Source organism: Pyrgilauda ruficollis, unplaced genomic scaffold (genome assembly GCF_017590135.1).
Source record: "Pyrgilauda ruficollis isolate IOZ18807 unplaced genomic scaffold, ASM1759013v1 scaffold6, whole genome shotgun sequence".
In the NCBI taxonomy this organism is placed as follows: domain Eukaryota; kingdom Metazoa; phylum Chordata; class Aves; order Passeriformes; family Passeridae; genus Pyrgilauda; species Pyrgilauda ruficollis.
The window spans coordinates 2,406,757-2,684,115 of NW_024527710.1; the positions used below are offsets into that span (position 1 = coordinate 2,406,757).

Sequence of the window (277,359 nt, forward strand, 5' to 3'; positions counted from 1 at the left end):
AGCCGGCTCGGCGGGGCCAGGCTGCCCGGGGCTCGGCTCCAGCGCCGCGGGGCCGGGCCGGGCCGGGCGGGGGCACCTCCGGCAGCTCCGCCCGCCGCTGTGGCCGGGCTCTGCGGGAGGGAGAGAGCGGCATTCTTGCCCCGGGGCGCTCCGCTCCCGGGAGAGGCGCTCGGGGGTTCCGGCAGCTCCTCCACAGCCGCAGGTTTATACGGGGCCCCCAGCCAGGATGGGAGGTTTATATTTCACCCCTCATTAGCTTATTTCTGGGAAGAGCTGAAGATTTGTCACTGCCGGCGCAAAATGGGGGCTGTTCTGTCCTGTCGAGCCCACTGACGCTGGTACCCGTTCGGCTGTTCCGGCTGCATTATCCATACACAGCCAGTCATAGATGCTTTTCAGCTTCTGTTTGGCTGTTGTTTGTACAGTTACATCACGTTGACATGCTGTATTATGCTATATATACTCTCATCTATGTCCATATGCATTTCTCATTCACAGGAATAACCTGCAACAACAGGAATGACACCGAATTAGGTCAATCCTTGTAACTCAGATGACTGAGGAGTGCGGGAATTATTAGCCACTTTTAATAACGTTTTTTCTGTGCTGTCCCTGTTGCTTATTTATTTTTGTGTTCACTAAATTCAGCTCAATAATCTAGAGAAAATTAAAAATTGGAAGGATGTTAAAAGTATGGTTTTGTCCTCTTCCTGACAGTCAGTGGAAGAAATATCCTCTTTAAGAAGTAACACAGCATCTGCAATTGCAATAAAATTGAATTTAATGGAAGCTGTTTTGCAAAACTGTTTAAGAATTGGTCCGTCTTTTATAGGAGACAGAGCACTAGGCTAGTCTTGTCTAGAACAAGAAAGTAAAACAAAGCCAATGTATTCCAGTTCTCTGGAGAAAATGTAGCATGAAACCTTGGTGACAAACTAGCATAGATGGAAGCAAATAGGTTATATCAGACACTGGGCTTTTATAAAAAGGAACTAATCTCTGCCCCAGAACATTTCAGCGTCCTTCTAAGCTGACTGGAAGTAACTACATTTTTCGAAAAGGCCAAGTCATACGATGTTTCTGAAATTGACCTTTTAATTGTTTTGACAGAACCTGCTACAATTCTGACTTAAATTTACACACACCTCCACCCCCACCCCCTCTCTCTCCCAAGAAGTGGTTCTGAAGAAACACAGCAGGAAAGATTTTTTAAAACTGTCTTACAAAGGATTTATTAACCATTTAGTTTCCAGCCAGCTCATAGTTCTTCTATATATCAGGATTCTGTCTTCTAATATTAATTATTCATCAATTTTTAGGAGTTTTCAGAATTTGGATGAAAATTAAAATAAAATTCTAAAACTGAAGGAGTAGTTTTGTGCTTATAAAACCTAAATAGAGAAAATAGTTTTTCCATCATTTTGTGCTGCTTCAGTTTAAAAATATGTGGGAAAAGTAATTTTCCCTTGAAATACAAATGTGAAATTTCACAGGAAACTTAACCTTTTTTTATAAGATAAGTTCAATCCTTTTTACTATATCAAGAAAACTAACCAAAATTATTAATAACCTTTAACCTGGACAAAAAGTATTCTGAGACAGAATCATTATCTGATTAAGAAAAATCATCTTGCAGAACAATGCCAGTAATGAAGGCTTGTATTAGAATCTGATGACTTGCTGTCATCACATGCTAATATTTTGCTGTTGGTCTGGCACTTTTCGAAGGATCCTCTTTAAGTTTTGGGTTCCATTCTTGCTGTAAATAGAGGAAAACAGAAAATGGAACAAATATTTTTTAATAAACTCCAGAGTCCAGATAACTGAAGTTCATGTAAAAAAAAATTTGGAATCAGCAGTAAAGGCCTGATTTTACTGAGCAATATCAATCAAGATTCTTTATTTCTTCAGCTAGCCTAGGAGCAATTATCTTAGAAATGCTAGAAAATAACTCACAATTAGAATAGATTTTTTTTTTTAAATTGCAGATTAAATATTTTATTTGTACTAAGTTTTTTTTTTTTTCCTTGAATTTCAAACATGATGAAATAAAACATTTATTCTACTTAGTAGCAGCTGAGTACTTTTATCATGTGTCACTAGGTGGGGCTCGGCTCCCAGTTTCGAGCTCCAGCTCAGCATTTGAGATGGGTGCACAGATCCTCACACCACCGTGAGCCAGTATTCACAAATGAGGATCCTCATGGTACAGTTGAAGAAAATACCAGGAAACAAGGCTCAGAGGATAACAGATTTAAACACCCACATCCAAAGTGTAATCCAAAAACTTTCGCTTGTTATTTGTCCAATCCTGGCAAAAATTGCCCAAAAGATCGATTTTGGATTTTCTGTCTCACCACTTTCACAGGATAGAGCCTGGTTCTGCAGTTGAGTCATTCGAGCACTCTGTGAGGAACAGGGAGCTTTGGAAGTGATATTTTGTATTGTTGAAATAGAAATGAGATGAAAATTAATTCTGGAGAAAGAGTATCAGATTAAAGATTTGGTCCTTCTGTGTGAGCACTGATGACTTGTCCAGAGAGGTATTCACTGGCTTGTGCTGTCTCTCTCTGGTGAGAAGCCCATGTTGGAGCCTTTGGTCTCAGTCCCCTGGTCTACATGGACATGATGCTAACTTTATAAAATAAATATTTTAATTTCAATCTTTTATCCAGCTACAGCCATTTCCATGGGAGATTAGTACATGAGGATTCACATTAACTCATAACTCTGCACTGAGCTCTCAAGAGCATAACATTTCTTGCAAAGGAAAAGAAATTATTTACAGTCTTGGAGTACCCAGGAACTCACAGTGATTTATTGGAGTTTTAAGACATTTTTTAATTTTCTAACCATTCAGCATGCTTGGTGTGTTGCAGTGGGGGAACCACGAGGGAGATTAACATTTATGCTTCTGAGACCACTTGCAGTTTTTAAAGGATGTTTTACATGTTAACCATCTTCAGACATGTTTATCAGCATCAGCAATAGAGATGGGCAGCAGCGTAAGTATATGGGCATTTTTCAACTCTTCGTTTTTCATGAAGTCACATAGAATATACAGAAAAAATCAAACATGAAATCAAGCGTCCTGACTCTAAGCTTTAATAACAAAGTTCTAATTATTTCTTATGAGTGTAGTTTATTCACTGAGAATGAATCCTGGTGTTGCCTGCACTTAGGGCTCAACTTTCTTACCAAGGATCTTACCTGATTAAAACTGGAGCAGGAATGTGGACTGGGAGAAGAAGGCACTAAATGAAAACATGACAGTTCCTTGCTAGACTGGTTAAGTGAGATGACTATCCCTATCTGTATCCCCTTCTGGGCCAGACAAGGAACAGAGACCAATTACTTTAATAACAGGACACAGCAACAGAGAAACCCAGCTTAAAAGCAAATATTTTCTGCCTAATTAGAGAAGGTGCAGCTGAGCATAATTTCCATTGCTCTCAAATGATCTTGCTTATGTACAATAGCTTAGCAGGCAGGCACTGTACGTAACTATGCCTGGAAAATCCTGAACTGTAACACCCAGAAACTGAACATAATGCCTCCTATTATGCTCGAGCTGCTGGTCAGGTTTGCATTCTAAGAGCAGGTGTTTATGACTCCTCTCTCATGAACCATTCAGTCTGAAATTTCTCATGGCAGGTGCTGAAGATTTTTGGAAAACATCAGCATGTATTTATTATTCAGTCACTTTTAAGAATGAAATTAAAGAACCAGACAACATGGTATCCCTTCTTGGATAGTAGTAAAGAAATTCTTACACATTATTTGGATTTGTAATGGACAAGGAGAAATAAATGCTTCTAGCTTTTTCTCACATTTGAGAAAATTCATCCATATTTACCCAAACCACTTTGATAAATCATGTTGTATGCTCAGTCAACTTGGTGAGTTTCATAGCTAAAGGATCTGTAGGCTGTGCCTGCATGGTGTACCCAGGGCCTGGCTGAGATGGTCTGGCCAGCCCTGAAATGTTCTTCTGGCCTGTCATGTACTTTCACTGTTTTGCCTTCATATCAGTGATTGTCCCGACAGAGAGCAGTCACAATGGACAAAAACTGGTCCTGAGATGAATGTAAAGAAAAAGGAGAACTGAGTATTGCTGCTAAATAGATTCCTGGAGTTGATAAGGAATACTTTGGTTGATAAGGAAAGCAGGACCTAGCAGTTCTCTGAGAAGGATTAGGATTCAAAAAGTCAGTATCATGAAAGCATTTAACCTAAGGCTGTAGACAGTGGGTCATTATGCTTCTGTTGAGCCACAGTAACAGACTGACAGGCAGGACTGGCTCAGCAAAGACACCAGAAACAGAAGTAAAATGGAAGTCTGGGACAGTAGGGGAATGGCTGCCAGAGAGAGGAGGTGGAGGGAGGACTGGCATGCAAGGGACGGCATGCAGGATTTGAGGGAAGGGTGGGGCTGGACGTGAATGAGACTGAGGAAATGGCTGAAAAAAAGGAGGCCAAGATTGAAAAAAGTAGGAACCTGAGAGCTAAGGGAGGCTAGAACTGGTATAGGGAGGCATTAAACTGTCCAGGGAAGAGAGTAGATAGGGAAAGCTGTGTGGGCATAAACAAGCCATAGCAAAAGTCCTGAAGGTACTTAAAAGATTAAGACTGTGGGGAATGATCAAAAGAATCTAGGTTTGCCACCACTCCCTTTCACAAGCAGAGTATCAGCTTTCCTCTCCTGTCAGCAAATATCCTCAGTGTTTGCCTGAGACTGCCAGAGTGCCTTGGCAGACTCAGGCCTGGCTAAAAACCCAAAGCTCCCAGCCAGATTTCTGACCAGCCTGCCAGCTCTGTCACTGCTCCACTGGATCCACTGGCAGATTTCTGTCCAGTGCATCTGGAGTCCAGTCCTTCTGATGACTTGAGTTAGTTTCTTTATGATGCTCCATGTTCGCTTTTCTGTTTGCTCATCTAGGAAACCCCACCTGATCATTTACAGCTGGACTTTTGTTATAATATTTTGTTATAAATATAATGATGAAAATGCACAACAGATAAAATAAGCGACATTTGTTCTAGTAATATTTTGTTATAAATGATTGCACAACAGATGAAAATGCACAACAGATGAAAATAAGCGACATTTGTTCTAGTAATTTGATGATTTTTGAGATGTTTTACTTCTCAGCCTTCTCACCTCAATTTAATAAATTAGCAACAAAATTAATAACCAAGTTCTTCTGGATATTTCCAGTGCACTGAGAAACTCTATTTTTATTTCAGGATAATGATTATTGAGTAGATTAGCCAGTGGTCTAGAAGAATGGAGTGTGCACATCTTACTGAGTCTACAGTTTTAGATTATTGCTGCAAACCACCATCCCTCCTGTGATTTACCAAACATATGAATCATTCCAGGAATGGGTATAATACCACAAAGTTAATTTGTTCCACTTGCCACACAAGCATGCAGAGAAAGGGCACAAAGAGCTCTTTCATTCCCGTCAACACACAAGCTAGAGCACAGCCCGACCCTAGAAAAGTGTTTGCCAAGTTGAACTTGATAATAAACTTTAGAAGTGACTCATTTCAAGGTTTGAGAACAGAGCAAGAGAATCAATGTTTCAGGATCACACAGTACATTACCTACCAAGCCAGACAAGGCTGGAGCTGTATATTTGTGGGAAATCAGAATTAGGATGTGCCCAGAGTTCTGACTGGTAAATGGCATAGGTAGCGTAAGATGAAAGAGTTTGAACTGGAACAATTTCTGTGTTTCAGGGCTGTTAATGTCCCTCTCTGGTCCAAAGAGCAGACATGTCATCTCTGTGTCTCAATACAGAGAACAGACAAGTAACACTGCTCTTCAAAATATCCCCTCAAAAAGCCATGGAAGGGAATTGCTTGAGTTTCAGGGAATTGGGAAGTGAAAGCTGTGGATTTGTAAGGCTGGGAAACGATGGCTTGTTCTGTAAGGTGTGTAAATGGGAGGAAGGATGGAATATATTCTTGACAGCAGCAAAGAGAATGGAATAACCTAGGATAAACCCAAATCAAACAGGATTGCAAAAGGCTTCAGTCTGGACCACATGGAGTATGCAGAAATATCTGTGACCTGCAGAGTCAGGTCTAGTTCTGAATGAAAACAATGAGATGTTTTCATTAGTTGGGTGGAGACCAGGGAAATGTGTTTTTTATCAACACTAAGATAAGTAGCAGAATCATTACGACGACTAGAGAGAAGTCTTTTCTGGAAGCACAAGATGCTTCACCGATAGTTTAGTTCTTGTAAGGACAATTTACATTAGTGAAACCAGCTACTGAGTGTTTGCCAGAGAAAAAGAATGGTGTTGAATCCAGAGAGACAGCTTGGACGGCAGGGCTTTCAAAGAGCAGAAGGAGCGGCTGCCCCGTGCGTCTCCCACTGGATGTCACTGTCGGGCAGCTCTGTCAGCCGCGCTGTGCCGTGCTTACAGCTCCTCGTGGCAAACCCAGGCAGAGCGCACTGCTCTGCTACAGTGCCTGCTAAGAGGCCTGAGTGCCATTTGTTGCTGCTTTTAGTTTTGGACTTTCCGAGCACTGCTTTTCACTGGTTCCTCTAGCGGAAACAGCCTAATATCATGGATTTATTGCGTCTAGATGTTTATTGTACGGAGGTTTGACAGCATGTACAATTCTCTCTGTGTTAATTAGTTGTCTTTTTAAAACAAAGCCTGCCAATGTCTAGTGAGGCTGGAGCAGCAGCATATATTATTCTGCTTTTTCTTCCTTAAAATAACACAAATTTTATTTAGAGAAAACATTAGACCATCTAGTTTATTCAACAGTAATGCTCCCAACAACTGCACAGGCAGCCAGCACAGAATTTACTCAAGTTAGTAGCCCATTTGTAGATTTTATTGTATTCACTGCACAGTGTGGCCAATTACTGCAATTACTTTACATGAGAATAATAATTATTTTAGTCAGGAGTTCCAGGGAAAGGGTCTTCATGGACGATAATGTGCTTCTCCATAAATTTTGTATAACTAGACAGGATCCAAACATCCACTGCAACACACATTAAAAAGACTTAAATATCTTCATTGCCTGAAAAGGGAATACTGAACACCCTGCTTTGCACAGCCTGTTGAGAGCAGGAGGAATAGTGATTATGTATTTACTTAGTGCCAATAGGCTCCTTTGTCAAAGAATCATCTATCTGCTCTCCAAACACTGAACAGTTCATCTATAAAATCAGTATGTGGCCAGTCATATTGAGTCAGATAATGGCCCACAGACCACAGTCTGTTATTTATCTGACCTACTCTTTATACTACCTTTGGTTTACCTGCATTTTTTTGCAGAGACTTCTCATAAATTACCTGCTCAATTTCTGTTTTGTCTTTAATTAGTCATGAGAAGAAAAATCAACAGTGAGTGGAATGCAGTAATGGACCCAGCAGCCACTGGTGGTGTTACAGACCATGAGATGGCATGACTTACGTAAACAGTTTATTCATCTTCATTAAAGTTACATTGAATCAGCACTCTCTCAGATGAGTAGCTCTAACTCATAGAAATTCTGTAGTCATTCTTAGAAGCACACCTATTTATAGGATAAGAGTGCAATAGCTGAAATATTTGCTAAGAATTGTGGTCCAGTTCTGCAAAACCTAATTAAATGTGAAATAGCTAGAGAAATAATTCCTACTCTATTAAGAATTCTTGGAATCTAATATTATAAATAACTTTTTCAGAGAGAGGAATCCTGAAATCTGAAGTCCTTTCCATGATATTTAAATTTTCCCCATCATCTGAAAAGATACAGAAGATACAGGTTATGTATCAAACTTTCTTTCAAAATTTTATCCTGCACACATGCATCAAGTTCAGCTAGGCAGAGCTGCTGGATTCTAAAATCAGAAGCATGGAGCTCCATGTCATTCATTGCCAGCCCTACTTTGCTTTCATCCATTGCCTGCTGGTACTTCCAGGATCAAAATATAGTTTAATCCTATGTGTAATCACTTTGTGTCAATGTTTCCATCAATCATTTGTGAAAAAAGAAACAGTTTTCCTTTAATAGTAGGAAGATCAATATTAACTAATCTTGTAGCATTGTCGCTAGAGTTAACTTTTTTCCATTACTGAGATTAAAGAACTACATTCTTTCGAAACTTCTTTTCAAGTAACATTTCTGCTTCTGCAATTACAACTCATCACTCTGTTCATAGTGCTTGTTAGAAGCAATCTTATTGTGTGAAGTGTTTTCATGGTGTTAGGTAAGATGAGGTACAGTCTTACACCGAGTCCTATGTAAAGCAAAATGTACATAAATGTCTAGATACTGTTGCAGTTTTGATTTATTTTAATCTTTCCACATAAACCAAGGACTGTCACTCATCTGTTGTGATTAAACCATAGAACAACGCTATTCCTAGTCTGTCACATGATGGGTAAAGTCATGGGATAGCTACTGTGCTTTGATAGAATTCATGCAAAGAGTTAGCGTTCTACTAGCTATTCCCAACATTTGTCCTAGTAACTGTGTATCGTTACAGTGGAGAAAACTATTAGGCAATGTTTGGTACAAAAACACTCAATGGAAGGTAAAGATTTCTTCTTTGAGCAGCTATTTGAGGAAGTAAGATTTTGCAGCAATCATTGCATGTTTAAAAATGGAAAGATATTTTGAAAAAAGGATGTTGACCCTCTTTCTAGTGACTAAAATTTGAAGTTGTCAAACTGATATGAGCAATGGCAGTATAACAATTTCCTGTCCACGTAACATATTTGCACAACATAATGTTGCCGATAGCACTAACTAGGAAAGTGCATAACCCAAAGGACGTGGATGTGTCTGGGAATTCCCATGGCCCTTCCTGTGTACCAGTAAAGGAATAAGACAAAACAAATACTATGGGCTAATCATGCAAACCCTTATTCATAGTTTGCTCCTCTTCACCTTGTTGATATGTGAACTTTACGCTTCAGTTTCCCTGTTTAGAGTCAATTAAAAGTAATCCAGCTTTCTGTCAACACTTGGCTCAGAAAATAAATGTCATATAAAAAACTACTTAGAAATGGATTGCTTTGGGCATGTAACTGTTCTAGGAGAGGTAGAGGTAAAAGGTGATTCTGGTGTCTTTTTGGCTTCTCTTTGAACCCACAGAAACCCATGGATTGTAGTGGTCTGCTTGGCATGGCTCAAAATGGATTATTTGAAAGCTCACACCAGAAACCTGCACTCACACTAGGCCCCATATTTCTCATTTGTAGAAATTTGTTTGCTCAGCTCAAAATTGATTATTTGAAAGCTCACCAGGACACACCAGAAACCTGCACTCGCACTAGGCCCCATATTTCTCATTTGTAGAAATTTGTTTGCTCATTCTTTCAGGCATAATTTACATAAGGTTTGGGTTAAATGTAGGGATATGTCCTTTAGATAATTCTCCCTTTGTTCTGTGCCTGACTTTCTGCTGTCCAGCAAGTATTTTCAGCCCTCCCTGGCTCAGTCCTGACTCTTGTTTGGTAAACTGGCAGCAGCTGTGTTTATCTAATCTCCTAAAGCACCTTCCACTCTATGTATAAAAGCATGCTGGCTTTACCACACATGGCTTTGTTTATTGGATTAATCTGATTGTGGTCTGCTGCGCACCACACCTAGTGTAAGGAGAAAAATACATATGTTGCATGTAAGTTGTAATTTTGATTGTACTCATGTAACATGACTATTGAAATTTTAAAACTAGTGGCCAGTGTATATTTCCACCTAATTTATTTTAAAAAAAATTAAAATATTCCATTTTTACTGGGGTAGTAGTCACCAAAACCAAAGTATTTTTATTTTTGATAATGTAATCTTAATAAAAACATTCAACTATGATATGTTTCCCTCAGGAACCAGTTATCTGCAAAGAAGTTTCAACATCTACATTATGAGGAATCACAGTTGGATCCAGATTTTCTTGAATTACTTTGAAAATCAGCAATAGGTACAATAGTTTTTTATGCCATTTTTCCATAGAATAATGCAATTTCCATTCTCACTGGTCCCAGAGTATTATATACTCAATGTATATCTGATACTTTAAAAAGAGAAAAAGGCATAACTCTCAGAATATTAGCATGTGTGGTCTGCATTACTTATCACTCTTCTTCTAAGAGGGTTATGAAACAAATAGTGGGGGCCAAAGTAAATAGTGTTTCAGTGATTGTACAACAACACATGCCATGGAGGTAGCCTGTTAAACAGATCTGATCAGATCTGCTGGAAGTAGCTCTAAGTTTTCTGATCCATATTAACAAGCTGTATTCCGTGTTTCAGTTCAGCTTTAATTAAACCTGGAAGTGTAAGGATACTTAATTTCCAGACATGGTACTGTGTTCCTTTATACCTTATTTTAAAAACTCTTCTGCAGATATGTTTGTAAATCAAGCCACTAGTCACGTCTTTCATGTTGCAACTTGCTTTTCAGGCTTTTCCATGAGAACTCAATGCTGGTATTTCATTATTCTACAACAACTTGGATTTTTGTAAGTATCTGTAACTTTGGTAACTGGAAGGAAGTTCCTTGTTGCTCATACTCAAGTTTGTTGCAAGTTATTAAAATTTAGAAATCCCCATGTGTAAATAGCACTTCCTGTATACTAGTGATCACTGAAGTAGCTTTTTAATAGTGGCTAAAGAGGATAATTTTTTATGCAGTTGTCCATTTTTCTTTAGATTCCATCTCTATATATTATGTGGCAAAGAGTGCTAGGTGTAGTACTGAAAATTTAGTGAGACAGAGAAAACAAAAAAACCGATGTCTCAAAAGTTCCATGGTCAGAAGCAAAAGCTCCTGCAACAGAAAAGTTAAGGAGAGAGAGGAGAGATGTGCCTCAGGACAATGATATTAAGTGCTTGAGCCATCAGGGAGAAAACAGACTTTAGAAGTGTAGACAGTAAAGTTTCTCAGACAATCTCCTGTGATTTTTCTTTGTTCTTACTTATAAGTAAGAATGAATATTATAGAAAGAATGAATTCAGAAATCTCATGAGTCTCACTCCTAGTCATTATTTCAGTGGCAAAATATAGAAAGGGGAGTAAATCTTCCCTGTCTATTAAAAAGCATTCAGAAGGATTAGGAAATATTGAGCAATGGAAGAGTAAGGTTTGGGGACAAACAAAAAGCAGGTATTGAATATGACTCTCATCTGTCATTTCTCATTGTGCTAAAGGAGAAAGAGAGATGTAGAAGAATGTACTCTGGTTGCTAATATTTGCTGCCCTTCCTGATATCTCGACAAATTAATTCTGCAGCTGTCACACTTCATGCCTGGATGTCTCCAGGGATGGAAGAAGAGCGTCAGAGTGTCCCTGTTTTCTGTGGTTTGTGCCTCTTTATTCTGGGATTTTGAATCAGCCATGCTGTTAGTTACTGATGCCATCGAGGCTTCGATGTTCTCAGAGCACATGGTAACATGGTAACTTTACTGCGCGTACATTTTCCTCCTAAAATGAAACTAATTGAATAATGATTCCTATGACTGATTCAGCTCTTTCTTCTGTTTATGAAATGACACTGGCTAATTTCTATTTTAATTTTTATGTTGTCTTTTTCAACTAATAAAAATTTTTAAACCTTTTTTCCCTTCACTGATGACCAGGTCTAAGAGTTAAAAATAGTTAAAAATGGTTGAATAACTGATAGTTTAAAACTGCATTAAACCTAATAACTGATGCCTAGATTTATTTTGACTCAGACCTTTTTGCCAGCATCTTTTCCAGGGATATATAGGTCTGTTTACTGGCCTATGCTGGGATCATATATTTAACCTGAAAGTAATGGCTCTGTGAGGTTACAGGTGACCAGATATTTAGAGTTACAGGGCATTCCTGAAAGCAAACATGACAAACCAGCTGGTTACCAGCTGGCCACATGTACCTTGTACAGTTCTCTAAACTGAAATGTGAATTGTTAGATCACAACATTGTGAACCTTCAGCATGAATGTGAACAGCTAAAGAGCAGTAAGGAGGGGTGGATATATGAGCAGACAATGGCCAGATGAGCAGACAATGCAGAATTATCCATCTGTGCTCTGATTCATAGAAATGAGTGGCCCCGGCACAATGAAAGATGGACAGAGTCATTACATGGTTTCATTCTGAGAGGAAACAATGTAAGAATGACAGAAAATAGAATATGTAACAGCTTCACTTTTGAATCTCTAATATACCCCTTTTGTTTTTTATTTAATCTTTTTTTTAGCTCATTACACCAATATTGAAAAAGAGAAAACAAATTAAAAGTAGATAAAGGAAAAAATGAGTGCTTGAGACTGACTCAGTCTGATTCACAGCCCCATCAAATGGGGCTTGCAGAGTTCAGGTGTTCTGTACCGGAGTAGCCCTGTAGTTACAGCCTATTGGACAGACAGAAAATGTCTCTGAAACTGCCAGGCTGGAATTTTTATAAAAATTAAAATTGACTGAAGCCTGTTGTAATAGGAGTTCAAGTGGACAACTATGAGTAGTAAAGTATTAAAAATAAATCTTGTATGCATGCCTGTACTTCCAGTTGAACCCTAGGCAGGCAGTAATCAGCCTGTTACTGAGAGGTCAGCCTGTCAGTAACACTGCAGGTCAGCAAAACCACAGAATGCCAAGTGCAAAATTACTGCAAAAAGATTATTCCTCTGTCCATCTCACACATACAGAGCAGTGTGTGCAGTTAGCAGAGTTGTGTCAGTGCTTCCTAGCAGACACAGACTGCCCACAGGCTCCTACAGGCTCAAAAGTCACATTGTCTATATTCTCTGTATTTTTCATTAATATGTGTAGAACAGCTAAGCTGTAGTACTTACTGTAAAGCAATAAATAACAGTGTACAATCAGAAGTTATTTATCTCCCCTTGAAACACCAAATAGTAGTGTGTTGCATAATGGCTTTTCCCCATGGCAGTCAAGCAGCCACCTTACCAGAAAAGGGAGCCAACACCAATCTAGACTAAATAGTGCGTTCATCCCTGCAGTGATGGGGCACAGCACAAGACCAATGTTTGCTGTGTTACAAGGGTCCTTATGAGACAGAGAAGGGGCCCCAGAATATATTCCAGGACCTGACTTTTTCTCTGGAAGGGAACAGAAAGAACTCATCATGCTCCAGCTCCTCTAAGCCATTGTGCTTTGAAAATGTAGCATCTGGTCCAAAATCTAGTAACTCTGGGCAATCTAACTGAGCATATATTTTTCAAACTATATAAAATGTATTTGCTATGCTAGTTGTTCTGTTCTAAGTCTTTAAGAGGATGCCAGACATGAACAGTTAAATGTGGATCATGTTGACCAAGGTGATCTGATCAAGGATTTGGCACTTCTGCAGGATATCTCTTTGGTATTAAAAATGTTATTCTGTCATTGTACTATGGATTATTTATGGTCCATAGAATTAGCTTACTGATCTTTTTCCTTCCTATTCTACTATTTGCTGTTACAGGGTTATTCCATTCCCATAATTGTCAGTAATCATCTTTCTCTGTCAGTTGGCTGTTGACTGTTGTAGAAAACAGTGTAAAAATTTCTGAAGTCAATGGAGCTGAAAGTCTGTAAACAATGCAGGAAGGAGCTATGCAGTATCTTTGCATTACAAAATATTTACTTAACAATCATCTCTAAAGTGTATACTTTAGGGAGCAGCTGCTCCAAACAGTCTTCCCTGATGATGGCTTAAAATTAACATAAAGTAAATCCATAAAAGTGGAAACAAGATACATCATTAACTCTCCATCATTTATAATATAGAATCCAGCCTTTTTCAATTTAATGAAAGTGTTTATTCCTCTGATGAGACCATGACTGCCAAAAATAACAATTTGATGAATGATTAGTAACAATAAATACAAAATGTTTATATCATGTTATGTATGGAGCCCTGAAAAATTCATAGCAATATTGAGTCATTGACTTGACTAACTCAACCAGACATGGAAGATGTCTCAGATGGAGGAGGTGCTGCTAACACAAGATGTGCCCTCTTTTCAGACACACACTAAGGATGATCACAACCATTATCTGCTTTGCCATTTGCAGGATATTGCTATCTGACCACAGTATGAGAAGCGAGGGTTGAGGAACCATAGGTAAGTAATGCTGGATTCTGAGAGGTTGTATTTATCTTGCAAAGGCAAACATGTCTTTCCAAACTACACAAGTTTATAACCAGTCCTGCTGGAACTCAGTTTCACTGCAGATGCTGCAGATTTTTCCCTGGCATTGGAGCCAGTGCTGTTTTTTGCAGGATGCAACTGATGAAACTTGCTGAAACAAGTGAAACATCATCATCAAAGGATGATGCCCATTGAAATCTTCGTGCTCCATTTTAATAAGGTTTTTTTACTGAAATGTTTTACTGGACAATGCAGGAAATGGGGACATGAAAACTCCTCAAACTCCATCTCCTTGAAGACATTGAAAGAAATACTGATCATACTGAATAAATTTGAAATATAAGCAAATAGATATTAATGTTTTAGAATCATGAATATTTCAGTGTGGGGGATTTTTTCTGATGATGTCAAAATGCAGTACTTTGGCATTCTGGTTCCTATTTTTTCCAGAACTCTATGAAAATGTCAATATTTCACTGTGATGGAAATACATTTCAGTGATGGTGTTCTCCATTCTGATTCTTGCATTACTGGGTGAGTTGACATGGATCTACATTGTTTTAGTATGCCTGAAGCCCAAGTATTATAAGAGTTAAATGTTCATTAAATAATTCTGTTAATAAGAAAATGTTCTCAATGCACTAATAAAACACTATAAGTAAAATTGAAACGTTCACTCCAGGTATGTTTTTGGAAAATAAAGATATTTTATTTACTATCTCTCAAAGTCTGTATACTGAAACTCTCCTCTGCCAACTGAGTCTCAGAGTTTGAAGGAGATGTGGATTTGCATCTGAGTTTTAAGACTCTAAATGTAGCTATTTATTAAGAAGGATCCAGACTCCACTGGAACTGCACTTCAAACCCTAATAATTGATTTGGCAATGCAAATTTTAAATAAGTATTTTAAAGAAACATAAGGACATGTCAAAACAAGATGAGATCCTATTGCCAGAAATAAGGATGTTTTTGTTTTCTTCAGATGATCAAAAACATACGTGCTTAGATAGTATATGAGAACTCTCTTGGCTATGATGTCAAATCTGACACTAGAAAGGACTTCAGTCTTCACACTTTCACTTACTTAAGCAGACAGGAAAAAAAGGGAAGAAAATAAGGAAAAATATGTCAAATTTATTTAATGACATAATGATTGGAAGAACTTCAGAAAGATAAATCTCTTGTATCTTAAGAGTTTTTGTAGCTTAGGAATAATGATAACCACAATTCTCAGTGAACTCAGTCTAAGTCTAAGAAGATCAGTCTATAAAAAGTAAAATTTGGAAGACAATCATGAAGTTAGCTACAGAAGCTGTAGAGAATGGGGCACAGCAGGTCAGCGCAGAGATCTGCCATCCCAGGAACCATCTGAGTGTTGTATTACTTGAAATCTTTTCCTGCATTTCATTTCACACCTATCTGACAGATTAACAAATAGATTTCTACACTCAGTAAAGCATAAACTCAGTGTTCATCTTAAGAGAATAAGCCACAAATTAGTGAGGTTTGGACAGTATCTGTGTTGAGTTTCTATGTGCCACCAAGCAGTGGTGAAATAGGACAGTGGGCCTGAGCTCACGGTTTGTGGAAAGGCAGATGGGAGACGGAATCTGGAGTGCTGGTAGGAGGTGTGGTACAAGTGTGGGTGCAGCACAGAGCTTTGGGCTGAGAGAGATGGAAGGACAGGCAGGGCAGCACTGAGGAGCTGTGACCTCGTGCTGTTTTGGAAGCAGAGTGAATATGGTGGGGTAAAGCTTAGGGGCTGGGAGGATGACTTGAGTCAGGTGTGGTAAGAAGGCAGCTGGCAGGGCAGGGTTCCAGGGGCCAGGCAGGGACGAAGGAGTGAGACCTGGGCCAAGGCGGGAACATGGGAATGAACCTTGAGCGTAATGAGGAGGTGCAGCTCATGGCACCGCCTCAGATGGTGGAGCAGGCATGGAGGTGTGGGGCTTGGGGCTGAGGAGAGCCACCAGGATGGGCCAGAATACCAGCGAGTCCCTGGCAGGGCTACAGAGAAACCATTCCCCAGCAGTGCTCCTGCAGCACGGGCGCTGGCTGAGCTCGAGGGACGGCTGCCAGGCCCAGCAATGCCGATGGCCAGGGACAGGACCAGCACAGGCGTGGCAGCCAGGGTGTGGTGAGAACATGGAACAGCACCGCCAAGAGGCTACGGAATGTCGAAATGCCCAGATCTTGGTTCTGTGCCTACACAACGATAAAGAGGAAGGAGAAAGCAAGAACTCACCAGAGCAAGCGGTAACATGCTCTGTCCCATGATCCAAGTGGAAACACTTGGCAAAACATGGTTGCTGTCTACAGTGATTTGTGTCAAGGGGCAACAACATGTCTGAGAGTCCAAAAACTGTCTTCAGTGCTCCATGGAGCAAGGCAGGAGACTGCAGCCTGATAATTTCTTTTTTTTTCTTTTTTTTTTTTTTTTGTGGCAAAGTTGATTGAGCAACTTGTCATTCCTTTTCCACTTTTCCATCTACTTAGTTGAAGGGTTGTTTTTAATAGCTATCTGCCATGGGACAAATTACATTTCTAAATTATTTTCAACTACAGAAATTAAACAGTTCACGGCATCATTATTGTTGCTTTATTACTATTATGCCTTTTCTTTCTCCAAAAGATGTCCTTTCCCTAATTTAAAAAACAAACATGAATTATATACTCCCTATGATAAGCTAAAATTTAGCATCTAAAACCCCCAGAGAAATGAAAGAGTTGACTCCAACATATGAAACTTGCTGAGTAATGCTATCCCCTAAAAAAATTCTACTCCAACTCATGCAAACCACATCCTTTATAAACAGACCTCACTACTCCATGTTGCATAATGTCTGTGGCAGTTGTGCTGGTTATCAGCTTCATTAGCACTTAATAACTACACAAATATTTTCCAGTTCTTTTGCTTGTTATGTCTGTGTATGGTTATACTAAACGCTGTGTCAGAAATTGCTATGAATAGGACTGTTACATTCCTTAGCACTGAGCAGTAATCCTTCTTTAGAAAGAAGAGGTAATTCCTAATTGAGCTTTTTCCCTTGGGTGGTGCATGCATATTTACAGATACACATATGTATGTGGCAAGTATATGTATATATAGATACGGATTATATAGACATAGATATAGATAAATTTCAATGCATATACACACTGCTCTATACCTGAACCGAAATATGGTATTTCTGAATGCTACAGTTCATATGTCTTATAACCCACATATAACATCTTACACATAAAGGATTGTACAACCAAACTGCATTAGAGTTTAATGCCTACAGGTAAGAAGACAGAAATAAACACCAAAAGAGTTAATTTTGTGTCATGGAAAATAAGACTTTATAACAGTGAAATCAAAAGGAAGAGGCTGCTCTCTATGTACCTTACTAAAAACATACCATATCTTAGTTCTGCATTCCTTGTGAACCTTAGATTCCTATCCAAGTTCATAAAGTACAGTAAAGTGAAAGTTGGGATTTAAAAAATCTAGTCAAATGGATTTGTGAATTGATATGGACATGACCACAGCACTTATTTTAGGACACTAGAACAGAGAGATGATAGCATGTGTACCTCAGAAACAGGTCTCACTGTAACAAAAATAATTTGTAAAATCAGCGATCCTCCAGACTTATTTCTTGTGTTGGTTAAACAGTTTCATTACTAAAGATGTCCAGAAGCACAGTAAGATGTGGAGGCTATGGATCATATACTATCCAGTACATAACCTCTAAACATACTGGAATGGGTTTATAAAGATATCAAACTAATTTTCTAACATTTATCAAAAAAATGTAGTGAAATATCAAGTATTAGAATATGAAGCAGCAGCTAACTCTGGGATGTATTCAGCTGTGAAAATAAGAGAACACAATTTTGTATTTTAATAGAGGAACTTTTCAAGTCATATAACGTTTAGCCATTGTTTCTTATGCAAGAGAAACCCTCTCTTATCTCCCCATCAACATATACTTGTTGATTTCAATCTCTTTGCCAAAAGCTTTTCTCCACTGACCCAGAAGTTTTGCTTATTATGCACATGACTTTGTGCCACTTGCTTTGATGTGTCACTACATTCAGTCAAATAGTATTTCTATTCCATGGGACATTTTACCCAGCTGTGAGAAAAGACCATGTTTCTCACAGCTACTTTTAAGCTGAGCTAATATGGAAATGAATATGACTTATCCTTACAGCAATACAAAGATATATGTGTTTGTATATATAAACAAAAGCATCATAGCTGTCAGCAGAGCTGATAGATGAAGTTTGCAGGTGTCTTTGACCAAGGCACTTAACTCCCTATGACCCAGTTTCCTTATCTGAGAATGAAAGACAGTACCACCTAGACTTCTACCTTCCTTTGATAGTGTTTTTCAGTTGAAAAAAAGATAGTGTTGTTAGTATAATTACTTTGGTTTGTTTTCTCCAAAACACCTTGAAATCTAAGAGCAAATATAAATACATGCTCTTCATTAGTGGTCCGGTAGTAGGGAAAGAATACTGAATACCCTTACATTCCATCATTTCTACTGTACATTATCACAGGGAGGAAGTCCTTTACGGAATATTATCAGTAATCACTGCAGTGCTGAACTACTTGAAGATCATTAGTTTGAATTCAGAGGGACAGCTAAAAACTTCAAACTTGGGGATGGTTTTAAATGCAGAGCAGGTATTTAATGGGATCTTTAAACTCTTGGAACCTACCAAGATTTTGAAATCCTGGCAATCACTTTGTGAAAAGCGATTATTGTCCCCAAAGCATTTCTGACAGTCACATTTGCTTTTACTTGTGACAGAAATAACACAAGCACAATATTTCTCAGAGGATTTCAATGCCTTTAGTTTTGGTGCTGGTCAGAAGTCCTAAGTCTCCGGTATAGGCTGTTAAATCCTTTTTGTAGCATATGCAAGTGTAGTATGAGATAGTACAACTAACATGATACTAATATGGATTAGTTTTGCACAGTCATGGCCTCTTAAAATTGAGATTGCAATATTTAAAGTACTTTTTCCTAAGTTACCGAATTTTTAAACAATGTGGTTTAGTAATTATGGTGTAAGATATGTCTGTTTGCCTGATGATGCACACCATAAAGAATGCATGGCGTTTATTCTTTGTTCATTTCTGAGCATTATTTCAGGTAGTGCTTAGACTATCTACAAGCTAGACATTCTGGAGCCTGAGTACTTACAGGATATCTGTCTGTGTGCAGTATTGTGATAACCGGAATCATCCAGCACATTTTTGCTAACAAAAATGTCATAGATACAGAGAACTCTCAGCTTGGAGGTTTCTTTTGAGAAGGTCTAGTCTTGTTGACTTTGAAGGCATTAATCTGTTTTTCTGGGCTTTTTGCACAGGGTTTGTTGGTGGGAATTATGTTGACTTCTCCTGAAGTGGCACCTGTTATGTATAAACAGTTACCCACATATTCAGACTAGTCTTTGACAGCTTTGCTTATACAGTGGTTTAAACATGAGTGAGTCTTTATAACTGAGCTGTGTATCCGGGCTCCCTGAACACAAGCACAGCTACGCCTGCTCAGCCCATGCCCACTGCCCACCCCCTCACAGCTTGCAGCAGTGTCGGCTGCCAGCCAGGGTGCCATGCTGTTCCATGATTTAATCTTTCACACACAAGGGTCTGACCAGAAGGAAACATTACCAAAATCTGTCGTAAGCAATGCCGGTACCTAGAGCACATCAGGCCTCAGCTCGCCTGGACTTGAGACTTGTATTTGCTTTGGCATAATAGAAGTAGGCTATATACCAAAGCAAGGTTAGAGGGCTGTTTCTTACTTGTTCCCAAATAAATAAATAAGAGAACTTTCTGTATAAATACGTTGCAACTTTTACAATAGACTTAGTTTTGAAATTTGCTATTTCCAAATACTCTGGAAGAATCAGAAATTCAGTATTTAATGTCTTCCTGTAGGGTCTTGGAACAGACTGTTGGAGTGGGAGGTCTCTGGCAGAGTTCTGAGTACACAGGAATCACACATTAAGAGCAAAGTTCCTATGAGTTTGGAAAGATTTTCAGCCATATATTTGACTTTTAAAAACATCTGCCTTCATTCATTTCCAGCATGTTTATTTAATTTGAGACAGATGTACCTCATTAGCCTCTTGGTGGGGCTTGGCTCCCTGAGGCAGTGTCATGCTCTGTGCTGCTCGCTGTTGCTTTTTGAGTTTCTGAAAGAGCTTTCAGAGCTCCTCAATAGAACAGAAACAGGCATAACAGGTCAGAAGCCAAAATATTTTTTTCTGCAGTAGAGTTTATCAGTCCACTTACCTATTTCCAAGTCTCTATTCGGATGACATATTTTAAGAAATTGAAAAATATGTCACTGGATGCCAAACCCTCCTTTTTCAAAAGTTTCTGCTAGTGCACTTTCTCCTCATTACTTATCTGGTTTCTTTTTGCAATAAAGCTGCAATAGATCAGTACATTCCTGGTACCAACTGGATCTACCTAACTGTGGTTGGATTAGCTGGGTTTCTAAGGAACCAACAAGCTGAAGTACTGGCCCTATAGCTAGCAGAAGGAATCAAATTGCTTTGTTCAGCTTTCTTTTATCCAGCTTTTTTTTATCCAGAGACTTACTGCATTAGGGAAATATTAGAGGAAACACATTCTGCCATAATAATTTGTCTGTAATTAAGCTTTTGCTTTCACCAGTGTGGGAAAAGAAACTTTCATCTGGCTTTAGTGCTGGCCCCTCAAGTCTGATGCAAGGGAGTCATTAGAGTTACTTTTTTTAAACTGGAATTCTGTGTGCTAGGGAATAGAAAAAAAAAATTAATTAAATGTCTCATTTGTGGCTTAAAATCTATGACAAGAAAATGACTGGAAAGTTATTAAACTAAAATTCATATTTACAGAAAGAAAATCTCTTTGTATCAAAAAATATCTGGTGTTTGCTTTCTGGTAGTTGTACACTTTCAATCCACAAACTGCCCAGTCTATTTTCAGAGATTAAAAGACTATTCTTTTTTAAAATTCAGACTCTTTCATTACATCACTCAGTTCTCAAATGCTTTTCTTTCTCTGCTCCATAAATCTGGAAAAGATTGATACAAAAGTGGGAGGCTATGGAAAAGGAAGAACATCTGACTCACACAATTAGAAATCGTGGCCAAACCATTCTGCAAGAAGGAGGTAGAATGCCCTGGGAAAATTGAAAACTATTCTTTGGAAACAAGAAACGCCAGCTGTGTTCAATGGGTCTGTGTGAGTCTCTGTATTTGGTGTACTGCTCTAAACATGTACTCACCTACACACACTAAAAATTAACACAAGTAACAACTGAATTAATTAAACCAATTAAAATAAATGCACTTTTACTAAGGCCTCTTTTTGAAAGAATAGTTTGGATATTTACATATTAAATTATGTGTATATATGTAAATATTAATAAGACTAATAAATAAGCAAAATAGAATTTTTCTTTTGACTAATAGATTTTTATGCTCAAAATGATGCAATCAGTTGTTTAATTTAAAGTTTATACTCAAAGACAACACTATTTTGGAAAAGAAGGAGCCCCTTCTTGGTATTTGGAACTGTTACAGTAGACTGCAGTTATGCATGTGACTTGAGCTGTCTATCATAATTTCTTTTATTACTAGATAGTTTTTACTACTTATTTACCTATATAGTATATATGGGAGACCTATCTTTAACAAGCAAAACTTTATACAGTGATTTCCACTATTAGATGTGTGAATTCCTGAGATTTCAAAATATTTCCTTCGCACATGAAAAGTTAAGTAACCAGAGCACTGTAACTGTGAGAATATCGGCAGGGCATATGGGACCTCTCCAAATGTGACAGGGTGGAGAGGCTGATGGGACAAGAGCTGCACAGAGACACTGCCAAGTGCAGGCTAAGGTCCCGGTCCTCAGGGATGGCCACCATCACCTATAGCAGTAGCAGTGCAAGAAGTACTGGATACAGGGGCAGGGACTGAGGCTTATTCCCTCCTTATTAGACCCTAGACTGGCCTAAGAAGATTATGTACTTTTTTCATGCAGCCAGCTGAATCACTTCATTCTTTCTGATCTGACTAGCAATAAGGGCAGAAAGATTTTCTGCTGGAGCTGTGACGAACGTTGCTTGGGCTGGGTTATCTGACTGCAGGGGCAAACAGGAACAACACGGCTGTGGGGACACGTGGATCCTGAAGAGGTGGTAAAGGGGAAGCAATGTATCTTTGAGACAGAACTTGTACCCACTAGAGGTTTGTATTTCAGCTACAAAAGGCAAAATATCTGATTAAAAATTACTTGAAAATGGTACTGGGCTACCAAATGAGAGTTGGGAGAGCAAAGCATCTTGCAGAGTGCAAACCCAAATGTTAATGTTTTTTAGCACAATTTGGCTTAAGTTATCCTGAGTGCTGTCAGGCAACATGAAGGCTTACCAGTTTCAAGAGGAACATGGATGAAAAGAGAGGTCTTTCTTTGTCTTGCTAAAAAGAGATGACAAAACCAGAGGCTGCCTCTTTGTGCAGCATTTCATTCCATATTTCAGAGCCTAGGGAAGTTTCACCAGATAATGCTGTTTGTCGTGTCTGTGTGTGCATGTTGGCTGCCCTGTGATAATGTACATTTCTAGCCTATGCTAGGAAGACAAGTAAGGCATTAACTGTGACTAAGCAACTCTGGTACCCAGTAAGACCTAAGTCTGGGCTGCATGGGCCTGGCTCCTGAAAAGAGTCTTGGAACATTCAATGGAAAAATACTGTCCTTCTGACTCTCACTTGTTGATCTTTAGCCAGTATCCTGCTGAAAACAGGAGGGAGAGACAGCAGGGAGATATCTGTAGCCAAAAGGAACCTGAGGTGGGGGAATAAAAGCCTTGCAGTGCAGTGTAATACCAAAGCCCTGGGGAAATATCTTGGAAAGAAGACACTTCTGCAAACCCTCTGTGAGACTCTCTGGAATCAAGACAGATTTTGTCCAAGGTCAGAAAACCTTGTGTTTTGCACATGCTGTTCAACAGATGTTGATTGGATTCCTTTATTTTGAGGTTTCCTGGGGATGAAAATCCCCAACACAGTGGACAGGGAATTGAAAGGACCCAAAAAGAAACAATATGTTCTTTGGGCTTTTCACCATTTGAATGACTGTGTGGAAGGCAGCCCAGCAAAATACTGGAGTTCTGCTGGGAATATGATCAGGGGGTTGTTTGTTCTTTTGTCTTTGGTAGTAAATGCAGTATCCAGATCAAATGTTTACTCAACTTCCTGGATGGATGAAACACTAGAGAGGTCCAGGAAGACATGACATTATATAACCATAATGGCACTGGCAAACAGAATGAATGCCAGGATTCTGAGCTACTCTCTGTACATTCTAGGCCCTGACAGGTTCCTTCTCCTGTTTAGAGAGAGTCCCAGTAATAAATTTTAGAAACTGATTTCCAGGCAGGTGGTGCACCTTGACAGTCTCTAACAATAATTTCATGGCCAGACCAGAGCTTTTCAGAATGTGCAAACTGCCCAGTGGTCTCCATGTCAACTTGGCTAAATGTCAATTCAGGCATGAATAGACAAAACACATGAGGTAAAGCCTGAAGAATTGAACTGCATTTCATCAAGAATTAAGATAAGCCCTCTTTAGGTCAGGTAAGATTTTCACTGGAATCTCCTGTTCTATTAGCAACAAAGGAAATTTTTGGGATGGTTTCAATGAACATGAAGTCATTACGTGATTTGTCCACAATGCCAAAGCAGAGAGTAACTCTGTGGTGTAGAGAAGACCTGTATAGATGCACTTGCAAGACACAAAGCCAGTTATGGAGCACTTTAGAGTCTACTCTGTAGGTGGATGCTTCTAAATGGTTTTACTCCTGTAGGATTTTGGTTGCTACTTGGTGGCTGGCATAATTAATTCCTCCTTTACTATATGTGTCTAATGCAGTCGGTATAAACTCACTGAAAAACTTGTACATAATGCTTTCGAGATGTTTGTACTTTCTTTGCCACAGGCAATATTTACTGAATATTTTGTATTTCTTGCCATTCTATTGCTTTTGAATTTATTACTAAACAGTTTTGAATAGTCTGTGGAGTTCAGCAGCACAATGTGAACTTATTCCTTATTCCAATGAATACATACATAATAGAACTGGGTTCTCTGACAGTATTTTGGTTGGAATAGTGCTCAGAGGCCAGAAACAGTAATGGAATGCAACCCTGGCACTCTTTTCCTTCAGCATATTGCTTGCAGATGATCATGATTAGAGTAATAAAATCTTCACCATTTCATGTGATAAGAAGGAAAGAAATACAGGTTTGTATAAAATATCTGTGCAACAGAAATGCACATACAGGAGACGTTAACTTCATCTAACAGAGCTGCTTAGAGTTTCCAGAGGGCTTAGGGCAAAAGATTGTAACATTTCCTTTGCAAAACATATTTCATAAAGTAATATGTGTCAACCTTTCAAAGGAAGAACCTGAAAGTAATATAATTTCTGCCCTTTTTTTGAGACACAGAGTTTTGAGACCCATACTAAAACACAAACTCCAGCTTATTTTTCTAATCTGTTTCACAATACCAAAATACAGGAATTTTGCTATAAAACCTGTCTAGCAGTTTAAATTGAACTGTGTAAAAGGAGTAAAATAAAGTAAATCTTTTGTCTACAAGCTTTATTTTTTGTCTAAGTAGAATTAGAACTCCATCTACACCATCTAGAATTCAAAAGCAAGAAAAAAGAAATTAAGTGGAAAGATAACTTTCTTTCCCTCCTAATTTTGAGGGCTAAGCATTGTGACTTGATGGATGTTCCTGCCGTTTCTATTGTACACCTAAAAGAACCAAAGAAAAACAGAATACCCAGAAGAAATACTGGGAGTGCATGCTGCTTTTATGATGGAGCAAACTAGAATGCAGGCTTGGCTGTCGTTTTTCACCCCTACGAAAGCACGATCAGCTGAGAAGTTGAGTCCCAGCGACCAGGACATCCTCAGAACCACACCTGTAGGAGGAAGTTCATGCTTGGGAACTAAAGCCATTAAGACATTGAAGTTTAGCAATCTCCAGTCCTGAAACAGATTGCAGATATTCCCCAGATGTGAAGTTGTGAAATCCAAGGCTCCACAGCAGCAAACTGAAAGAGTCAGAAAGGAAGCAGACAAGGTTCTCTAACAAGGTTCTGCATGGTATCACAAGCCCTTTAAAAAAGATTATATATACTTATGTATTCTTTGCCAATTACACATTTAAATAAATCACAGTTTACTAGTGAAAACCTATCTGATAGAAAATTGATGACCATTCCTACTATTGCTTTTTTATAAGGCCTTCATTCAGAGTTGGAAGAAACATTATTTCTTACATAATTTGTTCCATTTGGCCTTTCAAAATAAAATGTAGCAGATCCAACTAAAACTAAAAAGCTAAAGCAGTAAAAACCTAGCCAGGTTTCCATTAATTTTAATTTGATTGATTAATTAATTAATTTAATTTCCATTCCTTTCCATTAACGGAAAGGAATGGAAATTTCACATTCCATGTCTTTCTCCGGTGTTACAAAACCAAAATCATCATTAATCAAAAAAAAAAATCATCATCTATTAATCTCTAATAGGTTATCTCTAACATCAAGAGCTGCAACATCTAATAACTTTATGCTATAAATGCAAGGAATATACCTCTAATATTAATTTGTGCTCTATGTAAAGAGCGTATAAAAATTCACTCAGTTGTAAACCTTTTTTAAAAGAAGTAAGCCCCGTCCTCAAACTCTGTGCTGCCAGATATACAAAACATCCTATGTGGATAGCAATCAAATAACTTTCATTTCTGAAACAAGGCCTCATGCAATTTTTAGGAAAGCAGCTCTTCTTTCTGGAAGGGATAGGCACAACCTGATGGCCTACAGATGTGTTCTGAAAACTGCCTTTGGCCTTGCTCACAGAGCACCAGATGGAATCCTGAGATTCCTTTCACATATGACTATTGCAGTCTATATGCTTAGTCACTAGAGCTATAAATAGTCTAATTACTACTTTTTTTTTTTTTTTTTTTTTTTTAACCAGCAAAATTTATCAGCCACTTTCGGAGGGAGATCTTCCTCAAGGAATTAGCAACAACTTGAACACATGGCTAGTTTAAATAAAAAAAAAAAAACTGGTTAAAACTTACAAAAATGCAAATATATCAAGTAGTTCCCCCCCCTAAAAAAAAATACTGGATTTGCTGCCCTGAGGTCCCACAAAGAAATTTAGCTTTTAGTGGTGGGTGTGGGAGGCAATGGTAGGAAGGAAATGGTAACGATTTCTAGTCAAATATTCAGCCCTTTGCCAAGTCTGTCTTCTTTTGGAACTCGCAACATGTATTCTTTATTGCAAAAATCTGTTAATAATTATCGTTAAAACCAGAAAGCACCCTGGTTTCCATATCAGATTCCCATGGTTTCTGCTGGGAATGATTCTTAAAACAGCAGAAAGGAGCCTCACCTAACCCTGTGCTTACTGCATTATTCTCAGTGTGTTGCCAATGGTATCACATTTCTGTTATACTGTGGTTTTACCAGAAAGCCATGAAAAATTCTGTAGTCGAAAGACTATGAAACGGTCACATCTAAAGCTCATTGAAGAAATAATTGGAAAAAGACTAATGTTAACTTCAGAGGTTTCCAATTCCAAAGTGTTCTTTTCACTGTGTAGTGCATGAGTCCTTCCTCATTTTTCTGAAAACTGTGAATTTGAAAGGGACTGAAACTTAAATTCAGTCCCAAATTCTTCACATATTTTGGGGATGTACTAACTGAGGTCTGAATTGTGCAGCTGACCCCGCACTAATGGCTGAATCAATCACCTCAGTTAACAGGCACCTTAAGGGTATAGGTTATTTGTGCCTTTTTAAAAGCTTAAATTATTTGATTGCCATACATATAATGCACTGAAAGAGGGGGAAGGTGAAAGGTCACCTGTAAACAAAAAAGTTTAACCAATGGCTTGCCTGCAATTAAAAGCAGACAATCCAAGTCAGTAGCATTTCAATTCTGGTTGACTAAACCAAAATTTGTTATTATGGAACTATACATTATATGGTTTCAATTTGTTTAAATGAAACCCTTAGCTTTAGAAAAATTCAGACATCCCTTTATTCTTTTTTTTTAAGTAAGAAAAATATTTTCCTAGACAGGCAGCATAACAAAATATCGGAATATATTTTGCTAATGTTTAAATATCAGTTTGAATTTTCTGTATGGCTTTTAGTTTTGCTACAAATGAAACTTGTAAAATGATCTTCATAGTGATAAAGAACTCCATTTTTAGAGGACATTTTCTCTCAAATCCCTTTTAATTTCATACACATACTAAGAAGTAGCTCCTCTCCCATGGCATTGCAGATTTGACTCACATACTGTGATGATGAGTGGAAAGCACTCTGTGCTTACAGCTGTGTTCTGTGACACATTTTGGCACTGCTATGAAATGCCTTATAAAGTAATGCCTGGCTGTGTCTTCAGCATATTTTTCTGAGACAGTTTTGCATGATTTTCACACAATAAAAAGTTAAGTAATCCAAAACCTGCAGATGTACAATGAGGAAAAGGCTTGCAGGAATTAAGTGATGTAGGATTTTAAACGTATAAACTAAAAAAGCAGCTATCAGCAGTCTCCAGTGACATGGCTTAATTTGGTTTGTTATGAGAGATTCTTGAGTCTTTATCTTTTCACTTAATGAGAATAATAAAGATTTTTGAGAATAAACAGAGTCATAGGTTCAGCCTAGAGAAGGAGACTGAGGGGAGACAGCATTGCGGTCTTCAACATCCTTGTGAGGGGAAGCAGAGGGGCAGACACTGATCTCTTCACTCTCTTGACCAGTGACAGAACCAAAGGCAATGGCCTGAAGTTGTGTCAGGGGAGGTTTAGGTTGGTATCAGGAAAAGATTCTTCACCCCATGGGTGGCTCAGCACTGGAACAGGCTCCCCAGGGCAGTGGTCACAGCTCCAGCCTGACAGAGCTCTAGAAGCGCCTGGACAACTCTCTCAGGCACATGGTGTGACTCTTGGGGAGTCCTGCACAGGGCCAGGAGTTAAACTTGATGGTTGTAATGGGTCCCTTTCAACTCAGCATATTCTGGGATTCTATGAAAGCTTCATTCCACTTTCTGCTTCATATTATAATCAGAGTCTGCATAATCCAAGTAATGTGTTCCATATCAGTCGTGTTGCTTTAGGATACTTTAATTATACCCATATATATATTTCAGTTCTTCTGAAGAGCTGCTTCATCCAGTCTATGGTGTGAAATATTGAAAGATTATGGCAATATCTCATTGTAAATAACTGGTGGATAGATAAAAATATCTTTATCTATACCATATACATACATAGCTTCATCTGACCATACACTATCCCTCTCCATATAATTTCTACTTTTTTTTCCAAATGCCTAATTATCCTTGTGAACACCAAGACCTCAGCGTGGTGCCTTCACACCAGCTGTAAAAAGATGCCTCAGCTATAAAAAGCTGTATAGATGAGACAGTGTGGAGGAAGGAGACGCTGTCTTTACAGCAATATATAGGAACATGAGATGCAGGACAATGGTGGCCTTGTTTTGTGAACTTGGGTCTTATGTGGAACACAGAAATATGTCAGAGTTCATAAATCCCCTTCAATGCTTAACAATTTTTCACATCTATACTCTGAATATTCTTGCCCTTTTGCTGATTAAGGCTGTTCAGCTGGACTCCTGTTCATCTTCTCCCCTCTAATCTCTGGCTTCTTGGATCATCCCCTCTGCCCTCCAGTCTCTCTTGTCCATTCCATTCAGTGTTTCTTCTTCTCCTTTACTGAGTCCCCTTTTGAGAACTTCCCTTCTTAGTAGAATTTCATCCCTACCCCTAAGCATTCATGAGCCACCTCTCTCTTCCCCCTGACAGCCCCTGATTTCTCCCACTCTTTTTTAGCCTGCTCCCTTTCTCTCTTAATAGGAATCTACACAAAGCTGCTTCTAGAATGGCCTGATTGTAACTACCAGGAAAACTTGTACTTCAAATACTTCCAGATTTAGTGCTGCAGTCCAAAGACCTCATACCTATTTTTCAGTTACCTTCAGTGCTCCTGTTAAGAACAAGCCTAGCAAACTTTTATCAAAACAAACAAACAAACAAACAAACAATATATTTTTCTGCCCTGGTTCCACAGTCAGCAAAAGCTGCTACACTTATAATGTTCACTGAAGTTCTTCAGGGGCACTGGCAGACAGACAATGGGGAACATGAAATGCCTGTGGACCACAATATTTTCAGGATCAGTTTTCAATGTAGTTGCATACAACTATCATTTCCAGAAAAGAGCTAGCAGGCACACCCTCTGGTAAATAAGACAGTCCTGACTAGGAATTTGAAAAGCAGGAAAGTGTCTTCATGTGAAGACACTTTACTGTGAAAAAAGCCCCGTACCTGTGACAGTTCTAACAGTTCAGCACTTTGCCATTGTCAGCATGTTTTCTATGTTGCCAGGACAGTTCTTGTCCTCTACTGCTGGCTTCAAAGTATTTTAAACCTGAAATTTTAAATGCTGAATTAGAAAGGAAAACTGTATCTTCATTGATACCATTTGTTTCAGTAAACAAGATAATGAGAATGTTATTATAGGATCTGAGGCAGAAAGCCACTTAGGACTGATGACATGAGTGGGGTCAGTCATAATATCTCGTGACTTTATTTATTTCCTTGCTGTTGATGCAAATTATATCCTCTATACCAGTTCTCCTTTTGATCAGTCCCTTCCTACCAGCACCAAAACTGAACTTCACAGAAGAGGCATGTAACTTAAAGCTACAGTTTGGATTCTTGTCATAAAGGATCCAACTGTGCAATCCTCTGTTTGTTCAGATGTGCTTTTCTTCTCAGCTGCTCGCTCATTTCTCCAGATACAATGAAATATCCAAGTTGCCCAATAAATCCTCTGATATAATGTTACTTTATGGAAGCTTGTATAAGAAAAGCCAGCAGCCTCTAACCTTTCAGGCTGACTAATTTCTAGTCCATTTCATTACAGGCAGAGGTGTTAGTCACTGCTTGCCACTGTTCTGTTCAGGGGTGCTGCCAAGCTAGTTTATAGTAATGCCATATTTTGGAAGACAGCTGTATAGGTCCCAAATCCCCCTTCATACCATAATGTTTTTGCAAAGAAGGCTCCATTATTCCCATTCCAGCCGTGCCTAGACACAGGTGCATGCAAAATCAGACTTTTCCTCTTAACAATGGGGTATCTGCTGGCCGTGTTATGAGCTACATTCAATGCCAAAAAGCTACCAGTGCTTCCAGGGCAGTAACATCTAAATTCTGGGTTCACTTCAGGAGAGGCATATCAAGCATTCTGTTAAACAAGTCCTGTGACCAGATGAAGAACAGCTGCCTGTTTGCCTGGGAAAGGAGAGCACTTTATCCTGACAGCAACTGGGCACGCTCAGGGTGGAAAAGCTGCTGGGGTACAGCCTGGGGCAGTGAGAGGGAGACAGTAAGTCAAGACAAATGTAGACCAGGAGACTGCTGTGAGAAGGGGATTCACCTGCTGCAGGGAGCAGCTCTAGAGCCAGTATCACCAGTGATGGGTAGAAGGCAGCCTTAATAATGCAAGGTAGGAGCAGACATGGTCAGTTGGTCCTGCAGACCAGATATCTACCGATATCTGCAGTGGTTTTACAGACAAGTTCTAGAATAGTCCTGTTACCAAAAAGGCCAACTCTATTTGTGCAGATACGGAGTGTCCAGGAGCAAAACACAGCAGAACAGTGCTTTTTTATTATGACAGATTTACACTTTTCTGGTTTGTTATTTGTATAGCCAGTGATATACAATTCTATTGATGTACAACCTATCTTGAAGGAAAAAGCAGATATGGCATGGAAGGGCCTCAGGTCCTCCTCACATTTCTGACTGGCACAGCTCAATATTGTGTTTTCCTATTTTCTATACCCTGGAGGATGTTCTGTGGCTTACTGAAAAGATAAGACTGCAGAATGTACCAGTCAAAGTGGATCTGTCAATCACCTGAAGAAGAGCCATCTTGTCCTTCCCTTAATGAACCAGTACCCCAGGAATTCTGAGCTGCTGCATATGTAACAATATTCAAGATAATTCCATTGCGTTACTAAACTCACAAACATGAAGACATTTTTTTTAGTATTAATAATAAATTCCAGACCTTTTTTTTAGTGCAGTCAGCCTCTCACCATTCATTCTGTGGTGCAATGATAAAAGAAGGAAATGAGAAATGGAAATTCTGGCACTAAAAGACAAGCTCACAGCAGAATGAAAAGGAAGTATCTCTACAAAATGATCACTGACGAGGTGTATTACAGGAAAGCAGTGTCAAAAATCTTCTCCATGAATTCATATCTGAGGACAAGAGAGTTTTCACCTTTTATTCTTTGTAATAGCACAAAATGTGAATTAATTTATTTAATCAGAAAAATGTAAATGCATTTTATAAAAGTTTTGAAATTGGCATGTGTTTATTTGATTTCATTTTTACAGTGAAGCCACTTTGGTTCCTTTACTATGGGTTTCTTTTAGATCTTCACTTTTGAAGAAAAGAGAAGCAAATTGTATTTTAGTTTAAAAGCCTTTGTCATCAGTAATACAAAACTTCATCAGCTGGACTGCTAACACCCCGATCTGGTCTCCTACTAACACCGTGCCAGCTCTGAGCCTTGTTGCCCTTGCACAGCCAATTTGATCACAGGAATACAAAAATTGATAGTTTGGGGGTTTTGTTATAGTTGGTTCTTTTCTTGTTTTTCCACCTTGTCACTGCACAGGCTACGGGAAGAAAAAATTAATTCCATCTATTTCTGCTTACTCTAATGAAGCACAGTTGATCTTACCGAGATGTAGTAGCATAAATAACAACTAAAGCCACAATGAGTAATTTCAGCAGAAATTAAGTAATTGGAAGAGCTCCTTGTGAAAAGGACATATTGTGATACATTCACTCCAGAGATTTTCAACAGCGGAATTACACAAAGATTTAATGTGGCCAAGGACAAGAAACTTGATCATGCCAAGAGGAGTGGCATTTACTATGTCAATACATACATCAGTCATCAGTACAGGAACCTGATACAGCAAACAACCTCAAATGCAGCTGGACTGTATAATCCCTTGAAAAATGAACTGATGTGAGCTCATCTGTATGGGTGAATGAAACCCATCAGAGGTCAAGGAGCATTCCACAGAAGCAGTTATGCAAAATGAACAAACTGTACCCACCTATGAGAAGGCACAGAAACATGCACTGGGACATTTCCCAAAGTGCAGAGAAAAAATGAGCAGAAAGAAGGCAGCAAAGCATAATCAGGCCTTAAGCTCTCTCTTAAGGATGGTGCAAAGAAAAGATTTCCAATGACTTGTCCTTCCTCTTGGTTGGTGGGATTCAGGCTGCCCAAGACTGAACAGATGACCCCCATTTAGAGAAGAGTGAAACTCTGAGGAAAAAGCGGTACTGATGAAAGCCTATAGCTTAATGGACTTTACCACAGGAAACAGCTGGGATGCCATGGGGCATTACAACTCTAATTCACTAACTTGTTGAGCCATCTTAGCTCAGGACTAAGCCTTTCATACCTAGTCTTCTTGATTAAAATAGTCTAACTACTAAATTACATTTCCAAGATCTCAGTATTTGTCATGAAGCTTTCAACCACAAAAGTTGTTTTTACAATCTGCCTTTCTACAACATTTTGAGTGATTTTCCCATAAACTTGAAGCCTTGTTATTTGTAAATGGCACCTTTGCCCATACAACACAGGTTTCATTAGGTGCATAAAGAAGATGCAAAGATGCATGATCAGGTTTTTTTTTTTTTTTTCATTTATCTGAGACTAACTTACATGAGAGGTGTCCTTAAAGTCATTTCTGTGAAGGAAGCAGCCCAGACCAGTCCTAGAGGTTTTAAACTTGCAGCTTAAGGAAGAGTCTGAGTAACAGCATCTGCATCACAAAGATATTTTGCCATTTTGAATAATCTCAAACATTAAAAAACCCATAGTAATATTTAATTTAAGTAATTTTTAAGTAACTGTTTTGCAGTAGCTATTGAAAAATTGCATCTTATTACTGATCTCTAGATTGTCTAGCTTCAATTTTCAAGCACTATCTGGCATCATAAGTGCATCTGTGACTTAAAAGAGTCACCTCTTCTGCAGGCAGTTTCTTTTAGGTTAGCAGCAGCTGTTTCTTGTTCTTCATATCAACAAGTAAACAGGTAGAAGTTATTATCAATTAAAGTTACTATCAAAGGAAGGCAAAGGAAGGCATAGTTTTCTATTCCAAAATTTTTTTGTTATTATACTATTTTTGTTATTACACTAAAAAGAAACAGTTAAACTCTCCATTTATCACTCATTATTTCTAAAAGTGACACTGGATAGTGACTAAAAACAAATGGGATAATTGAGTAATTAGAGAAAGTAAAACAATTGGAAGAGATTATTATTTTTCTGATTCTATGACTCAGATTAGTTCATCTGTCTAGCCAGGAAAGAGACAGAAGTTACTACAAAACAATGCTTTGTTCTTTTTTCATTTTCACTTTGCCTGGAAGGAAGGGCTACAATTGTTTCTCTTGTAATCACTTACATTAATTGTGCCTCTAGTGCAGCACCAAAATGTTTCAAATGTATGGTGGTACCATGCTCTGATCTATGGTGAGTCAAGGAGCTAAGCTAGTAGAAAATTACTATTGCATATTATCAGTTTCCTGGCAGTTTATCTGTCAAAATTGTTACACCAAGTGTTTATGTCAAAACATGTAAGTAAATAGGGCTGTGGCAAAACTAAATTGACTTGGCTGAAGTAATTCTGGAGCTGTAGTTTCACTGTAGGATTGATCTGAGTCTAACATCTGCAAATGAAACCTCTCTTACGAATCTATTTACTCTGTGCAACAAGAATGCCCTTGCAGATGACAATGATTTATGGTCTAGGTTCTTTCCAGCAAGACAAAGCCAGCAAAAATGCTAGAGATGTGTGAGTTAACTCTAACCTTGCTTCTAGGTGTACTTGTAGCAGTGATGTTATAGAAACTAAAGAAACCTGGCATATTGGGAAAGTTCAAAACTTTAGAAAAAAGGCTAGGTCAAAATTACGCTTATGGCCTCGGGGATGAAAAGCAACATTCAGCTTTGCAGTGGCAGAAAAGAAGATTCCAAGAATGAATTGGTGGGGGGCTAGCCAAATCTGAACAGTCTTGGTACAGTAAATGGGGTCTTTGGGGCATGCTAGGGATCGTTACAAGGGTGACAAATGTTGACAAAGCTTCTCCAGGAGTAGGAGGTTGAGATGTTGCCTTAGACTCACAATGAACTGTGTGACTGTGGAGGTGGCTGTGGTCTTGTGACTGAACAGGGATTCCCACCTTACCTTGCTGCATCCCAGCATTTTCCTCATCCTCTTCCTCTTCTCCAGACCTCAGTACAGGACCATCCCCCTGCCCAGCCTGCTGTCTTATCCTCCCCCATCTCGGCCCTGTGGCACCTCACTCCTTGGTGCCCATGCTTGGCTCCGCTCTGCTGCATTTCCTCCTCTGGCTCCTTCCACCACTAACAGCATGTGAGACACCAAGGGAAGCAAGGAACCCTTCCAGCAACATTAAAGCTTGGGATTATACTGAAAAATAGCTCTGTATGCAATGTTCAGTGCAACCAGCTCAGAGAGGGGTCATACATCTCCATCAGGAGAACAGGAGGCACAGACAGGCCCTGGGGTCCCTCTTGTGCCTCCTCAAAACCCCTCACTGGGCTCTCCTGCTCCCTTTCAGAGGCCTCCTGTCCTCACATGCCACATGTCAACAGCTGCTCAGCCCGGTGAAAGACCCAGGGACAGAAAACAGAACAGGGGCAATTTGTTTTAGTGCTCTTTTGTTTACAGCATTCTGTTCTAGTTTCTAAAAGCTCTGAGTGCCCAAGCCAGGGGAATTCTTGCAGCCTTCCTAAGCTTCACAGAGAGATTATAGCCTCAACACAAATTACAGAAAAACAGGGAAAACCAAACCCAAGCATAGCTGGTATTGGCTTTTTACTGACCCAGTCTGGATTTCTGCCCAAACTACCCACTAAAAACATCATAAAATCTTTCTGTACAGAATTTTTGTTATGTCAGACTGGACTTTGACCCAAACTAAACAAAATACTCACTACACAGCATTTGTACATCCTTTAATCTAGAACATTTATGAAACACACATAATCACACATCCCTTCTAGAACATTTATGAAACAGATCAAAGTAGTGGAAGGCTAGCTACAAGTGCTTAACACAATTAGTTTTCACCTGCTCCATTTAATATCCATCTGTTCACTCATAGGTAAATAAACCTATCTCTTTTACTAAAATTCTCAGTGTTTTGATTTAAACATTTTTTTAGTACTTTTCCTTATATGTTTATATTATGTACTATGTTAATACATCATACCTTATGCATTAGTAGCAGTAATTACAATTGTTTGAGACAGTTGGAAGGTCTAGAGAGAAATAGTGGCCAATGTTCTAGTAACATTGTTTTTATGACAAGAACTTCAAAGGACTACACAACTACCGACCCATTTAAAAATTCTAGAGACATTTTAAATTTAAAACACTGAATTAAATTTTCAGCTTGTGTGAAGTTGTATAACTGCAGAATAAAATGGAACTACCATGAATCTGAGGATCAAGATGATAATGATATGGGGAAATAACCAATTTAGATTTCATGTCATTTTTTTACTCTGGTGATGTTTTGAAATTGGGGAAATTTTTTTTTTAAAAATTGAAATTTCAAAATCTTGAAATATTTTTACATACTTTGCTTCTATGTGACAGAATACTGCAAGGAAGTAAAAGATTGCTATTTAGATGAAGACGTGTTTGCATATTTCTGAAGAAATTGTGCAACTTTCCCCATTTAGAAATCTATGTGTCAAACTGACAGTTCTTCTGTTTGGAGATGTGACTTCACTGACCTGGCCATCCCTATGACATCATTTTCAGGAAAGCGAATTATTCTCTTCAGTTTGGTCTTGGAAAGCTAACCCCAGAGGAAGCACTCTCGGTGCTCACAGGCAGTCTCATCACTGCTTTTGTATAATGCATGCAGTTGCACAGTTTACACTTCATGTAAGAATCTATTTTCTAATTCTAAACAAAAGAATCTGAGGATCAGCATATTCCTTCAGCAATATTACTATTTTGAAGTGGAAAAATCAAAAAGTTCGTATATCTATTTGTTTAGAAAATAACTTCTAAGAAAGATTTGTTTAGAAAATAACTTCCTCAGATTTTTCAATTAGAGGAAGAATTGATCAATATTACAGGCATACTAACTAACTCAACAAACCTCCTTCTCCCAGTGTTAGTAGAGTTTCAAAAAAAGATATCTTGACATTTTTAATTTAAATATTTGAACAGCTTTCTCTCTTTGCCACATTGTCACCAAAATAAAGTTGTCCAGTGTAAGCTGCAGGGTCACAGGTTCAGTAGCTGAGGAGGTTTTCGTGCAGTTGCTAAATCCCCTGGTTTTGTTTCCTGTACTCTGAGCCCACTGTGCTCGATAGACAGCAGCTGCATGTGACTTGCCATGCTTAACCCCAGTCCGCTTAGCACATGTAGTCATATTCACAGCCCCATTTTTATTTCACTTCACTTTTTAGTACCCCTCTTTCTTAGTATATTCCAAGACTGAGGAGTCAGTGAAACTTTGTCTTCTGAGTCTCTCCTTATCATTAGACAATGAAGCATACCAGTTACAGTATAGTGTACACCATTACAGTAGAGAATTCTGTCTATAACGAGCGCCCTTATAGCAGACTGCCTCTTGCAGCAAGTCTACTTAAGATGCCTACAAAACAATTTCAGTATTTCCACAGTGCTTTTCATAACAGCAACTATAATCAGTTGACAGCATTAGTAAAAGAATCTTCTAGTGTCTGTTCCTCACTGCCTGAAATGAAAAAATTCAGAATGAAGCCAATTTCCCTGCAGAAGGACCACACTCACAGTGTCACGTCATCATAAGCAAAGCAAGAGCTGTTTTCCGTGCAAACTTCCTGAAACTTCTTGCAGTTGTTCTCTTTCCCTCATTTCTGAAGTGATGTAATTTTCCTACCGATGGCAGATTGCAAACTGCAAATTCTAAGACTAAAGAACTAGTCCCTTTTAGTTTCAAATGCTTTCATGTTATGTTCTTCTATGGACATTCCCCAAAATACCTAAAAGAGTAATAATAAATATTTCTCTAAGACAAGTGCAACTCTAGCAACATAGTGATAGTATCTTTATGTATCTTACCTAAACAAGTTCCTTCTTGGCTGTAGATACAATTCAGCTATTTCATAAAGACATATGTATTTGAATTTTGACATTGAAAGCTTCAAACTGAACTTCTGAATTCTTCTCACACTCTTTTCTACATGCCTTACATGTCTAGCCAAGTTTGTTGATTTGCACACAAAAAATTGCAATCATAACTCACTCCTCTTCTGCCCTGCCTTACATTACAAAGTCAATATCACAGTACCAACCAGTGGACTGAACAGATGTGTGTATTTAGATTAATTAGCATTCAACTTTAGCCTAAATTATGAAGCTTCTCTATATACAGAAAGCATTGTGCTGTATAACTGTACAGTTAAAATTAAGTTGGGCTACTCTAGAGGGCCAGTGAGAGCACAGGTGTGTTCTATCTCCATTGACTGAAAAGGGGCTGAGGTGAAATTCCTTATCTCAATATTTAAAGTTAAAAGTATAAAGACAAACCACGTGAATATTCTCTGCTCTTCATGACTGGTACATTGAGTACTGTTACTCATATCCATCCTGATCCACTTCATTTTAAACACACATTTGTTCTTCATTTTTCGTTTAAAGTAGACACTACATTTCAATGGCAATTGAAGATACCCAAATTAGATTGGAGAGGGTCACAGGGTTTTATGTGTTCTGTATGGTGTAGTTGCCTTGTCAGAAACACTGGCTTTTAACTCCAGAAATGTTGTTCTGAGTTTAGGTTATGTATAGTAATCAAGGTAAAAAAAGTGTTATGACAAAGCAATCTAATATATCTCACTTTTTAACAGTTTTAGCAAACCTATTGCGTTTCACTATAGTTTCACTATGGCTACATAAAATAGTAAATAGACAAGTACTGGTCATTAAATCCTACTTTAATCTTTTGTAAGGTTTTAGAGTAGACAGAAAAAATGTAAAAAAAAAAACACCTGTAAAAATAAACAAACAAACATAATCACCAACAGACATATAATTAATCCTGCCCCACCAAATGCCCAGCCTTTGGGCACAAAAAAGGGCCTTATTGGAAATAAACTGCAGGATGAAAAAGCCCTAGGATATTCACTAATCCTAGAATGGCAAGCAGACTCTAAGGCTCTCAGACTGTTCCACTCTGGATATGTATGATGCTGTGATGTATGAGAAGAGTTATTTCCAACAGAGAATTATCAGTGGCTTTGTGCAAGTCACCACCCACATTAACAAATGGAGAGCTGAAGGTTCCACAGGTGCTAAACAGAGCTAATAGTTTGACCAGGGGATCAGAGATCCCAGCCAAGAGCAAAACCTCAGAGAGCTTACCTTGTTTAAAAGTAATACATGGAAACTCCCAAACTATGATCTCTGCGCCACAGAGACAAAACAAACACAAAGTTAAAAAAAAGCTATTCAGGTTAAAACCAAATTTGGGTACAAGAGCCAATGAGTACAAAGGTGACTATCAGTACTTTTAGGCTGATTCTTAAAGGAAATATGTAACTATTAGTCCCACTTTAGAAGAGTCCTACAGTGAGAAAAAAAAATCGAAACTAAATGTTCCTCAAATAATCAAGCATTTTATGAAAGATTACATGATTTGGAATCTGCAATAGTCACAAATTCCCACAGCTCTGTGTTCCAACTTTTCTTTGGTATACATCCCAACACACTAACATTGTATGGCAGCATATTCATCACAAGCTCATAGTCATAGCAAATATACTTGCTGCTGTCTTTTGTAAAAGCTTTTAGGGAAAGTATACATAGGATTAAAATGATATTATGAATCAAGGGAAAAATGGTGTTATAACAAAATTTCATTTGCTAGTCTTCCAATATGCGCCTTTAAAGTGTTGCCATTAATAAACTTCAGTGTCTATGATCACAATTAGGCTATGATGAAGAATAGGGAATACTTGAATACTTGAAGCTAAAAAAGTAATTCATTAAGTACTGCAGGCAAAGGCAACATTAGGAATCAAATCAACAGCAGGATTACATTAAATCCTTTCTTGTTACAATTAGTCTAGTCAAGTTTTGAATTGCTGACAGAAAGCTTATGTCAGGACAAGTTCCATTAACTCCTTTTTACCAGCCTTAGTTGTAATTCCAGTGCTTTAGCAGTCATCAGATTAATTGGTTTTCTCTTTAACTCTTTATCTATCTTTATCAGGCTCTCTCAGGTACTTCAAGGAGAGGTGAGATACTTAGATATTACATTTTTTTTTTTACTTGCTACTTGATTATTTGGTGTATAAGCAGGTGTGACAGCTTATGTTTACATACCACGATGAAGCTAACTAAATAGTATCTACTGTTAATCTGAGTTACCAATACTATAGACTATGTATAAGAAAACAAATTAAAAGATGGGCTTTTTAAGTCATAATATGGCTGTATCTCCTGCTCCCACCCTCATCCCAGTGGAAAAATCATTCTGGGGAAGGGTACACATAGGACCAACTACAATTGCAACAAGCACAAGAAAAAATAAATAACAATACAGAGAAAAATTATACCACTGACTATGGAGATCAGTGCCAAAGCAAGCAACAAAACACATTATTCTGAAGAAAGAGAGGCAAAGACATGCTGAGAGAGCTACATGACAAACAAACCACCAGGAAATAAAATCTAAAAGGAACCTAAGTTATCAAATTGCAACCAGGCATTTTGGGCTAGACTGTACAATTTACATAGAGGCCTGTGTTGAGGGTGTGACTTTGCTGCATTTTATCAAGCAGCTGTCACCCACCATCAGTTGCACAGTCTTTTCAAGACTCTGAAATTAGCCCTTACTTCTCATCTTGTCCCCTAAGGTGAGGGAAGCTGGGGTAGTTGGATTTAACAAGCCCTAGTCTGTCTGGAAAAGAATGTTCTTCAGTCCCATACTTCGCTTTGTGACATGTTCTTGTGCGAGTCATGAAGCAAGACTGGAGAGAGACTCGCTGCCTTACCCACCCACACTTATCTCTAGAGTGTCTGTTGCAAGTTTTACTCAAGGGCAAGGCAGTACCTCTGAACAGATGCAGCAAACACACGTCATTAAGCAATAAACGCCACCTTGATCACTTTCTTTATTAATGCCAAGAGCTTTAATCTCTTCAGTGGAATGTGTGTATTTACTATAACAGTACACACCCAGAAGTGTCTCACTGGAGTTATGAATCCCAATCAGCATTAAATTAAATAAATATAATTTCTCTATCTTACTAAGATGAAACATTTCCTATTGGTCTATTTGTCTTGCTGCATAGTGAGACACAATCTCATTGTTTTGTCATACTGCTTTAGTATTTTATCTCAGGCGATCAGGAATTCCTTGGTCTTCAGCCTACTTTGATCACATGGGTCAGCTGGCTGTGTCTTACTACAAACACACAATTTCTGTTAGAGTCATGCAAATTTTTGTTTTCAATTTTATCAACATATCAAGATTGGAACTATAAAAGTCACTCAGGAAGCATATTACCCTAGATAACATTTAGATTTATCAGAAGTAATCAAAAGCCTTATAACTGCAGTATTGGCTGAAGATATTTCCTAATACTGTGAAATTTTTGAAGTTACCACTGAATCTAAATTTGTGTCATTTTACTCAGTGAAGCAAGAAAACTTGTACTGGCGTGACTGGGCCCTAATATTTTAACAGTAAATTGAGGGTGAGGAGAGTGCTAGTGGATATTATACACTAAAAAAAAACCCCAACCAAACAAAAAACCCCCAACCAAACAAAAAAAGAAAAATGTTAAATGCAGTGCAGATTTGGAGCTAAGAAAATTTGCCAGTGATGTGAAGTCCTACAGTATGCCACAGCAGTAGTAATGCTGAGAAAGAGCAGTCAGCAAAAGCTGGGTCAGACCTATCATTCCATTTTCACACAAGATGTTCTCTTCACAGCTTCTGCAGTTTGCATGTCATGCCTTAAGATTCCTAGAAAATCTATGAGATCAAGTGCTCAGCAAGGGAAAACATGATGCTCGTTTTAACGCAAGTCTTGCTTCCTCTAAAGGCTTTCTGTAATTGTGAAAAACTGTCCCTGCTGATTTCATATAATATCAAAAACATGCAAGAATTAATTATTTGGGTGGATTATATTCTGAAATTACTTGCATATTTCTCAGTTTAATGTGGTTTTTTGAATAACGGAGTCACATTTCTCAGTTAAAATTCCCAATGATGGTATTCCCCTTCGAGGTTTTTTGTCTCTTTTGTGAAGTTTGTTCTTCAAAACTGTATGCTATAATAATAACAACTGAATTAATGGGTTGAGTTTTAAAAGTCATATTACATAAAGATTTTTAAGCTCTTATAAATCAATAACTTAGCTCAGTGATTTAAAAACAAAATTTGTCTCAAAAAAAGAATTCTTAGCGAAAGAACTTCTGGAAAATGTCTGTTTTCCCTGTATCCCTTGTACTGTGGTACAGACCTAGTCAGTCATGAGCTCAGCTTCCAGATTTTGAAGGCCCTGTGCTAATAACATTGTTAATTGAGCGTGAGTCTAGAGAAGAGTGCAAGACCAAAAACAGTGGGATGAATACAATTACATGAACCATATCACTAAAAGCATTTTCTTTGTTTTTATCAAATCAGAATTCAAGCTCTTAGCCCTGTATTTACAGTGCTGCTAAAAGGAGAATGACTAGTTTGGCCTTGGCAGTCTTAAGCTAAATAATATTGATCACACATGCGGATAATGTCACTTTTGGATATATTCCTGGGAATTCATGCCTTTGAATTGTATCAGTTTATTTTTATGCCTGGAAATACCCATATAAATGAAGATGTTATTCATGGGGATCTCCCCTTTTTTGTCTTTTAACAACTGCCTTTTTAAGAAAAGAGAGAAAGGAGTACTAGTAGTAAAGAGAAGTAAAAGTAAGGAATAAAATCACACCGCAAATAAATTACTGTCACCAATACAACAAATATAAAAAAGTTGCTGTGACTTCATGGCCTGCTTCTATTTCTCTTCATAGAAAAGCAAAAAATAAAATAGTTCAAGCTGAATCAGCTAGATACACTTTTTTACTTTTACTTAATTTTCATAGCCGTTTCTTCTGTGCTTCACGGCTTGTAGAGCCATCTATGCATTAAAAAGCAGATGATGACACCACCAAATCAAAATTGTAAATTCCATAATCAAAACTTAGTAATAGGCAGTTTGCATATGCGCTACTGTTTCTGAGAGCATGTTGATTACACGAGGGAATACACAGGCATAGCATAAATCAGGTTAAATTAGGATCTAGCATTGCATTAAGGCACAACAAAGAGTGTCTTAATGTGCTGAAGAGCTATAATTTCCAAACTTCCCTTTTTCTGATGTCACATCCTCTTCTTCAGAAATCCTGTCTCTGTCTCTCATGTACTTTTCACCTGCTGCTGCACATGAGGAAGTACATCAAGCAACACTGCAGCTCCAAAAACAGCACAAAAAGGGAAAGTTCACTTGGCCTCAAATAAAGACCAAATGACAAGGAAAAAACATCAGAGTTCTGAAACAAAACCCTATTACACAGTTCTGGTGCTGACTACTGGTGTTGGATACAGTCTGAGAAGAATAAAGCAAGAACACTTGGTTCTTCAAATACATTAAAATATGTGCTGTAGAATTTCAGAGTATCAATATCAGGACGTTTTAAATGAATGTTCTGCACAAAGCTTCTCTGTCAAGCAGAAAGTGGTACTTAGCAATATCTCAGTGCAACCCATGTTAACATAGGTATCCACCTGGGAAAGAGAAAAGAGTTGGTTCTATCCCAAAGTAAATGCAGATTCATAATTAAGCCCATTTTAAATGAGAAGCAAAGGTTTCCTTCCTTTTCACTTGTAGCAGTGCATCCTTACTGGTAGTAGCAAACATGAAAATGCACAGGTAGGTTTGTGTATTGTTGTGTAATCACAGAGACACACAAGACAACATGATGCTTGGAAAGCCTGCAAGATACAGACTGTGCTGTGTGGTCATACCCTGCCACCCCACAAGGGTTAGCAGTTGGGAGTGCAGCTATTTCCTGTATGGAAATGATCATGCTCTAACATTTTAACTGCAGATATAATTAGAAAAGTTTTGTTGGCAAATTTAAAGCAGGATTGGTGTGATAACCACTGAGCTGGCTGTCAGAAGATAACATTAGCTGATGATCCCTTGACACAGAGGTACTGGTCTTGAGAAGGAAACAAAACCTATGTATGTCTGCTTTAAGCCTGCTAACAAGGCAGATACTATTGCTGACAAATGCAGGTCTTACACATCTAAATCTCATACACTTTGAACTTGATTTTCCTCTCCTTTCTATCATAAAATTAAATCCATAAAGCTTAAACTACTATACAGGCATTGTAAACAAGATTAGAATATATGTGCTTTTAATAGAGTTGCACAACTACAAAAAGATTACAAATAAATGCATGTTAATTAGAACTAAATGATCTAAATGTTCCAGGTTCTACGGGCTCAGACTTGTTATGAACTACATACCATCAAATTATAAATCTAGGTTATAATTGAAAAATCTTCTGGCAACTTCTCACAGATCTAGAGAGAATTAATGCTTCTTTACTAATGGAAGGTAGTTTTTGTTCTGCCTCAGTAGTAAATACTTTAGCATTCAGCCAGCTGTGTAAAGTAAAAATTAGTAAAGGGTTGGGTCATTCGTCTTCAAATCAAAGACACTTGAAAGAAAACAAAACAAAAAAGGCCATTATACTTTGCAGAATAATTCAAAGACAGATGACAAAAATACTTACAAAGTTCGAGTTGGGTCTCTGGGTATATCCAGTTCAAATATATTTATTGCAATTAAAAAATGTCATTAAGAGAAAACAAAGCCTCTGAACAGACAAATATTTTGACTGTGAAGCTGGATTTATAATGAAAATTTTTGTAATACAGTTAAAACTGTGTAATTATCTTGGTCAAAGGATTTCTGTATAGTTCTCTGCATACTCCAGCCATATTTCTGTTATAGGTCAGTTCACTTATCTGGCACGAGTAAGCTATACTGGAAAAAAAAACAGGTTAAAAACACATGTAATAAATATATATATGGCATATTTTTTCCTATAATAATTACCCCTGTCTCTGAAAGCAAGTGCTTATAAAACATTTCACCTACTCTTCTGAAGGATAAATTAAGTTAAGAATACAAAAATAACATAATGTTAACAATATCTCCATTACACTTAACAGTCTCTGTTACTTGCCCCTTTGCTACTGACAGAGATCGAACTGGGAGGGTTGGTGGAACAACCTGAAAGGAGATGGAGAGCCTAGCTGGGTGAAGGCAATTAAAACCCACAACTAACAGGGGAATTAGTTGCTGGGCAACAACTATGGAAATGTGGAAAACATGCTGTATTTGTCAAGTGATCAAGGCAAAAGATGGAGCTGTTATAGACACCAACTAGAGTGACAGTTTAGCTGAAGAGTATTTCTAGCTGCAATTTTCCTTCTTAATAACAGAGTTTTCCTTCAGAGTTAAATTAGATCAAGTTATGAATGTAAGTTACAGGAGACAGTGAAGGGGGAGGTAGTAAAAGAGACCAATACAAGCTTGTCCCCTGCCTGTCTTTCTCAAAAGGGAGTCTGCACTGCTGATTGCTGGCAGAATATCCAAAGAGGCAGAACAAAACTTGCCTGTTCCTTTCCTGGCAGCAAGAAAATAAGTTTCCCTGCATACTTCTCTTAGTTTCTTTTGTCTTTGAATTTCTCCTGTGTCATCAAGGCTTAGTCCAAAAAAAGTGTCTGACCCCATTCTTCCTTTCAAGTAGCACATAAAGCCTTTGTGAGTCTAGTATTTTTTGTTTCTCAGATTCCTGGTTCAAGTGAATCACCAAGCAATGCATTAGTCAATTCATGGGCAAAGCAGGCCGTATTTATATTCTGAAAGTGTTTGAGTTCCAGTTCTTAGTGCTCCTACCTTTCTTTCCCAGAGAATGAAAGTAGTGTAATCCTTATCGTAAGAAGTCTTAGGAATTAGCGCAATCGATGAAAGAAAATTCTCAGTGCATGCCGAATTCAAAAGCCTTGCTATGACTCAAAACTGTTAGTTATGTATTTTGCACACCACTACACATGACTTCCCAATTAATTCATCCGGTCTTTTCAAACAAGTAACAAAGAATAAACACTGAACTTTGAACTAGTTTGGGGTTTGGACAAGAATTTATAAAGTATTCAGAAATATTGAAGCCAGAAGTACAGAAGAATTGGATACAATCTTTCAGATTCTAGGGACATAGCTTTGGACTGCAGACAAGATAGCAAAGTCTGGATTCAAGCAGAATTGTGCAGCAAGAGTTTAAATACTATATTAAAAGAGTTTGGAAGCTGAAATTCAGCCAATTCCGGCCTCTAGTGCTGGAATTCCCCCTCTCCAACTGAATGTCTGTCTCTGCCTGGCAGTACTACATGTTTGAAAAGGTAACACTTCGAGTTCAAATTCCTCCTGAGATTTTAAAATTCCAAGGTGATACAATCTCAGCTCAAGCCTCTGCTGTTTGTCAAGAGGTGCCTATGTCAAGCCTCCTTCCCAGACTAAGAGGGGAGAGGGAGGGAAAGCATCCTGTGAATCATCTGAAAAACACAGTTCAAGATTTTGTTTGCCTAGCCAGACTTCAGGTTTAATTGAAATACTTTGAAGATCTTAAAGTTCCAACAAAGTTATTAACAAAATAAAGTAATATTTATGATTGAATTTGGGTAATCTAGATGATAATACAGGCTTTTTTTTTCTAAAGCATTTCAGGAAAATTTATCAGGGCTGATCATGAAACAAAAAACACAGGAAAATAGAAACACTAACAAGGACTGCACCAGTGGGTCCAAAGATTCTTCTTGGGGCTGTTAATTAATCAGTACACTGTTATCTGCCTTCAGTGTTCTTCAATATTGCACAATATTGTATTTGATAAAGGAAAAGATCAGCACAGATGCTACAGGTTATTCACAAACAATGGCAAAGCTCCCTATATCTAGCTAAATCTTTGCAAATCTTTCTGTATCTTTCAAAAACTAATGTGCTGCCTGCACAGGGAGTTGTGATTGAGTTGAGACCCAATGCACACCCTGACCCCTATCAGCACAAAGACATCTTCTATGCAGAAACTATGCAAGTTGTACAGTCAGTTTTTTCCCCTGCATCTAGGACCTGCACTAGAAAATGGGAACTACCTCCAACAAGATTAACTTCTGGACATGCAGGTATGTGATTCAGCAGGAGGCACACTGCACTGGGTATACCTGAGTGAATGTAAATATGCTTCTGCATTATTATCAGACTCAACCTTGTTTTATTTAATTCTTCCTTCTTGTGTTTGTTGCACTGATTAACAGGGGAAGACTATCTCTGCTTTGCATACTTTTTGAACATTAGCATTATTGGTTTCCCGAGAAGTTAGAAAAGGAGACATGGAGACATAAAAGTCCTATTTGTGTCTTGTAAATCATGTTCTGCTAAAAAGAAAAGAAGAAAAAGAATGAATGAGAGGAGGAGCCTGCAATAAAAGCAGAGAATAGAAGACTGATGAGAAGATCAGGAAATTAATTTAAAGCCAATTCTCCAATTGATTTTAAAAATATTATTTTCCTAGGGACCTAAAAGAACTCTTCAAGTTTACTGCAGCCCATGAAAGACTGTGGGAAAAAGGGTGAACCTAGAGGACAGGACTTTGTGTTTTGTAGGAAAGAATGAGGAGATAACTTTAATAAGAATTTTCATTTTTCTTATGTCTTATGCCACATTATCCTACTTAAAATGTGTATAGTTCTGGGGTTTTTTCCTAAATGCAAGTTAGCTTTGAGTTTATAAAGCTCCTTTAAGTGCTAAAGTCTGCGGCATTTGGAAAAGAAATAGTACTTTAGAATTTGCACTATCCTGGGTACCTGCCTTCAGGACGCTTACTTCTTACTACTGCTTCACAAAGCACCAAGGAGCCTAAGTTTGTAACTAGAATCTTACAGGAGGATGGCTTTGACTTTCTAGATGTCTTAGATTGCAAAGGAGTATTTACTCTTTATTTGAAAGGTACTTTTCCTTCTACTTTAACAACTGTTGTACCAATCAGATACCAAGCACGCTGTTTGAAACCAAATCTGAAGGAACCAAATCCAGAGGTGGTGGGAAGAGATACATATGCCAATATGTTCCTGTGGGTATCAGCAGGAGTCAGTGTGGTTTAGATAATGGAGACAGATACTTGGAAACAAAAACTGGGCTGATGTTATTTTGAAGTTAAATATCATGGGGAAAGAACAAGATAACTGGACTAAAATAAAATCAGTTTTTCAAACTTAAAATCCTAGACTACCTAGCTGTTAATAAAATAGGCTGAAATTACAATTCTGATAGTTATTGATCAGTGTTATTGATTTGTAGTTTTCTTTTGTTCTAAGGAAAACACTCAATGTAAGAACATATTTCCTCTGCGTACTTTACATTCTTTTCAAATACACTCACAAAACTTTAAGCACCACTAATCCATCAGCTACATGTTCAAAGGCAGCAGTGTGGAATGCCAGCATTCAAGCTTTACAAGAGACCCTAACACACCAAAATACAAAATATAATGACACAGTTGTTTTTAAATCCTTGAGAGTTTCAGGGTTCAACATTCAGCCTTCTGCTACAAATCACACAGCTTTTTTAGCTAAATGCTGATTATTGGATATTTCTCCTCAGCCATTCTTACTAACTCCTGAATCAATTCACAGAGTCACTTAAAGTGCACTCTGTGCACTCTGTGCCCCTGGTGCAGTGAAAGAATGCATTTGGGCGCTGGCTGCTATGGGAGGATTGCTCCACACACAGGAATGTAATGCCTTAGCTAGAATCAGCTTATGCTGTAGTCATCTTGCCCTTAAACTGGCTGACTTAAAATTGTTCTTGCATTCAAAGACAGAGAATATCTGTAAAAAACAGTGTAGAGATACTTGAGAAAACTCCTTCAGACCTTGTTGAATCAGATCTAAGATGTTTCTTTCCCTTTGTACTGGCCAGATAGGAAACTGACTAGCAGCAGTAATACCCCTTTGCAAGTACTTTTTGTCAGGGCTAAAATTTTAAGTTGCTGACACTGACTTACGATTTGAGTTGACAAGTAGCCCAAAGTGGCAGAAAATTTCTAGTAAGTGATATGATCTCTGTCAGTATTTTGTCAACCCTAACTGGCATCAATCCCTCTTTATCTCGCAGTAAAATGCTTCACATTTTACAGTGAAGTAAAATTCACTCTTTCTTGTCATGATGATGAACTCAGCTAAATCATGCTGCATTAGCCTTTTATGTATCTTAATATTTGCTTTGTTCCTTGAAAATAAAATTTCAAGTCCGACACTGGGGGCACAAGTATACTAATTTCAGCAGATACTATGTCTTGTTTACATTGTTGTATAGTTTTTTTTAAATGCCACTTTACAGTGACATTTAATTATTCAGTAAACTGTGAGCAATTTTGTCAAGTTAAATAGATAATTCTTGTAGCATTTGGATAGTGTTCTATTGGCGTAGCAGGCTGATTATGTACATTATCAAACCCAGAACTATTCTCCAATAGCTAATCTGATCAATTTTTCAATTATCTTTAATCTACTGACTCCCACCTCAGCAAAAAAGGCAGCATCAACAAAGTAATGTAGTGTCAAAGAACAGAGATGCAGGATATTAAAGAAACTCATTTTGCTGGTTAGTACAGAATGGGGTTTTTGTTGTATCAAATTTCTCCAAAAGAGAAAGCCATTTTACACTAAGATTAAACTTTGCAATAGCAATGACAAATGGAGAGCTGTTTATCTTTTCCTCTCTCACAGTTCCTAAGAATAGGTTTAATGACAGCCTAGGGACCACATTTGTTCAAACTGAAGCTTTGTTTACTTTACCCATGGAATTGCCTAACCTTTCAAGGTGTGTGCATTCCATTTGTGTCATTTTTAAAGAACACTGAATTTGACTAGCACTACCTTCATGGAGAAGTTATATATGTCACATCTAATAAGTCCATATTTTTTAATAATCTATAAGAAAAGGGAGTAAGTTTTACTAACAGTTATAAATAACTGTCCAGTAAAATTGATTTATTTCAGTCCTGAAATTTAAAGACTCATGAGCTGAGACTGGATTCAATATGAAAAGAAAGGAGGCTACTTTTAATGTACTTGCCTATTTTAAAATAAGTTTTATTCATTCTTATTTAATATTTATGTTTCTTTTGGGTTTTTTTTTTTTCAGTTTTGTCCCTTCCTCACAAACTCAGGCATGAGAAGAAAACGTAAATAAGTAAGGTCTGGTAGTTGCACTTGTGTGCACTTGGACACAACACTTGGGAAAAATAAATCTTGTGAGGGAGATGCATAGGAACTGCAAGATTAATTTATGTCATTAAGATATAACAGGCTAAGCTAAATACCCCAAGAGGATACTTCACAGTTGGGACAGAACACCTGGAATAAAGGGAAGACAGACTGCATCACGGTGTCAAACAACAGATTCCATCTTGTAACACTTTGGTTTGGCTAAACTAAAGCCTCTGGGCATGGAAGGAACCAATACAATTCAGTGTCTCTATCTCCATAGTTTCTGTTGTGCTCCAGTGACATTTATTACTACTGTTGTAATTGCTTGTCCTCTAGCAGGAGAAGTCACTAGTAAACAAACCCAGCTGTTTCCAGGACCCTGGCACTCCTCACAGCACAGCTGTGCTATTGCTGTAGCCACTTGCTTTCAGAAATTCTCCATGCACCAAATCAACCAAAGCATGGTTTAAATTTTCATTTACATGATCTTATTTACCCCAAGGCATCGCTGAAGATCACAGAAATAAAATGCACTAAATATGTTGGTCGAATTCTTTTTCATGAAATAGTGCTGCAAGACAACATTTTGAAAAGGGTAATAAATGCATCACACGTCATTCTGTGAGTGAGAAACAGGAATTTGGAGCTAACACCAAAGCAATGTTGACAAGTTTCAGAGTGGAAAAGGGTCAAAGCCTCCCTCCCTGGGCTGCCTGTCCTGCCTCCCAAGCAGGCATCACTTCCACACAGAGCCCATCCTGACCCAAAGACTCCCAGGACATTTGCTCCTGTGCTAGTGTGTCTTTCTAACATATCCATATGATAAGGAGGTGTGTGTATGGCCAACGTGGTAAAAACACAAATTTTGAAAGCAGAATATCAGAAAAACATACAAATATTCACTTCACTATTTCTACTGTCAGCAAGAAATTCATATTGTATCTGTGATTCCCCTGTAAGAAATATCTTTTGCTAATTCAATTCTTCTATCAATTTTGTTAATTCATTACTTTTTTTCAACAAGTGAAAGGAAGATTCATTAATGTCAGAACTGGATTTAAATTTCTAACTAGTTCTATCCCAGCGAAACTTTACTGTTTTCTGTTAAGCTACATGTGATTTTATAAAATCACAAGGTAGCTATAGAATCACAGAATAATTTCTAATAGTTTAGATAATAAGGAAATCAGGGATTCACAAGGGATTAATGATACTGGGACTTTCATTGGTGTGAAGATTTCAGGCATAAACACGGCTACTTTTAGGTATAAAAGTTGATTCTTGACTCCATTACACTGGTTCAATGACTTTGCTCACCAAAGGGAGATTATACTAATTGAGTTTCTGTGCATCAAAAAGAGAACTTAGTAACTAATTTTGCAACATTATACAATACCTCTTAATTACAAATACTGTTTCTCAGTGGTATTTGTGAGTTTGTGTATGCATTTATAACACAGTATTTGATAAAGCAGGTCTGCAAGAGAAATGTTAAGATATTTATGGAAGCAGGTACCAAATTACAGGTTGTTACTTAAACTTCTGGGGTTTCTAATGAAATATAATTAATTGCATAATTACATTATTTACCCATTCATATGGGTCACTAAGACAAATTAAGCAAATTTAAATTTAAGATCAATATCAGGAACAATTTCATTTTGGAAAAAGTTCTCACTGATTTCAAATCCTGCTCACACAAGTAAATTTTACACTATCAGATATGATGATATTGCTGACTTTGATGTTAGCACGGAGTGATGAACGTTTTATAACACTACAAAATTTCAAAACGCTAATAACTATTACCAAATTTTACTTACAGTCTTGCAAAACCACGCGCGTAAAGAAACCAATCTGTCACCGATGTCACCTGAGGCAGTCCACTTCAATAATTATATATGACTGTACAGAAAACATGAGGTGGCAGTTGCTTTGCTAAGCAAAGAATTATTTGTATCTCTCTCTAAACCAACCAGTTTAGAGGCTTGGTCATACAATAAAAAGTAATACATTCACCTCTTTAAAAAAGAATGGAGTTTCATGGATTTAGGTTTGATTTCCTCCTCACTTTTCCCATAATCCCATAATGGCTCCCTAGCATAGATATCATGGAAAGAAAATCTGTAGAACCTGCTTGCATTCTAGTAAACCCTCCAAGTGGGTAATAACCGTGATTCCACCCAGTTCACCAGACTGAAGATGTCACAGAGTAGAAGAGGTCGTTTAAATTGTGCAGCCAGGCTTGCACTCTTGCATGTCTCCCATATATTCTAAACAGTCCCCGCAGGATCTTCATCTCCATCAATAGAAATGTTCCATTTATTTCAACACTGAAATAGATTCATTTGACTTCCTTTAGATGCCTATACTAGAAAATATGCAATTCACCTTAGGAACGAGTTTTTTTCTCAGCTGATTCTAAACGAGCACAGGATGACTAAATGGGTTAGAGACATGTACAGAGACAATGCCTACATTTGGCATTCCAGTCTGGGAGCCAAATACAAAGTTTCTAGACAAATTGCCAGAGCTCTACGTCAGCAGAAGGCTCGCCTGCATGTAGCAACATATGTTTGAAAAAAGGCACAATTTTTCTGTGTTAAATGAGCTGTTGAAATACCATAAAGTGGGCAGGAAATGTGACCAGAATGTCACAGTGAAGTCACTGGCTGCTGAGCAGACTTCAGAAGCTTCAGCCCATGTCAGGCTGTGTGATGTTCTTCTCCTCCCCCACGCTGGTGGGTGCCTGGAGCCAAGCAGCGCTGAGCAATTCTCATTCTGTGGTCAAATCTGCTCTTGGCCAAAGAAGAGAAAGAAGAGCAGAGATAGCAGCAGCAGCTCCTACATCAGTGCTTCTCACTTTTCCGTCTCCCTTGCCATGCCAACCTGATCAGCTCTGACAAACTGGTGTCCTCCTTCTCTCATGTTGCAGCAAGGAGAACATCTAAGAGCTTAGTGTTAGTGAACACTGAAATACCTAGCAGTGGTCACACTGGTTAGTCTGGACAAGGCCTGGATGGTTCCTCACCTCTCTCACATGTGGGAGCTCTTGACAGAAGAGATGAGATTAAGAAGGTATAGGCAGGAGAAGGGGATCACCAGATTACCTGCATAAAAACTGGAAACCACCACTGACCCACTTTCCATCTTCTGTGACTGAACTACATGAAATTAAGTGGAATTAAAACCTAAAGGTGATTTTAAATTTTCATATAAGCATCTCTTTCTTTAAACATATGTGTACTGTTTCTCTTTTTAAAGTCCTTTGAAAATCGACTGTGATCTTATAATTCACCATCCTGAAAAGCTAGAAACACCACCAGATATGTATTCTACACCAAGTTAAAAGCAGGCAATAGTTCTGGCTCACGTAATGTTGGCATACAGCTACATACAGACAGTGCTGAAATTTGATCAAAAACAAAGCAGGAAAATGAGAAGGTGTATGGCTGGATTTTAATGAAGGTATGCCAATAACTTAAAAATCAAAGGTTTAGGTTTGCCTTAGAATTATATGAATTCTGATGCAGACGCTGGTTGAAAGGATATTGTAATTTGTTTCATATGCATTTATTTTGCATTATAAAAGAGAACTGGTTGCTTGCAGACAAGTATGTGTCAATCATGAAAATTAAAGGTAATGAAATATTCAACCTCTCCATTAGTGTTCTTCTCTTACCTACATGTTCCACGTACATGGTACCAAGTCAGCATCAAAAAAAAAAAAAAAGAAGTCAGTCTAAGGCTGTAAATGTATATGTCCCCCTGAATTATGACACAGGTTCTACTGCATGGTCTGTTTCCCACCTTCCTGCGGCAGAATCCTGAGCTCCTTCGAGCACAGCTCCCTCTAGAGCTTGAGTGTTACACAGAGCCGCAGCCCCCGCCCGGGGAAAGGCCGCAGGGGACACCGCGACCGCCGCGCACAGCCCAGGAGCTGAGCCTCAGCAAAGGCCGAGATTCGGAACACCTTCTGTCAGAAATTCCCTGCTCCTCTGAAAATGGCATACCTTTCCAATGTAACCTCACAGGAAAAGGGTAAACAGCCCCTGCTTTAGAGGAGAGATGAGGTACTAAGCCCTGAACACCTGAAACTTACTTTCTGTCTGGTGTGACCGATGAGCCCTGCCAGGGTCTGCCACGCACGGTGTGAGGGGACAGAGGATGTGATCTAGCTGAGCAGTTGTGTCCAATGTCCTGCGTGCAGAGGGAAGGACTCACATATTTAGCCCTTCAGAATGTACGGGATCAAAGTTAATTGACCCAATATCCCTCTGCATGACCAGCTGCCCCACAGAGCAGCCGCTTCCGAGCGTGGGTGCCCCTCGCCAGCCAGCTAAAGGTTTGCAGAGGATGAAGCTGGCTATCCAGTGGCGTCCAATTTCACCAGTATTCCAAGAGGAGAAGGGAGGGGTGGTACAAGGGCCTGATGACACCAAACAGGCAGAGGGACACGGACCGCAGGTATGTCCAGGTGTGCCCTCAGGTCCAGCTCGGCCCGCGCCGGGGGATGCGGTGGCGGGGCTGGAGCCCGCGGGACACGTCCGTCCCTCAGCGCCCCTCCCCTCCTTTTCCTCGAAGATCCCCCGCTGTGCTTGCTCAACCCGGCGGTACCGAGCGCTTCCGCCGCGCTCCGTCCCCTCGCCCCCGCTGGGCGGCCCCGGGCGAGGCGTCGGTTCCGCCTCTGCGCTGCCCCGCTCCATATATGCCGGCGCGGCCGGCCTCCGCAGCTCCCTCACGGCGCCCAGGATGCTGCGTGCCGCCGCCCCGCCACAGGCGCTGCTGCTCAGCGCGCTGCTGTGCCACCTGGCCGCCGGTGAGTGACGGCCCGCGGGACGGGGCGGGATGGGAGGGATGGTGCCGGGGATCGGTCCCTCGCAGCCCCAGGCAGGGGTGTCCCTCAGGGAGTCCGAGGAGAGCCGACCCGCGCCGGCGGGCAGGGGACAGGGACGCTGGCCCCTCGCTCCGGACCGACCCCGCAGCAGCGCTCCGCCGCCCGGCCGCCGAGGGCTGGTCGCCGCTGCGGGTTCCTCACTGCTGGGAGCGGGGACGGCCTCGGGGGTGGGCAGTTGCAGTGAAGTCGCAAGATTTCCTCCCCTTGTTCCCAGCTCCGAACTTGTCGAGGGGTTTCCAGAGGTTACAGGGTTGCGAGGGTTTTTCCCCTCCGGCTTCGTCCTAGGCATTTCCCCGAAGCGGCTGTGGCTGGCCAGAAATGTGCTTGAGGGGGACACGAACTCATCCCGGGGTGGCCTCTCGCAGATAATGTAGGTGTGTAGGGTAACCACTGATTTTTAAAGAGACTTTATCTTTCCAAAATATGTAAATGGGAATCCAGGAGCTAACGCTTTCTACAGCAGATACAGCTAGAGATGATTTTGAGCTATGCCTCATTTGTTCAGTGCTTGAACGTTCTCGTGCATGTTCAAGCTTTTGTATCTTCTGCATAGGTCTTGGATAAATGAAGCATTAAACAGAGCTCCAAATTAACTAATCAGTTTCAGAGTTACAAGACAGAAAATAATTTTCTTCTCATTCTTCACTTTTGCCAGGACACATTCCTTTAGTAAGATGAGCAGTCTTTTCCTATGGGCAGGACTGAGCCTTTTTCTCCAAGAAAACGTTTCCAAGTTGCAATTAATGGCAACTGCTTAATTTAAGTCAACAATGACTGCAGGGAAACAGAAATTATAACACAACTGATGGCTCTCTTTTCTGTATTTAAAGGCTATAAAGAACTACCAACAGCGGTCAACATAACTTGGTCTTCAATCAATTTTAAAACTATACTACAGTGGCAACCAAAACCATCAGGCTACTTCTATACTGTAGAAATACATGGGTAAGTAGATAACACCATGATATGTTCATTAACAGCAATTTAAGAAAATGAAAAGAAAATTAAAAGAACATGTTTGAATATTTCTGAAAGTGAATGTAACAGGATTTAGGAAAACTGCCAGCCCAGGTGTTAATACTCATTAGTGTCCAACTATAAAAATATCTGGTTTGGACTTCTGGTTTTGCCTACTTCAGAACTGGAAAGATGAGCTTTAGATCAGTATTTTAGTTCTGGGTTTTGGTGCTGCTTGAGAGAGCCAGCCAGGATACTTTGAAGGAGTTGATATTCAACCTTACATACCATGTATTAGACAGAATTTCACCTTTTTAGGTCTTTCAAGGTGTCTGGACTTGTGTCTTCAGTCTTGGGAGGTGTCTAATAAATGAGTCTGCATTTTATTCTAATTGGTGAATCACAGTAATTAATAATTTTGTCTTGCTGGGTAATACTAAAAATTACCTTTGTTCATCTACCTCTGTCAAGATACCATGTTTTATGTAAGCTGTAAAATATTGTGAACATAAAACGTAGCCAGCTTATGTGAAGTGCCTAATGCCTCTTTCAGAACTGCACAAAACTTTCCATGAAGTTCAGTAATGAATCTGTGCTGGTTTTAGCTCCCATTTTAATACACAGAGCATTATTAAACATGCCCTAAAGGGAAAACATGTCATCAAACTTCCTACATACTAATGAAAAAGTGGTACTGTAGTCTCTGCTGTCTCTAAAAGTGGTATAAAAATGAGTGTTCTGTCATGACTAACAAGTGAAATACCAGTGTAATGGCTTAGTGTTCTTTTTCATTCTTTAGGTGTGATTAGATTAATGGACTTAAAAGCACGCACTTAGCAGAACAAATTTTATGAAATTTTTGAATCTGGAGTTTTTTTCCAGAATTTTGCTTGCAAAAACCTAAAATCTGTTTGCCCAAGATTCGGTATAGAATCAGGTGTAGTTCTGCAGAAGAGGCATCTCTTTTAACTGAAGTTGCTGTTATGGAGGAAGTGGGATTAAATGTTCGCTTTCTTGTGTATGTATAGTTACAGAGTACATTTGTTTCATCAAAAAGGTCAAACCTCTATCCCTTTCCAGTGTATTTCTTGTGGCACTGTCCCTCACTGATCTGTGACAAAAGAAATCTGATGAAGTGAGAAGGGAGTTCAGCTGACTCTAAAAAATGAAACTTGATCTACTTTGAGAAAAAAAACACTTTGTTAATATTCAAACAGTCAGCATTCACTCTTCCTGCTGAGATCACACAATTTTTGTTCTCCTTAATTCACCAGGAAAAAGAGGGAAAAGAACTGAAAGAGTAATATCTAATCTGTTTTTTTCGTTCCTTCTTGTGAGGAAGTAAAATGAGAAATTAATATTTTTCAGTCTCATTGCTATTTCGCAAATAAGTGGACCTGCTTGCTATCATTCAAAAATCAAGAGAAGTGCATGGTTCATGCCTTTTGTCAATGTTTTAAAATTGTAATTCTGCATTAAAATTTGCTGCTACTGTCTGGTTCTTAGTGGCTTCTGCATAGACCCAAAACCAAATTACATCTACATGGAAACATTATTGTCACATTAAAAAATCAGTGTCAATAGACCTTCCTATAACAACTGATATTTCTTAAGGCAATAGTTTTCAAATGCATCAAGGATAACACCTTCAAAGTGATTTATGCATCTTATATTTCTTTAAAATACGTTCTGTAACTGCAGAAAAATGCAAAATCAGAACTAGTTATGGTTTCTATTCAGTTCATGTAGAAGATTGATTTTTGAAATTCATATATGTGTCCCATAGCACATTTCTCTAATTAATATCGATCATACTTGATTTACTTAATTTTGCTTTGAATTGTGAAATACAGCAATACAGGATAATGGCTTTTGAGGTTTTCTCTTCTCCTTTTAGCCTGCAAGGCTGTTCTACAGGATAAGGGAAATCTATACAGTTTCAGGGGGAAAATATTTTTTAACATATCTAAATACATAATACATGTATGTCTGGTTCAAAAGTGTTGACACTTCTTTCTTGCTCTTTTCAGACAGACATCTGACGTGAAGAGAAAATGCATACTGACATCAGAAACGGAGTGTGATGTTACTGATGTGCTCAGGAATGTAAAGGAGACCTATACAGCACACATACTGTCTGTAAAGCCTGCGGAGATGGATAACTTTGAAGAGCCACCTTTTGCAGTCTCTGAAAAATTTACACCTTATAGCCAGAGTAAGTAGGATTGCCAATTAAATATTACTATAAATTTATTTTCAAGATTACTTCTGTTGATTTAAATAAGGTTTAGATTGAACTTAAAGGGTTTTTTTCTGTAGATTCTTACAGTAACCCTGCTGTTATCAGAAAACAAGATATTCAGGCATAAAGCTTTCCCTGTTGTAGGGGAGGGTGAAAGACTTTAGTTGCCATTTTTTTCTCACTGCACTGAGTAGACCATTTAGTTAATATGTACTAGGTGAGGGTACTTGTTTACAATCTAGGCCTTCACTGGTTTTGTAAACTTGTAATAGATTTGAGAAAGGAAGGTAATGGAGGGCAGAAGGAAGAAGAGCACGTCATATATAAATGGTAATGTCTGGTTTTTAATTCTAAAAATCTTTGTTTAGCTGTTATTGGAAAACCAGAGATAAAGGATTATTCACAAAAAGGTTCCAAACTGAACGTTGTGTTCAAAGATCCACTTACACCATACATATTTCCTAATGGAAGCTTTCTGAGTATTCAAGACATTTTCCAGCATGACCTGGAATACAAACTCTCTTACTGGAAAGATCAAAGTTCTGGAAAGGTAAGGTCTAAATCTAGTTTTTGTTCTGTAATTATTGTTACATTCTGTATAGTTACACAATTTCTGTGCTATCTTCAGAATTGACACTTGAAATATTTTTTTCCTTTGCAGAAAGATGCAACAACAAAAAGCCATAATTTTGAAGTAAGCGTTGACAGTGGAAAGAACTATTGCTTCTATGTCCAGGGAATCATTCCCTCTCGCAGAGAAAATCGTAGTGGCCAAGAAAGCATGGTGCTCTGTACCAGTGTAGGAAAAAATATCTTAGATGGTAAGTATCAGGTTTGTCATTCAATCTTCAATATTCTGACAAAAAACGCACATCTTTAAATTCTGGTGCCTGCAATGAAATAAACTATTTACTGTGTAAGTTAGAATACACAGTTGGAAAATAGAAATTCATGGGAAGAACTCTCTTTAAGTAAGAGTCCACCATCTTTAATTAGTTGGAGCTGGTTTTAGGGTTTTGCCCAACTGTTTTGGTTAAAATATCTGAGTTGATGACTGGTGTCTGAGGTTCCAGATGTCATCACCAGCCTTCAGCTTCATTTTTATTTCCAGTTGATTTCCTTGGATCCTTCCGAGGATGGCAGGTGCCATAGTAAGTGCTTGAAGGATTAGCTGTAAAACATAGAAGTGCTGGAAACCTGCATATCCATTTACTTGTAGCATGAGCTGACCTTTAGTTATGCCAAAAGCAGATAATGAGAATAAGACTTCCTTTCCTGTTCCAAGGTCAGAGGTTGGCAGATAGACTTCTTTACTGGTGAATAAGTTAGCAAGTGTAGGTGAATCACTCAGCCATATCAGACTAACCATTTGGATAACACTTTCTTCAATATACAGTCGTCAATATTACTTAAATAATATCACATTGCTGTACTGTATCTTTCTTCTCCCCGAGTAAGAATATTTGCACTCTAGAAAAACTCTTCTAAAATGGCAAATGAACTCAAATTAGCTTTCTTATCCAGAGAATTTACCACAAAAGTGATAAAATGCAATTCCATTAAAATTTAAATAGAAAAATCTTCTCTGGGAGTTTTCTAGCTTGTAACCTAGAATAGATTTTCACTTGGACAGAAATAATGTACAGGCAGAGGGAATGGTTTGACTTATTCTTATGGTGTTAGCATGGTACTTTAACGCACTAACTAAACTAGATTAAAACCTAGAGTGAACCAGGCAGAATAAAACTTTACTTCAGTTCAAATGTATTCAGTTCACACTGAAGTGGTGACTCCACTTCTGTGAGATTAACATATAGAAAGCATTTTTTCATTCAGTGAAAGAGTTTGTAGCACTGTGACATTGTGGGTTCTGATAACTGAATCTTGGAATTTTTTTTCCCCTACAGAATATGGAACAGAAGTCTTTATCATCTTAGCAGTGATAGCAGTAGCAGTCATCACTCTTGCCATTGTCCTTCCAGTGGTTCTGTGTAAACGCAAGAAAGCGAAGAAAGCAAGAGCTGTGAGAGAAAAGGAGCTGCTTAATAGTGTCTAAGGAAAAAGTATTGCAGACACTAGTGGCAGAGCCAAAGCAGAAAAAACCCCAACAACAAAATTGGGTAATTGAGTGGAGCCTTAGGCTCTCTGAAACAGGAATTCTGAAGCCCAAACTTTATGTGGATTAAAAAATCCAGTAGACAGTACAGACGAAAAATCCAGATATCAGGAAACCCTGTGTCATTAGTGGCCAGAGGCTGGAAGAACATTGTGGTGATCTGTTACAATCATAGAATTATAGAATGTGCTGAGTTGGAAGGGACCCATCAGGATCATCGACTCCAAGTCCTGGCCCAGCACAGCACCATCCCCACGTGTGCCTGACAGTGTTGTCAAACAACTTCTTGACTTCTGCCAGGCTGCTGCTGTGACCACTTCCCTGGGGAGCCTGTTCCAGTGCCCAAACACCCTCTGGGTGAAAATCTTTTCCCTGATACCCAACCAAAACCTTCCCTTACTCAGCTTCATACTGGTTTTTTGAGTGCTGTCACTGGTCACAAGAGTGAAGAGATTGGCACCTGCCCCTCTGCTTCCTTTGGCGAGGTTATTGAAGTGTCTCCCTTTTCTCCAGGCTGAACAGACCAAGTGACCTCAGCCACTCCTCACACAGCTTCCCTTCTGGAGCTTTGACCGTCCTTGTTACCCTCCTTTGGACCTCTCTAACAGCTCCATGTCTTTTTTGTGTTGCGGCACCCAGAACTGCCCCCAGCACTCGAGGTGAGGCTGTCCCAGCTCAGGGCAGAACGGGACAATCCCCTCCCTTGCCTGGCCGTGATGCTGTCCCTGATGTCCCCAGGACAGGGATGTCGCTCCTGGCTGCCAGGGCACTGCTGGCTCACGTTCAGCTTTCCCTTGACCCGGTCCCCCAGGCCCTGGTGGCCCCTTTCTGCTGTCCAGTCTCCCATTCCCCAGTCTGTCTGTACATCCAGGGCTGCCCCGTGCCAGGTGCCGAGCCCAGCACTTTGCCTGGTAGAATTTCCCATGGCTGGTGATTGCTCGTCTCTCAGTTGCCAAGGTCTCTTTGCAGACAGATTTTTCCTAGACTGTTCCCAAGCCCCTTCTATTGTCCTGTTAAACAGGATTCTGAACTAGAGGTACTTTTAACTTGATCAGTACAGCCTTATTGAGCCAGAAGATATACGGTACTTGTGAGGGGAAAAAACACTACTTTTGAAAAATAGGTGTCCTTTACCTAACTAAAAGGAATATTTTTCTGTTTCTATGAAACAAACCCTGTATTTATCTGCCTTTTAACAATATTAACTGGTGAAATAATCTGTTAGTTCAGATGTGACAAAATTCCTACTATTATTTTTGCACTTCTTGGATAAAATGAACTTGGTCTGTTTATCTTTGGATGCTGACAAAGGTAAACAAACTGAAACTACTGCACTGGCAGCTTGTAAGAAACACTATTGAAGCAGGTACCTGCTCTTTATCTGGAAAGTATATCCAGTTACACTACACCTAGAGTTATATAGACAGAGGAGTCTGATAGTTCCAACTAAGTGTTAGAACAAATACTTTGCAGTCTTTGAGTCAGTAATAACTCACTTCAGCAAGCACTGAATAGGTAGCAGTTTACTGCATTTTGAACATCATTTTTAATTAACAGTTGAATAATGGTTTCTGTGGTGTAGTTTCAAATCATCTTGGTGATGGGATTTGGAGATACCTATTGCTTTGACTTTTAGTATTTATTTTATAAATGAGAATTAATTTTTATACTGGTGTTATCTGTATTTATGATGGTAATTTATACTTTTCTAGTGAAATAAAGGTGACTGGAAACATAAGTCTTTTTTTCCTTTTCAAAACAATGTGCAGTATTCATTCCAGAACTAAATTAAATATACATTTAGGAAACTTATTTGGGACAGCAGTGTAGGCAAGCTGCCACAATCAAACAAATGTATAAAGCAAACTACCAGGGCATCTGCAAGGATAAAACTAGGAGAAACCACAGTTCACAGATTGGAGGTTTTGAAGAGTCCTAAGTCACATTTCTGCTGTCCACTTACATGAGAATTAGTCAGGGTTTGCATTCACAGCTTCGCCTTCCATTCCCACAGTGCTGCCTCTACTAGTGCTACTGATGTTCATTCAAGGCCTTATGGGGCCTGCCCCAGAGATGAGAATTGCTAATGATGGTGATCAGCATACACAAACACAAAAACTCAAGAGAATAGAAAAAATCACCCTGTAGTTGGAACTAACTGGCTGTGGATCTCAACACTTTATACATGCCTTAAAAAAAATACCCATTGTATTCATGAGAAGGAAATATCTTACAAAATTAATATCCCAATCGAACAATTTGTACAGAATTGTATTTTTATTTTTCATCCCTGCTGTGCTATAGCTACCATCTGTGTATAGGTTAAAACTCCTGGAAATGTGTAAGTGTGGTTTATGGGGGGATTTCTTGGGTCTTTAATTCTTCTTTTTACAGAGGGATGAAAAACACCAGAATTCCCCCCCAAAAACCCTGTTTTCGTGTTGAGCAATAAATGCTTAATGCATTTTCTGCTGATGCATAAGCCTTGTATGGAGAAGGAATCTTACAACAGCAATCAAAAACATGAGAGCTCGTGGGAGTCAATTTAAAAACATTCCAAAGTTGTCATCATTACTTCCCTTCCCTGAAGCACTCTGCATCCTCAGCTTCATTCAGTGCCAGACTCAGAAAAAGGAAGAGCTAATAGGAAAAGGAAAGCCTGTAATTACAGCATAGCATTTATTAAATTAGACCATGCAGTTGCTTGTCATAAACTACACAGAATGATGCTATAAATCATACTTCATTACTTAAAGAGATTCTGGGTTTGTTCTGAATATGGGGGGAGGGAAGGAGGGGAGAAGAGACACCCACAGAAATGCAAACAAGTGCCTTAAATGGCAAAAGAGAGACCCCTGACTGCACAAGTTCTGGAAGCCTGAAGCACTTCTGTTTCCTAGCTGCAGTATGTTATCATCCAACAATGCTGAGTAACCAGAGTCACGGGGCTCACAGATCCTATTTCAAAGAGGGCGTTTTCTGTTTGTGGAGACAGTTGAGAAAGGGGCTTCTTAATTGGAAACTTCTGTTAAGTTCTATTCCTTGGGCTGAACCCAGGCAAAATGATTTATGCAGAGACTTTCTCAGATATTGGGTTGGGCAGAAGTTGTTATACCAATAAAGGTGTTGTCGCTGGGAAGAAAGACTAGGCCCACACATGTGGCCACTTCAGCCCTGTATGGATTTAAGATGAAGCCAGACACACAGAGAATGCAGATGAGAAAGGGAAGGCTTTTCTATGCATCTAAGTTCCCTAATTCCTCTTCTAAGCAGGTTTCTGAAAGCAAGCATGTTCCTATTGATGCTCCCTATTCCCCTGTTCCACTTAGCTCCATCATCTGAAAAAGGTATCTGACTATTTCAAGAGGATAAATACATTTGTATAGTTCCCTCACACAGTATTTGTGTCCTCTCCTTGTACAAGTGGATGTGTAACACTGCACACTAACAAGCCTGCTTTAAAATCACATTCTTCTTCACACAAGCAAATAAAGGCTGATGCTGTTCTACTACTTTTCTGTCAGCCCTAACAGCAACACAGACAAAATTACTGTCATTACTTAAAATGAACAACTGTAGAGGACTTCATAAATGTATGATGAATATGGCAGCAAACAGCTTAACTATTTCTAGCAGACTCAGCTTTCCAGTGTGAGAAGGCTTCTGCTGAGAGGCATGTAATGATAAGAACATGATTATGAGCTTAATTTGGATCACTAGTTATGTGGCAACTCAGGACAAAGAGTTTTCGGCATGAAGTGAGAATAAACAGCTGTGATAGATTACCCTGCCGGTTCAGTTTTGCAAAGCTGATTATTTTGCAGGTTACTAGTGATTGCCACAGTTTCAGAACCTTGTAATACACATTATCAGACCCTAGAGACAACTGAATAATCTTCTAATTACACAGAATTTATCCACACACAACTAACCATGCTTTCTATACTATATGTTTGTCCTGGTGTGCATGTTTGAGAATGACAGGAAAAGAACAACTTGCTGGACAGGACAGAAGCAGGAACTGGTCAGCTGGAAATCTTTCCACAACCCTTAGGTGTGGTGTTACTCACCATGGCATATGCTCACTGACAGACTACGCCCAGTCTGTCCCTTACAAAGACAAACTGCCACAAAGAGCTGCCCTTCCTTTATTTGATGGTGTGTGCCCTCCAGGGCTCTACAGCAGAACTTTTAGCAAAGCTCAGGACATAAAGATGCACTGCAGATCTCTTCCTTACAACATATAATGAGAAACCTTCCCACCATGAGATCCTTCTGCTTCTTCTGGCACAGGCTCTCATTCAACCCACGGAGCCTCTTGCAGCATTCCCCCAAAGGACCCAGAAAGAACATCTTTTCCTGTAACTCCTCATCTTCTAACTGTAGCTGAATTAGCCAAGTTCACAGCAAGATTTCCCTCCAGGGGTGGTTTCTTCCAGAAAAATCTGCCAGTACCTGGTTATAAACGTGCAGCCACCTTGACTGCCTCCAGGGTTTCAGAGCCAGGCTGTCCCAGATGCCCAATTGCAGAGGTTGTGCCTGTTTCTCATCTTGTCAAAAGTGACATTTGTGTCACTGGCTCCTGTAAGGAGCTTGAAATGCTTTTGCTCCTGACTTCCCCTGGCTCCTTTGTCGATGTTTCCCTTCCTCTCCTCCATCCCCTACTCATTCCCATTACATATTTTTCATGAGAGATGAACCTACTGCCTTATTTCTTCAGACAGGTAGGTAGGATTGGATTGGGTATGGATTGGAATGGATTGGATTGTGTATGGATTTATTCAGATTATATTTAATCAAAATATAATCTGAATAAAACCATATTCCTTAATCACAATCAAAAACATATTAATAGCATGGAAGCATTATTTTTTTACCTCCTACAGATCCCCTTGGTCAGTATTATTGAGAGAGTAACTTTCAGAACATTCACTAGCATTGCTCCAAGTACCTTACAACACCTAATTAAAGTGTCATTTTTTTAGTGTCTTGTTTAAAACAGCAATGAAGTTATTCACATGAACTTAAAGAATCTTTACAGTTCCAGCATTTTCTTCTACTTTTATTTTCAAGTTTTCTACATTATTACTTTAAGAAATATTTAAGTAGCAAACTACTGACATTGTTAAATTCCAAAAAATAGTTCATTAAAAGAGACTTAATTAAACTCACCTTCCTTTCAACAGAGAAATATTTTCCCAGTGAGATCACACGGTAATTTTTAAATTAGTTATTCAGTAATTACACGACTCAATTAAACAGCTAGTGTACTAGAAGAGCTAGAGTGACAAGTGAGATTTTAAAACCTACTCCAATAGGAAGCACTCATTATTCCAGGGAAAAATATGGGTTTTAGTTGATTTTTTTTTTAAGAGTGCATCCTTGATTAGCAAAAAAAGTTTTCCCTCTGTGGCCTTCATACTTTACCATCCATTCACCGAAATATGTACATCTCCACAGAGATAATACTCAGCTGATTTCCCAGCTTCCCACTTGATTCTTACATGATCACTTGCTCCCAGAGAGCACGGAGGGTGCCACCACAGCCGTGTGTCAGTGCTGCAGGAGTCACTGCGGTGGGACAGTCACACCGCTCCTCCCTCCCCCCAGCCATCCATGGGAGCCATCCCTGCACGCACCGCTTCTACCGTAAGCCATCTGCACTGCAGGAATTCTGCAATCTGCTTCTGTGCTTCGTCAGCCTAGAAAAGGTGACACCAAGCGGTAAAAAAGGGCATAATCAGCACATTAACAATCCAAATGTTTCTAAATGACTAACACACTGAGATCCAGTTTGAATCCAGATTTCACCAAAATCTGGAGGAAAAGGGCACAAGAAATTAATTACTCTCTTTTCTAATAATGAAAAGGAACAGAGAGACTGAACAGCTCAGTAAGGTATGATACTAAGGGCAGGAACAGCTCTCTTCTCATGAACAACTCCCATGTCCTGTTCAGTGCTTCATCTCTGACAGCTTCTCCAGGAATCTTGGACTGCAACATACCCTGTGCTGTCCAATATTCAAACATTGCTGGACACAAGGCCCAGTCAACAATCCATCAGTACTTACCTATTGTTTGCATGTTGGTGTTGAAGCCTGCACAAAACCATACCCCCTTCTGACAAACTTCTTTAGTCTCACAAACTCAGGAATAGCTCAGAATCAGATTTTCATGCAGACTGTTAAGCTTCTTACCAGACTTTCTTTCCTCAGTATCCTTCAAACAGAAAACAAGAGTCCTCTTACTGCCCTTTTAACTCTCAGAGGAATGGACTAAGTACCTTACAGAAAGAACTGTAGTCTTCTAGAAGTACTGGAAAATGTTTTACTCCTGCTGCACATTCCATAAATTGAGCTGTAGAAGCCCTGTGAATTATGCTGAAGTACAAACTATGTTTGGAACTGTGATAACATGCTATTCCAGCGGCAAGGGAAAGAAGGGCACGGGTAGGAATAGCTGGAAGGCAGCTGTGCTTGAAACCAGGGCTATTTTGGGCCATATGTGCTTTGAGTTCTGCTGAGCCTGTCTTCAGAAAGCAATCCCAAAAACACCTTTTGAAAAAAATTACTTTCCATTCCACAGCCAGTGAGACGCACAAGAAGTCAAAACAGGTCCCAGCTGAGAGGCTGCTCTTCTGTACCTGTCTCTCAAGCAAGTCCCTACAGAACAACCTGGAGACAACAAAATACATGGTGCCTGCAGGAACTACTACTATCTGTCAGACACAGCCTTACAAAAGTTCCAACACAACTATTTTCATCACTGAAAAAAATTGAAAGGTTTTTTTCTCAATCTAGTTAGTATTGGTGGGCTGAGATTTGACCTTGGCCCTTAATTCCCTACTATAATCCAAAAAGTCTTTGCACACGGTTCCTGCTCTTCAGGGAAGTCTTGTTGCAATATATAATATTGCATCCAAGTTTTAAGAAGCCTCTAGCACACATGCTTTGCTTTCTAACCATTATTTTTCCCCAACACGTTAACCCCTCTATAGATACTTCATCTTTTAGTGTGTTACCACATCTGCCCCATCAGTTGCTTGTGACACAGCTGTGTTTAGCTGCTGCTTTTGTGCCAACACATTCCTGCACTAAAATACTACAATTAAGTAAAATAATAAATATTAGCTTATCTTGGGGAGCACCTTTACACTTGTCATGATTCACAGTGATTAAAAGTAGTCAATTGTTTTTTAGGACCTACTTGCACTAAACCACTCAGGATAAGGAGATTAAGGGTATATTTGGTTACATAAAATGCCTCTTCAATTGCACACATGGATTGTCTTTCAAAGCAGCCTCCCCCAAACTTTCAATAATCAACCTTAAAAAATTAGCTTTGATTTGGTCCAAACTCTTAAGTCACTTTAGTGGAGAAAATTTGCTTAGTCACGTAGGTGGAGTTCCCCATTTCTACCCAAGTAAACCAGTCTCAGCACTTTTTTTTTTTTTTTGTCTAGACAGGATTGACATCATTTTTCCAATTCTGTTCTATTTTGGTTCATCATGTGTAGATGCCACTTGTTTCCCAAACTGAGGGATGGGTGGAAAATGAAGGATGTTGGTTTGTGGACAAGCAGAGCAGGGAACAGGGCTGGGCATTACAACAAATGTGCGCGTTTCACCAGCAAAAGCAATTGTGTTCAATCTTTATGGTTCAGACTTGCCAAAGGTCACTAAGAGAGAGGCTTCTAAGCAGTCTAAGAGACATTGTGATTAAGCCTGGTTTATAAAAGATATTCCACGTAACTACAGTGCCCAGGTTTCCCTTCTCTCCAATTTTAAAATGCCAACAGGATGATTATTCTTACATTGTAGCATTCATTGCAGGATTACTGGCAAAATGTCTTCAGTTTTCCAAGTCAATCCCCAAGGAATTTACTTAGGCATATTATTCCTATTTAATCCCTGAATTTACTATATTTTCCAAATTACTCCCTTAAAACAGCTTCTGTCTGTGAAGTTCCAGGCTACTTGTCACCTGACTCTGCTTTTGAATTCAAGGAATGAAAATTATGCAGAAGTTCAAAGAAGGCTGTGAAGATAACATTTTTTCTAAAGTTTTTAACATGAAAGACAAGCTGCTTTCGTAATAACCTAACTTGGCTATATCTCTGTTTCAGGATGAATGATAGAATGGTTTGGGTTGAATAAAACCAGTTTCATCCTCTGAAGACACGTGACAGGATGGATTTCACCAAAACATATAAACAAACATAGGAACCTGTAATATGCACAGCCACTCTAAACTTCCCAGTGAAGTTTCAGGCATCATAACAAAAACCTGACTGTGTCCAGACCACTGGCAAGAGCTTTGAACCATAACATGTGAAAGGAAAACCAACCAACCTACCTCTTCCTGACACAACTGCACGTCCCTGATTAATAAAATCAAGAAACCTCTTTCCATGCTCAGGAAAGAGACTAGCACAAAGCACCTGGCTATGTACACCTAATAAAGAAGCAGAGAGATTATACATTGAAATAACTGCTTTGAACAGCAGCCTTGTGAGCAGAAATTTCAACTTGCACACTGTTGATTTTCTTGACAGATAAAAGTTGTGGTTTATTTTCTCTATAAAACCTAGGCAACCTTTTCACCCCACTATTTTTTGCAGTGGGATTTCAGATGATCATTACCATGGAAGTTTCTATGGACTTCTCATGGTACCAACAACAGTTAAATTCAAATTTTAACACTGGATTTTTAACTTCTACCTTAATGTATCTAAAAAATAAATTTATGTATTAAACATCCCCTCCACAACACAGAAATTCCTTTCTTTCCTCCTCTAACTCATCAACCTAATTGAACAACACTTTGATTTGTAAGACTGCATTCTTGGTTGAGACATTTTCCTTCAAAGGGAGGTCTACCCTTTAAGAATGCTTTACAATACACTTGCTGCACAACTAATTTCAGTTAAGAAAAGGAAAAAATCCATACTTGTTAGCATTAGCAAACACTGATCACTTAAAAATCAGTCAATTCAAGCATATCTTGGCTGCACTTTTACACTACTGTGTTTCAAGTATCCTGATAGCTGGTATGTCTACCACAACAAAAGAAAAAAACTGAAAATTACAAACACAATAAAGGTGGAAAAAGATTAACTTATTATCCTCAAAGATTAAGCAGCACTCACAAGAATTCATACCGATATTATGTTAATCTTATTCAGGCCCTTCTAAAATCAACAAAGGGAAAAGAGGTGGGCAGGAGACAAAGGAGAGAGGCCAGGATCACAGAATGTTCTGAGCTGGGACCCCCAAGGATTGAGTCCAGCTCTTAGGTCAATGGCTCGTAGGTTATTAGCACCACGCTACAGCCAATCGAGCCAATCTCAGTGCAGACCCAAAGCAGATTAAAGCACCTATAATCCCATTGCTCTAAGAACATGTCCTCAAGAACTGAGCTCATGCACTTGGTTAAGCCTGAACCGGATGGCATCACCTGGCTGATTCCAGGGCAAACTTCAGACAGCACTGCAGATTTTCAAAGCTGAACACAAAGACAATTGGCTCATTGAGCAACTCGGCATTTGTTGCATATGCATTTACTGTATTATTACAGAATTCTTAATCACATCATTAAGAAACATGAAAAGCCTAGATATATTTTAACTTTAGATTTTTTATTATTATTATTTCAGAGGCACTTAATGTCTTACATTTACATAGCGCCATTTCCCCCTCCAAAACACTTTACAGTATTTACACACAGGAATGTTTCCCACCGTTGAAATGCAGCCATCTGACTATTTCCAGTACCATCTTCAAAGCACCAGCAATTTGAGACAAAGTATTTATCAGTATGTTGTCTATTAAGGTAGTCCAGAATTCCATTTCATGAACTTCCAACTTGTGCTATTAAAGAAACATAACTAAAATACAGTATCACAGTGCAATTCTGCAACAGAACTGGGACTTCGATCATTTTCACTAGATTTTTTTACAATCTCTCATTAGATCAAGTCTATCTCAAACACTTTAATGTAAGGCCTTTCAATAATATAATTCTAAAATATCATTATTTTTTGTATTTTCTTTATAAGCCTCCCTTACAATCAAGCACAGAACAATATTTTTCTTTCCTTCCAAACACCAAGTCCTGGCCCTAAGGAGACACCAGCATCTTCACTTTCAACAGTCTTCATTGCACCTAAAGGCAAACCTATTCCTCCTTGGTTTTGGAGATGGATTTTTTTGTTTGCTTGTTATTAGTTTTAAAAACAAATACAAGATTACACAAAATTCTGTTACATCCAGTACAATTGTAAAGTACAATTGGGATTGGCTGCTGGGGGCAATGTAAGTGTGCTGTGTATGGTTTTACTTGTTAGCATTAAAAACACATTAAAGTATCCCAAGTTCACTACTCCACTGCAAAAGCCTCCCGAATCACAAAGATCATAGCAACTTTCTCAGTTTTCTTTGTCTCTCTAAAAAGGCTACTAAAACATCCCTTCCAAGAGAAGAAGTCGCATTTGTGCTGAGAATTTAGACCAAAAAAACCCCCAAACCAAAAAACCATCCCACACCAACCTGGCATCCTATTTCCATGGTTACACTTTGAAAAAGACTACGACCTCACACACAGCATGCTGCTACCTGCCACGTTATGGCTGATGTGAGAACCTGAATGAACAGAACCAAGAGATTAGTGAAATCAGGCACCTGTCTGCCTTCCTGTAAAATAAGCACAAAAATTATTCTGGTACCTTATTCTCTGGAATATGCGGTACTTCAGAGAGAAGCTTTTATGATCTTCATTGATGCATAATAACTCAGATTCTATTGTGGTCACTAGATTCTTGTACCAGGATAGCTGTTTGCATTTGAGTACTTTCAAAGAATACTGAGAGGTAGGGGCAAGAACTATGATAAAAGTAAAAATATTGACAGGTAGCAATTTCAACATGAAAGAAATTTCCTAATTAAACTGGGTAAAAATTAACAAACAGCAGTGCATCCAAGTACATATTCATTTTATAAAAAGTAGGGGCTTTTTTAAATCTAAACCCTTGATAAAAGATGCACAAAGTACAGATGTATTGCATATTTTATGCATGCCTTCATGTAGTGCATTCCTATATTATATCTTACATGGAACACTAAAAAACTACTAGACCTTCACTGTACAACAGGTATTGTAATTTTTTGTTTTGAAGCCTAAACAGCAATTCAGTTTGAATTATACCTTCCTATTCCCTGATCAAAAAAACACCTTGCTGCATTTATGCTTGTCAAAGTCAAATGACAACAAACAGTAATTTTTGTATGGAAAAAACAACTACAGTAAACCATTGTAATAATTTGGTTCCTTTGAGGGGATTTGGAAGCTGGAACAAGAAAACCAGCAAGGACTGGAGATGCTTACCAAACACAGAGAATCACTAGTAAATAATTTGTAACAGAAATCAAGAAACATCATGACAAGAAGAGAATAAACATGAAGAATGAAAGCATTGTTTCAGGCTTCACAGTTCAACAGACCAAACAGAGGGTACCATTATCACTTGCTTTCAAATTCAGACATGAAGGGCAGCTAAAACTATAAAATCATCACATTTTTTTGAAGAGGGAGAAAAGGAGGAACTTGGGAAAAGTAACTGCGGTATTACAGGACCGAACATAGGACAACTGTCTGCTATTTCACAGACGAACATTTTTGAGCCCATTATAACCTCTACTGATTTGAGGAATGACTGGACCCACATTCTTTTCTCTGTTCCTTCTTGTGGGAGTCATTAATTTCTTCAGAGCTAAAAACATTCACAAGCTTCTTTGATACAAGGATCATCATGTTTCTTTCCCTCCCGTTTTTTCTTGTGGTTCAGTCCTTTCCTCCCTCAACCTCCACTCAAATCTTCATTACCACAAGATTTCTCTGACAAAAAAGAAGGACAGTTGGGCTGGAAGATGGATGAAGCTTTTGCTAAACTGGGAGAGAGCGGGAGCCGAGCTGCAGAGAGAACTGCATGGACAGACATGTTAAATCCAAATCCCAGCAAAGAACAACCTTAATTTTTTTTAAAACACCAGAAGGAATTAGTTTGTCTTTTAGTTTCAGTTCATCCTTTTTCAGCAAGGGCACGTTGGCTACATCACAAGGCTTGGACAAGGAAAAGGCTTTCATTGAACAGGGCACAGATCTGAAGATGGGACAATGTCCTGCACCGTGTAAGATCTCTCTGAAACATGCATAGAACAGAGCAAAAATCCAAGACTGCTTTGCAGGAACAAGAGAGGTAGCAACCCTAATTTTAACAGGGCTTTTCACCGAAGGGAAAGAAGGTCTACAAAAGTCAAATCAGCCGATTTCAAATGGTTTGCATCCCAGGATGAATCAGGTTACACTAATTTAAGCCCAATTTAATTTAGGCAGGTTTTTAAACCACAAGAATAAGGACATTCTTAGTACGTATCAATAATTACACCAACATATACACAATTAGCAATATCCTACATAATAGTAAATGCTTAACAGGCTGAGTAATTTTATGGTACATTGTCTGACATTCTACACATTTCCTGTAATCATCAATCTCTAGCAGTTCAGTTCATGACTTTAAGATCCAAATTCAACTGTGTCTTCAGTTATTTTCTTGAATTCATAGTTTCCTCGGCCATCCATATGCAAATAGTACTGAAAAAAACCAACATATGTTATTATAGAGTTGGTAATTGACCAACATAAATTATATTTAAAATATTATTTAAAATATATATTTTAAATATATAACATATATTTTAAATATATATATACATTTAAAAATGTTTAAAATATAATATTTAAAAATCTTCAAAAAACGTTTAAAAAGTTTTAGAGGGTAAACTTAAACTCAGAAAGTAAGCTGCTCTCACCTCACACATCATTAAATTCACCTGCCTCTGTAAAAATGTTAAACTGTATTTTTGCACATCATACATCAGTCTGCTAATAGCCATATCTAGACTCAACACTGTTCTCTTGGGTTTTGTGGGGCACAGATTCATCCCCATGTATGAATTCAGTATTTTTATCCACAGGTACAGTCTGTCTGCATAAAAAGAACAGTAAAATCTTAGCCTGCAGTAAAAGAAGTCCATGTCTTAGAGACTTTTTTTAAAAGCATAGATCTATTAGATACAAAGACAGCAAAAATATCCATGCTGTTCACTGAAAGCTAGTTCAAGGTTTTTTTGAGTTTAAGAAAGAAGACTTATAAAGAAGCCTCTCATACTTTATAGATACACTTAAAATTTTGGATAGCACTCTTTCATAACTAAAAGCAAAAGAATATTTCAAAGAGTAAAATTAGATTGTGAAAAGTAAAACCTTATAAAAACCCAAACAGAACATGACCTATTAGGATGTAAAATGATAACACCTTGAATCACCAAGGCAATTTCATACAGTCAGTCAACAAAACCCAGAAATATTCTTAATAAAGCTAAGATTACATACATCATGATGTTTCCAGAGTGACTTCCTGTGGGAAACAGTGAAGAGAGTGATGCCAACCTACATGACAAAAACACCAATGAAACAGTTAATTCTTCTCATGGCTAAGGTGTTATTAATTTTTCAGTATTGTATCAGATGAAGATCTTAAATTCATAACCACAAACTTCCAGACCATTATTAACACTATACATACATAGCTTTTATCACAAGATTTTGCAGGAGGGAAGCAATCAGGAGAGATTTATAATTTTTAATTTATTTCACTCTTCTTTTGCTCCTAAAGATTTGTCAAACATAGAACTAACTGAGTAAAAGAAGCAAGGCAGGAAGTAGGTAAAACAATAAAGGTGGTGAAAAAAGGAATTTTAACAACAAAACAAATCCCAAACCCACAAAAGCAGTAATCAATTACACACTTAGAGTGACAATTTAAAGTGAATAACCTTCCTTTGTTTCCTTTCAACTTAGCCAACTATTCATCCCCACTAGGAGGAGCAAGGACAAAATGACTCTGATGATAAAGTAAGATAACATTTTTTTCTTCTGCAAGGACAGCCTAACCAGGAATTCTATTTTTTCAGCAACATGCACTAGCCACTTGGCAAGCACAAATGAATATTCATGTTAATAGAATAAGAAGCATATGGATAATGGACTTTAAAAACTGTCAGGGTATTGATACCAATGTGGTAAAATCAGGTCATGAAGTAATGCTCCTTCTCCTGCAGAGTCCTCACCTAGTGTCCATTCACTACTCCAGAGGGCTCCTTTAGTTTCAAGCACATATTTCAGTGGATGCACAGCTTTGCTCCGTTACCATTCTGGAATACCACTACTCAATAACTAACGTCACTTCAAGCCCTTTCCTTGCCAGACTAGGGTGTGAAATTGAATCTTATTGATTTCACATGGCATTACAGAGACTCTGAAATGGTGAGTTTAAGAGGACAAGGAAACACAAAGCTATATTTAGCATCATCGTATCTTCCTAGAGTGCTTGGCTTTTCATATCTCAAAATAGATGGAAGTGTTAACTTCCAACCTTTCACTTCTGTTTCCCTGGCCAAAAAGAGCCTTTTGAACAAGAAAGCATGCTACAATTTTAGGTTATTTGGTGCTACTTGACATTCTAAGACTATCTGTAAAAGTAAGGTTACTTAGCAGTTAGTAACAGTTCTCTGTATGTCATAGAGGCTACATGTACATCTAAATTATCCTGGGACTACAAAACGATTACTGAATTCTAGCATGCATAAAGTTGTATGCCCCCTAAGCTTTTTTCTAGATTTATTTTTTTTTTATTTTCAGTCTGCACTATGCATAAGGAAGAGTGAACCTTGTACAATTTTAGGTTTCTTGTTCATGTACTGCGAGATAATTCCAGAAACAAAGAGCTCACCTTTCGGCAGTGGCTGTAAATGTAGCCCTCTACATCCACACTAACAGCACTGGTGCACTCATCCAGAATTGCAAACTGGGGCTTGTGATAGAACAGCCTTGCCATCTGGAATGCAAGCCAAAAAAAAAGGATACTGTGGATACAGAACTACCAGCAATGGTGCAGTTAAGTTAAACAAGTTAAACTAAGAATTAGTGTCCAAAAATCTACTATGGAAAGGGAATTAAGATGGAAACCAACTTTTGGATTTGAAACCAAATCCAAAAGTTGTACATTATCTTATATTTTTTTTTATTCAAGACAAGTATTTTAGAAATTCTGTTTATACAATGAAAGCACAAGACATGGTGAAAGGATGTTTAAAAGCCAATTCCTTTTAAATTTTGAGTACAAACCCCACTATTTCCAGTTATTCTCTATATTTAGGTATTTCATATTTTGGGGGTTTCTTCTAAGTCAACAAATAAAAATAGCTTACAGTTCAGATTTTATTTTTTATTTATGTTCTGCACTTGTTAAGCATTTATGCTTTTGAGACATACTGCCATTCTCTGTTTTTCTCCCCCGCTGAGCACATCCATCCAGTCCTGAACACTATCCCAGCCTCCTTCACGTTCCAAGATTGGACCCAGCTGGACATTATCCAAGTACTCCTTCAGCACCTTTTATGGAAACAGGAATGACAGCTTACAAGAACTTAAAAGACAAATGGTTGAAAAAAGCTATAAAGGATTATACCATAACATTATCAACTCTGGTAAATATTAAAGTCCTATTAAATGCAGTATTTTCATAGCAATTTCAGTATTTCTGAATTGGAAGCATTACTCATCCTGAGCAAGACAAAGGGTTAATGAACTAATTATCATTACCTGGTCAGAAATCCCTTTCTTTTTCTGATCTTCCAAAGTATCTGGATATATAACTTGATCTCTGAGCGTTCCAAGAGTCATGTATGGTCTCTGAGATACAATTAGAACCAAAAAGATATGTCAAATATTTCTAAACCTAGTCAAAGTACAAAGAAAGAGAACATTATTGTCAGGTAAAGCACTTGGTCTCACCTGAGGAACATAGAACAACTTTCCTCTTACAGGTTTTGTTAAACGCCCACCAAACAAAGGCCACAACTGCAAAGGGAAAAAGATTAAAACTTGACAAAAAAGTCCAATTACAACGGTGCTCTGCATTCTCCCAAGTTCGTTTTATAAAGTTCCCTTACCTCACCAAGAACACGGAACAGGGAGCTCTTCCCACACCCATTTGGCCCACAAATCAGCACATTTGCACCAGATCGAACCTAAAATTGCAAAGCCAACACATAAAATGGTAGTGAGAAAGTATTGCTGGAAGTTTCTACAATCAATAGTACAATCTGATATCATATGCTTGTACACAACTTTCTGACATTACAATGAGCAATTCCCAGCAAAAAATTGGGGTTTTCCCCCAACTGATTTAGCACCAACTGCAGCTGGAAGAAGATGAACTTGCAACATTAAAAGCATTTTTGGGTAAAACAGCTTATTGCCTTTTTTTCAAAACTAAAATGATGATTTGATTAGACTTTTCTTATAAATAGGATGAGCTTTGAAGCTATCATCTTCCCCTGAGAATTTGATATTGTTTCCTGTGATACTAAAAAACTTACCTCAAAGTTAAGGTCTTCAATCAAAACATCTCCATTAGGTGTCACCAATGGAACATGATCAAACCTGTTTGTATTGCAAAGTTAAAAAAGAAAAAACAACAGTTGCCTAAAAGAAGATAATACTGTGTGTTTACTTGAGAGATTTAAGGCACCGGGAAACACCTCACCAGTACTTCATTCACTCTCCCAGTTTCCAGCTATTGACAACTAAGGAAGTTATTGAAATCCTAGCTTTTAAACATCTACATCTACAGGCTTGGTTTTATCCCCTGTATTTGTTTTTTTAATCCTTCTAAGCCTTTGGTCTCCAAAACATCTTGTGGATATAAAATGCATGGCATTTTAAACCTAGTACTACACTAGTTCTACAAAAAGCAATGAATGACTTCTCTGCTCACCTCCCCCTTGCCTGGTTTTAAATGAATAACAATAGCTATATCATCTCTTTTCCCCCTTCCTTCCTCTCTTTCCCCTGTACTTCCCTGCTTTCCACAGTGTCCAGATTGAGATTATTTGATCTTGTAACTGTATTCTTAAGGCTGTATTTTATGCCTTGAAGTACTAGTACTGTCAACACTACATTCCTCAGACTGCAAAGAATGTAGGAACATCAAATACAATGTTTCTAAGCATGCAGAAGTAAAAGCAAGTACTTTGTAAATTAATACAGACTTGCCCTTTCTACAGCTGAATAATATAATAGAATAAAATCCATAACTAATATATTTCTAAGCAGAAACAAAATGGTCTGAGAAGTCATATTCTAAAGGACAGTAGGAATATTACCAAAAAACCCAAGTCCAGAGAGGAGATTACATCTTCTGCTAATATGAGAGGATAAGGATTGGCTTGCAGAACAGAAATGCTGAGTGGGTGTGAGGTGGAATTACTAATAAATTGAAATTCAACAGGAACTGCAAATTTTAGTAACAGGCATTCAGCCCTCTATTAATGGTCACAGAAATAAAGACTTTAAAAAAGTCTACATTAAAAATACTGAACTATTGAACTTGTGGAAACTTCACAAACATACTTGATAAGGTTATCACTGTTGATAATTTCTCCAGATCCAGGTATCAACGACAAAGGCTGCTTTTTATCTCCGTCTTAAATAAAGAAAAATGTATTAGTGTCTGAAATGCTACACAGAGATGACATATTGCATATTATATCACATCTACCTTTTTCTTGTGCTATCATTGTACGCTGGTATTTGCCACTGTTCAAGTCCTTCAGAACTTGCATTAATTCTGTGATTCGAGCTGTGAAACTTCAAAAAAGAAAAAAATCCACAGAAGGTCTAATAAGCACTCTGTCAAACTGCTAAAATGACAAAGTTATTCAACCCAGCACAGAAGTAGACTGTTTACATTTTAGAGCTGCACCAGGTTTTCTAATATGCACCATATTTTAAAAGCTCCTTTTCCTTTTTCTGTAATAGCCAAATTTTACACCTTACAATGTTAAAAAAAAATAATTGGCAAATAATCAATACATAATTGATTTAAGAGCATTTGACAAGGTTTCATCTATGAATTCAAACTCCATGCTACTACTATCAAGATGTGAAATTTCTAGTGGACATAATTAGCACATCTTCAGATACGTTTTCAGCATAAAATGTTTTTAATTTCTGAATTTTTAGCATGCTGCAAGGAGCAAAGCACATCAGCTTATTTTAATTCTACAATCAGCTTCTGAAATTGAGATGAGAAAGATTCTTACTATTAAGCTTACCCAGCCAATCTTGTCATTTCACGGCCTGCTAGGACTATTCTGCCCAAAGCTTGAGACATTCTCAGTAGCATCCTTCCACTTTGATAGTAATCCTAGAGTAGAAGAAAGTTTCTTTACGTGGACTAACAAAATTTAAAATCTAGAGGTTTTTTTAATTCTGGTCTATTTACCTCCAAAAGTTCTGCATGCGTGCTATTTTGATGACGGGGATCAGACAGGTTCAAAAATGGACGACTAACAACCAGGTAGCCAACCACAGTGGCAAGGTCTGCAGTTTAAGAATAAATATTAAGCTGCACATTAATTGAATCAGTAAGAAAAAAAAGACATTTCTTATGCAAAAGGTTTGTTTTGTTATTTATAGGAATCCATTAGCACTTGACACACACTTACATTTGGCAATGATAGTATCAATGAAACCCATAGAGAACCGGAACAGGATGAAATTATGCAAGTGCTCCACCTGGTAAATTACAGAAGAAAGAAGTTCAAACTCCACCAGTTAGAATTTAATTAGACATTTGGTTCCAAACAATTATTTTTCAGTACCTCAGATGCATTTACATGCCTCTAAGTGTGGTAAGCACTGCACAAGAGTCCCTGCTGGCAAAGACTTACATTTGTGATCAAAACAACCTACACATGAAAGTAAATATTGAGAACAGTAATTGTGGTGGGTGACAAGGAGCTAAGTGGCAAGAGAAAGGCCATTCTAACAGAAACTCCTGTTCTGCTTATAGCCTAGCAACTAATTTTTTAATGAAATGAAAGTAGCAGCAAAAACATCAAGCCACTCTAAGTCAATTTTTATGAGCACATGTCAAGAATCATCACAATAGAATTAATTAAGTTTTGCTTAAAATGTTTTAAGAAATAAAAGAGGCTTACCAGCTTACGGAAAGTCTTGTGAATAGTCTGTTTTTCTCTCAAGTTTCCATTATAAAAAGCAATTTCCTCACTAAAAAGAAACAAAAATAACAAAACTTCATTTTGTTAAAGACAGTCTTTGAAAACAGTCAGCCATAAAATATGGGAATAAAGCACTTTCAGTTACTTTATGAAATAAGCGTTTGTACTTTTTCACAACAGTAAAACACAGAATTATTATACCCCACTTAGTCTTACTACGGAACATAATGCACATAGAAATTACTTTACAGTACATAAAGATGCAAACACTTGGCTCAGACCTGATAGCATCACATTTCCCAAGTATATTTTAACACACAAATTCCATTTACCCCACAGTATAGTCACTTTTATCTTAGCAGCCAAGTGTATACCTGTTTGTAATGAGCCGTGAGTTGACATATCTGTACTCCCCTTCATACTTTTGTTCTATAATAGTCATCTTGCCAATTGGTCTCCTTAAACGTGTAAGGAAAAACCCTGAAATAATCAAGTATGCCATCATGCTAGCTGGACCCTGTGAATATCAAAAAAGAATAAAAGTTTAGGTGGTCTCAAATGACAGTATCTGCATTCAAAGTGCCCAGAAAGCATAAATCCTTTAGTTCTCACCTCCTATGTGCCTATGTTGCCAATTCAATTACATTTGCAATTCCCATCATGTCACCTTCTTTGGTGTTGTAGATACTACTTTACTAATTTCACTAATTCTCTGTCTCTAGATGTCCTTCCCACCCCAGCCTTCTACTGAGGTTTTTATCACCACCCAGTGTGACCTGTCCCCTACTGTTCTAGCTTATTTCATTAATGATTTACTGGTACCCTCTCATTTCTCCTCCTTCCTTTCTGCCTACTTCTTTTTCTGTACATTTGCTGAAGTGTCACACAGCAGTCAATATTTCAATCCCATTGGCCGCTATACACATTTCCTGGTCTCTCAAGCAGTCCTGGATCCTAAGTTTCCATAAATGAAGGACAGATGATTAAATACCACTGAAGCATGAAATGGCATAAACTTAACCTGCACACAATAACTACTCTAGAGAGCAGAACAAAGAAAGCCTGATAGTTACCAAGGTTCAGTTAAGCCTTACTGCAAGTCTGTCTCAACAAAACTCGCATCATGTGACCCACAGCTACTCCTTTTCAACTCCTGAACATTTTTGATAATGCATCATTTCACTAATTTGAAGAATTAATTCTGCATATTCAGCTTATCGAGTCTTACAGCTCAATGCAAGAAATGGCTCCCCCCCACAAAGGCTGCACAGAAACAGAAAACTTATTTTCACCTTTAAATGTAATTCACGCAAGACAAACAATTAAAGGGCGTTGTACTAAATAGAATTTCCAAGTAAGTACTAGAAGAAAATAAAGAACTTTCTTGGTCCTTCAAATTGTTGATCAAATGCCTGAAAATACTGGTTTTTATTTTGCTTGCCTCAAAATAGAGGGCACTAAAGCACACAAAACATTAAGTGTAAATGCCTATTTTCAGTATAGCACTTCAAATAACGTAGGAATCCACAACCACCCCCTAGAGTTTTCCACAGACTCCAAACAGGTACAAGGCTATAACCAAAGAAGGGAAAATGTGCTTATAGTTCTAAAAAACCCACTCAATTTACCTGTGCTCCTATTGCACTTGTTAGCTTGAAGATGTACAAAACTATATCCAAGAAGGGCTGTAAGAAGCACAGGAAAAAAGCCTTAGAACACAAACACAAAACTAATATAAAACAGTCCAGAAGCCATGTACCACCCCAAGAATAGTTACAGCTCTGTACTAAAATACTGGCTAGTCTATTATACAAACTAAAAGCTAAGACAAAAGGAATCTCAGCCACATGACTTTTTCCTGAAAACACTGGCTCTAGAATTGAACATAAAAACATCATGATCTTCAGATAAATACATACTATATGAAAAGAGTACTTGGCTATTTTAGGTCTGTAATGACACTCTGCTCACTTACCAAAGGTGGACTAGAACACATAATAATTTAACTGAAGTAATTATGAGAAATACTGAATGAAAAGTTAATGGCATATATTTGGCTATGTACCTGATAGGAGGACATTCCAAAGTTCTATAAGCTCCCTCGCTAAGCTAAAACAGCTGAACTACAGGTTTTGTAGTCAGAAGGTTTTGAACAAAGTAACTTGTAGTTTACTTATACTCAGCTTGCATGAAACATATAGCATCAAAAAATTTAGTCTAAAAATGTCAATGGTATTCTCATTCACTACCCAATCACCTTAAAATTCACACCAGAAACAGGTAAAAGCTTATTCAACCACACCTCCCTACACAAAAAAAAAAAAAAAAATATTTGTGTGTAACTGAGAGCTAGCCATTGCTTTTCTTCTGGGAACTATCTGCCTGAGAGAGCAAAGTCATCACTGTTCATCTGCAAATGAATGCCATATGTTCTTTAAAAGAAAATTTAATACGAATTATAACAACTCACAACAGTGCTTTGGTCATGAAAGCCACAAGGAGTGTGGAACACTATAGCACCATAAACAATTTTTTTAGTACCATACTCCAAGCAATCCACATACAAATGCACATCATTTTTGTGAGCTGACACCCCCATCCTAAATGACTACAACTACTACTCAAAGTTCTCTCTCAAAAGACTTACCTTGCTAAGGTTTGAGTACAGGTCCACTACACTATTACAGAATTTTTCCACATCCTGTGTAAGGAGTTGATCTGGATTAGCTATTCTGTTGTCCAGATTTCCCATTTTGTAGTATGTATATGCTCTGAAACAAAACAATTGCTAAGTGGCAGGAAAAGAAAAATCATTACCTGGGATCTGAAATAACTGGAACACCTTTGCTTCACACAGAGATGCTAAGTAGGGCAAACATTAAATTACTGTATGGAATCAACATAGTTTGTGCTTTTACCTGACTAAATGCACATTAAATGCTGCAGGATTGTTTAGGCATTTAGGCTCCAGGATGTCTGAGCTGAAGCTCAGGCTCACGCCGCTACTGAACTTAGAAAACCCTCACACACCCTACTACAGCACATCTGACAACCAAAATTCAGTCCAGAAGGAGCTACTCAAGCTCATGCATGCAATTCAGTCTTCAGCACATGAAGGCACCTAAAGTACTTTGGAATCTGACCCAATCAGAGAAGCAGTACAGTGCATTTTGTCCCCCAGTTGAGCCAACTTTACTGTCTTTGTATCTATGGCATATACAACCTGGATAAGCCACCCACCCTCAACTGCAAGTTAATTGCAACCTTCTCATTATGTACTTAAAATGACGTGAATCAACTTTTAAAATCTGTAGACAAGGTGTTACTTACTTAAGATATTCTTCATAGAGATATCTGGTAAGTCTTACTCGGAAGCAGAGCTTCAGTTCATTTAGACCATACTTCAGGAAGTTATTCACTAGAGAGATCTAAAATAAGAGACAATAATATTTAACTAACAAGAGCAAATATACTTAGAACAATTTGCAGCATAAATTGTGTAAACACTTTAAAACAGATCATCTCTCCCCTTAAAGTCAATAATGCCATAAACACACCTAAGACCAATCAGACAGTGTCTACAGGACCACTGCTTAGGTTTCTGTCTCCAGGACCCAGTGGATCTCACCATTTAAGATAAAATACATTCATATTACGCATTTTCAGCTCTTCTGATAAACTCTAGAAAAGAGCCACCATTTTACAACCACTGCCTTAAATTTGTCAACTAGTTTTAAAATTTATTGCAAACCAGGTAGCAACAATTATTTCTATCTGGTGCTGATCAGAGATGTCAATAAGCTGAAGGAAAGTTAAAGCATGGAAGAATGCATAACAAATCTGTGAAAAAATGTAACATATATACAAAAACTAAAGTCTAAAAAAAAAAAATCTTCATCTTCAATGGTGCCAAAAGAATCCCAAACCTATAGTCAAAATTGCTATCAACAAAACTAACCTGAAAACCCAAACATATCTGTTAAAAAAATAGTTGTGACCAATAAGGAAATATGCTGATAAAGTCTCCCCACATTGGAGCCAGAAAATTAAATGCATTTTCATACAGACCTGTATGTAAAACAACTAATTTCCATAGGTTTCAAGACACTCCTTTGAGACCTTTTCCTCAAAATCTTAATTTACATTTAAAATATGTTCTACTAATAGGTCAGCACAAGAGAAGCACTTACAGCAGGCATTGCAGCAATGAAGTTGAACAAGTATTTCTTGAAATCTTCTCTGCTGCGGCCAATGATGGCACTGTAAATGACCACCAGCTAAGAGTCAGTTACAAGAGAAATAACAAAGTATAAACTTGCATGTCTTAAGTGGATAAATTCTCAGGGGACCACACAGAGAAAACAAAATCAACATGGAAACCTGCAGCATCAGCCGTAGGATCCAGTCCGACACCCTCAAGCATGCTAAGTGGCAAGTGGCAGACTAAGCAGTTATCTCCTGTCTGCTCCTCTGTAACTGCCCACATTAAGGGCTCAAAAATTCATGGTCACAGAATACCAGTTCTTTCCCTTCTCTGCTTTCACAGATTCTCACCAGGGAAACAAAGCAGTCCTTCCATTTTACAAAGCACCAAATGTCTCTCCTCAAACACAGTATCGATTTGAAATCACAGTTCAAAACACATTGTGACTTGCTTCAATTAGCAACAAGACCAGCAAGACTAATCAGAAGTCTAAAAATTACTTTCTAACATATTAAGACCAAGAGCGTTGTTTTTATCAATCTAAAGAGCAAAGAGCTCAGTGAGAAGAAACAAAAGCCCTAATAGCCACACAACATGTCTAAGACATAAACCCAGTATTCTGAAGTACCTTCTTGGACATTCAGATCAACAAGATTTAGAGTCTTCAGCACACAAAATGCTACCAAATGAATATTTAGTAAATAGTTTAAATATATTAATTTAATAAAATCATTTTATTGATGAACAAAAATAATTTAATATACTGACCAAAATATAGTGGTCCCTCCCCAAATTGCAACTACACCAGTTTTCCAACAGTTTTAAACAAGCAAGCTATAAAATGTCAGAATATGTATTCTGATGGACAACTTTCCCTGTTAAACACATGAGAGAACGTTTAATAATAAAAAATGTATAGGTACCTTTCAATGACTGTTCCATTTTGAATCATCCAAATATCACAGTAAGTTCGGACTACCAGCATCACAGCAATAAGCAGCAAATAACCTGTCTAGTACAACCACAGAAATGTAACAGTTAAATAATGGCTAAAATTCACCATTTTTTCAATAAGTTATCCAACTGCATCTAACAGAAAAGTACTACCCTGCTGCCCTAGCTAATGTAATATTTACTTATTTTACTGGAAACACATTAGCATACAATACCTTAAATAAAGTACTGACTACATTTTTGGAAGCAGTATTTTATACCTTAAATAAAGTACTGACTACATGTTGAAAGTTTGCCTTTTAAAAAGCTATATTTGGTTGATACATATACTGGACACACATTATAAGATGGAGGATTGCAGGAATAAAGAAGTTACTGCTATTCTGAGACACCTTTCTGCCTTAAGGTTGCATGAGACCTCTGAACATCATCTACTTCAACTCCCTACTCAAAACAGGGCACTAGTAACCAGCCACCAGTCAGACCAACAGTGCAGACAGTTTTCCATGCACTTCACTGTCCACTCATCCAGCCAATTCAGTTTGGCTATCAGTGTATTATTGACCCGATATCAAAGTATTCAATATCCTCTGTTCTTCCCTTATCCACACAGCCAGTTCTCTCATCACCGAAAGCAATCAGGTTAGTAAGGCATGATCTGTCATTGGTAAATCCAGGCTGCTTGCAATCACTTTTTTGTCCTCTGTGTAGCCAGTTAGTTTACAGGAAGTTTTGCTCACAGTCTTGCCAGGAATATTGTGAGGCTGACCAGCCTGTAGCTTGCAGTAAACTTGTTTTCAAATATGGGAGCAAGGCTTGGGATTTTTGGGATTATCCGTAACCTCTTCTAATGACCATGACCTTTTGTAGCTGATAAAGTGCTTCCTGAGCACTTTCATAGGCATTTTCTATCCATGCTTCTACCTTCTATGCACCTCCTTTTTGTAGTTGGGCTGCTGAAGGTCCCTGTTCTGTACTCTGGACATTGCAAATCACTGTTCTTGTGCCTGATGTATGTTTAAGTTCCTACAGTTCATCAACATCTAAGTCTACATTATGCTCAGTTGTTATGTTATTATGTTGCTATTTTAAAATACATAGCATGAGTTAGTCCCATTTAAGCAATATATTCTGATGTAATTTCAAAACAGACCTGACTCCAGCTTTATTTCTTTATTTATTACTGCAGGCAATGCTTACCTCTTTGCAAAGAGTTCTAGGGACCATTATTTTCAGGATTCGACATATTCGTGCAATAAACACTCTGTCCACCATTGCTCGCTCCTTCTTTCCCTCTTTCTGCTGCATACAGAACAAAACAAGAAAAGTGAGAATTGTTTGTATTATTGAACTGTTGATGTGATATTTTCCCTACTCAAGTCATTTACAACTACTTTCCTTCTGCAGAATTTGCAGTATTTCCCACCAACTTAAGACTTATTCAGACAAGTTAAATAAGGAATTGGGAGCTACCAAAACAAACTGCAATAGAAAGTAGCTTCTATGATATAAAGTACTTTTTATTTCAATTCTGCGTTAAAGATGATAAACAAACAATGCAGACCACAGCACTAAAGTACATCCAAGTGAAGTTGTAATGCAAACATCTCTTAACACTGCTTGTCTCTAAAAGACACCATCAGCCAGTATTTTTAAGATGCCTTCCACTGTTTGTCCAGACAATCAATGGTTTAAACTCCTTGACTGTACAGCCCAAACTTGCTTCAAGAGAAACCAAAATTTTTTATTGCTTTACTTCTACAAAATGGTGCAACACACTCCTACTTAGGTATATCTACCAGTCTTATAACCCTCCCATCCCATAACCAAACACCTTTAGAGTCAGTTTCATTTGTTCACTCCATAGAACCCTATCTTCTGTCCTGACTAACCTGAATACTTTTAAAAGCTAATGGTCCAGGTTTCTTTTCTTTCACGTAAGGACGTGACAGAAGAATTCACTCCTGAAAACACACCAAAAGGGCACACATGTACTTTGAACAAGTCCTGTCTAATCAACATAATCCTGCTATCTTTGCTACCCAAGGCTCATGTGAACCATGCTATCAATGCCTATATCAATATTACAAGGTAGACAGGAAACCTGAAAAACATCTACTCTGAATGCTCTGTGAAGAAACCTACATGTTTTTCACTGCATGAAGTCAACAATAGTCCCATCCTTTTCAAAAATCTACATGAACACAAACTACAAATAAAAATTCTAGCCAAATACAATGCTATGCAGTAGATGATTACAACACTTTAATTACAAATTATTTACTCAAAAATCCAAGCAATCCAAACTAAGACTACTTAGTTTGTCCAGTCCTAGTCCAGTCCTAATGAAGCATGATCCTACATACACTATTGCTTTCCTGTAATAGAAATTACTAACACAATGTCTGATGGCAATATTTCCAAATGACTAAACATATGTGAGTTGAACCTGTTCTTCCCCTTTATTCAGCCCCTCCCTATTTCTACACTTCCATGTTGCACTTATATTCATTCAAGTATCTTCTTGCCTAGAAGTTTTTTTCCCTTAGGTTGTTAGTCCCATTCAGCATAACTGTATTCAAGATGGGTAGGAATTAAAAAAGAAAGATAGTTAAGGTTTTTACAAATAGGTATAGCTATCCAAAAGATAATTGTTTATGGTAGATAACACAGTCAAGGTGTGTTAGTAGCTAACATAATGCTTGCAATACACCCTTCTATTTATCCAATACAAGCCTTTTTTTTTAAGTTTTCAGCAGAGATGAAAGTACATGGAATCTATTCATACCACTGTAACACCAGAATCACAGACTGCCTTTTGGTCTGTCATATTTTATTTGACTATGAAACAAAAATTTTAGCTTAAAGGGATTTAGTATATTCCTTTCAAATAACTGAATTAACAGACACACAAAAGATCAGGGAAATTACAAACCTCCTACGAGATGTTTGAAGTAATTTCTAATTTAGAAACTGTGAGACTCAACATCTTATTCCATACATTTTTCTTTTACATAAAAAATAAACACAAGTTATACCAAATCTACACACAGGTGTTCATTTCTATCTATACAGAAAATCTTACAACACTGGTCCTTACAAATTCATAGGGCAATAAGAGATAAAAGGACATTGTGTACATCAAGAATCCATAATTATGGAGTCAAACTTCAGCCTCTTGTGATTAACCTGATTCTTCTTTTGTGTCACCAATGCAAGTCTGAAAGTATCATTCAAACCATACTCGCACTATAGCCAAGATTAAACTACAGTGATAGGACTTAAAGTTTAAAAGAATCAGCTTTACTTAAAATTATTAAAGAATATTTGACATGAAGAAAGAATTACCTCATTATTCTGCAATGCTTGTTTTCCACTTCTTTTTCTGCAGAGAAAAGAAAACAAGTATTTGTTATTAACACACTTTTCTTTGTCTTGATCTCTACACACAGAGATGAAACCTTGGGATTATATTCCTACCTATTTCTTTCAGAGCAATACAGCAGGGCTACCTCCTATGTCAAACCTATGTGCTGCTTTTATACAGTATATGTAATTCCAGTGAAACCCTTCTCATTCCAGCAATCAGTTTCACATAGGAAAAGCAAGTCCCACTCTTTCATCTCTGAGTTCTGCTTTACCTTGCCTCTCATGAGCTCCAAGGGTTTTTCTGTTTCTCACACATACTTTACAAGCATGGCTACATGGTTCCACTGACCACAAATGAAAACTACAAGAATGCAGATCTAGTAATCCAAGCAACCCAACTTTGATGTTTCACACTATCTACATAAGCTAACCAGATTTGTTTTGCATTGCATTTGACTTCAAAAATAACACATTTACTACACAGAGAGATTATTTGTTCATAAACATGTGCTACAGGGGGAAAAAAGCTAGCTCCTGTAAAATCAAGTTCCTGCAATGTCCATTAAAAGGGGAGTTAGTTTTTAGTCTATTTTCCTTCCTCTGGATTTAACAGAACAGTTAGTAGAAAAATATTTATCAACTGGTGTTAAACAAACATTCAAAAAAGCACAATGCTATTCTTTTGCCTCTACTTTTAATAAAGAAAAGCTGACCAGTAAGGCAGTTATAGTTTGTCTTTCTTCCTTTTGGAACACTCAAGCATCAGATAAGCACACGAAGAGAATTTATGGAGAATTTATGTACTTTAGAAGTAGCCACCAACCATATTAACCTACAACTTTCTTAACCATGATATTACAACACTGAGAGCAGGCTGCCTTAAACCTACAACATTCATAACTTTCAAGGCAGAACTAGGACACTACAAGAAAGCAGAAACTCCTTCGGTCTACAACACCAAAACAGGAGCAGACTGCCAGAAAACCAGCTATCCCACAACTTCATCAACAGCACCATTTCACACTTGTGTTTTAAAGCTCTGCCAAGAAAATATCTAGAATGAAACTGTGCCTATTTTAATTTAAGATGATTAGAAAGATCTATGAATGTCACTATCCAATAAAAAGAAATAATTTAATTACTATGAAAGGAAGAGGCAAGGTAGCAGAGGAACATGAGAAAAGAAGGGAAGGAGGAGACCATGAAAGCAAGAAGGGAGATCCACCAGTTCAGCAAGAACATAATTAAAGGTAATAGAGACGGAAGTCTGAGAGAAGATAAAAATCTTGCAAGACTACTTGTGCAAAAGACAAAACAAAGAACGAATATGAAGGGCAGTAGGGGCCAGATTGGGGGAGAAATAATAAAAGTTCAGAAGAGATATAACATTTAACCAGGCTGTGAGGGAAGTACACCTGTGGAAATGGTAACAGGGTGTAAAGTCTAACAAACAATTTAGATGGAGACTACATCCTGATGATGCAAGAGCAATGGACTTCCGGTACAAGAAACTTCTCAATACATCTTGTAATTTTACAAAACTTGATTATGGATCAGTCCAATCACATTTGGTTTGGCAGTAGGAGGAAAGTAGTATTCTTAAGCATGAATAAGTAGTGATCAAACTATGTGGTTATTTCTCTACATGACTCATGACTTGTCATAATGTAAGATGAAAGCATGCTGCTCCTCCATAAATGCTGTAATGATTCCTATAAGCTTTACTGCTTCAAGTTCTGCCAGTGTTTGAGTCACAACACTCATAATACACAACTATTTCAGCTTTAAAAGGATCAGAAGTGAATATATTAATAGAGTAATCTATTAGGTAGATAAGGCCCAGAATAATTGTGGCAGTTAGTTGAATATCATTGATGTATTTACTGATACATTTTTCCTACAGTAGCTGTTGAGAGAAATTGAGCAGCTGAAATTACTGACTGAGCTGAAACTGATTACACATTAAAGAGAAAGAAGGATTGTCCAGAAATCAAGATCTTACATGTAATAATAAACTCACATTTAATTAGCATTTATATTTATAAAGTTTAAGATAAAAATGAAGCATTTGTAAATTTAAAATCTAATTTAAAAAGAGCTTTAACAGAGTTCTGTTCTCTTTTTTCTAAAAAAATTTGTGCAAGCTCAAAACAAGACTAATACTTCAAAAAGAATGGAAACAATCTTACATATGAAGTCTAGAAGAAAAAAAAAATTAAATGTGCCTACATAGCTCTCATTTTATTTGCAAATAAAGACTCTGCCATAGTTCTGCCTGGAATAAAATCTTTCCAGTCCAATACCTACTGCCACTACTCCAGACTCCATTGTACTACTGTAGAACTGTTTTGTGAGAATGGTGGTTGCATTCTCCATGAATTTAAAGACTAAATAACATTCTCAATTACTCAGCAAGAATACAGCAAGACTATCTGGTTGCAGGAGAGAGCTCTAACACCTGGAATAGGTCCAAGCTCTCCATTATTCCGGACCTCTCATTTACACAATGCTGGAGCATCACAAGGCTCAGTGGTGGAGGAAGGTAAGTGCTACATGCTGGCCAAGTTCTCACTGCAAGTTACTCCCCTGGTACAGAACCATTGTTCTTCGTGCCCTCACAGACAAGGGGGGGTGACAATGAAAGGCTTTTGAAAAGGGTTATTCAGAAAACATATAGAAAAAAATAAGAAAAAATCACTATTAGAAATGTTTTACTACTGTAACCAAAAACAGTGGAACTTGTGACCGTGTATTTTCAAGACCTAACTGCACAAAGCGGTCAAAAAAGCCGTCTGAATTCAATGTGTAAAACTTTTTAAGACCATAAAGAGTCTAGAGGTATAATGGAACACACATCACCTGAAGAAGTTTCAGGAAAAGCAGCATTTCAGATGTAGCTTGCTACCCATTATTTAACTGCACAGGGCTTTTACAGCAAACACAGATATAAAAAGCAGAAAAAGGTGTCAGCAGTACCTGGGATGACACAACTACAGCAAACTTGTCACATTCATACGTGCATGGTAATTGAATAGCAACTCTCTGAAGAGAAGTAAATAAGTAAGTACCCAGTAGGCAGGAGGCAATACAACAAAACACCTTTCTCCTACACTGAGAAACATGATCAGCCCATCCCAGCAAGATGCTTTGAAGAAATTAATGCAGTTTCAGGACTCTGTACAGGCATTTGACAGCACATTCAACTTCAAGGGCAGCATGGAAGACCAGCGGGGAGGGAGAAATCATGTGATTCCAGTCTCCAAATAAGTATTGGTCAGAGCACTGGCTCTTTTGACTCTATTTACATACCAGTGAGGCTATTCTCTCTAAAAGAAACATCATATGTGCATGGTAATTGAATAGCAACTCTCCGAAGAGAAGTAAATAAGTAAGTAAGTACCCAGTAGGCAGGAGGCAATACAACAAAACACCTTTCTCCTACACTGAGAAACATGATCAGCCCATCCCAGCAAGATGCTTTGAAGAAATTAATGCAGTTTCAGGACTCTGTACAGGCATTTGACAGCACATTCAACTTCAAGGGCAGCATGGAAGACCAGCGGGGAGGGAGAAATCATGTGATTCCAGTCTCCAAATAAGTATTGGTCAGAGCACTGGCTCTTTTGACTCTATTTACATACCAGTGAGGCTATTCTCTCTAAAAGAAACATGCAACAATACTGGTTACTCAAACAGAATCATTCTCTACACCACTAAAGAAGAAAGTGATTTGAGAAACTGTGAAAAGCTTTCAAGAGGCCCGAGTCTTCTTACTGAAAGGTCTCAGGCACACTAGTTTTGTGGTATTTACTAGCAAACAGGAAAAAGTTAAAACATTACTTTAGAAATCTTTAGAAATACCTGTCTCCATACAGAACAAAGTTCAGAGGAAGTAATCTACAGTGAGCTTAGCACATCAGGGAATTGCAGATGAAAAGCGTGATAAACCAGACTTGCTGTTTAATGACACATTATGAGGAAGTAAGGGCTTCAAAATGTTACACTGTCCTTAACTGAAAAAAACCCTACAAATTTCACATCATGCTACCTTCCTTCTGTGGAGTTAGGATGACTTGGGTCTGATCAACACAGTGCAAAGAAAGAGTATCTGGTTTAGGACTAAGTGTTGTTGTTAAGCAAAGAGTTGTTACCTCTAGGCAACCTTTGTATCCTGCAGACCTTACATGTTGGAATGGCACTGTGCAGTTTTCACAGCTTCCAAAAATCACACAAAATAAATAATTTTGCAATAGTTCATTATTATTTGTGCAGTTTTCAGGTTAGTTTCGGAGTCACCAAGACATTGTAAAGACAGAATAAAATTCAAAATACTAAAGATGCAATGCAGCAGCGTGAAGAAATAACAGCTATAGTGAGAAAAGTCTGGTGTAGCTAACTGGCAGGCAGAGTTTCATAGTGCATGTCTCACACAGAGGGGTAGAGAGCAACAGTACAGTTATTTCAGGTCAAGGGCAGCAACCCTACTCAGAAGCCTGGGCACAGTCCAAAAGCATGCCCATTTACACAGTACACTCTGAGCACACACAGAAAACAAGAACAGAACTTTCTTGGCTCTAGACTGGTGGCTAGTTGCAGCATAACCAAAAATAATGTGAGAGGAATGTATTCAGGCAAGCAAGAAGGGGACTCAGAAGGTCACAGAGAGCTATGTTACTGCAAACAGGAGCTCTGCATTGCTAAAGCTCAAAAGGTTTCTACAAACCTATGAGAGGAAAACAAAGCAGAACTGTTGGAGAGGAAATTCTAAGTTTCAGTAGAAGAATGCATCTCAATAGCATATCGTACATATAAGAAAAACCTTAGCACTATTGTCTGAAGCTATGCTTAGGCCTGAGCTGTGGCTGCAGATCCCCTTCATGGATAACAGGGGAAAAAGACTTCTAGCTAGTTTCTTAAAAAAAATTTAAATAATTAAAAAAAAAAAAAGTTCTACACTGTCACACACACTTACATTAGATCTTGCCTTAGACAGCAAGTATTTTGTGCAACTTAATTAAGAGAGAAACCACTAATTAGCTAGCCAGGCCCCAAACAAAGGCAGTCTAAATGCTAGGATTAGGGCTGAGTCATCTGGTTTCTCCTGTCTCCATACCCTCCAGCTGAATTCAGGTTTCCTGAGCCCCAGGCAGATTTTTTCTACAAGACTGCATTTTCAGTTTATTTTCTAGTAACCCTATCTGCATATTTAGTCTTCTTTTTTTTTTCCCTCAACGCCAGTGCACTTTCTGCAAGCAGCAGACTGAACAGTCACATTCACATCTGGATAAACTTACTTCAGTGTAGCTAGCATAAAGTTGTTTTTGTTACCTGCCACCCTTCCTCCAAGTAACACAGGTTCCCTTTAAGGCTTTTACATACACAAAAGTAGGCTATTAATCTGCAGCAATGTAATTTCACCCTTCCTATCTAACAGCCATGACTCTACTAGAACAGGTTCCTCCATTTGAAGTACACTAGCAAAGCCCACCCAAGCACATCCAGAATCTAGAGAAATTACACAAACTAACAAGAGAGAAGAACATTCTGAATATACACAAATTGAATAAAAATGCACCATCTGTTTCAAGCTACAACTACCACTTGCTATATCTAAACTCCTATTTTATGTTCGAAAGCACCTCCGAACATTTGGACATGTGTCTTGTCACCTCTGCAATACTATCACTGCCACTGCATATTCACAGGCTGTGCAGCTGAGGGCACGAGCAGTGACATCTACTGAGCAAGTGACATGTGCTGCCACTCTGTCACGACAATGGCTGAGGAGCACAGTGACAGGCAGCAGCATAGGTCAAGTGTCACCCAAGATGAACTGTGCAAAACCCTATTTAATATACCCTGTCTGCAACTCAACCTCCCTCCACTCAATGAGCTTTCCCCCTCATCTTAGGCTTGCCTAACCTCTAAGGCCCCATGCATGCACTATTCTTGCTTTATTCGTTTTTCCCAGAGGTGGGATGCCATCACAGGGGTTTCAGAAGTTCAGTTTATATTAAATTGGTCCACATCTTAGCATCTTGGATTCTAATGAATGCAGCTAGGTGATAGGAAAGGCCCTATGAGCAGATTCTAAAATATTATGTCACCTTGCCATTCACTACAAATGCCTTCCTATTACTCTAAACTGTTTATTCCCTTTCCCTAATATTACATTTTAAACTCTTTACCCTAACTACCTTCTATTACTTCTTTCAGTCCCTCCTTCCAGCAGAAAGTTGTATTAGTTAAATATCTTATTTTTGAACGTAAGCCAAGCTCATTGTACTTGTGCAAGTACTTTATTTTAAATTACATGGATACTCATGTAATTTAAAAATTCTTATTAGAGGAGTAATGAAAAATATCCAGCTCCTTTATGTAACACACCTTAAGGTTTTCAGTCTGAAGCAATCAAATCGTAAACACAGATTTGTAGCTTCGTGTTTGAGACAAGATTAGGGAAAGAGAAAGAACAGACTTTTTTCTGCATTAGAAACTCAGGATAATGTAGTTTCTCAAAGAACTTCTCATTACTCTAAAAAAACGAAAATACTGCAATTGAAGTCATAACTGCATTTAGATACCACAAATTCCTCTCCTCCAAGAGGGCACAAAGCTTTTGTAAGGAAACAGACTTTTTGAGAGCAACTTTGTAAAAGAACCAATGTATTTTTCTCCATGTTTTACTCCAAGGAAGTAAGATGGAAAACTAATAAGTCACTATAAGCAAACAGTTCTACATCACTCTACCTTGGAAGATTTCAGAAAAGTGTAGTAATAAGGCATTGTGAATTGCAAGTGACACCACCTCTCAGTTCAGTAAAATCAATGAGCAGTGTAACACCTCTTACAGAACAACATCTATGACTAATCCAGGCAGTACTAATTAAGTGATCTTTGACCTAGTAAGGCAGGTTGGCATAACACATACAGCTTAATTATTCATACATTACTACTTTATATGAGTTGTACTGAACTTTGCCCCTACTGTTTGACAGCAGAAAAGTAGGTGAAAGTTGCTACCTCTCCTTCCTGCTATCACACCTATAACTGGTAATTCTATATAAAAACGAACACATACAGCATGACGAGCCTGTCACATAACTTTCTTCTTACACATTCAAACACATCAGATTTGCTAAAAGATGATTTTCTCAATTTTTATGTTATTTTACTTTCCAAGTTCAAACAGCAGCAGACCTATTGCTGACATTCCAGCAAAACTTAAAAAAGCACACAAAATCAAACAGAAAAATGGCAGTTACTCCAGAAATACATTAAATAATAGGAAAACATGAAACGTTATTTCGAACACAAAATATGTATAAGTACGTCTTCTGAAACTATGTGAGGAAGGAAGAAGTTTTGCAGGTAAAGTTTATAGTTGCACTAGAACACTTCAATGGTTCACCTGAATGATAAGCCCAGCATTTTGCTGGTTATATTCAGGTCTGCAACATTTACCTTTGCCCTTACAAAGCTCAAAACTAGAATTTCACCTTCCAGAATTCAAGAAGTTGAAATTCACCTCACACTAACATAGCACAACATTTTCAGGCATTATACACCAAGGTTAACAAGGAAATTCACACACACAAAACTAAATCACCTCACAGATTTTAGTCAGTTAACCTCAAGCAGCAGAAATGCTACCAGTCCTCTTCCAGACTATCTAGATTGCCAGGTGAAATTCTTCACCCTAGGAATAAGTACAAAAAATTTAGGACAACCATGCCTTCCCAACTTCTTCCTCTTCCCAGAGAGTCAGAGATATACAACACAGATGTTAAAGGATACTCTAGGCCCTGCAGATTTCAAAGGTTGTGCACTTGTTACTATATGGCAGCATCATACACCAGCACAAGAATGCTGAAAACGTAAAGATTTGGCACGAAGACAATCCTTTTCAAAAGTATTCTCTAACTTACATCAGCAACAAAGCATGAAAAAATGAATGATACATGAACTAATGAGACTAAAGGAGGATGAGGCAATGGTAATAACCAGATGCTTTGGTCTAGGCTGGTGATATAGGCAATGTAGCTTACCTACTGCCTAGTCTTGATAGGTAGCATTCTGTAAGGCTCCTGGCAAGGTTTGCCTCACAGGGAAACATGGAGAAAAGAACGAAGACCAGTGGGCAAAAACCATCCTCAAAATAGCATTCAAGCAGCAGCACAGCTATTATTGAAACAACCGAATGTTGGATGTTAGAGTTTGGAATCCGTGGCCACGATACAGTACCAGCAGTAAATAAGACCTAAGCTGTGGAGGAACTCAAAAGTGTAAAACAATATATACACACCAGCGAAAATCAACTTTGTAAGCATGGCACTTATTTTAGCAATTGCATTTCTAATAAATTCAAGAATGCAAAATGACTAAAGAGATTACAGAAGGACAAGGTATCAGAAAGACTGCAGTACAGAGAGAGCAAAAGGGACAGATCAGGTCAGGCTCTCACAAGCCCATGCATCTGTTGAATTAGCTGGAATGTAATTCGTAAGTTATCGCCCCTTCTCAATTCCCATTAATCTTGCAATAATGTTTGGTCCACCTAATATATATGGATACCTCAGATTTTTAACACTACACCTAGCAAAATTGAAGATCCACACAGGAAAGACACATTCCAAAGAGTCTCCAGCATTTAGGCTAACACTTTCCATACACTGACCCTCAAGCTAATGCATGCATTGACATTGCCAAGTCCTGCAGATCAACATCATAAGACATGAAAGCAAAATAGTTTAGTGGGGACAAAAAAGGACACATATAATACCTGTTTCAGGTATAGGGAGATGAGACTGGACAACTTCTAGCCTGCTTCTATGAAACGAATGTTACCAACACTGGGAAAATGTTAAATGCACTTCAAAACTACACTGGACCTGCATCTATGTTTGAAGATGTGCTCCAATCTTAATGTACCTGGTTTGTGTGCTCCAAGATCATTCCTCAATGAAGGCAGAGCAAGGTAAGTGTGGACAACTGAGATCCACTTTAAAAGAATACTCTTGGACTGACTTAACACATAACTGCTCCTGCAACATCTGCAAGGCCCAGTATTTTTTACAAATACCACTATACTAGGCACGAAAATCTGAGCTCATCATTTTTGTGCCCTTCCATAGAGCTTTTCTGTTTTTCAAAAGTGATATTTAACTAACTTAGGCAGAGATATTTGAAAAAATCACTCCTCCCTATAAATTTGATAGAAGAGTAACTAGCAGCCATAGCTGAAGATCTTGTTTAAACTCTCATGCAAGAAACAATGTAAGGCACCAAATGCATGACTTGTCAGCAGCATATCAATGTCTGATATGTTGTGTGACAGTTACCCAACTTCATGAAACTCCTACAGATGTTGTGCATGAGTGGACTTAGGTAAAATAAAACTGGATCGTTGCTTAATCTCAGGTATGTTATTACTTAAGTCTGTTGAGTAAGGCCATTTCAGTAGAATTTTGTAGTGCCTACAAGACACCTGTAGGCATTGTAATATCGCAACATACCAGATCTTAAGCATATGGTTAACAACTTACAGTCACAAATACAGTAAAACGGTGAAAGGGCTGAGTCTGCGATACATTCTTCATCTGCCACACTTTGCAATACCAGTGCTTTGTAAGGCATTAACGAATACACAGCCTAGAACCATATACCTGTAAGGCAGCCTCACCGAGAACATCACCACATTCGACCCCTTTGTATCTTACTGTCACACGGCAGCATTCAAACAACAGCTGAGACTATTAATTGCCTATGCAGACATGGTCATCCCTAGACGTCAAGTGTCAATACTCGTTCCTAGTCCGGAAAATAGAAAAAGCCAACGTAATTTGGGTAACAAGGCGGCGGTGGCTGGATGCTCTCAAGAGGGGCACCGACCTCACGCCGGGGAAGGCGTGGGGAGAAGCGGGCTGCCCCCGTGCCCAGGAGCCGCCACCCGGGCGGAGGGCAGCGGTGGCAGCGCCCTGTGTGTGGCACAGGGGCGCGGCTGCCCCTCCGCCGGGCCAGGGCCGTGAGGGCGAGCACAGCTCCCGCTGCTTCGGCCTCCCGGCGCCGGCCCCGCGGCTCGCCCGGCCCCTCCCGCCCCGCGGCCCGGCCCGGCCCCGCGCTCACCCGTGCTGCGCGGCCGCCCGCCGCTTGCTGAGCAGGCAGAGCAGCGCGCAGGCGGCGGCGGCCCCGGCGATGGCGGAATGCCGCGCGGTGAGGAACTTGCTGTAGGCGGCCATGGCGAGAGCAGCGCGGAGCCGCCGACCGAGCGCAGCCGAGCCGAGCAGCCGAGCGAGGGATGCCGGGAGGGGGCGGCGCCGCCCGGCCCCGCGCCGCCGGCAGGACGGGCCGCGCCGCGCCGGGAGCGGCTTGTGCAACGCCGGGGCGGCAATTACCGCTCCCTGGCAGCCCCTGCCAGCGGGCGGGCCCGCCGCCCGACGGGGAGGGGAGGAAGGGGCGTTTCCTCACGCGCCGGCGGGGCCGGGCCTGTCGCGGCCGCCCTCGCCCGGAGGTCGGGCTGAGCAGCGGAGGCCGAGCCTCCCCCGCCGCCCGCGGGTTAATTTTCCCAGGAACCTCCTCCTGCCGAGCGGGCTCCGATCATCCACCCTCCCGGGGCTCCTTGTGTAGGGGTACAGTGTGATTCCTAAGCGTGTGCTAGAAATGGCGTGTAAATGTGGTAACGACGGAATAAAAATTAAATTTAAAAAAAAAATTTAAAAATTCAGAGAAACTTTGAGGTCGGTTTTGCCGCACCTTGTCTTTTTTTTTTTTTTTTTTTTTTTTTTTTATTTGTGCGCATGGAGGGGCCGACAAATTTTAAACTTTGAGGTCGGTTTTGCCGCACCTTGTTTTTTTTTTTTTTTTTTTTTTTTTTTTCTATTAGTGCCATGCGAGGAGCTGACAAGATTGGCTGTGAGGCAGAGGGTGGAATGAGTTGCCACCCGTGTAAGAACAGGAAAATAATCCCTATAAAGAGTAGAGCCATGCCAGGTACAGCAGGAGATACCAGCCAGCCTTGTCCCACAAAAACCAGTTATACTTGTACAGGTGCTTTTTCCAGCAGAGTTAATAACAGATTGGCATGTCGAGCTATACCAGCAAAAACACCCATGCCAGCATAACTGTATTTACACTGGATCTTCCCCTGTGGTCATATCCCTCAGAAAGATGCCTGATAATGAATATGACGTGTTTCTACTTTCTGTGGGAACTGGTTGGTCGTATATTGAAAGCCTATATTGGTGCCATGGTTAACACTGAAATGACAAAACTATTTCTCTGATTAAACTTAAATGCAGATCAAAATGCAGGTGGAATCAATGTATTTATTTTTAGTCTTGAAAAATGTTCTCATACAGACTTTTAAAAACATGTGAATACCTGTGAGTGTTGTGCTTTTTTTACTGTGGCACAAGAGTGTGCACATAGGTCAGTCCGTTTATCAGGTATTCCTATTTCTTCCAAGTGTTCCTGCCTGGAGTAGGAGGTCTGAAGCTGCAGTTTGAGAGGTAATCCCTGGTTCTTCATTCTGAATCACCACATATACTTTCCTTTCTTGCTCCCTTTCCCTATCCTTGGTATCGTCATGCATTTTAAAGCAAGTTTATGTTTTGGTGTAAAAGCTGAAGTCTCAAATTCTCAAATTGTTAGCATTTTTTTAGAGCATTAGGGTCACAACTGTTGAACCTAGTTCTCTACCACTTGTTCTGAGACCTTAGACACATCAGTAGTCTCACTGCTTTAAAATATACGCTGTACTTTGGTGATTTTCGTGTGAGTGGGAAGAATTGTCAACTATTTGAAGTATTTCAGATCCTCAGTATATAGCAGAATCACCCAGCATTAATTAATTCATGTTTTCTAAGGTGAATGTTTGTGAAAATAGCTTGGTTTTTAAAATCTTAGATACTTTGAGAGTAGTTGAGTATGAGAACCTAAAAAAGAGGTACTTTTGGTATCAAAATAAACTTCTTATATTAAAATAATTGCAAAAAGGAAAAATTCTGCAAATTTTCAGGTTTATGAATCTTTGTAGTACAGTTTTGCTGGTACTTTTAATCTCAATATCAGCACAGAGATCAGGAATGTTATGATACTGTCTGCTTTTCTTTACAAGTCCTCTTCCCTCTTTGAGCTTAGGTTGGTTGTACCCTTCCACAGAAGTTGCTATCTAGTACAGCCTGACTTGGTTTCCATGAACTGCCCATCAGCTGGGGCCGTGCTGACCTTTGTTGTTTGCATGTCCGTGTGACTGGTGTTCTGCTGTTTGCCTGCTCAGTGTCCTTAGCCCGCTTTCTGACACTAGCCAATACCATGACCCAGTACGTATTTTATTTCTCTTCTAACTTTTCCTTAAACAATTTCACGCATGCCTATAATTTTCTGAGAAACTTGTCTCATGCATCCAGACCTCCACTTTGTCTCCTGCTGCTTGACTCTTGAAAGTTGCTTTTTTTTTCAGAATAACTTTTTAAACATGATTGACAAATGGGCACTTAGTTCAAAACATGAGATTGTTATTGACCCATTATTTCATCGATTTCCAACAGCACTCATGGCTAAGCATATCTTGATAAAATCACCCACGCTGATCAAATGTTTTTGTGACAAAAGCTCTCTTTTTGTCCCTTCAGTTTGAGATCTGCTGCATTTCAATACTTCATGCATTGCAGCCGTATTGTTTTCATGATATTCTTGGTACAGGTCAACTGTGAGGGTTTTCCAAGGTAACAAATAAGAGCAATGTTAATTCAAATGTATCTCAAATGTAAAAGCTAGAGGTGGAAAGGTAGCTTGGAAGAAACAAAGAGTACCAGTTCTTTTACCCGTACTAGCAGTACTGTGTGTAGTTTCTCTGATAAAGCAAGGTCAAATTAACAGCCATCTTTTTAATACAGTCCATGGTATTGTTCAAACTTCTTCCTAGCTAAGTAGGAACATCCATAGCAAGCAAGCTATTTAAATGAGAAAGTGCACTCTGGAAGACTGAAGACTGCAGGAAGAAAAATGTGTTTATTATTGAAATGTTAAATCCTTCTAATGGACATGAGGAGTCCTCATAACAGGCAGCATTAAACTGGGCTCCTGTGTCTGAAGTGTTAAGCAATGGTATCTGCCTAAGCAGTTCTCCTATTTCCCAATATAAAAAACAAAGTCTAATAATAATAAGCAGTAATAATATTGCTAAACAGTTCAGATTTTCAGTTCATGTCCTCAGCTACTCTTGGTTTTAGGTGCTTGAGTTTTAAGGAGTCAAAGTCATAAATATAAGAAATTACTACAGAGTGAATATTTGTCCCTCTAATAGTTATGTGAATGCATTTTACTTAATGGAGTCTAGGTTAACAAATAAGAAGATGCTCCCATTTGGTTTCACCCAGAACAGGAAGAACCTGTATTATTTGCTGTTGGCACTTGGCATACAACACCCAGCTATATTCTGAGAACAACATGTCATCTAATAATTAAATGAAAATCATGTTGTTTATTGTAGGTCCAATGTAACATATAAATATCATGGAATGCACTTCACAAATGTTGTGAAAGGTGGCAGAAAAATAAGATTAATTTATGTAAGCTGAGGTAAACTGTAAGATGCAAACTGTATCATGTATGTTCATTAAGCTTGAAGGTGATTTGTGTAGTGCTGGACTCCATTCTGCAGACTTATGTTTGCTTAATTTTTAAGTCTATATAAATTCAGTAGGATTGTTAACTTTTTAAATTTAAAGTAAAGTCTGTGGTATTGAGAACTTAATAACTAGTGGAGCAAGAAGGAACGTTCCAGGGATTGATGTGGTCTCCTTTGTGAAATCTGTGTTATCTCCTAGATATATCACTTAGTAGTAGAATCTGGCATGGTTTGCAGGGAAATAATTAAACTGTTCTGTTAATGCAGTCATCAGCACTAAGTGATACGGTTTTGTCCTTCCACTGAAATGCTACAATGGGGTATTAAGTTTGTTGCTTGATGTTTCACAGAAGGAGCTTCTACATCTGAAGTTGAGCTACATTGTATCATGTATCAATTCCTATATGTGCAAGTGGGTGTATATGAATAATGATACAGATTATGCTCAATAATCTTGTTAAGCCTTATTAGTACAACTTATGTCTGCCAGCTGGTATCATTATATGTTTAGTCACTTCGTAGAAATTCAAACTCCAGTGCAGGTGAAGTAGTGTAGACCTGGTATCAGCCATTCAAAACCCGTAAGCCTGCAATGCTGATTATAATGTAGGTTTGATCTTCAGAGTGGGGCCTACAGGGTGAAATTGAAATGGACATAAACTTTCTTTGATCTACAGAGAGAAGACAAGCTTCCATTTCTTTGTACCTCCTATTTTCTCTTCTTGTTCTTGCCCTTTTCTTACCCATCTGCTGCATGCCCCTTAGATGATTGGGTGTTACAGGGGCTTTAGGTGTGAGAAGGTAGTTCTTCTGAGCAGTGAATAAAATCTGGGAATAGCATGGGCAGAAGAAGATAAGGGGTGTATAGAAAAAAGAAGCTTAGATGTACAGAGCATTGGCTTTTAAATTGATGCTTGCAGACCTTCTGTGCCATTACTACTCCATTTTCCCATTGATAAGTGTTCTTTTCCTAATCTTTATTAACTGATATTGTAACCCACAAGTGCTTAATTGCTACACACAATCTACTTTGTGCAATTCCTTGATTTCTGTCTGTGTTTTGCTTTATATGCTTGGATTTTTTGATGTGACAGTGATCTAGCCTCTGTACAAGTAACTCTTGCCTCTGCTTAATAGCTCAAGCCTTTACAATATACAAGACAGCAGATTGCTTTTTATAAGTAGAGCTCATAAATTTATAAGTCTGGGTGAAAATGTGAAAATACACAGGAATTACTGTTATTATACCAGACTCAGAAATTATCTGGTCTTCTTTCTGTATGTATGTAGTACCAGATACTCTTAGAGACAGTATAGACTGCACATATCTGCTTTCTTAGTGGATTTTACTCTGACTTCAAACACACAATTATTTCATTCTAAAGTATGGTGTTTGGCACGCATTCTAATTTTTCATGTCAGTAAGGATAATCACTCCTGTTCTGCTGGTCCAGGAAACACACTGGTACTGCAGAGAGAGAAAACACCTGATTGGTACTAAGAACTCCGTTTTATTTTCCTTACTGTTTTTATTTGCTTTTGTTGTTAATTGGCTTCTGACTTCAACATTTGCACAAAGATGTCTCAAATGAGCTGTTCACATTGATGCTTAGAACACTGATATTCCTTTTGTGAGTCAGTTTAATTGGACAGTCTGTGTGAAGTACAGAATTAGATTTTCCTCCAAAATACAGTACTCTGCATTTATGAACAGTTTCAGTTATGATTTTGAGCTTCTGTTGCCTACCTTGTTAGGACTAGGTGAGTGGGTAGAAAAATGGAAACTGAAACTAGATATTCCTGTTTAGCTTGTTCTGAAGTGGATCAGAGCTCAGTTTGATCTTGATAGCTTTTGGTCATCTGAAAGCTAAGGTATTTCACTGCTCAATATTTATTTCTAGGTTATCTCAAATATTGTATTGTTTTATGTTTTATTAAATACATAATAAATAGAATACCAGAAGTTGTTGACGTTAACTTCCTTATCATACCTAGAATAATGTTTGGTTTAAAATGTGTTCCATTTACCATCCAAAAGTGAGAAAACAAAAAAGAAATTCTTAAGGAACATTATATGGAAAAGGCATTCATGAACAGTATCATGCATCTTTGCAAAGTCAAGCTGTCAAGTTTGATATCTGAATTCAGTAATTTAAAGAAAGGCATTTAAAATATGTTTACAACTAATATCTCTTTCATAGGTCTAATTCTTTTATTGAGATTGCCTCATAATTCCTTCATAAATAGTGCCTTTCAGCTGATTATATCTTTATTCATTTATTTGCTGACTTATAATGATGCGGACTGAAAGTTTGCATAAATTTTCTGTCTCAGCTTAAATATAAATTTATTTAATACAAGATGTCATGCCAATGTGGTCCAATTACTTCCCAGAATGAAACAATGGTAAAATATGGAGTTTTTCAGTATATTAAGAGAATATAACAAGCTTTTAGATCATTGTATTTTATCACCATGGTTTGCAACAGAATTGAGTTTGGCAGAGACTAACTTATATGAAAGACAAAACTTTTGGAAAGCTGTGTCATCATCACTGTTTATGTCGCGGTTCCTTCTTATTTCAGGTGATGGAGCTTAAATTCATAAAATTGTTCAAAAAGAGAATCATATCTCTCTCTCTTGTATTTGATCATCATGTATCAGACATTAGGTTTAAACCATAATAACCTCAACAGACCCATCTTCCTGTTTTCCAGGAGCTGACTGGAATGACCACAAATACATATCATGATGGCATGTTCTTTGAACAAATATAATTTGTTTTTAACATTGGTAATGTAGAAAGAATGCTAATAGAACAAGGATTTTAATACATTCAATCTGTAGATCTATTTGCTTATCTATCAGTAGTGAGGGTCCAGTTTTACACTCTACAGAACTCTTTTCCCTATTAGCATATTCCTGGAAACTTGTCTTCTACTGCCTCTTATTACAGGAAGTTTCAAACTATTTAGTATTAAGTGCGTGATCCCAAATACAGTTCTGTCCTTGGTAAACACAGTAGTCCTTATTCATTGTTCTCTATCAGTATAGTTCAGATCTTTTTGAGAATTAAAGTAAAAATAGAATTTCTCCTCTGTATGCAATACTTTGCATTCAGTAACACTCAGGCTCAATTACCATTTTGCTACACACGCACCAGCTGAAGAAAGGTAGACAAAGAAGGAGCAGTGTCATAACTTGAAATGGATTTCTAAAACTGAAGTCTTGTCTCCACCCATTATTTCACAAGTTGGCGATTATTATAGCAGCCCTTCTGATTAACCATGTCAGAGACACTGAACATTCTAGGAGCCTAATGGTCTGTTTTATACACTAGTAACAGGTCACATATGATATTCATGTAGCATTAATGAGTAAGTTTTTCATTTGTTCCTTTACACTGACAAATTACTGGCTTTTCAGAAATAGATTTGTATGCCTTCTGTAACAGTTCTTGGCCTTAGGCTACCAGCAGTGCTGGAGATTCCATCACATGTTAATGTTCATGTCTCTCACAGCTCCCACAGCTCAGCAACCTTCACCACAGTCTAAAGCAACCATGCATCTGTTTCCTCCCAGCTCATATTGGCCAACCTTACAGGTCATGTTATCCACGTCTCTGCAACCTTTCTCCATACAGACTGACAACCTGTTGTTGATCAAGCACTGTGCAGGCTCCAAAGCTTTTTCTGCAATGAGTTTTTTGTGCCAAAATGCAACTTGAAATGGTGACTGAGCATAGTAACAGTTTTTGACTTTCAGAATTATCCTAGTGATCTGAGTGCAAGTAGATAAAACTACCTTAGGAATGAAAAGAATGCATTAAAATGAGGCAAGACTGAGTGGAAGAGAAAGAAATGGCTTGACAGGAAATCAGTGAAGAAGAAGTTTAACAAGATGATATTTAGGAAAGGAATCTTTCCTAAAAGGAAAAGACCCTAAGGACCCATGTTGGGTTAGGAAGGCAGAGGAAGGAGGACCTGGAGACCGGTTGGACAAGGAGATTACATGGGTTGGACAATGATTCTGGCACAGGGAGGGAATTAAATGATTGGACAAGAAAGGCCAAGTAGATATGTGTTGCAAAACAAGAGGGTGACATTTGGACCTACTGAGCAAAACAGAAAGGAGGGATTTAGAGCTAGTTGCCTGGAGAAGAAAAAGAGTGAAAGAAGGCAACTTAATGAGGTGTGAGATGGAGTGGGCTGGACCAGAAGCCAGTGGTACCTGAGCTGCCAGTTTTTGGTGGAGGAGATGAGGGAAACATGGTAGGAGAATTATTTGACAGGGAGTTCAAGTTCAGTTCTTAGAACCATTTAGGTTGGAAAAGACCTTTAGGATCAAGTCCAGCATTAGCCCAGCTAAGTTCATCACTCAACCATGTCCCTAAGTGGCACATCTATATTTTATAATCTTTTATACATGATGTGTATATATACATACATATACATACACATGTAGATTTTATAATCTTTTAAATACCTGCAGAAATGATAACTTAACCACTTCTTTGGGCAGCCTCTTCCAAAGCTTGACAGCCTTTTCAGTTAAGAATTTTTTTTATAATATCCAATGTAAACCTCACCTGGTGAAATGTGAGGCTGTTTGCTCTCATCCTATCACTTGTTATTTGGGAGAGGAGACCAACACGCACCTTGCTACGACCTCTGTTCAGGCTGTTGCAGAGAGTAATAAGGTCTCTTCCCAGCCTTCTTTTCCTCAGACTAAACAACACCAGTGCCTTCTTTCATGAACATGTGCTGGATTCTGATGGGATAGGTTGCCTGATGGCTGTTGCCTACAGGCCTGCTCCGTCATCTCTTACATATGAAGATGATGGAAAGAATGACAGTTCTGCAGGTGAGGCAGATAAACGCTAATAAGATGATCTGCACTACTGCTTTAATTCTGCCACAGAATCACGAATCACTGCAGGATGCTGCCTCAGTGTGAGTTATCTAACATACTCAAAGTTGGCCTACAGTTGCATTTTTCCCCATTTTCAGAATGTTTATCATGAAGTGTACCAGAAAGGTACTTGCAGAAACGTGTGCTACTTTAGTTCTCAGTGTTGATTAAAGATCATAGAATCTTAAAATAAAAGACTGGAGTATACCTTTGGGATCATCCAGATGGTCTTTAGCAAAGATGGTATAGAATGAGAGGAGCGAGGAAGGCCAGTGAAACAAGGTTAGTTATTAACATAATATGCATGGAGCAAGCAGGAAGAGATACCTTCCTATTATATTGTACAATAGGTAACAAAACATGTAATTTAAGGAGTAAAATTCAGAAATGTGGAAAAGTGGGCTTTGAAAAGTTAAATAAGAATAGGATCAATAACAGTAGAGGAAGAGGCAAAAACTCTCTACTTTTTTTTTCTTTTTTTTTTTTCAAGAAAGCATATTACTTTTTTTTTAAGAATGGTACTACTACATGTTATTACTAATACTACTATTTACTAATATTATATATTGCTACTAAGATATGCTAATAATAATTTTTTATACTGATGCATTAATATTACATCTTACTGCTAACATGACTTTTTAGTCTAACTCATATCCAGTGGAATTTAACATTTTAAACTGAATTTAGTGGGGGACCTGGTGGATATAACTGTACAAATGTGATACCCACCAGGGTAGTTGGTTTAATGCTATACAGGCCAGAGTTTTACAACTTTAAAAAAAATGGTGGAAGTTCCTGCAGGTATATGGATATACATATGTGTGCGTGTGTATATCTATATCTATATCTATAAAATACAGAGATTCACAGACACACATTCCTTTTTTGGTACAGAAAATTTTATATTTTTTTTATTTTCATAGGAAAACATAAACAGTGAAGTTTTATCTCATTCTGGCAGAAGGAAGAAAAATATTACTCTTCAGCCTTAAGGGATAAAGTTGCATGTCTCTAAACAACGTGAGAAAATTCTCTGTTCCTTCCTACAGGGAGCTACACCCTAAGCCACAGCTGAAAGCTCATCCTCTCTGCCTGCCAGCTAAGGCACAGTTTATAAGGTAGAGCAGGATTCTTCACTCCAGCTCAACAAGACTGAACTCAGGCAGTCCATCTTTATGCAGAACATATAAATAGAAGATACACAGTTTAAATATGAAGTAAATAATCATCCAAATTACATCATTCCAATTCAAAACTCAGCTGCCAATTGCACTGTTATCTGAAATGAGAGTGACTTTTTACCACATGTAAAAACATGTTTCCTTGCTATTATCACAGCTTAGTTAATGTACTGAATGTTCACACGCCAGTTTGTTTCACACTAACTTGGTGGGAATAGCATAAACAGGCAGCAGAAGTAACCAAATACTCTATGGACCAAACCTCTAGTAGTTATGTATAGCTAAGCAAAAAGAAATATAAACTTAATCCTCCTAATTATTTTGCTAAACTTAGTTGGGCCAAATATTTGACCTTCAGAAACACCTGTGCCCTAATTTTTAAGATTGTTATATATTTCCTTTTGTAATCTGGAATTGTAAATCGAAGGGCTTGACTCACATCACTACCTGGGTAAATGAGAAGCAGAGCAATTGTGTTGTCTGGACTGTATTGTTGAAATACCCTCCAGCCCAAGAAACCCTGCAATCTACTAGGGAAGGAGGGTGAATAAAATTGCTAAAAGCAGGCAAGAGATCAAGGCATGCAAGTACTGAGTAGCTCTTACAGGCACATTTTGCAAAGTTGACTTCAGGTACCACTGAAATTGCTGTTTCTCAGGTGGGTGCTCAACAGGCTTAACTTTTGTGCCATCTCACAGCTTAAAGAAATTGTTCCAGTTGCAGGGGGACCTTCACATTTTAATAAACATATGTCTCTGTTTTTTCCAAGGTCTTCTCAGTAAGAAAAAAATAAAGCTTTTTTCATAATGTAAATAAGGCTTATGTAGCACAACAATAGCAGGTGCTCTTTCTGCTCTGAGAAGAGAATATCTGTGAGGAAAAGGTTACGTGCCTGAATTATGTAGGATCTTAAGGAAACCAGAACACTGACTCCTACTCTGGGTGAAGGAGGGAAGGAGGGAAGCAAAGTAGTAATTGAAATCTCAGAAGAGAAGGTTAAAATGAGCAACAACAGTTTGGAGACAGAGGAAAGAGAAAAGGAGTGAGGTCTACAAATGTAATTTAAATTCATAATAGTTTTTCCTTGGAAATTCTGGATATTGGAACCTCCCATACACAGTAGCAAGTCTTAGCCTGCAAGTTTATTTGATTAAATTGTAGTCACATAAGCAGCACCTCACTAGTTCACAATAATTTAATTCATCTTCCAATCTTTTTGCACAATAATCCAAACAGAACTTAAGGTTCTCCAAAAATTCTAGATTTGTCACCTGCCTTTTGAACACAAAATGCAATTTCACAGTGAACATAGTGGCAATATTTTGAGGATATTTTCACTTGTGCTCTTTGAATTTGCTGCATTTCAGTAAAATAACAAGTCACAAATGAGCTATTAGAGAAGTGAAGCAAATATGAGAATAAGGATTAAAGTGCTCTAAGGTTTGCTTTAAAGCTACATAATTTTTATTCTTCAGAAGTATGATGTTGTAGTGTGTCTTGTAAAACTTCATTCCATTTCATGCCTCACTTTCTTGGAATCAACCATTTTTTCTGCATTATATTAATGATATCTTCTAATTTATTTTGTCAATAGAGCACTGGTAACATTTGTGTCAAGTCATTAATGACTACATTGAATTCACCATTAAAAATCATTCTGTGCCTGACCACTTTTACCCAGTTCTTCCCTGTACTATAATCCTTATAAAAAATATCAACTTTCCCAACTTAATTAATCAATTTCTGAGTAGGACCATGTGTTTTATTAATGCTCACTTCAGTCATATTGTGTGACAACATTGTGTTTGTCTAGAAAATCAAATATAATCTTGCCTACTCTTATTCAACACTTCACTATTTGCCCTAAATTATTGCAGATCAAATTCAGGGGCTTTTCAGACATGAGTAATTTCTGTCCCTTCCCTCCTTTTTACAATGAGATACTGTATTGCCTGTTCTCAAGTTATATAGCACCCTGACTTTGCTGGAAATATTTCCCACCAAACAAATCTCACAGTTTTATTCTAGTTTGTTTCAGAATTTTGGAATTGATATTTTCAGCCTATCTCAGTAGTTCTTCTTCAAATACCCATCTCCCAAATCTATATTTTATTTGATTATATCATACTAGCCATAGATTGAGGAGTATATTTGGATCAATTTTAGAATAGTGGGGAAAACTCCCTTCCCTTCAAACCACTTTTCCAAGAACAAGGTGAAACTTTGCTGGAGTAGCCAATGTGGTCCTTAGCCACAGAAAGGGCCATGGAACCGAAGCTGCGGGGCGTTCAGGTGGAACAGTGACGGGCCGGGCACAGCCTCTGGAGGAGCAGCAGGAGGGGTGCAAGTGCCAGGTGTGCCACAGGATGGTGCCACAGCGTCAGCTTTGGCCGGGCTCAGCGCTGTGAAAAGCCCCAGTGCCAGAGGAAATTGTGACACACACTTTATGGACAGCAGTGTCTGCATTTGCTGTGCTCTGGATTTAAATTATCTTCCAGATCATTTAAATTCTACAGGTGGTGTACTTTCTTTATCTGTACACATCTGATCTTCATCCCCAAATCTCATGTACATATTTGGGGGGATGTGTACTAAGCACAGGCTTTTTGCTGGTGAAAGAGCAGAGCTCTCTTTGCCTTCCTAACTTCGATTTTATGGCATATCTGTAAAACATATTGTGCAGAAATAATTTTAGTAGCCCAACTACTGAGCTATTAATTTACATATCTCTTTTCATTTGATTTACCAAAGGTGTATTAAATGAGCATATTCCTTCTGTTGTCATAGCAGTAAACCAGTCTAAGTCACTGTTGGTCTACTTTGGGTAATGTTTCAGTAGTTATGGAAGCAGTGGAAAAGCATATTAGTACAAGACACCTGAGAAACAGATATTCCATTCCTTTTTTGTGCTGTGATAATGTTCTTTAAATGAAAAAAAAAAAAAAGTTCCCAAGAATGCCTATATAACTAAGAGGCTGATATATCTGGAGAGTGATGTGTGAGATAAAATCAAAGTGAATTAACATTGCCAGGTGCTTTTTGTTGTTTATCACAGAAATTTATCTTTGTAAAATTATATCATTAACATCTCTCTAGTAGGAGCTATGTACATGACTAAGACACCTCTGTCACTCAGGTGAAAATAGAATTGATGGTAACTCTCTTGCTTATCATCCTGGTTGTGGTATTGCACATTTTTACTTACTTTGTTCATCATGATTTTCAAGCCTTAGAAGCCTTCTGGTCTTACTTACTATTTTTTCATTTCTGCAGTGGACATATGAATGATGAGCTATCACTGGTTTGTTCTGACTTTTATTGTAGTCTGTTGAAATTTATTCTAGGCAATATTGTGATAAGATACTGTCTTATCAAACTTCCTGATATTTCATCAAGCTGTCAAAATGTTGTCAGTTAAACCATTGTTTTCAGTTCTGTTCCAGAATTACTGTTAATATTTCACTTCACTTGAATGAGAATCAGACAACACTAGTGAGGTTTTAAAGCTTATTGCAAAATACTTCATAAAATATGGTAGAAATAGAACAAGTGCATAACAATGGCAAACTGTGGCTTGAGTCCATATACTTAAGTATTTTTATTTTTATTTTTCTAGTGTAATTGTCTAGCTACTCATTTGGAAACATGTATAAACTTGTTGTTTTACTACTGATTTAGTAGTACTGATTTGAAACTGGACACTCTTGACATTCCGTGTGAGTAGTAACTATGGAAATGAGAAATTATGACCCAGAATACTGGCTGACAGCATTTTGTGACAAGAATTATTGTCTCAATATCTTTGCAAAATGTCAGCTGCCTTGTGGAATAACCCTGCATACCTGATTATGAATTGTTACGGAAATTTCCCTGTTTCACTACCGGTGAAAGCAAACCAGCAACATTCCCTTCTCCATGCAGAGCTTTCATTGTAAGGAAGCAATTAAAGATTTCGCTCATAACCACAACTTATTACAATAAACAGTTCCTCATCTTTCTCATATCTGTTCTAAGTCTTTAGGGAGGAATTATGTTTGATGACACTTATAGACTCAAACTTCTATAGGCACAGTTACACCCAAGAAACTCATAAATCTTCATATGCAAATGAACCCATGAAACTGCTTATGGCCATGGGGCTGTGTGCTTAACCCACTTTCATCAGAAAGGAATCACAGTGCCTCACTCCCTAGGTGCTACATTAACTGACAGGAGCTCAGGCAGTGGCCTCCAGGTGAAGACAATTAAGCTATCCTGCCGGATCTGGAATGTGTTGGGAGCGATTCAGTGATTGGTTGTAAAGGAAGGAAGAAAGGAATGTGTCCTGCTTTTCCTTGTTAGGGCTTGCTACCTCCCTAGGGATAAGAGAACTGTTTATTTCCCTCCTGAAGGGGTTAAAAAAGAATTATGTTGCATGTGAAGCAGGTGATCGGAACAGCTTAACCAACTTACTATATCGTATATATTCAACAATATTCCTTTTTACAGCTTCTTTCTCTTTTTTTAATTGTGTGGATGAAAAGCAGGAGCAATCTGATCTGCCTTACCATTTGCCTATAAGCTTCTGTGTCCATGTTGGAGGCTACAGGAAATCAGTGCTTTACCACTGAAATAAAAAGGAAAAAGTAATTTAAAAGGAAATGCATTTATGTTATGCATTCCCAGTGCAGAGATATAGGTCCAGAGTGGTCACAGATTCTCCCATATTTGGTAACACTGCTGCTGCACACTGAAAATTGAAAACAGAACTTCACAAAGAGAGAAAAAAAAATCAGTGGAATTTTAACTACAGCCCTGTGCACTCTGGCACCATGGTAAACCACAAAAAGCACACACAAGTGTGCTGTAATGCATTTTGAACATGTCTTCCTGTGGTCATTTTGATGTTCAAGATCATATGGTGCTGCCATTTCCTTCTCTTTTCCAATTCATTTCAGTTGTTGCACAGTGGTATTGATGGAAAATCTGTTCCTGCAGCTTGTTCTGATAAAGCCTGTCTTCCTAGAACAGGTTTTGTGGCAGGAGCCAGATTCAGAAACCCAGACTGAATCTCAGTACAGTAGATTTGACTCTCAGATATCAAAACCAGCAAAGAAAATTTTAAAAATGAGTAATTCTTTGAAGCGTCTTGGTAAAGCTAGGAACACCCACTAGTACAGAATGTGTTTGCTAAAAATTAAGTTTCTGGAGAGGATTACAGGAGTTCATGGGGGAGGAATTCACTGAGAATTACTAGATACAGAAGTCATGCTTGGTTCAGGAAGTTTATCAGCTGCAGATGGCTGGAAGGTCAGGAAAATATGCCTGTGCAGTGTTTCATATGTTTCTCAAGCACCCATTCATGGCTATTTTGAGAAGCAAGACACTGGTTCTACTGGACTCTTGGTCTTACCCAGCCTGGTCATTCCTATTTTGAAGCCTTACCTGCATAAATTCTATGTTCTTAGGTTTTTACTGCTGAAAAATCCTTGCTTGCGAGATAAAGTACCAGAGATTATTAGAAATCCCGTATGGTGTTGAGATTAATCTATAGCTTAATCTGTTTCTTACATTAATGCCTTTACTTTTGAGTATGCTAGGTCCCACATCTTGGAGTCTGTAAGATTAGGACCTGACCTTGAATGTTTGTGTCTTTCACACTTACATACACGGTGATAAATAATGTTATAAAAAAAGAAATCCTCTTCTACAGTACCTTTAGATATGTGAGTACAGAAGAAAAATGTGGGTATCAGTTATTAGTCTCCTTTTGAGGCATTAACTGTGTATGCCTATATTCTGAGCATAGCCATACATCCACTTTGAAGACAAGATAGCTGTACAGTATGTGTACATGTGACCATAAAAAGCAGTACATATTTCTCCCTTTTTTTAGCTTTCCAACTTCTACTCATCAGAGAAAATTTTTGTTTCTGGATTTTGACCAGTCTTGTTGTACTTCTGCATATCTCCTACCTTTGAAGTCCCTTAATATTATCTCTGAGGATTTTCTTTTAGCTTTCCAGCTTGAGCCCTGCAAGACCATTCTCTGACATACCTTTTGATGTTTTAGTAGGTCACTGACATACAGCTTTTACCTGCCATCAGACTTCAAAGCCTGTAATGTTTGGCAGCCAAGCCTGTCTCGGGCATTTTTCTACTGGTTGGGAGAAGTTACTGAAATTAGATGGCAAATGCTCCAGCAACACTGGAGTCACATTCCTATGCTGAAGATTGCCAGTGTGGCTTTGTTGATTATATGCTGCTTCACAGCTGCATCTGGCACTGGAGGCTCTCTGTCTGAAGAGGATAGTCTCCAAAGCTGTTCCACAGAACAGGGTCAGGGTGACGAGGAAGGAACCAGCCCAGGTTTGTGGCCTGCCTTTGGTAAAGTCCTCAGGTTCTAGAAGAATGCAATTTTCATCTCTGTAGGCTTTTACCTACTGGGACTGCTCTTCCAAGAGCAGCTGTCAACGGTGTCTGCCAAAGGACTCCACCTGCAGTCATCCTGCCGTGACACAAGGGCTAAGTCTCCTCACAGGGGCATCCCATCTTAAGTGGGACCCCATCTTTGTGAATCATGGGACAAGCAGGGGAACTCAGAGGGCAACCCCGCATGTTCCTACCAAGACAGTTTATTCAGGAGAAAGCTGAGGAGGGTCTCCCATCGGAGTGCAGGCAGTATCAGCAGCCTTTCCATTCACTAGATTTGCAAACTTACCAACTTGTGTTTCTCATTCTTGCTGTTATCAAACACAGTACCATGCTGCTGACATGCCAATGAACCAGTCGTAACTTGGACACAAACGAGTAGGGTTATTTATTTGTATTTGATACTGCAGACTTCTAGTTATATATAGTTTGGATTCCTCATTAAAACTACAGATTTGTAAAGAATATTTGCTAAAAAGAAACTCCTTTTGAATAGCTGTCAGTAAATGTGAGGACTTATGGCTTTTCTCAGAATAAAATGTTAAAATACTGTGATTTTCAATACAGTGAATTGTATTCTATATTTTTGTGCTATATGCATAATCAAAAGTAACAGATATTCATACATTTTGTTAGCCTATAAGTATCACATTGGATTATTTAACCTAGGCAAAATGACAGAAATAGATCAGTTCTATTACTTTAATCCTTAGCTGATTAGTATCATGCTTCAAAAGACATGCTGCTCTTTTAGACACAATGTAATTTTCTCATATATATTTATATATAAAATTATAATGGTCCTGATTTTGCACATATTATTCAGTAGAGAGTTTCTGAGAGCACTGCTTCCATTGCACAAGAAAATGTTATATGATATTAAATAACGTTGTATGAAACAAGTCCAGAATCTGTTCTCACGTCTGTTATTCAAATATTATATTGCCATAGCATCTGCTGTCTTGCAGCTAATCAGATTCATCATTACTATTTAAAGCAAAAACAGGAAACAAAACAAAACAGAGACCCTGTTGGTGCTGGATAAGGAATTTTTGGGACAAGTCCAGTGAGAGATTGATGAACTATAGCACTTGGTATCTCAGCCCATGGCCTATGGGTATTTCTGTATTAGGCACTACACTCCCTTTATTATTAACAGGAAGATTTAGGAGCCTCATTTTAGGACAGTTGAGCAACCTGTGCCCTGGGCAAAGAGCAGTTAAGGTCAGTAGGAAATTCCCTTCAGGAATTCAGGTGCTGCACCAAGTCTGAGAGCCACTCAGGAATTGTCCCTTGGGAACAGGCATCTACAATTGTTCCATCAGAAACTGCATAGAGTTTGTTATTTTTACTTTTGTACAGTTGTTCAGGGATCAGCAAACTCAGAGATATGTCAGAGGCATTTAATACCTTGTCTTTAAAGGGCCCATGCCGGTATCTTTTCTACATTTCTATTTATTTATATGAGATCTGTTCACATGGACAAGTCTAACAACTGCATGGCAGATGTTTCTTTCCACTTTTTTGTAATTACATCACTTGAGTGAAGATCCAATATTTTGAAAGAAAGGAAATACTGATGGGTGGAAAAGGTCAGTTAGAGTAGAGAGTCTTCTCCCAGCAGCTCTGTCTGAAACTCATACTCATGATCAAGAAGCATTCATAATTGTCATTGACGGAGGCAACTGGATTTTTTGTAGCTGAGAAATACCACCCACAATTAAGCAAATTGTTATACAGGACAGGACTAGGAGTAGAGCCCTCTCCTGATGCTAGTCTAGAGACATGCCACAGAAGTCTCATGACAATATTGCCACAGGAGACTGATCTGCATTCACTGACACAGAAGACACTGGCCATAGCACTGTACTTTCAAAACCTATGAACACCTTATAATCACTTTAGCTACTTCATTGAGCAATATTATACCCTCTAGCATCTATATGCACACCAGTGTTCAATAAAGTGTTATGTAATTTTAAAGACCTCCTTTAATACAGGTGATTAAAACTACTGTATCACAAAGCAGACCGTAATACTTAATTTGGTAAGAAGATGTTAGAAAGAACTTGACCGAGATTTCCAGGTTACAATGTTGAGGATGAAAACTACTGAATGAGCTCCTTGTACAAAAATTACTTCCTCAGGTAATGTGACCAGCATAGGATATTTAGTAAAGCTTGAGATCCAGCCATTATAGCTGGGTTATGTTTTTCTTGCCTTGTTAATGTTGTGGTCAGATGCTGCTTTTGTAGTAGAAAGAAGAGTAATCACATAGCTCTAGTTCAGCCCAGAGCTTCATTATGAGCTTTTGTAAAGGGCAAAGTATATCTTGCTCTGTGGTGATGAGAATAACCTTTATTTCCCAGTCCTTTTTAGTCCTGAAGTACCAAATAGTGTCCATTAGTAATGCACAGGAGAATACAGCTCATCACCTTTCCCTCACCGTATCCAAGCACTCAGCTCTGGCTGCAGTTCAGATAAACTTGTAACAACGCATAGGCACAACAGTTCAGTTTCACCATGATTAGCTCAGTTGTCCTTACCAGCCAATATTGGTCAGCTTTATGCTTTAACTACGCTCATTAAACAGTGTTCACTTCTTCACAGCAAACATACATCATTGTATCTCAAACATATATATCGTCATAAAAATTGAATCTGAAACAGTTTCTTCCTGAACAAGCTGCATAACAGCCAAGGAATCAGGAGTGCTGATCTTTAGCTGAATCTCTCTTTCATTTGTCTAGGCTCCAACATAAAAATATGATCTCTGGCAACAAAACTGCTTATGGAAGCCAAGTACAGTCTGTAAGACTAGCACAGAAAACTCTGAGCCACCATGAGAAAAACCATTCCAGCTTCCCCTTAAGCAGGTTGTGAGGTTACAGCTCCCTACCCCATCACAAAGTAGTACACTTGGGTTTGCCTCCTTCGAGGCAGGCTGTACTTGCTCTCCTGGCAAAATGATCTGAGTGAACTGCAAGACCTTTAACCATAGGGGTTCTTTTAACCTAGATCATTTTGTCAGGGCTGGATTTGAACAATCATCGCACAACATTGGAGGCAGGAGAAGGAAGGAAGAGGCAAAAGCATAGATCTGGAAGTACAAACCACTTAATCACATGTATTGCATTTGATTGCTACTTGAGAACCTTACGTGCTCTCCCAACCTGAAATACACTCCTTGGCAGACAACTATTGTTAGAGGAAAAATGGAATGTATGTTAAAAATAGTTCTGAAACTACTGAAGATTAAGGGGTTTATTTGCTACATTTACTGTTGTGTTAATAATTAGTCAAATTTGGGACAGGAAAAGTTTCTAACCACACCTGGGTTTTTTTGTTGGTTTGTTTTTTTCTTTTTTACCTGATTTATCAAATTCTTTAAGTACTAAATATTGTCAAGAAAATACAAATGAATTTTTGCTTTGAGGCTGAGAGTAGCCAACGCTTGCAGAAGGACTTTGTGTGCTCCAGAGCAGTGAGACAGAAACCCAGCGACAGCAGGAGTCCCTTCAGCACCCTGCAGGCCGGCTGTCCTGAGGGCTTCCAGAAACTGGGTAACACTGTATCCTGTAATCGACTGCCAGCCCTTAATTCGAATGGCAAAGCCGACAGAAACTGCACCACGAGCCCCTTCTCCTTCCTGCAAGGCAAACCCAGCAGCGAGAGCGGTGCTTAGCACCTCTCCCGCTGCAGCCCTGCTGCCCGGAGCCCGGCGGAGCAGGAGCCGCCCGGCCGACAGCCTTTGGCAGGAGCTCCTACAAGGAGTTCCCAGCCAAACCTTCTGGTCCCTGTAGAAACAGGCTGTTTCCCTGCTAACCCTTAATTGTTGGGCTTTCTCTGCCTTAAATCCTGCTGGTACTGGTAGGGCAGGTGGGGCTAACTGAGCCAGGGTGGTAGCTGCAGGCCTCCTGGCTCCCACAGCAGCAGGTCGCTGTGCCGTAATTACTGTTGGTTAATAGTGTGTTTGGCAAGTTCTGGAAGTCATTCCCTTCACGCAGTCTTTCCTTTCATTCCTCACCACCCACTGCTCTCCTTGGCAATTGCTAGTTAAGGTGGAAGTTTCTTAAGAAACTGCTTGTTAAAAATTTGGAAATAGGGTGCTGTATATGCCAGTGGCAATCCTTTTCCCTGCAGAATTAGCAAATGGAGTTGTTCTGTGTCCAGTTGCATTTCTCTCATTGTGCTTCTGGCTTTGCATAATTTTTGAGGAACAGTTTAGGATGTTATGTAGCTCATCTAGGGCAGGGCAGGATGCCATATAAAAGAGGGAAGACCAGGGAATGAGTTTTAAATTAGGTCAGTTGATGTAACTGAAAAGAAGAAATCAACAGTTTGGGGCATCAGGTCTGATAATAACTGCTCTGCATTAAGCTAAAAACCAGCTAGATCATCTGAGAGAAAAACCAGATAATAATTGTGAAATAGAGACGAGATTAGTGGAGAAGAGGGCTATGAGCAAGGGCAGAGGTGAGTGAGTGAATATCTCCCATAGAAAGAGACCTCGTTCATCATGTTAAAAAGCATGGAGGGATTATCTTGGCGGTGAATTACAATGAGCCATTAAATAAAAATGTCATTATTTAGTACATGCTAAAGCTATGCATTTAATTTCCCTTGCTCATCTTTGTGGTCTGCCTTGAAGACTAGTACTGAGAAGAGAGAGATGGCTGATCCCTGTGTGAGTGGCACATCTGCAGGAGATGGGGTGCTCCTGTTCTCTATCAGTTGGCTCTGCAGGTTCATACCAGTCCATAGTGGCTGCTGTAGTTTCACCCACATAGCTCCCCTAAGGGCATCTGCTGCACTGACTGAAATGTAGGGTGTTCTAGGAAGTGTGCATGAATGTTTTATCTTGATGGGTTCTCAGGTAGGTGGGTGGTATTTATTACAACCAAAAAGATCTTGTGAGAGAAAAAATAAATTCTTTTATAAACCGTCAGTAGATGCAGTAGGGCAGGGGGAACAATTTTTTGAATTTTCAAAGACTTTAAGCAAATAATTTTCAGGTTTGAGTTCTAGCTGTTCTTCAATAACAGTTCACTTAAAATATAGCAGTGGGCAGATTTTACTAAAAATGTCACATTATTTTCTTAAACAGAAACTGAATCTTGAATGGTTTTCCGATATACACATTATGTTGGCCTTTTGCAGGAGCCTATATATAAATTCTTGAAAATAAATGGTTTATGGAAATACTTCTTGAGAGGAGAATGTTGGAATGCAAGCAGAAGGTAGAAATTTCTGCCAAGTTACCTCTCTAAGTAATTAGTTACAATTATTTAAAGTGATGCCCAGCATGGCGCCAGGGTTGGGTTTCTTGCAGTTGCTTCACTTGCAGATGTGGCAGGCAACAATAGCAGCAAATATTCAGCTCTGTACTGAATGCTCATAATTGAAGTCTTCGAACTAGTCTAGAAAATCTGGCACTTCTGCATGTAGATAGAATAGAGACAGTATTTTGAAACTGATTCCTTAACCGAAGTTACTTTCCCAGTTCTAGTTACATGAATGCTGCTATCTAGAAATGTTTCTTCTCTAAACAATGATTGGAGGCTGCAACGTAGAGCAGCTTTCATCAGGCAGGTATTTCTTTGGATTTCAAAGAGACTTCTGTGTGAGTAAAGTAAGGAAGAAACCAGGAATTGAAGTTTGGGGTTTTTGTTGGTTTGTCTTTTTTAATTGTAACATAGATATGCTATGGCTTTTATTTCACTGTGTGCACACGCTCTATCAGGAAAAGAAACATGTTAAAAGAGTCATAGAAGTGGCTCTTACAAAGTTGGACATTTCACTTGCTGCTCTCATGAAAACTTAGCATTTTTAATTAAAACAAATTCAATTTTCATGTCTCTTCTTGGGGACTACATTGTTGAGACACTGGCCTCTTATTGCCCCAGTCTTCGCTGTGAACTAGTAAAGGGCGACATACAGCAGCTGTCAGACCATTAATCCTCTTCCCACTTTATCTGCTGCAGCAAAAATTGTGATGTACACCTGGCCTTTTTATGCAAGACATATTTTCTTGAAGGTGGATCTATTATTTCCATTTCTCCTTCATGTAGTGTTTTCCAAGACAGTTTAGGAGGCAATCAACACTGTACAGTCTGAGAGATGGTTGCAGCTGTTTTGTGCCAGATTTGATTCAGGGGGAGTGCAGACAATCTGTATTCAATTTGGCAGCCAAGCTGAAAATGGGGAGGAAAAAAAGCTCTGAACAATGAAAAAGCAAAAGGACAATTGTTTGTTGTTTTACTTTGAGAAAAACCCAAAACTTCACTTAACATTCCCATAATGCAGCATGTGGGCTCAAACCCTTTTTTCAAAAGATGTTTGAAGATAGGCCTCCCACAATGTAGAACACTTTTATGTTTTAAATCAAAAGTAACTGAAAAAATATTTCAAAAGCATAAAAGCATAAAAAACATATAATCCTAGTATTTCTTTGTCACTTTCAATCTCATGTCTAGAACAGATTTTTTTTTTTTTTTTTTTTTTTTTGGCAAATAAACAATTCAGCAATAAATTTGCTGAACTCTTGTATGGACCCAGGTTAGCTTATGTGGGAGCTGGCATGAGAGAGACAAGACTGTGGAGGGGTTGGAGCATATGAAGTGTATATGTACTTGGAACAGCTGAGTTTATTCTTTCTAGCATTTTCTAAAATGTGCCTGGGAATGGTGTAATTATGGCAAGATAAAGTCACTTCTATTTGCAAAAAGAGTGTCTGTAAGGAAGAGAGACTCTGCTGGAGCTGTAGGCTTCTCTTTTGAACAAAGGTTTGGCTCACCAAATAGTATCCACTGCTTTGTATTCTATCTATTGATAAGTATAGGAATTTCTTGTTTATCTTTTTTATTGTTTTTGAACACTTATCTAATGGTTTCAATGACTTTTTCCCACAATAAACCTTTCTTTTGCTGATGATGTGATTGTTGATTGTACTATTTAACCCACATTCCCTACCACGCTTCCTTGTTTTCACATTAAATTAGTTTACAATTGTTTACTCTGGCCCGATTTTGACACCTGCAGTATCGATTACCTGAATGATCAAAATCCTTTTGAAGGTTAGAGTATTGTTTTCTTTTTTACTTTTTTTTCCCATGCTTAGAAGACTTGAAGAATTTATAAATTCTGGATTTCTAAATTTACATTGCATGTAATTTAGAATTTTTCAAGGTGAAGAAAAGTTTTTGAACAGTGCTTAACATTGACACGAGAGATAAGAAATGTCACAACTTGTTTTAGTTTAGTTGTTTAATTTCAGGTTTTATGAATTCCAAAAGAAATTTAATAAAATTCTTCCAGTAGAATAAATAATGGCAAATATGAAAAGGAAAGATGAAGGAAGGAGAAGATTGGTACTGTAACACAAAATCCTGCATAGAAGTGGCTGGGGAAGGAGGCTGGAGCAAGGATGGGGAAATTGAAGATGTAAAGCCTGAAAACTGCTAGGGTTAAGGAACTGGGCTAGGAATTTGGTGCTGGAGGCTTTGATACATTTTTGAAAGTAAGTCCCATCCCAGCCCTTGGGCATTGGATCTAAGATTGCTGAATTTAAATGGCCTTTTAATAACGACAAATAAAATGTGGGCTTGTAGTCCTGCCTCTGGAAGAAGAAAAAACTACTGCTGCCGTCAAGCACTGTGAGATGATGTAACAGAAGTCTGTAGTCAGGTCTAAAGGTCATGGTATTGCTGGGAACTATCTAACTTTCTGTATGATGATGCAAATTTCTGCTTTACCAACTTCTCTTTCCTCTTAACCAGAAAAAGTGCATATATCTGCACATGCAACTAAATTCAGAAGATGAATTATGCCAAAATTTGGGCTGTCTGGGTAGCTGAATCCACACCCATGCCGGGGATATAGTCTGAGGTTGTATAGTAATTTTGTTACTGCTTTCATTTTCAACTAGTAGGCAACAGAGCTCATGCAGGAATAAAAGTGGGCTGAGTACAGCAGAAAGTGTGTGTGTGTGCACGCACACGTTACTCACAACAATACTGGAAGCTGCACAATTAATGATAAACTGGAACACAAAGCGTGGGAGGTTGAGCATGAGAAATTCATTCTGCGCTTTGCCACGGTGTTTGTGTTTCGTTGGCCAAATCACTTAAAAGCAAAGCCTGTTTGCTAAACACCACGGAGCCTGAGTTTGGACTTTTCCTCCCTTTTGAAGCGTGTTGTGCGTACAGCGGTCGCTGCTGCGCGGCTCCCTCCGCGCGCCGCACCTGCCGCGCACCGGCACCCGCGGAGCTCGGGGGCGTGTCCCAGGGAGCCCCGCCCCCGCAGCACCCGGCCAATGGCGGAGAGCGGGCGGGGCCGGGGGCGGTGGCGACCCCGGGGGCGGTGGCGGCGAGCGGGGCTCGTTGAGGGGAGGGCGCTCCATGGGCAGCGGGGCGGCCGCGCGAGGGGCCCGCGGCGGCCCGGCTGCTGCCTGCGCTCGGCCGCCGCTCTCCGGTAAGCGCCCGCTGCGGGAACGCTGCGGCGGGAGGAGGGGGGGCGTCGCCTGTCGCCGCCGGGAGGAGCCGTGGGCGAGCGTGGGGCAGGGCGCCGGTGAGTCGCCGGGGGGACGGGGGCGGCTGGAGGGGCCCGGTGGCCCCTCCCGGTGCAAGTTTGGCCCCGGCGACCCCCACCGCCCCGCCCGGCGGTTCCCCGGAGCGGTGCCGGGCGTTCCCCGCGCTCCCACCTCCGCCCTGCCCTGCACATCTGGCGGCCCCTGCCCCGTACCTGCCGCGGCCGCGGGGAGTGCCCGCCGCGGGGCCGTGAGGGCCGGGGCGGCCGCGGGGCGCCGGGAATGCGCGGCGGGGGCAGGGCGGAGCGCCGACCCCCGCCCGGGGCACCGGGAGCGGCCCTGCCCTCCGCCCGCCAGCGACGTGGCCCCTTCTTTGCTTTCTTTCTCGCTTTCTTTTTTTTTTTTTTTTCCTTTCTTCCCCTCCCTACCGGGGAGATTGTGCTGGGAGAGCAAATTTTTGAAATATCTGGCGCTTTAGTTTTTCATCTTTTTTTCCGTCGGGACGGGCAGTGGCTCGCTGTGAGCCAGAGGAGTCTGGAGGCGTTTATAACAAAGCTGGTGGATGCTTTTCGCTTTCAAAGCCAGAGTCTCCTGAAGAAATATGAAACACTTTTCAGTAATGAAAGGCATGTGTTCTGTGAGGGAAACGTTTCCCATCTGCCTTGTAACACAGGAGGAACAGACGTAAGGGCTAATATTTACGAAGAAAAGGTGCTTCTTGTGCTAAACTGCTCAGTTTTGGTTTTCATAAGTTTTCTCCACTTAGAAACACTTTGTCATCACTTTTACAATTTTCAGAGTGGTGGCATCATTGTAGTGCTTCTACAAAAAAAAGGCAACATTTCTGAAATAACACAGCTTTAAAAGCATGGACTTGTCACTGGAACAGGTCTAACACACCATGCTACTTAAAAAGTTGACTCTGAAGCTGGCCAGACTTAAAAGAGGCATGTCTTTTAAATAATATGAAAATCTTTCTCGATATAAATAGATATCACACTTGTTAAGAGGAGAGAAGGTTATGTTTTGCCTCTAATTGCAAGGCAGAATTGCAAAGTAGCTTTGTAGCCATGAGAATTATATGTGGGAACAGAAGAAACTTGCTTAAACACTATGTTTAATGTAAACCTCACTTCAATCTACTTGAGGTGTTTGGAATTGCTTAATTATCTGCATTATTTGTATAGTGTGATGAGTGTTCTTATACATACTGACTTTAAGCAGTAAACAGAAATTAGAGCAGTTAATTTGTGTTAAATTCTGAAGTTTTCTTCCCTCTCTCCCCACACACGCTCCCTGGAAGGCTTGCACATTAATTACAAAAACAACTGCTTTGACCACGTTTCCTCTGATATTTTTAAACTGCAAACAGAAATAAAGCAGAAATAATGGAAAAATAATTGAAGTGCATTAGAGTAATGCCTATTGAAATTCATAATGGGAGTGTTCAAAGTGGTAAAGGTGCTACTGCTTCAGTTGCTCTAACCAAATATAAACATATGCAGGAGAACCCGTTTCAGCCTGTATTTTTTAGTTTATAACAACTCTTATTTTTAGGTAATTGAATTTGAAGATTTGCTGCAGATGTGTCTGCAACCCATATTAACTTTTTAGCTGTTGTGTTGCAATTCGGGTTTTGGGGTTTTTTTCCCCTGTGATGTTTATGCTATAGTGTAAACACTGGGAATTTCTCCTGGTGTGGAGAGAACAACAGCAGGCGTTGTGGGAGCTGCTGAGCTGCTGGAAGCGTACCTGACTCTGCCACCTGCAGTTTGCTTTGAAATGAATCGCTTAACCTGACATAGCAAAATTTTCAGTAGCTTTCTGCTTTGTTTGTTTGGTTTTTTTTCCTAAAGGAAAGGAATGCAGGTAGATTCTTTGTTTATACTCCCCCAAATTTGTGCACTTTTGTGGTGGAACTTTCAGAGCAGAGCAACATTATTCAGGGTAACTGCACTGGAACTTGCAGATGAACTTTGATACTAAAATATTTTTCATTCTCTTCATTTTTCTGTGTTTTTTTTTTTTTAATTGCCTTTTATATTAATAGATAACAGGCTGAAAAGCCCACATAACTTCTTTGAGGATATTTTCCTTTCTGAGACAAACTGTGGTAGGCCATGGTTTCTTGTGTGGGGCACTGCACAAAGAAAATTCATCCTGTTAGATCAAGGCTGTGTATTATCTTAAGAGACAGGATGCTGAATACAGCTTGGTGGCTCATGCAAGAGGGGGTGTTGATCATAGTCTGTATCACATCAAGTGTTTTTGTGATTGTATTCAGTTGAAGTAACATTTCATAGTAAAGACTAGGTCTTGGTAAATGTAGAGAATGCAATTTCTAAATATTCATCGAAGAAACTTCTCATGAAATAAACATGCATCATGATTAGCTTTTGAAATAATTTTGGCATGGCACTGATTTTTTTTTTAATGCAACAATCTTCTGTACAAATTTAAATAAGTTCAAATAGTCAAAGCCTTTATAATACTCAGTTTAGCATTTTTATGTAAAGCGGTATCATCTCAAAAGGAATTTTGGCTCTTCTTGGTACAAAAGTACCACTTCACTTATATTTCTGTACTAATCAGCGTTTTTCCTTCTCTTCCACCTCTTCTCCCTCCCCAATTTCTAAGGGTTTCACCTTTGGCTTGTCCAATGGCCATCAAGTGACAGTGAGTGTTGACTGCGGGAGCTCTCCAAGCACAGTGGCTGCTGGGATGTTGCGGCAGAACGGCGGAAGTAACAAGCGTGGTTTGGGATTAGCCCGCCTGTCTACCTCCAACTTCTTCACCATCTCGACTGCAGGAAACTGGGGAATGGGGCGCAGCACCAAGAGCAGCTCTCTGAGCAGCATTAGCTCCAACTCTGACTGCTATGATAATCCTGTTGTGGATCCAGAATATATCATGCAACTGGTGAACGATGTCAGAAAATTTGCAGATGTGCTACTATATTTGAAGGAAGCCTTTCTTTCAGAAGGTGTGTCAGTTGTTCTTAATTCTTAGATTTTCTGAAACTCTTAACAACTCCATTTGTGTGTTTTAACTAGTGTTTGCTGTGGTTGTTTCCCCCTGCCCTTTACCTTCATCATTTACCCTCCCTTCCTTTTCCCTCCCCACCCCCAGCATGGTGATTACAGGAAGTGATGGTTTTTAGTTTGGGTTCTGCACTTCCTCACCAGAACAGTGCAATCTGTTTCATAATCATAACAAGGGAAAATAAGAGCTTAGCGGGCTGTCTAGGCTGATGCTTAAATTTGTGAGTCCATCGACTGATTAGTTTTTTAACCACTTGAATGGTTAAAATGGTTTTTGTAATTACAAACAATTCTATTGCTATTGTGGTTGTATTTCAGTTTTCTAGGCTGATTTGGTTTTTGTAAGTCTTCCACACTAGTAGTTTGAGTTTTAAGGTAGGATATAATTATACTGTCTTCCTTTGCAAGTGAGGTATTTACTGTCTTCTGCCAGCAGGTGGAAACTGCAAATTTTCTCCTGTTTACAGGAGGTGTGTGTTATTGTGTTCCTGTTCCTTTTGGGGCAATACCAGTAGTCCAGTTTTGGTCATCAGCATTTTATCTGAATTTTGTGAGATTAATATCTGAACTGACAGCCAGAGCAGTTTTGTGTAAGATGTCCTGAGTGCTGAACATTTACGGTCACCTCTGTATTCAAGTGAGTGTGCACACAGCTGAAATACTGCTGCTAAAATGTGTGTGAACAATTCTTAAAAGAGCAATAATTTAACACTAGTGATTGCGGAGCACACAGGATGAGCAGAGTTATTTGTGAGGTTGGGTGTCTGCTGCCTACTGAGAATGAAATGGGCATCCTGTAGGAAAGGACTGTCAAAACACTGAAGTGTTCCCATTGCCATGCAGCAGTAGTTAACTACTTGTCACTTTGAAATTTTGAGCTCAAAAGATCCAAAAAACCTAACCTGGAAAACAGGAGTTGTAATCTTATTTTATAATGTGGTATAGAATTAATTTGTGAAACTGTGTTGTCCATTTAAAGGATTTATAATTTATAAAGGAAAGATGTTTCTCTTCCGTAGTTGGGAGTTTTATTTTTGACCTTCATCCCCATAATATAGTGAGCTCTGTAATGCCGGCCATGCTTACTGCTGGCTGGAGACAACCTCCTAGAAGCTGCATAGTTTGGTTTGCATTTTCTATTGTTTGGAAACATTCCCAGTTGTCTGTCCAAAAACTAACAAAAACTTACCAAGGTGGTTGAACGGACTTCTTGCACATAAAATTGTGGTTTGCAATGCTTGCAGCTTACCACCATCCTGAAATTAGTTACGTCAATTATTTGAAGATGGAATCAATTGCAGGGATAGGAAATTAATTTCTTCCTTTTTGGAAGGGTAAACATCAGTGAGTGTTTATATTTGCTTGGTAAGCATGCCTAGAGATCCTATAGGTCTTTCAGCTTCTAACTATTGTTCTTTCAGCTTGTGCATCAACTGTTAGTTGTTGTGTTGCTTCTCTGGCAGATTTGTTTAAACTCTTGATGCACAGTAGCTTCAGGTTTGACCATGTGGCTCCCAGTTGTCCCCATTCTGCTGCTGGGGTCCTGCAGTGGTTGGCAGCTGATTGCCAAGGGTGTGTGCCTTCAGTGTCATTCATACTGTCTGGTACCCTGTTTGTGGTACCTGGGCTATCATAGAAGAGCCCAGCAGTTACTCATCTGTGGTTCACTTAACATTCATCTGATGTAGTGATCCAATCTTGGATGACAAATCTAAGAGATCTTGGGTTATAACATGTGTTTGTCCCTAACCTGGAGCATGAATGCCTTGGGATTACAGACTTGAACTGTGTTTTGTTATGGTACCAATACGAGTCGATTTGTCTCATGAAGAATAAGTTGAAATCTCTTGAGGGGAGTATTAGGTCAAGGAAATGTTCCATAGATTTCAAGGCTACTTCTCTTTGCATTCCTTATGGCAACATGATTTAATTTCTTACAGTAGTCCCATTGTCATAATGCTGAATAAATTTTTGATACCCATCAAACAAAGGGAAACCTAAACCAACAACCCAACCAAAGCACCCCAAACCAGCAAACAAAACACTCTGAATGTGACTGTAGAGTTTAAAAGGTTGACAGCTGTTTGGACATGAGGGGGCTGCAGTTGTCTCTTGTGTTGAGTGAAGTACCAAATGTTCCATACCCTTCAGTTCTTGTTGTCCTTTAGACCTTGTACTCATTGGATGTATCATTCTCTTATTAGTGATTCAATCTGGGAGTCACTATGAGATCAAGATACTTTATTGTTGTTTTCATTAAAGGAGAGTTCTGGGCATTTTTTGAACCTAGGTCAATGAATCCAGTGCTGTTGCACAAATTTTGTATTTAATTCTCCTCGATGACAGGCTGAAACGGTAGTGGTGGTTAGTGCAACTGGTGCAGTTAGTGCATCAGTGTCTTGGACCAGTCTCCAGCTACATTTCCAGATGAGCAGGATTGTCATGTAGCCACAAGGATTAGTAAGGAAAGTTGTTGTCATTGTGTTTTTGTGTTTGAACTGCAAGGTTGTCTTCAGTTGTAGCATTTGTACTTTATGTAGTTAGAGATAACTTAAATTTATGGAGAAGTCTCAAAATAAGTCTTCTTTCTTTTCTGATAAGAAGAAAATGAAAACAATTCCTGCCTGGAAGGCCAGACCTGAGATTGTATGTTGAGTTAGTACCTAGAAAACTCAGATAATTTCCTATAATTTGTACTGTTCTTAGTTCATTTGACTGCTCAGTTTTATGGGTGGCATTGTTTTCCTGGTGTGCCCCGGGTTTACTTATTTCCATCCTAATGTGCATCCCAAGTACAAACTGTTAACACAGAATGGCTTGAAAGCTGGTGAGTTTTCTCTGTGCTTTGAGTTCCAACAGTAGCATTTCAGCTGTTGGCTGAGAGTGTGAGAACTTTGTTGTTGCCTGCAACTTACACCCCTCTTTCCAAAGGTGGGACACAGAGGGAAGTACCGTATCAAGGCTGGAGCCAATCTCTGATTTTCAGAGTAGTGGCACTCAAGATAAAAGAAGTAACTTCCTATGGTAAAAGCAGTTTTAGGAACTGAGAAGTTGTTTGATTCCCATGGAGACCTGCTGAGGGCTTAAAAGCCTGACCACAGTATCGAAAATATTAGAGATTTTGAAGTGTATGAGGTATATTTAAGGTAAATCCTGTAAATTGAAGAGGTTAGTTCTTGTCCCAAACATGCAGGACTGAACTCTTACAAACTTGTATTAGAGAATCTACGAGTTCAAAAAAACATTGCTTACTGCATTGATATGCAAAGTTGAGAATCTATTTAATAGATGTTTATGTATGAGGTTGGTGACTACAGTCCAAGCTTTTACTGCATATAATAAATTTTACTGTTGCTTCAAGTAAATGATGTTACTGTGTGGTCTTTGTTCAGATGAGACTCATTTTCTCAGGTGTAAAAAGACCATGCAAAAGAATATTTAGGACATGGTAAAATATCTTCTAATTATGAACTGAAATCAAATACTTAATCTTTAAGCAGTACATAGCAGCTTTTGCTTGTATTGCATTAGAGCAGGAGAAAGCATTCCTGTTTCCCTGCTCTGGAGGTACTTAGCTACTAGTTTTGTGACATCTGCTCCTTTTTTTTTTAGGAATATAATATATACCATAAGGTCTGCCCTTGAGACTGTGGGAAATACTGTGTTTCATTATGAATAGCTCTAAGGGTAAAATTTGCATGTGGTTTAAAAGTGCAGGAATAATTACATTTTAATATGTAGTCATCTTGATTGTACTGTAGAATATACTTCGGAATTTTTGCTTACTTTATCACAAACTTTGAAGTAATCATCAAAGTGTGATATTGTGTCCTTCATGTGGGTAATTCTGCATCCTTTTAATGAGCAAAAACTTTCTTCAGTTTCATCCTATCTTCAACAAATGTAAATTGTAGTTCATTCTAAAATATTAATACACTTTTTTTTCCCAGGTATCTTAGAACCAGAGTAGCAAGATAAAGCTATTATCTTTCATTACAGATTTCTCTGCAGATCAGAATGTGTCTGATTTTTTTTAGAGTTTGATAGATTTTTTTTGTTGTTGTTTGGGGTTTGTTTTTTGATTGTCTTTGTTGGTTTTTTTTTTTTTTTTGGCTTTGGTTTCTGTTTAGTGGTTTTGTTTTGTGGGTTTTTGTTTTTTTTTTAACTGAAGCAGAGTCAAAAGTACTGCTGAAGCTGGAAGGCCTGGTCAGGAATGTTTGCATTCTCTTTACAGTAGCACCAATACTTTCAAACGCATCAGGAATGCTACCTAACTTGAAACCTATCAGGCTGTTATTTTTGCAGGATAAGATATTCACCCCAGTGGGACAGTTCTAAAGGTGTCTCAAGGTAAACATCTTCCTCAAAATGGGGAACTTGTAATCTCTAGTGACTTCAAAACCTTCTTTTAGCACGACAGAGATTGGTGTTAATCACGCACTACACTAAAAGCCAGAAGCCATTTACTGAATATAGTGCCTGAGGCTCAAAGGTGAATGATTTCTCTTCAGCCCTTCCTGACTTAATAATGTATATTGTCCCTATTTTTAGTATGATTAAGGCACTGCAGTATTTTTAGCATTTCATTTTTTATTTCCTTATTTTGTTATAGTCTAAAATACTACTGCCCTTTTTTCTGAGACTATGTTCTTGAAAGTCAGTTTGTCCTGTTTTGCTAGGGAAATCTGAAGCTCATTAGTTACTACAGTGAAGATTACAGATTGAATTTATGATAATTTTTAATATTAGGTGTAATTTTGTAATTAGGTGCTGTTTGTTCTTTATTCCAATTTTGATGTTTCTCAGTGAAAGGTGCTGTCTTTGATACACCTTAAACCAGATGTATTTACCTGTCTAATGACACCTTATACTAAAATGCTTGGTAGGTGGGCAGACTGCTCTAAACAAGGATCTGATGAAGTATTTACTTTTCTTTGCAGTTTCTGGAAGCAACATTTGGGAGAGTTTTTTATATTTGTTTTGATTTGAGGGCAGTTGGACTAGTTTTTGTGGAAGATGGTGCTGGTTTTCTGCTGGGTAGTATTTTGTTTGATAAATAAGAAACTTTTATGAGAGAAGGGAAAGGAAAATGTCAGGGTAGTTAACTTTTGGGAACTGTGAAAACATAGTGATTATCAAATGTGTAAACAACCTGCTTGTGAATTATTAAATGACCTTTGAGAATTGCTAGAAAAAAAGCAGAGGAATCCATGTAATACCTAGCACATTGTTTCTCTTCTTCCATGTAGCACAGAAAAAGAAGGAAAACAAAGTGTCTAGTAACTAATGAATAATATTACAGAATTAAAAATAGTTGAGGATATTGAGAAATAGTCTAAAGTGGACTTTTAAGGTTTATCACTTCTAGAATCTGTCAAAGTGGAATATGCTTGCAGTATCTGAAGAATAATTTTGTGATTTATTATTAAAATATAATTTTTGTGCTTTGTAGCTCTATTCAGACTTGATCCACAAGGAACTAACTGCATGTTTCAAATGCATTTGCCTGTAATAAGATTGTTCATCCTCTTGCTGAACCAAATTAGATGTTAAAAGGTGAATTCTGACAACTTATGTTTGCTGCTTTGGATGTTATGATTTCCATGGCAGAGTTAGCAGAAGTGCCTGTTTGAGCCTCAGTAGCAGAGAGGCCAGGACAAAACCAGGCTGGGGCAGCTGCAAGGAATAACTTCTAATGGGCTCCTGCAGAAATTGCCTTTATTTTCCCCTCTCCATCAGCAGCTTAATTGTTGATACAGTTCTGTAACTGTTTAAAATCCTCAAGATGCATCTAAACCTTCTATTTTTTTATTATAAAGCTTGTTATGCTTGGGGTTTTGTTTTAAACATGCTGATAATCTATTTCCACCGCAGTTTACAAAGAAACTTCTACATGAGCTGCTGTGATCTCACAGTTTCTCTTTGACACTGGTGGTAGTTCTCTGGTGACTGCATAGCAAGCCAAGTTTTGGGGGCAGATCTACCTGAAAACTAGTCCTAGGAAGAAAGGAACTAGTTTTTAGCTGGATCAGTTCCATGAGCTGGCTGTAAGGTTGTACTGAGTGCCAGCAAAAAGGGAGAAGGTGGCTGGCAAAAGAACAAGGGGCCAGAGGTTAAAATGGAACCAGACTGTAAGGCTTTAGGCAGAGTTGGTGTGGCCCTCCAGTCTGGCATCACAGCATACACTGCTAAAACCTGTATTAATTCTTTTGTCTCCTTTGTTGAATGCTAAGTTTGACAGGGGTATATGAAAGGTGGGGTGGTGGTGGGGAGAAGAGCAAGCAGAGGATGCCCTTTGTAGATGACACATTAACCAGTCACCTTAGCACTGAGCTTTTGGCACACTTGAATTTGACAGTCATCTTCTAAAGTTGCCTTTCTGAAACCTGCTTCTTACATGCACGGTCATATCTGCTTCCAGTCTTTCTGACCTGGAAATTCCTTAGTACACCCTTTCACATACCTCCAAGTAGTAGTCACTGCTAAGTAGAAGTTCTATCAATCTGAAACCGAAATTGTTCTTTCACAAATCTGAAATAGTCTTTCAAGCTAGAAGATGTGAAGGGTATAAACAAGGATAAGAACAAAGTAAATAGTTCCTTAAATTTTCTTTAACAAGTAAAATTATCACTAAGAACTGAAAGGTGATAGTAGTGACTTCAAGAGCTTTTTGTGGGTTTTTAAATGGCAAAACTCAGAGGAAAAAAATTAGGCTGCTTCTTTTAGTGTAGCTGTAGGACCACAGCAAGCCAGAGACCTCCTGGTCATTTTCCCATGCTTCCTTCACTTTCACACTGTCATTTTCTGGTCCCTCTCTTGGACAGCAAACACGGAGATCCCTGGCCCTGAGTCACGTTCCTGTGCAGTTTCCTCAGAGTTGAAAAGCTAGGCAGAGAAAGTGTGATGTACAGCCTGGATGAACACAAACCCACAGCAGTGTAATAAAAGGTATTTTAAAGTCAGTTTATGGGAGGCCGGCATAGTTATGAACCTTAGGTTTTCCCCAGGAACATTGCACTTAATCTGGGAAAGCAAACTTCCCACCTTTCTTTTCATTTCACTCCAGATAATCCTACAGTCTGTTTTGCCCAAGCCTCCTGTTTACTGAGTCTGCTGGCTGCAGGCTTTAGTCAGGGAGTCTTGGACTTTCAGACACTGTGAGCAGAGCCAGAGGAGCTGGGTATTTTGTTTGATTTTACAAGTTTGCAATGATAGTGCACTGCTTAATTCATCTGCAGTCATGGAACAATTCTTCTATTTCCACTATTCTGAACAAGAGGAAAAAACCAACCTCCTCTTGAAGTTGAGTTCAAGCAAATCTGTGTTCTTCTTAGTCAAAGTGTAAGCTGCCTGTTAAATGCTGGCTGCTAATGTTGGATAGTAAATGCTGTTTCTTCAGTTTCAGAGAAGATTGAAGTTAAATAATAACTTAGTGGACCGGGAGATAAGTTTGTGGCTGATAGTACTACCCCTCCCCCAGTTGCATACTCCACATTCCTTCAGAACAAATGTTCACTTGTTGCTATAGTGTCTAAGATCAGCAGTCAGGAGGAGGGGATGTCTTGAAGGCTCATGAGCGTTTAAAATGTAAAATCAACCCTTATGTGCAGTCAGATATTTTGGTTGACTTAAATAATTAGCATATCATTCTTTAGGAAAACTCTGAGCTATTTATAAGAGAGCACAGGCTTTTTTCATTCTTATGTTGTTTTTGAAGTGCAAAAAAAAAATGCAATACAAGGAAAAACTTCATTCTTACTCCTTTTCACATTTCTGATGTACAAATGGAGCTCAAAACACTTACAGCCTTAGCTGGAGTGTTAATTAGAATTAGCTTCCCTTTCCATCACAGCAACTAGACTAATGGAACTGCAATGACAAGATCAGCAAGATGAAAGGTCCTAGTGAGGAAGAGGATGAATAGTACTATTTTAATTTTTGGAAGTAAAGCTAGGCCTTTCAACAACAAAAATTCTTATAATATAGTTTACAGCTTAAGGAGCAGGAACACTTCAACCAAAAAGCAACTTGTATCTCTCAAAGAACTCTGTCATAACATCTGAAAGATAAGAATTGACCCATATTCAGTCTAAGTCTTGTGTTATAAACAGCAATTCCCATGTATATGTAGGAGCTCTTGTGTTTAAAAACAAAACAAAAAACACTTGCCATAGATGAGTTTCCCACTCTTGGCAAAGTGTATTATAGCAGATGCACAAAAATACTCAATTCTCTCATTTTGCTCATGCATCAGTTTATCTAAGTTGCAACATAAAAGAAGAACATCAATACAAATAATTTTTGTATGCCTGACAGCACAGAGTTAACAGTTGTCATCTTAATGATCTTGACTTCATGAAGGTTTCATGGACTAAACCATTCCTTTTCCTCCAGTTTTGTTGGAAGTGTTTGTTCTTCCTATTTATGTAGCTAGGTCACAGAACTGAAGCTGACATGTTGCTTAATTCTCAGCAAATGTTCATCTAACCTGACAGTTCTAGTGTTTTGATTGTTAGAGCTAATGTCTTGGTAATGGATTAGAGTTAGAACAGCATGGCAGGGTAGGAGATTTGATACAGAGCTTGGACCTTGATTTTTGTACATAGCTGTTTCCCTTTCCTCAGGAAAATAGGGATTTTATGGGGGTTTATTCCTTTGTCTGCCTAAAATGCCCTTTTTATGGAAGACGGACGTGACTCATGTAAGGCTGTAGAAAATACTTACATGTGAGTTAAACGTTCATCTTAACGGCATTCGTTACAGAACAGTGTAAATGCAAAACCTAGGACTTGAGGAATTTTCTTTTGTTGAGGCTGAGATTTGGCTGAACAAAGGAGTTTTTCCTTTCCCCCATTTTTTTCTCCTTTATTGCTTTAATCATTTCTTGGACTAATTTTTAAAAGTATGTAGGAATTCTTACTTGCCAATTACAGTTATTTTTAGTTGATAAACCAGTTTTAATCTTAAGTTAACAAAACTTAGCTCTTCAGTCTTGTTTTCTTTGTCATGACTGAACTACTTCAGATATTTAAGCTATTTTAGTAATACGACATGTACCTTTTTCAAATATGCTGATTCGCTCTGCTGTGGGTAGCTGGTTTAGGGCTTACAGGTGGGTGTTTCAGCAGTTCATGATGTTGGTACAAGTTCTGTTAGTGCTACTTGTCTGTGAGAGAGAGTGACTGTGGGATTGTGGAGCTTGCTACATGTACATGCTGAAGGGAAGGGGAGGTTCTTATTTTGGAAGGAATCAGGTGTTCTTCTAAATCTTGTAATATCTCAGTCTTTTCCTGGTTTTAGAAGTCTGCAAGATGGGAAAGACCTAGTGAAGAAGTTTCAGCAAAGATGTATTAAAAAAATGAAAATGAAATAAATAATGGAAAATGTCAGTTGCATGGTTGTAGATCAGTAAGTTGCAGGAAGTATATTTGTATGGTGGAATTAAAGCACCTTCATGCCTTTTCCGGAAGAGGCTTTGATATCTTTAGCACTTGACATTATACTTAGCATTTCCAAGTTCTTCTCTAAGTATTGGATTAAAATTTTCCCAATTTATGCAGGTCTGATTGTTTTAGGGCTCTGTGTTGTGAGGGAATGTAGCATCTCAGTTAATGTCCTACTTTTGGACTACAGCTATATTCTTAGCTCTACTTTTAAGCTCAGATGTCACTGAAATAGTTATGGACATGGTATTCCTGAAGCATTAGCTTAAAGACTGCTCAGTGTTCACAGATTTATCTTGCTGTTTTAGTGTTTGTAGTGGTATGAATGGATTCTTTAGTAGAATGTTTTCTGTGGGTTTTTTTGTTTTTCTCCTGTGGACTTTTTATTTCATTCATTGATTGTGTACAGGGTATGTAAGTTATTTTGTTCACCCACAACTATGGAACTAAAAGGTGTGTCCAGATGTTGTCCAGTGCTGACAGCAAGTGGGGGAAAAGGTGTTTACTGGAATCACTAAAGTGGTGGAAGTGCAGAGCAGTGAAGATTGGCAGTCAATATGGTCTCAGCTCACAAGTAGGTTATCCACTCCCAACAGAAAAGCAGTTGAAGGAGGCAGCTTTTTTGAGGGGTAGTTCTATATGCTTTGTTCTGTATTGAGTAAGCTGCATATTGTTTATCTGAAAGCTTAGCAGCCCACATGAATTGTGATAGTTGAGTGAAGACAGTTTGTGAAGGGCTTTGAGAAAGTGACTGTGATAAATAGCTGAGACCAGTGGTGAAGGGGAAGCTAACAGTAGGGTTCAGACTGCAGAGTGGTCAGATTAAATGCTTTCTGGTATTCACAGTTAAACCATTGTGTTAAGGAGAAGCAATCAAATTCAGCAAGCAATGGAAAAATCCTTCTAGCTGTAGTTGGCTTCAGATGATAGCTAGACATGAGATTTTAGAGAAGGTGGCTAAGAACTTAATTTGGAAAGAAAGCAGTAGGTCTGAAGCATATAAATTTTTGATCTAGCATTGACTGCCTGGAATGACAACTTCAGTGGTACTAGGGAGAAACAGATGGGTAAATCCAGAACCACAAAGCAAATTAATTCTGCTGTGTTTCTCACCTTTCTGTTGCAAGGTATTTATGAAGAAACACTACTCTGTTAAAAATTGATGGTGAGATGTACAGTGAGTTACTGTTGTCTTTTGGGAAGCGCAAGTGCCAGTGTGACATCAGTTGCTGCCTTAATGATAGTGTTACTGTGTTTTCTCTTTATACAAAGATCTTCAGAAATGCTTTGGTGTGAATTAACAGATACCAAAACATTATATTGCAGTGGAGATTGACTGTTCCTGAGTTTAGTAAAAGGGAAGATTTTAAAAGTATTTCTTTTGGACTATGCAAATGGCTCTGTCACCTGTGTGAGTTATGCAGTCAGGTTTTGCTCTCTTGGGTGGTTGTTTCAGCAGGACATCAGTGAAGGAATTTCAAATAACCCTTAATCCTTTATGTTCACCATTTTTCTAGACAAATCATTTTACCAGCTGCTGCTTTAGGGACTTGAATACATCTTTAAATCTAAGTTGATTTTAAAGTGTAACTTTTTTCTTTTAATCAAAAAAACAGAAATGGACTACTAGCACATCCTATAGCAGACCATAGTTGTGTTTAAAAAATCCTTTAAAATAAATGCACAAAATCACACCCCATATTTAACACTGTATTACCTTGTAATCCTGGCTTTGTGTGGTCTTTTGAAAACTAGGTGGGCAGGCAGCAGTAACATAGCTTCTTCACTCAGTCAGTGGCTTAGGCTAAAAGTGGAAGGAGCAGGCATGTAGAACAAACAGCATTTTAGACTAAAATTAACATGAGTTAAAGGTTAAGTATTGTTTGATAATCTCTCAATGTTGGTTACCAAAGGTTAAATTAATTTTATTTAGAATTAATAAACCATAACTTTCATTCTACTCTTTCTGTGTGCCAGTTTGATATGGTATGATCAACTTGCTGGAGATTTTCATTTTGTGATTTGTTCTTTTTTTAAAATAACATTTGTTCTGTAAATGTTGAGTGAATATTACTTTATATGCTTTCAGAACTTGAACCAGAATGCAAGGAACATAGTTGCTTAGAGCATAAGGATTCTCATTTTATTTTAACAGTGTCTTCCATGGGCAGCTGTTTGATCTAGTGACTGTTTGACTAAGTTTTAGTGAAATATCCTTGAATAAGAAATAAGTAACTAGTCACTACTAGATGTATGGTTGCCTGTTGCAATGGATATGATTTTTTGTGAGCTGTGACTGATCAGATTTATTGCTAATGTATTCATTTTAGAGAGTATAGCCTTATGTCCACTTGACAATTTACAATTTTAGCTTAAAATGTGTCCTGAAACTTCTGAAGCATTATCCTTACCTAGATTTATTCTTAATCTCTGGGGAGATTCAGGGAAATGAACAGTGACTAAAAAAGCCATGTAGTGTTTTCACTCTCCTTTGGCAGAAACAGGTAAATAAGGAAACACTAGCAATTATCATTCATTACTGGTTTCTGGTCTCTAAATTTTGGTTTAATAGAAGATTAGAGTATTCTAAAGATTAAACTGCATGGCTGAACACATCTGGGTTAGTTGACTGGAATCTCAAGGCTAGTAGAATAAAAAAGTTAAAGGCATGTAGTGTACAGCATATTGAAATAGATTAAAAACTGCATTGTGGTAGTTTTTTCTAAACAGCTTCCCCAGTTATCAAATGGGGAATTCCTCTATTAATCTAAATGTGAGACAAATGTGAACTTTTCTGCTGATGTCAGTTGGCAAACCAATGAAAGGAAAATATGTAACTGCTTTCAGTGCAAGCAGAATTATAAGATTTTTATTATTCTGATGTATTTTGCATATACACCTTGGAAAGATTATTTGGAAAGATTGTTTTAAGACATCTTTATTTTTGTAACTAATTTCTGAAAATTCATTTAGTCTGGGTTTGCTCTATACATGTAGTCAAGAAGGATTTGTTTCGAAAGTTTTACTTCAAATGGTGTAAGAATGTTAGTCCAGTTTTATGAAAAGAAAAGCCAGCACAGCTCAAGGTCACATAGAGGCTGATCAGCATGGTTAGTGGTTGAGTCTAAATGGATAGATTGCTGTATTTTGGCCAGTACCTAATAGCAAATGACAAATTTGAAAGGGTTATTGGGGCATTTGTGATAGATAACAAAAAGTCATCATGCTAGAAAACTTAGCCTGGAAGGATTTACTAATGGGGGATAGTTTTGTTTTCTATCCAGGGATATTTTTTCTGCAAAATTTGCAGATTTAGGTGCTTATTTCAAAAAATAAAGACAAAACTTTTTCCCTTAAAATTAAAAAAGAGGTAAGTACCAGGTGCTTTTTTATTTTACTCTAAATTTGTGCAACCTGACATTAAGAATAAATTTAGTAGTTTAACAGTAAATAGACAATTAACTTTCCAAATGTTAAATGCTTTCTTGTATTACAAAAGCATTATTTGTGTGGAATAACTGGAACCAAACAGTGCTACTTTCAGTACTGTATTCAGTGAGCTGCTTGCAGGAAGTCTCAATGCATTCTCACTGAACTGGGTCAATATTGCTCTTTTCAAAAAAATACCTGTACAAAACTCTAATGCTTTTATTTCTAATATAGGCATTTGGGTTACTATTTTTATTACTTTGTTTTCCTCATTCTTAATCAAACTTCACGTGTCCCTAGATTTTCCTAATTTAAATAATTTCTTAACTGATTATTTTCCATAAGTTGTAATTTTTTTTGCTGCAGTATGATGCAGTTAGAACATTGGTTGGAGCACGTGCTGCTAAAGACTATGAATTTAGTGTGGTGTGTTTTAATGATGCCATGACAACAGGGGTTGCCATGATACTGATGAACAAAAAGGCTGGGACTGGCTGTCTTGCTAATTTGGAATCTTCAAGTACTATGTTTCTTGACAGAGGGATGGGTAGGTAGCTTCTTATTCTGCATTGTGCACAGGGTAGAAAGATGGTGACTCTACCAGACCCTTCTGCAGCTTCCAGCCTTGCTAGAGATTTTGCAGGAATAAATTCTTCCAGGAATTCTCTGAGTGAGTTTTTCAGTGAATTAAAATGTTTCCTTCCTTACATCTGCAGCATGTAGCCAAATAAAGGAAGAAATATGATAGCTAAGACTGTTGCTTTCTCATCACCCCTGAGCTATGACCACCAACAAATGTCTCTACCATCATTAAAGGAAAAAGTTTTGTTCCTTTTATATCCATACAATGAATGAAAATCATGTCTAACTCATATGTTTACTGCCTAAAAAAAAGCTGCTTTGTTGGTAGACTAGACAGTAGGGACATAGGTAACCTTGCTGTGGTCAAACCACAATCAATGTAAAACTTGTTTTCACTGTGTGTGTGATTAACTCTTGTGGTCTTTCGAATGTGGTAGTGAACTCTGTTAAATCAAACAAATATGCCAAGCTGTTAATTGTGTTAGAATGGGGCTGACAGAGATAGCAGGCAAAAAGAAAATGGTGGTTTAATCTGGGACTGTTTGCCAAACTGCAGATGTAGGAATTAGGTGATTTGCACGCAGGTCATTATTGTGTGATTGTTTTGCCTACTCTGTGATGCTCACTGGGAAGTCTCATAGTCTGGGTCAGGTTCAGACCTGAGTGCTGACAGTGTCCTGGTATGCAATATGGACATAGATGAAGATGATAATAATGAGATTTTAGATAAAATCAGTTTTACTTTGGATCAGCTTCATTCCAATGCTGATTTTTTTCCCTTGCCCTAGGTGGCACATGTAGTGATACCGTGTAATCCTTCTGTATAGTGTAATAGAAGCAGGATATAATTTACTTAAAGGTCAAAATGACATTTTTTAATAAATAGAATGAATGGTCCCTAGCCAAGATATTTGTCTTGAATATTGACATGTTGGTTACTCAAGCCTTTTTCTTCCGAGTCCTTCAAAGACTGAAATTGATGAGAAGCTGACTGTTTGCATTCTATACAGTGAAACTTTAATAAAAAGTTCTGGATCCAGATATTGGGGAAATTGCTTCCAAGTTTGTGTGCTTGTTCTCACCACCGTCCTGCAAGATTATTTGGCTGGCCTGTTTGTCCTGAAAGAGGTTAGGATTCATGGAGAAGATGTGAAATGGTGCCTAAAATTGGAATTCAGATTATTATATGTCAATTGAAGGGGAGGTGAAGTACACACACTTCAGCTGATCCCAGGAGAACAGATTTACAAAGGGAGTTCCTGAAATGAGGACTAGACCTAGTGAGGCTGATGGCTGCCATGGGCATTTAGGGGTTCTCATCAGCTGCATTTATTCTACTGGAAATGTCCAGCGGGAGTTCTCTGTAGATTCTGATCATAGTGAAGGCGTAGTGTGTTTAGGAAGGTAGATGCAGAAAATATTAGTGCAAAACTCCAAGTTACCTTGTTTATAGTAAGATTTTGACCAGTGAGGTGAGTTTCTGTAGACTTCCCCCAGTCTAAAGAGACTGGTGTGTGTATATAAACTTGTGGCTGTAGAGAGCACGCACGGCGTGTTGTTCTCACTGTGTAATGTTCTTGAAAGCTATTTAAATGCACGACATAACTAATCACATCTTCCTAATTGTAAAAAGCTCCAGATGGAAAGCTGGACTTTATTATGTGTTGTGAACTAGAATATCTGCTTTGACAGTCTCACATGCATTCTGACTCAATGAATTTTGCAGGGATGTGTTACTTTTCAGTTGTTTCATCTAGACTGCTACCCTGTCTTTCTTTAGTGAGACCAACTTCCGTTCTGAACAAACTTTTAGCCACAGCAAAACAATAGTTGTATTACTGGTTCCCTTCTTTTGGGACTGGTGGAAATTGAGTAGCAGAGAGTCTGCTGCCATTAAGGCCTTAATATTCTGTGTGGAGAAACAGTAAGTAGAATTGCATGTATGTCTCCTGTATGGGTCTGAAGAGCAGTGTAGTGGGGGAAAGACTGTTAGTCTGTATTTAAACTTATCCTGGCAAACATTTATTGACATAAACAACTTCAGGAATATTTGGACCAATAATAAATCAGGTCAGACAAAAGAATGCCAGCCAACTGACACAGCAGTGCCTTTCCCGACTGCATGTATTGTGACCAGCCCTGACTTGGCAAGGAGGGTGACTGGTGCTGACAAGCTTGATGAGCAAATTTGATTTTGTTTTGCATGAATAGAATCCATAGCTGTGAGGACATTATTGCTTAGTAACTTACTAAACAAAGGCTTCCCTTTGAGAAATATGTAAAATTAGAAAATAGGTAGATTATACTTTTACATTAAAGATGTGTGAGCGGTTATAAAAGGTGGTGACCAAAACCATTGAGGACTGGGATGCCAGTGACAATAGTGTGCTACTGTGATGACTTGGCAAACAGACTTCCCAGCTGCTTTGTATTGTCGTTCTTGTATATTAGACTTGTCAGCTTTGAATACATGCTTTTTCACCCTGTTCTTCTGTATCCACTTCTCCTACAGAGTATGCTTTCATTTGGGAAGAGTTTGTTTTCAGCTCTTGTAAATGACAGTTCAACCCCTAGTGAAAGAAGATTTTCAGATAGGCTACTAAACTCTATCCAAGCCTTTTTTTCTCCCCCTTTTCAGTTTTGAGAGCTGGTTTTCTCCTTTTGAGAGGTAGGGGGCTGACTCATTGCTCCAGGAGATTCCAGGAAACCAGTCACCTGAGTGAGCAGCTGAGCTCAAGTGCCCAGAGAGGGCCTCTGAGTGTTGCAAGACCACTGACATGATCCTGCTTTAGACTTCTGTGGATTTTGCTTTTCATGCTGTTAAGTTTGAAAGTGGTTTTAAAACAATATGGCATCCATTGGTGGAGAATTTCCTGCTGACTTCATGTGCATCAATGAATGTGTACAGCAATACAAGGGACAGAAGGAAAAATGAAAGTAAATACTTTTTGTGAGTACTTCAGTTAGATTGAATTGCTGCAGGAACTCGCTGGAGACGCATTTCCTTGTGCATTCCTTTCACTGTATTTGTTCTACCGTTGTTTTGATCTCAGCCATTTTCAGACTTCTTACTATTAAAACTCTGTTTCTGTTCATCTGGCATATTTAGGCTGTTTTGCTACCTGAGGTTTCTATATTTGTCCTGAACAGGAAATCTCTGGTTTAGTGTCTGTTTGGTCTCAGTTATTGTGAATGCAGTGTAGTTGTGGTTCCTGATGACTTCTGCCCCCACCTCTCCCCAAGCACCACTTGTCACAGACCTTTTGTCTTCTGGAGGGACACAAACAATGCTTCAGATATATTGTAAACAAATTATACAGTGATGGAATACAAAGAAATCTCAGTTGGGTGTAGCCAGACCTTTGCTTTTGAGAGTACAAATAAGTAATCTCCTGCTTGAGTGCATTATTTTAGTGATAGTGTTCTCCTGGATGGTATGATAAACATTTAATTCAAACTCAGTGGTTGTTTTCCATTAGCATTTCCCTTTGAAGCTTATTACTTCTGTTTTAGACTTGAAAGAGGCTTGTGTCCACTTCAAGATTTCTTCTTTTGTTTTTCCCCTTCTCACTTATTTTGCCTTTCCCCACCCCTCCACCCCCCCTTATTGTTCTGGCAAGATGTATTATCAAATTTTTATAGTATGAAACTACATTTTGGGATCATTTTTGCTTTAATTAGTCTTTGGAGGGGTGTTGGTTTTTGTCCTCATTTAACAAATAAGGAACTCTAAGAGACTTTTTTGACTTATAAAGACAAGTCTGCAGTTGTGAGTCACATTGAAGTCCCAAGAATAAATCATGCTGTTTGATGTATGTCTGTGTTATACTCCTTCCTGAGCACTCTCAAACTGACAATAATCTGTAGATTGGTGGGGCTGCTTTATGGCCTTGTTTCCCCTCCCTGATTGCTAGGGGTCCAAAAATCTACCCACCGTGTTTCCAAAAGGATCTGGCTATAGAGTGTGGGTGTTCTGATCACATAATTAGGAACTCTTCTCTCCAGACACATCTTTGAGCACCTGTGTCACAAGACAGGGACGCCATCATTTTGACTAGGCAAGAGATGCAGTTCTAGTCACATGGTGCCCTTGTGCTGACCATCTCTAGTCCACTGACCACAATATTCATGCCCTTCGTGTGAGGCTGCATGCATTCTGGTTAGACAGAGATGGCTAATGGGGATGTTCCTAGTATATAGTCTTCAAATACCTTCATAAAAGCCATCCATCCCAACTCTGCCAATAAAAATAATTCGTTCTGATGAAAGATTGTCAAATATTTGTCTACCTCTGGAAGTCTGTAAGAAGAGATAAAATAGGAACTCCAAGGACTATCTTCGTAAGAATTGCAAAACTTAAGTTTGCACACTAGACATATTTCTTAATGAACTAATTTGAATTGCCTCTAACTATTAATATCCTAATTCCTGAAGATTACATGTTACTATAATTTTAAGATCTATTATCTGTGTTGTCTGATCCACTTTGAGTTTGTGGGCATCATACAACTTCACTGTTTTTAATTTTCATCACTGCCTGTACCTGGAACTGCCTTGTACTCCCAACAGAATTTATTCTTGCATTGATGGAGTAAAAATTATGGATTAAAACCTGAAGGGACCATTAAAATTACTGGTTTTCATTCTGACAGCTATAAAATTTTTCTGAGTTTTAGAAGGTGGCAATGGCCATACTGGCTTAGGCTAAAGCTGTGTCTAACCCATTGTATGAGCTCTGATGTTTGCCAAAGTTGAATAGCTAGAGAAAAGTAAAAATGAGAGGTTGGTTATGTGCTCTCAGCTGTTTTTGCTTAGTAGAATTCTTGAGCTGTTGCAAGTTACATTGGTTTAGTACAATGCTTGGTAGCTCAGTAGAATAAAGGATGGAGTAGTTGAATGAAACGTTGTGAAGGCAGGTTCAAAAGGAATTAAGTTCATTCAGAGGCAGCAGTTATGTTTTGTGGGTAGGAGCAGCTGTGGTGCAGCAGTCATGGATGCTGGGGAACTGCACTACTGAAAGCAGCCAGTCTGCTCTGGGCTCTGAGCAGCAACAGCAGCCACTGCTGTGCAAGGCACAGGCCAGAACTCATGGCCAGACCCACCAGGGCATTTACTGACTCATTAGTAACTCACAGGGAAAGTTAACTTGTCCAGCTCTCCTTGTTTCCATGTAAACTTCTTGTGTCCATGTTGTGGTTTGGCAAGAAATTCCACAGATCCCTTACATGAAGAATCACCCTTTTCTGTTTCGAAGCTCCTGCTTGCTCACTTTAATCATCTGAGGTGTGTTACACAGAATTGAATGACATGGAGAAGCAATTGATTCTACCTGTTACTTTCATGCCTTTTTAATTTTTCTGATCTTCTTTCATATTCCCTATAAATCATTTCTTATGCAAGGTGGCAGCTTCTACTGTTGTTGCTTTCATGGAAACCACTTCAAGCCTGGATTGCTTTCCCCATAAAGGTCTGAACTCTGAGCTATAGTATGCCTTTACATCAGTGTGTGTTTGTCATAACAACCTCTGCTGCTAATGTGAATGCACTGAATCATGGTCATGTTGAGTACCAGGATTTTGACCTTTTTTTGCCTTAGCTATGCTTGAGTCAGTTAAAAATCATTATATGTAGGTGTAAATGAAGATAAAGCCACAATTGGCTGGTTGGGTTTTTTTTAACAAGTTACTTAGAACTTGCCTAATTTACTGCTGAGTAAGGTGGATTTTTCTAGACTTTTGTGTGTCCTGCTACAGATAGAGCTTCCTTGTCCCTTCCAGCAGGAAAAGTGCCTGTGAATGGTAGATAGTGTTTACCTTCGTGTACTTCCTGAGTCAAGGTTTATTCCTTTGACAACGTATAAGCCAGTCTGAGTTGAAAAAAAGAAAATCTCCTGATATGTGGCATGTAGGGGAATAAAACCTGAAGCACAGTGGTCCTTAGGAGATTTGCTATTGTACTTGATACAAACATATAAAATTTGTGTGTAGCCCCCCGAGCTGCACACTTGACAGCAGTGATCTACTGTACTGATGTGTCATGTTGTACTGTGTGGATTCCTCAGAACAATTTAGGTGCCTCTAGCCTCAATGTAATGTCACCAGAAAAAATGGCTCTGAGTTGAAACTATTCTCTGGGCAACACTGGATCAATTTGCACTGTACTGTGATTGTCTGTATTGACCTGTTTGTTATCATGGCCACAGACAACACAGAATTGCCCTGCTCGGTGGGGAAGTGAGTCAGCTTCTATTAGATCCTCTTTTTCTTTTTCATAAGCTAGACTTTCCTGAATTTGAAAGCTTTTTACCACAACTTGCAACGCAGCACTCTAGCACATGAGAAACTTTTAATTCCATGCACCAGCACCTCTTCTATAACAGAACAGATTGTGATTTAACCTATGCTGTGGATGCAACAATAAGTATTTTGTAAAAAACTTAGATGAAGTTGGGATTTAGAGGCACATAGCAAGAGGTATGTAATATAAAAAGCATCACCATCTTGGAGTGTGTTTGAGAATTTTTCTGATTTGGCCTAATTCAGATGTTCTACTTACTTATCAGGACTGACATGCTTAAAGACAGACCTGTGTAGATCTGGGCTTATATACTAAAAATGCTTAAGATTTTGCTGGTACTTTAATTAAAAACTAACCAACATTTACCAGAAATTTTAATTTAAAAACATACATATATGGTGTTGAATTTGTATCAGGTGAAGAACTACCTAATGAACAATCAGAATCTGCTTTTATTGATACCTTTTTTCATATATGTAATTATCAAAATGGTGGTTGATGAAATGACATGATAAAAAGACGATGGTTTAATTTAGAAACGTTAGGGTATTGGTGTAGAATTTCCACACCCCTTTTTTTTTATATTTGCTTGACCTTGTGAGAAATAAGTTTGTGTAAATGATGAACAATATTGCAAGTTTACTATTGGCAGCTGCTATTATAACTCTATCTTTTTAACAATTTCTTTATTGTAAGTAGGCTCACCTTCAATATGGCCTAAAATTCTATGCAGCTGCATACCATAAAAGTGTTTTGTAATGTGACTGGGTGTTAATTCACTGTTTTAATGTAGTTTCTCCTTTACTTTTTTCAGAAAATCATGATGGCCTGCATCAAGTAGTACATGAACGCCTGGGGGAGTTGCTACGTGTTTTAAAAGCAGTGATAAATAAACATCAGACTCTAAATTCAGTTGATATTCTTAGTGCTGCAGGAACAGTTATTGCAAAAGTAAAAGGTAAGGAATTACTATCTTTCATATTCATGGAAAATTGTAATTAGTGACTTGATGGGCTTGGAGTTACAGATAGAATTATACATATACAGAAGAAACTAGGGTTTTTTTAAAGCGTAATACTGTAATACTTGTTTTAAAAAATGCCTTCCCTAAGTGAAGAGTTAAGTAGAGTTAAGTAAGTTAAATAGATTTTTCTCTCATTGATGTGATAAAATTCTGCTTATAGGAAGCTGAGTGCAAACCCACATTGAATTCTAAAAGCACAAGCCTGTGATTTTAAGCTTTTCTTTACCTGAGCATCAGAGAATAATATCGCAGAGTAATAAACCTGGCATTGATCTACTTGGAGATTTGCCAAGAATCTTTGCCTAAGTTTGTCAATCTGTAGGGACGGTACTGTATTTATATCAGGTGAAGAAATCTCTGAGCAATCCAAATCTGAATAGTTGAAGAGTTATAAATTCCCCAAGTGCATCGTAGCCATGTGTCAAAGGTGTCAATAGCACCAAGAAAAAAGTATTGCAGACATGCTAATACTTTCTGTTGTTGATCTTTGCTACTGCGGTTCTCAGCATGCCAGACAAATGCAAATAGTGAAGCACTCTATTGCTCCAGCCCCAGAAACCTGTTCCTTCTTTGTGTGACCTTTGACTGCAGCTCCTCCTCCTCTGGAGTCTGCTATATACTGTGGAACCAGCGAACCAGCTTTGAGTGGGGTTAAATCTCTACCTCTTGCCTGTGTTAAATCATGCAGGATATCTTCCTTCAGAGACAAATAGTTTAATTTTTCTTCTTTGTCTAGGCCTTCCCTCTTGTTTCCTATTTATCTTAGTATGTCTGAAATGTATTGTTGATTCAGTAAAGTGGGAATATCAGTTAAAATGCTAATGCGTTTAGCTTCCTGATTCCTATATATTGGAGTCTTCCAAGCTTCTTATGGATTCTTCCTACTGATACATGGTTTTGCCAGTTTGTTTGATCTTGGCAGGCAGTAGCAGACAGCTTTGCGTTTTCTTTGTGTTACACATAGAGTTTCCTATAGTTCTGTACCTGTATTTCAAATGATCATGGGACAGGACAATAACTTCTGAACTTGTTTTAGAGGTTTGTATGTTACAGCAGAAACACAGAGGGAGGGTATCCCTTGTGGTGCTGTTTGCTTATTGACCATGGGGAGAGTTGAAGTACACACATACAGTGGTAATCAGCATTAAGTGAACATGGTAATTGTTTAGTGAACATAATTCTTCCACCTCTGACAAGCTGTTTCCATGCTGAAGTGCTGTGGTGAGATGACTGTGTCCTCTACTCTGCCCTAATTTCAGTGGTCACAGAACAATGTTCAACTTGTTAAATTTAAGAAATGTTGAGGAAAAGTGACCTAAGGTATGCAAATAAATCATATAATATTGTTTTAAAACCGCTCTCAAGCTTAACAGCATGCAAAATCCACAGAAGTCTAAAGCAGGATCATGTCAGTGGTCTTGCAACACTCAGAGGCCCTCTCTGGGCACTTGAGCTCAGCTGCTCACTCAGGTGACTGGTTTCCTGCAATCTCCTGGAGGAATGAATCAGCCTCCACCTCTCAAAAGGAGAAAACCAGCCCTTAAAACTGAAAAGGGAAAAAAAAAAAAACGGTTGGATAGAGTTTAGTAGCCTGTCTGAAAATCTTCTTTCACCAGGAATGGAACTGTTGCTTACAAGAACTGAAAACAAACAGTACTGCCTCAATATTTGTAGCCATTGATACAAACAAGTACTTTGGTACACAGATTTTGGTAATGCCTGTCAGTGTTTGCTCAGACACATACTGTATTTGTGACACCTCTGGAGATGGAAATGGGGACATGCAAGACTTCAGGACTCTTTCTGACTGGTACTTCAGTCCTACTTCTCTGTGAACAGCAAAGCCTTTGCTGTGTAAAAACAGACTACCTCCCCCAGCATAATCTGTGGTAAATGTGAAGGCAGTTTGCCTTTAGCACCTGTTTGGTTTTTACAGCTGTTCTTTTTCTGAAGATCATACTGCTCCAAGTTTATATTCAAACTGAAGTGTGTGACAGCTGGTACTGAGAAAGCGGAAATAAAAATACAGCACATTGTGGTGATCATAAGCATATCAGACCTCAGATTTGCTTACTTTGACCTGTGTGTAACACATGCATTCACATGTTTTCAGCTGTGGTTATTTCACCAGAGGTAATGCAGCTTTTGAATAAACAGGAAGCTACAAGAATGTGAGGAGATGGTAGAACATATCCAGTATCCTTTTTCCTCTGGCTTCCCTGTCTTTGTTAATGTGACATTATGAAAAGTTCATGTGACTCATCTGTTTCTTGTCATTGGAGGACAGAACTATAAAAAGATATGGAAGCACTCTGTAGTTGGATTTATGACTAGGAAGAAAATTAACCTGCCATGGAAAAATTCTGATGTTTATTTAGGAGAGGATGAAATAGAAACAAGCTGAGATTTACATGTGATTCCATCTCCTGGTGTTTGAGTCTTTGCATAATGTCAGAGTTTCAAATCCAGTATTTCTTTGGAACTTCATACAGGTACATACTGCTATTATAACAAAAAAAAAAAAATGCCTTTTGCTCTTCATTAAATCAGTTACAATAACTTTGGAACCTTAGTGACTCATAAAGTCTTAGTGTCTTGTGAAGTGTTCTCATAACTATGGCAAATTGCATGGTGCTTTAAACATCATGTCCAGTGTAGATGGACTACCCCCATTTAGATTACTGCAAGTGTGAATATTTCAAAGACTAACAAAAATTACAGTGTGTGTGACCGTCTTTCAAGCTTCAGTGGGAATGATACAGATGTGCCCCTCATTCTGCTTTGGATGTTCAATGCTTTTCCTTTTAGATAGATTGAAGGAAAAACTAGATGTAACATGTTACCTGAATCGTGCTATGGAGAATCATGCTTGGCAGTACAGGTTTGTCAGGCTTGAGCTATTTTGGACTGAGGTTGAGGGAGAATGGCAGTGAGAAGAGTGGGACATGACACATTTGATTTCTCTGGTTACATGTTGGACATGACATGCCTCTTTGGACTCTACTACTTGTACATGCCTACTTGAGTGCTTCATGAAAAATGTCTTTTAAATGGCACCTCACTTGACCTGGAAGAATTGAGACTTGCCAAAGCATCTTGCTTGGAACCTGTTTAGGCTCCCATTTCACTAAGTGACTAGGTCACTTCCCATTCTGGCACAGCATCCTATTTGTAGTTACTTCTCCACTCAGTGCCTTTAAATAGTTGGTGGCCCCAGAGGACACGGTTCTCCTGATCCCATGCTGAATTCAAGTTTGTACTCTTCTTCTGCTCTTAATTACACACTTTGACTTAATCACTAGAATGAATACTGATTCCTGCTAAAGCTGAAAATTGCACTTGTCTTGTAGAAGTTTCTTATTTAAGCATAAGCTTTTTTTTTTTTGTAGTAGTAGTAGTAGTTCTGAATTAAAAAGAAATACCTCAAACAAAAAGTAAAAAACTGAAGTAATTCAGTTTTATTGGTGTATCTGTGATGTTCATTCAGAGCAAAATTTATTATGGAAGGAGTAGGAAACAGTTCCTTGAAATTGTCTTGTTGGCATCCAGCTTAAGTTGAGGAGGCTGCCAAAGTACACTTTGGTGGTAGTAAGTACAGGCTGGTGAAATTATATGGCACTAAGAACTAAAAGTAGAACAGTGGGGCTTGGATAGCCTGTTGACCTTCTCTAGAATACAAGAATATTCTTCTGCTCTCCATACTATTGCTCTTTTTACTTATGTTCCTCTCCCCATTTATTTTACATGCTTTTGAAGAGGAGAGGTAATAACAAGAGGTATTACAAGTCTTTGTTTACAGAGAGGGAGTGGTCTTTTGGTCTTTGTTGGGTTTTTGTTTGCTTGGGTGGTTGTTTTGTTTTTTGACATAGTTCTGAAAGGTTTTTGAAAGCATTGTTGTGAGTTTAAAGATAAAATTGGTTGCACAGGTACTCAGTTCTAAGAAGTCGGCTGGTTGCTTACTTCTTAATAAGTCAGCTAGTAAAGCGTGGATTGAGGATGTATTCTTGTCTAAAAAACATACGTGGTGATGCTATCATATATATCTATCATGTATGAGAAAACTGACCTGCAAAGAGCAAATTCTGTGAGCTTGTCCAGGCTCTGCAGACAGCTTGCAAGGCAGCTTTGCTGCAGTCAGTCCTGCACGTGTGTGTGGGCAGCAGGCTTGAGGCAGCCAGTGAACTTGTGCTGCCTCCAGCATGGCTGTGTCCCATGGGCTGTGTGCCTGCGAGCTCACTGGGAGCTATCCATCACCTTCTAAAGGCCCTGCTTAACCCTTTGGTCTCCACAGCTGTCAGCCTTTCCTTCATCATTTGAGAAGCACTGCTCAAATGTCCTCAGGCCGTGCTTCGACTTCTGAGATTCTCACTTCCAAAACCTTCATGGCTTTTTTGGGTTCCCCAGCCTGACCTGTGCTTGATTCGAAAAAGTTTTGATGGCATGACCCAAGAGCTGAAACTGCAGCATACTGCAGCATTTTAATGAGATTGCCAAACCCACCTCAGTTTGAGGACAGCTTTGGAAATAAAGATCCACTGCAAGCTAGGCTTGCATTTCTGGTACTGGATTTGGATTTTAAAGTACCACTGTCATATGATTTTTTGAAGTTCATTATGTGTCATCTGAAATCTTGCTTAAAAGAGTTGTCTAGTTGTATTCTTGCTTTGAAATCTGTAGAACTATAGATAGATAGCTGTCATTTCCAGACATGGCAAGATTACTATAGTTCATTGTTGTCAGTAGCTATTGTGTGCAGTCAGGATGTCCTGGGGAAAGAGAGTGCGTGGTTTAAAGTTGACGTTAAGTACATCAGCATTCCAGTGGTGGTAAGCTAGAAAAAAGTTGGTGGTATTCTACTGAATTACTGAGAGATTACACTAACCTGTTTTGGGAGAAGTGAAAAGAAGGAAATCTGAAAAATTTGAGATTTGTTATTCCTTTTGTGATGGATCCTGAAAAGAGAGGATTTCTCTGGCATACAAAGTGTAAAGCTTAACAAAACTCTTCCTGGAACAGGAAGGCAGAGTGAAACAGACGGCGTTTCTTTAGGGAAAGGCTCTCTATATTAATGTCTTGTTGGCTAAGTGAAAGAGTGCTCTCTCTGAAGATACTGTGGCTAATGGATTTACAAATGTTTCCATGGTAAGTGCTTTGAATACATAGACAATTTTTGCTAATTCCTTCTAATTTTGAAACAGTTTACATTTCATGCTGGCTCTTAAATGATTTTTCCAGTCATTAGGGACTGGTAATCAATAGAACTCCTTGTGACTGTTGTTGCTTAATGATTTGGAATGCAAAGTTTAGACTTATGCACAGCATTATTTCTGGAAAACTGAGGTTTTCAACTAACCTGAATTTAAAAAAGAAAAGAAATCCACTGCTACTTACAAAGTTATTTAAAAAAAAACAAACTGGTGGAGCTTTATCAAATCTCATTTTAAACGAAGATGCCAGAGGCTTTTTTTTTTTGTAATTACAAAGCGTAGCCGAACGAAGAGGTAAGAGAAGCTGTAATTTAGTAGTGAACTCTGTCAACAGAGACTGGTAATGTTATTATAATATGTGAGAATTGCTTTTTGCTGTAGGCTTATTACAACATTATTTTGTGTTTGCAAGTAATTGTAAAAATAGCCCATAAGAAGAATATGTATTTTCTGTAATGGCTTTATATAGAAATAGTTGTTATAAAATATTGATCAATTCTGTTGACATAATAGGTAAATGTGTAAATAGGAATGGATTTAACTGCGTTACTTTACTGGTAAAAAACTTTTCCTTTCACAAAGGAAGTCTAATGGGGGAGCAGATTACTGTACTTTCTTTGTTTGTTACCCATTAGTATTTAGGCACCTGGCAGGAAGTTTGAGTACTTTTAAAGATTAAAGCCTGTTAATTTGCTGAGAAAAATTGTGTAGAGTGGGTAACATTTTAACATTATCTTATTTTTGCTACTTCTACAAGTAATTGTATTTTATTTGTACTTGAAATGTAAGGACGACAAGTTAACCTTGTTAGATTTTGCAAAAAGTGATGTGGGTTGAGTACCTGTTCGTGTGTCCTTGCAGTACCTCTAAAATAGGTGTGAGCATGAGTGACTTACACATCTAGATAATTAAGAATATTGCATTGCTTAAAAAGAAAACTTTAAAAAATGATAAACTGAAAGAAAGAAAACTTAAAAATACTAACGTGAAGTTGTAATTTCTCACAATGTAACGCTGGGAAAAACTTCCCTCCAGAGGATACAGCTTCAGCTCAAAGGAATGTGTGCAGCTTTTCTACAAAAAATCTCCCAGTCACCATTGATTAAGGAGTTAAGTTGAAACCAGACAAAAATGGTTGTGCTTTTTGTCTTGTCCTTTCACCCTCCATCTTCTTATTTAGTAGTTGTTAATAGAAACTCTGGATGAATCATTCTTCTTGTCTCATTATTCCAGCTTGTCATAGGAGTGTGCTAAAGGCTGTGTTGAGTAGTTAAGTGCTTGATCACCACTTTAAACCATCTAATTTGTCCAGCAACACTCTTCTTCCTATTTGGGACCACCAATAGTTACGTTGAGTTTCTTCCCCACTTTTAACAGGAAAAGCTGAGGGGCTTTTACCAGACTGCGGAGCTAATAACTGAACGGTTTTGCGGTGGAATCACTTTGTGATAACTTTCTGCTTGCCTGTGCTCAAGCCAGAAATGCTGTATTCTGGATTGCATTCAGTTGAGGGGGCACCCCACAAACTGCTGCTCGTGTTTGGAATTCTGAAATTTCTACTCAGAAAAGAAACATCTGTTCAATATCTGGCTGCATTTGTGAGCGGCTCTGTGGTGGTGCTGCTGCTGTGTGATTTGATTCTGGCTGGTAAATGACTGGTTTTGTTCATGCATTACCAACATTTCCACACAAAGCTGCTCCTTAAGTGGGAAGATACAGGAAGTGCAAGAGTAATCTGATTTCATTGTGAGAAGCATCTGGATTGTGTTAATTTTTTCCTTTAGTGTTTACTTTCTTACTAATCTTCTTTAAAACCATGTTTTTTCAATTATTAAGAAAAGCATAATGTTGCATGTTCTGTAGGAGACTGTGTATAAGATTTGTCTCTAGGCCTGGTAAACTTGCTTAATTGACCCTACCTCTCACCCTTCGGTTTTGTTTTCTTTTCTTTTTTTTTTTTTTTTCTTTTGTAAGCGGTGAACTTCAAAGAAGTTAATGAAGAAAATAAGAGAGAACTCTTCAGTGAAATATTTTCTTCCATTGAAACATTGGCATTCACCTTTGGAAACGTGTAAGTTGGAATCCAGAAGGATTTTTTAAAGAACTCAGTGGAGCTGAATCAAATTAAGACACAACAATAACAAAAGCTTAAGTTTTCTTTTGGACAGCTATTTTCTGATAAAGTAGTTTAAATTAGCTACATTTATAACAATTTTACTGTTTTGGGGTTTTGTCAGTTTGTTTTTTTCCTTGATAAGGAAATCTAGGATGGTATAGAAATTGCAGAGACTATGTCTACTAAAAATGGTTTACAGAACTTTTGAAGGACTTAGTAACACTATTTGAATTTCTGAATTCAGTGATACAGAATTGCTTGGTGAGGTAAAGTAATGAAGTAACACAATTCTTTGTTTTTCTGGCAGTGTTTCAGACTTCCTTATGGGAGATGTAGACAATGGCTCGTCATTGGGACTTCCTGTATCTCGGAGAAGTCGGGTAGGCTAAACACGTTCTCTTGGAGTGTAAAATGGTATCTGTTAAAGGAGACTTCAGTTCCACTCAAACTGCATCATTGAGCTGGGACACTAGGAGTCATCTGTGTTTTAAAACAAGTTTTCAACCCAGGAAAAATATGTATTCAAGGTTTCAAATACTTGAATTTAGTCTCAATTCTAAATGATAGTGATGACTTGACAGGCTACCTGCTGTCATTGTTTTTGAGATTTTTAAATTGGTTAAGTGAAAATAAGTGGGGAAAAGTAACATAGTTGAATGACAGCTCGCTGAAGTAGTTAGACAATTACTCATTAAACCTGGAAACCAAAGGGTTAAGGACTTTGTTTTGGCTTTTAAAGACTTGTATTTATGACAAAATTACCTTTTCTTCTTTTGGAGCCCACTTTGTGCTGTGACTGTTTCAGCAACAATTCACTAAAAGAACTTTCAACTTACAGGTAGTCAAAGAAAAACACTAACATTTTAAACTTTGCTTTAAACACTGTGAAGGTATGATTGAAAAATGCTCAGTACCAAATTCTGTTTTGAATTTTTGTGTATTGAGAAGCAGACTTTCAGGTAAATGAAATAAATTTAAGAGTTACTTGCAAGGAAAATACAATTGATAATTAATGTGTATTACAAACTAAGTTGCAGCAAGGTTAAAAATGTTAGATTGTGTATTTTTTTAGAGACTTTGTTGAAATATACTTAAGACTTAGCATTTTTTCACAGAGGCTTGTGTGCAGCAAGCCATGCAGCTACGGCTGAACAGTTGTATCAAATTTTCACTATGTTTGATAATCCATCTTTCTCCCAACTGTGTTATCACACAAATTCTACTTCTGTAGCTGCTATAAAACTTGCCTTCAGAAATAATATGGAGGAAAAGTAGGCTACTCAGAAAACTGGTTCCAGCAAACTTCAATTTAGGTCACTGATAAAAAATATGAAATAAAATAGCACAGAACCCAGCATCTCATGTAAATTAAATGACCTTATTTGACGAAGTACTGGTTTATCTAAATGGTTCACCAGCAGAAGGAAGGTGCTGAATTTGCCAACATTTTAATCTTGAAATAGTTTTGCATTGCCAAAATATATGCTTGTGAAAAGAGATGGTCTTATATATTGTATTGTGAAGTGAATGATTGATTGTCTAAAAGATCACTCTTCTGAACATGGGGGTGAGGGGGAAGACCAAGGGGAAATTTGAATATAGTGAAATGAAGAAGGAGTTCCATTCTAGATGCTTCAGATCAGCTTATGTTTAAAACCTTGCTTTTGTAGTATCTCATGCTTTTCCTAATGTGAAGGTGAACAATTATACATTTTGGAGCAGGTGGGGTAACATACTTCAGTTTCTTAGAAATCTGTCTGAAGTACATTTTCATTTAGGCAAATAAATACACATTTAAGAGGTGAATCATTTTACTTTGATTTACAATTCAGGGAGAAATTCGGAGGCCAACTAGGAGGTGAGTGTTCAGAGGAGTTAAATGCAAAATATTTAATAGCCGTTTAACTTTTTCTGTAGTTCTGTGTGTTAAGTGATCATAGCAGCTAGCTGTATTTTAAACAGAGCATAACATTTCAGTAGAATTTAACATGTAAATACTCTGAGGGTTGATTAAGGAGAAATATTTTAATTGCCTCTTTAGTTAGGGACCTCCCTAATTAAGCTGATGAGGATGGCTCGGAGGAGGGGGGTGGGCAGAGCTGATTTTGCTTCTCTTGACTGCAGAGGAATCTGCATTCTTTAGGCATTCCACTTGGAAGCTTAAGTTAAATGATATGTATACCCCCTCTTAGCAAATGTAATTGTTCTCATTTTAGCTCTTGTAGTTCAACCAGATGTACAAGGTGGAAGCAAAGATATTTTTTAATTAAAAAAAAAAGCACTTTAAAATATACAGGAAAAGACCAGACAGACATGTCTGACCTTTCATTACTCAACAAGCTATTTGAATGATATTTGATGCTGTGCATATCTGAGAGCATAATAAAGAAGGAGGATAAAATTTTCAAAGTGTGTGAAGAGATTTGCCTGTGTTAGGGCGAGAGTCAGATAATGAGGGGAAAAAGAGGTAGAAGAGACAGGTTGAAGCTGGAAACTAAAGTCAGGGTTTTAATTTTGCTGGGACTACTGGGATGAGTCATTGGGTTGCTTGAGGGTGGAAAGCTGTATGGATCACGTTCTGATCAGTTGTGGGACATAGATAAAAGCATTTGTTCATGCTTGCTTATAAAATTTGGTATTACATATTTGCAGTGGGTGAATGTGAAAGAATGAGTGACCTTTGATTAGCTGCATTAACTATGTGCCTGATTTACTGGATAGCAGTGAACAGTTTTCAGGACTGCAATGATTTAGGTCTTATAGAAATGGGAAAAAAATTTTAGGACCAGAACTTAAAAGTGCATAAAGTTAATATAAAGTATGGAGGTTTTCTAATTATTTTTTTTCTCCCCTGGCAACTTTTAAATAATCTTGAGGACAGTAATACTTTATATAAAATCTGAACTAAATCTAGGAATGTTCAGGCTTTCTCTGCAACCAAATATTGATCCATTGCTAAATTCAGATTTTAGGGGTTTTTTACCAATTTAAAAAATTGGGGACAGCTTTGCATAGATTGCCCACCTGGTCTGGAAAAACCCTTCCATTTTGTTGAAACTCTCTTCTATTAGACAGCCGCCGAAATAGTAACAAAGCAGGTCTTTAGGCTGTAGTTTGATTCTGTTTGATGTCATTGATGATTAATACCTTGCATGTTTTGGTCTTTGGAAAAGCTGCTTCTGCTGTGAAGTAAACAATGATTCCTGAGAGATTTTTGTGTGATTTATGATCAGTTTTTATTTACATTAAAAAACACCAACAAACCAAAACTACTTGTATCATTGATAACTGTGCTCTGTTTTAGTGAATGTCTGAAAATAAGCCAGTGCCAAAGTCTAAATGGAAATAAGCTGTTCTTGCAAAGCTTAAGGACACTTTGCAGCTATTTCTTAGCCTTTGTTTTCTGTCTGCTTTGTGCTTCCAGGTTTTCAAAAGTAGTTTATCCATTTAAAATTATGGTAGGGTTTGATGTCTGTTTTCGTTTGGCTTTTAAGGGGGTAGTTGTTACAAAGTAAACTTATTATTCATTTAAGTCTGTTGAGCAGTCAGGTCTACAGTACAGCCTTACAAATAATTCAACTTGCACAATTCAAGGGGTAGCAAAATGCAGTGAGGACAAATACAGGGATGACGTGATGTGCTACATTCCTTTTATTATTGGATTAGATTCTGTCAGGTTGTACTGATTCTCAGGGCTTCATTAGCAAGTGTTTCTAGTCAGCTGTTGTGCCTACAGAGCACCACCTGCAAGTAATTTACAAAAAACTTTATTCCCTTGAGGAAGAAATACAGGATTATAATGGCTTGTAGAATGGTGTCTGTTTTATGTGTCTGGCATTAAGTCTGTGTGAAAAGGTTTTTAAAATATAGGTAGGGAATTAAGAAAAGCTGGAACTCACTTAATTGTTTAACAAATCTGGTTGATGTTTAACTCTTTCATCACAGACTTTCAAGATTGTTGATGTAAAGGTATATAATGATTTCTTGATATTTATTCTTTTTCATTTTACAACAGTGGGGGTTTAAAAAATGTTGTGCCTTAAATGGGAGGGAGTGATGGTGCAGTTTGCTTTATATGCTGTATCTGCAAAAAAATAGAGGCAGCTAATGCCATTTATGTTGTTTACTTTCAGTTCCAGTGAGGGATTTTCTTTGCTAACTTTGTTTTATTTCTTGTATACCAGTCTTTTGAGAATCTTTCTGTGGAGTCTGGGGGTTCACTGCATGAAAGGGATGATATTCAAGGTAGGTCATTCATTTAACATTGATAGACACCGTTTTGTAATCTGTGGGGTTTTTTCCTCTAAAAATGTTCTCAGTTAGTTGCTTGGTCACTTTTTTACACCTATGCTGCCTTTACAACTTCACTGTGAAAAAAAAAAAGTTATTGCCAAGGTTTCATTCTTTTCTAAATAACCAACCCAGGTTGCTTTTTTTTTTTTTTTTTGTTAGTGGGGGAGAACTGAAGCACCTTCTGTGTGTTGTCATAGATTGGTGTTTTGTTGGGTCACTTTCTTGAAGAAAGTTATGCTTACCATATGACTACTCCAGATAAAATACTATGACCTTTTAATTTGTTCTAAAACCTGTGTCAGTCCTGTTTAGAGTCAACTAGTATTAAAGACCAACTCAAGATCAGAGCTGCTTAAGCATTCACAGTTGGCTAATACTGGCTTTGCTCTCAGTGTGTGGTCATGTCTAAAAATCACTTCTTTGTGTTGGATGCTTTATTTGCAGGACATCTTCGAGCAGAGGAGGTTGATAGCATGCTCCTAAGAAATGACAGTGGAATTGAGTCAGCTCTGTCCTATGCTAAAGCATGGTCAAAATATACCAAGGATGTAGTCGCATGGGTAGAAAAAAAGCTTAGCTTGGGTGAGTGGCTCTTTCTGGCATTTAATCAGCTTTGTCATGATGAAATTAAACCTGTTGTCAGGCCTCTGTGCTGCAGACTGTCAGTAATGTGATTTCTAAATTAATAGCTGTTCCGCTGAAGTGGACAGAGCTATCATGCATTTCCTACAATTAAAGGTCTGTAACAAAGTGAAGGTGGTCCCCTCTGTAGTCTGTTTGTTAAAGGAAGACTGTAAAAAGCATTTAGCATGTGTTATAACTGTTGTTGTGTTATAATGTAAACAGTAACTGTGAAATTTTTTTAACAGAAGTGGAGTGTGCTAAAAACTTAGCAAAAATGGCTGAAACTGCTAAAGCTGTTGTTGGACACCAGGTGAGTGTATACTTTAGGGACTTTATCTTAGTCTTAAGTCTTCATTGGATGGCTGGCCCAGGAGTAAAACTCTGATGTTGAGGAAGGGATTTTAAGCTGATGCAGAATTGATTTATATGATAAAGCAGTGGTTAAAAAGATCTTCATTGAACAAATGGAAAGATGTAACAGAAATTTGTATATATAATACTATTTTTGTTGAATATGCAGATCCACAATATTCTTTGTTCTGACTAATATTTTGTATGCTTTGTGATTGGGACTTGTAGACTTTTTTCCTAGTAAAATGAATCACAGATGAGAAATTAGTAATTATCTACATTCATACCGGACTTTCATACTATTTTAGTAAATAATTTACTAAATTTAATTGAAAATCTAGTTCAGTTACACAGACATTTAGAATGTCATTACACCTCTGTCTTACCTAGAACATGTTTTGTGTAATTTTAGGATTATATGCCATTCCAGTCAATATTCATTAATGCTTTTCAAAATGATATTGAGAACAGTCAACTTTGGCAACAAACAGCTGCTGCTCTCCAGTCTAACAAATTTGTGCAGGTATGTTTTAAAAAAAAAAGACAAAAGTATATATAATTTTATAGAATATTCAAAAGAACAAACTTCAGCCTATATGCCTTTAATGTACTCCGTTAATATTTCTTATCTAGCCACTTCTTGGAAGGAAAAATGAGTTGGATAGACAAAGGAAAGATATCAAGGACCTTTGGCAGCGAGAACAGAAAAAAATGGTTGGTAATTCTTTCATATCTAACTATTCAGTCTAGAATTCTTCAAAAAGATGAAGCTTTCAAACTAGCCTGTTCTGCAGTTACATTCACACATAGTCTCTGGGGCTTGGTGAAAGCAGATGTAACTGTCAATTTTGTGGCAATCTGGCATTTGTAAGAGGTTATCTTTCAATGTCAGCGTACTTGGTACTGCAGCATACAGACCTGTGCATAAGTCTCTTTAAACATCGCATTAAATAACTGAAAAATTAATGTTGTTTATTCTTTTCCTTTGGCTGCATTCTGCAGCAAGAGCTGGAAGCTGCTCTCAGAAAAGCCAAGTTGCTATATATGCAGCGTCAAGATGAGTATGAAAAGGCAAAATCCTGTACTGCTCGTGCTGAGGAGGAACAGCTTAGCTCAAGTGGAAGCTTTGTGAAAGATTTCAGTAAGCAACTGGAGAAAAAACGAAGGCTAGAGGAGGAAGCTCTTCAAAAGGTAAAGAGGTTTGTTCCTTGCTTTTAAAGTTGAGTCTGTACTGGTGTTATTCATGCTTTCCCAAGGAGGCATTTGAGTAAGTTGAGTTCACATTTTTAATTTTAATCATGCTATGCTCCTTTGGGTTTTTATCTTTAAAGGGAATCTGAAATGCAAGCATACTGAGTGAAGTTTTTTCTTGCTTCTAGTATCAAGGCCTGTAATCCATCAACTCTTTATACTTGTGTTTTCTTTAGGCCGAAGAAGCCAGTGAACACTATAAAGCAAGCATGGCAGAGGTTGAAGAAAAAAGAAATTATTTGGAAAGCTTTAAAAGCGATGTTTTAACACAGCTTCGGGAGCTTATTTACCAATGTGATCTTACTCTTAAAGCTGTAAGCATGGTCTTTAAAATGCATTTTGCACAGATATTTATGTATTGTTAGAACTAGGGGAAGGCCCCATAAGCCCCATTTTAAATAGAAAGCTTTCAAAGAACAGATGTCATGCCAACAGAAAAAGAAGGAAAACTTCTAATCTATTTGTGTTCTCTTTCTGGTAGGAGTTTTAAAAAAAATGTGTGAAGGGGTCTTGAATGTTTCTGGGTGTTTCATAAGCTGTTGCCTTGCAAGCACCCTGACTACACAATCCTTATAAAATATTTCTTCAAAATTTTCATGGCAGTATTGTTGCTTAAGAGTACAGCTTTCTTTGCTTTGATTAGTGCATTAGCAATGACGTTTGGATCAAGCCCAGCATGGATATTAACACACTTCAGCCTTGCTGGCAGTCTCAGTTACTGCAGGATCCATTGTCACTAGCAGAATGTACTAATTTATTGGTGTAATAGGGAAGTCATGGTGAAAACTGCATATGACATGCAGTTTTAAAAAAAAGCTTGAAGAATGTAAGAACTCATTATGCCAAGAGATGTTTGGGGGGTTTTTTTGGGTTTTTTTTGTTTATTTAGATGAGACAATGAAAATTTAATGCTGGCACAGTGAGGAAAATAAAACATCAAACTTAACCCTGCTCCACAAGCAGCCCTAAAACCAGCCCATAAGAACAGTACAAAGTATAGACAGACTTGTCAGTTGAAGTATATTTAAATTGCAGACTACTTTGCAACCCAAAAGCTGATGAAGCAGGCAGTGTCCCCCTTTTCTGGTCTCTGGCATGTGATAAATTCTTTCTCAGAAGTGTTAGGTAATTTAATGAAGAAAGTGTTCACTTAATCTGTCTGCTGGGACAGAGTTTTGTCCATTTCATGTCTCAAGACAATACAGAGCTCACCTGGGTTTGGAATTCCAACTACTTCATTATTGTAGTGATGACTAATATTCACTTCAGAACATGAAAAAAGCCTTTCTGATACCAAAAGCCCTTGTTGTTTATCTTGATCAACCCAAAGTGAGAAGCAATTGGAATTGCCTTTGCTAGTGGGAAGATTCAATACCCCAGAGAGGAGTGAAATACTCCTGTCTCTATTACAGATGAAGCTTGTGCAAGTCTCCTGAAAGTTGACTGTAAAAAGTAGCATGTTATTATTTTCTAGAAGTTTTCTAGTCTTATTGTTCCAACAATCTTCTGCCTGGGTATTAATTTGCGTTGAGCAAAGTGTAAGTGAAATATTTAGTAAATGATCTACAAATAATGAAAATATTTCTCCCAACAGGCAACAGTTAACCTGTTCCAGCTGCAGCATGCTCAGGTTGTATCTCTGCCAGTTAACTGCCAGTCCCTCTGTGAGAGTGCCAAACTCTATGACCCTGGTCAGCAGTATTCAGAGTTTGTGAAAAATTTGCCAAAGGATGATGTTCCTGTTGAATCAGGTTGTTTTGAAACCCAGAATTCCCAGGTTGATGGGTGAGTGCCAAAGTACTGGTGGCAACTGCTTGGTTTAAAATGCAACACTTAGGCATATGTGTTTAACAATAAAACAGTATTTTTGGAGGAACTAAAGGAATGCTGGTGTTTTACCATGCTTTACTGTTCTCTTAGTCTCATCTTCTAGATGGTAGATTATATATAATTTTGACATTAAAATCTGCCTTTGAATTCTAAGGCAGAATGTTATTTCATGCAATAATATTTGCTAAAGCATTAACAATTGTTGTGCAAGACTTTTACTATTTTAATGTAGATACTGGTTCATATGAAAAATGTAAATTTTGGACTTAGTAGGGTTGTGTGGCAGTAGTACTTGAAAATCAGGAATTTAGAAAGTCTGAAGAGGTAGTTTTCCTCTTCTACAAGCCTTGCTGCTACATACAGTAGCTTCTTTCATACTGTTTACATTTGGCAACTTTTTGGCAGGAAGTGTGTCTCGATTTCTATCTCATGCTATGTGCCTAAAAAAAGCTCAGAGTCCATTTGTAGGGACATGTTATAACTTAATTATTTTTTTTCCAACCTGTATGAAATAGTAGTTTTTATTATTAAACTATGAAAGATCCAACTAATGTGGAAGTAAAGACTTCAAGATAAAGACAACTCCTTGTGTCAGCATGCCAAATGCTTTTCCACCTTTAATTTGTTATAAAATGGTCATCTTGGCACTAAAGCACCAGAATATCCATTTCAATCTGTGTGTTTCACAGTTCTACAGGAAAGCCTCGTCATCGTTTTTCAAAAGGAAACTAAATACAAAAAACCGAATGCTTGAGTCAGACTTCTACCAACAAAAGGCAGGAAATTCAAAGTTAAAGCTGAGATTCTTAATTCTTGTCTGTAAATTTCCTGCCTTTTAAGACTGATTTAGGCTATACTCATAAACTGACTTTGGGGGATTTAACTATGTAGCTCCCTGAGAAACTGATGAGCATGAAATTTCCAACACTTTGTGTGCTCTCCCAGCTATTTACTGCTTGACATTTTTAAGAGCATGTTTTTTCTTCTCCTCTCTACCCACCTTTTATTTTCTTTGTCACAGCCTTGTGATTCTTCATGTACTTGATCATTTTTATTGCTTGAGTCTGCATTAATTTAAGGGACTGTTCCTTGAACAAATGCAAATTTGAATGTTTTTCAGTCTCTGTTTCCCTTAAGCTTGATAGGGTAGAACTGATTAAGGAACAGCTTCCTGACTGCTAAACTTGGCCAGCAGGCTATTTTGTCCCCAGAGTGCTTCAGCATTTTATGTTAATTACTGTTAACATAATTCTGTTCTTACAGTGAGAGTGGATTTTCAAAATGGACTGACACTTTGGCAGCTTTAGCACATTTTCTGTGCATTTAAAAATCACAATATGTCAACACCTGTGTGTTTAGAGGTGGATGGTCCTGATGGCTGGTCAGAATCTTTGAGGGGAAAGCATAGTCATAGAATACAATGGCTTCTGATTATTCTTACCTTCAGATGAACAGATAAGCTGTTTTTTCAAAGTCTGCAAGATAATGTTTATAATACATGAAGACGTGGAAAAGCTGATGCCCTCTGGGTGGAGAGAAAACAGGGGGAAATCTCACATACTTAATTGAAAATAAATGGCCACTCTTAATATTTTAATTTTTTAGTTTTGGAATTGAATTTAATTATGAGAATGACATTTCAAAAATGTATGTTCATGAATAGTTATTAAATGTAGCATTTTTTGTGCCCAGGGATTAAAAAAATGCATTACTTTTCATGAATTTCTGTCTTATTCATTCTTCAGATTACTTTTTTTTTTTCTTTCTGAAGGGTTTTTAATAAACAATCAACAAACAGCGTCCATACATCCCATGGTAACCTATCTCAGTGTTCAGGAGATTTTCCTGCTCAGACATTAGATGATGTGGGAAGCCCAGTTTATCATCGTTCACAAAAGGTTAGAGAGAAGAGATCTTCCAGCAACACAGATATTCCAGGTAGTTCCTCTGTATTTCTTTTGGAGCTCAGTCTCTAAATAAATACATTAAAAAAAAAAAAAAAAAAAAAAACAACCCTTAAAAAAAAAGCTTGGTGTCTCAATCAGAAATGTAACTCTGAAGGACTAAAAATGTATTATAAAATTCAAAGCCTATAAGACATTATGTACTAGAGCATTATAAGGACAAATGAAAAACTGCCTGATCCTAGATCCTTTGACAAGAAAGGTGAGGTACAATTCAAACAGCAAGTACTGTCAAACTCAGTGGACTAAACTCTTTCAACTGAAACTCTAGCAACTGAAAATCCATTGGTTTTGTAAATTCCAGTGGATTTTGGAATTTTTGTTGATTGCAGGTCCTCTGCAAAAGCTCAGTTGTCAAGTTTCTGAGATGAATTTTCTTAGCTCCTGAAGCTTTTACAGGAATATATGCCCTGGGGTTTTTTCACTATATTGCATGTTCATGTAACTCATGCAGATTTTCCTATTTTCAATATACTCACAGTTAGTTTTCTGTTTAAAAAAAGTAAATTTTGTCTTTGACATTTGGAATTAGCACACTTTCTTTTCTAAAGCAGTGAGAGGGCCACCACCGTTCAGATCATGGTCAGTTGGCAACCAGAGTGGAGGAATGTGCAGTGACTCTGAAAGTGCAGGGGGAAGCAGTGAGTCCCGATCCATGGATTCTCCATCTGCCAGCCCAGGTACAGCTGCCCTCACTGTTACACTAACCTCAAGTCTTTTCCCTGCACTGTTTCACATTAGTGAAGACATCATTGTCAAATAAACAACTGTTGAGCACAGCATGTAATGAAAAATGAACAGTTGGGTGGGACTGATACTTACAACTTCCTGAAAATTTTTCTCCTCTGCTAGGGGATTTTAAAAGACGACTTCCCCGAACGCCTTCCACTGGGACTATGTCATCTGCGGATGATCTTGATGAAAGAGAGCCACCATCTCCTTCAGACTGTGGTAATGTTGTTTCTGTACCTGAAGTCCCCAGAAGATGCTTTTTGTTGCAGTGTGTGGCTTTTCTTTCTAATATTCTTAAGAAGAGTACTTTAACAAGGTGTGATTGCCAGCAGCGTTGTTTTTCAATACAATATGCATCCACTTCAGGTTGAGAGATGAAGAATAATGTTCAAGTCTTTTTTCAAGTAGTGCAGAATTGCCTTTATATGTTTAGGTTACTGTGTGGACAGCCATAGAACATTTCTAGTGTTGTCACCCTCTTGAGGTAAAGCAAATTACCCACTAAAAATTCCCTCCAGACATTTGCATTTAAATTTAGCTCCATACTGAGTTATGTAAGATCACTTCTAACCTTGGACATGAAATGCACAAATACATAGAGTTGATAAGTGGCAAATTGAAAGAAAAGTGGAACCAAACGTTTAGGGTAGTAACTGAGATTTTCACCTTTTCAGCTAAGACAAATGAGTTCAGTAATGTCTGTCCCAGATTTGACCAGGCCATTTCTAATTTTCAGATGGATTTTGACTGTATAATGACAATGTTGCCACAGGCATTGAGACCTGAATAACTGGATTATCAGAAATAGTTCTATTGTATGTCTACAGCACTTAGAAACTAATTCTGAAATATTTGTGGCACTTGCTCAGTAAAGCCCTTAGGAAATTCTTTACTTAGCCCTTATTTCCTAAACGTATACTTTGCCTTCTAGGAATGAACGTGTGGTAAACAGCATTAACTCAGATCTAGACTTAAAGCATGGCAATGTGTTACTGAATGCAAGCTTTCACTTAGAGTGGTATTGTTTAATCAATGTTTGAGCATTTAAGAAGCTTTCTAGGCAATTAACTGAATGTGATAATTTTAAGTTATCTGTAAAACAAAGGGGTTTGGTTCACAGAGTTGTTGATGGCATTTTAAGTTATTGCCTGAAAAAATTTGGACACAAAAAGGACTAGTTGATATTCTTTTTAGTTTTAGAATCCTCTAGAAAATATTTGATGTTGTTACAGGAAACTCAGAATCAGTGATTCTTTTTAAAATTCATTTTTATGAGGCTGCTGCCATTAGTGTGTGTTAATTCTTCCTTGCTGCAAAATACTCCTTTTTTTTAAGCATTTCAGAAACACTAAAAGCCAAAACAAGCCATCTTTCATCCTCCAGTACAGGATTTCAAAATGTATAAAATTAAACTTCCATGAATTGTTGCCTGAGATGCAGGGCAGTTGGAATTAAATGTCCTAATATTTTCACATTGCCACAATAGCAGGAGAAATGTGAATACTTAATAAGGCAAAGATGATTGTTTGATTCTGCTTTTACACCAGATTGTTTGGTAGTTAATGTCTCTGTTATGTGAACTGCAATTTAGTGTTGTCTCCTTGTGATTTAAATGTTTTTGATTACTTTGATAGTTGCTATTACTTGTGTTCTACAGCACAATTCTAAAAAATCAGAGTAACTAACACCCCAATAGTAGATATTAAAATTACTATAACAGGGAAATTCTCTTCAGGTTTAAATGATCTCACATCTGAAACTGCAAATTCTCCAGGACCTTTTAGAAATGCTAATATGTCCAAAGCAGCACAAACACACAAACTACGGAAGCTGAGAGCTCCATCTAAATGCAGAGAATGTGACGGCTTAGTAGTATTTCATGGAGCTGAATGTGAGGAGGTGAGTTGAAAATCAGTTTTAATTGCTGCTTGGGATTTTATGTAAAGTTGGGAGTTTTGTCTCTGTATAAAAACTGGAGTTTGTTACTCGTATAACCACCATGAACTTAAAGCAGAGGCACACCACACTAACAAATGTTTTGTTTTGCTCCCATATGGAGTAAGAAACAGCAGAAATATTTCTTATGGTGTGAGATTATATCAAGCCATGTGCATTTTTTGTTTCTTCCCCTGTAGTGTTCACTTGCATGCCATAAGAAATGTTTAGAGACTTTAGCTATTCAATGTGGGCACAAAAAACTTCACGGAAGGCTTCACTTATTTGGAGTGGAATTTGCCCAAGCTGCTAAAAATATTCCTGATGGCATTCCTTTCATCATCAAAAAGTGTACATCAGAAATTGAAAGCAGAGCACTGAATGTCAAGGTATGCTCAAGTTTGTTCATGCTTAAGTTTGACACTATCTTAAAAAAAAATTCTCTTAAGATTTTAATGCTGTCAGTATCATCTGTGTTTTACAAGTTGCATTCAAATTGAAATAGAGTTGTGCTCGTCTTTTAATTTTAGGGCATCTATCGTGTGAATGGAGCCAAGTCAAGAGTTGAAAAGCTTTGTCAAGCTTTTGAAAATGGAAAGGATTTGGTTGAGCTCTCAGAACTCTATGCACATGATATCAGCAATGTTCTCAAGCTGTATCTCCGCCAGGTATGGAATTGAGAGGTCAGATGGAAAACCAAAGTGCTTCAGTATATTTCTTCAGTACAGTACAAAACAACCCCTTTTCAGCAGTCCTACAGCAGCAGATTAAACAAGTGCCTTGTATAACTGCAGTGGCTTCTTTATTTGCACATGGAGCCTGTGACAAGGGCTGGGAAAAGTGCTGGCATTACAATATATATTCCACATGGATATTATGGCTTTTTTTAATACCATATGCATAACAAGCTTTTGTTTGTTTACTCGTAGTAGAGTTTAATTTCTAAAATCTTTCTGATTAGAGAATTTACCTGTCTTATGTGGAGTTTAAAAGATTCCCATGTTCTTGCCTCTTCATGCAGACAGATGCTGTTAATATCTGCTAACAAAAATGTCATTAAACACTCATAATGGTCATGATGTGTTCATTATGGAGGGATTATCAATCTTTTTCTTCTAAAATAGAGTTTTAAAGCTTCATGATGAGATTTTCGAAAACAGTTTCAATATATATGTGAAAAAATGAAGCTACAGTGTAGCCCAGTCAAATTGAGTCACTCTGAAAACTTGTTAACCCTGAAAGGAATAATCTTTAGCTAGATGGTTCTGTCCTCTTCCTCATGCTGGCTGTCAGATGAGCATTCCAATCTTATGTTCATCACCATTAAGTGATTTTGAAATCAAGTTTGTTTTTTTTTTTTTTTCTCCTTGAAATCTTTGTTCTTCAATAAATTGTGATAAATGCTCAGTCCTGGAGCTTTTGTAGGAAAGGGTTAGCAAATGATTTCTGGAAAAAGGTGTGGATTTGGAAAAAGCAAAATTGGGGATTGAGCTAATGAACAAGGATTAAACAATGTCATCATCTGAGAAAAGATGCTAGACCAGAAAAAGTTCAAGAAAAACAGGAAGGAAACAGTTAAAATTCAGATTTAAGTATGTTTCTGAAATGTTCCTATTTCTTCAGCTTCCAGAGCCCTTGATTTTGTTTCGGCTTTACAATGAGTTCATTGGACTTGCAAAAGAAAGTCAGAACACTAATGAGGAGTTGGATGCTAAACAAGCTAGCCCCAAAGCAAAGACAAGACAGTCACTCTGTATTGAACTGAATAGGATCATCATTAAAATTAAAGATCTTCTGAAACAACTGCCTGTACCAAACTATAACACTCTTCAGTACCTTATTGGACACCTTCACAGGTAAGAAAATACTTTAAATGCAAACTGATGTTGAAAACTTAACTGCTACATGCTGCATGCTAGGAATGTCTTGTACCATTTTGATGACTCTTGAGAAGGAAGTCACATATGCCTTTCTGTGACTTTCTGAAGACACTGTTCTCTGATGGAGTTTTTTTCATATAATGAATTCCCAAGTGAGAGAAGAATATGAAAGGGGAAATAAAGCAGAGAAAGCATTGGCCTCCATTATTTTTGATTCTCTGCTAGCATTGGGGTCAGTAGTAATTAGTGTCACATGCACGGATCTAAATATTATTTAAATTGCGATGTAACAAAGATAGGGCAGTGATTTGGTGGCTATTAAAAGAAAATTGAAACTTGTATCGTATCTCTTAATAACCATCCTTCAGTCACGTTTCAGTTCCTTGTCCTCCAAATGGTGGTTTGTATGATGATGTACTAAACCGATGATTGCCTATAAAAACGGGTAGTACTGGGCTGTAGCTGTGTTATTACTTAGAATAAGAGACATTCTTTTCCCCAGCCCCAGAAATGCCAAGTAGCCACAAATAACTTTAACAAATAGGACATAAAAACACCCTATGTGGGAAGTTCAAGCCACTGTTAAATGTGGTCTGTACTGAAGATTCTGCCTGCCTACCAAACCCATTCTGTTTTTTATTGTCTCTTACCCTCTGTAGACATAAGATTTTAATATCAAAAGTATTTCTGAAGTAATAAAACCCTCTAACACTTGCGGATTTCTTTTGGTTTGTTTTTTTTCCCCTCTTTGTGCAGAGTTACAGAACAATGTGATGAAAATAAAATGTCAGCCAGCAACCTTGGCATAATATTTGGCCCAACTCTGATCAGACCACGTCAAACCGATGCTACAGTTTCTTTGTCATCACTTGTGGACTACCCTTATCAGGCCCGGGTAGTGGAGCTGCTCATAACATACTATGAAAAGATATTTGATGTCTCATTGAAACCACTTCTGAGCGCTTCTCATGCTGAAGAAACAGCTGGTACGGTCAGAGTTGCTTTATCAGCCGATGAGAGGGAGCCACAGCAGCAGAGGAAATCGTTTGTTGCTGTAAAGGAAGTGAGTGACTCTTTTGCTGCCACAAGGTTACCTGTGCCACATTCACTACTGTGTTAAATTCTGGAGCATTCCAGAGCATATTACTAATAAGTCTTTGTGGGTTTTTTTGATAAGGAGTGCCTTTTTTGTTGAGCTCTCATTTACTTCTGTTCTGACTTTTGTTAGCAGGGTATTCAAATAGTTCCATGTGAAAGAGCTTCAGAAACAGCTGCACTCTTTTTGGAATCAAAGAATAGCAAGAATACAAAAGAAGAAGCAGATATATCTGTAACTGGTTAGTATGCTGTTAAATCTGGGTGTGGGTAAATAAGGAGCCCTGGGTGCTTTAGATTATAGTGCATGTAGCTCTGCAATATAGACAGAAGCAAGTGATAAAACCAGTTCATCACTGTTTGATACACTGTTTGTTTGCAATAAGAACAGAAAATGAAATCTAAAGGCTTTTAAGAAATCTGTGTTTATGGAATCAGAGCTTAAAGTATTTGATAAGAGAGTATAACAGTGGTTTGGTTTCTCCCTTGTTTTAAAGAAAGCAAGCAAAAAACCTGTCCTAATTATGCTGTGACTGCTGATTTCTGAAATCCACTACAATGCTGTAAGCTACTACCCAGCAATTTATGTATTTTGACCACTGTTCCCCTAAAATACATATCATTGCCACTTACTAGAACTACACCAGAAGGCTTTGGAAAGAGTAATTGTCTGACAGAATCATCAGAGCATTCTGGATATCGGTGTTTTTGCTTTAAAAACCCCAGGTTTGCTAACCTAATTTTAACTCTGAATTTTCTTCTCTGTTTATCTGCCTATGCTACTACAGGGGTTTGGTTTAATGTAGGTATGATTTCACATAGTTCATTTAGGAGTAACTATACATATTCCCTTTTAATTGTACTGATTTTCATCTGATGTTACCACTTCAGTCATGTCCCGTACACCAACAGTGCGACATCCTGAAACATACTAAAACTGAAAATATTCAGGGTTGGCAAAGCACCAGCCAAAAAGTGAAGCATCTCTTTTTCTCTTTGGTTACAGTTGTACAGTATGTGTTTTACTGCTAGTGAAATGCTTACATTTAGTTAGAGTAGGCTGTTGCTAGTATTTATACAAGCTATCCCTAAAAACTGTTATCCCATTAAAATGCTAACTAGCAATGTGTCATTGAAGTCTTGCTGATTTCTCTTGGTGAAAAGATCCAGTCACATCTGTTTGTGTTTCTAGGTGATGTTGTGAGTCCAGCTTCAGAGAAGGACAATGATCCATTCATTTCTCTAGGTGAAGACCCCTGTCAAATGAACTTAGTTGCTGTAAAACCCAACCGTCAGATTGCCAAAGTTCCGTTGCGGGCTCCAAGGACAAAGCCAGTGTCTCGCCCTGTCAGCCTGCCTGTAGACCGACTACTTCCTCCATGTGTTTTAAATGAAAGAAATTCACGAAATGCAGGGGCAATAAGTTCAGAGAAGCTGGGCAGAAGCCCTACTATTGAAGAAGTCTCAGAGGTGAAGGCACTCCCTGCTGTTGATACCTGCTGCAGACTGCCTTGTTATGACACCCAGATGCTGCGAAAAACTTGGGACAAGCAGTACAAACAGTATGATATCACAGCAAGGACAGCAATGATCGTGACTAATGTGCCCCAGGAGATCCGAGCACTCGAGAGTGGAACTGCAGGTGCTTTATCATCATCAAGCAGCCTTGGTAACAATTCAGCTAAAGCCATTCTTCCTAATAAGCCATATTCTGTTGTCGAGTCAGGAAGGACAGCAGCAGAAGAGAATGGTCCTGATGTGAATCCTCTTGCTGCCTTTAGGGCACCAAGAACATTGCAACCACCCCCAGGGACATTTTATAAACCACCCTCTAACAAATTAAAAGAAAATGGAGATGGTTCTTCTGCTAAAGCTTGTGCACCCACCAGTGCTGGCTCTGTGCTCCCCCAGGATAATACTGTGAAACTGGCTAGGAGCTCTGCACTTCCATCAGGTGATGCTGAACAAAACACAAATGAACAGAAATCTAGCTCAGAGGATATTCACTCCACAGATCTGAAGCCTGCTTACCATAGACTGAGACCAAAAAGGATCCAAGAACTGGAACACAGGGAAGCTCATTTTGTATAGGGTGCAAATTCCTCTTGGACTACATGCAATTTCTTGGTGTTGCCCAGTGGAGGCTTCCCTTTGCCCCTTTATCCTTTGCCTTCCCTTGAGAATCCCACTTTTGTGCCATATTGGAGTTATTTTTATATATATGCAGCATTTTAAAAATGGGGGGAGGCCTGGGGAACTGTGAATTAAATAAGTCAAACTTTTTGTAGTTCAGTAGCTTTCAATAAATATGTAATACATTCCCAGTCTAGGCACATGGGTTCATTGAATAAGACATTGAGCTTCATTTCATTGTGTGGAATGGAGTGCTTATTCATAGAGAAACAGCTATTTTTCTTAACAGATGTTACAATAAAAATTGAAGGTTTAATGTTCACTGTCTAAGCATAAACCAAAGCTTGTGCTTTGCTCTGTAAAAGCATTTGTTCATTTTTCTAATCTGTGCAATTAAAGCTTTGCTCTTGAACAGGCTTACATACTGGCCAGCATGGCAATAGTTATGTATCATATGTGTATATTTTAGGCAGACATGGTTATCTGTTGCCAGTTTTCTATGTTGTCACTTTATTTTTTTTTTTTTGTACAGCAAGGATGCACTTACTGAGCTTTACTATTCAGAAGCAGCAATCAATTCACATCTGGTCTCTTGTATAGCTTAGTGAGTGGGGCAAATGTGCACAGCCTGTTTAACTTGGGTGCCCTTCTGGACACACTCAGTTGCCCTGGTGTTGTCTTTCCCAGGTGAATGACAAGGCAGTGATTTGCTTGCTATAGATCAGTTTTGCCACTTAACCTGGTGTAACTGAAATGAAGAGCTTAGTTTCCAAGTTTCCGTGAAACAGATCAAAATAGCCAAAAATCAGCATTAGTAGGTGCATCTAATGGTTTTCACTTTGTATTAAATGGTTTTTATGTGTACACTGTGTTATATTTGCTTTAAAATATATTAACGTGTTAACATTTCAGTGACTCTATGGCTTCTATATCTGGATTTCTTCTAACTTATTAAAATACAGATGTTTGGCCTTTGCAGTAGTGTAGTACTCTCCTGCATCTGTCTTCTGGGACTAGGGGGTGGCATGCTTTTCTTTATGGGATTACAATTAGCATGACCCTTTCTTGCATACTATAGAGTACAGTTGTTTTAGCATGGCACTTTCTACTGATAAGCACCAAGATGACTCTCAAAGGATGGCAAAGACGAAGAATCACTTTTCTGTTTTTGCAACAGGAAATACATTGGACTTTAATACACCATTACCTTTGCCCCTCTTCCCAAAATACCACAGATAAAATCCCACACTCTGTTTTGTGGGCATAATCTGATTTTTGTTCCCAGGACTCTCAGTGCTGGACTTTGATTCCTTGTCACATTTCCACAGAAGCAGGACTTCCATTCTTGGCAAAGGCCATCCTATCACTGGATGGTTCTGGCCATGCTTGAGGTAATTTCTTTGGGGGAGCTGCCTCTTATTACAGAAGAGCTGAAAGTCCCAGATGCTGCAGTCTGCCCAGACTGGTGTTAGGAGTTACAGAACAAAATATGTAGAAAGGCTTCTTGACATAGATGGGAATTTTTTCTGTTTTGACAGTGGAGGTGTGGACTATATGTACCCCACACAACTGGTTAATGAATCATTAAAGACAGAGTAGCATAACTTCATAGCACAGTTGTGAAAGGATCAATATTGGTTAGGACCACAAAATAGCAAAATAATATGTGAATTATCATTAAATTTATTGTCTCACTATATTTGTTTCAGCATGTCTTAACACTGGATATGGTAATTAAGAAATTTATTAAATTTCTCAATTTAATAATTTCGTAATTTAATAAAGCTCTTCAGCTACTGTGATGGATGTCTCTAGTACTCCCCAGAGCAGGCTCCTGAGATAGAGAATTCCAATTTTCTAGAATTCTCTAGAGATAGAGAATTCCAGTGAATACTGACCCCTGAGAAACAGACAAATGTTTTCTAATCAAGTCATAACACCAGTCATAATTACAGGCTCTTGCCATACTCCTGTTTATGTAACATCTCCTTCCATCTTTCGCTAGTCCTGAAGGTTTCTGCCCTTTCTAAGGTGTTTCCCACAGCGCCGCAGGTGCCAGCGGGAAGGGCCGGGAGCGGGGTGAGCAGGGCCCGCTGCCTGTGGGTGGGGATCTGTAGGTGTTTTACAAACCCACGTTATTTCAGGGAAAACATCCAGTGTAAAAGATTATTTACGTGTCCCAGTTTTCTAATGCCTTCAACTGTTTTTATGTAATACAAGCGAAGTAGCAAGGGCACGACTTTGGAAATGGACACCTCTGGAGCCTATGTAAGCGTTATGGCCCTGCTGCCCGGTGTGACGGCGGCGCCGGAGCGGCTGCGGGCTGGGCCGGGGGTTCTTTCCGAGCCTGCCCTCCAGCCCTGCGGGGGAGGCTGGGAGGCGGCGGCTTCGGGGCCACTCTGTGACTTCTTGTCAGTTTTCGTAAACATTTGCACGGTGGCGTCACGGCCGTGTTGTGTTCGGGCCCGTACGGCTGAGGGCTCCTGCCCTGTGAGGGAGCGGGGTCCGGCGGCCGCCTGAGGGGATGAGGGGGGCGGCCGCGGCAGCGGAGCCTTGCGCCTAGTGGAAAATACTTGGTTTCCTTTGGAACTGGAAATGTTTCGGTTGGCCCCTGTTGTTTCTTTTGGTTCAGATGCAGATTTTACTCTGTCTTACTTTGAAATGTCTTCACTCCAATGGAAGCGCAGCAGTCCTACCCACCTGCCGCAGGTGCCAGTCTGTGGATCATGCAAAATGCCCGGCAGCTTGAACTCTGGGGAGGAAACCTCTTGCAGTCAGATTTGTTTGGTAATTGCATTTTCTGAAGTCGTAATGCACTGCCTCATCCCTCTTAAAGCTTTGGCAGAGTACCGACTTCTGTGAGTCGCTGACCTAATTAGTCATGACAGCTGTTTGTTTAGTAGGGCCTCTGACGCTACCAGAACTACCCTTGTGAACCCATCTTCTCAAATAAGGGGTTAGTTCTGATCTGAAGAAATACAGAAATACCAACATCCTGGTACAGGCTTGATTGTGCTTGGGTAGGTCATACTGGATATTTGGGAGGATTTTTATTCATGAGTCCTTAAACTCGCAGATTGAGCCATTCTGTATCAAGCAGGGGATTAAAACAATCTCCTTACAACTGAGCAGTGTTATTCTGCGACTGCTAACTGCATCTAAGATATGTGTTTCTTTGCTGCCAAGCTGAACATTCCTTCAGAAACCTTTCTCTTTCAGCAGTGCTCACAGATGAGGTAAGCTTCTGTGGTAAGTTTTCAAGGTTTTGTTGCTTCTGTGTAAAAAGTCTGTGTTTTGCTTGCAAATCCATGAACTCTTTAGCTTCCGTGTAGCAGAGGCCTAATGGAGCTAATCTGGAAGCTGACACGAAACACTCTGCGAAGGCAGCGCACGTATGGTAACGCTGGTAACAGCTCAGAGCGTGGTTGTACTTTTTTAGTGACTTTGCTACATACCACTGCGGCTCACCATACAGAGCGGGCCCAGAACACACAAACTTAGTTCTGTTTGGGTGAACCTAAACTGGAATGTGTGCTTCAGCACCATACCTGATGTGCTGCAGCTGCTAATTCTCCTTCAGTCTGTGCCTGGAGCTCTCTGAAGTAACCCTCAGGCAAATAGTGCATGGGTCCTCGGTCCTCAGCACCCACTGTTTCACTGTAGAGCTCTTGTTGGACCGTTCCACGTGTCAACATACACATAATATGTTGGGAAAATAGAGCAAACCCAATGTTTCAACTTCCCATTAGTAAAGGGGGGGGTGGAGGGAAGGACAGGGAATGTCAGGTATTTACAAATGGTGTTATTTAGAATATTCACAGAAGTCTTACAGGAGGACACTTTGGAGACAAGCCTTTCTGAATAAAATGTTCTATCTGCATGTCCATTTGTATTCATAGAGAGAGGGGAATTCATTTTCTAATTTAAAGTTCCAAAGGACCCTTGGAAAATGTTTCACTCACAGGTAGAAGAAAAAGCTATCTTAAATCTTCCAAAATGTTAAATGCTTGAGGAAGGTGAATGCTAGGAAAATGCTTGCTCCTCAGGCCTTATGCAGCTGGATGACAGAGCAGTGTTTATATGAAGTGAGCTGAATTACACCAGAAGTAGAAAGTATGCCATGTGTTTCCACTGCTTTGTGCTTGTTTATCCACAGATTGGGGTGATTAGCTCACTGCTGGGTTTGCATAAGAATGGGATCTGTTTAAGATTCCACATTTCTCTGTGTTTGACATGGAAGAGTCTGATTGTGATTATCTTTGATTCACAGAAATACACCTTTCAAACAGAAGTTCCATGGGGCCTTTTCTTAGTCTCTCTTGATGTTTTATCATTTGATCCTGGTTTGATAGAACTTCCCATTCTTGTCTTTCAGGTTACTCCTTATTTCAGAGGGAGGCTTCTGAAATACATGGGAAACACCTAAAAAGCTTCAGCTTGGCTTTTCCCCAGTAGTTGGAGATAGTTGGGTGCAAAACTTACCTTAACTCAGAAAGCCCCAACCTGTGTTTGTGTCGTTTTCTTTCCGTACATAGATAGATCTGTTTATTGATATAGGATACATTTATAGACACCCCCTCCTACAGTTAGTCGAGGCAAAATTGAGTTAGCATTAATTGTGTTAACTTTCTAGTGAGCCTGTGTTGGGGGACATCTACGTGCATAAGAATGTCTCACAGGTTAGGAAATTGTTTGGGTGCTGTAAAACATTGTTGAACATTAGCAGTGCTGGCCCATGAGCACACCCAATACACCTAAGTGTGGGTATTTGCAAAGCTATCTTTTCAGGTAATTTTAAAATTCTCCTTATTTTACAGAAATATTTGCTTGTGGTACTGGAGGGATTACTGGGGATGTTTTTATAATTTGCTGGACAAATAGCATTTAATCTGACTTAATTTTTTAGTCAGAAGTCAGGAATAAGCCTGGAAATAAGAAAACAAAATTCTGATATTTAAAACAGCTGTTAAAACTGTGGCACATGTGTGTGAGGTAAGAGGATATCACAACACACAATCCATGTGACCCCACGTATTGCATATAGGTGCTCATGAAGCATGTTACAGGGATTATTATGAGATATCTATTGTAGGCATAATGCAAGAATTGTCACCAAACATCTGTTTCCACTTTCTGCTTTCTTTATGGTCTGATATGTAAGTGGAATGTCTCATGATTTGTTGTTGCTGGTTACAAACTACAGATCTTTAGAAAACAGTTAAGTCATAGTGATGACTGTGGGTAGAGCTACAGTGAAATTGTGCAGTGTGCTCCATAAGCTGAACTGTATTTTACCTTCCCATGTAAAGTGATAGGCCCTGCATAAGCTTTGTCTGTTTACTTCTGAAGATCCCTTTGTAAAGCTAAAAAGCAGAAATAGGTCACAGGAGCAGCAGATGTAGTTGACCATAGAAAGCAAAATATCCCCTACCTTCATCCAATTGTGATGTAAAAAATCTAATTAGGAGAGATTAATTTAATCTCTTAGAGCTGTCTCTGAAAACATGTGGACAGCAAAAAGAGATCCATTTTCTTAAAATAACTTGCCTTAGGATTTCAGAGGTAAAATGCTTGTTTGCTGGATAAAACAATTAAATTATCTGTTTGCCTCACACACTGTGGTAGGGCTTACACCCAGTCTGCAGCTGAGAAGCAGCAGCAGTGCTGGTTTCTCTGCTTTGCACTGCCATTAGTCAGAGTTAGCTTCTGTCTGTGGCTTTATGAAGCTTTGTTTCTCTGTCTAGATTGAAGTAGGCTGTGTCTTACCTGTGATAGGAACATGTGCTCAACAGAAATTAGATCAAAGCCACTTAGAAAAGAGGAGGTTGCCATAGAACCATAGAATAGAATCACTGAGGTTAGAAAGGACCTCCAAGATCAAGCCCAACTGTTGACCAAAAACACCACATCAACTAAACTATAGCACTAAGTGCCATGTTCTGTCATTTCTTGAACACTTCCAGGGGCAGTGATTCTACCACCTCCCTGAGCAACCCTTTCAGTGAAAAAAATTCCTCCTGATGTCCAACCTGAACCTTCCCTGGCACAGCTTGAGGCCATGCTCTCTTGTGCTGTCTGTGTTTGCCTGAGAGAAGAGGCCAACCCCCATCTTGGTAAACCCTCCTTGCAGGCAGTTGTAGAGAATGGCAAATTCTCCCCTGAGCCTCCTCCTCTCCAGACTAAACCCCAGCTCCCTCAGCCACTCCTCACAGCACTCGCTCTCCAGCCCCTTGCCCGGCTCCGCTGCCCTTCTGGACGGGCTCCAGCCCCTCGGTGCCTTCCCTGGGGTGATGGCCCACAGCAGGCACAGCTCTCGAGGTGTGGCCTCACCAGTGCCGAGCACAGGGGCACAATCCCTTCCCTGCTCCCGCTGGCCACACTGTTCCTGACACAGGCCAGGATGCCCCTGGCCTTCTTGACCACCTGGGCACACCTGGCTCGTGTTCAGCAGCTGTCAACCAGCACTCCCAGGGCTTTTCCCACTGGGCAGCTTTCCAGACACTCTTCCCCCAGTCCGTATCACTGCCTGGGATTGTTATGACCATTTGGCAAAGGTTGTCACACTAGCCAATCTCCAGTCATCTGGGACATCCCTGGTTTATCAGGATGGATGAGAAATGATGGAGGTGAGCTGTTGGTGAGCCCTTTTGGATCCCATTGTGGATCCCATCTTGCTTCATAGACTTGTGAGTGTCTAAGTGGTGCTCACTTGTAAGTGTCTAAGCAGGTCACTAACTATGTCCTAACAGATTGCAGGGGAGATTTTCTGCTCTCCATCCCTGTCTACCAGCTCAGGGGACTGGTTGCCATGAGGATAACCAATCTTTGTGTTGAAGACTGAGGCAAAGAAGGCATTAAATACCAAGGCTTTTTCCTCATCCTTGGTTACAGTGTTTCTCTCTGCATGCAATAAAGGATGGAGATTTCCTTTGGCCCTCTTTTTGTTGTTTATGCATTTATAAAAACACTTTTTATTATTTTTCACAGCGATTGTCAGTTTGAGTTCTAGCTGAGCTTTTGCCATTCTAATTTTCTCTCTATGTGACCTAGCATCATCCTTGCACTCTTCCTGAGCTGGCTGCCCCTTCTTCCAAAGGTCATATACTCTCTATTTTACCCTGATTTCCAGTGAAAGTGCCCTGCTCAGCCAAGGCTGGTCCTCTTCCCTGTTGGTTCACCTTTCAGCACATAGGGATGGCTTGATCCTGTGCTTTGTTATCCTTTGTGCCAGAAGCCAGGTTAAAGTGGGTGCTTTCGGTGGCATCTGTGTGCAGGGGCTCAAAGACTCAGCAATGGTGCTGGGGAAGAAGCAGAGTGTAGTGTTCTGCTGTTGGAGCTGCAGTGGGCTCAGGAAAATCTAGAGGGTGTTAAATTCAGTGAAGCAGTTTTTTGGAGGATTTTCAAAGGTGTCCCCAAAGCCCTGTGAAGGGGAAAGAAAAAGGCAAGCACTGCCACATGCTTTCAAAATTTTTTTTAATAATGAAGGCTGGATTGTCATTGAGCTTCTGCTTGGAAGAACAATCACAGGGAAACTGTGATAGTGCTTGTATAGAGTCATCACCCAGCATGAGCACTGGTAGGAGGTTTTGCTGCATTGCTGTTTCAGATGCCCTTTACAGATGAAAATCTGTAGGGAATTCAGCATTCAGTCAGTTCTTAAATGTAGTGGTCTTTTTCTGATTTTAGGAGAAGTGTTGTTATATATGTAAATGAACTTCTTTTTTTGGAAATTGAATTTCTTTCAGTGCCTACTCTCTTTCTGATTGCAGCCATCCCAAGTCAACACTGATTTTATGAGCAGGGTGCTGCCTGTAAAGAGTGAAGATAGATCTCCACCATGACTAATCACTCCAGAAGTTCTTGTACCTCCTCAGACCAAGTGGAGTTCTCCACACATTATTACTAAGTACTACTCTTTATCATGGTTCTACTGTGCTTTTTTGTTAGTGTTTTGCTCTACTTAAAGTAGTAAAAAAGATTTGTTGTGATAAATGATGCAACAATTAACTGCCTTCATTACATGCAAGTCCAAGTTAATAGCCAGATTCAATGTTCATTACTTTTTTTTGTTCTGAAGAGATGTTCTTCCTCTCTACTGCTTTTCAGTGCTGATAAATGTGTCACAGGAAGTAGCCTCTAAACAAAGGAAACTCACGATTTTTCAGGCATGATAGTGTATCAAGTGCAAAATTAAATGGTGCAGACAATGAAAGGAACCAATCTCTGTGACAGCATAATCTTAAAATAAGAAGAGAAAGCTGTTATTTTGCTCTAAGGTCTGCTTCTGATGTCAGCTGAGAAATGGCAATGCATTCTTTGCCACAGGTTAACCAGAAGTACTGATGCAGAAGAATGAACTTTTTTAGGCAAGTCAGACTTCTACTCTGGAAGAACTGGATCCTTCGGAAAAGACAAAAGGTAAAGTATTAGTCTTTGGATTTCAGGTTTGAACCATGCACTCCACTGGATTAAGTGACTGGTACATTTATCAGCATGTAAAACTTTCAAGACCCTCAAAGAATCACATGTGATCTTTGTAGGGGCCTGTTGTCTGGCATCTTGTCTGGTGCAGTGTGCAAAGCTGCTCTTTACAGATTTTTGAATAGCTGTGTTGGGATTTTCTTTAACAAATGATATGGTGTACCACAAGTAGTGGTTAGTAATAATTATATATTTTCACATTCAAGGATCTGTTGTTAGAAAACATAATGAGCATCATTCAGCTCAGGAGGGTTTGATTCCTAATTTTAGATTTGCTTTTCACACTTAGCTGTTCTTAGATGTGGTTCTAGTTAGGACCTTACAGTTCACACAGATTATGTCTTTTTTAATATGACTGAATGACATAAGTAAAGCAAAAGCCAGAAGTATTTTAAGTACTTACAAATACCTTGTAGATATTATGATATTCGTCTTACAGCAAGACTTCATTGCAGAGTCAACAGTTGATCCATAGCCAATTTAAGCTTCTCACATTTATATGGTCTTATAATTGTGCTTGCTCCATTACAGCTCTGTCTGGATATTACATTTCTCTGTGCATGTTGCTGGGATTTCTGGCTGTTTATTATGTGGTTCTGTAGGATCATGGGCTGCTTTCTGATGCTTCTGGTGAATTCTGAGACACCTTTTTGTCCTTTGGATAAGGTCCACAGGAAAAAGTCAGAGATCTGGCAGCACTGGTCTATCCTTAGCACACAACACATTGCGTACCAAGTTGAAAGAAAGCTTCCCTTGAGCTTCAGACTTCAATCTTTTCCAAACTGGTTAACTCAGACAGAAAGGAGCTACCAAATTCAAGTCTGAGGATTTTGTATATTCTAGGGATGAAGAATCAACATCTGAGCATTAACACAGATTAACTCTGCAGCAAAGGTGGACCAAGGAGTCTCACCAGTTCTTGCCCCTCTGTGTTTGAGTGTTTAGTGCTTGTCCCAAATGGGTGGCAAGGGATGTAGATCAGACCTTGTGGACCCTGCTGGGAATGGTATTCTGAGCTGTGCACAACAGCTGTCAGGTTTCCCTCTCTAATAAGTGTGTCATTTGCCCTTTGCTGCTGGTAAGATTTTGTGTGCTTTTAAAAAGATCAGGCATGCATAACTTCCTAGGTGGTGGTGGTGGGTGGGTTTTTTGTTATTGATCTGTTTTAGAAAGGAAACCCTGAAGAGGAAAACTGTGAAACAGAAAATTGTTGCCTGGTGTAAAGCTTTCTATCCTTTTGCTGTAAGAGTATGTTGTGCTTAACTAAAGCTGTTAGACAAAATTACAGTGGGAAAATAGGGCAGCTCCAAAAAACCTGTTCTTAATTTTGCTGTGGAGTGCCTTTTGCCCAAAACAACATTCACGTGTAACCCATCTTGTCTTTGGCTCTGCTGCTATGTGCATTATTCTTACGTGTTTGGTACCTGGTTGGGGAGGAGGGAGCAAAGGTAAATAAACAAGGAGGTAAATAAACATGTGCTACAACCCTGGTTCTGAAGATATTTTGTCCTGGCTGTTACAGGGAGGAGCAAAAAAGTGCCTATGTGTCTGGACACAAAAATCCCATTGCTGTTCCTCAGAGCCCAAGGCCTGTGTTACAGGATCAAAGGACTGTAGTTTCAAACCTCTGCCAAAACACACAGAGGCAATAAAACAAACTGAAACACAGGAGTGGAGGAAACAGACTCAAAACCGGGCAGGATGTTGCTCTGTGGTAAAGCAGTGCCCTTGATTTTCTGACATGACACGGGAGCCAGTGACTCTTCTAAGTATATTGAAAGGTCTGGGCAATAAAGTGGCCTTTGATGGGGTCTTCTGTGTTATTAAATAAGGTGTTTGATCTTAATACATACATTTCTACAGGTATTAGGAAATTAATAGCATTGAAATGAATAATGAAAAAAGAAGCAAAAGTAAAGGTCAAAGTATATAAAGCTTATGCTGAAGTCTTTTACTTTTGGGTAAGCACAGTGTACAGTGACAGCCTGCTAATGAGCCCAGCAGTGTCAAAGTGTGGATTAAAAGAATCCTTTTGTCTCTTGTATCTAATCCTTGTTGTACAGTCATGCACTACCTCCTGCCTCTTTCTACCTCAGTCAGGATGTTTAGATATTTCTTTACAAGAGGTGGAGAAGCTACTGAGCACTGAGTTAATGGTGATGCTTCATGGCATTCTGATGAAATCCTCTGTTGGGTTTCCTTCTCAAATGGTGTAACAGGCAATGGATAGCCATGGGCGCGTGCTGCACTGGGCTTTTCTGCTGGGAGAGGAGGTCTTATGCCTCTAGCCATCTAGGACTCTGTGGTGGTCTATTTGAAAAATTTATTTTTAATTTACTTTTTTCCCTTTTTTCCAGCTTCGTTTTCTAGTGGAGCTTTTATGGCCTCTGTCATTGTTTCTTGCGCTTGTCTGGCTGAGGAAAGCCAATCCGCCGTATCGCCAACATGAATGTAAGAATGTTTCAGATGTTATCATGATCTGACTTGTTAGAGGTAATGGCCAGGTGTTCTCAGACAGAGGTATTGGGACCTGTTTGTGGAGTGTTATTGTCCAGTGGTGAAAGAACAGTTTAGTTCAAGTAGCTTAGTTATTTGTAGCCATGTAGTATAAGACCTAGCAGTGAATACTTAGAAAAAATGTCTAGTTTTCCTGTGAGATGCTTTCTGGTCAGACTTACCTGGGGTCTCAAGGTGCTATCTGGTTTTGGATTTCCATAATTCTGTTACTGAGAAAGTACTACCTCACTACCTATTTAAAAAGGCCTTCACATTACTTAGAATTAGTTTCTGTTGAAAATAGCCATATTGCTTATATTGGGGACTTCTTTTTTCTCAGTTAAGGATAAACGTATGTGATTCCTATCACATTCCTTCTGTAGAGAGCCAACTCATCATCCTATTTATATTCACAAAGGCTGCATATAGAAAAGACACCTAACAATTTCTATTTTGTGTTTTGATACTCTAGGTCACTTCCCAAACAAGGCAATGCCATCAGCAGGAACGCTGCCATGGTTACATGGCATCTTCTGTAACATGAACAATCCCTGTTTCCGCAGCCCAACCCATGGAGAGGGTCCAGGTGTAGTGTCCAACTACAAAAATTCCATGTAAGCAGAGCTGTATGTGTGAGACTGGTTTGCAGCAATACAGGCCTGCTAGGGAACTGCTAATAGCTTGCTGTGAGCACCTGTTGGGTGTTCATGGGCATGAATGATGCAGGGAGAAAGGTCTCTCACCCTGCTTAGAAAGGTCTCTCACCACACCAAGGAATATTTTAAAGAATTGTTCTGTGATGTGAATGAATAGGGAAGATAATAATACACCAGTGTGCAAACAGTGGAAGACAAAAATTTTCAGTTCTAGCACTTTGGTTTCATGCTAACAGTGGTAAACAGAGTTGAAACAGAACTCACGATGGTAGTTTTAGGCCTTTTAGAGAGGGACTTCAGTGCAAGTCTCCAGGGAACACATTTTAACTTAATAAAATCTGTAAGAACCTGCTTACTGAATGTCTTGGGACAAACCTTTTTGATAAAAGAGCATGGAATACCTAAGCCTTCTTTTCTCATCACTAGAGTTGTCCCTTCTGAATGAGAGCTCTGATGAAGTAGCAGCAAATAACCTGCACTGCCACTTCTTATGTAGCACCTATTTTGGCTATATACTTGTGAGACTTTAATCAGCACATAAACTTCAGATACTAAGCTTGTTTGCAAAATAGGAGGATGGGAGATTTCCAGGCTATTACTATAAAAGGGCTGTGGGAGTGTTTTATTGCATTATTCATTACAGCTGAGTCATGAAAGAAAGTATAGCAGACAAGGACCCTTAGAGTGAAAAAAACCCTGTCAACCTAAATATAAAAAATGCTTCAAATCTCCCTGTTGTAAAGTCCACTTTGGAGCATCCAATGATTAAAATTCATGAGCTAATAATGAAGTCCCTGTCTTGTGAAAGTCTGTAATGTGGACTTACCATTTGACCTTTTGTTCCTAGTGAACAGATTTAAAATAGTCAGCTGAACATTTTTGGTGGGGTACAGTCAGACACACAGTGATGCTAGAGGGTTGTGATTTCTGTACATTCTAGCTTTTCTATGTTGCTTGTTAAAGAGCAAACTGTCACTTTGTCAGTCCCAGTAAATCCAGTGCACTACAGCAGAAGTAAATTCATTGTGTTCTCTGAAATAATTTGGTCCTTCCTGTTTGTTGTTTCCTGTAAGCTAAAATGAGTCATGTGGACTGAGATAGACTATTGCATGCATGGAAACACATAATACTGTTAAAGAAGTGTAATGGCCTTACCTGATAGTAAGAATTTATTATGCTTGTTCATAAACAGAAGGATCTGGTTGCATCCTTGCTTGATCTGCATGTTCTAACCCAGAACCAGTATTTGAACAGCTGCCTGTGACTATTTGTTACTTATGTTTTCCTGCCCTTCCTAGAAGAAATACTCTGAAGGGACCTAACAAATTGGAGGGGACTGGTGTGTGAGGGGAAGGATGTTTCTGTTTGTGAATGATTCCATGTCCCTTGCTAGGATGAGCATGTGCCCAGAGTGCCCCATTCAACTGCTGGAGCTGGGCCTGGGGTAGAACCAGGGCAGATTTGCACTCTGACTGTGAGATACAAGTTGTCTGGGGAAGGTCCTGTGTCCCCAGAAGGACCAGCATGGCTAATGAAAAAAATGTATGAATGGCCAAACTTCTGCAACACCAGTCACCCTCATAAAACTTCTGTGGACTTTCAAACCTAACTGAACCCCAGACTACCTGAAACTGAGGACAAAACAACTTTTTTTTTTCCTCATCCCTAATGCAGACTTTCTTTCAGAATTTTTCTTTTCTTTTCTTTTCTTTTCTTTTCTTTTCTTTTTTGTCTTTTCTCTTTTGGTTGGTTTTGGTTTTTTTTTTTTTTTTGGTTTTTTTTTACTTGAAAGGTTCTCAAGAGTCATCACTCTTAAATTACTGTTTCTTCATTATTTCTCCTTTCAGCCTTGCAAGGGTATATAAAGATGCTCAGGAGCTTTTACTTGAAACCCCTGAAATCCATGACCTTGGAAGAATCTGGGAAGAACTGATCATTATGACTCAGTTTATGGAAACAATGAGAACTAATCCTGAAAGAATTGCAGGTAATTGTTGTGTCTATATCCTTTAGACTATTTAATTTTTCCTTCTGAGAGTTGGATAGTAGTTACTTTGGAGGCTGGCAGCATTATAGTATATTTCACATGTAGCTGCTCTTCTTAGTGTTAGGGTAAGTTAAAATCTGTTCAGTGACAAACACCTGTCATTTAAGGGAAAGGAGAGAGGCAGTCATCTCTGTTCTGCAACCATCTTCCTTAAATAACAGTAGACAAAACTCAAAAAGCATAGATATCTCACCACACAAAGTAAAACATGGCTTAAGAAATGTCATTAATTATTATTAAAGTAAAAGCAGAAGCAGTCAGAAAGTTCACTGGAAGATGCAGAGGAATGGAAAATTAGGAACATGTCTGAATATGTGCCAGGAGCATAACCCAGAGAAATGCTTAGAGGTACTTTGCCACAATCTTAGCTAAAACAGGTTTGAAACAATGAAGAAGGAAACTCTTCATGATATGTTGAGAAAGAGAAAGCATTGAACACATATAAACAGAATTGCAAATTCATTGCAACTTTTATTTAAAGCAACTTGCCAAACTCAAAACACAGTCCAGGGGAAAATAGGGAATGGTATAATTGTAAATTTTTTTGACTTAAAGTATGGAATTTGAAAGGTACTCCTAAACTGAAGATATAAAAATTGTCTGGCTTTGTGAATTGATCTGTCCCATTCTCAAATCCTTTGCCACAGGAATAGCATTCTTATTAAAATTAGTCTCTCTCCATATATTTTAACAGGATGTGTATAAACCATCTGATACACATGGTCCACTGTTCTTTCAGAGGTTTATAACTAGAAGTAAAAAGCGGATTATCTCCTTGTAAATAACAGGGAGACAACCAAATGCCCCAGAATGTAAACAAGAACCTGAGTATAATCTGAGCTGTTGTTTGTACCCAGCCATAGAAATCAAGCATGACTATTCAGAGGGGAGGAAAAGCATGTCATGCCATGGGTTTGCTATGTACTGCTAAGGGGCCACACCCCATGGTTTAGGAAGTTGCCTTTGCATCCTATATCAACTGTATTCATGAAATATAGAGTACATTCCCACAAATCCTGTACCATATAATGTTAATGCTTCTTCAGAATCTGCGGAGGTTTTAAATGTGTTTTACATTTTTTAAAAAATAGATGTTTGGAATTTCCTATTATATAAAACAGTAAAAAAGTCAGTTCTGAAGCCTGACTAATAAAATATGAATTACCATCTTTCTTCATACACAAAAGTTACTGAAAGATTGGCTATTTAAGTTGTCTGTGTTTATAGCTTACTACTATCATTTCTAAGTAACAATCTTAATCGAATAGCTGCAAAGTTGAGCAAGGAGAAACCTGTGAATGTCAGAGTTGTGATTGAGACTTCTTCTGATTACTGAAATCAGACCTGCCTCTTGAGTCCTCCTTCCTTGTCCCAGTCTCCTTTTGCACTGACACTTTTGATGAGATGTTTCTTGTGGTGTTCTTTTTCCTCCACACTGCCTGGATGCCAGGAAAGGCATCAGTAAGAATATGAGGGACAGACCCCTGCTATTGTTTTCAGTGTTTACTGCTTGAATAAATATGTGGAGAAACAATTGAAGAAGTTCTCAGACCCTGTAGCTTCAGGCCAGAATATGCTTAGTGCAGATGGAATTGTGGAAGTTAGTTGGCAAACTCTGATAAGACTCAGCTCACAGAATGGAGTGCATGTTTATTAGAAATGTCTCAAGTTACATTCCCTATGTCAGTAGGATACACTGCTCCTGTCAGTTTCAATTGCCTGTTCTAAAGACTAGAAGAATTAGAGCTATTCAAGCATTCTTTACCAAAGTCTGTGGATGCTGTGTGAGGTACCTTTAATAAAGCTATAATTCAATAAAGTTATAATAAATATTCGATGAACATGAGCAACATAAATTTTCCAAGCTTTTCTCTCATAGCATGCTGAGGCAGAGTTCTCACTGATAAGATCTGTAACAGATACAAGTTTTAAAAGTTTGGAACTGTTTGACTTTAGGAGCAGCAGTATTTTGGGTATTGTTACAGGCAGTAGCAGGGAAATTGGTGGCCTCTTACATGTGTCTAATTTAACAGTGGGTGGTCTCACTGGTTTGCTTGAAGAGTAGTAGTTAATCTAGTTTAATATGAAGCATAAGCTACACTTCATGCTTCTCCAAAGAAATTGAGTTTTTTCTCATAGAAGATTTTCAAGGGTCACTTTTGCAAAGCTAGAGAATAAGGTTAAAGAACTAAAATTGATTGACAACAAGTGATAAATTAGTGTAAATGTAAAGGATTGGCTGAAGTTATTTGCACAAGGACACAGAAAGGACACTAAGAACAGTAGCATATTTGAATCTGAACCTTTAAAATAAACCATTACATCAGAAAAAATCAGACACTTACAAATGCAGTCAGGGCTGCTCTCAGTGTGTCCATTGCTATAGCCCTAGTCTGAAACATCTTTGAGAGATCAGATATGCAGAGCCAGAACACTCAGCATTTTCTGATTATCATTTCCCAACAAAGGATTAAAATGATTTTGAATTGCAAAAATAATTTTAGCCCCAGTTAGTCACGACTAGGTATAAGAGCCAAAGCACATTCTTTTTGCAGGTTTAAGCCAGGATATGAGCTGTTCTTTGACTTCCTTTGTTTGGTATCTCACTGATCTGTGCATTCCTTTTTCATCCAGGAAGAGGAATACGAATTCTAGACATTTTGAAAGATGGGGAGACCCTCACTTCCTTCTTGCTAGAAAATGTTGGCCTCACAGATTTTGTTGTTTACCAGCTTATTAATGCTCAAGTGCGCCCTGAACAGGTGGGTAGAGTTTAACAGCTACCGGGTGGTTATCTGTGAGGAACCAATCTCCTGGCTGTATGTGCAAAGTAGCCTCAGTGAAGGCTTTGGGCCCAGAATAACTGATGCCTTGTGGGTCATTTGTACAATTTCTCCCTTTTTTTTTTTTTTTTTTTTTTTTTGTGAATCTAGAGGAAGAGATGTTTGATTTGTCTTTAAAAAACATTTTGAGTATACATTAAATATTAATAAATCAAATATTAATAAATAAATAAACAGCAAAATCCTGTTGTTGCACCCAAATAATGAGCATCAAGAAACAGTACTAGCAAGCACTGAAGACTGAAGACTTGACACAAAAATATAAGGAAGCTGTGCATCCTTTTGAGATAATAGTCCTGATGAGAGAAGAACTATTGGAAGTTCTTAGTTTATAATTTAAATTCTCTGCCCCAATGTCAGCATAGTAGCTTTTTGGTATTGTCTCACAAGAATAGGTGGAAGTGGAGAAGCAGACTCACTTTCTTAGATTCTGATTGAATAATAGATCTGCTCAGAAAATCCAGAGTGAAAAGTGCAGGTCAAATCCCTCCTGAAGCAGCTAAGCAGGGAACTATGTTTGACCAAGCCCAGTCTCTGCTTCTGCATGTACATGCTGTATATGCTTCTGCATGGTGGCTGGGAGCTCTCTGAGGAGTGCTGTATTAACGAATGAATGTTGCTGAATTGCAATTCTGGAGCAGCTTCTATACTGCATTAGTGTGGGTGGAAGTAAGTGAATAATTGAGCCTGAAAGACACAATTCCTCTGTTTCACTGCCACATAAAATGCAAATTCTGAAACTGTGTGTGTGCAGAAAGAAGGAGGGCATTTGTGACCTTTCATGCAGTTCTTTTTGTGCATCACAGGTTCCAGCTGGTGTGATCAGTAGCCAGATTACTTGTTTGCTGTATTCTTGATTGGTACCTGGGGAAGCCCTCCACTGTCCTCACTTTATCATGAAGCAATATCACAAGATCATACCAAAGCCAGTGTAAATTGATACATCCTATGCATTTTCACACTTCCCTGTCAGCTGAGATGTTGAAAATTTGCTTCCTTGCTGCTTGTGACAAGGAGAATATATACAGATATCCTGCTGGGTTTCTCTTTCCCTATTAATCCCATACCTCTTCTGCACCTGTCTGCTGTGTCAGGAGAACTGAGTGCTGCTGTGTTAGACTCTATTAGCTCCCCAGTGGCATTCATTCATCTACTGCTAAAAATTCTGCTTGCCAGTGTATGCAGGACTGAAGTTTTGAACAACATCGCAAAAAAAAAATTATTGAAGCCTGCTGGAATGTGGTGTCTTTCTGCTGTGTTTTCTGTGCTGATGTAGAAAGAGATGTAGTTCTCTTTATGCTGGAAATTAAAGAAATTGAGCATTGGTTAGAGGAAGCTGGAGGAGATCTGGTGTTAAATACCACTTTTGCTCTCCTCTGTGCAGTTTTCTTGTTAGCAATAATTACACAGATACAGGATCAGCTTACCAGAGCTGATTTACAGCTATGAGGAAAGAAAGTGCTGTGAATACTTCTTTCATGTGAAAATGGTGCAGAAAAACCAATCTCATAAGGTTAAAGACACAGCAAGAGAATTATTTTCAGTAGGAATTGAACACTGCATTTTCTGTGGGAGATAATTTGCTTCATTCCAATAGCCCTTCTTGATCAGCAAGTTGCTTGGGTTGGACTTATGCATGGTTGAGGTGGAAGTTTCAGAGCCATGACTAGACCCTAGATCTATGGCTGTCTTAATCCTCAACCGTGATAGTTCATCTACAGTTCTTCCTGCTGCTCTGCCCTCTGTTAGCCTGCTTATTTCTGTACACCCCTTCTCCCTGCTGCTGATGGCACAGAGCTGATCAACCTGAAAGCAACTTGTTTACAAAAGCCTGACTGTTGCCAACAGCTGGCTGGAGATCTAGGTCTGAGCCGCCTGGGAGTCAGGAAATGACACACAGAGCTGAAAGCTAAACCTGATCAAACAGCCAACTAGCTGAAAAAATAATTTGGACTTCATCTTGCCAGCTTTGGCAAAACAGTGACACATTGATTAAAAAAAAAAAAGGTATTGAAGTTTCCCTCTGAGGGCCTGCTTTTTTGAGTCATTCTAAGATAAAGATAAGAAACTGATGTTAAAACACAATAAGAAGTTCAGGAAAGATTGGCAGCAGCACAGCCTACCGGAAAAATTGGAAGGGCGGAGGTTTGATGTTTTTCTAATCCCATCTGTTCATGAACATTATTGAAAAGCAGTTACAGTTTGTAAATAACAACTCTTTTTTTTCTGTGTTTGTTCTTCTTAGTGATGTTAATGTCACGTTTCCTCATTTCACAAGTCAAATCAAGGTTCCCAGGCTGCCTCCCTGTGCAGCCCAGTTTCATTGCAGTTGACACTGCCTGATGAGGACCACACCAAATGAGGCGTGTATGGTTAAAAAATGCTGTTCTTACCACACACATCCCCAGGACATAAGTGACCCAGCAAATATGCAAATTATTTCACTGACATAAAATAACGTAATTCCAATTCAAATGTTGCAATTTTAGGGAGGGCAGGGTTGTGTGGTTTTGGAGGTTTTTTTTTGCAAGACAGACTGGATCTGTCAGTTGAATTCCACATCTCTCTGCCATTCATTAAAATATTAGCAGGGGCTGATATCAAACTGTCCATTTTTGATAAATTTTTAATTGTTCCTGAGCAGTATTCAAGTTTCATAATAGTAAGTAAAACATTGGTTTTGCTTGCAGTTTGCTTATGGTGTCCCTAGCTTGACTCTGAAGGACATTGCTTGCAGTGAGGTGCTCCTGGACCGCTTTATCATCTTCAGCAGCCGAAGAGGTCTCCCTTCTGTACACAAGGCCATGTGTGCCCTGTCCCAGGACAGTCTACAAAGAGTAGAAGATGCCTTGTATGCAAATGTTGATTTCTTCAAGCTATTTCGGCTGGTAAGTATTAACACAATTAACCCTTCCTTATGTTGTCTCTTTTTTTTTTTTTTTTTACCCTTCAAGAATATTTTTTTTTTTTTAATTAATCACCAATTGTCCAAGTGGTCTTAGTTTATTTACCCCTGCAAGTGTAAGGCTATGGATGTGTGATTGTTAACCTACCACCAGCAGGACACCAGATAGTTCTGAGTATGTTTTGGAATGAAACAGATTAAATTCACAGTACAGCAGAACTAAGAGATTCAAATGCAGTTTTAAAATTAAAGTTTGTGTTGAAATATTATCTGGTCTTTCCAGTCTGTGTAGCAAAACAGTGTGTGGAAAACCTACAGGGAATCATGAGGATTCTGAAAATACCAAGTACAGCCCATTGTGTCTTTGCTCCATCCAGCATGACAGAATTTTACACTGCAGTCAGTCATGATGCAGCTTGAACTGGTGTAGCCGTGTGAACTGTTTTTAAAAAACCCAAACCAACCAAACTAGCAAGTAGTGCTGGCTTTCATCACTCTTTCTATAGAAGCTTTTCCTTACTTCTGTTCATTTTCTTTGCCCTTCTTTGTGTTCCTGTTTCTACTGTGATCTTGCTATGAATTAGCCACTTCTGCAGCCTTGGTTTAGTATGGAGATATTATGCCACTCAGATATATATGTATAAACAGAGATTAATATTATTACTTTAAAATATATAATAAAATACAAATTATATCAAATAATTATAAAATGGCATATTTTTCTAGTATTTCATTTGTATTCTGCACACTGAGGTGATGCTTTCAGAAAACTATTAAAGGCTCCAAGGTCTCTTTCCTCATGATAGCAAAGTTAAATGTCTATCACTGTGCATATATCTTTCATGTTTGTTTTCCCTATGATCATGCTTTTCCTTTTTCAACACTGAATTTTAATTTGCTGGTTTTTACCTTGTAATATAATGTCATGAAACCATCACATTGTCAGTTTGCTTTAAAGGAGCAGGCAGGATATATGAAAAAGTTGCATAGGAAGTATTGGTCAGACTCTTCTGCCACAGCAGTGTAGCACTGTGATTAATTTAACATGGATTTTGTTCAGCTCTCAGTTTCCCAGAACTGGGAACAGAGGATGCCAGGAGCTACAATTGGCACACCAGCAAAACACTGTTTGATTATTGTAGCATTGATAGCCCTTGTGCCCATGTGATTTTACCAGCCCTGATTTGTGGCCAGCTTCTGAGAGACACTGTTTTCCATTCCTAAAATATATCGTCTTATGTTTTCATGTATCTTATGCTTGCTGGAAGTAGCAGAAAATTAATACTACAGTATTTCTAAAATAGATTCTCAGTATTTGAGGACTTAAGTGAATATTCACAATGTACTGCCCAGCTTTTTTTACAGGTTTACAATTCCTGTTCTTCCTCAGAATTTCAAAAAGACCAGGTTGAGGCAGGTGCTCCAAGAACCCTGTACAATCTTTGCACAGACTGGTTCCCCTTAGAGGACATGGAAAAGTGTATTTTGAAGCCCTGCATGTATTCTTCCTGCCTGAATGTCAAGTGACAGATCAGAACACGCTAACACGAGCTTTCCATAAAAGCTCTAGCCTTTGTGGCTCCCTGCCAGGTACCTACACAGTGCAGCTGTCTTGTGCTTTCTTAACCACCTACTGACTGAAGGGAATGGCAGGCATTCAGCAGGGTGTGTAGGCATTTTTGGGGAAGGCTTTTTAGGGGCTTGTCTCATAGATATCACAGTCTAGCTATCTACAAGTCCAGCTTTGTATTTTATTGTAATAGCAGAAGAAATGCCTGAGAAAGCCTCAAGAGTTCCAAGTGCATATGTGATTCTTTAGACAGCTGACAGAGAAGGATGCAGTGATGCAAACAAAGTGGTATGTGACAGCATATGATGGTGTCACCTGTTTCTCTTAAGTCACTGATAAATAAAATGTTAACCTCTACTGAAAAGGCAGTTTGTTCAGTCTGCAGAAGCCTGGGAAAGTAATGGTTTCTCTCAGGTCTGATAAACAGTGAGAACCACACTGTCCAAAATCAGGAATTTTCTGAAATACAAAGTTTTCTACAAATTATTTACCTCCATGGCAAATGGGGGCTTCTGTATCAAACCTTAGCTAAATGTGGAAGTTACCAAGAGTCTGTATATCTCACTCAAAGAATAGTCTCTGTAAGAAGTAGCTTCTCAAATGTCCCAGTTCCTGCATACCTCCTCCATTTCTGCACCTTTTGTCATGGTGGGCTTAAATGAACAGAACAAATCCCAAGATATATTTTAAGTGGCTTGTGTTTGTTTCAGCCTTGTATTAGAAAGAACATTTACACAGACTTCTGTGTGTCTGCATATGAGTACTGGATTTGTGACCCCATAAGACAGGCTTATAAGATATTTTTCCAAATAACTCAAAGAATGTGAGCTACAGAGATGCCATTTGGATTTTCTTCTCATTGTTTTAACTGTTTTCATGTAGAAGGTTTTCCCTAATTTTTATGTATTTACAGCTTCCCACTGTGTTGGACAGAAACTCACCAGGTGCTGACCTGAAGGCCTGGGGGAGGGTGCTGTCTAATGTCTCCCAAGCAGTGCAAAAGGTAAGTGGTCTAATAATAGATTACATCACTTTTCTGCATAGTTCGTAGTCCTTTTTGTCCTTTGTTGTTTTTATGTTCCAGTTACCTGCTTTACCAGAAAGAAAATAGACTTGTTGGGGAAGAGTTGATTCCTTAAAAATTCATTCTTCTCTCATTAAAAAATAAATGTAGTCGTAAGCATTGGCAATTCTGAAGTGTATTCTTTTCTTCAGAAAAGATATGAAAGAACAAGAACTGAAAATGGTGCCTGTGACCAGGGCTGAGGAGATGAAAGGATGAGGTTCTGACTGCATTCACACTTTACCATCTGGGCACAACTGCGACCTCACCAGATGCTTACTTGCTTTGAGGGCTGCAATTAACCAAGTCTTGTCTTACTGCAGCTGGCCAGGAAGCCAAGTGTTCAGGACCTTTTGAGGGTTCTGCAACCATTTCTACAAGATGGAAGGCCAGAATCCTTAGGCCACTTGGTGAGTTCCCTGTCGGATCTTTTCTGTGGCTACCCAGAAGGAGGTGGATCCAGAGTGCTTTCCTTCAACTGGTATGAAGATAACAACTACAAAGCTTTCCTGGGGATTGACTCAACAAGGAAGAAATCTGGTTATCTTTATGATAATACAACCAGTAAGTTTTCCCACCAAACCATTAAGAAACTCTCAACAGGTGCACCTTATGTTCAAGTACTGGCATAAAATGTTGCTTTTATAAATAACATTTTAAAGCAGTTGATTTAGGAAATTAGACCCAGTTGAAATTATTTTACTCCTTACTTACTTCATAGCTGGAAGCAGAGAAGCCCAGGACTTGACAACTGACAGAAATACCCATTTGCTTTTAATATGGAAGCATAATCATAGGCATGATCATAATTAAGACTGTTCCTCTGTTTTATCTTCTATTATATGCTACTGATATCAGGAAGAACAAGATACCCCTGAAGAAGCTTCAGGAAAAGACAGTATGGCATTCTGGAATTACTTTTCTCCAAAGTATTTTCCTAAACTTTATTTTTTCTCATAACTTGTTTGATGGCCTGTGGCACAGGAATTTAACAGTCTCTCCTTTCCAATAATAGTCAATTTGATACATGGTGGCTGTTAGCTTCCTGCATAAAACTACATCTGTTTTGTAGCAGTAATGTTCTACAGCATGATTACATTTTATATAGAAAATATTTCAGTTTACCAATTTTTGTTGCTTTTATTTCCTCACTATTTATTTCCTCCTGTTGTAATAGGAAATAATGCAAAGAAGAGCCACTTTTTTACCATTTGTTATTTTGTCTTTTTATTATGTCCCCTTCAGTTTGCTACTACTGAGCTCACCAGCAGTTTTTTCTGTACTACCACTCATGTTATAGCTGGTAGTTCTGTGTCCCTTCTGCTATGATGTATATGATTGCATGGTGACAAAGTACAGATGGGCAGTTTGCTTACAGAGACTCCTACCTTTCACTGTTTGTGTTAATACTTGTCTCTACTTATATCTGAGACTTCCAAAGAGGCCCAGTACTCCATCTCTTCAATCAGGAAACAAATTAATTGAATGCTGTCCAAGTAAACTAATTACTTCATAGTGCAGGGGTAAGATAAAAATATTTACATTAAAATGTTTAATTTTAAATTATTGTAGGATCCAATTCTGAACTGTTCCGGAGCTCAACATCTAAGCCCACAGCATCAGCTTTGTATTATTATCAGCTACAATACAAAGGAGCTAAGTCATTAGGAGTAAAGCAAATAAAGCTCAAACTTCTCAGTGAGTTCTGAGCTGTCTTGTTTCCTTCCATATGAAATACCATGTAAATAACAGCAAATTCAAATGGCTATTTATGTTTGCTTTTCCAATTTACATAGCACATTTTACAACTCCAATATCTACTTAATAGTCTTGCTGTTCATTCAGTCATTGTACTTCTGCATTGCAGAATGTGCTTTTATTCATTCAGATTCAAACTGTCTGTATTGCCACTAAAAAGCCCTGCAGGATGTTATGTGTGATAGGATTTTAGTAGGGTTACATAAAGACTGTCTTTCTTTCTGTCTTTAGCACCCTTTTGTAATGCATTGATCCAGAACTTGGAATCAAACCCTTTAACCAAAATAGCCTGGCATGCTGTGAAGCCCCTGCTGATGGGAAAAATTCTCTTTGCTCCTGATTCACCTCCTGTACGGGAAATTGTAAAAAATGTAAGTTCTGAAATACAAAAATGTATATTTCTAAAAATTGTATGCTAAGAAACATATTTTGAAAAACAGTCACCAGTGACAGTCGGCCTAATCAGATTTTCTTCTCAAAACTCCATTTGTTCTGATGGTCCTCAGAGGAAGGACAGGTACTCTGTTTAAAGAACAGGAGATAAGTCTTCACTGATTCATCCCATCTTGGTGCATGCTACATGGTTTTTCCAGCTCACCCAAGCAGCATTTTGTTGGCATGATTCCACATTTACACTAGTAAGCATAGTAATATTTATTTTACAGAGGTAGGAACATGAGCAGCTCTGTGCCAGTAACTATTTAAATGGGGCAGCTGTGAGACTTAGATAAGCTTATTGAGAACTAACACTGAGATATTGCAAACCAATAGCAACATCATGGTTTATTATTTTACCTTTTGAATGCATAAAGAATTTTCATTAAAATAGGATGGAACCTGGACTCTTCAGCAAAATGCCTGAAGTTGGGTGAAATTAATCTGAGCAGTTAAATCAAGGTTGCATATGACCCAGGTTTTGGCCAGCTCATAACCAGCAATTCACTACTCTAGAGGTCTGTACAAGGCACAGAACTGCTGCTCAGATTTCACACAGAAAAACATCAGATTTACAGCAGCTCAGCATTTCAGGTCTTAATAGCATGGCTGTGGGAGTATCTGTCTTTTCCAGCTGCCTTCCATTCATTCATCTACTCACATCATCATCTTCCTTTTTAGTTCTTAATGGAGAGAGAAAGTCAAGGGAAAAATTCTAAATATTTCTACCAAAAATCTGAGTATTTAAAGGAATTGTAATTAATTAGGCTTAATGTGCAATTGTTTTTTCCATTACATATACCATAGAATTTTATCCTAAGTGATTTTGATTCTGGCTGGATTTTACAGATTCTTTTTCTGATGATTATTAAAATTTTTGCTATTTGAACAAATTGGATAAGTTTTGAAGATAAAAACTACAGCTGTCTAAGTTAGAGGTTCTCCTTTCACCAAATCCTGGATAGATCATAAATTCTGCCTGTCTACTTAGAGTTCTAAAATTCTTTTCTGCTGGTTTTTTTTCATCAGGCAAACTTCACTTTTGAGGAGCTTGAACGCCTCCAATTGTTGACCAAAGCTTGGGAGGAAGTAGGACCTCAGCTGTGGTACTTCTTTCAAAACAGCCTGCAAATGAATATGATCCGTGTATGTTATAACTTATCAAAGATCCTCAGTAAGAGCAGCCTTTCACCAGCTTTTATTTTTATTAATGGAGAAGACAATTAATTTGAAAGATTTGGCCAGAAGCACAGCCTTTGCAGCAAGGAAGCTGTTGCCTTTAAGGCTATTGGCTGCTGGGCTTGGTTTGAAGGCAAGTCATAGATGCCTTACAGCATCCCTGTGGCAAAACCTCAGATCTGGGCAGTCAAGAATCTGGCTAATGGCTTCTTAATAAAGGCAGCAATTGCTGCTTCCCTGCCTCCCCAAAATGTCTTTCAAGAACAGACAACTTGATTTTCTTGAATTCTGTATAGGCAAAGAAGGCAGTAAGACCATACCTTTTCTGGGCCAGACAGAAATTTATTTTGGGAAATTGCTTATTTCTGCATCATTTAGATTTGACTTTGATCAGCTGCAATTACTGTCTGTAGTTAAAGTTTATAAAGCAGTTCATACTAGAAAAAACATTTGGTTTCCTCATTTTTCTATATTGTATTAGACATTTATAATGTTTATCCTCTTGCTTATAGGGAAAGAATGCAATAAACAGTCAAAGAAAAATTTCTTTTCATCCATTCACACATCCAGTTATGCAATAACCCATTTGTAAAATTGATTCTTTAGCATACCCTTTTGTCCTCGTTCATGTGTTGAAAGAGTTATGGAAATGGAAACCTTTCTAGCTAAACAGGGCATGGAAAGACAATCATTGTGGCAAAGCTGTCATATTTTTCTTCAGGACTCTCTGAAACATCCTACAGTGAGGGACTTCCTGAACAGCCAGATGGGTGCAGAAGGCTTCACGGCAGAACATATCATCAACTTTCTGCACAATGGGTCTTCAAGGAGCCGGGAGAAGGGAATGGTGGACTTTGACTGGCGGAACATATTCAGCGCTGTAGACCAGGTTCTGCGTTTGCTCAGTCAGTATTTGGAGGTAAATTTATCCCTGCCCCTTCAGGAAATAATTGTAGAGGATATCTTAAAACCAGTTAGGCAGTACTGGGTTCTGTGGTAACAGACGAGAAAGTTAAAATCATAAAATCTTTGTTTGTTTCAAGTTGAATCTCATTATCCAAACCATGTGTTGAGAATAATACAGTGGCACAAGTACATGAATACTTATCAAAAGAAGTTCGATTTGGTGGTCTTCAAATGCTTTACTCAAAATGCTGGTTGAATGTCTGAACACACTTCAATGCTAAGAGGAAGAAAGTAAATGCAAAACCTCAAAGAATTGGTTTCTTGAAAGTATTAATAACCAGCAGGCCACTAATTTCCTGACCTTTTCACTAAGGTCAGGAGCAGAGGAACTAACAGTTCTTTGGTAAGTCCCTTTGCAGGTTTTTAAGCATCTGATCAAAATTCCATTGAAACCAATGAGGGAGTTTCCACTTGTTCTGTGGTCACTTCTGACAAGATGTCTGTCTCTTTCCTGCAATCTGTACCTCTCTTCTCTAGCAAGTTGTTTTCAGTGGTGCCTTCTGAGGATTTTTGAGAGAAAATTGATACCAGTTATAGGCAACAAGACTAAGCCTAACTCCTAATTTCAATCCAGTTCAGTCTAAAAGACCATTTGTCCCTACCAAGAAGGCAGGAACTGAAAATTTATCTGCCTTCCTACAGCTAGTACAAGAAGGAAAAAGAAAGGCTTTGCACAAAGGTCTTCTGATTCATTTAATGATCTTTTTGTATCATGTCAGCAGAATTATTTCTTGTCAAACTGAGAAATATATTGTGTGCAGCAGGTCAGTGCTGGAACATCAATAATATCAGAACAGTTACTGTACCTTGTAATAGATCTTTGTGTCCTAATATTCTTTGTAATGAGCTTATTCTTTAAAGTCTGCTGTTTACACGGAGTTGTAAGCACTTGAGAACATTTTCCCACTGTGCCACACACAATGGGAACAAATAGCTCCCTTTGGGGAATAGCCTGCTCCTTACCACCATAGTATGCAAGAAGGACAGGTGTGTTGCCAGCACTTGTCTTTGGCAACTCCAGGTCTCTGCTGCAAACTCTGATGCAGCTGAGAATCCCACAAATTATGCAGTGGCTGCTCCTCCTCACCACCCCAAAATTTTCCTGTTCTTCCCTTTGATTACCTTAGGCCACAGAACAGCTAAATTGTTAGTGAGAGCTATGCAGTCACTTCTTTATGTTTATTATTCTCTGGTTTTATCTTCCAACCTGTTCTTATTATTAGATTTTGGTTTTTGTTTTCCCATTTTCATTGAACCATTTTAAATTGTTAAATAATTACTGGGAGTAGATTTGAAATAAATTTCCCCAAGTAGCTGATTAATTAATTTTTATATAGTGAGATTTATGAAGACACAAACTGAGTTCAAATTCACTGGGCAGAAAGAAAAGCCTAGGTAGAGCATACAGCCTATGTTTAGAATGTAGTTCATGTTAAGAGAAACAAATTCTAGCTTTGGCTCATAGATTACTATATAAAATGTCTTCTCACTTTCAAACTGTGTGAATTATTGCAACACTCTCGTCTTGCCCTATGTTCTTATACAAGCTGTGATTTCACTCTACTCATGGAGAAGATCTATAAGCATTTGTGTTTTGTGTTTTGAACACTTGCAGCTTCCTTTACTGAGCCCCTGAATTAGAGCCTATGCTGCTCCTCAGCCCACTCCAGGCACTGTCTGTTCTGCAGTGAAAATCTAGACAAGTTCAGTTGCTGTCAGTACTTTGCCAGTATCATTCTCACAGATTCCCCTGGAGAACTGTCTGAGTTCTTCTGCAGCTGAAATAAGTGTATTGAAAATAATTCCTCCTGATAAAGAAACAGTAAATAATCCTCCAGGCCCTGTAAAGACACAGTTCCACAGGAGGGGTTTGCTTTCCACACACTGCCACTTTTGCAAGAACTAAACTGAATTGCTAAACTCAGTTAACATGATGTGGGATAAATGTATCCCCAAAAAATTAATGCAACATGAGCCATCAGTCTGATTTTATTTCTCTTCTGGCATGCAAAGTTTTCTGCCTTATTTTGCTTTCTGATATGGAATTCTACATATATTTTAGTTTTCTGAAGCAAAAGGGAAAATGAACACTTACAAACATCAGGAAGAATAAAGCCACAAAAGAGTATTACCAATTTAAGCACTGTTCTGTTGTGATTTAAAAAATATATTTTCATATAGATCCCATTAAGCTGTGATAGTACAAGTTTTAAGGGAAACATAGCATGTTTTCTCACAGGGAAAGGTTAAGTAAAGGAGTCTTTAAGATTAAATAACAAGTACCAGTATGAGCCCTTTGATGTAGACTAATTTTTAGTTATTGGCTTGCAAGAAATGATCAAGGAGATAAGATCAAACAAGTCAGCCTGTTGGAATTTTATGAAGCAAAGGAATTCAATAAGTATCTTTCCAGTCAATCAGGGGTTAAATACTTCTACTCCCTGTTAATATTTTGCCAGTTCTGAAGGGCAGAAGCTAAATATACGAACATAAATCTGTAATTTTACAGACAACTAATGCTAGAGTTTATAGCATTCACAATCTTTGTTTTACAATGCCTGCTAAGTAGGACCTAAATGGAGGAACATAAAGAACTTAAATTATGATGAATTTTTGTCTCGTATATGCATTGATAAGAATACAGTTTGTAATAATGACAGAGACTAAGAAAGAAGACATTTTTTTATTGAGATAGCCAATAAAAATGATGTGTTAGCTTAAGTCAGGAGGTAAATCACGTGTCAGAATGCAGCGGGGGTGCAATATGACCAGTTAGATAAATCAATGACTTGTCTGGTGTTACATAGGAATAAACATTGAAATACCTAAGAGACATTTAAATTTAAATGTATGCTCTGACTTTTTCTAGTGCTTCACTTGACAAAGTGCTTTTCATCTGAAGTCCACAGCCAATGTTCTTTTCTTACAGATCAGTCATCCTTTAGCTGTCTAGTATTCACTCAGGCACTTTCTGGGCTGAAGAAGGGAGGAGAGAGTCAACTTTTAATAGTTTCATCATAAAACTGAAAATAACAATAGTTTCAGTTGAACCTACTTTCCTTTTCTGTTTTAAACCACTGTTGTTTGCTTTAATGTATACCTCTTAGGATTTTAATCCCATGCAAGTTTTCTCTTTGTAATTATTTGTAGTGTTTGACCTTGGATAAATTTGAAGGTTATCTTGATGAAACTCAGCTGACTCGGCAAGCCCTTTATCTGCTGGAGGAAAACAAATTATGGGCTGCTGTGGTTTTTTCAGACTTAGAACCTACAGCCAGCAGTCTCCCACCACATGTGACATACAAGATCCGAATGGACATAGATGCAGTGGAGAAAACAAACAAAATCAAAGACAGGTATTTACCTGATAGTTATTTCTCAGTTCTTGCCTGCCATAACATAAATATGAGAGACATAAGGGTGTTAGAACCCTTATGTGGGTTCTAACATATGTGGGATACATATGTAAAATCCAGCTGTATTTGTTAATAGTTACTGTGTAGTGCGGCGCAGAATCCATCTCCAGTTACCAGGTACTAACACAAATGGTGTCACTCTTGTGACAAGCCAAGCAGTGGGTGGGTGCATGAATACAAGGCAAAGGGATGACTCTGCTCAGAATCTGTTCAGTAACCTGCTTCAGTTTATAGATGGCCCCACCATTGGGAAAGACAGATAAGGAAGCCCTGCATGGACTGTGACTCAGTGCTCCTCCACCTGGACAGCGGAACTTCTCTGCTGTTCCTCCTCAAGTCCCCACCAAATAGACTCGCTTAAAGGGATATCATTTCTCAGGATTGTCTACAGAAGAATATAATGGTATCTGGTAGTTGCAATTCCAAATACAGTTATTTCTATTCTAGAAATAGTTATTCTGCTGTGGGACTAATTTATGTACATTTTAGGCCACAATTGCTATTCCAAGTGAGTGCAGAGAAAATTAGAGGAAAAAAAAGAGCCTTCTACTTTCTTAAGCAATATGGTCTGATAGACCAAAGTCTAGAAAAGACAACTCCAGGCAGTGTCCCTACAATTTCAGTTGCTAAGATTAATTAATTAATTTGCCCTACAACCCTTCCCTAAAGTCACTGCTTACCCAAATGGTTTCCATGTGAATTTTCTTTTGAGGTACTGGGATCCTGGTCCAAGAGCTGATCCTGTTGATGATTTACGTTATATCTGGGGAGGCTTTGCATATCTCCAGGACATGATTGAGCATGGGATTATAAAGACCCAGACCAGCACTGAAGTGCCATTGGGAATTTATCTGCAGCAAATGCCATATCCGTGTTTTGTGGATGATGTGTGAGTAAAAGCAGTTTGTCTTAATTCTATTGAATACTTGGATTGCTGGATGGTTTAAGATTCTCAAGCACCAGAATTAGCCCTAAGTTACAAATGTCCTAAGGTATAAATGCAAGAGTAATAACTGAGAAACAACTGAATTAATTTGGTTTTTTCCTTATCCTGTCACAACCCAGACTCCACAAGCCACCTTTGCCAAGGTTTGACCCCTAATCCCAGTCCTGGCCTTTGTTTCATCCAGTATCCAGGCCTAAAATGAACTTAATGCACTAGCCCCTTAAAAGCAGCAGTTTTCTTCCAATTTTCTTCCCTGTTCATGGTGTGCCTGCTCCAATGCTGCAGTCTGTGATACTGCAACTGTCCTGGTATACTTTTCACTCAAAAAAAAAAGGCATTAGGGAAATCTTTTCATAGTTCTGTCCATGTGCTCTGTGCAGGCAAATGCTACTACTTCTGATAAAAGCAAATTGCAGACACATAGATTGACCTGTCATTCCCATCATTCATTATGTGTTAGTCTGACAAAACATCACCCTGGCAAGCCTGCTGTCTATTTCTTCTCCACTGAGAATATTGCAGAGGCAGAAACCCCATCTGTGCAAAAGTTCTCTGAAGCCTGCAGTAGCCACATGCAGTTCAGGGCTGGTATCCAAACTCAGTGATGGCCTCTGCAGAGATCCTGCTTAAGTGAGGGAAGTGCACCCTCATGGTAACCTGTGGGCTGTGCTGTGCACGGCCTAGTGCTGGTTACATGTGTCCACCAACTGGCAAACTCAGCGTGCCCAGGCCACATCACAAAAGCATGGGTTTGTTTCTCCAGACCAGATTGCTTTTCAGGAATTTTTTGGTGAGAAAGTGAAGATTTTCCCTTTGTTTTGAAGCTGATGTAGCTTTGATAGCACATGGCAAAAATATAGTTCTATAGGGCTCAGACTTAGGAACCTGAAGACTTTTTGCTCCTTGCATTTAGCAGCTATGAGCTGCAGTGTTAATTAGTGGTATTAAACAGCTCACATAAGGATGAGCAAGTACCCTGGGAGCCTGAATAATAAAACCATCCACATCAATCCTAACTAGGGAGAGGGAGATGTATTCCCTCATCTTCTTCACGAGATAACTCCCCCGGCACAGCAAGGCCATCAATGCCAGGGAGACATTGTTTATGTTAACCTGTTCCCAGACTCAGCAAAATTAAGAGATAAACAGTGCAGCTGACAAACCGTGTCCTGCACAGGACCTTGCTTAATAACTTCTGTAGCTATAGTGTGCTTAATAGAAAACTGCCTCTGGCTCAGCCTGCATTGGGTGCCAAGGGCTGTGGTGTGTTGGCCATGACTGAATGCCAGGTGCCCACCAAGCCTCTTCCTCAGCAAGAAAGGAGAAGAAATTAAGATGGAAAACAACTCCTAGGTCAAGATAAGGCTCTTTACTAAAGCTAAAACAAAAAATAACCCAGAGATTTCGTAGCCTTCAATAACCCTTGGAACCTCTTTGTAAAATAGAAATAACATTCATCTGTCTCATGGGAATGCAGAAACCATTACTTTATTAATATTTAGGGTGCTTGTGAGGTTTACTAGTGACATGCTATTGATGTTTGGACTGAGAATTTACAGTTCTGTATTGTATTAATACACTCTTGCCAACTCCTTTTCCTTTTCATTTTTGCTTTTCATCTAATATTTCTCTGTTGTACCTAAATTTAATTTATTCCTTCTTGCTTTGGTAGCTTCATGATCACCTTAAACCGCGCCTTTCCCATCTTCATGGTGCTAGCTTGGATATATTCAGTCTCCATGACTGTGAAGAGTATAGTGCTGGAGAAGGAAATGCGTCTGAAAGAGGCTATGAAGAACAGGGGCATAACCAATGGAGTGATTTGGTGCACGTGGTTCCTAGACAGCTTTTCCATGATGGCTGTGAGCACATTCCTCCTCACAGCTCTGATTATGGTAAGGATTGCTGCTCTCAAACTCTTGTGTTTGCACTCCTGATACCAGTTTGCTGTTGAGAAAGAATGGTAGCCATAAAGAGGGAGATGTGAATAGTGGAGGCCTGCTCTGATCCCAGCATGTAGCAGGCACATTCTTCTAAGCAGACCTCATAACAGCATCAGCACTTGGCAGAGACAGAACAATAAATGCACCAGTAAAGATTTATTGCGGGATCACTCATAGAAAATACATCAGGCTGGTTACTCTGTATATTGTATTTTCTGTAGGCAGATGCAGATCTCCCAATAAATAATAAGTGTTGTTTTAAATCAAAGAGATAATAATTTGCAGAATTTTAATCTCGTAATTCACTACATGTCATTAATTTTTAATATTCAGTGCTTGTCTGCTTAGAAACTGTGCAACTATTTCAACGGAAAAAGAGACTGCAAGAACAGAACTTCCAGGAAAACCTAAAAAAAAATCCACCTTTTGCTCCAGTGATTCAGAATTACTGTAATTTTTATAACTTTTCAGGACAGTTCAGATGTTGTCTCTGAGGACTATCTTTTGTCTCCACTACCTGAGAACCAAGCTTTGTATTGAGAGCTTGCTGCTATATTTTATCATGTAAATGTATAGCATTTTGGTAAGGAAAAATGCCCTTGCATCTTTTCTGATGTGGGGAGCTGGTATTGGTATAAATAGATAGTTAGGGTTCAAGCTGCTCTGTCTTACCAGCATGTCCTGATAAGTTGTTGTAGTTCCTGGTGTTTCCATTGCAGCTTGGGTGGATAGAGAAAGCTCACTTTATTTGCTACAGTGGTTTAATTAAAAATCAGGAGGTAATTAATATCAGAGAGGAATGTGCTTGTACCTGTAATTCACTTTCTTTCCCATATTTCACTATGCCAGTGTGAGGCACCTTTGTATATACATTCTTATGAGACACTACATCCCTGTTGATAAAGAAATCAGTCTCTAAGGCCCAGTGGGATGTTGCAACCATGCTGAGGCCTATTTATAGCCTGAAAGACCTATTTGAGCATTATATAAATTGACCTAATAAATAGGTCTCAACATTGGTTTTAAAGACTACATAGATAATTGGCAGCAGTCCCTGTTCTTCTTGAGAGAGGGCATGTAGTCCACAAAAGCTCTAATGAAGAAAGGTCAATAAAAGTTCACCCAGTGGGTCAGTTAATACTCAAGGATCTCTGAGAAACTGCGCTTGGATTCCTCAGGTGTGATATGCTTCTGTTTGAATAATATCCAGGTGCAGAAGCTTTATAATTTGCCTATGGTTTTATTGTGGGGGTTTTTCAAGATGTGTTTTGTAGCACTTCCTTATGTTGTCTTTTCTGTACATCAAACAAGTGGATTGAGGGGATGGTGTGAGGAGATAAATGAAAGTTTGTTGTAATATTTCAAAGAGCTTTATTTAAAATGCATGATTTTCCAAGGGGGCAGATCTTGCTTGGAATATTTACTTATTAAGACTGCAACAGAATGTTTGTTTTCAGTCAGTTATGAATTTTGTTCTTTCTGTTGTACTAACCTGAAGTCACAATCCAAGAGCAGATATAAAGTTAGATGAAGGATTTGTTGTAATGACCTCAGTTGTTGAAACGAATATCTGGAAGAGTTAGAAGTCATATTAGGTCAGAAAGACTGGCTTATTACTCTGTACCTATTACATGTCGATAGCAGTTCTGACCTTTCCTGCTAGCAGAAAGCAGCAATACTTGTAAATTTTTCTGTTTTCCTTTTGCTTGCAGAATGGACAAGTGCTACATTATAGCAATCCACTTCTGTTCTTTCTATTCCTCCTGACATTCACCACAGCCACCATAATGCAGTGTTTCTTGTTCAGCACCTTCTTCTCCAAAGCAAATCTGGCAGCTGCCTGCAGTGGAGTCATCTACTTCACCTTGTACCTGCCCCACATCATCTGCTTTGTCTGGCAAGACCGTCTGACTGCTAATCTGAAGATCCTAGCAGTAAGCCTTTCACTGGTTCCATGGCATCTCTGCTCCCCTTCTCACAGTCCACAATGTGAATCACAAAGTATTGCACACTTCTTCTTCTTGACTTTTTTGACTCAGGCAGGGAGACCTCTAAATCTCTCTTAAATAATCAAGGATTGCAGGTGTGGAAGCCTGTAGCACAGGCCTAGTTCAAGAGATGTCTTCGTAGCTTTTAGAAAATCCAATACAATTTATTTTATGTTTTGAATAATTAGCATACTAATTAGCTAATTAGGAAATTAGCATACTAAAACGTTTTAGATGTTTTGAATATTTCCTTGTAAGTCAAATCTGACTTCTGGTATGTTTAATAAATATAAAGGCAGTTCACAAACACCCTGTGTCTAAGCATAAGAAGACTTCAGGTTCACATTCCTTCTTTACCTGAACTGTAAAGCTAGGAATTGAGCCCCAGTGCCAAAGTTCTGAGAAATACCTTTCATCTAATGAGTTGTAGACATTCTCCATGCACTGCTTCCTTGTTGGTTCTCTTCCATTTTAGGTAAGATACTTAACAAGTCAGGGAAGCTGGAAACTTCTTGCTGTGTTTTGAGATGGAACCATGATCTTATAAAATTACTCAGATTGTATTTCTGTTGCCCAATGAGTTAGGAAGGAGAGCGGGTGTTTTGAGTCCAGTCTACCCATTTTTACCAAGCCATCTAACAGCATGGGTAAAGGAACTGTCTTCTCACACTAGGAAATATAAGGAAACAGGAAAAAGAGAACAAAGCACTTCCAAAGCTGTAACTAAGTGTTAAGTAACTGTAACTAAGTTATAAGCTAAGTATGAACTTCTGGTTTATTAGTTTGTTGTGTTAGAATCAGCTAACAGACATGACAGGGGAAGCAGTTGTGGTTTTCCATATCCTCATCATCTGGTGTACTTTCTGTCATGTTACTCAGAGTGGCCCTGCCTCATACACTCAGGAAATACTTTGTTTCACCTAGATAATCAAAGGTGTACACTGTAAACTTCTAGATGCACCTGTAGCATTTTCTAAACAGACATTAATGAAGGAAAAAAGCAATCTTTGAGAGTTTCCTAGTAGATAAATAAAATACAGCCAAGGTTGAATTCAGTCTATTATAGCTAAATACTGCTTAGAATTGTAGAAAATTAAACTTTACAGGCCAATATAAAAGTGAAACAGCTTTTCTCATGTCATTTGTTACACAATTTTAAAGTCCAGTCCCTAAAAGTCAGAGGGTTTTTTTTGTTTGTTTCAAGGTTTTTGTTTTCTTCTTGTGGTGGGTTTTTTTTTGCTTATTTGTTTTTGGGATTTGTTGCAAAGTGTCCCCCTGTCAGGGCTGAATATCTTTTTTCCTTTATTCCAGAGTTTGCTTTCTCAAGTAGCTTTTGGGTTTGGTACAGAATACTTGTCACGCTATGAAGAGCAAGGTCTTGGCCTACAGTGGGGTAACATCAGAACCAGTCCCTTGGAAGGAGATGAATATAGTTTTCTTTTTTCCATTAACATGATGGTTTTTGATGCTTTTCTCTATGGAATACTTTCTTGGTATCTTGATAATGTTTTTCCAGGTATGTCAGTTTCTTATTCATACAAAGTAGTGGTAGTTGCTGTAAACTGTGTTAGTCTAATCAGTCTCTGCATATTTCAGTGGCAGAAACAGGGTGTTTGACCTTGTAGACTATGAATCTTATCCAGTTTAGCACTACTGGTTTATTAAGGACTTCCACTTTTCTCTCTCCTCTTTCATTCCTGAAAAGAATGAGGAAGGAACAGTAAAAAGGAGGATATGATTTCTAGTCCTGTTTTATGATTTAAATAGAAACTAAATCTACAAAACATCGTCTGTTAAAATCCAATTTGTGGACATACTTTTCTTTTGAAAAGTTTCAACCATTTCTAGTGAGATTTCTTTAAATTTTTTTAAATATAGTTTTGACAGTAGATTAGATTTTCTAGTTCATATATTTACTTTGGCCACATTATGCAAACTGTTTCTTAAAGGATGGTACTGTTTTCTAAGACACATGCCTTGTCATTGGCAGTTGTGAAAGTTCCTGTGTGGATTTATTTTGTTTCTCAATGGAAATCATGATTCTAGTACAAAGTCACAAAAGGATTTTCTTTGTTATAAATTACAAAATTCTGGAACCTTCTGTGTGAAAAAATGATTTGTTCTTCTAGCTTAAATGGTTATGCTTCATATTGAATATTGTTACAATATAATAACTGCCAACTCTTATGCTGTACAAGCAAGTGAGCTTTCTTTGCATCAATTTATTACTCCTGCATGTATACTGCAGTTCCAGAAGGTGTTCTTGGCAGGAGGATATTTTCTTTTTCTTTTGCTTTTTCTTTTGCTGTTTCTTTTTTTCCTTTTCTGCAACTCTGTTTGTTTAAAGAAAAGTGGACAATTGAACGTTTGCATGAACACAGCAGGAATTAAACAAGAAATTTCTTCATTCATAGATAAAAATCTTTTTTTTTCTGTCAGCACTTTACACAAAAGTAGCATCTTTCAGGGGTTCTAGTTAGTTCACTTGCTCCCAATATTTGGTCTGTTTTGTCTTTCTGCTGCTTTGTTTCTGTAGAATTTCTGTAGAATTTCATAGCATTTCTCTGTCACATATGTGCAGCCCTGCCAAATCAATGCTGTACTATTTGAGCTTACTGCAGGAATTCCCTGGATAATTCCTTGAACCCTATGGTTCTAGTCCTGCTCAAGTCTGCTCTGAAACCAGCCACCCATTGGCACAATGGCCCTTTGGCTATTCAAGCATTCTGCTCCATAACAAATTTCAGTTGGGTTTGCATTCATCCTGAATGAGAAGCTGTTGTTTTAGCCACCAGTTTCAGAGGGGAATAATCCAGTCCATGACAAGGCAAACTGTTTATGAACGAAGACAGAGCATTTCTGTGCATGAATAGGAGTACAAGTGGTTGGCTGAAACACAGGTAGCTTCTCTTAATTGAGAAGTAAGCAGACACTTTGATAAGCAGTGGTTTTCAATTCATAAAACTGATCATCTTTGTATGAGTATCACAGATCTCCTTGCCTGTTTTGAATAAGTAACACAAGGCCAATAACATCTCAGTTCACAAAGATGCCAGTTTTAAACATAGACGCTCAAATTCCTGCATTCTATAAATCAATATGATCCAGGAAAGCAGTGTTCCATTAACTCTGACCTGAGCTGCCAAGAACTGGTAATGTTATTGTGCTGTCTCTTATCCAAACTGAATTAACCTGTAACTAAAAAAGCCCATTTTTGTTTAAGAAGAGGATTACACTGTTGTCACTTTTCCTGACAGGCTGAAATAACAGTCAGAGTGTCTTTTCTCATTACCAGTTGTAAATTCAGCCCCAGGGTAATAAGTGTAAATTTAAAAAGCTTTTCAGTAATGTCAAGCCTGAGGTGTTAAGTGGGCATTAAAAGAACGTCCCTGAGTGAGGCTAGGATCCCACCTTAAGCTGCTGCCTGGTTGGTAAGGATTCAGGGAGTAGCTTCATTCTGCAATTAAACTACTTTCTACTTAAGACATGGTCAGGCAAGGCACATCACATTTTCTGAATATTTTACTGCTGTCCAAAAGGAAAAAAAAAAACCCAAAAAACTGCTAAAAAAATCTGTTCTGTCAACTACTTGGTACGTGGTTTGACCTTCTGATATGCAACACTAGGACTGCACGTGTTTATAATTAGACTTTGCTTAGATGAATTTATACCTACTGCAGAATGGGGTTATGAAGTGCACTTTACCTACTTATTTTTATTTTAGGGGATTATGGGTTACCACAGCCTTGGTATTTCCCTGTGCTGGAATCCTATTGGCTTGGCTCCAGAAGCCCAGAAGCTGAGAAAACAGCAACTGCTGATGGTGAGTTCTTTTAAAACTTTGTTTTTTAGAAATAACTTCACTGATCTGCTTGAAGGTGACTGCATAATATTTCTGTTATTTGGCCTGCTGCAAAGGTGAGAGACTGCCATACACTGGGAGTCTTGGCAAGGGCCCTTGAACTTGGAGTGGTGTGCTATCATTAGAGTCATTAGAGGTGAGTCACTGTTCCATCTGAGAGACTTTAAGGCCTGGCTTAACAAGCAGCATCAAATCCTCACTCTGTAACCTTTTGAGACATTCAAGGAGTTCTTACTGCTCAGCACAACATCCATGAAATGTTAATCTTACACTGAGGTTCCCTAGTTTTCTAAACCTGACTCTTTCCTGGATAGTTTGACACTAATTTAAGTCTGTTTACTTTCTAAGCAAGATCATAATCTACGCCATCCTTGTACCAACGTGAATAAACTCAGTAAAGAGCCAGCAAGTTGATTAGGAGTTGGAGCATGTCACATACAAGATGCTGAGAGAGCTGGGTCTGCTCAGTCTGAAGAGAGAAAGCTCAAAAGAGCTAGACTTCTCTGATGTGCCTAGTGGAAGGATGAGAGGCAATGGATATAAGCTGGAAAACAAGAATTCAGATTCAATATAAGGAAAAAAGTATTAATTATGAAGGTAGAACACTGTAACATGTTGTTCAGAAAGGTTATGAAATCTCTATCTTTGGAGATAGTTGCCATGATCTAAATTGGCCATATTTTTTGAGGATTGAACAGGAAGTCTTTGGAAGTAATTTCTGATTTAAATTGTTCTATTATTATCTCAAGTAGTCTGATTGTGTTGATCGTTAATTCATCCTCTCTTCTACAAAAGCCCTTGAAAAGCTCAAGGCTTAGGACTGTTTCCTCTTCCTGAAAATACCTCTAGGGATATTAAATTTTTGTTAATTAAATGTTGATTACTTTTGGTTTATATAGAAAAAAGTCCAGAGTCAGAAGGTTGTGTGGATCAGAAGACCACGGCAAGGGAAAAAAATGAAAGCAACTCAAATAAATCTGAAGAAGCTGAAAAAACAGAAGAAAAGAGTGACGGCCAGGGGAAGAAGGATGGTAAAAACAAACAATGTAAACACAAACGAGAAAAAGAACCCGGCGAGCAGGGGAAGCCTAAGACAGATGTCCAGGACAAAGATGAAATTAATAGTAAGGAGAGAGAGCAACCTGAGTACTTCTGAGATACTATACTCATTGTACTTCATCCCAAACTAGATATAGCAATGATTGGAGCCAAGCTACAAGAGCTAGTAGGGGCCCAGTAGGTGATAGCATGTAACTACCAGAGCTAAGCATGACAGAGACATTGACTCTTATTTATTCCTCTACATTCATTATCCCGTAGAATATTTTAGCCACTACAATTAAGACAGCTAGCTTCCAGAAGAGCTCCCTAACTTTTTTTTTAATCATACAAATGCAGACTGTTTCTTTGGCAAGTTAGTTTTCTTGCTGAGGGAAGCCTAAGAGCCACATACATTGACTCTTTAAAATTAAACAGAGCCATGACATCAATAAAAATACGCTGAGGGGAATGTTCTTCACTCTTAGTCCCTCCCCTCTATTTTTTTTTTTTTTTTTGCCTATCTTTAGTGTGTTTTGCATCAGTAGGAAAAGGCTGGTTTCAAAGGGATTTATCTGAAGTGCTCTGTATGTCTGTCTGCAGCCTTTTCTGATGCTGACATTAGCCATCAGCTAAGAATTCCTGAATAACCTGTCTTGTTTTCAAGCCCCAATGTCTTCTGTTGTGGTGAGCCAGAGAAGTTTTCTGTATGAGATGCTCAGAGGAATGCATGTGAATTCTGTAGCACAAGTAACACAGCTTTGAGCCCTTTCTGACTCTTGAAAAGCAAGAGATAAAAGTGGGGTCATCAGAGCTCCTCACGTAGGCACTGAAAACATGCATTCAGGGTGAATGGAAACAGGACAGGACTTCAAAGGAAAAAGACAGGCAGAGGTTAAAGGTTATTTCAGCCAATCTTCTCCTAGTACTGCCTTATCTTTTTGGTGCTTTACTCCTTAGTTCCCAGGTTCCAACTGCTCCACGGCCACAAAGGAAGGGCTTTCTGCCTCGCACTGCACAAAAAAAAAAAAACTACCCTGTCTTCCCTTTCAGTCACCCAGGAACTGGGAGGCATGAGGAGAAACCAAGAGCAGACCTAGTACAGTTCAGTGACAATGAGGATATAGGATCAAAATGGAGAAATATGAATCACAAAAAAAGGGAGCTCAACCTTCCACCAGTGTCCTTCAGGTGATGCAAAGCAGATACTGGGGGAGATCATCAGAGAATTTGCCTCATAATTTGCTAGTGAGTCTTGCAGACAAGATTATGACACATATAAAACCAAGGAAGGTGCCTCAATTGCCAGTATATGCAATTATATATATATTAGCTATCTAGCCAGACTCCATGTGAACTTCTTTGAATACAGAGATGTTTGTCCCAGCAAGGTAAATGGAAACCTAGATTCTTTTCACAAATCAAAAGAAAAGTTACTCATAAACATAATTTTATCTAAAATAGTGCTACCCATTATATATTGACTATTGCAGCTGTTCTCTCATGTACAACAAATTTGGATCTTTTTTCTGAGTCCTGCCAGTGACAATAACGACAGCCACACAAGCTGCTGATGGATGTGGGGCTGGTTTTGCCCAGCTTGCATTGGCTGCTCTCCACACAGGCCTGCTGGCTACTGAACAATTTAAGTAAACTGCAATTGCAAAATAAGCCTTCTACAAAGCCTAAAGCATTCTGTGTAAACAAAAGTGGACAGGGTCTTTAGTTTCAGTTTCTCAGCTCCCATAATTCACATTGCCCTAGGGCTTAATTTACTTCAAAGGAAGTTTGTTTTGTCTAGAAGCTGGTGCAATAAAATGTCTTGATGCTGCTATTTGCAATAATGCATTTTTAATCCTGAGAGAAAGCCATCTCATGCAGTGCTCATGTTAGGTACTATCTAAATCCTGACCTGTTCTCAGCAATGAGGTAAATTTCATCTACCAGGATTAAAGGCAAGTTTTTTTGTTGTTGTGGGTTTTTTTTGTGTTTGGGGGAGGTTTTTTAACCATCATGGTCAAAGAATGCACAGCTGGGCAGATTATTTGAATGGCAGATTTCAGCCCAGCTAGAAAAGCAACCTGCTGCTTGTTTAATGTAATCTCTCTGCCTATCTAAGTATTTCCAGAAAACAATTCCAAATAATCTTCCTGCTACAATGAGAACAGAAAGCATGTTCAGTTTCCCCTGGCCTGATGAATTACCTTTCCACAGACCACCACAATTCTGGGCTCTGCTTCTCCTGTCATAGATATGAGGGTGAATCTAAATAAATTGCACTGCAATTAGAATTCTAGCCTTAGTTCTGTACTGGTGTGACTTGGAGAATCTGGCCTTGGAACACGATGCTATATTATGCTGTGTATGTGCTATTGCTTCTGCATTTACTGATGTGTTGCCATCATCAGAACTAGGATTAAAACAGGTGCTTTTATTCTCTTTTCATTTTTGATTTCTTGCCTTTCAAGTAAATACCTTCTTTGAGCCTGAGCCAGCAGGATTGATTCCAGGAGTGTGCATTCAGAACCTGGTGAAGATTTTTGCAAACAGTCCCAAACCAGCAGTAGATGGGATAAATATTACTTTTTATGAGGGTCAGATCACAGCCTTCCTTGGTCACAATGGAGCAGGAAAGACAACTACCATGTAAGTCTCTTCTTTTAGAAGAAGCACATCTAGGGCAGTGCTCTATTGCTGGGGCAGTCTTTTCTTTTCACTCTTCCCTTGTCTCTCTACCACCCCTGCAGCTGGCCTGACACACAGCATTAGGCCTTTTCCAGACGGGGAAATGCTGCCCCTAGGCATTAAGAAGGTATTCTGTATTAGTTAAAGCCCTGGGAGGGAAGTCATGCATGACATAAACAAGTGAAAGTCCAGAGAGAAGGAAGCAATTCTCTCTCCCAGAATTCATTTCCCATGGCTTAACTACCATAGGTGAAGAAAGAGAAGGATCTTCTGGCTGAAAGAAAAAATTTGCAAGCCACTACATTCCACATGTTCTTGGTTTCTCTGACTGGCTCTAAGTCAGTCACATCTATTGGTCTGTGTTCAAAGAAGTATAAAATACAGGCCCTCTTTAAATAAAATGACTATGGCGTGCAAGATCCATGTCCAGATTAAAATGTTCCTCTAGTCCTAGAAACCTAGTATCCCAGGAAGCTGGACTTCAAGGATGTTTGATTTTCTTTATACAGAACCTTGTTTGGCAAAATAGGATTCATTGGTGAACAAAACCTTTTATAAATCTGTGACAAGTTCACCAAATGTTGAAATAATTGAATGTGTTTCATAATTTTCTCAGAAGAATACTTCAGGGTTTTTTAATTAAAACACTTTTATTTCAAAGGCACTTTAAATTGTCTTATGATTTTTTAAATTGTTTCACAAGGAATATGTTCAACCCAAAATAAAAGCATCTTAATCTGCTGAAATGTTTTGTCATTTGAGGGGTTTTTTTCTTCTGATAAAAACAAAATTTTTTATTGCTTTTAACTTTTTTAAACTGAAAATCCACTAATCACCCAAATATATTAAGAGATGCCACCCATTTACAACATCATATTTGGTCTTGTAGTTTATAGAAAATAAAGATTTAGGGCATGAGTCAGTATAGCCAGAGATCTCAAACCATTATTCTTTTTTCATCCTACTGAGCTTCATTTTAGACCCATTTATATGTAGGGGTGATATAACATGCTGAACTAAAACAGTTTCTTGATGGAAGCCAGAACCAGTTGTATCAAAAATGACATTAGCAGATCCATCAGATTCTCTGTAGCAGATCAAGAGTATTTACAGACATGCTTTTTGCTGGGGTGGTTTCATCAAGGCCTATAGTAAGAAGTCATCATGCTCCATCTAGTGGAATCATGTAATGTAGCTTCCTTATCTAGCACAGAGAAGAGAGGAGAGGGGGCATTTCCTCATTTTGTTTTCCTAGGTCCATACTGACAGGCCTCTTCCCTCCCACGTCTGGAACTGTGCTGGTTGGTGGCCTGGACATCCAGACTCACATGGATTCCATTCGGCACAGATTAGGGATGTGCCCTCAGCACAACATCCTGTTCAATCAGTAAGTGTCACTCCATACTGGCTTCAAGGAGAAGCATCCCAGTCTGCATGTGTGAGCATCCCCAAAGCCAAAGCAGGAGAAATCTCCTGCATCATTTCACTGGGAACAGAGTTTCTTAGGAAAATAACAATGCTCCTGGTGTTTTGTTTTGTAGTGTAGGCTAGCAGGAGTTATCCTGGAGGTTCATGCACTATAATTTAGGACCACTAAAGCAAAAAAATCCAAATTGATAGTGCAGTAGCAGGATATTTTTATGCCCATTTCTCACTACCACTCAACCACTTACTGCCTTCTCTGGTGATTTCCAACTTCACTTCCATTTTGTGTTCATCTCAACAGCAGACTTCTTCCATTTTATTCCCATAAATGGATGGTTTGATGCCTGCTATACCTGTTCCTTTAGTAGCAGGTTCTGCTTTGAAAAGGCAAAGAAAGAGACTATGACCTCCAAGTGAAGTGTGTTGATCCCAAAGAAGATGTTTTAGGGTAATGCAACCTCTCTTTAGCAAGATAAAGCTAGAATGAATTTATTGCTGCTTGGGAATAAAAGTAGTTTATTCATTTAACGTGCCTTCTTGCCTTTCTGTCTGCTGTCACAGCCTTACTGTAGCAGAGCACATCTTGTTTTATTCTCAACTGAAAGGAAGATCCAGAGAAGAAGCTGAGCAAGAGCTGGAAACAATGCTGGAAGACATGGGCCTCACCCATAAAAGAAATGAAGAAGCTCAGAATTTGTCAGGTGCCCACAGGAATTTTCTAAGATGTTTTGTCCTGCTGCCTTTTCTTTGTCTCTCATAGAATCACTGAATGGTTTGGTTTGGAAGGGATGTTAAAGATTATCTAGTTTCAACCCCTTCTCATGGCCAGGAACACCTTCTGCTAGACTAGGTTGTTATAGCCCCATCCTACCTGGCCTGTGGGCAATTATTGGTCAAGTTACATATTTGAGGCCATATTCTGACTCATCAATGTGCCCTGGGGGGGATGCTTTCTTTTCAAGGAGTAAATGGGACTGTACAAGTAGTAAAGCTGGCACAACCTGTCCCTAAAGCTTCTATGTCTTATAAATATACAACAAATTCAAATATACTTGCTCGCTATTCATTTTAAATAAATATATGTATAAAAAATTCGTTAATATAACAAACAAAACAAAATAAAACCTCCTATTTCTTCAAGGCAAATGAAATACTATACTATCATTCTGCCCCACTGTAAGGATCTGTGCTCCACAGTACTGTATTATTTGGTAGGAGTAGCTTCTTCCATTCTGAAGGTACAAATGCACAGAGTGTATTTCAGTAACTCTCAGATTCAAAGGCTGATTTGAATAAACAGCCATCTATTCTTATACTACTTTGTCCTGATTGCAACTATAAAAAAAGAGTTGGTTAGTTTCACGAAAGAACATGAAAACCTCATATCTTCCTGCTTTTGTTTCTGGCAAGAAGCAGAAAATGCAATGTGTAGATGGAAAATGTATATTATTTATATATGTATAAATAACCTGCTTTGAATTTCAGAAGAAGAATTACTATTAACTTATCTTTGCAGAAATGTGTCTTAGGACGCATTTCATTTTATTTGTAGCAGTTTGTCCCCATACCAAAAAGCAATTTTTATTACATCCCTATGACTTACATAACTCATCTTACACTCCTGGCTGTGTTTGTCCTCTGGTAGGTGGAATGCAAAGGAAACTGTCTGTTGCCATTGCTTTTGTGGGTGAAGCAAAAGTAGTAGTCTTGGATGAGCCCACTTCTGGAGTTGATCCATATTCCAGGCGATCTATCTGGGATCTTCTGCTGAAATATCGCCCAGGTAAGAGATTTGAGAGTAGAAACTGTTTGATTTTCTTGGTGGGATTTTTTAAACTTGTCATAGATGCAGTATGTGCCTACTGTGTAAGCTGTCATGAGTAGTGGGATATGAATACAAGTAAACAAGATTCTTTGAACAGAATGGTTTTGGCAAACCTGGGACTGGCTCTGGTGCAGAGAAATAGTTGCCAAAAAGCTAAACACAGTTTTGAGTTCCAGAGAGAGTTCATGCCTTGAATATTCCTCCTTGTTCCTTCTAGGCAGAACTATTATCCTGTCAACCCATCATATGGATGAGGCAGACATCCTTGGAGACAGAGTAGCCATCATATCCCAAGGGAAACTCTTCTGCTCAGGCTCTCCTGTATTCCTAAAGAACTGTTTTGGCTCTGGCTTTTATCTCACCCTTGTTCGCAAAATGAGAACCACAAAAATGGGAAGGTCTACAGTAAGTATGAGTGTAGTATGTGTAATCTGAGTAATACTTGCACTGCACCAAGGTAAAAAGCACTTAAGTGCTGCTTGACACTATGTACAAAACTGCAGTTAATCATATGTTTATGTAATTATGAATATCATATTAGCACGGTTTGGGTTGGAAGGGACCGTAAGGATCAACTAGTTCCAGCAGCCATGCTGTGGGCAGAGACACTTCCCACTAGACCAGGTTGCTCAAACCCCACCCAGCCTGGCCTTGAACACTTCCAGGGCGAGGCATCCACAGCATCTCTGGACAACCTGTTCCAGTGCCCTCAGAGTATAGAATTTCCTCCTATATCTAACCTAAATCTACTCCTTTTCAGTTTAAAGCCATTCCCCCTTGTCCTGTCGCTACATGATTGTAAGAAGTCCCTATCCAGTTCATTTGTAGCCCTCTTTAGGTGCTGGAGGGTCTCTAAGGTCTCCCTGGAGCCTTCCCTTCTCCAGGCTGAACAACTCCAGCTCTCAAGTTGCCTTTGTCCATATAGCGGTCTTTCTGATTCTTGCTTTTACAGTACACTGATTTTAAATATCAAGTACTCTGGTAAGCAGCTCAGACACCAGAAAAGTCTACATTTATCCGTAGCTAAACCAGCCTCTCACAGCTTGAAAAGTAGGGTTCTGGGTGCTTTCTGTTGACATAGTGCTTCCAGTCCTAGTAGCAACACAATCTGAACACTCATGGCCCCTGCTGATTGCATTCCCCCAGGTATCTTATATTCAGTTCAAAGTTGATTTGTGCAGATGGATTTATGCATTGCTTAATCCAGTCTTCAGATGATTTTCAGTATAGTACGTTCAAGATGCTCTGGATATACCATATTTTTCATTGACTCAAGCTGTTCAAATATTGACAGCCTTTACATCCTTTTGAGTGTGTCTGAAGCACTTTAATCTTTTTATCTCTTGCTTGTCCATGCTAGTCATTTTGTAGCTGTGGATCTCAGTGCTCCTGCTCCTGCTCCAGCTGTGTGCACAGGGGTGAAGAAGGAGCTCCAGAGTTGGAACTGGATGGTAAGAAGCAGGATGGTTCAGCATTCCAGCACATAGCTGTCTCCTGCTATGCTGCAATCCTGTCTTAAAGATCAATGCTGCCAAGGCTCCCTTCTTTGGTCCTTGTGTCTAACATTTGTATTCTGTTGTAACGTGAATTTAATAAGGGTTCTTTGTGGTTTTGCTTACCATTGACCGTTTTTTGTGTATATGTGGTCTCGGGTACAGATGATGAACTGGAAGTTTGTGTGCTTTATGAGTATGGTGTTGAGTTTAGTGTAATTTTTTAATGAAAACTGAAGCATTATACAGCAAGCATATAGACTTTCTCAGAAGAAAAAGTAATTTTGGCTTTTCTGCATAAGATAACAATTTAAGTAGATATTCCTGAAGATTTGGTTGTGCTTTATTAACAAACCTGAAATAGTTTTCTTCTACATAGTTCCAAAGCATAATTAGCAACATAGCCCAGTCCAGTGTAGAATTAACTGAGGTATCTGTGAGTTATGTAATAGAGCAGTACCTTTTTAGTGCAAACAACAGCTTTTGAAATTATGCTTAATATGGTTAAATAGTCATTCTGTGGACACTCTTTTCACTTTTCACAGGAGATCTAAATGAGCTAGCAGAAGTAATCCACCATCATATCCCAGAAGCTAAATTAATTGAAAGCATTGGTCAGGAACTCATTTATCTTTTGCCCAATAAAAACTTTAAACAACGATCTTATGCCAGTCTCTTCAGAGAGCTGGAAGAAACACTGGATGACCTGGGACTCAGCAGTTTTGGAGTTTCAGACACACCACTTGAAGAGGTAACAGACAGATTAAAATACCTGCTGACCTCACCATAAGCACCCAAAATGGTTACTGAGACTATTCCTGTTCTTAAACATTTAATTCCCTATTCCTAAAATGTCCTTCAAAATCTAGTCCCATAAGCTGTGGCACATTCTTCTCTCTTTGAGAAGAGCCTAGAGAAAGGATCCAACCCTTAATTCATTGTAGCCTTGTGGAGCCTGACCCATTAGCCTGAAATGCATCCTTTTTTTTTTTGGTATCTTTGTTCATTCACTTATTTTCTGAGGTATTTCATAAGAGACCTCTGATTATTGATAATAATATGAAGTACTCAAAAGGTATCCCAATTTTCTTCTTTTATATTGAAGGATAATGTATTGTTTTCTGAAGGTCAGTTTACTGTAGCTATTCTTTTCCTAACCAGAAAATGTATTTCTCTGTGGCAGGTTTTCTTAAAGGTCACAGCAGAAGCTGACCCTGAAATGCAAAAAACAGGTAGAGATCTGTGTTTGATTAACTGTTCTTGGGACTGGCTTTTATTCTGAACACTCTATAAAGAGGAGTTTCAGAACTTTCAGTCTTTTATGTGCTCTTGACAAAATAAATTTCATCAGCAAATATGTGGTTTTAGGGCACGACATGATACCTTTAAAATAAAGATTAAGCAGAAAGACTTCTGTTTAGATTGGATGAAGTTCTTAACTATGCAAATAAAAGTGGAGTGTCAAGCACCCAGATGTCAATGGTTTTAGTAGCTGTATAAAAAGTACTTTGCTGACTATTAGTCCATAAACTACACAGATGATTAAACTGTTCATCCTGCTGAGTAAGAGGAAAGTTAACCTATGTGATGTCACTAAATACAACCACAGTGCAACAGTTGTAATTAAAGCAATATGGAGATAGGATATATATGGTTGGTAAAATTTGGACCTCATTAAAATGTCTGTGCTACTTCATGTATGGAAGATAAAGTGTCTTCTCCGATGCTTCTCCTATTAACCTAGGAGATACTCAAGAAAATGGTTCTGCTCTTGGCAAAACTCCTACTGAGAACAAACCAGCTGAACAAACGGCCCTGAAAATGAGCGACACTTCTCGAATGCCAGTAGGCAGAACAGGAGATCAAAATGAAGGCAAGGGGTCCCGACAGTATAAAGGCTTTCAGCTTGTACATCAGCAGATCAAAGCACTGCTCATCAAACGCTTCCACCACGCCTCCCGCAGCCACAAGGACTTCCTAGCACAGGTATTGACTGACTTGTGCTGTTCTAGGTTCTTTCCCACAACATTCTCAGCACTGTCTTTGCAGCAATGATGGCCCTATGGAAAGCAGTAGAGGTGCTGCAAATGGGTAACAGTGCAATTTTGACTCCAACTCTTTTGCCTCTTCTTTTATTTCTTTCTGCCTGGAGTCTACCAACTGCACCCAATTCATGATTCTATCACTACTAGCCCAGTGTTTTATTTTTAACCTAATGTAGTTCTATGACAATCAGAATTTTAAGCCAAAATGCTGGAGATTAAATTGTTGATGTTCAGAAGTTAAACCAGATTGGATCTGAGTGCTCCTGCTTCCTGCCTTTGTTTACACATATTATGGGACGTGTACAGAGTCACTCTACAGTGTTTCTACAATAATCTAACCTAAAGTTTTTGTGTTCCCTGCAGGTTGTTCTCCCTGCTAGTTTTGTGTTGCTGTCTCTAGTACTTACAGCCATTATTCCTCCATTTGGAGAATATCCTGCCTTAACATTACACCCGTGGATCTATGGACAGCAGTTTACTTTCTTCAGGTAAGAGGAACACTTAAAGTACATTTGTCACACATACACCTTTTTCTCTCTAGAGTGTAACATCATTGGGCCCTGTCTCACTGCTTTTTTCTCATTCTGTGTGATGTAAGAAAAGATTCACTTCACTGGAATTAACAGATTTAAAAGAGCTTGAAATTGGTGTGCCTGGAGAATACAACTGCTAGTACATCTAACAAATAGTCTTTCAAATATCTTTCTAATTTCAGTATTCTCCTCTTCCTACCTGATTTCAGGACCTCAACACTTATAAAGTTACATATCCTATCTAACAGAAGATCCAGGCCTCCGCAAATGAAAATGCAGGATATGTTTCTCATCTTCTGCTTACTGACTGTGACAGCACTGAGAGAATAGCAGTGAGGATTTAAGCCTTTTTTGAAGAATGCTGCTGTTGGACTTTGTCAGAAGTTAGCTTTAGTATTAGGAGAAAAGAACCATAGCCTGTCAACCATCTCAGAATGTTCTGGGTTTTTAAATAAATAAATGAAACAATTGAATTATCAGCATTTGAAGGGGGGCAGTTGGTACTGCGATATGGTTGTCCTCCTCTAGTTGCTATGTGTATTACAGTACAATAGTTTGAAAAAATATTTTATAAAGTAAGTCCTATCTTATTCCCTTAGCAATGAACGTCCTGGCAATGAGCAGATGGTCTCCCTTACTCATGCTTTCTTGAATAAACCAGGATTTGGAATTCGCTGTATGAAGACTCAGCCTCTTTCGTAAGTTGCTAGCTAATTTCTCTTGAATGAAATCCTAGCAGGATACAGCTAGTGGAACTTGAGTAGTGAAACAAGAATGAATTTGCTTGACTCTTCACAAGAGCCAATGCTTCAGATGTGTTGTTTGCTATATCTAATATTGGGTCAAAAGCAACAAACAGCAAGATAACACTGCCATTGGATTAGGAATGATTCACAGTGCTCAATGTGACTGACTAGAAACCAGCTCATGCAGCTTGGTATTGAGAGTTAAGCAACCTTGAAATTTATGTTAGTGCGTCAGTAACCTCAGGCCTAGATCTTTACAGCTTCCCTGGCACTTTCCATATCTGAGTCCCTTCAGGTTCTTCCCTGGTGCGTTTGGTGTGTGTGTGTTTCGTGTGTGTGTGGTTCCCATTGGTGTGTTTGGAAGCAATAACTTCAGCAATCACCAGGATTGTGAAGTGGCAATAGGAGAGTGTCTATGATTTGAAACTGTTCTCATTCTGAAGTGAGGGCAACATTAGTAGAGCTCCAGCTTTTGTTGTCCAACCTGCTTGCTCTGTGAGTCCTGCTTTGGAGCCGTTTGTTGCTGGCTTGCTACGCTTTGACATTTGTTCCCTTTCTCCTGACTCTTTCCCAGCCATGATATCCAGCAATTTGATCCTCCTGGTTGTCCTCTCTTCTCCCGTTCCCCTACTCTCCCTGGTATAGCAGAAACAAAGAGGAAACTTTAAAAAAAGAAAAGATACTGCATGAAAAAGGAAAATGATAGTTTCTTCACAAAGATATGTCCACTGCAGGTTTCCAGTACTAAGGGATCAAACACAATCCCCTTGTTCCTTCAGTGTCCTATCTGCAAGCTGAAGGCAGTAAACTTGGCAGAGATGTGGGGGGAGATTATATTTATTCATGTGTACCAAATAATCTAAAATTTTGTTCTTATTCAAAATTCACAGGATGAGGGCTAAGAGGGGAATATCTGCTTAGGGCACTGTGATTTTGTGGATTTGTGAGTTCTTGTGGACTGTTATCTCTGCACATCTTGAATCTCTATATCTCTCCACAGGAACTACCCGTGCAATAACATGCCAACTGCCTGGAACACGCCTGCTGTCCATCCTAACCTAAGCCGCCTCCTGCTGAGCCAAGAGTGGAGCCCCGAAAATCCATCACCTTCCTGCAAGTGCAGCACTCACAAGAAACTCACTATGCTGCCAGAATGCCCTGCAGGTGCAGGAGGCCTCCCACCACCACAGGTTGTGTCCTTGTGCCATAAATCTTTGTAGAAAAGTTTCATGGCAAGTGCTGGAAAAGGGATCAGTGTCGAAGTACCTTCCCATGCTAATACACATGGAAGGAGTCGAGTACATTGTTTTTCAAGAGAGCAAGACTTGCTGGAATTTGGAATTCAGTTTCAGAGGTATAGGAAAAGCTTGACCATTTAAATTAATGTTGATTATGTTTTCATCCAAGTTGCAAACTTTTCATGTAGAAAAATCGAACTTTTCATGTAGAAGAAAATCACAAAAATTTGAACAATTTGTCCCAGAATTTTTCTTTTGCCCCAAATAATAATTCTATTTAGAAGGTTGCCTTTCTTTAAAAGAGGGAAGGGCAGGAGGGAGAAAGAGGAAAGAAAAGAAAGAAAAAAAGTCACAATTTTTAAAAAGTGGAGTGCAGTCCTCTCATTAAAATAGGAAAATTAATATTCAGTGGACCCCAAAGTATTATTTTTACATGTCTTTCAGTTCCATTTCTATCAGAAATGTTTTAAGCTAGCAAAATGAATATTTGTATCCATGTGCATGAAGATGAGTAATTTAATAACCAGTGATATTGTATGGAGGAAAACAGAGCTACATTCCCTCCTCTCCTATCAGTGAATGATCTTAGTAGTGCCCTTTATAAAATGTGCTTGCTCTTTTGAAGAGCAAAGGAAAATTACAGCCTGTCAGTGTTTGCATTTAATAAATGTTTTTCTAAGAAGTTAAACAGAATTGCAGCGACTCTCAGAGTCGCAGCTTTCTAATTTAATGTCACACCTTGCACACTGTTCATCTTTAATATTCCTGTTTGCCAGGTTTAACACACTAGCAAAATGACTAAAATATTTCTAATTTTCATAGAATCAGAGAATCATTATGTTAAAAAACACCTCTAAGATCGAGTCCAGCTGTTAACCCAGCACTGCCATCTTCACCACTGAACTCCATCCACGTGTGCCACATCTCAACATTTTTGAACACTCTGGGGATGGTGACTATACCACTTTCCATGACACAGCTTCTTGAAAACACTCATTCAGCTTGCTTTGATTTCTCTATCACTGTTCACAAAACAAAGCTGTTTTGAATATCTGTAGAATTCCCATTTACGAAGAAAAAAAATAGATAGCGGTTATATACCTTACAGCATCCCAATTATTTCTGATTTCTTAGTAATCCCTGTCCAACAGACAAAGTTGAATTTTGCTGATTGCATGCTAATGTATTTCAGAGATCTTTAGTCTAAAACTTCAATTCCAAGATGCAATTTTTTATTTGTTTGTGGGGATTCTAGTCCTCTAAACAAAATGTTTATTATAATATTATCCTGATAATTTTACAGGATATGATAGTTTTGTATAACTTGTCAGAAAGAAACAGTTCCCTTGAGTCTCCAGGAAAGCTACAGTGTGTAAATAATTGTCAACAGAATTATGTTCAAGCATAGATAAGTCAATTAATGAAGGCATTATGTGGATGTTACCTGTCTTCTTGTCTAGAATCAGCTGGATGTCTCTAATGTGTCTTCTGTGTCATACTGTCTCTGGACAAATGCAGGAACTTCTGGAAAGTTCCTTAGACTTACTTTCTGGGTCATTATCAGATGATTTTAGGTTGCAAGCTTTGACATCTGAAGCTGCCCAGGAACCTCTTAAAATATATTCTACCTTGGGATAAACTCAGGAGTGTGAGGTCTTGCATTTCACAGCAATCCTTTTAAAATACTCAACAAAGCTGTCATGTGGCATCATTTTCATACTTCAAAACAAAAATATCCTTCAAACTATCTAATGTGCTAGTGAAGGTGAATTTTTTGTATTAATTTTTACCTAAAGTTGCTAAATCATAGGAAACAACCCTTTTTTTTTGTTTGGTTGAGTTTTTTTGAGTGGAGCCTCAGTTGATTTCAAGTTTCCTACTTTCAGATTGAAGAAAAAGCCTTGAGCAGCTCTGACCTTCATTGCAAAGACCTGTTTCAGAGTGACATGCAACTGTTTTGTGTTGCATGCATCACAAACTTATTGATTTCTTCTAAGGTCTTAGTAAAGTAAGGATGTTTAGGCAAGAAATGACCCTCAAGTGATTGACCCACTCTCTGTCAGTGATACTATGAACCTGAGCATGTTCTCTGAAGCAAAACTCCTTTTTCTCTTTTCCTGGAAAACACTTAATAGCTTAACACTTAAGACACTCTGAACTTTTTTGTGATTGATTAGGTTTCTGTTTCTTGCCAGAGAGTGCAACGCAGCACAGAAATTCTTCAAGATATGACCCACAGAAATATTTCAGATTTTCTGGTGAAAACATATCCCACTTTGATAAAAGGAAGGTAGGGATGAATCTCTATTTCTTTTTCACATGTGGTATTTTGTACCTGGTGATGAAATCCTTATTTAATAATGACATAACACCTGATTTGCTACAGTATTATGTAGATTTGAGCACCATGTCAATATTTCTGATAGAGGACTAGAAGAGGCTGATTTTAGGGGAGTTAAATATTTTCAATTATAACTATTTGTATAATCAGGTACTCCTTTATAGGCAGAGCTAAGTGTTGGTGCTGATGGAATGCTGTGTTAATGGTGATGAAAATGGTGCCCCTGCACAGCTCTGGTGAGCTGCCTTGCAGAGATATTACTTTGTCTCCCTGAAGAACTGTAGCCGCACTAATGTGACTATCTGCCTGAGTTAATTATCACTTGCTCCCCAGAAGTGCTAAAGAGCAGCCAAAGGACAGTGTAACAGGGATACATCCATCCTACTGATAGCTCCTCAGCTGGCCTGTGTGGTAATTAGCTGTGCAGTGCCCATGGCCTATTATCTCTGATTCAGGCCTTGCTACTTTTTCAGTTCCCAGCAGAGTTCTTAAAAATCCCTTTATAGTAGGTATATGCTGACTGCCTTTGACTAATTCCCCTTAGTATGTGTCATAATTGCTTTAGATACATCTTTTAAAGTCAATTAATTATGGATTAGAATAGCCCAGTATGTGTCACTTTAGGAATGTTGCTTATCTGTGTATGAGTTGGAGATGAATCATGTCAGAAAACAAATAGCCAAAAACACACTGCAAGGAATACCAAAAGTCCTGCCAACTCCACAACTCAAAAGTAATAACCAGCAGATTGGAGGTCTGCAAAGTACAGGAATTCAACTTTAGTTTTTACTTAAGCCTAACATATCACTGATTTTGGTTCTGTGCATTTAGAGGGGATTCTCTTTGTCTGTTTCAGCTTGAAGAGTAAATACTGGGTCAATGAGCAGAGGTAAGAAAACAATTCAGAAATTAAGGTAGTAAATAAAGGAACAATGTATTTCTGTTTAACCAGGGAGCCTCACAATGTTTCTGCAAATGGACAAGGGGAATTGTGGCAGAAATTGTAGAACAAAGACATGGCTTCAGTGGGAAATAGGCTGGGGATTAGGAAGGGTCTTATAAAAGGGGTTATATTTGTTTGAACTCCCTGCAGGAGATGAAGGCAAGAGGCTCACAATGGAGCTATCAGAGCTTTATTACCTACAGGAGTCAAACCAATGGGCACCGTGTGGTGAAAAGGTTCAACACAGTAGTACAGTATATTGTACTACTGCTGTGACACAGCTCTTTCAGTGCCACAGAAAAAATATAAACCCTCAAAAAAAAAGGACCTGAGTGGGATGAAACCTAGACACCAACCTGTCAAATACAGAAGTAACAACCACAATTCCTCATGTCTGCTGTGTACATGAGCAGAAGGTATAAACCAGATTCCACTAGTTCTCTTCTTTAGGTAGAGACAGCAGCTAACCCTGGTGTGTGATGTCTACTCTGCAGTTACTAAGCTTTGAAAGAAACTGGTTAGCCTGAAGTACATAGTTATTTCATTTTTTACCAGTGGTAGGATTTCACTTCAAGGATAGCAGCTGGATGGCTGTCTTTCTTCACAGAATATCTGCTTCATGTGCAAGCATTGCTTTCTATGGGATTAGACTTCAGTTCACCTTGTGCAGTAGTATTTGTCATTATGCACTGGCTGGTACTGACATTGGTCAATACCTTCTCCTCTCAGAGCATCTGAAATTTCAGCTGAGGTCTGTGCTGTCCTTAGTCCTCCATGCTGTCTAAACCATTATATCGCAATTATCTTGATTTAAAGATTTGGTTCTGTAGAAATCACTGGTCTGTTTTCTCCAAATCTTCTTTCTAAATAATTTTTTTAGGATCCTGGCATAAATCTCTCAGAAACTTATAGAACTTCTATTATTTGTAAGCCCTAAAAAGACCTAGTACAACTTGTTAGAAAAAGACTAGAAATTGTTATACATTAAATATTAGTTGTATAGAAATTAAACTTGCATTAAGTGGGGTTTGTTTGGTTTTTTTTTTTTAAGTGGGGATTTTTTCCCATTACTGTACAGTTATGGGTGTGTAGTATGAATTACTGATTATATTTTTCTCTTCACTAGATATGGAGGAATCTCTATAGGAGGAAGGCTTCCAGTCCTTCATGTTTCTGGAGATCAAATTGTCAATTTTTTATGTGATCTTGGCCGAATGATGAATGTGACAGGAGTAAGCAAGATTTTTTATTTTGTTTGGTTGATTTTTGTCCCCTTATTAAAGCCTGGTTACTGCAGCATTTAGCTTTTTCATTTTGTTTTAGGGACAAACTTCACTGGCTGCTGCTAAAGAAATCCCTAATTTCCTTAAATACATGGAAACTGAAGATAATATTAAGGTATTTGCTGGAATTATTCTGCTAACTCACAGTCTTTCTTGACACAGACTTCAAATTATGAGAATATTGCTGGTGGTATGCCCAGATGCAAGAAGAGTTAAAAAGCTAGACTTTAGAAATAACTTGGTAGTAACGCTATATCCCATACTGTAGGTAATTCTTATTCATAATATTTCATATATGAGATTTTTTAAAACCATGCTATTAGTACTGCTTGCTGTCCCAAATACTTTGAGTAGTACACTAAATCTTAAAATGTGCTTTTATAAAATCCCCTGACAGTAGTTGTCCAATGCTTTTAAAAGCATAATATGTGAGCTCCTGCTGCAGGACTGTGCCTAGGAACTATGTATTCCTGGTGCTGGATTCACCCCTGCTGACAATGCCCACCAAAGTAGACAAAAGGCAGCCAAATTTTCTACTGTAGCTCAGTGAAGACAATAACTGACAATTTAATCTGTGATTTCTGACTCTTTTAGGTGTGGTTTAACAACAAAGGCTGGCATGCTATGGTTAGTTTCCTCAATGTAGCAAATAATGCAATCCTCAGAGCTAATCTAAGGACTGGCCAAGACCCTGAGGAACATGGGATCACTGCTATAAACCATCCTCTGAACCTCACCAAGGAGCAACTGTCTGAAGTCACTGTGTAAGTCTGCTTGTGCTCTGCTTCTGGCTTTTACCCCACCCTCTCCTGGCAACTTACAACTTCCAGCATGCTCACACTCAGAGGAGAAAGTTCAATAGAATGTGGAGGCCCTTCCCTGAAATTTTATTCTAAACAAGAATCTATTCATGTCTTGTTATATTCACAAGATTTCATTCCCATCCCACATAGGAGCTATGACCACTGGATATACATTATTGCATGTTTCTGTTGATTCCCAAGCACGAAGCTTCTGAATTTTTGTTCATGCTCCAAATCCAATACATTTACTTCTGAAATAAAACATGTAATAAAAAATGGAATGAAAACTTGTCCGTAATTGAAAACAGGTCAAGTAGTTGACAACCCACTCTCTTGGTGCCAAGGACAGCATGCAGGTAGATTTTTCAATGGCATGTAGTAGTGTTGGTGTATTTCTGAATCTGAAAGTCATAATTTCTTCAAAAAGACATCCCTAAAAAGACAACATTTTTCACTCTCCTATTAAGTTTATAATTCAATGAAACTGAAAACTTTGCATATAACACAGAGGCAAAATCTGTGCTTCATCTCACTGTCTCCAACTTGCCTTTTAAAGTTTTTTTTTTTCCCTGCTTCCACAGCAGTTTTGCTATTGTGCCTAAATGTCTAGTTTGAGATGTCCCCACAAGAAAGGCTGTCAAACTGAGATACATAAAGAAGTAAAAGATCTGGGAATGGTGTCATATTTGTTAACTACAGTCCTCAAAACATCTTGGAAAAATACACTAGCGCATTTTGAAACTGGAGAAGTCTTCTACTTTAAAAAGAGCCTTGCTACTGCTAGATCTTAAAGCACCCTCCAGAGTCCCGAGATGCTAATATAGTGTTGCATTGTATCCATTTCCTTCCTCACACTCCCTTCTTGTACTCTATTGTAGACTGACCACTTCAGTGGATGCTGTTGTTGCCATCTGTGTGATTTTTGCCATGTCCTTTATACCAGCCAGTTTTGTTTTATACCTCATCCAAGAACGTGTAACAAAAGCCAAACATCTCCAGTTTGTCAGTGGTGTGAGCCCTGTTACCTATTGGCTAACTAACTTCATGTGGGACATAGTAAGTAACTGCTGGTCTGACTGACAGCCTCTGATTATCCTGGGTGTGCATGAGCTGAGGGCAAATCAGTGACACAGGTGAAGGTGATTGATTCTAAGCATTGCAAAGCATCCATTTCTCTGAAGTGTTTCTCAGAGACCATGCTAAGGATCTGGCCTCTGAACTAATTACAGATGTAGAAATTAATTCAGGTGCACAACTCAGTCAACTAATGAAGCTGTCTCTTTTATAGTCTTAAGATTTCTAGCCCTTACAATTGAATACATATAATGAAGTACAACTTACTACAGCAGGGAGAAGCCTCATTGCCTGGTGCTAGTCACTCCTGTCCTCTAGAAGACCCAAAACATATTTCACGATATTCAAGAAACCTAAGTGGGGAAGATTAACAGCCTGCTGGAATAGTATCAATAGGCCTGACAAAATACTCTAGGGTGTCTAAAATGACATATTCATTTAGGTCACTGTATCATGGTCACGGGGTTATTCCAAAAAGATTTATACCATAGGTGCAGACTTGCTTAGACAGGGCTCAGCTTCCCTCCAGCCACTTTGTCATAAAAGAGAAAATTCTTTGGCTGGCTGAGGCACAACAAGGGCTGGTTCTCTGGCCATGCCTTTGCAACCAAGAAAGTGGCCAAGGAATAATGCAGTAAGAAAGGCATGAACATGGAATTGAAAAATTAAAAAGAAAATCAATATTTGAAAAGCCCAAAACTCTTTAGGATTTGGAAGGTGTTCTCTCAGGAGAAGATAAAGCAAAGCATTATTTTAGTAAATGAAGGAAAGAAGCAGGTCCCAGAGTTCTTGTTCCCTGCTGTTCACAGCAGCTTCCTTGACAGGAATTCTGCTTGGCCGTTGCCCTTGATAGCATGATGCAAAGGCATGAAGTGGTGTTAGCAGTTTAGGCACATGCTGCCTTCCATTCTGCATGGGGAATTCCATGCATTGCAATAGAGTAGTGCTGCTAATACTGAACAGAGAAAGGGCATTGGCCAAGCATACTCACTTTAGCCTCTTCACAGGAATGTGGCTCAAGTGACTAGCTCTTCTATCCTGCACTGCTTCTGTTTGCATCACCAGAAACGGTACTTCCCTTGCATGGCCACCTTTTTGGGAAGCCTGGCAGCCAGACTATGAAGTAATGGATTCACAAATCATAATCTAAGAAACAACAATATATGTTATATTTTTGATGATCAGTGTGATAAAAGATGTCTTAGAAAAACGTTTAGTACTAAGATCCCACATTTCCAGGGACCTGTTGATCAAAAAATTCAGTGTGACTAGTCTAACTCAAATTCTGATGTTCCTCAATATAAAATCCTTTTGGAATGATGTGTAGGATCTGGATATGTTTGCAGCCCTTCTCAGGTCTTACACATTGCTCTTTCCCCTGTGCTGTGGCAGGTGAATTATGCACTGAGTGCTGGGATGGTTGTGGCTATATTTGCTGGATTCAAGAAGAAAGCATACACCTCCCCGACCAATCTTCCTGTGCTCGTTGCCTTGCTGCTCCTCTATGGGTGAGTGTTCAAGGCTATTGCTGCAGGTGGGCCCTGTATTTCATATGGAAATGATTTCATGTTGCTGAGCTCGGTACTTAGTGGAACCCAGGTTTGAAGAATAGAACTGGATGGATCTAAATAGAACTGGGTGGATCTAAAACAGGTTAAAACTAGATTCTTCTGTGGGATATTTACATACTCTGTCCAGCTACATGCTGCAAAAGAGATTCTTTTGTCACTGCCTTGCATTTTTAAACATCAAATGTGACCCGTACAGGAAAATATATTTGTTCATTTTGCTGATTTCTTCCTTGTACATTGTGTAGGAATTAGTGGTTGTTCATTAGCTGCATTCACAGTCAATACTAAAGTATCTTTCAGCATTCAACAGTTCTTTGTTTCTTCTTCTTGGTGTACAATTCACTGAAATGTGAAAGATACCTGGGGTGACAGCAACCTTGCTAGAATTAAGTTTCCTCAATTTTAGCAGCGTCTTATGCCCTGCATTTTAATAGCAAAAAACGACTAAGCAGAAAAAAATTTTATGTAGTAACCAGGGAGAAAATAATGTGGTGGGTTAGTGGTTGGTTACACCATTTTGTTATACTTGGGATCGGAAGAAAACTTAACTTTGTGTTTTATTTAGGCCAACTGACATGAGAATACTGAGAATTTATCATAGTTTTTTTCTGTTTCTTTCATGCAGATGGGCAGTAATTCCCATGATGTACCCTGCTTCTTCTTTCTTCAGTATCCCCAGCACTGCTTATGTTGCATTGTCTTGTATTAATCTCTTTGTGGGAATCAACAGCAGTGCCATTACATTCATCCTGGAATTATTTGAAAATAATCCGGTAAGTAATGTTTTGTAATTTTGCTGGATGCCAGGCACCGCCAAAGCCTCTGTCTCACTCCTCTCCACAGCTGGACAGGGGAGAGAAATATAATGAAGGCTTCATGAGTTAAGGACTGGGACAGATCAGTCACCAAATACCATCACAGGCAAATATTAGAGATATTAGTTGAATTTATTATTTAAAATACTCTGTTTTCTCTCTTTTAAGAAAACAGAACATCCAGTTTCTCTGACATGACAAAGAACTTTTCACTTATATTGCTATGTTTTCTTAAACAGGTCTGGTTTAAACAGCTTATATTGTTTCTGTTTCTTACAGTCTTTGCTGAAGTTTAATAGAACATTGAAAAATGTACTGCTTGTCCTCCCACATTTTTGTTTGGGCCGTGGACTCATCGACTTGGCCATGAGCCAAGCTGTGACTGAAGTATATGCGAGGTTTGGTAAGTAAAGCCAATAAGAAACAAGTTATGGCAGTGTCACATGTCCTGACCTTGGATGAGCTGTTTGGAAGGATTAACTCAGAAAAGTAGTAGATTTTTCACCTTTTCCATCATCAGATGGATGAGAAGTATCAAAGTTCACCTTCTCTGAAGGAATCACAGCTTCTGATAGTACTGCCAGAGCTCTGCAGCCCAACCAGTAGTCTGCATTGGAAATGAACCCATTTTTTCAGTGGCAGACTCTGGTGTCTTTTTGTCCTGTGTTTGGAACACCCTAAGTCACTATAGGAGGATTTATTTTTTCATTTCATTTGAATACCTCAGCTACTGTTTAAAGTGACTGTTGTTCTTCAAAGGCATTCTCTTGGGATATAGTTGTCTTTGATATCAGACAACTTACTAAAAGAATAGTCATACAACAGAACTCATGTTTTAATTCAGCAAATGTGTCTTTTCCGTAATCCATGCAAGTTTTGTGTAATGATATCCAAATTAGTGTGTATTCAAGAGAGATTAATTTTACTCCCATGCAGCAGCTGAACTTGGAAGGCATTTTGTTAAGACTTTTTATAAGACTGGAAAATCAAAACTAGTTCCTGATCATGAGCAAAAGTACAGTAATTCATTATGATTATGCTTTTTGTTCTGAGGAGTAGTGGGGTTTTTCAGCAGTATTTCACATTCCTTTCTGATGCTTTTTCTCCAAAGGTGAGGAGCATGTTTCTGATCCCTTTCAGTGGGACTTTGTTGGAAAGAACCTGGTTGCCATGGCTCTTCAAGGAGTTGTGTTCTTCTTTCTGAATCTCTTTATGCACCGCTGTTTGTTCTCCACAAGATGGTATGTCTAAAAGTTCTATTAATGTTCCTTATTAAAAGGATTACTATCATTGTTATTCTCTATGCCACTTTTTTATTCTTTTTGTTCTTAATTTTTCTCTAAATATGTGGGGTTTTCTGTTCTCTATTAACTTATCCAATCTTATCTTAATTTACTGATATCCTGATCCAAGAAAGCATTTACAAATCTGCATTTCTTAGGATTTAAGAATATTTTATTAAAGAAATTAGTTTTCTTGAATTCAGATTTTAATGTTTGGTGGGTTTTTTTTGTTTAAGACACTGTAATAGTGAGATTATAAAATTACCTGGAAAGTTTGTAGTGTCCTCAGTCAGGCTAGGTACTAGCTAGTACTATGAGCTACTAGCCTGGTATCCCAAGACAGCAATTCTGTCACAGGACAGCTGTATCCTGGACAATATGTGAACTTCCCCTCTCTGTTTTACAAATGTGCCTCTCCCTTGATGAAAAGAACTACCTACCAGCTGCGAGTGGGTCATTCACTTCTGTTCAAGAATGCCAACAAGAGTACTAATTGGTGCAATTATAAAAAGTCTGTCTTACAGGGAGATCTACTCAAAACTTCTACTTGTAAGGACCATCACTAAGAGTAGCCAAATAGTGAAGGCTGTGGCTAAGGGGCAGATTATTCTCATATCAGTGACTGACAAGGCATGTTCTTTTGAGCAAGCCATTTCCTCCCTTTTTAGTATCTAGAGATTAATTTTAAAGGTCAGGGCTTCTCCCAACACAGGAGTACTCCAGCCAATTGTGAAGCTTCAACCCCACTGCTTCCACCAGTCACATTTTTGGCAGCAGATTAGCCACTGTTTTACACTGTTATTCTAACTGAACACAGAGCAACCCAGTATTTTGGGTTTGTCTAGGTTTGCTGAGACTGCCATGTCACCTATCATTAATGAAGATGAGGATGTTGCAGAAGAAAGAAAAAGAATTATGAATGGAGGAAACAACACAGATATCTTACAATTACAAGAATTGACCAAGGTAATATTTTGAGAAGAATGAAAAAAAAAAAAAATTTACTCCTGTCTCAGTTCTAAAGTTGCCTCATCCCAATAGCATTAAACTAAACTAAAAATTCAGATGATTTTCATTTCTGTAGATGTGTTGAAATAGGAACTTTCCTCTTTTTCCTCCCCCCGTCAATATAGATTTATGCAGGTCGACGTAAGCCTGCAGTGGACAGACTCTGTGTTGGCATCCGTCCCGGAGAGGTAGGTTGTTCAATAACACTGGATTACATTCCATGGATCAGTTCAGATTTTATGCCCCCACTGATTTGCAAGTTGGAAATGTTAAAGAATATGATAAATTTTGCAATTTAGTGCTTTGGCCTTTTGGGAGTGAACGGTGCTGGCAAAACAACAACATTCAAAATGCTGACTGGAGATACTGATGTGACATCTGGAGATGCTGTAGTGGCTGGCAATAGGTAAGTACCTTAAAAAACCCTGTGGCAGTCCAATTTCCAGCATAGAACTGTTCAGATCACACTCTCAATGATCCAGCAGTTCTATGGCGCTGAGATCACAGGTAACACATAATTGCATTTGATTCCTTTAACACTTGTAAAATCTGTGGGTGAGTTGTAGTAATGCTAACAGTGGGACAAGGCAATCATATCTAGTGACAACAGCTCCCAAACATAAGATAACCCATCCAACAGGGTACTTTGATCTGAGCTTTGGGGCTTTTCTCTGGCTGTTTCTAACATTTTTGTTTACACAGTGCTGGCATAATGTCATAAGTTATTACAGTGTGATCTGGTATGCACTTATGTTGGTTTACTTCCAGGCTGTGTGCCTTGGCTTGTTAGGTGTAGTTGGGATTTGATTCTTTGTCCATTGATGTGGTTTGAACAATAACTCTTTTGTTGCCAGGACACGGTCCTGCTCAGCCTGTTCTAGGTGACTCTGCCCAGGCAGGGTCAGTGGACAAGATAACCTCCAGAGCCCCCTTCCAACCACACCCATTCTGTGATTTTGTACTTTTCCTACTACCATTGAAGTGTTAGCCTTGTGTCCTGCCTGTCTGTTGCTAGTGACCATATTCTGAGCTGAAATTACTGCTTCTTTTTTTTCTATATATAAACACTGTTTTCAAAAAATAATAAACTTGAGTGGCTGTTAAAGAACTTCTCGTTAAGTTTGTCTATAACAACAAGAAAATTTTAACAAGAAAATGGGTGAGGGAAAACGGGCTTACACTCTTAACCAGGACTGAACTGACTTAAAATAATATACTCCTTGCTCTTATGAACAGACAGATATTTTCATAGCATGTTTATCAGGAAGAATTAATTCTTCTCTTACAAGAGTTGTTGCCCCAGAAAATAAGGATTTTATTCAAAGTATTCTTCTCTTAGAGCTAGTATTAGAGAACTACAACTCTTTTCTTTGTTTCTCTAGTATACTGACCCACATTTCTGATGTCCATCAAAACATGGGATACTGCCCTCAGTTTGATGCCATTGATGACCTGCTCACAGGACGAGAACACCTGTATTTATATGCACGCTTACGGGGGGTTCCAGCAGAAGAAATCAAGAGGGTAAAGTACTCTTTCTTTTGATAATTAGAGTGATATTTGTGATGATTAACGGTGCTCTTAACATGCTAAGGGCCAGAATTTCCAAAGTGTACTCATTATTCTGTGTATTGAAGTCCTGGGTGTGGTTCCTGTCATTTGGACAGTTAAGTGGCAAGACCTCACTATCAAATGCAGGTCCCCAGGCATTAATGGGACTTGTAAATCTGTGGCACCAACAGTGGAAGGCTAAAGATGCGATTGCTGTGGCTCAGAATATCATTGATTGCTATTTTGCTCTTGCCTTTTAAGTTGTGTATGTACAGGGAGGAAAACATGAAGAGGATTCCAGAAGTTTAATTTCTTGCACAGATAGAAGTCTACAGTTGAGGCTGCTTAATGGCTTTCCCTCACCTGTTAGAATGCCCCTCATCATCATCATAAATACTTTGTACTTCCCTGGCCCAGTTCTAAAATGAATGTGCTAAAACCCAGGGGACTGTCATGTTTCTACCAGAAGAGGGATGTATCAGCAGTCCTGTCTGTTCTGCAATTGCTGCTGTGTGAAACAGATGTTTTTTCTCACAGGTTGCTGAATGGGGCATCCAGAAGCTGGGACTTCCTATGTACGCAGACCACCTGGCAGGGACCTACAGTGGTGGCAACAAGCGCAAGCTCTCCACTGCCATTGCCCTGATAGGCTGCCCACCACTCATCTTGCTAGTAAGTGTCATGGAAACACAGCCCTGGGTAGTTCAATATAACATCTCATAATACTACATTATCTCATAATACTACATGCTAAAGGGCTACCACATCCTTGAAAGTTCCTTTCTGCCCTCAATTTACAGCTATTTCAGTGTAATTTTGAATTAATTTCAGGTGTAGTCTGGGATGTGTAACTATGTTTCTAATGGACCCCAAGTGATTACAAAAGAAAGACCTTCAAAAAAGAATGTGTTGAGATAAAATCTATAATCCAGAAAAATCTGAATTTAAACTGTTGTTTAGTTTCAGTCTGCCTTTTCTTGTCAGAGTGTAGCCACTGATGTAAAAGATGATCTTCCAACATATCCACCTGGCTACTTTATCCAGCAGAACACAGGAAGATGCCTACCCTTTTCCAGCCTTTAATATCTTTGGAATAAATTATACAAATTTATACTAAACTATAGAAATGCTGAAATATAGCTCTTGCCAAACAAAATTAATGATTAGATAATTGCACATCTAAAGGGAAATTCAATATGAAATTACTACAGAAATTCTTTATTTAGACTATATTCTACCACCTTAATTTGTATGTCTATGACTTTTAGACAAGTCACTTTTATGTTGTAAAGTTAATGAAGTGTTTTAATACATACTAATAGCCTTGGTTCCTTGTACCATTTAATATGCCTTTACATGTATTCTGCCTGTAGTAAACAGTCAGATAAAATGTTTTCTCATAATTTCTTAAGACAAGATGTTCAATGAAAATTTTTCTATCCTAATTTTGTTTACATTTTCTGTTACTTACTGGGTTAGCTGACTTATGTTGGATCAAATCCTTAGGTGGTGTAAATCAGAATGACTTCACTGATTTCTTGGATTGAACAATGTCCTATATGTTTATGCAAGTGAGACAATCTGGTGAGAGCTCATTGTTGCCCAGAAAAGGCACTCCCTTCCCTGTAGCTGTGCCCTACACAATACAGCACTGTATTCATACCTGCAGTCCATGGTCTTGTTTTCTTACTGCTTTGTGCCGAGAAGTCCATTGGTACCCACTCACTCCGATGCTTCTCAAGGTCTATGTGCTTTCTCAAGGCACAGATTACTTTAGAGAAACAATCACATGCTATGGTCAAAAAAGTGACCTGATTCTAAATAGATTTTCCCTGTTTTATCTGACTCTGATTGCCTTAACATTTCCATTACAGGATGAACCGACTACTGGGATGGACCCTCAGTCCCGGCGCCTCCTGTGGGACTCTATTGTTGGTGTGCTCAGAGATGGGCGAGCGGTGGTTCTAACCTCACACAGGTAAAAACACTTGGAATTCAGAATCTGAAAGCAGCTGAAGTACATCTGTTGGCTTTTATCTCAAATATCTCTTCTCTGTTTTGAAAGTATGGAAGAATGTGAAGCCCTCTGTACTCGTTTAGCCATCATGGTACAAGGTACCTTCAAATGCCTAGGCACAATTCAGGAGCTAAAATACAAGTAAGTAGAATATTTTTATAGTGGTTTTTAATGGGAAAATTTAGTGTATGTGACATGTACTATTCTTAATATAAGTAATTCAATGGTTAACCACACCTATTTCTGGGTGCAGCTCTGTTGTATATTAGACAATCTGACCAGATCTCATTTCAACTCTATTATGCTACATACCACTTCTGCAAGGCAAATACAGGGCTTCCTAAAAAAACTGGATCTTATGCAATATCTTTCAGATACTGTTATTGTTTTCATGGCTGCAGAAAACTAATTTCCTTCCTGAATGATGAAACAACCTCTTCATCCAATTCCTAAATCCACATGTCCTTCCCAGGTTTGGAGATGGCTATATTGTCACTCTGAAAATCAAAGCTCCAAAGTCTGGGCTGCCTCCAGATCCTGCTCCTGCTGAGAAATTCATACGCATCAACTTCCCAGGGAGTTTCCAGAGAGAGAAACACTACAACATGCTGCAGTATCAGATTTGCTCTTCCTCTTTGGCTAAGATTTTCCGATTAATAATCTCCAATAAGGAAAATTTGCATATTGAAGAATATTCTGTGTCTCAAACAACATTAGATCAGGTGAGTAAAAAGTAAAACATCCATGAGAAAGCCTGTCTGGTGAGAATTAGGCAACATAATGGGGATGTATCCAAACAACTAAAGGACCAAATTGTTTAGAGAATTATCTCACACCTCTTTCTCAGGCAAGATTCCCAGGCCTCTCATCAAGGAGGGTGTATCAGTATGAATCAGTAACAGTATTCCCTGTGTAAATAGGTGCCATGTGAAAGCTGGTAAGACAATGTTTCCCATATGACAGAATTCACACAACCCATTGCTTCAGGAGCAGCAGTCTGAGCAAGGTCAGCAATTTGGAATGAGACTGAGCTGAGAATAGCATTTTATTTTAAATAAGAGGTTTGGACTGTGTTGTATCAAAGACACTGTGAGAAGCAATTAGACACACAAAACCTGGGAAGTCTACTGGGAGTTTTGAAAACACTCACTTGCTAAAGGGTATTGGCCCCATCTGTCTGCTTTCCTAAGTAACAAAGGGTCCACATATGCAAAGCTGTTTTCGGTGGGATTGCTAGAGAGGAATTCCTGGCTGCCTTTCAGCTTCCTACTAAAATATTCTGTCTCCTCTTTCCTATCACAACCAAACTCATGCTGTGTAAACCCTGCAAACCTGGCTGAAGCCATTTCCTCCTTAAGAAAAAGTAGGATTTTACTTGCAAGCAAGTACATCCAAAGGAAGGAAGTTGCAAGGAAGTTTATCAAAATAAAGGAGGAACTCACGATCTCAGCTGATAACACAGTGTCTCAGTTCAGTGATGTCTGTGGATTCCCCTTTCTGTCTGTTTCCTGCAGAGCAGTCATTCCACTAACTCATCTCAGTTGAAGACATGGTGATGTTTTCTGCTTTCCTCACACAGGTTTTTGTGAACTTTGCTAAACAGCAGATGGAGGATGAGGAAATTCCTTTGCATCCGCGTGCAGCTGGAGCCAGCCGAGAAGCCAGAGTGTCCCCAGCTCTCCATCAGCAGGCAGCTGCATAGACTGCTCCTGCAGCCTCCAGGCTTAGTGTGTGCACAGTGCATGTGCCATACCAGAGCAGAGCAAGGGTAAAACAAAGGTTTTCACACTCAGTGTTACACTGATTTTTTTGCACCTTTCTGAGCACTGTGCTCTCAACAACAGCCCTAGCAACAGCCAACTTCTACTGCTCTACCAGTAACACTACATGCTGAGAGTGTCAAAGGAAAGGCAGGTCCTTGCTATAGAATAAAATCTTCCTCTAACATAAAGTCCATTATAAGATACAAGAAGCAAGTCTCATTCCTCCTTGTTGACATATAAATAACATCAAAGATGGATTCTCTATCTGGTACTTTCAGGCTGGCAGGTTTTTCTTCTTTAACCCTTATGTCAACTGCTGCAAGTCAGCAAACAGATCCCAAGGATGACAGCATTGCCCAGCTTAGAAGCAGATTCCTGCTGTGCTGAGTGCACGGGACTATCAAGGTCAGAACAGTGCTGGCTAATGGGGCTAGTCCTGGGAGATTGCTTCACTGTCTCACCAGGCTGCCAGTGAAAACAGACGGTTGTCTCAGCAAGAATGAAAAGAATTAATTCAGAGCTCAGACCCAGACAAGAAACTTGCTCTTAAAAAAAATTAATTAAAATGATCTCATACTCATCTTCAAGTTGCCTCAAAGAGAGGCCAAATGTCAAAATGGAGATTAAAAAGAAAGAGAGTATGACTAAATCTGCCAAAAGTTTTGTTTTCTTGCAGAGAAAGGTCTCTTTGTTACTAAACAGGACAATGTTTTCTTCTTTCCTGTGACTGGACATTAAGTGGATGTAAAGTGTGAATAGGGTATGTGCTTTCTACCTCCTCAGAAGGAAAACTTCAACCTGCTTGCACTCCACACTGCACTCAGTGGGAAATCATTTGACATTTAGTTCTTTTTTTCTGGTTCACAATTTAACTAGTGGAACAACAATACTGAAAACAAATTCATAATGATGTTTTGCTTCAGTTATCTATCAGATCTAATAATTTCTAAGAAATCTTCTCTATGTTATACAGAATTAAAATCTGGATCATGTATTTTTGCTTTGAAAGATATTTTTCTTCAATTGATGTAGTTTTTTTTATAAGGACACTCTTGCTGTTTACTGTACAAAATATTATGAAACTTCAGCAACCAGCTCTAGCCTTCTCTTTTTGCCATAATTATTTCAAATGGTTTTAAAATAGATTTTATTGCATATTTCACCCTTACAAATAGTTGCAAAAATCTTTCTATACATCTATTATAGATAAATAAATTAATTATGAAACAAAACAGTATCTATGCATTCTCTTCATATTCTAAAATAGCTTCTTTAAAATGTCATTCAGATAGATTTCAATAGCCTTTTTTAACTAGATTTACACAAAACCCGACTAAGTCCCACAGAACATCCTGTGACAAAGAAAACACAGGAAGTCTAAAATGAAGCTGATTTTTCTCACTGGCTCCAAAAATAGGAAGAGCATTCCGAGGACTAGCAGTCACTTCATGTATTTACAAAGTGTATTAAACTACTGAGAGAAGCCTAATGTAAAATGCTGGGTAAAAGGTCAATTAGCATCATAAGGAGATGTTATATATCAAAACAGGCCAGATGTCAAAGATATGACATAGGTTAGATTGCTTCTGAATCTTATTTACTAGTATGCAACTACTAATGAGAAGACCAAAAGCAAGCAAAAAACCCAGCACATTCACAAATACTGCAAATATTTCTTACTTAAGATTCTTTTGGCAAATTAGGTGTTAGACCCAAATCAGGTTTTTGAGATATGGCCTATTTCTTTATTCCAGGAACCATTCATATTCTTTGGTAATGTTATGTTACAAAGCCCCTGCCTCCAGGCAGCACACTCGTCTTCAAGTCAAAGAAGGCAGATCATGCAACTGTCCTGAGGCCAGCTGCCATGCTGGCTGAACTGAGCTCTGTAGTTAGCTGGTGTGTCCTCGTTCCAGTGTACTTCTGTCTTGCAGAATGCCACTGCTAAATTTGGAGCTGCTTTTCAGCACAGACTTCTCAGGATCTCTGATCCATCAATCTAAACAGACTAGTACAGAAAAATCTAAGGCAGGTTACAGTGAACTGCAGGGACTTTTTTTTTTGCAGCTGTGCAACGAAGACTTATCTTTTAAGGTGCTTCTGAGTTGAGAATTCTTGAATGTAAGGAAGTGTAGCTTTCAAGTGCATACAATTTCCCTTAGCAGTGGAGATTCAACATGCACCAAAATCCTTTTAATTTATTTATTTATTTGGCAGGACATTTATGAGGTTTTCTTCTTGAGGTTCTGTGCAATATTCAAATTGAGCCTTCTTTTCTTACAACAAAAAGGGAATAATTGGCATTCTATGACTTGGATAGTCCTTGAATTCTCTTAAGTAGGTGCAGTGTTTATCCTTTGCCCAGACTGTCATCTGAATGAAGCAAAGCAAGGTGAACAGTCCCACTAGAAGGAAGGGGAAAAAATACATTCATTATCAGATTAAAAACATGCTCCTGCTGCTGACATCACTTCAGGTTGAAGTACCAAAACATTACTCACCTGGAACACACTGAGTCATGATAGTGAAACTGATCCAGGTCCCCACCTGTTTTGGCCAAGGAAATTTAAAATATTTCTGGTGACAGCATTTGCATTTATGTCTCTATTGATCAAAATAACCTTGTCCCTAGTATAGGTAAATAAAAAAATCAAGGTCAGCCAGATCAATTTCTACTGTCAATGACCTTTAGTCAAAAAGGTGAACAGTGCCTTATTATCACAAACAAAACCTTCATATTTGCTTCCACAGCTATTACAATGACAAACTTTAAAGCATTAAAACAGTGTCCTTCCTGTTGCTCTGCCTAATTTGTATTCATCAGACCTCCATCACTATTAGCAATGGTAACTTTCTATAGTCTGAGGCCCAATGCTGTTCTCATGAACATCTGTTGATCTCCACTGAATTTCAAACCTGACACTGTCCTTCTGTGCAAGAATGAATGTTACACTGAGTTGCACTGACTTTATCTGCTTTTGAACTCAGTCAGGAGTTAGGTCCTTATTAAAGAATATGAAATGATAAACTGATTAAAGTTTCTAAAGCAGTCACCACTAACAGAAGTGATTGTGTAACTTAAAACAGGGAAAACTTTGGCTCATTTTCTCTATCACAGTATCTTTTATTTGTCTGATCACTATCTTTCTGCCTGCAGTGATATTTCTAGGCTCTTACATTATAAATCCACCAGACACCTCCATCCCCTCAATGCAGCACATGTTCAGTGACAATCTCCCTGTTCCTGGCTGCAGAATTTGCCCTCCTTTACAGTGTATGTCTTGTCTAGCAGCCACACGGAAGCACTGGCCCAGGGTCAGGGCTGTCTGTGTAAGGTTAGTCACATCAGTACTGACCCAAGGGAGGGGAGGAAGAGCAGGCAAATTCTTGTCCACAACCTGATTTCATGGGGTTTAGGGAATGAGGGGAAATGTACTGAGCTGAACAGTTTCAGGGGTTTCTTCCATGTAAAACATTCTAAAAGAAGCAAAAATATATTCAGTGAAACTAAAATCTGAACATCTTGTTTGAAAATACATACCTCATATGTATAGTTAGGGCAAGATACAAAGAAAAACAGCCATGTGAAAGGATTCTTTGTTGGATATGGGATCTTACAGGTTTTGGATCCTATAGATTAGAAAACAAATCACAAAATATTCACACTCCTAAATATATTGTTTCCTGTAAAGACAACCCAGCTCTGCCTACTTCTGTGTCTCATGACTGTCAGAGGGACAAACAGGATGTGAGAAGACAGGATGTCCTCTGGACTCACAAGAGGAGTGGGATACCTGTGAGGGAACTTTCCCTTGCTCACCAAAACATAGCTTGTAGCAGCACAGTTTCCTTTTGCACTGGAATATAACCAATGTAACTGCTCCCAACACAACCCAGCCCAAAACGATAAAAATTATAGTAAGATAAGAAGTGTTGTTCAACAGTCTGATGTCAGAGTCCTTGCACTGTCTGATTTCCCTTAGAATCCAATCTTTACAGTGCTGAGCAACCTGTGCTTCCACAGCAGTCAGCTGACAGGTACCATCACCCCCCAGGATCAGGTCTTTCCTGGGGCAGAACAACTGAAGGAAGTACTGAATGGCTGCGCAAAACTGAAAAATGATGATGCAGTTTTTACCATTTCTCCGGAGGTCACTGAGTGCAACATGAATGGAAAAATTTCCAGCTTCACACAGCTGCAAGGAAAAGTATGACAGAGTTAAATAAGTTCTATTTGTTTTTCTTCCTTTTGTTATTTCCCAGAGTTCTTTAAAATATTTAAGAAAAGGAAAATCATCGATTATAAACATAATAAATATCCTTAACTAAGACTACTGACAGAAGGATGAAACATCTCCATTCAAATATGAGTCTATATTATATTCTGTTATATCTTTATAATATTTTTCAGAAACTGTGGACTCCATGTCCAAAGTATCAGATTTATTACTTACATAATCCCCTTGAAATCTAAATAAACCACAGGGGATAGAAGTGAACTCGGGGGATATTTGCTTTATTTTTTGATCATTCTTATGCCTTTAAAAACATCCAAAAATTATTTACATAGTCTTGGTGTCTCAAAAGTTATTAAAATCCCAAGGAAGATACAATTTGGTCTCTAAGTAAGTTTTCTTCTCTAGAGTATAATTGATATTAATAATGAAATATAATTGACCCAGCTTCCTTCACTGGATTTAAAGAATGCTGCCCCACTCAATTAGGAAGAGAGTGTATTGAAATGACCTATTTATATGATTATGGACAGTCTCCAGTGTCTGCAATGCATAACTATTAGCAAATGACTAGTGGTCAGAGCTCCTGAGTTTTATTCCCAGCTCTGTGCTTTCAGTTATGGACTTTCTCTATAAAATGTGAGTAGATTATGACCTCACAGAATTTTCATCCAGGGAAGCTGCTTTGGGATCCTGCAGTCCCAAAGCAAGTGAGTAGCTGATGTTCTAAACAAGTTACACATGCATAGGAAAAGTCTTTACATGGAGGTACATATTTATTGGCTACACTGAGTTTGCTTCTGCATGTATGAAGTGTTCCTAGGAATTGTGAGAATGAACAAATGTGAGTAACTGAAGAACTTTGAATCATAAAGAAAGCTATAAACAGTTTTGGAAGCTCAGCAAAAGAAAACTTTATCACTGGAAATTATCAGCAACATAATCTCTTAGTTGGCCAGTTGTCTGAGATTTATGATTTGTTGTGATTCTTAACACTCAGTAAACAGTTCACAAACTCACTGGCTTTTAAACATAAGGTCACAAACTTTTAAAGATTGTGAGAGATCATCCCAGCAGATAAATATCCTAGTCTTGGAATGGACACTGAATCAAAATATTCCTTTGTGTACAAAGTCAAATTAAAACCTGACAGATTTATCTGTTTTCCATGCAAGTGGACAGCTTTAGTAGTATATCCCAAATGTCCTACTCCTAAGGATCTGTTCATCCTACTCACTCCTCCATTTATATGACAGAGAAGCAAGGCAAGATATTTTAGCATTTTATAGAAAAAGCAATAAACCTACCAGGAACATGATCACAGCAAAATTTATCTGTTTTTTCCCATAAGCTATTAAAAAAAAGAGTTTGCATGTCATTAGTACTAGTATACAAAGTACATACATAAATACTTAAATCAATGAGGGTTGTTTTGCTACTTACAAGGAGGAGTGTAAAGAGGATGATTGATGTAATATGCAAGCCAAGCTGCAAATCCCCAGTAATATAAGCAGTTCTGAAAAATAAGCATTTTTTCTTTGTTTTAGTACAGTGTTTTAGGCCATTATTTGCTGCAAGGACTATTGATAACAATGGATCAGGACAATCCTTCAACTTGCTGATAATACAACAAGAAATGGCAGTACTAAGTGTGGTAGGTGGGGGCAGGTAACAGGAAATAAGAAAGGAAATGGTACTAATAGAGTTAAGATTTCCTCTAAAATATCTTGGCATTGTTACGTGTATAAACCGTTTTAGAAACTATGATCATATGACTGAAAACAAAATTATCTTGTCTGGCAATCCATTGGGCAAGGCTGAAGAGCATACAGACTGTATGTTGAAGAGAAACTTGTTTTGCTGACCCCTGAGACTGTTAGACCAGATCTGGGCACCGTTCTCTCTTCTTTGTTTATTATTTTGCACTGCCCAATCTCCTGTCCTCTTCTCCTTCACCCCATCAGTTTCTTTCTTTCCCATGCTTTTCCTGCCTGATGCTTTCCTCTACACTTTCACTGTGATTTCTCTTGTTAGTCCCTTTTGCTGCTGTCCTTGTGTTTCTGTGGTGCAGTTCCCACTCTCTAGACTCTGATAACACAGCTGTCACTGATGGCTGTACTGACACATTCCTGACCAATCTCAGTGCTTGTACGTAGGCTTCATCCATGAAAAAACTACTTACAGTGACAACCTTTACCTCTTATTTGGTTTCCTTGGCCCTGCCTCCTGTGGGGTTTTTTCTGACAGTCATTGCTGCTTTGGTGTCTTGGTGACATGCTATTGTCTCCCTCCTTATATATATGTAGGTGGGAGGGAGGCCCTTTCTTGGGCCCTTCCTCTTCTTGCTCTGTACTCTGACCTCGAGCTGCCAATCTCTTGCAGACAGACTTTAACCCTCAACAGTTTGCCTCTCATTTGCCTCTCATCAGTTTAGTCTTCTTTTACCCAACCTAGTGCCTCAGTTTTTGATGTATTAGGGTATGTTTGTTTATCACCTGGACTTCAGCAAGACCACAGCTGAGCTCTTTATCTTTCTTTCACTTCTTCTTTTCTTTGCCTTATCTTTCCTTCCATCCTATTTTCAATTTTGAGTAAAACTCTGATCCTCTTAATCTTTCTGGTAAAGGTCCTCTTACCTTTTCTGGTCTTCTTCCTTTTTCTTGGCCTTCCAAATAGGTTCCAATACCTTAGGCATTCCTAGGTGTTTCTGCTTTCTCCTTCACCACTTCCTTTCCTGCTCATGCAGGCAAAAATCCCATCCAAGGCTGTCCTGGCTGGTTTAACTTTTTTTTTTTTTTTTTTTTTCCTTTGAATTTTGCAGTCTTTTTCCCCTGTATATACCAGAACTGCATTTCTAGCAATAATACCCTGGAAAAGTGATTACCTCAGCGTCTCCAACCTGCACTAGCTGACTGCAGTGTCTGATGGTGCATTTTTCTGAAAATGCTGGTGCCCCCTCATCTGCTGCAAACAGCTGTATCAAACATTCAGTTGCATTTCCACTTTCTTCTCAGGGTTAACTGAACCACTGCAGTGCCCAGAGACCTCAGACAAAATGGATACCCTTTTGGGTGTGCTGTAATACAAGCACTTAGTATGTCCTTGCTCTGAGATTGTGTAAGAGCTAACTGATGAAAAAGAGCAAATTATTAACCAGTAATTACAAATCAGGTGGGATGAATGAGCAGAAAAAAAAAAATAGCTTCCCTGTGATGACTTCATTTTCCCCCAGGAAATGCAGCAGAACCAAAAGAATGACTCCAGTGAGGGACAGTATAAGTAGTGTCCTATCCATAAACTACTGCTTCCTCCCTAAAATTAGCTTCTTCAACAGGCACTTACAATTTACTGACTGCTGTACAAACTTAGGTGGAAACAGTTTCTTGTAATCTTGCAATGGCATCTGCAGGAAAACCTTCTCCTAGCTTCAAGGCTTGGCACAGGATGGAACATATGGCAATGGATTTCAGTGAAGTAGAATTAAATAAATTAATTATCATGGCTCAGTCCCCAACAATACATGTTCTAATTAAACTGAACAAGTGCTAACCACCCAAAGAACATGATTTACTGCAGAGACTCTTCCTCAGTTATAAGAATCTTCAAGATGAGTGGGGTCTTCCACTGCTTCAATTTACAAGTATTACTGAAAGGACCTTTCAGTAATACTTGTAAATGTCCAGCTGCCACTTGAATCTGTATTCCTCATACAAACACCTCCACTGAGGTTCAAATAGGAACATACACACTTCATAAACTCACTTGGAGAAAAGAAAGAGTTTCTGTGAATCCTGAATAATAAAGCTTTACAACAGTCTCTTATAATGCTGCAGGTCAAGTTCAGATATTTGCAGGAATCCCATAAATAAATTATTCCTAAGTTTCCAAACTTACAGTTAGGAGTTTTGTCTTCTCTACTGCAATTGACAATCCATAGTTCTTGATATCCTGCCTATGTTTATTCATGACCAGCATGTACTCTTCTGTTTGTCTTCTTATATTGTCTTCTGGTTTAAATAGTATTTATTTAGATCTAATGTTCTCTTTCCTCCAGATGTTTTTCTACAAAGTGATGATATCCCTTCTTTTTACTCACAAAAATGTTCATGGGTAAAGAAAGACCATGTAAGACCAATCATGAGACTAATCTTTGAGGAATTCTTCTGGTACTTCCCTATTATTAAAGGTCTAACTGATGCTTTTTTAGCACAACCCAACCATAATTATCTTTCTTTCAATTAGTTCCTTTTTCACCACACAATTTTGGTATTAATCCCTATTTTATTCACCCTAAGGAGTTGTTTACTAGGTCCAGATAAATCAGGTATTCTACCTTTCCAATGCCTAGAAAAATCACATCTTAGAAAAAATTATACTGTTAGTATGCTCTGCTTTTGGTGAAGCTGCTGCATTGCAGGGTATAATTTATTCCTAGTTCCATTTGGGAAAAAGGGATGAAAATCCCATCTCTCATCAATTCCCATCTCAGATTTCTGCTTATTGACACTGAAGTATCTCCTGTACACATAGCATTCCACTGCACTTAGGAAAGAAGCTATCTATATCTGCTGTGTATGTGAACAAACCCTGAAAATACCAAAGTATCAAACCCTGTCTACTATGTCCTTGTCCATCTAGTATGTGATGGAAAAACAGAAAAAAAGATGTGATGTTTTTCACACTGGCACAATTTTGGAGTAACACCACCAAGGCCAATGAAATTATAAAAGCAAATCAAACCCAAGCATTGCTAAACAGGTAGAATAAGAACTGTGAGCAACTTTACAGATGAAAACAAGTGCCTCCAACCTGAGAAGATGGAAAAGAGGAAGTGATCAGAACGACTGGTACAAATGTTAATTTTAGCAACAAGAGTTTGTATGGTCTGAAAGGAACACGTAGTTGTCAGAGATGGCAGTGAGAAAAATTATTATCACACTGATTGTTTTTTCAAGGTAAAGTTGCTCATTTATCTGCTGTTTAGCATGCATTATCTACTGTTGTGTCAAGAACAAGAGATCTGCAAGACCTGTTGTCTTGAATGAGATCTGCAAATCTTTTAACAACTCTTGCTGCAGGAAGCACAAAAATTTCTAGGAAGGATTCTTTTGGAGGGCCACTGCTCCACTACAGACCCTCCTTTCCTGAAAGCTCCCTGAAGGACCAGAGCCACTGGACAGCTGTAAGGAGTTAGCCACAAGGTAGAGCTTCAGCTGCTACAAGTATCACTGCCATAGTGCAAATTACCAGGAACTGCCTAAATCCCAAATGTTAAAATTCCCAAATGCTTTTTCAGTTGATAATCTCTTGTCTTCCTTAGAATAAGTACTTTTGACTACTAGTGTGTTCTCTGTTGCAAACGTTTGTAAAATAATTACAGCTTATGCATAACCATGCAGTTGCTGTACTACTTCTCAGACACCCAGGGAACAGAGTCTGCACCCCAAGAGCTGCCCTGTGCCACAGCAACACTGCTGACATCAGGGAATGCTCCTGTGGAGAAGAAAATGCTGAACAACTGAGGTGCTTTGCACTTGATCAAAGGTAAATTAACAGCTTCTTAACAACAAAGAGAATGTTAGGGGCAAAGCAGATATAAAGTGACTGTTACAATTTATTTCTTTTTTAAAGAAAGCAGCTCTCCCACCATTGTGCCTGACTGTACTACCTTTAAAGTTAAGTTGTTACTAAAACATTCACACCCAAGGACCTAGCTGAGTGAAAAGGAAGGGTATGCTGAAGGTATAAAATTCTAAAAAGTAATGAGACTTCTATAATATTAGTAACAGTATGACAGCATGTGGGTTATACAATAGTGACATTAAGAAATCTTCTGAAAGAATTTGGGGCAGCTTTATGGGTGAGATTTGCTGTGCATTGCTACAAAAGCCACACAAAATGTCTGTGGTGCAGAGGCAGAGCATAGGCTGGCTAAGCTGGATTTGTAAGTGCAGTTGTGGATAGATTCTGGCACATTTTACCTTCACAATATTCCTCAGTGGCATAGTCCCACGGGAGAATCGATGAACAAATACAGTTTCAATCAACCTTTTGATGTAGTGGAAAGAATGGCAGATACATGCCAAGCTAGAAACAGCAAGACAAAAGCATTTAAGAGTGCTTAAAAAAAACATATGTGCAAGACATTTGGAATAAGACTACAAGAAATACTGCTCAAGCCTGCAAATGGACTTACTTAACTACTGGGTGTGGACTTGATGTACATCTCTCATCCAGTCCATAGACAAAAGTCATGCGGAAATAAAACACAAAATAGATGAACAATGGACCTGTATATTCTATCAAAAATACCTGCAAAGAGAGAGAAAATCATTAGACAGCTGAATTGAGGATGGATTGCTTTGGTCTCTTTGGGATAAACACCTCCACACATCCAGGATGGCATTAAGAGAGGCAGGAAGGGAGTAGAAGGTTTGGGCTCAGGCTATGAAACTGGTAGCCATGCACATAAATATTTTGCAATTATTTGCCTCAGTTGCATTCAAACAGCCATTGCCAGTGCTGCAGACACAGTATGGGTATGAAAAGATAACAAAGGCAGTCCAGAGATCATGACAAATATGCATGCATGTTACATTTATGCAGCTCTCACCCTTCTCTTGCACTCAAAAGCTGTTGCTTTATTTTGGTTTAAAATGAAATTTGGTGAAGAATTTGTCTTGAGAAATAGGAGTTCTGCTTCTACTGAATGAATTTTGTTTAAACTGGAAACACAGCTTGTAAGTATTCACAGTGACCCCATCTGTGTGAACAGTTAGCACAGCAGTTTTCCTGGGAAACAATAATTTCATTCTATGTTCAAACAAGCTTTAACTGGAATACTAGAAGGAAAATAAAAAGAAAGGAAACCAGAGAAGCTATTTCTCTAACTTGATTTCATTCAGATAGGTGTGTATTTCTTAGGAATATCACTTTAAATTGACGTTAACTTTGGACCAAATATTAACAGCTGAATTTTCCACCCATCTATAAGTAAGGAAGGTAGGCCCATACGTCACTTACAGAGAAAGAAGGGAAATTGATTGTACTTCTGTCACAAACAAACAAACAAAAACCCAACAACTAAAGAAAGCAAACAAAAAAGAAACCCAAACAATCCCAGTTCTCTAATGTGTTTAGAGTTGTTTTGATACTCGGAAAAGTTGGGTTAATGAGTTCTGTTAAGATCAGCATTTTCTCTGGTGAAGATCAGGTTTGCTTGTAGATGAGAAGCCTATCTTTTTGATTTGATAATACTAAAGTATTTGTTGGTTTATATTTGAATGAAGTAGCTTGAAGGGCAGGGAGAGCAAAAGATTATGAAATGGTAGACGCCTGGGGTTACTCTGCCCTGTGATATTTTGGTTGATATTAATGCACGTGTGTCTTGAAGTCTACACTGCCATTAGAAGTTTTTGTCTGTCTTCCTGTTTTTTTGGATTGAGTAATAGCTGCTTGATTTATCAGCATTGCATCCAAAGTAAAGATGTGAAGACTTGCAAAACATATTTGACTTTTTAAATTTTACCTCTATTAACATTGTCTTTGGTATTTGTAATCAACACAAGGTTTTATTAATATCTCATAGCTAATAAATGGTAAATATGCCTTTAAATGATGAGGTACTTTTCCCTTGACATCATGCTGTTTATTTGAACTAGTGTAATACTGTGCAGCAAGGACCTTCTAGAGAGCTAGAAGGGTCATTGGTCACCTCACTGCATAAACAGCAGTGCTGTGTTGCCTGCCAAGTGACTTGTGATAGAATTTGCATTTGAGCTAAGACAGTAAATATGCAAGGTCTCTGTGGATGGCTGCTAATATTGCAGAAATTATCAGCTCTCATTAGCCTGTCACTGGCATCCTGGGACACAGTCACATGCAGACAGCAACTAATCTTAATTTTATGCATTTTCTTGCTGAAGTCACTTCAAGTACTAACATGTAAAGTTGCTCCCATGCCTCTTTGCAGGACAAACTCAATGGAGTATAATCCTAATTTTGTCAGGAGTTACACAGGTCCTGTGGAGCAGATTGCCAAAGGCATTTACTTACCTAGTTCCTAATGATTTTGCAGTAGACATCCATTTGACAATCTGCATTTTAGTTCTGTAGAGCCAACCTACCCTGCAGTGGGTTTTCCACTGCTGCTCTCCCAGGAAACTAAATAGACATTCAATCTGTTACTGCTTTCCCTGATTAAATGAACTGAAGCAATGAGGATTCATTGCCTGCATCCACTATCAGAGCAGACATCATGCAGAAATATTGGAGAGAAACAAAAAGTGATGTAAGGATTAACTGTGGAAAACTAGCCATTAAAATGGCTCAGACTTGAAGCAGAGCTCACCGTAGTCCATCCTATCTGTGGCCCTAAATCTTTAAAGTATAAGGTAGCAGTTGTGCCAACAGGGAGGTGCTGCAGGATTTCTTCATCCCTCAGGGACTTTCCTTCTGAGAAGGAAAGAAGTAATTACATCTTAGTGACATTCAAGTCCACTTTGGAAGCATAGTAGCTTTATATGGTGCTTTATCTATGAGACTCCTTGATATGATGTGGGTTTATTGGAATCTCATTAAACAGACCAAGAATATTTACACTTAATTTTTATTTATCCCTGTAATCACATATAAGCCTGCATCCTCTATTCACACCAAAACATTTAAAAGAATTCTCAATCCTATGTGCCTGCCTAGTCTAGTAGACTTTCTTCATCACTGCCAACAGCAGAATTTGTTGATGGGCAATGCCCTTTATCACAGTTCCCTGACCTCCTAGTCAGCTGCACCTCTCTCTCTCTTCCAGTCTTCTCATTGCTCATCACCAGACAAAGAGAAGAGAGGATAAGCTATGTTTGGAAAGCTCTCCTATAGAAATTTTCTTTCTTTTCCCAAACAACCAGCTATGAGGTAATTCCACTGCACTTGAGCTTTTAATGCCTAGATTTGGAGGAATCTCCAGAAGGCCAGCATTTTCTCATGGCAAGTCTCACTATGTAAATTCATAGAGGAATCTGACAAGGGAGACATTCATCTGTTTTCCATGGGTAGATTTTACACCATGAGCAAATCTTCACCAGCATACTTTTAAGGGATTGTTTAAATAAACTTGTCCTTAATGAAAGCAAAGGAAGAAAGTGTTATATTTTAGCTAAAATGAATTAACACAGTTTGGCAATAAGACTTTCTTTTGTGGACTCAGGCCATGTAAGAGGCTTCTAGTAGCAACACCTACAAGTGTATTAATGAAGTCAGCCAGCTGTCATCAGCTTTGTCAGCAATTGCTACGTCCACGGCAATGTGTTCTGCATTAGCTTCCCTCAAAAGAACTCTAATGCCTGCCTGAGAACAGAGGATTATATGAATTGATAGCTCAAACTTGCAGCCCTTTTTGGTGCTCCCAGCTGAATATCATCATGGAGATCATTTGACTGCAGCTAAGGGCAGTGAATATCTAGATCCTGCGCTGCCTCTCAGGAAAGCAACAGTGCTCAGTAGTCAGAAAGTGCATTGGAACAATGTGCGAACTCCTAAGTTAATTACCAAGCAACCAGGGTGTAACTGTGTTTCCTTCCAAAGAATTGTATTTGTTCTGGATTCTCACCAGCTTTCACAGTGCTAATTAACATAGCTGGAAACAGATTCTCAAGTGCCAATACCCTTAAGTACACCTTTCATGCCAGGGCCCTGCTCAGTTTAGTTACTCCAGACCTCAGAAGTACTTACTTGGATCAAGTTTTATTGACTGCCTTGCAGGGTACCACCGAGGATCTGTAAGACCATACAGAGTTGTGTGATATACAATGTTCCGTTTAGATCACCCATTACCATAATGAACACAATACAAGAAGATGAGCTTCGTTTATAGGTTTTTATAAATATTTATTCAACACTAATATAGGTGGTAATTATGCAGCAGAAAAAATACAAAGGTGTATCAGGATAGGATAAAATAATTTTACTGAAATCTCACTGTGATCACATTCATGTGCAGGTTATCAGCATTATGTGTGCATACATTATGTTTCAATTACGTATTTTTTTCCTATTTATGTACTGGATATTCTGATGTGATGTGAGCTGCTGCAGAAGTTATACTCACATAATTTATGGAACATCAATCTGATCTCTCTAATTGTAGCATTTGGTTCCACCTAGGCAACAAAAAGACTGTAAATATAAGATTAATGTTTTGAAAGAAAACTACTAGGTGTAAGACTATTAAGCCAAATAGAAATGTGACTTAGACAATGTAACTATTTTGTACAGATGTCTAGCCTTGATATGAAGGATTCAAACAACTGACAGGAAAAAGGCAAGACAATTTTTGACACCTGTTTCAGAGGCAGCTTCTCTAAGAGTCATCAAGAGTTACTGTTACAGCAGTGACAATCTGATGGCTTCTGAGTACCGAACAGCAGGCACCATCTTAGCAAAGCAACTTAGTAAAGGACAACTGAAGTCCTTTTTGCCCAAAAGCTCCTTCTGGAAAAGGGATGAAATATACTGTAGTCAGTATGAAGTTTGCATAATCATTACAAGTGGCCAAGGAAAAGCTACCAGAAGATGAAATCCCCTTCATAAACACCATATTTACTTAAGGAAAGTTAATAATTTCTTTAAAAGTCACCTAGTCTTTCAAGCAGATTTTTGTTTTACCTTATCTAGGAAGCATAGCTGTTTCTTTGTCTCCCAGTCAAGGATTTCCACCTGAGAGGACACAAAATGACAATTAATCATTATTGGCTAAATAATGTGTAAACTCTTAGCTGATTCCCCAATTTATAATTAATGTGACTCTCAGAGTGGGACACCGTTTTTCTCTGATCTCTGAACTGAGTTAAAAACCTTCTTGATGTTCTCAAGAGACAGCTTCAATCACCAGTTTCCAAAGGCACTCAACTTGGGAAAAAAAAAAAAAAAGCCAAATGAATCGTCTTCTTGGATATATTCAGTAGCAGAAGTAGCTAAGTGTTTGATCAAAAAAGTGATCTTGGGTATTTTCTTATGCTAGAGCAAGTGGAACAAGGGGTAGAGAAGGTAGAGAAGATTTCATAGGGATCACTAAGGAACAGTACTTTTATGATTCATAAAATTAGAAAGAGTATGAGAAAAAAAATTAAATGTATATATATGCATATAAGCAAATATTCTGAGTACATAAAGCTTGAAGATTATTGTGTGTTGTTTCCAGAATATTTTAATTGCAAGGAGAATGGAAAATATTGGTGGACATTATGAACAAATGCAACTAAATATCTGGGCTTCACAAACACTTAAACATTTGTTATAGGAATAATTCGTGTTACTCTTGCCTCTTAATCACTTGTTTTATTAATTACATATTAGCATTTCATATTCCAAGCAGAGGTTTAGCTACAGCTCTGAAAAGGAAAGAGAAGTTTATTTCCATGATCAAATGGCAGTTTGGCAAAATGTTATGTTTTTATCAACAGCCAAGCAGAAAAGTCCCCAGACATTTCAAAGCCCAGTTGCAGCAGCTCCCTAAACCTCATTGCAGTTGTTTGGGTTTTTATATAAACATCTAGCATTAATTATGTTTGATATTAACTGGCCAAGAGAAAGGATTAATATTAGACTTTAAATATGATTCCTCACTAAAAATAGGAGTCACAGTCCAGTATCTTTCTCAGAGGGTTGCTTTGAAGAGATCACTCAGTTGGAGTATCTTATTTCCTTGTTTCACTTGTTCCAAAGGGTTTTCTTTTGGCACAGCAATGGAGCACTTCAGCTCCAGTCACACTTATCAAATCTGATATCCACAAAGAACACTAATGCCATGGTGTGTTCTGCCTGTGCATTGTAAGCTCTGACTGGGACGTTGAGGGAGATAAGTGCTGTTCCTCCTTTGTGATATGTAACAAGTATGTGATGGATTGTTAGGATATGTTTTCCCTTGATTTTTTATATTTAAAATAACACACGTATCCAGTTTTAATGTTTGTTTGTGTGAAATCTCCATGGGAAAGCAAGTGAAGTGGATTCCTTTCCCAGAAGACTATTCTTGAAATACATCATTCTGACACTTGCAGTCCACAGAACAAATACAGGGCAGAGAGGGGGCTGTACACCACTTTTTGTCCCTTCTGATGCCAAGTTGCTACAAGGACTATTGAAATCTTTGGTGTATCTCAAAGTTCTTCTTCTGTCAATGAGTACCACTGGGCTGCCCTGCAGACTGCAGAAGTACCTACACTTTTAGTAGTGTCCTTCCCATTCCATAACCAACCCAAATGTATATATTTTTTTATCAGAATCCCTCAGGGGCAGTTTTAATCTATGGCCTCCAGTGGTTGTATTAGAGAGATATTCTCCAGATCAATTACAGTGGATTTAATATCTTTCTGCCACCTAAGGTAGATTAGTTGGGTTATTCTTGCTATGCACAAGACCAGACTGAAAATTACAGTTTTTCTTTTGCTCTGTGGTTTTCATGGGAGTGACTGTACAGTCAATCTCTGTGAACCTTTAGAATCAGTGTGGAAAACAAATAAAGCTTGATTCCACTGTTATTTGGTTCTGTTCCAGCACAATTCTTTCAAATGCCAAACTGTCATACTTGCCTATAGTGGTCCATGCAAATACCTAAAGGAAGACTATAGAGATGATGGATCCAGCCTCTTCTTGGAGGTACACAGAGATAATGGTGAGAGGGAATATGTCTGGATGCAATAGGAGAAAATCCAGACAAGAAGGAATTTTTTGCATCATGAGCTAGGCCGAATATGAGAAGTTGCTTAGAGAGGATGTGGAATCTTCATTCTTGGAGACATTTAAAGCTGGACTGGACAAGACCCAATGCCATTTGATCTTGCTGTATCTGCTTTGAACAGGAGTTTGACTGCATGATTTCCACAAGGCTCCTGCAACCTAAATTGCTCAATGTTTCTTTTAGTTTTTTTTCCACTTCAAACATTTAATTTACTTTCAATTACTTTCAAGATCTAGGCAAATATCAAGAAATTTTCAGAAAGATGGATGCCAGAACACAGCTTTATATTCCACTCCAGTCCACAGCAAATTGTGCAGCAACAGAGTGAAAGCAAGGTGACTGTTTCCTCTGACTCTTAGATTTATCAGAACATCCCCCAGTGTAGGTGTTCCCTGCACAAAGAACAGAAAAGCCTGATCCAAAGCAAGAATTGGTAGTTCCTGAACATCCTGGCCAATCCCATGAAGCGCCCTAGCACTGAACACAGTGTTTCCAGCCTTGAGGCACAGCACCAAGGCAGTTAATGCATTGGTTGGCAACAGTTTTTAGACACCCGGCAATCTGTTCTTGGAACACGTACTGATGGGTATCATCTCTTTTAAACATAAATTGTTTGGCTCAGAGAACTTCAATTTCATTGTGTTTTCAAAGCATTTCGCACAATAGAACACCAACTGTTGGCCTGCATTAGTGCAGTAAGGCTTACAGTCCACTTATTTGGTGAATTTTTAAAGACATTTTAAACTACAGCTTCTCTGAGACTACTTAGAGTATAACTTAATCAATAGGGAGATTTGTGCAAGAAGCTGAAAACTCTTTTATAAATGACTATAAATACATATCTTTGATTAGAAGACAAATTTCTTCAATTGCATAAGGATTAAAGATCAATAGCATCATTAGTAAAAGAAAAAATCTTGATTATTAATGTTTAGAACACAAACAGGCTGAGGGCAAAGAATAATCAATACACAATATAAGCAGAGAAAAGTATATTCAGCTGTTAAATTTTTATTCAGAAAATAAAAAGGTAAAATAAAAGTATTCACAAGGGAAAAACAGCTGAGCAAAGTGTTTATAAAGAGTTTTTAAGATGTAGTGTCTCTGTAATAGGATTACAAAAATGTAGTTCAATTGAATTCCTGCAGTTTAAAGCCATAGCTAAAGTGCTAAAAGATCAACAGATCCTCAAAAATAATGTGATAACTATTGTGCAAATACTGACACATTTATCATGTCTGTGCATCTTAGAAGTTTAATTTTAAACCATTTGTAATCAGCAGATTGAGTAAACTTGAGTGAGACTTTATAAGCACTGACATAAGCATATACTGTATTGATTTCTTTTGAAATCAATTCAGTTTAAAAAAAAGAAAAAGTTTATTTCACAGTATAGGAACCAACCAGTATGAGAAAGAGCAATGCAGAATGAATTCTCCCTGAACCGTTGGAATGCTTACATAAATCAGTTTCTTTGAATTTAAAAACCAATCCAGTGGTTGCCACAGTCCTAACTGTGGCAAACTGAATCTTTCCAAACATTTTCCCTATAGAATTATTAATCTCAGTATCATTTTCTCTATCTCCTTTGACTTTTCTGGTAGACTGTGTTGTTCCTGAAGGGAGTAAGCACGCCTTAGTGTGATCTCACATTAGGGCATATCAAGAATAGTTCTCCTCAAGTTAAGAGTTAAACCAAAAGGAGATGCTGTAAGTGTACTTACACTGAAAATTCTGTTTGTGCTGCTGCTTTACAATTGACTCTCAATATGAAGCTTCTCTTGCACTGAAAGGTACAAACTGCAGCAGAGGATGGGTCTAAGGATCCATCTAGAATTGGTTTCTGAAACAGCCAGCATCAGGTGACTCAGAAAGAGTAATAAATCAGGGCAAGAATGTAGTGACTGAGGGAAAGGGAAGAGACAGACAGTGATTTTGACTCTCCTGCACCAGAAGTGCTGCCTATGTATTTAATAATTTTTCATGGATTTCTTTCTTCAACTAGTTTATCCATTTGTCTTTTAAGCCTGTGTGAACAGTCCTGAGGCAGGGAGTCTCACAGCTCAGCCACATGCTATGGGAGAAATTCCCAAACCAGAACCAAGGCAAATGTTCACAAAGCAAAATTTCATCATCTTACCTGTGGAGTTCTGAACCTTATTCTCTATGGATTCCAGGTAAACAAATTCTTACCTCTGAACGAAGGGCTCATATTTCATGAGACTAGAATCTTATTGTATTATTTCACTGTGTATAAAGACACTGTGTATAAAGTGATGCCCATATTCAAAGGTTTTTCTAAAATGAATTTTCACTTTTGCAGAATTTACATGTCTAACACCTACAGGTTCACAAGAGATACTCTAGGTATTTACCCCTCAGAATAGCAGAATATTCTGCTATTCTGCAAGACAGTGAGCACCAGTGTTTGACCTGTGCTGACACTCTTACTGCATTTTTATTTCTTCCACCTGTTTCTGATTTGCTAGTTAGACATGCTCTCATCTAAATCCCCAAGGATATTGATCCAGTAAGCATCTTTATCCCAAGGTCAGCACAATGCACAGCATTTAGATTCTTTCTGAATGAAACTAAACTGTCAGCAAAGGAGATTATCTAGTTCTTCATGCTTTACATGTAATAGTTAGACACACTGCCAGAAAGTGGGAAAATTGCTTTGGAATGTCTTTTGCCATTCCCCATTTCTCCCACAGGCAGACCAAAAAGTACAGGCAGGAGAGGAATTCGGTGAAAAGGGCTGTCTTCTACCAAAGAGAAAGCCTGAATTTCTGTCTCTCTGGGCTCCTTTTATCACTACTCCCTTCCATTGTAATTCTGTTCAGTATTTCTCTACAGCAGATGCCTTTTGGGATACCACACAGCAAAGAGACAAGAGTTGAAGTAAACTTGGATATCCTGACCAAATTCTTCTATCTGACCTTGGAGCTGGGTGCCTAACCCAAAACCATTGCAAAACCCAAGTTGCTTTGTAGACCTGGGCCTGAGGATGATAACAGGCTACAAATGCTCATCCTTGAGAAAGACATGGATTCATTTATATAATTGACAGAGATAAAATGAGTCAGCATAAGAACAGTCAGGAAAGAAAAGGAAGGTCTATTTACTTGGGATGGGAGGCTGATTTATTTTTCAAGAAAGGAAAAGTCATTAAGGCCTTCACAGTGCATTCTGGCTCTTGAAAATCTACAAAAACTTTTCAGCTTTTACTACTATGAGATCTTTTAGGAGGATACACCAGATGAAAAGGAACCTCCATCAGTTAATACTGACTCAGTGCATATTTACTTAGGCTGGCTAACACAGAGCTGCATGTTGCCAATTTCCCAGGCATACTGAAAAGTCACATCATTCACTGAGTATCACTGTCACTATGAAGCACATTGGAGTGCCTCCATCTGAGAACCTGAGCCAGCTTTGACTCAACGCTAAGTAGACATCCAGGTTTTCCAACACCACTGCATAGCCTTTTCCTTGTGCAAGAGAATATTCACTGCCTTGGGGCTTTAGTTTATGGTTATATTCTACAATGCCAATATTCAGGTAGAAGAGTTAGACCAATTCTTTATGAAATCACAATCATATCTTTGTATCAGCACTGTGATTTGCATTATCAAACTTCAGTATTTCTACTTTCATTACTACTCTTTGTGCATAATTTGCTGTAGGGATGTCAAAATGTACATACATGTATGCTTTTGACGTGGAATTGAAGAAATTGAAGAGGGTTTTTTTTTCGTTGTTTTTTACCTAGCAGCATCAAGGATGGGTCTGCTGTCTTTTGATAGTGCAAGAAGACTGCAAACCCTGGGAATTTTAGAGACCTTATACAGACAGGTGAACTTACAAAACTGGTGGTTGGTTTTTTTTTTTGGTTTTTTTTTTTTTTAATATACTTCAAAGAAGCCCATTTTTTAGCTAATATAAGACTTTTCATTTCAAATGTAGCCTTCAAATTCTGAGTAGCTCCAGGTACTTCCTGCCAATGAATGTTTTACTATCATCTTCTCCTATACAAAATTAAGTTTCTCTTTCAAGCTTCACAGAGAAAAAAGACAAATTGCTGTCTTCTAAGTAAAGCAGTACAACTGAATGTTGAAGTGTTGGTAAGTGTGGGGAAAAGTGGTGAGAGAAGAGTAAGGGATAATGTTTGCCCTGTCATCTCATCTCTTTCTGTGATAATAATCTTTAGTGTCACTTGTAAAAACAGAGCAGATGCCTTCAAACACCAGGGAAATTTTCAGTTATCCCTTTAAATGACTGTTCAAATATCTCATATGTGGCCTTGTCTTTCTGGCAATTCTTGGAGGATACAGCATCTTGAAATGTTCTGCAGTCCTGCTTTTAGCACTTGCTCTCAGTGCTCTTACTTGACAAGGCTTTAGACAGCATAGCTCTGAGAGGGAGAAGCCTTTGTAACAGGAGCTGTGACATCTCAGCCATGCCAGCCAGACAGCAGTCGCCACCCCCTTACTTTCAGAGGGTTTTCATCATAGACAGAAGAGGAAGGGAACTTTAAATGCCAACGAGGGGGGCCAGTACATTATTGCTTTTAGACTGTACTGCACATGTCAGCTCAATCTATCATCAGGGAGTGAAGATTCCAAAACATTTCTGGGTATCGCTGCTCACAAAAGGTACTAATCATCCAAACTAATTAAGGAAGGAAAAGTACAACCGTGGCTCTTGTGACACTAATTTTCTACAGTATGAATATATTTGTTAAAGGCTCTTTCCTCTAGGAAGTCAGAACACCGCGCTATTTTCTTTATATGAAATGCTTTTGAAGACCTAAACCTGTCAAGTAAAAAGAAATTATACAATTCATTAGTCTAACTTCAGAGCTCTACTGGAGACATTTACATCTGAGCATGTCACATAGGCATCCCTCGTATGGAAAGGAGGAAGAGAGGCACTGTTAGCATAAAAAGTATCATAAGCTCTGAAACAAACCTCATATAGGTCAGAAGAGTTGTTCTCTATGCAACTTAGAGAATTGAGCACTCCTAAAGAACATTAATCTAGATATAAGTCTCTGTCATACATCTCTCAGTCTTTGGAGTTGAATCTCCTCAAATTATCAGGTGCAGTATTTTCAAGTATATGCATATTTATTTATAGTTGTCCTTGAGAAGCTTCTTCTGAACTATTAGTGATTTAAAAAATGAGGTGAAAGTAGAAACAAACCAACATCTGAAGTAAACATAAGTCTGGTGATTGTGAAGTGATTTGTGATCCTGATCAGGAAGCACCATAGAAGAACAGTAAAGGGTAAATGGTTTATAAATGTGTAGGGGAAAGTATAAATTTATACAGTTCCTCAAAGAGGGAACCCTAAAGTTTATAACAACAGTAGAGATTCTTCCTGCCCTCCCCAGGAAGTACTGAGAGAAGTGGGACACTCACCTTCTCTCTTTCCATAGCTCAGCTTTGAATGTGTGGTGGGGAAATGCAACTCAGGATTCAAAGTTAATGAATTTGCAACAGAAAACAAGTCAGGGAGAACAGTGCAGAAAGCAATATGGAACTGCACTGCTAGTGCTACTTAGGCAGTCTTTGTCCACATCCTACCCCTGAGACAGCTCACACACTGGATGAGCCGGGCAAATCTGTTTCCACCCATTATCTGCTACAAAAAGAAAAGGACTAAGACATACAAGGCTGACAAGTAAATTCGTGAATCATGCTGAGTTTGCTTTAGCATTGCTTAAACACAGGATCTTGATTTAGGACTCCAAAGACCTGGATCTCCTGCTATTGTCCTGCCTAGCGAGACTGAGCAGGTCATTCAATTTTTGTATGTTTTCCTCATCTGCAAAATCAGGCAACAATAATGATGTCCGTGCTTTTGCGGTCTTCTAGTAACTAGTGCTCTTCAGGAGTCCAAATAAGTCTGAGAGAGAAGAGCAAACCTGAAGTGACTAAAGGCAATCAGAAGGGTATTACACATGTGCTTGCTCCTGCATTTGGATCTCACAACAGTCTGAGTTCTACCTCACTGGCAGAAATCCACGAGGCAGTAAAAGCTTGGTTGTTTTTCCTAAAACAAGCCTGCAAGTCAACACTGCTGAGGAAAAAGCATGGTGCAGGTGCCTATCTCACACTTAAAAGAGCTACAGGCAGTTTATTTTGCTGAATTGTGATGTCTGGATCATTTTTTTATCTTTGAAAAGTAAAACCTGAACTTTTAGGTCATGGTAAGTTACTAAGGAGTAGACAATTTTCAGATTACTTTGGATTCTATTTGTGTTATAACAACTGCTTTGTAATTTGCATGGGAGAAGGAACAATCCTCCCCCTGTGCATTTTTTTTTTTTTAGGTAAGTCGTGATTGTGTTTCTGCAGGCTTATACTTGGGTTTCTCATTCAGGATTGCAGTAATTTAGCTTGTACAGACCTGTTTTTGTAATACAAGCAGCTCTTTCGATTTTTTTTGTATTAGCCAGCCTAACTAATTCTAGCAAAGAGTCGGTGTGGCTGTTTATGTAAGTGGATGAGATGTTACCCTTGAAGCTCTCCAGGTGCACGTTACTCTGCGCTTTCTGTAAGCAGAAGGAGCTGACTGTACTGAACTCCGCCCGGCTGTTTTTCATTCCCTACTCAAGATCGAGCGCTCCGTGCTAGCAGAGGGCCCTCGCCCGTATCCACCGGGCAGTGGGCACCGCGCCGGGAGCCGACCTCTCGGCCAGGGCACCAACTCGCCCGCCGGCTCCCTGCCGCCCAGCCGAGAGCCGGCCCGGGGCGCTGCCGCCCGCGGCCACGCCTGCACCGGGCCGGAAGGCTGCGCGGGACGGCTGCCGGCGAGGTGCACAGCGGCGGGCGACGGGGTTTTCCGAGAAGTTGGGGACAGAAGGTGCCGAGAACATTCCTCGTTCTCGCTCTCTCCGTAGGGCTGGGACGCGCTGCCAGAGCCAGCGCAGGCTGCCGGCGGTGCTGCCCTAGGCAGGACCCGCGAGAAGCCCAGAGCCATCGATCCGGCGCCTCCGCCGACCGCCGAGAGCGCGCCGGGAAGCCCGGGGATTCCCCCCGCCCCGCTCTCCGGGAACACGTCCGAGGAACACCGGGGACGCGGAGACCAGGAACGGCGAGGGGAACGTGTCCGGGGAAGGAGAGGACGAGGCGGGCGGCAGCCTCTTTTGCTCCCTCGCCCCAGTAAAACCCCCGGGCCCCTCTGCCCGGCTCCGGCGGCGGTCACTTCCCTCGGCAGACTCGGGAGCGGATGGCTCCGGCTCCCCGGTGCTTCAATGCAGATAGAGGGGGAAGAGAAAGGAGCCCGCCGGGCTGCCGGGCAGCCCCGTCCACCGGCGACAGGATGCTGCGGGACCTGGCCCGGGCTCGCCTCGCCTTGGCCGCCCCCCGCCCCCGGCGCAGCCCGCACCCACCTCGAAGAAGCCGGCTCTGCCGCCCATTCTGCGGGCACCCGCCGCGCCGCCCGCGCCGCCCCCCGGGCCGGGGCCGCTGCCCGGCCGTGCCGGTGGGCGGCTGCTGGCAGCGCTGCCTGCCCAGCCGGCGGCCGTGCCCCGGGCAGCCGCAGCAGTGCGGGACCGCCGGCACCGCGCGCACGCCAAGTTCTGCAGCTCCCGGTGTTCAAAAACTGCGGGAGAAGAACAATATGCACCGGCCGCCGGGAGTGACATTTCATTCAGAAGGGTGATTTATTTTTCTTTGAAAATTACTGCAGGAAATATTTTTCTTTTTAAAGAGCTGAAGTATCTTAATGAGATAACTTGAAAAATGGAACTGGTCATGAGCTAGAAAATATCCTCCTCTCTTTTTTTTGATAGTTTACCTGATGTTTCAGGGGTGATTGGACGGACAGAACTCTACTGAGCTCCCTTCTCCTCCTGTGATGTGTTCCTGCCACTGCTGAGCATTACATGCGTGGCATAAAGCAGTACAGAGCTGACACTGTTTTTCCTCCACCCAGTCTTCATTACGTGATATCTTTTCTTTAAAAGCCAAGGTAATTAAATATCAACAAAATCTACTAGGCTACAAAGGAACATTGCTTTTTCACTGCCATAAATTTCCATTAGACAGAAAGATTTGTGCTATATACTGTTTGAAAACCTTCTGCTATCTCCAAGTTTCATCTTCTTGCACAGATCTAGAACCACCAAAGCTACTGAAATATCAAATAATAAATTTCACCAAAAGAAAAGGCCTCTACTGGAAAGCCAGAAAGCTGATCAGAAAGCCCTAACAGGACATTATTCATTATTAGTGTGAATATGGGCAAATACAAAAACATTCACTGCTTCACAAGCTAATCCCGAGACTGGAGAATTAACGTTTGGACCAAGTTAGACATTCTGGATTATTATGCTAAAGAAAACGGAAACAAAATTATTTATTCTCCAAATAGGCTGGCATTTCTTTCAGTACATTTCATTTCCACATGCTCTGTAACCATATAGAATCATGAAAACATTTCCCAACATGAAAAATTAATCAGATCACAAATATAAAGGACATTTAAACTAAGCTTCTGTACCAGAAAGCGATCAGGCAGTGCTTCAGACTGACAGAAGTTATGCAAATTGGTTCCCTCTACTAGCACAATACAGCTTGAGGAAGAAAAATCTACTAGAAACACAATTCAAATTCCCCAGCTGACTCCAAAATTAGAATTTGTGGCTCACTGTTCCCTTTAACAGGAGTTACAGAAGAAAAAAGCCACCCCCCTCAACACTCCTGTACAGAAGGATTTTGGTCAGAGTGTGGTGTTCCAGAAGTCTCCTCATCTTAAAAAAGAAAATACCCCCAAACCACAATCGTTCAGGATTTACCCGCTGTGTCTTCACTGGAACCAGCTGGTGTAAAACTGGGGTGCTGCCGTGGCTGACATTGTTTCACCCAACTGCAAACACAGCCAGAAGGGGCAAGCATTTGGATGCTTTTTCTGGGCCTTTAAGCTCGGTGTCTGTCAATGACTACCTGTTACTGGAACGCGTCATGAGCACAATTCAGATGGTACCTGACAGCATTAAATGAGAGCATTTACTGAGCCTGCACAGCAGCCACCGCCCGGCGCGGCCGCGGCTCGAGGGGTGTTACCGAACCCGGGCTGCTACTACCGGGCAGTGCCACGTGTGCTTTGGCTACTCCGTTGGGCGCGACGCCGGGTCCGGGTCCCGCGGCCGCTGCCCTCGGGGCCGGACACGGACACGGACACGGCCCTGCCGCGGGGCCACGCGCCCCGAGCCCAGCGGCACCGGGAGCCCGGCCCCGGCCCCGCCCTCCAGCGGCCTGGCCCCGCCCTCCAGCGGCCTGGTCCCGCCTCCCGGAAGCCTCGCCCCGCCCTCTGCCCGGCCCCGGCGAGCATGCCCGGCGTGCTGCGGTCCGGCCGCCGCCAGGGGGCGCATGCTCGCTGCGGCCCCGCGGCCTGAGGCAGCGCGAGGCGGGGCGCGCTCCGCTCCGCGCCCGCCCCGCCGCCCGTCGTCCCCGCGCCGCCTCTCGCTCCGGTGCCCGTGCTGAGTCACGGCCAGCTCGGGGCTGCCCGGAGCCGTAGGTGTCGCGGAGAGCTCGCCGGCCACCGCCTGAGCAGTGCCATGGGGACGGAGGGCGCCCGTGCCCTGCTGGAGCGCGCCGGCACGCTCACCTTGCAGACCGGCAACCTGCTCAACTGGGGCTGCCTCCGCAAGAAGTGCCCGGCCACCCCCGGCGAGGAGGTGAGGGGCGGGCCGGGGCTTCCCTTCGGGGCGCCTCGGCGGAGGCCTGCGCTGGGGCGAGAGGCCCGGGCCGGGCCGCGGGCGGGCTGGCGGCTGAGCGAGCGCCGGGTGCCGCTCCCCGGGCGGTCCGAGCGGCGTCCGCGGCGGGACTCGTTCGGCGGGGCACGGCGTGGCCCGGTGCCCGTCACGGCGAGGAGGGGCTTTGGCTCCCCAGCGATCCGCTTGCCAGTGCCCTCGGGAGGCGCGAGATGGGAATGGCAAAACAGAGTTTTGCTTGTTATTTTCGTCCGTTCGTTGTGTTCTGCCCTGTTGGGAGGTCGGGGCTCCCGTGTCCCCGGAAGCACTTTGCCCTGAGAAGGAGCGAGCCCAGCCTTCGGATTCCGGGAGTGAAGGATTAAACCACAAATTTAAGTGCTGTCTGTAATGGCAAAGGGGATCCCTTATACATCTCTAGTAAGATAAAAATATGCATAGGTATGAGCTTGCATTACAGATGATGAAAATTCTGTTTTCTAACCTGAAGTTAATTTAATTTCTTCACAGAGACAGATCTTGGGAAAAGTAGCAGTTGTCTTCTTTGAAGCAGAGAGCTGTCATTTTTTGTTATGAAGTTGAAAAGAGCTTTTTAATTGACACCTTAAAAGTATTGCCTTTAGCGGTGTGTGTCAATACTTAGAATAGTTCTCATAAAATGTCTGGTGATCCTGTGGCCATGTACTTTAGAACCACATTTGCTGTTTTGTGAGGACACAGTAATCTCAGAATGGTCACTTAATAATGAGATAAACTATGGGTTTGGCTGATCATTGCTATGTAGTGACACTAGTGATAACCTAGAAGTTGGTTGGTTGCATATTAATCATGCACAAGTGGAAGAAAGGTGGCAGGGAGGATGATGTAACAAGAAGGAAGAATTCATCATACTCTTGTTTAGCTGTCATGTGGTCATAACCTGACCACATCACATTTTATTTGGCCTGGTTGCTTATTAAACATTCTGTGATCTGTGTGAAATAGGGCTGGATTCTGTAACAAAGACGTAGGTGTGTCATGATGGGCACCCTTGTGTGGGCAGTTTCTGGAGGGCTGTTAAGTAAAGAGTGGCCAATGTGCATGACTAACAGTTAAGGTACTAAAATTCACTTGTTTACAGAGGAATCCACTGGCTTTCCAGAGTTGATGTACTTCCAAAAGCAAATAAATGGGATCATTTGCAATCAGCTTTTAACTCCTCTCTTTGGTGTAGTCAGTTCTCAGTGGCAGAATGTAAGGTAAAATTTTGCGAGCTGTGAATGCCAGCGTTAGGAGATGCAGCTGTGTTTGGAAAAGAGGATCAAAGCAGTGGCATACACTGCTCTTTCCACATGGCCTGAGGGCAAGGGAGGGGTGTGCTTTGGAGTCAGGGGCGGGTGCAGAGGAACCGCAATAGAAATATGTCCTGTGACAGTTGCAAAGCAGCAGCATATAAATATTTAGTACTGTCTCACTTGCCCTCAGAAAGAAAAAGATAACAATATAAATTGTATCAAAATAGGATTAAGAGTTATTTTATTAAAGGGTTGTTGTGCTTAGTATTTACTGGGGTGGTCAGTTCTTGCCTTTTGGGTCCAGGGGTTTTTATACTGTTTTAAATGATGGAAAGAATGTATAGTATTTGTGTTCACAAAGTATTGTTCCTGTATTATCTGATATCAGGCAGGAATGTTGACTTCTAGTTTGTGCATGGTATTAGAGCTCTCTGAGTTAGGTGTCATAGGAAATGGCTGCTTGCTGGTACACAAAGTAGGTATGCACACAGTTATAAAATACACCTACCTGTGGCAGGTGGCAGTCAGACAGTACCTGTACTTAACTCCTGGGATGGATCAGAGGGAAGCTGCAGCACTGCTACAGCTGCAGCACTGGTACTGTATAAAATTAGTTAGCTGATTTAATACTTAGGTCTTACTGTGTTCAAGAAAATCCACGATCAGACTCTTAGTCGAGTTTATTTTGCATCTGTGGATGCAGGAAAAATGCAAGTGTGGGGTAGGATCTGTAGGTTTCCCCTCCAGTGATGAAAGATTTAAAAGCATTAGTTGTTTTGCTTAATGGAGTAGGTAAGCAGTAAATGGGTAGGGTTGTATGCATCTTAAAAAGAGAAGTAATTAATACAATGAGTATTTAGGGGTTGTTTGTAAAGTCGCAGTTCTACAGTGTCATGGCGCTTATGCTCTTATCTGACTGCTTTGTAACTTAGCAATTCTGTGCAAACAGCCCACAAACCCAAAAAACCCCAAACCACCCCATGTCTTAGTTCTTGCTTGCTTAGCATTGTACTTTCCTTTTAAGATGGTATTGGTCTGAGAAATAACTGAAGTACAGTACTTGTATTACTGCTAAAACTCTGTGGAAGAGGAGAGAAAAATATGTAAGTAAACTAGTTTGAGCAAGTTTCAGCTAGAAGCTGTGAAGGAAGAATCTTCTGTGGGATGGTGTCATTAGTTCAGCCATGCAGTCTGTCCTACACATCTCTGTACTGTTGTGTTTGTGTGTGGCTGGAGCATACCCACGCTTCAACATGAAAAAATGTTTTGTAGGTGCGGGACTGCATCCAGAAAACACTGACTGAGTGGAGCTCAAAGATCAGCCAAGACCAAAATCAGGTAGGAGAGGTGTTATGCATCTTATCCATGTTACATGTGAAACCAAAGACATAGAGAGTTGGTTACACTTCTAAAACTTACTACTGAATCTTGTTCCAATAAATCTAAGCAGTAATTTGTATTTTCTGTATTAGGGTCATATAGGGCCTTTCATATATGTTCATTATTTTGATGTCCCCTCAGTGATCAAGAAGCCTTGGGTTACTTGTTTTCTGTCTTAGCATTTTTCTACTATTTTTGTTTCCAACTGCAGTAAGGCACTTGCTTTTTTTTTTTTGCCTTTTTTTTTTTTTTTCCAAATTAGCTGAAAACATTCTTCGGGAGCTTACTGTCTCCTCTTGACATTGCTCCTAAGTCTCATGTACTTACTACAGGAAACACTGGAGGTTCTGGAATGTTCTGTAGCTCAAGCTATAGAAAAAATAAATCCTGAAGAAAGGGATGAGTTGAAAGTATCAGGTAAGAACATAGTCAAAAATCCAGTGTCATGGAAAGGTTTCATGTGCAGTCATTAATAGGATATTCATAGATGGAGTTTTTTTGCTCTCTCTTATAATTGCAGAATCAAATTACACTATTGCACACTGTTATTCTTAAACATTGGCTAAGAAAGTCTTGAATTTGTATTTCAGATTTGAAAGTGGCTCAGCATTTTTCTAGTTTAACTTACATCACCTCAAGATATTTTAAATGTATTTTGTGAGTCTTTGACATTTTTGAAGCAAAATATTTCAGATAATACTGGAATTAAAAAATAGCATTGGAAGCACATTTATTTGCATAATCTTTCCAGGTTGAATATGATGAACTTGAAGGAGGCAGTCCAAACTAACACTAGTACATTTTGAGTCTCAGTAAGTTGTGAAGAAGTCTGTTTGTACTATTACATTTGGGGTTCTTATACAGGTTGTTACTGTAATTGCTTCGTGTCTTGATGCTTTACAGCTTACTACATCATCTAACTCGATGATTTCTTGTTCTGAGACTGCACAACAACATCAAAATTTAAGAGAACGGTGTCTTTATTCGGCAGTCACCTTTCAAAAAACTGGGGTTTTTTCCAATTTTTTAAGCGACTGGTGTATATTTTAAAAAATCTTTTACCCAAAAACTCATTAATAGTGCATATAGCAAAAGTAAATGGCTGTATATTAGTAGTACATGGCCTCTTTAGTTATTGATTCCAGTTTGTTTGAAAATAGCAAAGCTTTTCATCGTTGGATCAAATTCTTCATCGATCAGAGACGCAGTTGACCTGGGTAAGTGTGGAACTCAAATTTAAGTTAGGATTTATTTTTTACTCTAGAACTTAGATGAAAAAAATTCTAATGTTATTTCTAAGAGGTGTGTTTAGTCACTGTCACAAGTATATATCCTGTTTTCCTATTGAGACTTTGTTAATCAGGTCTATTTGCACAGTAGCTCAGTCAGTAAACTTATTAAATGGATCACTGTGACCTTGGATCCACAAACTCAAATCTGATTCCTTGCTATAAGCTGGAGCAAGTTTCTGTTCTTTTACACAAAACTTGTTAAAATGGAAACAGCATGTGATGTTTTAATAGCAGTGATACAGCCATTCTTGCCAGTTCTTGTTAGTTGCATTTAACATCATAAACTTTGCTACTGACTGCATAGTCTTTCGGCGATTATTTAGGAAATAAAATAATGCTGCAAGTAGCTGGTGAAATAGTTAGGTTTTACTGAAAATGCCATACAATGTCTCTGCATAAAGTTGTGTTGGCCTTATGTAGCAGTAATTGTGAGCAGCAATGAACTTCACTATTTTGGAAGTTTGTTGGGCTTAAGGGGTGACCAAAGAAGAAGGGGCCAAATACCATTATTCTCTATTGATACCCCAGTAAATAGCTTATTTATTGTAATTTTTTCCACCATTTGTCAAACATACAGTAATGGACTCCTCCTCTTGAAGAAAATAATTACTTTAGCTCGGTAGTTCTACTCTGTTTGCTGTGCTTAAGAGGCCTCATGACTTGCATTTTTCCTAAAGCTCAGCGAGACTCCAAGACTTGCACTTTTCTCTGGCAAATTAAGTCTCTGTGTTTGGTGTGCTTGTAGTTTAACTCCTCACACATATAAAGTAGTTTTCCATGTCCTGTTCTTGAGTTATAGTTCAGAGTGAAAGCTACAAATTTTAAAAGAAATTGAGAGTGAAGAAATAGAGACTTGTTTGTAATCAGTGTCTTCAGAGAAAAATACCATTTTAACATTAAAAAGGAGAAAAAAGCTTCATGCTTTTGTTCGTTTCCTGTTGGTTTTGTTTTTTGCTTTCCCAAGACCTACAACTGAATCTTGGTCTTCAGCTGTATTCTTGAATCTTTGCTAAAAAGGTTGTGTTATTATTCTTGACCTCAGATACACTCAGAGTTTCAAATGGTGAATGAAGAGCTAGCATAGTGAAGCAGGAGGTGTGGTTTTTGCTGAATTTGAAGAGTCATGCTGTTTATGTTCGTATCTGACAAAAGATTTTGCAGTGTCTGTTCTTTCTCCTCAGCGTGTTCTGCTCTCGGAATTGCTCAGTTAGACTCAGTCATTATTGTCCCACCTCCTGTTGAAGACGGAACTAACCTCTCCTTGGAATATTTGCAACCTTATTGGAAAGAACTTGAAAATCTAGTTCAAAACAAAAAGATTGTTGCCATAGGTACCTCTGACCTAGATAAAACACTGTTAGAGCAGCTGTATCTGTGGGCACAGGTGAGAACCAACTTCTACTCATAGCATTTCTTAGGACAGAGTAATTGCTTGCTTTTTTGGTTGACACATTGTTACAAACTTCTGTTATAAATGTTTTTTTATATAAAATATTAATTAGCCCTGTTATTTTCCACATTCTGTGTATGGTCGTAATGTTCAAGGTGGGGGAGGCTCAAATATGACTGTTGTTTGTTCTGACCAGCAGCAGCTGGAAATGACAGGTCTGTTCAGAAGCAGGTTCTTTGAAGTACTGAAGGTTTGAGGATTGAAGAACTGAAAGTTTTGGATTCTTTAATACTTAGGAAGGAGTACAAACAGTACTCTTAAACCTTCAGATTTATTCCAGTGACTCTGAAAATGTAGCTATTTTCACTTTAAGCTGTGTTACAAAGGGAAGGATTTCCCCTTGGAAAAATTATGTTTTAATGGTAGGCGTAAATGTAAAGAGGAAGACTGGCTCTGAGTGAAATGGCACAAGACTTTGCTGTCCAGAGTGACTAGTTCATAGCACCATAAGATGGGTTGGAAGGTCATTTAGTTCAAAGCCTCCTGTCATGGGCAGGGACACTTTCCAGTAGACTACGTTGCTGAAAGCCCCGTTCAACCTGGCCTTGAACACTTTCCAGGGAAAGGCAGATCCAGCACTTTTCTGTGCCTCAGCACCCTCACATTGAAGAATTTCTTCCTCACGCCTAAGCTAAGCCTGCCTTGTCAGTCTAAAGTTATTCCCTTGTCTTGTCACCATGTGTGCTTGCAAAAAATCCCTCTCCAGCTCTTTTGTAGTCCCTTTAAGGTACTGGAAGGGACTTTTAGGTCTCTCTGGAGCCTTCTTTTCTCCAGGCTGCACAGTCCCAACTCTCTCAGCCTGTTCCCATAGGAGAGGTGCTCCAGGCATTTGATCATCTTTGTGACCCTCAGTGTTTTATGTACACTGAGAGAGGGCAATTGCAGGATTTAATGACCACCTGCATGGTGATCATGAACGCAGTTTGTGAGGAGAAAGTCAGTGGAAGAGCATCCCTTTTAACTTGATCTGAATCAAGCACTTGCCTGAAGGCGTGGAAGATTGCAAATTAATATAGCCCTAAAAAAATGGGTTTGGATTTTTAAATTTGAAGTCTTTTTCAAACTAACATCCCTATAATGCTTTTACTAGAGCGGGGGTGGGGGGCGGGAAATAAAACTGCTCCTGTTTCGGGAGCACAGCAGACAGAAAGCCAGAGTGCAGTGAGTTAGGACTCACCTTGCTGTGGAAGCACTTGAAGTTAGATCCTACTCCTGTTTTGAGCTATGTGCTGCAAGGAATTGCAGGTGTTGCAGCTGCCTGCATTAATTAATCACACAGAATTAATTAGCCTTGCTCAGACTTCAAAACAATGGTCAAAGACAAATTGTTCAAAGTAAAATATCTGTTGTAATAGAAGGCATGAGGGAAACAGCTAAAAGTACATTAGTATTTTTTTTCTTATAAAAATATTTTGTTACTCAGGTGAAACCAAGTAGTAATCAGGTGAACCTAGCTTCCTGTTGTGTGATGCCACCTGATCTCACAGCATTTGCAAAAGAATGTGACATACAACTGCTAACTCACAATGACCCCAAAGGTAAGACTTTGCCAATTAAGTTAACAGAAGACTTCTAAATGCATTTATTCAATAGAAAACCAGGAATAATCTTTTTCTGAACTTCAAAATTTGTTATATTTGAGGCCTGAACCAAGGATTCTAAAAGTCTCTCCTTTATAAAATATTTCTTTTAAGTTACTGCTGTTGGTTCCTCCCCCCCCCCCCCCACCCCTTCTTGAAATAGTCTTGCAGCCTTGGATAATTTTTTGAAATACTTCTAATCAGAGAAAATAAAATAAATAGAAGAACAACCTATTGAGCAATTTGTACTATGTTTCTTTCTACAAAATATGGAGTTAAATGTATTGCTGAAGGCCAGTAAATGACGAACAAAAGTGTACTTGCCTGGAATTTGTGAAATAGGTTACACAGAAATGTTAATGGCCAGTTGATTTTTGAGTAGTTTGGTAATATTAGATATGTAAAATTACTATGCTTTAAGTAGGATTCTTTCAAAGTCTTGACTTCTTAAAATAACATTATTACAAAAAGAGTCGTAAATTCTTCACTTTTTAATGCAGTGATTTATTTGCTAAATGAATGAAGAAATTGGAGGCTTTTCTTTGAGCTGTATAACTGAGTTACCAGTTCTCTACAATATTCTGGGAGATAACATTAGTTTCTCTCAAACATCATCAGTCTTCTTCACTTAAGAACACCTTGAGTGTTGGACACCTTAACACGTATAAATTGGAATAATAAAAAGTCTTAAACAATATTTAGTTAAGTCCTTCCCTACATTCTTGGTCATGACTAATTATTCATTATGATACTTTTCCTTCCTTCTCCTTTCTTTCCCCTTGATCCCAAAGAAAAAAGTAAGTGAAGTATTTCTTATGAAGTATGTACTTCAAAGTACCACTGTTACAATTAATTAATTTCATCAGTGCCTGAGCAGGATTTATAACTGCTCTGGCAGCATACAAGATGAATTTCCATTCAATTTCCATGTCCTCTGAAGTCCAAATACAACTTGCATTTTAATAAATAGTATCCATTGAAAGTCATTAAATTAAGGAGAAGAGGATTTGATAGAAAACAAATCTACAATTACTTCATGTGTTGTTTGCTCAGCCTGACTTTTCTGTAATAGTCAGCTGAAGAGTATCAAGACTATTTTGGTGAGCAGTCCTCACCATTGTTCTTTTGATGAACATTCCAGAGGAAACTAGGAGGACTTGTACTTGCCTTCTTTTTTTGTTTTGTGGCATTTAAGCCCATTTTTCTTAAAGATTTCTGGGCTTATGGTTTTTATGAACCCCGTTATGGGGGATACTACAAATGCTGACTTTCCAGTGACTGCGGAGGTAACTCTGAATGCTCAGTACTTTGCTGATTTCAGCCCTATGCTTTACTCACCTCTGGTTTGTCTAGCTAGCTTTTCAAATCTAATTTTCTTTTTCTCCCACTGATGACTCTGCTGATCAACTCAATTTGATATTCCAAAGTCTCAGTTAGTTTTGTGGGAGATACTCAATGTTGTAAAAAAGCGTCCTGGAGATTTATTTTGTAATATTCAGCTGGTTTTACCCTAAATGCATTCTGCAAGAGTGGATCTGAGGGGTATATTGTACTACTTAAGGACTGTGGGAAAAGGCTTTTCTTTCTAAGTGTTGCTTTTTGCAGCTGTTTACATGATACTGTTTTAAGCACAAATATCCTTTTTTAACTTCAGAATTACTTTGTGAAGCAAGCTTCCAAGAAGTTCTCAAGGAAAGCATCCAGAACATGAAAGCAAACAAGTGGATTCCTTTATGGCTTCTGCGGTATTCAGTCATTGTTAAAAGCAGAGGAATTATCAAGTCCAAAGGCTATATCCTACAAGCTAAAAGAAATGCATCTTAAAACAAAGTCTTTTTTTCTTTTTTCTTTTTTTTTTTTTTTTTTTTTTTTTAAGGTTTTTTAAATTTTTTTTGGTGGTTTAAATTTCTTTGGGATGGGGGAACATTGCATTTTTCACAGAAAGATTTTTACAGCATTTATAATGAACTACCAAAAGTTGTAATTATTCAGTGTGATGTCAGTAGGAGTGTCTGTAGTGTTTTAATGATATTTTTCTTAACTATTGATGGGTTCATTCAAAATATGAAATATTTTGAGGCTTTTTTATTGAAGTTATCTATAGAGTAACAGTTTAAAATAATTTTCTTTTTATGACCAGTTCACTGTAAAAATTATCATTATATTTTAGCTGTCATTAGGTAGTATGGAGAAACATATTTTTTTGGTTTTTTTAAAAAACAAATGTCTCTTAAATCATACTTACCTGGTGAATACACATTTCAAGCATTCAAGGACTAGCTTTTTTAGAAAATTGTCATTTTTTTAATGATACAATACCCCCAAAAATTAAGCTGTTATCTTATTACTTGATATGTATATATAGGCAAGTCAGCTGTTTAATTTGGGGCTTGGGAAAATTGGTTTATTTTTAATAGAGTAGAAAAGACCCCTATGATTTAGAAGAAAATGCATCTTCCAAATTACTTTCTGATTGTTACTTGAATTCCTTCTGGCTTCTTTGTGCCTCGATATGCTTCATTGTTCGCACAAGTGTGATGGCATTTTTACTGTTTGAAATAGAAAATGTATTAATAGTGAATGTTTAAAATAAGATTTGAAAACAAGCGATGAAGAAATCTGTTAATCAAAAATTGTGCCTGTCTCCTTCTCAACTGTGGCTTGTTTTTTTGATACTTGTGAACTACGCAAGCAATTAGCCAAGTAGAATAGACAGTAAATGCTGATGCTGTTCATTAAAGTTAATTATTTCTTGTGTGGTTGCCTGGGAAACCTGTTGCTTGAGTGCCACTCAGGAAGGGTGAAGCAAGGCTTACCCTGAAGTTAGGTATCTTTCTGATTGGCAGCAGTTTAGCACATTGGCTTTTTAATCCCAGAGAGATTGCTGCAGCTAAGGCAAGGCTTTGGTTAATGTAGTCCTTCTGTCAAAAAGACTTTTTCCTTTCCTTGGCCTTTAAATGAGAGTAGATACCTAAAGTTCAACTTGTAGTTTAGCAGGAACTTTGATACCAAGTGTCTAAAATAGTAATTACATTTGGATTTCAGACAGGGGCATGGCCTCATACTGGTAGTAATCATTAACTTTGTTGTACATGTTTTGAGATTTGGACTGTAAGGGAAGGAATTTTCACCAACATCTTTCAAAATCTTCATATAGGCAGCAAGTGGAATTTGAATGCCTGTAGGCAGTGTCTGGAGTGTCAGCTTCCTATAATCCATTCCACTACGTTTAATGATTAAGGTTTTTCAAGGTACATTAGTCCTCAAATACCGTTTTTGTAGCGGCAAATAGCAGGAAATTTTCTTGGCTTCTTCAGTTCTTTTGACAAATGAGAGAAACAGGGAATTGAAACTAGTAATGCATCAATAAAAGTTTGGATTTTTTCTCTTAATAAAAATGTAGTGGTTTCTTTTTAATGTTGGTCCAGTGTGCATCAGAGTTCAAAATTACATTAGTTTAATTTTAAACTTCCCTACTAGCTCTGTGTTGTGTGTTTATGATTTAACCATTACCTGTAAGCTCTGTCTGTATTTGGCTGATTCTGTGTCTCATCGGACTTGCGTGTGCGCTCCGTTTTTTTATATTGAAATGCTACAAAACAGGAACTCTGCTAAACCAGTATAACGGTTGCTCTAATGGGATGATTTATTTCCTTTCTGTAAACTGCTAATAGTTTGCTTGCTGTAGAAAAGTACCTTTTAAGACGTGGCATTTCTAGAGTCACCACTAACGTAACACTATCAAATTACCACATTATCTCATTCGTTTGGTTTGCATCAAGATGGGTGAGAGGGGATTTCCTTCCTTGCTTGAAAGTTTAACTAAAATTTGAAACTCCCGTAGGCATTTTAGTGCAGCATTTTACACTTTTCCAAGTGCCGGCACCCCGCGACTCCACCACCACCTGGTACGCGTCACGGGCCCGGGAAGGGCCGGGCCCGGCCGAGCGGGCGGGGCCGCCCCGGGAACCCTCTTCCCGCCGCGGGGCCCGGAAGGGCGGGCGGCAGGAAGGAAGGAAGGAGGGCCGGGAGGAAGGGGCGGGCGCGGGCGGCGGCAGCAGCATGGTGAACACCAGGCGGGCGGCGGCGCGGCGCCGGGAGCCGGGGGCGCGGGCGGGCGGCGGCAGCAGCAGCAGCCCCGGCAATGGCGATCCCGCCGGTGCGGCGGAGGTGAGCGGGGC

General features: G+C 38.8%; 7 protein-coding genes across 15 annotated transcripts in view; 5 read left to right on the forward strand and 2 right to left on the reverse strand.

Annotated features, from left to right (window-relative positions):
• Positions 1–54,378: 54,378 nt before the first annotated feature.
• Positions 54,379–61,651, forward strand: F3 (coagulation factor III, tissue factor). Its single transcript, XM_041483388.1, has 6 exons — positions 54,379–54,520; positions 55,429–55,543; positions 57,586–57,770; positions 58,166–58,347; positions 58,459–58,618; positions 59,705–61,651. The coding sequence occupies exons 1-6, from the start codon at positions 54,454–54,456 to the stop codon at positions 59,851–59,853; spliced, it is 858 nt and encodes a 285-aa protein (XP_041339322.1). The 5' UTR covers positions 54,379–54,453; the 3' UTR covers positions 59,854–61,651.
• Positions 61,652–69,529: 7,878 nt separating this feature from the next.
• ABCD3 (ATP binding cassette subfamily D member 3) lies at positions 69,530–98,018 on the reverse strand. 2 transcript variants are annotated; one of them, XM_041483216.1, is made up of 23 exons: positions 97,714–98,018; positions 87,568–87,604; positions 85,420–85,518; positions 84,189–84,277; positions 83,252–83,321; positions 82,392–82,489; positions 81,709–81,832; positions 80,690–80,746; positions 79,436–79,578; positions 79,041–79,110; positions 78,546–78,615; positions 78,323–78,420; positions 78,153–78,244; positions 77,597–77,685; positions 77,449–77,521; positions 76,416–76,479; positions 75,987–76,064; positions 75,829–75,894; positions 75,637–75,726; positions 75,307–75,426; positions 74,765–74,869; positions 73,366–73,422; positions 69,530–72,564 (listed from the first exon to the last, which is right to left on the reverse strand). In XM_041483216.1, the coding sequence occupies exons 1-23, from the start codon at positions 97,824–97,826 to the stop codon at positions 72,487–72,489; spliced, it is 1,980 nt and encodes a 659-aa protein (XP_041339150.1). In that variant the 5' UTR covers positions 97,827–98,018; the 3' UTR covers positions 69,530–72,486. The 2 variants fall into 2 exon arrangements, with proteins under 2 accessions (XP_041339150.1, XP_041339149.1); XM_041483215.1 differs by having other exon boundaries at positions 85,420–85,521; positions 97,714–98,016.
• Positions 98,019–122,069: 24,051 nt separating this feature from the next.
• On the forward strand, positions 122,070–172,459 carry ARHGAP29 (Rho GTPase activating protein 29). 7 transcript variants are annotated; one of them, XM_041483250.1, is made up of 23 exons: positions 122,070–122,196; positions 124,889–125,234; positions 145,858–146,001; positions 153,249–153,345; positions 153,698–153,770; positions 157,575–157,635; positions 158,128–158,265; positions 158,553–158,617; positions 159,071–159,181; positions 159,292–159,372; positions 159,661–159,849; positions 160,086–160,223; positions 161,504–161,694; positions 163,511–163,677; positions 164,255–164,383; positions 164,556–164,654; positions 166,171–166,334; positions 166,571–166,759; positions 166,901–167,038; positions 167,994–168,226; positions 169,007–169,313; positions 169,479–169,587; positions 170,538–172,459. In XM_041483250.1, the coding sequence occupies exons 2-23, from the start codon at positions 124,973–124,975 to the stop codon at positions 171,434–171,436; spliced, it is 3,984 nt and encodes a 1,327-aa protein (XP_041339184.1). In that variant the 5' UTR covers positions 122,070–122,196; positions 124,889–124,972; the 3' UTR covers positions 171,437–172,459. The 7 variants fall into 7 exon arrangements, with proteins under 7 accessions (XP_041339184.1, XP_041339185.1, XP_041339189.1 ...); XM_041483251.1 differs by having other exon boundaries at positions 169,482–169,587; XM_041483255.1 differs by having other exon boundaries at positions 166,210–166,334.
• A 7,371-nt stretch (positions 172,460–179,830) lies between these two features.
• On the forward strand, positions 179,831–239,451 carry ABCA4 (ATP binding cassette subfamily A member 4). The gene is made up of 49 exons (XM_041483139.1): positions 179,831–179,896; positions 182,317–182,410; positions 182,928–183,069; positions 184,959–185,098; positions 187,793–187,920; positions 190,692–190,889; positions 193,390–193,479; positions 193,863–194,103; positions 195,529–195,668; positions 196,762–196,878; positions 197,633–197,830; positions 201,028–201,233; positions 202,006–202,182; positions 203,912–204,134; positions 205,895–206,116; positions 207,482–207,686; positions 209,895–209,993; positions 210,932–211,156; positions 213,539–213,716; positions 215,011–215,142; positions 215,742–215,881; positions 216,826–216,963; positions 217,223–217,410; positions 218,366–218,456; positions 219,044–219,249; positions 219,682–219,730; positions 220,243–220,484; positions 220,907–221,031; positions 221,676–221,774; positions 222,823–223,012; positions 225,256–225,350; positions 226,258–226,290; positions 227,471–227,576; positions 227,668–227,742; positions 228,222–228,391; positions 229,309–229,486; positions 230,897–231,012; positions 231,701–231,848; positions 232,170–232,293; positions 233,002–233,131; positions 234,019–234,139; positions 234,307–234,369; positions 234,481–234,587; positions 235,564–235,705; positions 236,270–236,404; positions 237,607–237,710; positions 237,798–237,890; positions 238,222–238,471; positions 239,329–239,451. The coding sequence occupies exons 1-49, from the start codon at positions 179,831–179,833 to the stop codon at positions 239,449–239,451; spliced, it is 7,002 nt and encodes a 2,333-aa protein (XP_041339073.1).
• A 1,514-nt stretch (positions 239,452–240,965) lies between these two features.
• On the reverse strand, positions 240,966–254,487 carry LOC121362023 (very-long-chain enoyl-CoA reductase-like). Its single transcript, XM_041483190.1, has 12 exons — positions 254,407–254,487; positions 253,850–253,901; positions 253,474–253,518; positions 252,098–252,201; positions 249,944–250,059; positions 249,729–249,834; positions 245,191–245,263; positions 245,055–245,098; positions 243,651–243,708; positions 243,054–243,142; positions 242,014–242,059; positions 240,966–241,917 (listed from the first exon to the last, which is right to left on the reverse strand). The coding sequence occupies exons 1-12, from the start codon at positions 254,485–254,487 to the stop codon at positions 241,790–241,792; spliced, it is 942 nt and encodes a 313-aa protein (XP_041339124.1). The 3' UTR covers positions 240,966–241,789.
• Positions 254,488–265,906: 11,419 nt separating this feature from the next.
• On the forward strand, positions 265,907–276,570 carry GCLM (glutamate-cysteine ligase modifier subunit). Of its 2 annotated transcripts, XM_041482987.1 has the most exons (7): positions 265,907–266,169; positions 268,749–268,814; positions 269,189–269,273; positions 270,017–270,073; positions 271,330–271,532; positions 273,022–273,136; positions 274,833–276,570. In XM_041482987.1, the coding sequence occupies exons 1-7, from the start codon at positions 266,050–266,052 to the stop codon at positions 275,000–275,002; spliced, it is 816 nt and encodes a 271-aa protein (XP_041338921.1). In that variant the 5' UTR covers positions 265,907–266,049; the 3' UTR covers positions 275,003–276,570. The 2 variants fall into 2 exon arrangements, with proteins under 2 accessions (XP_041338921.1, XP_041338922.1); XM_041482988.1 differs by lacking the exon at positions 270,017–270,073.
• Positions 276,571–277,195: 625 nt separating this feature from the next.
• DNTTIP2 (deoxynucleotidyltransferase terminal interacting protein 2) overlaps positions 277,196–277,359 on the forward strand; it is an 8,473-nt gene continuing 8,309 nt past the window's right edge. The window contains exon 1 of the mRNA XM_041482986.1: positions 277,196–277,348. Coding sequence (XP_041338920.1) covers positions 277,241–277,348 — 108 coding nt within the window. The 5' untranslated portion in view covers positions 277,196–277,240. The remainder of the gene's footprint in view (positions 277,349–277,359) is intronic.

Excerpts from the sequence above, each read along its gene's own strand:
- F3 (XM_041483388.1), top strand. The coding sequence starts at position 54,454 with ATGCTGCGTGCCGCCGCCCCGCCACAGGCGCTGCTGCTCAGCGCGCTG. Across the intron at positions 55,544-57,585 it reads TATACTGTAGAAATACATGG|ACAGACATCTGACGTGAAGA; the intron begins GTAAGTAGATAA and ends TGCTCTTTTCAG. Across the intron at positions 58,619-59,704 it reads AGGAAAAAATATCTTAGATG|AATATGGAACAGAAGTCTTT; the intron begins GTAAGTATCAGG and ends TTTCCCCTACAG.
- ABCD3 (XM_041483215.1), bottom strand. The coding sequence starts at position 97,826 with ATGGCCGCCTACAGCAAGTTCCTCACCGCGCGGCATTCCGCCATCGCC. Across the intron at positions 79,111-79,435 it reads TCACGGCTCATTACAAACAG|TGAGGAAATTGCTTTTTATA; the intron begins GTATACACTTGG and ends GTTTCTTTTTAG. Across the intron at positions 78,245-78,322 it reads CGCATGCAGAACTTTTGGAG|GATTACTATCAAAGTGGAAG; the intron begins GTAAATAGACCA and ends CTTCTACTCTAG.
- ARHGAP29 (XM_041483250.1), top strand. The coding sequence starts at position 124,973 with ATGTTGCGGCAGAACGGCGGAAGTAACAAGCGTGGTTTGGGATTAGCC. Across the intron at positions 153,771-157,574 it reads CTGTATCTCGGAGAAGTCGG|TCTTTTGAGAATCTTTCTGT; the intron begins GTAGGCTAAACA and ends CTTGTATACCAG. Across the intron at positions 161,695-163,510 it reads CAGAATTCCCAGGTTGATGG|GGTTTTTAATAAACAATCAA; the intron begins GTGAGTGCCAAA and ends TTCTTTCTGAAG.
- ABCA4 (XM_041483139.1), top strand. The coding sequence starts at position 179,831 with ATGAACTTTTTTAGGCAAGTCAGACTTCTACTCTGGAAGAACTGGATC. Across the intron at positions 237,711-237,797 it reads GTGGTTCTAACCTCACACAG|TATGGAAGAATGTGAAGCCC; the intron begins GTAAAAACACTT and ends CTGTTTTGAAAG. Across the intron at positions 238,472-239,328 it reads CTCAAACAACATTAGATCAG|GTTTTTGTGAACTTTGCTAA; the intron begins GTGAGTAAAAAG and ends TTCCTCACACAG.
- LOC121362023 (XM_041483190.1), bottom strand. The coding sequence starts at position 254,487 with ATGATTAATTGTCATTTTGTGTCCTCTCAGGTGGAAATCCTTGACTGG. Across the intron at positions 250,060-252,097 it reads CACAGATAGGATGGACTACG|GTATTTTTGATAGAATATAC; the intron begins GTGAGCTCTGCT and ends CTCTCTTTGCAG. Across the intron at positions 241,918-242,013 it reads CATGACTCAGTGTGTTCCAG|TGGGACTGTTCACCTTGCTT; the intron begins GTGAGTAATGTT and ends CCTTCCTTCTAG.
- GCLM (XM_041482987.1), top strand. The coding sequence starts at position 266,050 with ATGGGGACGGAGGGCGCCCGTGCCCTGCTGGAGCGCGCCGGCACGCTC. Across the intron at positions 266,170-268,748 it reads CGGCCACCCCCGGCGAGGAG|GTGCGGGACTGCATCCAGAA; the intron begins GTGAGGGGCGGG and ends AATGTTTTGTAG. Across the intron at positions 269,274-270,016 it reads GGATGAGTTGAAAGTATCAG|CAAAGCTTTTCATCGTTGGA; the intron begins GTAAGAACATAG and ends GTTTGAAAATAG.